General features: G+C 35.6%; 1 protein-coding gene across 3 annotated transcripts; it reads right to left on the reverse strand.

The window, feature by feature from the left end:
* Positions 1-21,384: 21,384 nt before the first annotated feature.
* LOC150098787 (uncharacterized) lies at positions 21,385-225,509 on the reverse strand. 3 transcript variants are annotated; one of them, XM_090404967.1, is made up of 9 exons: positions 225,308-225,509; positions 204,141-204,248; positions 189,652-189,778; positions 170,851-170,914; positions 160,774-160,929; positions 143,503-143,599; positions 107,370-107,493; positions 79,812-79,908; positions 21,385-27,912 (listed from the first exon to the last, which is right to left on the reverse strand). In XM_090404967.1, exons 6-9 carry the CDS (start codon positions 143,538-143,540, stop codon positions 21,806-21,808), a joined length of 6,366 nt encoding a protein of 2,121 aa, XP_090261093.1. In that variant the 5' UTR covers positions 143,541-143,599; positions 160,774-160,929; positions 170,851-170,914; positions 189,652-189,778; positions 204,141-204,248; positions 225,308-225,509; the 3' UTR covers positions 21,385-21,805. The 3 variants fall into 3 exon arrangements, with proteins under 3 accessions (XP_090261093.1, XP_090261092.1, XP_090261094.1); XM_090404966.1 differs by having other exon boundaries at positions 160,763-160,929; XM_090404968.1 differs by lacking the exon at positions 160,774-160,929.
* Between the last annotated feature and the right edge of the window lie 44,678 nt (positions 225,510-270,187).

The raw sequence follows: 270,187 nt of genomic DNA on the forward strand, positions 1-270,187 counted from the left end.
TATCCAGGCCAGACTATCAATAAAGTAACAATGTGGCATACTTCTCTTGCATCATAATAATGCTCAATGTTATTCGGCCAGTGAAGTACCGAAATACTTCAAGAATCCAAACTTGAAATTTTCCTTAAGTGCACTACAGTCAACACCTTGCCCAAGTAATTATCACTTTCTAGATTCTCCAAAAGGAGGAGAAAATATCTGTTTTTACATAGCAGTGAAGTCAAAGAAGTGGTTTGGCTGCAGAAACAATTTAAAGCTTCTTAAATGAATAAGAAGATTTTACATCAATTTTAACAAGTGTTTGCAAAAGTAAGATAGGTATGTTAAAAACGGCACAGCTCATACATTTCACCTTTTTTTATTTTTTTTCCATGTCTCTCACCACAAAAGTTGTAAACCTATAATAGATTGGTATGTTAAGATGGCTAAGGATTTTTTTTTAATGTAGTCTAGAAACCCTGCTTCAGAAACCAAGTATGGAAAATTTTCAAGTCTCTTCAGAATTCCAATAAATGAGGCAGTGGGTTCAAGCACTGAGTGATGAAATTCATCTCCACTTACAGACAATACAAACATTCTAGATTTAATGAAAAATGCAGAAAAACAGAATAAAATAAATAACATCTAGAAGCAAGAAATTTTTAATTTTCCTCATTCCAAGGTGGTATTTGCTTATTTGGTGTTTATGGTGCAAGGATGGTTGTGGTCATTCTGCACTAGTAAATGATCATAGCATTATACAAGTCAAAAAGTAGTAAAATATGATAAAAACGCATATAAATAGTTATAAAAAGAAAAATGTACAAAACAGGTATATAAAAAAATGAATAAAAATCAGGTGTAAAATAATTTAAAATGAAATTTCAAAATGATCAATGAAAAAGTGTAAAAAATGTAAAATATTCTTAAAACATAAATAAAACACAAGGTTTTAAAAGGATATATAAATAACACTGTTATTTATATACCAGTATTGATAATAGATGTTAATTGTCCATGTCGGCTCATTCATTAAATGAGATTAATCAATTAAAATATGCCTAATGGTGAGTCCAGTATTACAAAACTCGCACACACTTCAATAGGAAGGAATGTGTGAGATGATGAGATGACTGTAACCTATGTGGTGCTGAGTAAGTCAAACTTCCTCTGTTCGAACCATGCACAGACTAGACTACATAATTTAATTTCAGGCTTAATTTGGTAGACCTTATTATTAGTCTCTCTATTCCAAGATGACTGCGACTGAGATAGAAGTTTGTGCCTGATAATCTGTTTGTAATCAGCAGATGGTGAATGTTTGAGAAATGAGCTGACCTAGCTGCAGTATCTTCAGCATTGTTTCCCTTGATCCCAACATGGCTTGGAATCGAACAGAAGTACAGTAGCTAACAAATTCAATCCAAATACTCACATTTTAAAGAAAAAAAAAGAAAAATAAGTACAAAAATTGAAGTCCAACTTTACTTAATTATTTATATGTGCTTCTCTATTCCTAATAAATTCATTAATCTGCTTATGCATGGACTCTACCAAAGTAAAACACATTTTTCTTATTTCTGCATCTCGAAACCACTTTAATAATGGATTGTATTAAGTTATCTTTTGAAAAACACACAGAAACAGAATAAAATAAATACATAACATGTAGAAGCAAGAAAAGGTTTTTCAACTTTCCTCATTCCAATGAGGAAACACGATTTAATTTTTCAAGTCTCTTTTTCACAATGGCCCACAAATTTTCTATTGGGTTAATGTCAGGAGAGTTACCTGGCCACTGAAGCACTTGATGTTGTGATTTTTGAGGAACTTTTTCACTTTTTTTGAAGGTGTGGCATGGAGTGAGATCCTGTTGGAAAATGAGTTCTTTGTCTTTCTGGATCTGTGGGACCACTCTTTTCTCCAATATTTTTATATATAGGTCACTTTTCCTCATACTGTCAACAGGCACAAGTGATCCTGGATTGTCATATGTAAAACAACCCCCGAACATCTTTTAAACTGGGTGTTTAGGAGCTTACTGAAGGTTGGTGGGAAAAGTCTTCTCAGCCACTGATTTGTGAACATACGGTACTTGCTCTTCTTGGAAAAAAAAAATGGCTCTCATCTGAGAATATGACCTTTTTCCACTTATCGACAATCCAATCTTTGTACACTTTTGGCCACTGGAGCCTCTTTTTTATGCACAGCCGTCATCAACAGATGTTTCTTTTTGTTCTGTGGGCAGTATTCCCTGCTTCCATCAATCTTCGATGGACTGTCATATCAGAAACATTAATCCCACTAGCTACCAACTCTCTATTTACGTCTACAGCAGACAAGCTGGGATTCATTTTGCTTTTCCTAACTAGTGAACAATTTTGAGTAAGTGTAGTTTTCCTTTTTCGCCCACACTTTTCTTTTCTGTTCAGGAAAAAAAAAAAAGGTACCTGTCTCCCTAAACCTCTTTTAAATTGCATTAACAGTACTCAAACCAACACCACACTCATTGGCAATTTGCCTTTGCATTATGGATGTGTGCTGAGAAAGAGTACATATTTTTGAATGCTTTCTTGGAGATGTATCCATTTTATAGCTACACAAAATGAGTAAAACACAACAAATGTCAACTCGTTTACACTATTAAAAATGCATAACACACAGTTAAAACACAAAGCACTCAACCAAAATAGTAAACTAAAGCCCAAACCGAAAACAGTAAACCCAAACTATTGTGAACTGAAACAAAAACCAAACAAAAACTTGAAGAAAATTTGGCTTGTTCAAATTAATTTGTTTGCTGCTGTAAACATCTAAGTGTAGCTTCCATAATTGAAAGAGGAGGTGTTGGATTAGAGAGATCACCACTGGATGTTTTTGTAGCGCTAGACTTTTTATTGCCTGAAAAGAACTTTGTGAGTCTACGTGTATTATGCATCTTTGGTAGCAATGCAATCTGTATTTCATACAGCTAAGCTGTAAAGTTACACTCCAGTGGAATTTTTGCAGATATAATACTGTCTGGAAAGATGGCAGAAGATGCCACTAGATCATCAGATTTTGAAGCATCAGTGTAGATCAATGGCGGCCCATAAAGTTTTAAGTAAACTTTACGGGTGCTGCCTATACAAAATAATTTTTAAAAAAATTTTTTTTCTAATCAGTAACCAATTTATTAATAAATAAATCTACAGATTTATTTAGAGTATTGAGAAATATACTCTCACAGAAAATTCTGTACCAACAGCTGATTTATAGACAATGGTAACAAATGATTTGCCATCTCGTAATGGATATTATCTGGTCCAACATCAGTTGGATGACACTAAGCAAAGCAGCTTAAGGAACTCTAGAAAAGTTTAAAAGTTCCATTGCACCAGTTTCTTTAGAGATTTTGGAGATCCTGGTGCAATTGTTGCAGCTTCTAATGTTCTTTTTATTTCTTACTTTGGTTTAATGAACCTGGTTGGAACTTGTTGAGGACCCTGATAAACAAGAGAATGAAAAATTATTCAATCTCAGGAAGAGTGTGATTCAGTGCCAGAGCTTCCAACCTACTATGGAGTGACACATGGATGCCCACTCTCTGGCAAGTAGTGATGGCACTCATTAGTGGTACACTAGGCATGGTGTTCCTATGCCTAGGAACATTGGAGGAACAGATTGAAGTTCTAGCTGATAGGCAAAAAAAGAGGAGTCATCATAGAAGCATATATGTTATTAAAGGGGTTTTACAGGATTGACACTGAAGACTTTTTTCAGTACTTGGAGGGTAGTGAATGGTTGTGAGTGCATTGTCAGTGTAATGAGTTTAAGTAGAGGCTTGATAGGAACTGTATGAATAATGGATCTCCTGCAATGAGTTTTCTGACTCCCTGGAGATATCTGTATTATAATAATAATATAGCAGCACCACAGTAAGTCTTGTACCCTGTCCCCAACTATGGGGGGAGGAGATTTCCTGCAAAACCACTAACCCTTGCAACCAGGATCCAGTAGCTAATGGATCATGGATGGTCTATCCAAAACTACCCATCTTGCAAAGGCAGGGAGTTCCAAAGCAGTTCATACACACCATCAGAATCCCCTTTTTCAGATTCTCATGAGACATACCACACAGCAAAGTGGATCATAGTGATGGTAGTTCTGGAAAAAGAGCGTAAAAACAGCTCAAAAGAAATAGAGCAAAGAATATGGGGGGGGGGGAGAGCAAAGAATAAAAAGAGCCAGCACCACTCACACAAACAGGTGCCCTACATGAAGGGAGAGTATTACTACTGCATGGGATCTGGTCAAGAACTATTTAACAACAGCAGTATCCAAATGTATTCCAAAAGTTAAGTAAGGTAGGTGTAATATGAATGAATGGAGAGAGAGAGAGAGAGAGAGAGAGAGAGAGAACAGGCATGCAATCTGGAAGATAGTCAGTGAGAGATAATCAGTTGCATAAGTATAAAGATCAGGCTAGGAAGGACTTGATTCATAAGGAAAGCAAAAATGCAATATGAACAGTAATTAGCCAACCAGACTGACAAGTATCAAAAAAACTTCTTTTAATATGTGACTGATGTTAGTTGATTATAATGGTGACCACTAAAAGGAATATTAGTTGAGATAATTAATGAAACAATTCATCAGGGTATTTGAATATCTTACAGAGCTTGAATGTGAAAAGAGACTGGTGACAAGTAAGCAGAAGGTATATGAAGAATTAACTAAACTATGTTAATAAAGGAATAGGACACTCAATAATATGCACTGTGTGTTTTAAGGGAGCATTCCACTGAACTAACAGCAGGCAGCCTCAACACATTTCTTTAATAAGGGCCTTACAACAGTGCAAATTCTAAAGGAGTAAAAAGAATGATAAGAATAAGGCTTATGTGTTTGAGAGGTTAGTGAAGTCTCCAGAAATGTTGATACCAGCAGGATTCTCTGTGATGGTCAACATAGGTTTGTAAATGGAGGTCATGTTTTAGCACTCTACTTAGATATTACAGCAGGGGGGGGGGGGCAGAATCCCAGAAGAAGAAAGTCACACAGTGTACTAAGGAATCTGTTTTGGAATGTTAGTTATGTTTAACTTACATGTTGATGTTAGGGGGAAGCATAAATGGAGATATACAGCTCTCAAATGATACAAAAGTAGTGAGAACTATGAAGAATAAAGCAGATATCTGTAGCTTTACAGAAGAATTTGAACAGACTGTTCAAATAGGTAAATGCCTGAGGGATAACAGTTCAATGTTGTGAAGTGTAAGATTTTGAAATTTGAAAAACGTGGGGTGCAAAGTTTGTGATTCTGCTGCCATGTTATGATAGAGGCAAACTAAGGAGGAGAGTGATGATAGCTAAAAAATTAATACACAGGTTGCACAGAAGGAATGATGTACAGTTTGTGGACCTATGGTCCTCATTTGATGGATGTAAAGATTTGTACAGTGCTGATGGACTGTATTTAAACTGATTCAGAGTTAGGTGTCTGGAGAAAGCTTTATTAACTGAGAGTGTGAGAGCACAAAATCAGGAAAACTAAGGCAATCAGGAAGATTCAGACAAGTGTGTGTGTGTGTGTGTGTGTGTGTGTGTGTGTGTGTGTGTGTGAGAGAGAGAGAGAGAGAGAGAGAAGGTACCCATGAAGTGAATGAACAAAAAATGCAGAATCTAGTCTCTCAGGCAACAATATTGAAAGGGATAGTCAATTCAGAATGTAAAGGTGGTTGTTGTGGGGCTAAGGTCAAAAACTCTTCTATCCTATTCCTGATGCCGCTACGGTTTCTATATACTAATGCTAGAAGCATCATGAATAAGAGGGAAGAATTTTTGACAATGGTTAGTACAACCTTGCCAAAAGTTATATAGGCATTAGCAAGATTTGGCTAACAGCAGAGAATAGAATGTGATGGATTTAATATTTTCAGGGAGCACAGAGTAGACAGAGCAAGATGTGGAATATTTCTGATGATAGCAGATGAAATGCAGCCAACAAGATTAGGAGTCAGTTGGGCAGATGGCAGTTCTTTTGAGTCAATCTGGTGTGAGATCAAAGTCAATAGGACAACATATAAAATTGGGTGTCGCTTCAGGCCAGGAATAATGTGGAGGATATGCATCAACAGATAAGTACGAATGCAAGGTGAGTAATTATCACTTAATGAGAGATAATTACCAGAAGCAGAATGTGATGGAGGGACACGAAGTATGAGTGTGTTGGATCTTTTTATAGGATCAGAAGGATGTCCATGATTAAGTAGCTACATTGTCTCTGGGGAAAGTGATCATGTGGTCTTGACTTACAAGGTGGCAAAACATGAAAATTCCAGATAAGAAGGGGTATATGTGGACCTATAAGCTGGTGATTATGATACACTTTGGAGGCAGTGTAAAGCAGTATCATGGCATAAAGATCTGCAAGGAAAGGATGTTCACAGTGCATGGGAGATGGTCAAGGGATATCAGGAAGAAACAATATCACAACGTATACCCAACTTATGGAGGGTATAGAAATACAATTTTATTAATACAGACCAGTTTACAATAAACTTTTATTAAAACCTACCAGTTTCGCCAGCAAACTGTCTGGCTTTTTCAAGGCATTTACGGAGATATGAAAACTAGTAAATGCAAATTGAAAGGAACATAAAAAACATTGTAAACCAACTAGTAGCTATGGTTGCACGTTTTGCGTGACAGAGAGGAGTCATTGTTCTTATTCATTATCACGCATGCATTGTAGATGTGTAATGTGATTACTGGCTAGCTGTAGGTCAGATTGCTTGAGAGAGAGGATCGAGTTTTTCCACGAACTGTTTAGAATTACACCCTGATTTCTGTTGAGATTTCCGCCGGTTATTGGCACTATTGTAGCTTCCTTAAATAAACGATGCCTGTAGTCGTCATCGAGATATGGCATGGAGCTGTTTTTTCCAATCTATCGTGTGGTTAGACGTACAGAAATGATGTGCTAAGCCAGAAGAGATGCTTCTGTTGTGGTTTACATCACCAACATGTTCTTTTTGTCTCATTTCTAAACTTCGTGAAGTTTGTCCGATGTAGGCAAGACCACAGGAACAGGGAATGTAATATACTCCTGGATATTTGTAGAACGGCACTTTATCTTTTGGGGATCCTAAAACTTGTCTGATGTTGGTGGTTGGTTTGAAGACCACTCTGATGTTATGGGCTCTTAGTATTTTTGCTATTTGATAAGAAATTGACTTGATGAAAGGTATCACTACAGTAGAAATGTGCTGACAGTGGGATTCTTCTTGTCTGGGGTTGTCATTGTATAGATATTTTTTGATGATGTTTTGAGGATATCCATTTTGTGATAATGTGTTGGCTATTAGTGAGAGTTCATTCTGTGTATCCTCCAATTCTGATATAAACTTTTTGGCTCTATGTTTCAACATGTGGATAATGCTCAGTTTGTGTGTCTTGTGATGGTTTGAAGTATAATGAAGATATCTTCCAGTATCCGTGGGCTTTCTGTAAATGGATCACATTTACAGAAAGATCAAACCATCACAAGACACACAAACTGAGCATTATCCACATGTTGAAACAGAGAGCCAAAAAGTTTATATCAGAAGAGGAGGATACACAGAATGAACTCTCACTAATAGCCAACACATTATCACAAAATGGATATCCTCAAAACATCATCAAAAAATATCTATACAATGACAACCCCAGACAAGAAGAATCCCACTGTCAGCACATTTCTACTGTAGTGATACCTTTCATCAAGTCAATTTCTTATCAAATAGCAAAAATACTAAGAGCCCATAACATCAGAGTGGTCTTCAAACCAACCACCAACATCAGACAAGTTTTAGGATCCCCAAAAGATAAAGTGCCGTTCTACAAATATCCAGGAGTATATTACATTCCCTGTTCCTGTGGTCTTGCCTACATCGGACAAACTTCACGAAGTTTAGAAATGAGACAAAAAGAACATGTTGGTGATGTAAACCACAACAGAAGCATCTCTTCCGGCTTAGCACATCATTTCTGTACGTCTAACCACACGATAGATTGGCAAAAACAGCTCCATGCCATATCTCGATGACGACTACAGGCATCGTTTATTTAAGGAAGCTACAATAGTGCCAATAACCGGTGGAAATCTCAACAGAAATCAGGGTGTAATTCTAAACAGTTCGTGGAAAAACTCGATCCTCTCTCTCAATCAATCTGACCTACAGCTAGCCAGTAATCACATTACACATCTACAACGCATGCGTGATAATGAATAAGAACAATGAGTCCTCTCTGTCACGCAAAACGTGCAACCATAGCTACTAGTTGGTTTACAATGTTTTTTATGTTCCTTTCAATTTGCATTTACTAGTTTTCATATCTCCGTAAATGCCTTGAAAAAGACAGACAGTTTGCTGGCGAAACTGGTAGGTTTTAATAAAAGTTTATTGTAAACTGGTCTGTATTAATAAAATTGTATTTCTATTATAAAACGACCAAATATGTATAATTTAAATAGTTTTATGGAGGGTATGTTGGGTAGGAGTTAGATGGATGAGTAATATCATTAAACATGAGCTTCAAAAAAAAAAAAAAAATTGTTGTGGAGGGGTATATAAGGAGAAAGGTGACTGCCATGATAAGGAAGGCAAAATCAGATAACGAGAAGAAATTAGCCAAACAGGAGAAAGGAAATCCCAAAGTTTTTTTTATGTGGCAAGTAAGAGGAAGAATGACTATGGAAGGATAATTTTACAAGGGTAGTAATTTTACAACTGACACTATCGGCACGATTTTTTTTTCTAGGTTGGTACATCTGTCATAAACATCCATGTGAAATTGCAAGTCATTCTATCAAGTAGTTATTTTATACAACTGTCTGAAGCAAAAAGTGTTGTAGGTATTATCCCTTGAAATGGATGAAATTGAGTATCGTGCGGTTATAAAATTCTTTGTAAAAGAAGGTTTAATGCAAAAAGAAATTCAAAGTTCATGGGCACTGTTCTCCTTTGTTTTCGACAATTAAGAAATAGGCTGCCGAGTTTAAATGTGGCCATATCAGCCTTGAAGATGATCCACATGAAGAAAGTCCAAAAAGTGTAACAATACCAGAAATCATTGATCAAGTGCATGATATGGTATTGGATGACCAGTGAGTCAAAGTGCATGAAATTGCTGAGACTATACGCATTTCAAAAGAACATGTAGGATATATTTTGCACAAAGAGTTGCAGATGAAAAAAGCTTTGTGCAAGATGGGTGCTGCGTTTGCTCACAGCAGATCAAAAACGCACTCGCATGAAAATCTCTGAACTGTGCTTGGGGCGTTTTAACAAGAATAAAACTGATTTTGTGCATTGATATATTACTATTGATGAAACTTGGATTCACTATTACACACCAGAATCCAAACAATAGTGAAAACAGTGGACAGAAGCTGGTTGTTCAGCACCAAAAGACAATTTTGTTTATCAATTATCTTGAAAGGAGTTAAACATTAACTGGAGAATATTATTCCGATTTTTTAACCAGACTAGATGAAAAAATTCGTGAGAAAAGACCCAGTTTGCAGAAGAAAAAAATCATCTTTCATCAGAACAATGAACCTGCTCACAAAGGTGTTTTGGCAATGGAAAAATTAAGGGATCTGCACCATGAATTGTTGGAACATCCACCCTATTCTCCAGATTTGGCTCCGTCTGAATTCTGTCTCTTCCCAAAACTAAAACTCTTCCTCTCTGGTCAGCATTTTTCTTCGAATCGAAAAGTGACTGCAGCTGTAGAGGGGTATTTTGCAGATCTTGCTGAGAACCACTACAGGGACAGGATAATGGAGCTGCAGCATTGCTGGAATAAATGTATTAGTTTTAAGGGAGATTATGTTAAAAAATAAAATTAATTTTGAAATTATAAATTCAATTTTTTTCAGACCACCCTCGTAATGAGTGTAGATGGTAGAGAGATAACAGAAGCAGACAAAATTTTTGAGCTACTGAGTGACCATTTTGCAAGAGTATGTCATCCTCTGCTATACTGTTGTTATTATTCCTGATACTTCCAAGGAGTTCGAAGACTCATCGCGGGAGGACACCTACAACTGTCTCATCCACTACACTGAACCTCTACTACGAATCATCTTCATCAACGCCATCTACCGCCCACCTCCACCACCACAACAACGTATTTTTTGTCTGTAAATTGCGTGTGTTCTGAAGAACCGATTTGTCTGTATGAAAAACCCGAGTTTCCAGGAGAAAAAACCCTGCTACCTCCGTATGAGATCGGCTAACTCACCTTCGACTGAAATCATCCAAATAAAGATTCCTCCCGTTGCGACGAGAATCGAACTTAGGCCTATTCCAATCGAAGGGCGCAACGTACCGCCGTTCTTCCAATTGCGCTACGGAGGCGCTCTGTTATGGCAGAGGTGATGGGGACTCATGTGAGAAGAAAGGTTGATGAACTGGAGGTACATAGCATGTTGCAGAATCTGAATTCAAATACAGCTATGGGATATCAGCTCGCATTTTAAGAGAATGGAAAGGAGAACTGGCAATGCCTTTGACTAGATTAAGTCTCAGCTCTGGCAAAGTCCCAAGAGAGTGGGAGGAGGTCAAAATAATTCCTTTACATAAAGGAGGATCTAAGTCTATGGTACAAATTACACTGGACAACACACAATTTGCCTCTGAAATGAAAATAGCAATTCTTTACTAATTTCAATGTGCTGAACACAAAAAGGACAATAAAATCTGTCACCTGGCTCTTGTTTAGGAGAAATTCACTCCACCTTGTGTACTATGTACACAAGGTGGAGTGAATTTCTCCTAAACAAGGTTCTCCTAAGAACCTGAGCCTTCAGCATCTAATGATGATCCATATGTCAGCCAGAGTGTGTCATATGTGCCACACGTTCTCACACAAGAAGACCTGAACAATCTTGTTCGCTATCTGGAACTGTCCAAGGCCAAAGCAGAGTTACTGGGATCAAAACTTCTACAATGGAATCTTCTCAAGGAAAATGTCCGAGTGACTTTGTTTTGCAGTCATCAGAGCAGTTTTGTGCCTCATTCTGAAAAGAAGATACCTTTCAAATCAAACATGACCTGCATGAATGCAGACTATTCACAGACTCGTTGAAATTTAGTCTCAAGGCAGTGATGCTGCATAATGGAAACCAGCTTCCATCTGTTCCAATCAAACATACTATCTACATGAAAGAAACCTATGACAACCTAAAACAGCTGTTGGACTGTCTTCAATACATTTGGTGACTTGAAGGTAGTGTCTGTGTTGATGGATCTGCAACTGGGATATACGAAGTACTGCTGTTTTTTGTGTGAACAGGACAGCTGAGCAAGAATTTTGCACTATGTGAAGAGAGACTGGCCTGCAAGGAAATCTCTGAAGGTCAGAGAGAAGAATGTACAACACCCAGCACTGGTAGAAATGCACAAAATTCTGCTACCACCCCTACACATGAAACTCGATCTCATAATAAACTTCATAAAAGCCACGGACTGGACTGCATCAGCTTTCAAGTACCTGACTGACAAATTCCCTCGACCCAGCGAAGCAAAAATGAAAAGAGTTTTTGCAGATCCTCAGTTCTTCATTGACGAGATGTTCAACAACCTGCTATAGGGTGATGAGAAAAAAGCTTGGGACATGTTTCATCTGGTATCAAGTAACTTCCTTGGAAATGTCAGGGCAGACAAGGAACTGGTTGAGAACTTGCTGTCTCTGTATCACAAACTTGTCTGCAATATGTCCTTAAAAATACACTTGATCCATTCCCACTTGGATTTCTTCCCCAATAACTGCAGCATGGTTAGTGATGAGCACGGTGAACGTTTCCATCAGGAAATTGCAATGATGGAGAAACGAAATCAAGGAAAGTGGTTCACCTCAATGTCGGCTGCTTGCTAGAGATGATCCTGAGCAGCAGCTATATGTGTGTGACAGGCAAAGCGACATTGGACGTAGAAGCAGACATTTTGCGGTATGTATTACTCTATTATATAATTGCAGATCTCTCACAAACCATAGCTAATTTTGCATTTTCATTATCATATTCGTGTTCAGCACCTTGAAATCTATAAGAAATGACTAAATTAATCTGTAGGCATGACTTCTGTAAAATTTTGTTGTCCAGTTTTTATAGACCAATTATTACCTCAGGAGTGGTAGTAAAATTACTGGAAAAGTTGGTCAAAAAGAGAATTCAGGAATGGGTGGATAAGAATATGATATTCTATGATGGGCAGCATGACTTTGTGAAGGGTAAGTTGTACCTTAGTAATCTAACTTTTTATAATAGGGTGACAGTTGAGTTGGATAAAGGGAATGGCTACAGATGATACTGTTGGATTTTGCAAAGACCTTTGACAGGATACCACATGGAACTCGACTATGCGAACCACAACAAATGGGGATGGATATGAAACTGGTGCTATCAATAAAAGGTTGGCTGATGGACAGATACCAAAAAGTAGTATATGGAGGAGCAGAATTCAGAAGAAGGGAGGTGAGCTAGTGGTGTTCTGCAGGGCTTGTCCTTGGATCACTGCTGTTTAATTTGTACATAAACGATATAGGAAATAATTTGAATGAAGATAATTTAGAGTGATGTAGGGAGCCTGCAGAATGATTTGAATAGGCAAACGTTTTCCAATTTAATGGGGAAAAGTGCAAAGTTATGCATTTTGGGATACATAGATTACAGGCTGTATACCATATAGAGGGAACTGTATTCTAGGAAATTGATGAAGCTAGGGATTTTTTTTTGGGGGGGGGGGTTGTAGTAGATAGAGAGTTGAAGTTTAGAGGACATATTATTAAAGTAGCCAGACCAGCTCACAGGATTACTTAGTTATTGAAGAGCACACTAACAAGCAGAGATAAGGGAGTTATACATTCCTATAAAGCCTTGATATGACCATATCTGGATTACTGTGCTCAGGTCTGGTCACCTGGGTTTCTTGGCAATGAGGAAAGTGGTGGTGAGGATCCAGAGGCAAGTGACCAAGAAGGTGAGTGGTCTGTGGTTTGCTCCCTATGAGGATAGATTGAGGGTTTTTGGATTTCAAAATTCGTTGATAAGCAAAGAAAAAAAAAAGGTGGATATGATAGAAACATTTATGTTACTTAAAGGATTTTATAGGAGTAATGCAGGGTAATTGTTTCAGAACTTGACTAGAGGGAGCAGAACAAGAGTCATCCTGGAAGTTGGGTAAGAGCATAGTTAGCAAGAGTTGTTTGCTTGCAGAGTGGAATGAATGGAATGGATTGCATGAATCAGTTGTAAGTGCTAATGGTTGTCTGTTAATGGTTTCAAGGAGAGGTACGATATTATAGTGTGTTGATAGTTTGCATCTCTTACGTTGAGTCTTAGGACTTCGTGGAGGGCCTGTGCAATAATAATAATGACAGTATAAGACTACCATCATTAAAAGCTTTACATAAATCTAGGCTAAAAACAATTCCTCTTAGATGCAAATGCTGTGATAAAAACAATCATAACTAACAGTATAAAGGAAACAAATCAGCTCCTACACAGCACGCCCTATATCATTACAGTGAATGAAGCTTGGTTGCAAACCACAAGAGCAAAAGACGAAGATGAAGCGATTTGCATCATGCAAAATCCAGTTGGAACAAAAAGATGAAACTTCAAGCTGATCTGAGCAAACTTAAAGAAGGATGGCTGAAAAATAATAGTATCAAAAACAAACTCATAAATACAAATAACTTGGCAAACAAAACATTGCTGAAGTTACTGAAAAGCTAAAACAAAGGATTATAGTGACTGCATAGAAATTAAAAGATATGAAGTAAGAATAAACTAATGTGTACAAAATATGCAATTTCAACTGAACCAACATGACTTTTTTCTGCCTCTCCAGAGAAATACAAATGCAAACAATCATTCCCCAGAAAAAGAAGAAATACTCAAATTCTGGAAGTCAATCTGGGATAATCCTATTGAACATAATACAGATGCCTCATGGATTAAGGAAATAGAATCAGAAATGAAACAAAAACAAATGCCATTAACACTAAAGAAATGGTCAGTGCACAAGCTAGAAAACTAAAAAACTGGAGCACACCTAGCAAATGAACTACATGGATTTTGGTTAAAGCATCTAACAGTCTAAATCAGTGGTTTCCAAACTTTTTGCCGTGAGGGCCACATTGGGTACTTCAGCACTGTTCATTGGTCGTAGTAATAAAAAACTCTAGAACTAGATATATGAGTTTTATTGAAAGCAGATAAAAACTAATTACAGAGTATGTGAGATTAAATTATCGTATATTAATGACAACGAACACTATCAGCAAATTTTTGCTAGTTGTTAGTTTTTCAACCAAATATACACCGACAATTTACATGTAACTTTTTTTTAATTTCGTATAACTTCGAGTTTTTTGTCAATGAATACAGATCGGGAAATTTTGTTTTTATTTAATTTTTTGCTCGTTAGTTCATTTTAACTGTGTTTTTACCGATTTTTTTAAGTCTTCTTATTTCGTGCGACATAAATATAATATTACCCATCTGTTGTATAATGATGACTTATATGGAAGTTATATGGAAAATCAGCACAGCAAATACTCTTTACTGAACACAGTTCGTATTTTCAGTGAGGGCATCAAAATGGAATTTGGTTTACACAAAAGTGCAATTTTATCTATTAAACAAGGAAATATTAATGACACTAGCAAGTTTAATTTTGATCAAGAGAAATATATAAAAGCAATTTCAGCTAATGAACACTATAAATACCTAGGAATATTAGAAGCCAGTGATATACCCCACTCAAAAGTTAAAAAACAGAAGACGCCAAATAGTTAGAAATATTCTGAAAACAAAACTCAATGGATTAAACACAATTAGAGCAATGAACTTTTGGGCTACCAGTGATCTGATGCACAGCTGAACAAAAGAAGACCTAGACAAAACTGGACTGCAAACCTAGAAAATTAATGACTATGTATTGTGCATATATCCACGAAGTGATGTTGACTGGCTGTACCTACCAAGAAGAATAGGTGGATGGCGGTCTACTGCAAGTGAGACAGATTGTGGAAGAAATTAAAAAAATTACATTGACAACAGCTTCAAGCCATTTCACAAGAAGGCCTTCTAAAAGCAATAGGAAACAAATTACAAAAAGGAATGCAAAATAACCTATATGTGCACTGGAAAAATAAACCCTTGCATAGATAGTTTCTTCGAGATACTGAGGGAAAATGTAACAAGACTAAGATGTGGCAATGGCTACAATATGGATATATTAAAAAGGAAGCAGGATTTATTCTAGCTGCTCAAGAACAGGCATTACAAATTAATGCAATCAAAGCAAAAATTGGAACATCAATAATAACAGCAAATACAGATTATGCAATCAGAAAGATGAGACTGTAGAACTTCTAATCAGTGCCTGCAGCAAGATTATAAATAGCTCAAACTGATTATAAATACCACCATGATCTAGTGGCCAAAATAATTCATTGGCGTGTATGTAAAAAAATATGGCTTTCCTACTTCTGATAACTGGTGGCAGCATAAAATAGAGACAGTACTGGAAAACAAAACAGCAAAAATTCTCTGTGACTTTAGAATACAAACTGATCAGCATTTGGAAAACAATAGACCTGACATCACAATTATTGAATCGACAGGCTTGGATTATTGACATCGCTGTACCCACTGATAACAACATTAACAACAAAGAACTGTAAAAAATCACTAAATATTGAGATTTCGCAAATTGAAGTTGGCTGACTGTGGCTTAAACACACCAAAGTCATCCCAATAGTTACCAGTGCACTTGGTGCAATTTCAAAAAAGCTATCCAACTATTTACAAGAATAAAACACAAGGCAATGAACACATATGATCTACAAAAAAACGGCATTACTTGGAACAGTCGCTACTCGACAGACTATTCTTAGATTATAATATAATAAATTTAGTTTAATCCTTTATCCAAATGTGAGCAAAAAAAGTTTGCGCCTGAAAGTATCTATCCTGAAGATACTTTCAGGCGCAAACTTTTTTTGCTCACACGGATAAAGGATATTAAACTAAATTTATTATATTCTAACCAAGTGAAAAATAAACTTTCAATAGTCTTAGATTCGTGGGTAGAATCTGAATTGCTCTGTATCACCAGTCAAATTGTTGTTTGAATGATATCTTGTTTTGACTGTGTATCAATTATGTGAATAAAATAACATAAACTCATATGTAGACCAGCTGGCTTTCAAAGCTAAAATCTTTCAAAGCAAGTTTTAAAAAAAATAACACTAACAAAGATCTGTCTTCCCTCTATCACAAGAGGGAAGACAGATCTGGCCCATCAAAACATTCAACTACACAAAAACAGAATGGCAAAATTTTACAGCCTTCTTCCACTGAACCTAAAAACATGACATTAGACCTTATTTAGGCCACGGTGACATGAGCATGTTAAATGCTGGATAGATTATTCCATCTCTACCTTATATATACAATAAGAATGTTGTTAAAAAGAATGATGCTTGAATAAGCTTCAGATTAAAAAGATGATACTATTAATGTTCAGCTTAACTAACTAAATAGACAAAAACAAGTTTGGTTTTTGGTTTTAAAGCATTGCAGATGTTTAAAGAAAGTTCAAATATGTACTTTATACCAAAGAAGTCTATGCTTCATCCTGCTAGTAACTGCAAAACTTAAATGTTAAAGTGAATGTGAAAGTATCAATTCTAGGTAGGGTACACATTGTTTTATACTGAATTTGCTCACTTCAACACTGTTGAGCAGTCTCTGTTAAAAGCATTGATGTCCATCTGTGAGAAATTCAGAATGGGTTTACTGTATAAATGTTATGCAGTGGCTAAATTCCCAATGATTAGAGTAGAGCTCTCATAGCAAACTATTCCTTTGATTCCTACAGGAGTTAACTATAGCATATATTATATCACAACCGTGTGTGGAATTTTATACGCAAGCCTCTCTTAAAAAAAAATAAATAAAATGAGGTCTTTTTTTTTTTCTGTACAACTTTTGCTAATACCCATGATAACGTAAGTCTGACAACTTACAAAACTCGAAGGGTTATATTTTATTAATCTCGTTAATTATCTTAAAACATGTGGTCTCAATACCAGAAACTATCTAAAACTGCTAAACCACAGAAACTTATGCATTCAAAATGAAAATAAAATAAAAGAGGATACTTTAACTTGCTTCTAATCTATGACAAAAATAAAACAGGTATTTGTAGTTTATTTTTCTTGTTGATTTACTGACACAACAAAAACTGCGGATGAAAGTGCTTTATAAATTTGAAACTATTTTTTCAACTTGAAAGAAATATAGATTATCCAAAAACTTTTTTTTTTTTTATATGAATCATCATCATCAGCATTAGATAAGAGGAGTAAGCAAGCAAATGAGTTGGCACAAATGATTTGGTTGGTAACAGTGGTAGCTGTATAAGGGCTGCATTGAATGCACCTCCAGCACTGAGTATACTAGTCAGTACTACTCGCTAGTAATACTGACTAGTATACTCAATGGATGAGCCACCACTGGTTGGTAACTTCATTCACTTCAGTAATGACCGTAGAGAAGAACGGAAAAGCTGAGGAAGCAAGAGGTGTTGTGATAGAAGAGTTTGCAAATAGAGGTGAGTGGCACGAGTGAAGAAAATGAGAGAAGGAACACAAGATGGACAGGGAAAGGGGAGGAGGCAGGATGGACAGAAAGAAAGACAGTGTGTGAGAAGTGTAGGTGATGGTTTCAAGAGTGGATGTGTGAATGTGCAAGAAAGGATTACGATAGTCAAGGATGTGGGGGTAACATTTGGGTCTGGTGGAGAAATGTAATATCAGTGATGATAGACAGGAATGGCTGTGTGTGTGGGGGGGGGGGGGAGTCATATCACAGAAGTGGGATCAGTAGGACTTCTATAGAAACAGAAATGAGTTAGTGTGTGTTTACTAATGCTAGAAGTATTTGAAATAAGAGAAATGAAATTGTAGTGTTGATCAAGTTCATTTGCCCAAAAATTGTTGGAATAGGTGAGACGTGGTTGAACAGAGAATAATATTCTGACAGGAATAAAGATAGAGGGATATATAGTCTTCCATGAAAACAGACAGAGAGGAGGAACGTTGTTGATGATGGCAAAGGAGTTGTACTCATTTACAGCAGAAATGCAAGAAGCATAGAGTAAGAGTGGTTTTGATGAGGTATAGTGGGAAGTGCCTTAGAAGACAGAAATATAAGATCTGATAATGTTTTAGTCTTGACAGGTAACAGACTGATTTGGAGGAAAATTGTAGATAGGAAGTTAGTAATAATGTAAATTTTTCATGTAGTACTATCATATCCTGTACCCCCCCCGTGAGGGTACAAGGCAAGAATTTGATGATGTGAAGTGGAAGTGGATAGGATGAAATGTTTAGTAGGAAGTTACTATAGGCCTGGTAATGCAGAGAAGAAAATGTATAGGCAAATTGCTCTGGCTAATAAGAAAAGGGTGATCATTATGGCTGATTTCAATTATGGTAATATAGACTGGAATGAAGAGGTGGCATCTGGAACCAAAGAGAATGAATCTGAGTTTTTGAGGGACAACTATCTTAGGCAGTATGTGGAATTATAAGGTGGGTGATTATGACAAACATAGGAGGCAGCTTGCAGCTATATCATGGAATGAGGATTAGATGGGAAGAAAATCAATGCTGCTTGGTCCCTATTCAGGGGCTATCTGACAGAGGCAATGACTGAATTTATTCCAAAGATCAGGAAATTAAATAAGGTAGGTGTATGATGGATGACTGAAGAGGTGAAGTTTGCTATCTGGAAAAAAAAAGGCATTGTGGAGGCAGCACAAGATGAGTGGCAATAATCAGTTATATGAGACATACAAAAAGCAAGCAAGGAAGGTGACTTGCTTGGTAAAACCGTAACAAAAGTTCAATATGAGCAGCAGTTAGCTAATGAGGCTAAAAGAAATCCTAGGGAGTTTTTTCAACATGTGGCCAACAGAAGAAAGAATGATTATGGGAGGATAATGTTGGAATGTAACATAGTGCAGAATTTGAGAGCAGTGGGAAAGGGGGTGAGGAACCACTGATGGTGAGTGAGCAGGAGGTATATGAGGAATTGTGTAAACTTGATGTAAATAAGGCCATAGGATTTGATTGGATATCACCACGTGTTTTGAGGAAATGTTCCAGTGAGTTAACAACAGCTTTAACTTACCTTTTTAACATAATTCTGGTATTTTTCCAAGTTTCAAAGGAGTGGAAAGAGGGAAAAATTGTTCTACTTCATAAAGCAGGTGATAAGACAAAGGCTTCAAATTCTAGGCCAATCTACATGGTCTAAAGTTTGTGGCCAAGATGTTAGAAAAGCTAGTGATGACCAGGATTCAGAACTGGATTAACAGCAGTAGAATTCTCTTTGATGGGCAGTAGGTTTGTTAAAGAAATATTGTGTTTTAGCAATCTTCTTACTTATTATGGCAAGATGACAAATGCATTGGATGCAAACACGGTACTATACTTAGATTTTGCAAAAGACTCTGACAGCTATCAGCAGATTGTGTATGGGTGGGGGGGTAGATGCTAGCCCAGAAGAGAAAATTCACTAGTGGAGTGCCCCAGGGGTCTGTTTTGGGACCATTGTTGTTTAATTTGTATGTAAATGACACTGAAGAGGCTTGAATGGTGATATAGAATTGTTTGCAGATGATGCAAAGTTGGGGAGAATTATGAAAAGTAGAGCAGATGTTGCAGCCTTGCAAGAGAACTTGGACTAGGTGAATGGATGGGTGTGTTGGGATGTCAGTTCAAGTTGACAAGGTGTAAGATTTTTTAAAATTTGGAAAACAAAGATGGGATGCAGAGTATAAGATTGGTGGGGATATCTTAGAAGAGGTGGAAGAGATGAAAGCTGTGGCTGTGATGGGATAGGGAACTGAAATTTTGAGGGACATTTTGCTAAAACTGAGGACAGCACACCAGATTATGGTAATAATGTGGAGAACACTGAGATGTAGAAATAAGGATGTTATGATTCCAATGTACAAGGAATTGATCAGAGTGCATATGGATTACTGTGCATAGATTTGGTCACCAAGTTTTCAAAGGATGATGAAATATTGGAGGGATTTCATAGTTGATAGACTAAGTCAGTTTCGAGTCTCTGGAATGTGAAGTATGAGGAGAGATTGAGAGAATGCAAACTGCAATGCCTGGTGAATAAAAGAGGTGCAGGGGGGGGGGATGATGATCCAGACATTTAAGTCGGTAAGGGATAATTATCATATTAATGTGGATGACTTTTTCACAGAATGGTTAGAGATGAGAGAGAACAAGAGGCCATCCCTGGCAGCTTTAGTAGTACATTTTTTACATGGAGAATGATAGGTGATTGGAATGTATTGTCTGAAAGTGTGGTGAGTGCAGAGACAGTGAATGCATTTAAGTCAAGGTATGATGAGCTATATGTGAGAGTGGGACCTCCTGCAATGGAGTCTCTTGACTACATGAAAGTCTGATAATGATAATAATAATAATGCTAAATATGGATATAGATCTTATGATTTGTTTCAGTTTAACATGAATTGCATGAATAAAAGGTTGAAAATCTATATATTTATACTATAGGTGAATTAAGGATTAAATAATCCAGAAATCCTACTGTAAAAATTAAACATGGAACTTTTCAAGCTACTTTATCCCTTACCGACGCTTTAAATAAGTATGATGGTGCTTGAAATTCAATGGAATTCACCTACCAACTACAAAACATTCACAAACATCCCATGCCTGCAGCTGGAATCCATGAGTAGAATGAATGCTAGTAACCAAACTTAAAATAATAAACCAATTATCTTCATTTATACTAAATTACTAACCCAAATAATCACTATTCACTTTATATTACAGTTAATAAGTGATTATTTAGATTAGTTGGAATAAATGTTTAACAAAACTTTTAATATTAGTTTTTGAAAGCAATGCTGTTTAATTAACCTGCTTTCTGTGTGCCACCCCACTTAACAATATCAGTGGCATATGAAATGTAGCAGCAATGTGATAATCACTGCCACAACTGGAATAGTGTGCCACCATGATAAAATCTCCCTTACAGAAGATCTCAACAACAAAAATGCTTCAATACAGAGTTTAATTAGTGGAGATGAACAGAAGGATAATACTATATATTAATTATAACTATCTTCATCCAATTATTTACATTGTTTTTCAGATAAGCTATCTGAATGATACAAATAAGCATCTTAATTTGCTGTCACTGAAAACTAAGTATCTGCTGTTTTGACAGGGCATAACAATATTGTATTGAACTAAAATATTCAACTTTTTTTTGATGCAGAAAATCAAAAATGAAAATTAGCAAGCACTTAGTGAAAATATTTATTTTTATGCTCATTTACAGGTCTTCATTTGATGACACGAAGCAGTCTAGTTTGAAGGCCTCCAAGATGTAAAAGCACTAAAAATACCATCATAATAAACATATATATATATTTAGGTGCATGTGTTAATTTTATACACAACTTAGTTACATAGCACAATATAAACATGTGTACATAAAAAAATTACTGCTTCAACTGAAGCATCCTCTTAAACTCACATTGTCAATAACAGTTGACCATAAATGCTCTGAGGCAGAATACAGCACTGGTTTCATGTACTGTAAAGATTATGTTCTCAAAGCGGATCTTTCTCAAATTTACCTCACCTATTTACAGAAAGTTTAATAAGTCTACAACAGTTTTCTGCAACATACAGAATTTTAGGACTGTTCAAAATAAATTCACCGATCTTGCATTGAAAAATTAAGAGAATGAATAACATTGCCAAATGAAGGTGCATGTGTTGGCCCAAATGGTGATGGATGAGGTCCAACAGTTTGGGTTACACCTCCACTCATTTGAATGGAACTTCTACTATCAAAACCATGAGGTGCATGTCCAATAATGCTATTAAAACTATTATGAATCACTGGAGGATGATGCTGACTTGGATACAGCCCACAGTTCTGGTGGGATGAGTGATGTGATGAGTTACCTTGCAGTGGTGGCTGATTCCTTAATTGAGGTGGTGTAGGTGGAAAGATGTGTGGAGGAGGTGGTGGAGGAGGAGGATGAAACTTCATAGGTGGCAAGCCAATAACATCAGTTGATGTGTTAATATCAGGAAAAATGTTACTCAAATTAAAGTTTGGTACTGGACGAGGTGCTGTGTTACTATTATTACCAATGCTGCTGTTACTGCTACTAATATTGTTGCTGCTGCTGCTGCTATTTGGCGCAGTAATCTGACAAGGCAAAGCTGCACATTGCGTAGATGGTGGTGGTACTCGATGCAAGGCATTTACATTAAAGTTAGGTGCTGGAAATCCTGCATTTAAAGGATTATCTACTCTAGGACCAAAGGAATGATTGTGATGTGGATTTGGAGAAATATCAGATGCTGCAGGGCCTGTAATGGTTACAGCCCTGCTAGACTGTTTATGAACTGAAGTCCCAGGAGAAATAAATGGTCTCTGAGAAGTTGAGTAACTATGAGTAGGAGATACATATGTGTCACCTTTACATGATGAAACTTCATGAAGAGTGCGATAAGGAGATAGTGTAGGATTTTTATTACCATTAAATACAGTTGTAATTGTATCACTAACATTTTGTTTGTCCTTTTTAGATTTGTTCACTTTTGTAGATGTTACTCTAGAATGATTTGATGTGGTATTCTGAGCATGTGAATTTTGATCTTGTATGCTATGTTTTACACTATGACTGACATTATTTGATAAAATTTCCTGTGATCTCTGAATTGATGATTCGTTGCCTGGGCCAGGTATCTGTAGATGGTTATCTGTAGAATAAATGAATTGACCAGTAGCTGCATTATTGATAAAATTCTGTGATGTTTCTGGAAAACTGTTAACAGATGAATTTCTATTTAAATTCTTATGATTTCTTACCACATCATGTTGAAAACTAGAAATACTAGGAAGTAAGGAAAAATTTGTTTCTGGAACAGAACTTGATTTCTCCTGTAAAAACTGATTTTGTTGTTCAATTCTTGAAGTGGCACTGTTACTTTGAGGTAAATGCTGGAAGCAAGGTGTACTTGTTTCAGGCATTCTCATTGTTTGTGATGACTGTGAGTTAATTTTATTTTGATGCAATGAGTTTACAGCATTTTGAGTACTTACTGACCCACCTATAGCTAAAGAAATATTAGGATATGCTTTTGCCAGCTTATTCTGCTCATCTATCACAGCATGAGAAAACTGATTATATGGATGCTGATAAACTGAGGACTGAGAACTTGATGATTTTGCTACTAAGGATGAGGCACTTTCTGTCAGACAATTTAAAAGTGTTGGAGTTGTAGGAGTAGGCTGAACTGCCGAGTGTATTCCAAAGCTGGTGTTTGAAACATGTACAGGGTGATTAGATGCAACATAAGTAGAACCGAAAGTATTTGAACCTAAAGAGGGTGTCATCAAAATAGGCATACCCTGTGTGCTAGAATCAGGACTTTTATCATTATGTGATAGGATTGTGTTAGACCCATGAAGAAGATAAACATTATTGAACTGCCTATCTTTATTTCTTGGATCCTGAAGTGCAGGTGGATAATCTTCTCTATTTCTTCCTTTCACACTGTTTGTACCCTGAATCAAGCTCTCTGCAGAATATATTGATGGTCTGTTCATGGCTGTAGTAGTTGTGGTAATAGTTGTTGTACTACAAGCAGAATGAGAAAGAGTAGTTAGCTGACACTCAGAATTATTCTGTGTGGACATCTGAGATGTACTGGTGGTTGTAACAGTAGTAGTATTTGTAGTAGTGCTAGGAGCAAGTTGTGGAGTTGGAACTAAATTTGGCTCACTGAAAGACTGTGATGTGGTTAATAACTGTGTGGAAAGACCTGGGAAAGTAGCAATAGGATTTAGTCTATTAACAGAGGATGCATGTGAAGTTGATTTCTCAACCTGCTTTTCCTGGATCTTGTTTGCCTGCTGAGCTGGAACAGAGTCAAAATATCTTTGTGTCTCAAAATTAATAGGTGGAAGCTGAAGGCTTGAATTGGGAGCTTTTGCAGGAATGAAATTAGTTGGTGGTACATGTCTTAACTGAAAAGACAAGTCGGTCAACAAACTAGAACCAGCCAGATTGCATACATTTCCCAAAGACACAGAAGCTGAGCTTGCAGGTAACTTTAAATCAGAAGAAAGATTAGTGCACGATATATTACGGCTGGTAAGTGCAAGAGTATCTTGAAATTCAGGCAATGCAGTACCAACTGATGATGCTGAAGTGGCTTTTTCTCTGCAGTGAACCTGCTGATGTGGCTGCTCTGAATGAGTACAAATCTCTTTAGAACTGACAGAAGAAAAATTAGGTACTGCAGGAGGCACATTTGGCAGGTTCAAAATCCGTGCTGTAGTATAGTTTGGTACAGAAATTTGAAAAATAGAATTACTCAAAGAACTTGTACTGGAAGGTGGATGAAGTGATTTTGTTAATGGTTCTTTTCCTGAAATTCTTTGAATGTTTTCAGTAAAATCTTTGAATTTTTCAGTGCTGGATACACCAGAAACTTGCTTGCTGTTGGTTGTTGCATTTCCTAATAATGAGGAATTGAAACTAGAATCAGCTGTCTCTTTTAAAGAAATATTATGATCAAACGTTTCTCCTGGTGACAAGGTTAAAAAGGAGATATCACAATTAGAACTACTATGAACATTACTTAAATTTGTGTTCCCATCTGAAACAGAAGTAAGAAACAAACTGGGAATATCATGACTTGGCACTGCATTTTGTGGGTGAATATCAAGTGATGCAACAGGGGTATCTTTAGAAATAGCCAAAGGAGACAAAGATAAACTGCCATTTTCCAAAACTGTTTGCCTTTTAGTAAGACATAAATTACCTGTTATTCCAATGGAAGATGGCAACTGCAAAGTACAGGTGCTTGCTTCTTGGACTGAAATATTTGCTGCTACACAACAAGAAGAAGAAACAGTTACAAAATAGTTACTGCTTGATACTGGCATGGGTGATACAGTTTCAGAAATGCTTGTTGAAGAGGAAGTGGTTACAGAACGTTCCATTACAAATGTTTGATTCTGATCAGAAATACAATCCCTTGAAGGAATATTGCATGCAGCATTATTACCATCACACGCAATATTACTACCAGTATTATTACAAATACTTGCATCACCTACAGCTTCAGGTGTGGTGCTAGATTTTGATTTCTTGAAACAAGGTTCACTGCTATCATTATCATTAAAATTTTGTTTCCTAGTTCGACACATTACCATTTTGTCTTCTACATTCTTGCTATTCTCACAACATGCAGAAAAAGACAACCTCGAATGCTCAGAGTTTTGGGAATTACTAGTACTATTTAAGCTGTGGTTTTCAGGTGTTTTTCTTTGGGCACACTCTGAACCTGGTTGTGGTTGATCAGAAGTATAACTTTCCATAACTGCAGTAAGTTCATTACTGGATTGTTCCTCATGAATTCCATTTGAACACACAGTATTAATTGTATCCATTACTTCAGAATTCAAAGTATCTCCAGGCAAACTATTTTCTGTGTGTTCAGGCATGTTTGCTCCTGACGGGGATAAATCAGACCCAGCATTATTATTATTATTATTGCAAAATATTGATTGTGTAGCTTTAGCTAATATGTCATTTGATGGTAATGGGTTTGAACTGAACACTGCCTCTGATAAATTAGAAGTTGCTGAAGTAGATACTGATAGTGATGTGCAAGACACAGAAGAAGCAACAACATTATTTGGAGATTTGGAAGATTCCTGAATCTCAACAGAAGTTATTTCAGATACTTGAGCATGGCTTGAAGATGGCTTAGATGACTGATGATTAAGATGGCGACTTTTGCCACCATCAGGATATTTTGATCTGTTCAGTTTGGAAGAATTCTGTTTAAACATTTTTTTATTTGTCAAGGTACTATTTTTTTTTAGAGTTTGAGAAGATTTCTTACTTTTCAAATCTTCTGCATCTCTTTTTTTGGTTTTTACAGAACTTTTCTCTACATCTTTAATAAAATTCATTTCTGCATTAGATGAAGATGAATTTATATCTGGTTGTGAAACTGTTAAACACTGCTGTGCTTCTTGTACCTCTGAATGTGTTGTTACTGCTGAAATATTGCTATTTTCAGAGTGAGGACACACAGTTATAGTGTCTGTCAGAGATAAATTTGAATGTAATGACCTTGGTCTACCACTCAGAGTAGAAGGGAAAAGCTGGGCATGAGTTGAAGGAGATGAACTAGCAATATTTCTAGTCTGAACTATTTGATTATTTTGTGAAGATCCATCTGGTAATGCTGAAGTGGCAGTGGTTAAATTTGAATGATCAACATTTAACACAGAAGGCTTACTAACAATTGGAATAATCTGACCAGTTGGGAGGAGTAAGGCTGATGGCAGTGACTGCTGTGGTTGCATGTTTTCCACTGATGTTACAAGAGTACCACAACCTATGTTAATTACAACTGGTTTATCAACAATTACTCCATTGTTGACCACTGGCTGGCAAATAGCAGTATTTTGCACTGTATTTAAGACATTGTAACTGCAAGGTGTAGCCTGGGCAGGAACAAAATGTCCAGGTACAACACTGGACGGCTGAGTGAGAAAGCGAATCACAAATACATTTTCTGACACTTGTGATGGAAACTGCATATCTGTAGATATACCAAGTGTTTCTTTGGATACAATAGTAGGCAACTGTGGTTGTGGTAATAGTTGGTAATTTAATAAATTAACATTTGGAACTAGCCTATTCTCCTCAAGAGGAGGCACTGTGCTATTTATAGTAGGAATTGAACCAACTACCTGAACCTTTTGGCTACTCCCAGAAATCATCACTGGTGTACTAGATGAAACTGCACAAGACTGTGTGGCTGAAACACAGGGCATACCAGAAGGAATTTTTTCTACTGATTGCTGCAATGATGGTTGTTCTAAACAAGAGCTAATTTGTTGGGCAGATGTATTTTGAGATGTAAGTGTGCTTTGAGAGAGAGAAATAGTACTGGCACTTACTTGTCCAAGAGGCACATCTGGAGTAGCAGTAGTAGTAATAGTAGTAGTACTTTCAAAAGAGTTTTGCTTATCAGCACTGAGGTTTTGTGGCTGCTGGCTGGATGGTAAGAATTGTGACTTTTGGTTATAATTTTGTACAACAGAAAAGTTTTGGCATGTTGACATCACAGGAATTTGGGGTAAGGCTTGTGTGACACCTCCTGCACCTAACATCGAATTTGACTTTGATGAGAAGGCTGAAGACGGTGATAGGAATCCCTGAGAACTACAAATGGACACTGGCAGAGGCATATTTTCTGACACTGAAGAATTACAAGATACTTCAAGTATCACAACTGGTTGAGTAACAGAGCTCTCACAAGCTGATATCTGGGAATGAGTCTGTGGAATAAGTGCATTAATTGATGAAGTTTGTGAAAAATTATGTGAATCAGAAGGTGAAAGAATACTCTGACCTTGACATTTTTCCTTTGTACTTTCTTTAAGTACTTTTGGTGCAATATCATTTGATGGAATACAAGAACCGGGTTTTATTTGCTGACTTTCTTGTAATTTATCATCACGTGCTGAATGTAGATCATCTTTTGTGGTCTGCAACTTTAACTCATTATTACAGACTTTATCAGAGTCACAATGGCCTAAAAGAGCAGCTGCTTGTTCTGCAGAAAGTTTATTAGAGTATTTTCCAAGTTTTGCATCCCAAATCTTTTCAGGCAGTGGAGTTGGTGATATACCTGCTGCTTTTAACAGTCTACTGTAACTTGCATTTTGTTCTTCAAGACACTGGATATGCTTCTTTAATGACTTGATCTCCTGAGCTGTTAAGTGAAAACAAAACTAATTAAAATTCAATTTATATCCTTTAATGAAATAATGCATACTATTAAAAAATTAACAATGTTTCTTTATATTCCAAAGTTACATAAGTTGAATTTAAATCATAGTTTGCTCATATATCTTGAAATTAACTCAGCAGTTAAATTATTTAGATTACTGCAGACCTGAGGAGAATAGCTGTCAACCTTCACTACAGCAAACTACTGATTAGCCCAACTACACTATATAGCAATGTATATATATACCCCCCCCCCATAGAAACAAACCCACTACAATAAACTCTTCCCATAGCTCCTAATAGCAAACTCACAGTTATGTGAGTTTTCTATAGTGAGAGTTAACTGTACCATATTTCTAAAGCTCATAATTTATATTCATATTCAATTAAAATAGTTACTTAGTAATTTAGTGGTTCTACTGTGAGCATAATTTGTTAAAATAGTTAATTCATATAATTACTTATTTATGTAATTTCAGTAATCAATCTGTTAATATTACTTATTTAACTGTTTACCCCCTCCCACACTACAATGGGTAACCTGAATATTAGAATATAAATGAAACAGTTCTGTTTGTGAGCTATAAATGGATACACAAGGAGAATGCTATTTTGAAAAGAACATCATTAATCGTGATATCTTTTACTAGATAACAGACAGCATGAGAGAAAATTAAACAGTTGTGAGAGATTATTGCTCATAAAAGTGAGCTTCACATGATACAAGTAATAACATGACTTCATTTACAGGTATAATCAATTACGTTTGATCTTGAATGATGGCTCTATCAAGAATAGAACTGCTCCATTCAACATTTAACAAGAGAACAATATCAAGCAAAAGCACACTTGTACTCTTGGCAAAAGCAGACATAAGATGTGAAGATGCAGATATTAACTTTGCTTAAAAAGGAATTAAAATATAAAAGAAGAGGTTGAATCTTAAATTAAAATGAAATCGAAGAAGGAAATAAATATTAAATTGTACTATGTTTAAGGTTATTATGATAAATTTAGTTTAATCCTTTATCCCAGTGAGAGCAAACAAAGTTTGCGCCTGAAAATATCTTCAGGACTGAATTGTGTTGTACTACCTTACCTGGGTAAGGTAGTACAACACCAGGCAACTCGTAGCAAAGGTGGAGCAAGCTACCAACACTCCTATCCCGGTATCTCCCATAATGCAAAGCACATCTCCTTGTGGATATGTAAACTGCATTAAATATGCATTAAGGGATTAATTTGTCAAAAACATCAATGTTAAAATATGCCATGTATAAAGTCATGCATCATCGTGCAAATGAAAGTTCAAAGGTTGCAGAAAGCGGCAGCGTGTTTCCTGTTGCTGAATGACGCAAGTCGAAGAAAATATAGCATGAGATGATGGCAGTGTTCGAGTTTTAGACCATCGGTGTGGATCTAACTGATGAGAAAGCAGCAAAGGATTCCTTTGAAGGTAAATCGTGTTAGAAACGGCAATGCGAAAAGTTCGTAAGCCCAGCAACAAGTGGCTAATTCGGGACGCCCACGTGGCGGCAATCCATCGTACAGAGGGACAATCTATAACAAAGAACAGACGGAAGGATTGAGAAAACATCTAACAAGGTGGTAATGTACAAATATTCCTTTTTTTATGTGTTATCTATTGGTCACAAAGGTGTAAAATGGACAGAGTTTAGAAAAGAAGAAAGAGAGATTTTTGAGACAGTTTCCTGTGTTATGTTAGTCTTATGAACATAGACTGGTAGTCTATGTTCATAAGGTGTCTAAGACCAAGTTTAATGTGCATGGGTCGTTAGTAGCAGTAATCTAGTTTAATACTGACATCCATGTTTGTGATATAGATGAACATAAGATTCTCATGAGTGTATTTGAATAGCCTGTCTGTTTGATTATTATTACCTGCTTTACTTGTATTTTAGTATTAACCTTGATTTGCTTGATTATATGTGTTGTTTAAATTGTAATGTTCTTAGATAAATAATAAATATGTTTTCCCATGTATACCTGAGTTTGTCTAAGTAAGAGATTGAATTTTACCACTCACGAAAATATCGAACCTATGTTTGGAGGAAAAAAAAGGGAATTTAAGATTGTCAAGGCCATGACTGTATACTGAGAACTCAATCTACCTAACTACTTAATCTACATAAGGTGTTACTTGAATTCTGGGAAAGTTTCTTCAGATAAGAACGTCTATCCTAGAGTTCTGACTGGCACAGCATTAACAAATAAATTTTGTCAGAGCTTGAAGAGAGAAACGGCCCCAGAAAGTCAATTTAGAAGCCAGATCTCAGTAGGCACAAGAAGAACAATAGAGGTAAAATATTTAAGAAAACAACAACGTAACAATTCTGTTGTAAGGTATATCTCTAACTGAAAATACACTTGGTGCTGGGCCTAACTTTGAGCTAAAACCTTCCATATATTATAATAACAGTATTTTTTTTTAAAACAAAGCTATCATTTGTCAGCTCCAGCTATCTTTTATATGAATCTCACCCACAAAAACTTGTAAAATGTTTGTTGGGATTCACATAAATATAGCACATTATTATTGTGGATGTGCTAAGGGTTATATAATCAGAAACCCTGCTCTAGAAATCAAAGGATTTTCAAAAACCACTTCATGTAAGCAAGGTGGTATTTTCACATCAGGCAACATATTTCATCTACCACCTAAAGACATTCACAAACAACTCAAGGTGGAATTCATGCTCTCAGCTTATTGGTTGGAGAGCAGACAGATTATCCTTTTAGATAAGTAGGATGTCTGTCTAGTTGTACCTATTATGCCAATTACCAATAACTGCAAAGGATCAGAATGGCTGTCAGGTACAAGTTTAATCATGGATCAATAGGAATGAACATAGGCATTCCAAACAGCAGAGTTATCTTATTTAATCTTTTTGATAACAGGAACCCACAACAGAAGATAAAAACAAGATGTGATAAACTACATAGTTTATCACATCTTGTTTTTAAGTATTTCACACAAGATTTATATTTTTGTGATTAATATGGTAATTATAACTTGTGTGCAAGTGAGAATACTTATGAGGTTAATATGAAGACAATGAATAATAATAATAATAATATATATATCATGTGTTTTTTTATTTATTGTTATGTAAATCCCTTCTATGAAACATTGAAAACATATTGTACATTAGTACCATGTTGGGCTAAATCTGGTTAAATCTGGAAACTCTGCTCTAGAGACTAAAAATGGAACTTTTTATCACTTTCGACTTCCATTAAGCAGGATGGTGGTCTCACACCAGTAAATGCAATTCATTGCCACCTAAAGACATTCAAAAATGGCCATGCCTGCAATGGGATTTGAACCAACAATCTACTGGATGGAGCATGAAAATGATATTCACTGAATCAGGCCATGGCCAGATATTATCTAGACCACGAATAATTGCTTGTTATTGTTCACAACTATATGACAATGCATTTATTCATTTCATAAATTATCTGATATCTCCACATTTTAATATGCAATTGGTATACACCAGGCCTGCACAACATATGGCCCATGGGCCATATGTTGTGCATAAATAGCATGCAGCCCACAATGCTATTTATTTTGGCCTGTCTGCCTGATTGAAATTATTTAATCATACGGGGGGGGGGGGATATGAAATTAGACAATTTTTTTCTAGCATTGAATTAAATTTTTACTAAGACTCTGCATGTTTACATTCATGCGATTAATGTCACAATCACATTTCTTTCAACTTAACAATAAATTGCATTCAGAGTTATTCCCACTGTCGTATTTAATAAAAAATTATTACAATCGCTTTGAGGTTTTGTTAGCGCTAGTGTTGCTGTGGGGAAATTCAAAGTTACATCTCTGTGATAATGACTTGATGTCTACAAACGAGAACGAATCGTATTACACAAAGTTGGCCGTGCCTTGACTAGCTTTGGCAGTGTAGTGGTTGGTTGTAGCTGGAGCAATGATAACTGTTATCATAACCTGCATTATTGTGAGTTTTTCATCATTAGTTTTTTGTAATTAATATTGTCGATCTCGACACAATGAGCTTAAGTAAAAAGCGTAAAATATATTTGGAACGTCGAGCATTTAACCCAGAGTTGACAAACAAATATTTTTTTACATTGTTTAAGGACAAAATAGTGTGCATTGTTTGCCAGGAATCTATCGCTGTGCCGAAAAAGTACAATCTGAGACGTCATTGTGAATCAAAACAGCCTAACCTTGGCAAGTTGGATGCAAGTGAAAAGCAAATAAAAGTAGCAAAGTTATTGAAAGTCCTTAGCGGTGAGCAACAAGCTTTTAGAAAAGTGACATCTGTAAATGAAGTTGGTAAGCTTAAAAATATCACAAGAAATAGTTTGTGCTGGCAAATCATTTACTGAGGGAGAGTTGATAAAAAAAGTGTCTGATGATTGCCATTTCTGAATTGTGTCCTGATAAGGAAAATAATTTTGAAAATATCAGTTTGTTCCATATGACTGTTCAGCGCAGGGTGGCTGATATTGCCGAGGATTTTAAAGATAGCCTGCAAAAATCGGCTAGTGAATTTGACTATTATTCGCTTGCTATAAATGAAAGTACTGATGTGAAAGATACTGCACAGCTTTTAATGTAAGAGGCATTAATAAGAATTTTGAGGTGACAGAGGAGCTTGCTGGTTTGTGCTCAATGAAAGGGAGAACAACAGGAAAGGAGATCGCAGAAAATGTAAAGATGTGTGTAACCGAAAAACTATCCTTAAATTTCAAGAATTTAGCAGCAGTTTGCACTGATGGTGCCCCATCTATGTGTGGAAAAAATGTTGGTGCTGTAACATTTATTGAACAGTATGCAGGTAAACCATTGACAAAATTTCACTGCCTAATTCATCAGTAGGTGTTATGGTCAAAGGTTTTGTAGTTTGATCATATTTGCTCTGGTCAACTATATTTGAGCTCGGGGTTTGAATTATAAACACAGAATGTTTCAGGCATTTCTAGAAGAAAATGATGCCAAGTATGGGATCTACCATGCCACACCGATGTACATTGGTTGAGCCGTGGTAAAGTTTTGTCACGCTTTGTCGCTCTAAAAATGAACTAGTTGAATTTTTGGAATCTCAAGAAGATATGGAAAAATTCTTAGAAATAATGGATGAAGAATGGAAGCAAGATTTATTTTTCTTGTGTGATGACATTTTGGGTCACTTGAATGATGACCTCAACTTACAGCTTTAAGGAAAAAATAAGTTTGTTTTTCAGTTAATGTCTCTTATAAAGGCATTCAAAATGAAATTAAGTTTGTTTGAAAATCAACTTGTTAAGGTGGATATGTCACATTTCTTAACTTGTCGACAGAATATTCCATCAGAATATCATTCAATGGTGGGTGGAAAATATAAGCACATATCACTTCTAAGTGAGGAGTTTCAGAAAAGAATGCCATTGAGTAATGAAGATGAAGTCTGCATAAAAGTGATTGAGGATCCATTTTCTGCCGAAGCAGGAACTCTACCTGTCGAATTCCAGATGGAAGTTATTGATCTCCAGTGTTCTGAAAACTATCGGGTCAAGCATAGGGAGAGTACTTTACACTTTACAAGAGTCTTATTCTATTCTGGATCAGGATAAATTTAAAAGTTTGTTGGATACTGCCTACCAGGTATTTTGTATGTTTGGGAGCACATATACTTGTGAACAAACATTTTCGGTCATGAACTTGAACAAAACCAAACAGCGTTCATCTTTAAGTGATATCAATTTAGAGGCCATATCAAGAATGGCCACTTCAAACATGACACCAAACTTTGATAAAATAGTGGCGACAACGAAATGCAATGTGTCACATTGTGACACATTGCATTTCTTTGAATGTCACATTTCTCTGAATGTCACAATGTGACATTCAGTCACTGATATTTCACTAAGAATAAGTGTGATATTCTCAGCGAAATTATTAGTAAATTTTGTGTTTATGTTTAAGTGGTTTTTATTAGGAAATTTTGCAGCTATATCTGTTTGTAAATAATTTTGATTATAATTTTAATTGTAACTCTCTAAAAAATTTAAATATGCATATTAATTAGTATTTACTGTAGACCGGGGGGGGTCGCCAAATTTCTTGACGTCGACCCCTTCAAGAGTTTCTTGATGTTTTATCGACCCCCTCTATTTTACTATTACGTAATTATAATAGGACAGGCGAAGAAGACGCTTATGTGAGTTTTTAGATTGTTTATTTTATAGTTATATACATACAGTGTTTATTATATGTATAATATAGTATATATATTATTATATTACTATCACTAGTAATATCACTGGTATTACTAGTGGTATTAATATACTGGTATTAATAAACTACTAGTATTAATATCACTGGTATTACTACCAGCCCTTCTCAATTCTTCAACATAGAGAAGTTTAGTTCGTGAATGAATAACGACTGAATTATAATATGTATGTTGATGAATTTTAGAACATTAACACTCACTTGTATGTCGATGGCAAAAATGAGACTGGGATTAAATACGTGTAAGTATAAGTAAATAAGCAATTGTGCACGTGCTTCCATTTCGCTCCAGCCGGGTGGGAACCACAGACATCTGTTTATTGATAAATACGTCATTTTGGCCTACTTGATTGGCCTCTGTAACTATTTTCGTGACCTTGCTCCATCTTACAGGTCCTATTCATGTCACTTATAATTGCATTGTCATTCAGGATGGAGGTAATCCAAGTTAACCGAATTAAATATTACACGTACAACGATGTCTTATATTTTTCTATCAACTCCCAATCGACCCCTGAGCCCTAACAATGTTATATCGACCACTTTGGCGACCATTGCTGTAGACCTACTAACAAATTTACTTAACTTTGGCTGCAGTGGACTAGTCTAAGATTCAAGGTCTGAAGTGATCTGGCCCTTGGTCAGGTGGTCCAAGTTGGGTTTGGCCCTCAAAGACAATCAAGTTGTGCAGGCCTGGTGTACACAATACTATATACACCATACTATGGTATGTTAGTACTGTGGATGGGCAAAAAGAGGAGAAAGAAGAAATTTGTTAACATGGGATTTGAAGACCTGTAGATTGTACTTTTTAGGAAATACATTAAGAGGGGGAGACTATTCCAAAAGACAGCAGAAGAAGGAATGAATGAACGAATGAAGAGGAAGAAAAATTTGTACCTTGAGTTTGGAATTGAACTGTGGATACATAATAAATAGCTGCTGCTGCATGTGTTTTAACAACTTTTGAAGAGAGTGGAGGATTCAACCAATTCTGATGAATAGTGACCATGAAAATATTTGTAAAAAATGCTGTTCAAAGGTAAAATATTTTAAGTGAAAGAGAAAACCTAATTTCTTGGAAGGTGAGCAGGCAATATTGAAATATATTTATACCAAGAAGAACTGAGTTTAAGTTATCCTAAGCAGAGAAACCTTGTTCTGTACTAAGATTTAGATATTGTCAAGCATAAGAGTGAAAGATTTTTTTTTTCTTCCAAGAAAATACACAAATGATCTTTTTTTTTTTTGGAAATCAGAATTTAGGGATGCAGAAGATGATGTTCTGAATATAGTTTTTCTTTATTTGTGAATTAAATGAGAATGAGTGTAGTTTTCTGTCATCATCAAAACTGTGGAATGGATTTACACAGTCAAATAATAAAGAGAAGAGTAGGCGAGAGAAGAGAACAGATCCATGTGGAGCCAACTCAAGTATTATTGGAAGAATGAAGTTTGAGGATAAAACTCCATGATCATCATACATTCTTATCCTACTCAAAACTAATGGTAATCACTTTCTCTTTCAAATCTTCTGTATATAATTTTGGATGAACACGCGTGTCAGCACTGACACTCGTGTTCTTCCAAACTGAACGTGTCAGCACTGACACACTTGAGGGCTTCAGGTGACACACCTTGGATGGTGAAAAATATTGGTATTCTGATGAAAAAACTGCGATAAATCGTGAAAGATCCCTCCCAGTTAAGGCGAAGGTAGGTTTATTCATTGAAAGAACTTTCTGCCAGTAATCAGCAACAGAAAAGTCATTAAATGTAATGTAAGTTTGTAATTTCAGTTTATTAAATTAATTGTATAATATGAATTCATAGATTTTATATCAAAGTCCTATTAAATAAATAGCCTAATATGATAAGTTACCATCTATGATTATATAGTTACATTTATAATGCATGTATGCAAGTGGCACATCAACAATGTCAATATTTAAAAAAAAAAAGTTTGCCACACCTGAGTAAAAAGGTTCGCCATCACTGGTATATACAGATGTATATCTGTGAAAATCTGACAGTCTGATTCAGAATGTAACTCCAAAATTATCTCAGGAACTAATAATGAACTGAAATGTTCTTACATAAGCCATTACTTCATGACAATACAGGAAGCCCTCGGTTTATGCCTCACTTCCATTCCTGAAAAAACGGGCGTAAACCGAATCGGCGTAAAATGAACCCAATTTTAATGGGAGGCACAAAGTTATGTTCCGCACAGTCAAAAAATATGCACATGAAGTATGTGTAACATTATTATATTTAAAGCTTTGATAATACATACATAAATATTTGTTAAAATAAAATTATTAATAACAAAAACAAAACAAAATTATATACAAAAAATATGAAACTTCGAAAAGATATTACATACATAGGCTGTTCAATAAGCAATAAGACTATATTTATACAGAAAACAGATTACCTTTAATCATCATCATTTACATGGTCTTTTTCGAAGTAACTACCGTGAGACGTGATACATTTGTCCCAACGTTGCGTCCACTTCTTAAACACATGTGAAAGTACGTTTTTTGAGAGTTTTTTCAAATCCACCTCAGCAGCTTTTACACATGCTTTGTTGCTTTCGAAATGGCGGCCTCTCAGTGGTTTCTTGAGCTGAGGAAACAGCCAGAAATCGCACAGTGTGAGATCAGGACTGTATCGAGGGTGTGGTAGGATATCTGTGTTGTTTTTCTGCAAAACGTCCACTACACAACCAGCAATATGTGGCCTTGCATTATCGCGGTGCAATAAGAAGCCATTCTACAGCAATGGAAGCTTCCTTTTGATGTGCTTGATGATAATCGCTGCTGTGTTGATCATTGTTTCTGTGAAGGACGTTGAAGGTCTTCCCTCACGTTCAAGATCTTCCACATTTTGCCTTCCTTCCTTAAAAGTTTTATGCCAGTGAAAAACACTTGCCCTCAACATTGCTTCATCATGGAAAGCTTTGCGTATCATGTTAAAAGTGTCCGATGCCGATTTTTGCAAACGCACATAAAATTTAATCGCATAACGCTGTTCCAAGGACGCTTCCATTTCGAAGACTGGTCATGCCTTGTAGGCATGCCGAAACAAGCTTTCGTTTAGTCATGTGACACTCTGGCATATCAGCCTGTATACGCCATCTATCAACCTCTTTTGTTAATACAGACAGCAACATTTCTTTATTCCACAGAAATTAATATTGTGATGAGTGGTTTCGCCACAGTATAAAATGAGTCTTATTACTTATTGAACAGCCCACGTATTTCTATGTTGAAGTTCCTGGTTTCGGATCACCTGTATTTTTTTTGAAAAAAGTATCCAGTGTTAACTGCCTAGAATTTCTTTTTCTTTCTTTAAGGAGTTCAGTGTAAGGTCGAATAGATGCGATTACACTCCTTTTTATATTTGCACTCCATTCCCAATCGTGGTCCATTTTGCAGAGTTCATCAGTCAGTGTCTTTATGCTTGCAAGGATACGCTGTAAATCAGCCGTTTTCATATCTCTCAGAAAACCTTCTTCGTTTTCTTCCTTTAGATGTTGACTTAATTGTTCAGCTGATTCTTTTAGGTGTTCATTGGAAAGCGGTTTATCATGGCTCTCTAAGACTTCTGTCACATCTTCAGCTGTAATATTGTCCAATCCCAACTTTCACGCAAGCTTGGTAACGTCTTCAATAACATTCTCCTCTTGCTCTAATTCCTCGAAGTGGTGCATAAATGCCGGAAGAAGTTTTCGGCATGCTCCTTTTAAACACATTGCTGACACTTCATTCCAAGCTGCCTTGATGTTGTTAATGTCCATCAAAATATCGAATGACCCAATAGTCTTGAATAGTTTTTCCTAAAGTGTCCAAGACTCTTACCTTTCCATAAATGTTATACGGAAGTAACAGACTTTGAAGATTGATATAATCCCCTGATCCATCAGTTGCAAAAGTGTTGTTGTGTTTGGGGGCATGTAAACAACCTTGACATCCAATAGTGTTCTTACTTCAGCAAGGTTTTGAAGATGTTCAGGGGACATTATCCAAGAGAAGCAATGCCTTGGCTGGCAAATCATTTTCTTTACAGAAGCGAAGCATGGTAGGACAAAATAATTTGTGTACCAATCTATAAAAATGTCTTGTGTAACCCAAGCTTTCTTGTTCTATTTCCAATAGACTGACAGCATGGCTTTTAGACTCTTGAAGGCACGTGGTGTCTGTGAATGGTACACCAACATTGGTTTAAGTTTCAAAGTTCCAGAGACATTTGCACCCAACAAAAGTGCAAGTCAATCTTTTGCAGCTTTAAAACCTGAAGCAGAACGTTCTTCACAGGAAATGAAGGTACGTGATGGCAATTTTTTCCAGTAGAGCCCAGTCTCATCAACATTAAAAATGAGATCAGGAGTATAACTTCCTTGTTCTAGACAGTCTTGAATTCTTTAGGAAAAGCAGCCACTGCCGCAACATCTGCACTTGCCGCCTCACCACACTATGGCAATTACTTCGAGACTTAAATCTCATGAACCAACCTTTGCTTCCTAAAAATGCTTCTTCGCTTCCATCTGTCTTTTTAAGATCCTCAAGAATTGTTTTTGCTTTCTCAGTTATAACAGCCTGCATCAGAGGAATGTTTTTCTGATTCAAGTCATCCATCAATAATGATGATAATTTTCCATTTTTTCATGAAGTTAACCCCTGCTATAACTTACATGTTTTGCATTTAGTACTGCCATAGATTGTTGCGCAGACTGTTTTATCTATCTGCATTTTTCCTAATTGTAGTAACAGTCGATGGAGGTTTGTAGAAGTTCATACTTCTACAAACATTAGCACATGTCTACCATCTTCCATTCTTCGAATCACCCATCTTCTTTTTAAGTGTGATTGATTTCCACGGCTTCTTAACATCAAGTTCTGCTAACTTTTCTGCACTTCTTTTATCAGACATGGTATGTAATTACATACTTTATCAATTTAAATATGTATGTATGTAAAAAAAATTAAATAGAACAATTAGGTAGATTCAACAGTAAAACTAGGTTTGATACATATACATCGTAGTATACACGCCCTAGAGTGCCTGCTAGCATCGTTTCTCAGTCAGACCATACTACAGCAAGAAAGCATGTGCAGGCATCCAGCATTATTGTGAATCACCGTATACCAAGGGCTGCCTGTATTTGAATTGTTACTTACCAACTATCTATAAGAGCAGGGTAATTTTTTAATATGATGTTCATCTTCACTAAAGGACAAAAACTCATATGTACATCACAGTAAGAAGCATATTAGATAAGCCAGAAACTGCACTGAAGACTGGATACGAATTTTGTACCATATAAGTGATTTCGCTACTCTTACTTATTTATTTTAACTCAATTCCTGGGGATGACTCATCCACCCAGCACACACTGTTTGCTCCTTTTCTATTATATACTGGATTACTTGTGTATTTATCTCATAATATTCCTTTACTAACTATACTTTACTAACTAATAAAAAGTATCAAGTATTTGACATTTATTTACCTAACTGTAGCTAAAGATCCCTTAATCAATCTTTATAACAAATATACCGCAATCCAGATATTTTAGATATCAATCAACATTCTTCACCTTTTCTAATTTGAATGAAACTAGAAAACTAAATCTAAGCATAGTACTTCAAATGTGGTTACATCAAGGTAACACTTCTCATTAATGCATCTATTAGCAAATAGTAGACGCATGGCCATATATATTAGGAATGGGGGAAAGCTTTTTTTTTTTCATGTAGGTTTTCTAAGAATATTCAATATTTAATCTATGGTTTTTATTTGTTAGGAGTTCCAACATACTTTGACCTGCTATTAGGCCCAAAAAAATAATATAATTAAAATTTCCTATATTAAATATACTTTACATTTTAACTGTTATTTAATAACCACACATATATTTTTATTTGAGAAAAATAAACATTAATTTGGTTGATTACTTTGATTTTGTGTAAATATTAAATTTGAGTGTATGCAATTTATTTTTAATTCTATAATTCAAGCATTTGTTCTTTTGATGTTTAAATGGTGTGCAGAATTCACTTAAATTGTTTTAAAGAATAAATATATTTACTTCCTATAAATACATTTTTTTTGTCTTCCAATGAAATTAGTTACAAAGGTTTCACATAGGACAGGAAAGGAGGGTGTGTGCTGTCAATGATATTGGATGACTTGAATCCAGTTAGTGTTAAGACTTATACTTTTACATGTAGCAGTGAGTTTGAAGCCATCTGGTGCAACATGGAATCTAACAAGATCAAATACATAGTGGGGTGTTGTCACAGACTTAGTAGATTGGTTGCTAGTGATGAAGAAATGCATTACCAAATAAAGGTGATGGGTGCTAAAAGGGTAATCGAATCGGGGATTTTAATTATCCAAACATTGATTGGGTAGCAGTAAAATCTCATGAGAAGAATGAAACTGAATTTATTGAGCTGTTGCAAGACAACTTCCTCAAGCTGCATGTGACAGAGGGAACTCAAGATCAAAGAGTGATGTTAGATTTCATTATAGTGTATGAAAATTTTTCAGTTAAGGACATAACTATTCTGCCTCCATTTGGTGACAGGGATCATGCAGAACTCACTTGGGAGGTGACTAAGTTTATGAATGTTCCATTTTAGAAAAGATTACATGCCGAACTATAAAGCAAGAAATTATGACCAACTGAGGAGTATACTGAGTTCAGCGCTATGGTATCAGTTGCTGGATGGAAAGAATATTGACAGTGCATGGGAAGCATTTAAAAAATTACTTAAATGATTCAATATCAGAATGTGTTTCAAGAGTTCAAAGAATAAATAGGATAGAAGTCTAATGGATGTGTAATCTTTTCAAGCAAGAGATTCATAAGAAAAGGATGTTGTGGAAGGAATACCATGTACATAAGAATGGTTGGTACAACAGATTCTGGTTGAATGATGTTAAATATTCGGATAGGAAGATTGGTGTATTGTCTTGTAATGCATTCAAGTCCTTGGCAACTGGTTTTTTCTGTCTGCTACCTTTTATGGGATTGTTTCTTGGACTTGCTTATAAGATGAACTATGACTGGTGTAGGTCATGGCAAGCCTTGTTTTTTGCTCTTCCTAGGAATCCGATTTACGGTCTGAATGTTGTTAAGCTGTGGAGGTATCAACTGCATGGCCTAATTTTAAGACTACGTTCTGAGGTTTTCTGTAGATGCAGTTTCAGGAAGACCGTTTATGACAAGATCTTCTTTATGTTGCTGCTGATTTAAACGTTCGTATTAGAGTTTTAGAGAATTAAGTTCTTGACAGAGTTCGGATGTCTCTTTCATCATTGTGTTGGCTGTCAGTTAGTGCGTTAATGCTGATTTTAATGTCTTTTACCGTTTTCAACACTTCTATCATTTTGTTAGTTTTTTTGTTATTTGTTCATTCTGTTTGTCAAAGAGTTCTTGCACAAGATCTACTGAGTTGGCTTTTATAGTCTCTAGACCGTTTTCTATTAGTATATTTAAAGAGTTAAAATTATAGGACTCACCTGTATTTTTTTGTCTGTTCAGTTCATCGTCTGATTTTGCCTCCGGTATAATCGATTGTGTCGTAGGTTTTCTATCATAGGTAGATTTATGTCGTGGTAGTCTCTAGACCGTTTTCAATTAGTATATTTAAAGAGTTGAAATTATAGGACTCACCTGTATTTTTTTGTCTGTTTACTTCGTCGTCTGATTTTGCCTTCGGTATAATTGACTGTGTCATAGGTGGCTACCTTAGGTGCGTTTCTTTGTTCTTCCTGCAGAGTAGGCACTTCCATTCCTCGCATGTTGCATTGGATTTACGTTGTAGGGTTGTTTCTGAAAAGCAGCCACATGTAACGTGCAGAATCCTACTGCATTTCCTACAGGTTATATGGTTTCTGTTGGACGATAAATCCTTCAGGCATTTGATGGACTTCATGACTCGCCTTTCTTCCCTCGAGCAACTGTAGTGTGATTGTAAAGATGGCGACGTCCTTTGTTCTTCACTCTTTGTTGACCGCGGTCCCCCTCTGTTCACTTCTCAGCACTTCAAAATTTGGTTTCTTCTAAGCCGATTTTGGTGAATTTTATATCACTTCTTCAGCGTGACAAGCAGAGTTACTTGGGAACACTTTCAAATTAAAAACCGGAGTTGGAACCACTTTAAAACTATAAAAAACGGGTGTAGTGATATTACCATGCACCTGTTCGTATGCATACACAGCACCCCCTGTCTAATAATAATAAATAGTACTGTAAAAATAATCATAATTAAAATTCTGAATATTTTTACGTATTGTTTATGTTAGTATGTTTATTAGTTTTGTTTTCATAACACACATTGTCGGCACTTGCGATGTGCTCGTTATGGAAATTGTTTTGTTAAAAGTGATATGTAAAGCAGTTCAAAATTTATGTACTTACCGGATTTGAATAGTTGTGTTACTTGAAACAAATTTTATTGTAATTTAAAATTATCAAAAGTTGGTTTTTATGAGAACATTCTCTTGTCGCTAACGGAGACAAAGTGTCAGCCATTATACAGTACTTAGTTTCTCGCTTGCTACGGAGTGCGCATGCTCGCCGAGAAGTTTGATGAGTGATTGACAGCTGACAAGAAAGCGTCCGGTATCTGAGTAACGCCTGTAAACAAGAGAGCGTTCGGAAGGAATTTAGAACACAGGCCGGCAGATATTTAGGTTCGGAGGAACTGAAGTTTTTTATGTGACAGCTGGAGGAAAATTAAAGTATATTCCGAAAAAGGAATCGTGGAACTATTAAGTTTCAAAGTGGAAGAAGTATTGATGAATAAAAGGAAAATATTGCTATATACGTTTTAAACGAAATATTGGAAGAAACATTAATTGAAAGATTTCTAGTAGATTCCGAAAAGGGAATCGTAGAACTATAAGTTTTTTTTTTTTGGAAGAGTTAAGACTGTCAATAAGCATTTAGTGAATAAAAGAAGAATTTGCTATTTACGTTCTAAAGGAATGTTTGAGAAAACTCTGATTAGGAAGTTTCATCTGTATTAAGGACGCCGGATCTGACTATTATTTCTACTGAAGAAAAGAGAAAGAATTAAGTTTGGAAGAATTAATGTGTGCTATATAAATGATGAGAAAGGATCCTGTAAAAATGAAGAATGGAGTTATATATCTTCAGAAAAGGGCCTTGACAGAGAAAGAAACTGGCTATGAACATTTTGTGATTGTGCAAACAAAGTGTTTAGTCTAGTCTTAAGTGTAAATTTATTTTTAAAAGGCCTTGGATCCAATTAATTTGTAGTTAGTTATGTAATATTTGTTTGAAGTGTATATATATATATATTGTTTTTGTTTTATTAATGTGTTTATTTTGTATTTTGGTCTTGAGTCAGTGATTATTTGGATTCTGAAAGAAAGAGTTAAGATCATTGCACCAATTGGAGTGAACCCTTGTGCATATAATAACATATAGGTACACTCAGAATAAAAAAAAAAAATAATTGTTAGAAACAGAGATCATTCTCTATGGTAGGATTAAATATAAGATAATATCTATGAATATTATCAATAAAAAAATCAACCAATTATTAACAATGGCGCAGTCGACTACAGGATTTGTTATGACTTAACTTTATTTTTAGAATCCAGAAAGTAAATCTTGACTCAAGTAAAATGGCTACAGAAGATAGCAATAATAGTTGTGAAGTTTCTTCAATTAAAGATGAGGAATTTTTTAGGTTAATTAATCCAACTTTAGTAATACCTTCTTTCTCAGGTGATAGTAGTGAAAGTGTAGAAACATTTTTCAGATATGCAGAAAAAATTAGAGATTTAGGAAAATGGTCAGATTTTCATTTATTAATTATACTTCGTAGTAAATTATTGGGCAAAGCCAAAACATTCTTAAACACATCTCCTTTACTAAGAGACACTGACAGTTATGCAACCTTTAAAAGTTTGCTAATATCAGAATTTTCAAGTGTAAGAGAATTAGGGCCTAACATTTGGAAAATTCAACAGTGCATTCAAGGTAGTAGGGAGTCTGTTTCAGAATACTATCACAAACTTTGGAGCATTGCTCATGAATTTAATGTTTCATCTGAAGAGAAATCCTCTTTAGAATGGTTGCTGTTTAATCAATTTAGGCTTGGCCTTAGAGATAATTTGAAAGAAACAGCATACAAGAAAAAGGTTAAAAATCTTGACCAGTGTTTTGAACTTGTATAAATTAAAAGGTGCAAATAAAAAAGAAACAGTCTAAGGAAATTTCTGTAAATCTAATAGAAAATGTTCCAGAATCTGATTCCAAGGTACAATTACATTATTTGGGAAAATTAGAGGAACTCAAAACCTTTCTGAGTGAAGAAATAGAAAGACAACAGAGACCAATAGTACAAGGACAGGAACTTCTGTTTAAGATGATATCTGATTTAACAATATCCAATAATCTTACAGATAATCAATCTTTCTCTTGTAAATCTAATGGTATTGACAAGAATAAAGCATCTCATAGGAGATCTGTTCCAAAATGCTTTAGATGCAATAAACCGGGTCATTTTGCTAAAGACTGTTAGGTTAGAGATAAATCTTGTTTTCAAAAGAAATCAGAGAATAAAGAAAAATCTGGAAATAGTTATTATTCCAATATCATACTGGCAAGGACAGAAATGTCAAACTACTCATTAGACATGGGTAAAGCTAAAGACAACTCTAACCCTAAAAGAGAGTTTGATGTATCATTAGCTCCTTGTGCTAATGGAGGTAATCCTTTGACAGTTTTACAAGGATTTATTGAAGATGTGCCTTGTGAAATCTTACTTGACACAGATGCACACATCTCACTCATTTCTTATAGCTTGTTTAATAAAATTAAATCTATAATTCCAAATGATATTTCAGTTTTAAGCTATCCAATTAAATTAAAGGGAATATTTGAATCAGAAATTTCAGCTGATAAGCAAATAAATGTTTTTATTTCAATTCCTTGTTTTCCATTGAAAGTTTGTCATCCATTAATAGTTCTTCCAGAATTCTCTAATCCAAATGTACAAGTAATATTTGGAATTGATTTTCTGAAACGTCATGGTTTTGCATGTAATTTTGTTGATAATACAGTGTCCTTGTGTGGACTAGAATGCCGTTTAGACAGGAAATCAGGTGACAAAGGAAAAGTAGAGCAGTCTCCTGAAGTTTTTCAAGATCAAGTGTTCAATATTGAGACTCTAAAGAATAAGGAACCTAGTTCACAAATTTGGGAAAAGGATAAGATTGTCCAAGCTCAGAAAGATGATCCCATACTCAAAACTATCTATGAAGCAATATTGAAGGGTGAAACTCAGCTAGATACATTTTTGAACCTGGAAAACTTATATTTTGATAAAGATGGGTTACTCTTATCTAGACAAATGGAAGATGGAAGGTTGAAAGTGAAAATATTGGCACCAACTAAAATGATTCCTTGGATTATGTACACTTTCCATGATTCAGACTTGGCAGGACACCAAGGATTTTCTAGAACTTGGGAAAGAATAAAGGATCGTTACATCTGGAAAGGTATGAAGAGTTATATACTCACATATGTCAAATCATACCATAGGTGCCAAATAAGATCTCCTTTCAGAGGAAAAGCTCCATTACAACCATTTCCAATTCCAACTAGACCTTTTCAGGCTGTTGCTATTGATGTAGTAGGTCCACTGCCAATTACTAAAAGAGGCAATAGGTATATTCTAGTAGTCATAGACATGCTAACTAGATTTCCAGAAGCAGTGTCAATGAAGGATCAAACTGCAAAGACTATTGCAAGAAAGTTTTTGAATATGATAATTTGTAGATATGGAACTCCTCAGACCTTACTTTCAGACCAAGGAGCAAATTTTACATCTGAACTGTTGTTACAGTTATGTAAATTACTCAACGTTAGGAAGATTTTTACAACACCTTACCACCCGCAGTGTAATGGTATGTGTGAAAGGCTGAATAAAAATATAAAGCAAATACTTTCCAATCTGGCAAACACTAAAATGAGTGATTGGGACACATATCTTTCTCAAGCATTATTTGCATGCAGATCTGCTTTTCATTCTGCTATCAAAGAAAAACCATCTTTTGCTTTATATGGCTTTGATCCAATCTTTCCTAATGAACTTGTTTCAGTCATTCCTAATACAGGATATAATGACATAAATGAGTATCTGGAAACAGTAGTAGATAAATTTTCCACTACTCACAGATTAGTAGGTGAAATAAGTAGATTAAGTTCTCAGAAAACTAGGCAGTATATAAATCGTTTTAGACAGTATAAGTCATTTGTACCAGGAGATTTAGTATTGTTAGATGATAAATCTAGTATAAAAAGGGTTGGGAAATTAGGAAGGAAAGCTTTAGGTCCATATAGAATTTTAGATAAATTTTCTCCTGTGAATTTTAGGATTCAAGATGTCAAAAATCCTACTAAAATTTTAAGTGTACACTATGATAGGTTAAAAAGGTACTTTTTTAGGGAGTAGAAATTTAGTTACATTAGGAGACAATATGAATAAAATACTGAAAGATAAGCATTGTTTTCCTAGTACTAATTGTGCATCTCATTCACAATCAAATAGCAAAAAAGGGAATAGTTTTAAAGCTCATAATTCAAATATGCAGCAAAGGAGAAAATTTAATTTGGGTAAAATAAACCCTAATGCAGGAAATTTTAGAAATATCAAGGTACATAATTCAGATAAAGTACAATGTAAGAGTGATGATAAACAAATTGACTCTAACATGGATGAAATAGTAGCAGAATATCATAGGTTGGTTAATATGGAGTTAAATCAGTCCAAAGAATGTGAGAATACCTCTAATTTAGTTAATAAGGATAAAGAATTTCAGAAACTTGTAGAATCTCAGAAGCCTGTAGAATTTGATTCTGTAGATTTAAGGCATGATTCAAATAACTTAAGCGAGATATTTGAAAAGTACAGAAATGAAATTTGTAAGTATAGTAAATTAGAAGATGTAAATTCTGAATCATCTCTAGCATCAGATGATTCTGAAACTAGCGATTCCGATTGTGTAAATAATGATGAGCAAGAATCACGTTATTTGTTAAGATCTAGGAATAAGCATTAAAAGTTTTGTTTAGATATAGGTTAAATATTTAAAAAAATATATATTTAAAAAAAAAAAAATTTTTTTTTTCAGAGAAAGATGAAACAGATGTAAAAATAATCATAATTAAAATTCTGAATATTTTTACATATTGTTTATGTTAGTATGTTTATTAGTTTTGTTTTCATAACACGCATTGTCGGCACTTGCGATGTGCTCGTTATGGAAATTGTTTTGTTAAAAGTGATATGTAAAGCAGTTCAAAATTTATGTACTTACCGGATTTGAATAGTTGTGTTACTTGAAACAAATTTTATTGTAATTTAAAATTATCAAAAGTTGGTTTTTATGGGAACATTCTCTTGTCGCTAACGGAGACAAAGTGTCAGCCATTATACAGTACTTAGTTTCTCGCTTGCTACGGAGTGCGTATGCTCGCTGAGAAGTTTGATGAGTGATTGACAGCTGACAAGAAAGCGTCCGGTATCTGAGTAACGCCTGTAAACAAGAGAGCGTTCGGAAGGAATTTAGAACACAGGCCGGCAGATATTTAGGTTCGGAGGAACTGAAGTTTTTTATGTGACAGCTGGAGGAAAATTAAAGTATATTCCGAAAAAGGAATTGTGGAACTATTAAGTTTCAAAGTGGAAGAAGTATTGATGAATAAAAGGAAAATATTGCTATAAGCGTTTTAAACGAAATATTGGAGGAAACATTAATTGAAAGATTTCTAGTAGATTCCGAAAAGGGAATCGTAGAACTATAAGTTTTTTTTTTTTGGAAGAGTTAAGACTGTCAATAAGCATTTAGTGAATAAAAGAAGAATTTGCTATTTACGTTCTAAAGGAATGTTTGAGAAAACTCTGATTAGGAAGTTTCATCTGTATTAAGGACGCCGGATCTGACTATTATTTCTACTGAAGAAAAGAGAAAGAATTAAGTTTGGAAGAATTAATGTGTGCTATATAAATGATGAGAAAGGATCCTGTAAAAATGAAGAATGGAGTTATATATCTTCAGAAAAGGGCCTTGACAGAGAAAGAAACTGGCTATGAACATTTTGTGATTGTGCAAACAAAGTGTTTAGTCTAGTCTTAAGTGTAAATTTATTTTTAAAAGGCCTTGGATCCAATTAATTTGTAGTTAGTTATGCAATATTTGTTTGAAGTGTATATATATATATATTGTTTTTGTTTTATTAATGTGTTTATTTTGTATTTTGGTCTTGAGTCAGTGATTATTTGGATTCTGAAAGAGAGTTAAGATCATTGCACCAATTGGAGTGAACCCTTGTGCATATAATAACATATAGGTACACTCGGAATAAAAAAAATAATTGTTAGAAACAGAGATCATCTCTATGGTAGGATAAATATCAAGATAATATATATGAATATCTCCTCAATATAAAAATCCACCAATTATTAACAGGACCCTTGAAATGCCTTGTAACAGAAGAAAAGTCTGAGTTTTTCTTCTTCCTCCTTTCAGTGGTCTGATTCCTTCTGTTCTCCTGAACACTTGCTCAGACCAAATAATAGAAATAATCTTCACTGGAATGAAAGCCTACCTTCCTCAATTCCACCCAAAATTCCTGACCACTATCCCAGCCTTGGTTTTTTTCTCCAACAACTGTGCAGTCCAAGGAATAAAATGAGCATACTAGGAGTGGCTCAAAAGCAAAAGCCCAGCATTCCTGCACTGCAGCATGCAACAATTAAAAAACCCAACAATAACTATAAATCAGATTTTGAAAGGACCAAATACCACAAACTCACCTCCAGCTCAAACTGGAGTTCCATATTCTGGTTTCTAACAAGGCCACTGATCACAACTTTTACCCATCAGTGTTTCCACTGTTCTCACACCCAAATAGTACTATTGAAAGACAAGAATGACCAACTAGCATCACTTTTCTCTTCCTATTCCTGCAATGATGACCAAGGCAAAGTTCCACCCTCCAAAAACTGCTTACTCCATGAAATTCCAAAAAGAAATCAGAATTTTAAATAACCTGGGCACAAACTGTCTGTGTGGTTAGCCTAGTGGCTATGCACTTCGCAACCATATGCCTGGAGAAGGAGTGTCCTAGATTCGATTCCTGTCGACGACGTAAGGAGCTCAAGGATCTTCCTCAGTCATAGCCAAGTTAGCCGGTCTTGGACGTGGGCAGCAGGGTTTTCCCTCCCAGTTTATCTGGGGGTTTTTCATCCTGCATGCAGGCAAACCAACCCTGTGAACACACAAGCTAGTCATAGGATACCTCCAGGAATAAGGAGTAACCACCCTACACCCTATTCCATAAGATTTCAGTTCCGAATGCCTACATGTAAAATGTGTAGGTCTATGCGAGAGCATAAAATCAGGAATAGGGCACAAACTAGGCAGCTGGTCTTGACAGTATTCCCCCCCACTGTGCTTAAAATTTGTGTTCCAGAATGACAGCCTGGTTGGCTGAGTGGTTAGCGTACCTGCTCTCTAACCAACAGTTCATGGGTTTGAATCCAACTGCAGGCATGGATGTTTGCAATCGTCTTACCTCGTGTACTGCTATAACCTTTCACATGGCATAGTAAGGCCTTTGTTGCCTTGCACCATTAAAACCATACATTATTTTGCCTCTTCAATCTTTTGTACTCAACTGGCATCTGTCTTACTGTATGGAAATAAACAGCTCATCTTGAAAGTATCTTCCTGACTCCACTTTGCTAAAAATTTGTGCTCCAGAAGCAGCCAACTTTTATTCCCTTCATCCATTCCAAAAGGATGTGAGGGGGGGGGGGGAAGGCAGCCAAACTATCATCCAAACGATCTCACTTCAGTTTTGTCAAAATCCATACAGAAGATTATCAACAGCAAACTTCACCAGCTGGAGGCAAACCAGCTAATCATTTTGTTATTTTTGATCTACAGCCAATCTTCTAGCCTACATTACCCACCTTTGGGCAACTTATTGGGTGGTGTGGTTGCTCTAGACAATCCTAAGGCATTTGATTTGGTTTGAAAGAGGCCTACTCCACAAGCTACCCATTCTATAGGGCAACCTTCTAACCATTCCGAATGAGCTGCCAGATTCCCCCAAAATGCAAGAAGATCCCATGACTCTGTACTTTCATGCTAATTTCTTCCTTTACATAAATGACCTGCTCTCACCAACTTCAAATCCAATCCACAGATTCACTGATGATAGTACATTCCATTCCTCTTTTTCATTTGACAAACTTTGTGTCCAATTATTAGAAGCCTCGAGATCAACTTTAATCAATGCTCTCAACTCTGATCTCATTATACTTCAGTGAGGTGAGGACCACCTTGTTAACTTCAATACTACCAAAATTCAGGCCTAATTTATTGCTAGAAAGATCTGCATTTCTTCACATAACTTTTGACAATACCCAGATATCCAAACATGATCAGATCTCCTTCATGTGTGACTTACATCTGCAGATAATCCATCTGAGATATGGGCACAACGTATCTCAACCATACCTATATTGCTGCTATCTAAAAACTCTGAACGTTCCAGTCTAAGGTAGTATTTCTCACCTATACAACTGCTAACACTGTATAAATCCCAAATCTGTTCTACCATGGAGATACTGCTCATACATTTGGGGTGGTGAACCTAAATCTTCTCTAAGACTGCTTGATGCTATTTAGAAGAGGATGATCCAGTTAACTGATGATTCCTCTCTCTTCTCTCTTGAAGATCCACTCCAACTCCTTTCTCACAGATATTCAGTTTCTGCCTGGTGAACAGTCATACACATTCAGTCTATGTTTGCTGAACTGCCCACTGTTGCATCGTTATTTATGCAAATTTAATTAAGTCGCACCTCTCAAACTCACAAATCAATTACTCTAAGTACAAACCTGGATTCTTGGCTCTATCTCCTTTTCAAGCATAAATACATTTATTTTATTTAAAGACTACACCAGTTTATGCCCTATAATAATAAATCATACTATTCAGGGAGATAGATACTTCCAATAACGCAAAATATGTAACTACCTGTTAACTCCCTCAGTCAGTCATGGCCAAATATCTCACTTTAACCTTACCCTCCCGTTACAAGTACATATTTTTAGAGTGGTGATTTGACGCTCTTGGTCAGGCAAGACTCAGTTTGGAAAAAGAATACATGTTTATTCTACAACCTTAAAATACACTCTATAATTACATAAATTCACTCTAGTTAAGATTACAATCATATACAAATACTAAGTTATGTAAGGTAGTTTCTTTCAGGGTTATCCCAAGCACACAAAATCTTATTTCTAGTAAAATGCCTAATCTTAATAGTCATTAACACATTTCACTTATAACAATTCCTTCAAATAATTCTGGGAACAATCCGTCATATTAATATTAAAATTTAGGTTCACAATTCTTTTCTCTGCAACTTTATCAAACTCCTCTTAACAATCTCGATGTCAGGCTACAGCCTAATAGAACAATTACTTGAAAGTTCACTAGTTGATAATGTTCTGCTTTATCAAGTTTCTTGCATCTAAAATTCTTCACTCTCTCACAGGCGTCCAAAACACAAATAATAAAACTTCTACATTACCTTCACTTGATTTCAGATTGGGTCTGCTGGCTGATACTGTTATGGAGGTACCCGAGGGTCGATTATTTGTTTGGACAACGTGCGGTGTTATATTTCTGCTAAGTGGTTATCCTTGACATGCACAATGGCTACCTTCGTTATTCAAAGACTTCACGGGAACATCGACAACTCGGCACCTGCTTGTAATGAAAGCATTAGCTGCGTCGCGCCGGAAACTCCGTCCATAATTTCAGGAACTGCTCGATTCAAACTTCCTGCTGCCACGCATCCTTGCCCGCTGTTCTGCCTGGAACCAGCTACCTCGATTTTCTCCTTATGACCATGAAATCCCAGAAAAAAAAAGGCCTTGTTCCTCCTCCTGCAATCCCTTATATTACGCATCACATAGCGCCCCCCTATCTCTCCTGAAACACCTTATGCGGGCTATGTTAGTCTCGACCTCCGAATGATGTCAGCACTTTTTTTCTGTAGCAGGAATCACGGGACTGTTATTATGCACACCTGTTCCTAGTATCACACAGCCTCAGGCGCTTACACTAACACGTATCAAACCTTTGGACCTCTTACATTTAGCTCAGTAGAATATTTAAGTTAATTTCAGTTACACTGTACACTACTAAATCTTGATTTATAATTCATAAAAAAAACAACTTCTAAATAGCATAATATAATTCCAAATCTGTTATGCATCATTACAATTTTATAACTGATACCTTCTAAGTGTTGTATTTTATTATTTTAATATTTCACAACTTAAACACAATATTATTTGATTTTTTTACTAGATGCAAATATTTTCTACTATGAATAATTCAGTTTACTAAGTTGTGTTTGTTGAAAACTGAATGATCTGCTGAAACGAAGTCACAAGACCATTCAGAGTTCAACACCACCATCTTCCACCAAATTTACTGAACCAACTTCTCTTTTACTCCAGACAGAATAAGGGAAAAGCCTCCCTCATTCTGCCTTCCTGGAAGAATCTTCAGCTGTTCAAAAATGTCAACAAATTCCTTCATTTCTTCTTACTTTCTTGCCCATAGGTCTTGCTATGTTTCCTGTACTATAAACTCTAAGTCATATATATATATATATATATATATATATATATATATATATATATATATAAAGATAAGCCAAAATTTGAAACATTTTTATAGTAACAGTACAGTGGTAAAAAAAATCCTCAAAGGCATGCAGTCAGTACATATCCATACTTGAAGTAGAAAAAGCCATTAAAAGCCTGGGGTAGGAAAGGCAGCTGGAGTAGATGATATTCAACCAGAAATGCTCAAGTATGGAGGTAGAAAAGTCTTACAGTGGCTGCACTGCATAGTTCAGAAGGCCTGGACAGAGGGAATTCCAGATGATTGGAGTAGAGCTCTCATAGTACCTATATATAAAAAGGGAAATAAAACTGAATGTGAGAATTACAGAGGTATTTCTCTACTGTTCCTGGTAAGATTTACGAAGTATACTTGAGAAACTGTTGAGAAGGATTGTGGAAGAAAAGCTTGGTGAAGAACAAACTGGATTTGGACCAAATAGAGGCTGTCAGGATCAGATTTTCACTTAATGAGAAATAGTTGAGAAATCATGAGAATATAACAAAGATCTGTATTTAAGTTTCATAGATCTGGAAAAGGCACATGACATGGTGCCAAGAGAGAAGCTATTCAAAACGCTATAGTTGTATGGTGTCAGTGGGGCATTATACCAAGCAATACTTAGTCTTTATTTGAGTTGTAAGTCAGCAGTTCAGCAGGAAAGTGGTATTAAACCTGATATCAAAATTGGAGATGTTAATGTCAGCTCTTTACTTTATGCAGATGATGTTATACTCCTGTCATGTTGTACCATCATGAAAGTCCTGAGAAAGATTAGGGGCATGAACAGATGGCATCAATATCATATTAATAACGAGGATATTAGAAAGAACTTGACATTGTCAGCATCCTAGAGCTAATCTCAGGTGGTATGGTCACTTAAAGAATGGGAGAGGAAAGATTAGCAAAACAAGTGTTCTCTGACAGGTTGGCAGGAAAAAGCCCCAGAGGAAGACTAAGATATAGATGGATTGATATGGTAAAAAGTGCCTTAGAAGATAGAAATATAAGATCTGATAATGTTGGAGTAAAAAAAAGATTGATTTAGAGGAAAATTATAGATAGGAAGTTAGTAGTGATGTAAGTTTTTCATGTAGTACTATCATATCCTTTACATCCCTTGATGGTACATGTCAGGAATTTGATGATGATGATCATCATCTCCAACTGTGATGAACTGCCTCAACTTTTGGAATTGGTTCTGATTGGTATAACAACTAAGACAACCAAGCCATGAGGGTGTTGGATCCTGAATGAAGGAATCTTGCAAAGAAATCATTCATTCAGAATCCAACATACTAAATTTACTAACAAAGAGAAATACCTGCACATCAGTTAAAATTAAAAGGGAAACTTCTTCACTTTATGTATAAAATTTGCATTCCTTATTTCATGTACGATATATTTAATCTTTTGTGATCATATTAGGATTTTTTTAGAGTATGTCTTAAAAGAGGGATAATCCAATTTAATTTAAGCCTCACTTAAGCTGTGTAAAAATAACTACGAGTCATCAAATAGTTACTAAATAATAATTCTTGGAAGGTATAAAACTACACGCAGCGTAACGCTAGCGGCAGTAGCTTAAGCAGAACGTATGTTGATGCATATTCCGTGAATCCAAGAGCATAACAGCGTCGGGAAAGCAAGGGATGAACCCAAGGGGTGAAAAGACATGGGTTGTGTGCAAAGGGGACTGTGGAAAAAGAGGGCACTCTAATGAAGAATATAAGGGGATGAGTGCCGTGTCGGGAAGGTCTCTTGTCATATTGTTTTCCTGTTTGGTGGCTCGGAAGTTAGCGGGAGTTCGCGTAAAGGGAGGGGGAATGAAGCGTTTGTGCTAAGATAAGATGTCAGACATCAGGCTTTCTTGAAAATGGAGAAGGATTCTACGCAGAGCTGAAGGTAAAAAAATTTCCAGTCCTAGAAGAATCAAGCCATCGCTGAGAAGTCCCATCGAGTTGTTCCTGAAATGCAAAGATTAAGTTCGTTTTCGGCAGAAATAACGAAGATAGCGTAACTCCTACATTGGCATATGGACAGCCAATAGACAAGAAGTAGCCAGATGTGCACGTGGTGCTGAAAGATGTGAAAAAGGTTCAGTAAGGTAAAATTACTCTAATTTTGTGTATAAAATTCATTAGAAGAGAGAAGATTGTTTGCAAATGTGAAATTAAGAACAGTATTCTAAAGAACTCTGTGGACAGTCTCTAATTAGAAAGTTAATCTCCTTTGAGAGAGTAAGAAGAATTGTTTGGAAGAGATCTTTTGTAATTTTATGTGATAGGATTAACTTAATGAGATCAGAATTGTGGATTTTAGTAACTGAGTAACATTAGAATGTTTGTTTATATTATCTTATGAATAGCATTACAGAAATGAATTTTAGTTGAACTTTAGAACTTTAGAGCTTCATATCATTTGCTATCTATCCCAATATGCAGTTATAGTGTTTCACATGCTTTATGACCTTTAATTAATTTAGAATATGTTAACTCTTAACTAGAGTTTTCATTTAGTATTGAGTCATAATTGAGAGTATGAATTTTGTATTCTGTTTAGATATTCCAATAAACATGTTATATTTACCTAAACCTGAGTCATGCCTGATTACGATCCCAAACTACCACTTATAAAAATAGAACCTATTTTGGCGGGAAGGAATTAGAAAGTATATATAATTATAGAGTTAGGTCACGACTGCAATAGTTTGAATCTATACAGCAGCATTAAAGTAAAGTATTGTGTAAGAACAGCTCAGAATCTAATATTGTCTCCCCGAGTAGGAATCCTTTTCTACTATAGGATACTGGCTGGCGCAGCATAATATAAATTTGCCTGTATCCAAAGAGGAAACAGTCCTAGACATAAATAGATGTAAGCATATTAGGCCCAATATCTGAAGAAGAAAAATAGCAATTGAAAGATAGAATAGGAAGATATAAAGGTAAAATATAGAGAAAGCAACGACATACCTATAGAGCAGCTGGTAGGACTTTAATTGAATAAGTTAAAAGAAGGATCTAATCAAGTAAACAAAATAATTAAGTATAAAATATATAACATATAAATACTTAACATGGGACAATATATAATGCTTGTCAACTGTTTTGTGTGTGTTTTTATTTCTGGATGGTTTTTTTGTTGTTGCAGTGGGAGAGACACCAACTCCCTTTTACTCGAACAGCATTTATAAAAGTTCCTCATATCTAAACAGGATTTGAGCCTTTTCAATCAAAGAAAAATGTCATATCATCTTTGCAACTGCACCTATGCTATGATACTCTAGCATAAAATACGTGTCTGTGTGATTTTTGGTGTGATTTCCGCTTTATTTAAACTAGCAGTTTAAAGATACGATTGATAGTGTAGCACATGGCAGCAATGCGACGAAAAACAATGGCATCCAAAACTTTGCCGTCTTAGTTCAAAAACTTTAATGTAAGGGAATTCGTCCAGTGTAATGTGTGCAGGATGTATGCTTTCCCGAAAGAGGCTGGAGTTTGGGTAGATAGTGATAGTGGTGGGAAACTGTGCTGAAAGTGTAAGGAAAGGGAGGAATCGAAGTGTGTGTCAGGTCGTGAGATTGTTGTTGTTGTAGAAGAAAGCCAGAATGTGAGAGAAAATAGTGGTTTGATAGTAAATTGTGATGTTGTACAAGACAGCAATGAGAGTGGTAATGAAAGAGAGAATGAAAGTAATTATACAGAGAGAGAAAATGGTTTGAATGATTAAAAAAATGAGAAATTAGCTGTAATGAGTGAGATCATACGGTTACGCTGAGTAATACATAGAGCGAAGTGGCAGTTGGAGCATCTGCAAAACTCTTTCCTGAGCACCTCGGCTAACAGAAATAAGCAAGTGTATGAAAGGAAAAATAAGCGTATAATTGGGAGTGTTTCAGAAATGAAGGAAAGAGTGTTGTATGGTGACTCGTTAGTAAGAGGTGTGATAGATGAGAGTTTGACTAAATCGTACTTACCGGGTGCGAAAATTAAGAATGTAAGTGCAAGTATTAGAGCACAAAAGCAGAGGATGAAAGAATTGATAGTCGTAGCATGAACGAATGATTTGAAAGGAGATAAATTTGATATGAGAGAGGACTTGAAGGAATTATTAGAGGTAGCGAAAGAAAAGAGTGACAGAGTTAGGATAGTGAGTCTGTTGCCGCGGTATGACAGAGGAGGTCTAGGAGGTTTAGGAGGAGGGCCATAATCGCAAATGACTTTATGTGTAGGTTATGCAGATGGTATGGTGTGGAGTTTGTGGACTTGTGGAGTGAGTTTGATGGGCAAAAGGATTTGTACAAGATGGATGGCTTACATTTGAATGGATATGGTGTGCGAAGACTGGAAAAAGTGTTGCTGAGTGAAGTGAGAGTGGATGTGCAAAATCAGGGAAACTAGAAGTATTAAGGAGGGGAGGAAGTGGATATGCAGACATCAGTGAGGCAGTTGAGTATGAGAATGTATGTGCCTGAGCCAGTATAAAGGACAAGAAATCAGAATGGGATAGTTATATATAACTATCCCATTCTGATTTCTTCAATGTATAACGCATCAAGATAGGGGTTGGACAAATGGACCTCTGCATTTCATGTATACTAATGCCAGGAGTATTAGAAACAAGAAGGAAGAATTTTTGGCCTTGGTTGTGTCTTCCTGGCCACAGGTTATTGGCATTAGTGAAACATGGCTGACAGAAGATGATATAGAAAGTTCCTTTCTATATCATCTTTGCAAACTTGACTTACTTGTCTGTTTGCTTACTTGGGAATTGGATTAAAACCAGATTTATATTTAAAATAGCTTGGTATCTTTAACAACAAAGAAGATGATATAGTTAGTGGGATAGAATGTGTAGAGTATAGTGTGTTCAGGAGGGACAGAGAGAATAAAATGGGGGGAGGAGTATCATTGATGATAGCTGATGAACTGCAGCCAAGGAGAATAGAAGTTGTATTGCAGGATAGTGAAAAGAGCTCATTTGAGGCTATTTGGTGTGAGATTAAGACTAACAGAACAAAATGTACAATTGGGTGCTGCTACAGACCAGGTGATGGAATAGATGGTGGAGATAGTATGCACAGACAAATTGATGAAATGGAAGGAGGGTAATTATTATGGAGGATTTCAACTATGTAACATCGATTGGAAGGAGGAGAGGACACACGTGAGGAAGGAACTGGATTTTATTCAGTTACTAAGGGATAACTATCTGAGACAGCATGTAATGGAAAATACTAGGGGTTCGAGAGTGCTTGACCTAGTAATAGCATCTGAGAATTTGACTGTAATGAATATGACCATGTTGCCACCTATTGGTGAGAGTGATCATAAGGTGAGGTTAGGAAAATTATCACACATTTAGCCACCTAGGAGGTGGCTAAATGTGTGAAATTTTCAATTAAGACAGGGTATATGTGGAATTACCGTGCTGGCAAGTATGACAAGCTTAGGAGATTGCTTGGTTCAGTGCCATGGCATGTAAAACTGCAAGGGCTGGATGCTGATAGGGCATGGGAAGTGGTCAAGGAGCATTTACAGGAGGTTACGGCTGACTGTATACCTAGAGTTCGAATAGTAAATCAAGTAGGGGTTAAATGGATGAATAACACCATTAAACTTGAGTTGCAAAAAAAGAAACAACTGTGGAGGGAATTTAAGGAGAATGGTGACCTGCAGGCACATGAACGGTATAAAGCGCAGGCCAGCAGGGTAACGAGTGTGGTAAGAAAAGCAAAAGCGGATTATGAAAGGAAATTAACCATGCAAGCTAAAGAGAATCCCAAACAGTTCTTTCAATATGCTGCAAGCAAGAAAAAAACTGTACATGGCAAAATGATTTTAAGGAATGACGATGGTAAAGAGTTCACTGAACCAGTCGATATAGTGGAATTACTGAGTGAGCACTTTGCAAGAGTATATTATCCAGGTGCTGACATTGAAGGATTGAAGGAACCATTAGTTTATAGGGGAATTGTGGTGAATGAAGTGGAGGTGAATAGTCTATTACAGAACCTTAATGTGAATACATCTGTGGGATTGGACGGTATACCAGCACAGATCTTACATGAAGCGGCTAAAGAATTGTCAGTGCCCTTGACCATATTGTTTAATCTGAGTCTCGGGTCTGGTTTAGTCCCGAAGGGACGGAAAGAGGGTAAAATAGTTCCACTGCATAAAGGAGGATCCAAGACTACTGTTGCAAATTACCAACCGATCAGCATATCAGAAGTCGTTGTCAAGGTCTTGGAGAAAGTAGTCAAGGGAAAAATACAGGAATGGATTGATGAAAATGAGATACTGCATGGGGAACAGCATGGCTCAGGTTTTATAACACAGCGATGGCTGAACTGGATAAGGGTAATGGGTTTACAGTCATACTGCTGGACCTGGCTAAGGCCTTTGACAGGATACCATATGGAATTCTAATCCGTAAACTGCAACATATGGGAATGTATATAGGGTTGGTGAGATGGATAGGAGGGTGGTTGTTGGAGAAATACCAGAGAGTAGTTTACTCAGGAGTAGCGTCCAAAAGACGGCCTGTGACTAGTGGTGTGCTTCAGGGTTCTGTTCTTGGACTACTGCTGTTTATTTTGTTCCTTAACAATATAGGGAAGGATCTGAGAGGAACGGTTCATTTGTTTGCTGATGATACAACGTTTGGATAGAGCAACAGTGAATGCAGAAGATGTAAAAATTTTGCAGGATGATTTGAATAGATTGGAGGTCTTGGCTAAGGAGAATGGATGTCAATTTAATGTGGCAAAATGTAAGGCTATACATTTTGGGGTGAAAAGATTAGCAGAAGTATATCACACTGGTGGAACTGTACTCCAGGAGATTGATGAGGCCAAGGACTTGGGAATGTTGGTGGAGAGGGAGTTGAAGTTTAGGAAGCACATTGCAAAAGTTGCTAAATCAGCTCATCAAATCACTTGGATGTTGAAGAATACTTTGACGAGCAGAAATAAGCAAGTTATTGTTCCTCTGTATCGAGCCTTGATAACAGCCCACTAGACTACTGTGCCCAGATATGGGCGCCAGGGTTTCTTCTTGATGGGAAGGAGGTTGAGAGGATCCAGAGGCAAGCAACCAAGATGATAGCAGGTCTATGGAATGAACCTTATGAAAACAGGTTGAAGATCTGTGGGTTGCAGAAATTGGTTGATAGGCGGAAAAGGGGAGATATGATTGCGACATTCAAATTGCTGAAGGGTTTCTATATGATTAATTCAGAGGATATTTTTGAGAACAGGACTGTGGTGGGAGGACTAGGGGACATCCATGGAAACTGGGCAAGAGTGTGGTTAGTATGAGTGTTAGAGCTGGGTTTTTTACTTTTAGAGTGGTGAATGAGTGGAATAAGCTGCCAGAGTCTGTTGTGGGTGCTATGACAGTGAATGAGTTCAAGGCAAAGTATGATAGATACTGTGTGATGGATGTGATGTTTAGGGCCTCCCTCCCTCGATGAGTCTAAGGACTCCTTGGAGTCGCCCGTAATAATAATAAAATCTAGTACTGACTATATGCTACCCATGTGACGGCAAAATCCAGTCTTCCACATTTATGCTGTGGAAACTGTAAAAGTGGTAAAAAAAACGTTTAGTTTGGTGGAATTAGTTGTTACACTTCAACATTTGCATAATAAAGCATTCTGCAAAAGACGTTTACAGAGTAATTTGTGTGTGTGTGTGTGTGTGTGTGTGTGTGTAAATACACACACACACACACACACACACACACACACACACACACACACACACACACACACACACACACACACACACACATCTTTTCTGATATATCCAAATATAAGTAACACTAGTAATTGGCAGCTATCACCTACTACTAAACTTCATATCAGTGATTCAGACTCACACCACATTAAAAAAAATAACTGTTTAAGAATATTTTTTAACAATCAATGATTGTTAAAAAAATATTTAACAATCATTGATTCATGGAGCAATAAAAATAAGAAGAAAAGAAAAATAGCTGCTTTATGAGAATTACATCAATATCTTCCCTTTTCTTTCAAGATATTTATGGACTGTCAAAGACAGCATATAAATCCCCTAAGGTATGTTGATAATATGTGTCCAACTTTCAAATGAGCAGTACCTCTTTCTTTTTGTTGTATGCAAAAACATCATCGTACATTTAGAGCAACAAATCTCAAATAAACAAATAAATAACAGATGTAAAATAGTATGAACTTGGGATAAGATTTGATATCACTTGTGTGTTTACAATCATTTGACACTCCTTTGAAAGAAAATACATAATATTTCCAGCAAAAATTTCCAGAAATATTGTTGCCTATGGGACTAAGGTAGGTCAAACCTGCGATTTAAAAAGGAAACCCTGCCACCTCTGTATGAATAGTAACTTACTATATGAGCAGTATTTTTAAAGGGTTCGCATCCTAGAGAGAATTAACCTATACAAGTCCTTCTAAAGAAATTACTGCAGTTATCATCTGAGTATGTTATCACAAACATGTCTGAATGTGTGTTTACTTTCAGGAGTGAGCAATATTCAAATTATTTACAACAGGAAATAGTGCATGAGCACAAAAATGAAATTATTTACATTTGATTTGTAGACGTACGGATTGTATTCCTTGGGAAACACATAAGAGACTGTTCCAGAGGGCAGCAGTGGAAGGAATAAATGAAGATGAAGAGAAATTTGTTCTGTGAGTTTGACATTTACTATGAAAGGGGGTGATGTGTAATTACTGCATGTTTTAATAAATTTAGTAGAAAGTGGGTGAATTACTGATGGCTTAGATGATTGATGACCACAGAAGTATTTGTAAGAGCTCCTTGTGTGATACCATCACAAGTAATAACAAGTAAGTATGAGTAATTAACAACAATTATGCTTTTCTAAAGCATATGCAATTTATTAACAAGTCCTGAAATTTCTGTTAATTTTTTCACTATGAGATATTGCTGCAATTAAGACTATCACACTATCATATTCTAAAATCATAAAATAAACCAGTAACTGAATTTAGTTGTATCCAGAAAATTTTCTAATTTGAAATTAATTTGAGATTAAGATATTTCAGCTATTTAGTCATGGTTTTTAGTGAAGATGGCAAATTAAATCTGGAAACAGACAATAGAATAAGCAAAGAAGGAATGGTGGGGAGCCAGTTGAATAAATTTATATGGAATAAGAGAGAAATTACCCAGAAAACTAAACTACAGGTATATAAGACAGTGTTCAAAGTAGTTTTAAATTATGGATCAAGAGAGTTGGGTTAGAAATAAAGCACTTGTTCAAAGACTGGTGACCACGGATATGAGAGTTCTTAGAAAAATTAGGTGCCTGAACAGATAAGGTTCATTTGTTATTACAAAAAAGAGGAAAAGGGAGAGTAGTTGTTTTTATTAAATAAACCTGCAGCTTATATAATCTTGTAATAAAACTCTTTCAAAGTTAGGAAGCATACTTAGTTTCAAATGACATCAATAGCAGAATTATTAAAAATGAAGACATTAGGAAGGAACTCGACATTGTTAGCATTCAAGAACATGTGAGCAGGGCTAATCTAAGGTGATATGGTCACTTAAACAGAATGGGAGAAGAAAGATTGACAAAACAGATGTTTGATACCAAGATGGCAGGAAAGAGGTCCAGAGGAAGACCAAAGTCTAGGTGGATTAATTCAGTCAGAAGTGCCTTAGAAGAATGAAATGTTAGGTATGACAATATTGGAGTGCTGACAAGTAATAGACTAATTTGGAGGAAAATTGTTGATAGGAGATTAATAATCATGTAAAGTTAATCATGCAATGCTGTCATAATAGCCTGAGCACCCCCTTGAGGGCGCATATTAGGAAATTGACGACGACGATGATTGAGATTTTGAATATGTGTTTCTTGCCCGAAGGTCACTTGAACAGGGGACGAAAATGAGGAAACATTTGAAACTAAGTATGCTTCCTAACTTTGAAAGAGTTTTATTACAAGATTATATAAGCTGCAGGTTTATTTAATAAAAACAACTACTCTCCCTTTTCCTCTTTTTTGTAATAACAAATGAACCTTAGTATAACATCTAATCAGTTTTCAGGAAAAAGTGCTTTTTTAAATTCATATATTGGCTATCAGATGATAGCTATTTTAGTAAGCTTATTTTGTACTTTCATTAAAATACTAAACTATTAACATTCAACATTATCATTTTTATGTTTATCTTTTACCTGTTTTACATTGTAAAATTGCATTGTTTTAATATTGATATTTTTATGTCGTCTGCGGCATTGTAAAATTTATATTACTTTATTTATATTCAATATTCAAAACTTATCTTCAAAATTTCTCTTTACTATTCTTAACCTTACTTTAACTTATTATACAGTCGTAACTCCGAGCTCTTAATATGTTGCCTGATTTAGTCTCCTATTTTTAATCTTCTCATACAACTTTAATCCCCCTTTATCTCAAGGCCGTAACTATGCTCTTCACATGCACGAAACTTTTAGAACTAAGAAATTGCCTCTGGCTGGGGCCAATTTCTTTGTCTGAAATACTGGCATTTTTCTATATAGAATTCTGAAAATTTATTTGTTTATATCAACTGCACCATCAGGATCCATCCAAAGAAAAACACTCAGCAAAGCAAGGAACTTTCCTCTCTTATACTTAATACTAAATCTAGCAATGCAAAATTACTGAATTTCAGTCGTGGCTACTTAACACTCTAAGTCACACAGATTCGATTTTTATGAGCAGTGCATTGGTTTGCAGGAATCAGGCAAATTATTTGACAAACAAAACAATTTATTCATGTTAACTGAATGTACATTGAAAGTTAACACTAAACATACAAGTTAATTCAGGCTCTATACTTCTACAGTAAAGTATGCTTGGAATTATAAGTAATCCTCCTAAGTTAACAATTCTCTCTTAAATAATGTGTCTAAGGTACTAATTTACACAGAGCAAACTTACACATGCTATACAACAGGCAGGCTTAGCTAATAAACAATTTTAAGCATATTAAATTTTCACCTTATATTAATTCTTTCCTATCTCACACAACTGAACGAGTTAGTTCAATGATTAGCTAAATTCCTTCAGTCCTCAAACAATATTAGCATAAAAACTTTGAGTAATCTCTGTCACAATTTCCGCTCATAGTAAAATACGATATATTAGACCTTACTTTATATATAGTTGTCTGGTGCACACTAGTAGATTCTTGAAATCACTATCCTCCTTTACGTTCCGATCTTGGTTACACATACGGGCACCTTTTTCCGAGAACGTCAAGAAACTTGGCGGCTGTAAATCCGGAACTGACTTTCTTCAAAACTCAAATGAGTTATCTCGCACTTCTGGCATCTGTTGGCTGGAACGTAGGTCACCGACTTTGAATCAGTACGACATCCTCGAACATCGTATGACCTTTGTTTCTATGTGGCCATCTACAAGAAGACGATTGACCTCTACCACGGTTTACGAAAAACTGCGGCAACAACGAACCGCGACAAGAACCACCTTCCGACGATGAATACCCAGACTCCTTATTATGTGACCCCCTTTTATATTGCTCCTTCGACCTTAGGTCCAGTTACGATTTTATTCCCTTGGGTGTTTCATGGGTCTTCACACGGCACACTTTTTGGTCGCTGCATTAAGGTGGGAAACCCCGTACATACTTGAACTTCACGATAGTGATTGCCTTAGGTCATATCTTAATCCGTCTGCGATATATCTTTGTTTTAACAATCCTTTGTTACAATTTAAATTTTATTTAACTTTCTTTGTTCTTTGATGTTACAGAATAATTTGGCAGTTACATGATTTAACAGTTCACTCTAAAATATTTCCATATTACATAAACATAAAAATGCTAATTAACTACAAGTATGTTGAATGAATTTTCGTTCTCCAGTAAAATTGGTATATAAGGATTTTTTGTACAAAAAATCCTTCTATACAAGATTTTACAACATTGTAATTATTTTAATATTTTATTTCTATAACAACAAAAGTGTTTTATTATTAAAGCAATAAGTGTTTGGTTAGGGATTTCTTATTCCTGATCCCCAACACTGGGAATCCAAACAGGTTTGGTTTGATTCTAAATTTTGAAAAATTTAGAATCACAGGGCTTTTACTATCTTATTTACATCCAGAAACCTAAATCAAAAATTCACAGATTTTATAAAATTTGATAAATGGCTCTACTGTTGTAACTTAACAACATAAAGCTATTATTGTTCCAAAGACACACACACACCGAGGAATCCAAACTTGAAGATTTTATTAAAATAGAGATGCAATAGCCAAATTTGGTATAGGGCCTCTTATTATAACTTAAAGCACTAGAATTTTTATTACCCCTCTCCCCCCCCCCCCACACACACCAGATGGCAAGGCACTATAAAAAGCAGTGCAAGGCTTTTATTGCCTACTCTCCTGACACTCAGGACTCACCCTGAACCACAGCAGGTTTATCTAAACGAAAATGAACTCTTGCCATCAGTTCCCTCTCATCATAACTTAAAAATCCTAAGGATTTTGTTGGTCCTTTAAATGTCCCAACCAAATTCTTGCAGATTTTAGGTAAAAACTCGGAGTTTGGGAACCTATTAAAATCATTTGTGTATAGTAGTATACACAAATGCTTTTAATAGATGCCAAATGGTTCAGGAATCATATTGGTAAAACAGTAGATTTAATTAAAAGAATCTCTGCTTGTAGAAAAAAAAAGATGCTATAATAATGTTATAGAAGTCTCTGGATAGGCCAATATTGCATTATAGCTCACAACTCACCCAGGTTTTTAATGGATGCTAAGAGAACCGAGAGCATTCAGTGTAGATTCAATAAGTGCATAGAGCATTTGTGTCCTAGCAGTTGTGACACAAACTAAACTAACTTATATTTCCATTATTTAAATTTGTTGAATATGATAATGGAAATGTAAGTTAGTTTAGGACTTATATAAAATGCAATAGGAATTTGTTGTACTTGACTGAATTAGGCTTTATGGGAGGGCATAGCAAACAGACAGTAAAGAGAAGAGGCAGAATAAATATATCAAGTTAATTCTTTGCTGTTAGATTTGAAAAATATGTAGAATTACCTTCATAAATAAGTTATAGGAGCAAAACTAATGTAACTGTAGCATGCATGCTGAAAGGGCAAAAACAAACTCTAATGTTGTACTAACTCATAGGGTGAACATAAAAAATTATCTTGAACTTTCTGTTTGTGTCAGTGCACTGAATTTGTGTGAGTGCTTTCCATCGAAACCAAAGTTATACACAGAAGAAAGCATATACTGTTTCAAGATGCACAACTTTTTCATCTTTGCATGATACATTATATATTCCATGGCCAGAAAATTTGCTGTAAACATTTTTGCCATAAACATGTATGCATTAAGACATTTTGCATTAATTTTTGTAAATAATCAATGGATGATAAAGGGTATTATAAAATCATTAAAAAGGCAAATCGTTATTAAGGTGAATGTCAGTGATACATAACATAATGAAATCATTTAAAAATTGTGCAAATTAAAAGAGACGCTGCATAAATAATTAACTTTTTTCTGCAGGTCATCAATTCAACAAATCCATCAGTAACATCGCTCATTGGAAGAAATGCTAATGCTGTGAAGCATTTAATTTTCAGGTTGAATTTAGCATCTGTTTGATAGCATAACTTCAAACCAATGGCAACAATTTTGCTACAAAGATTTTGTGCCATATGAAATAAACAACCTGTTATAGTTGTTGATGTAAATATGTTAGAAAAAGCATTAACAGTGTTTTCTTAAAGTCAACCATTAATGTTTTGGGATCTAATGATGGATCGTAAGCCCTTGAAGACACTGAATAATCTGCTGCTATAATTAATTTAATTCTGATTTGCCAGGAAGCAAAGCAAAAAAGCCACCATGGAATCCTTAGGGATCTCATGCCAGTCCCAAGCCTGGATAAAGGAGGAGGGTCATCATATGAGTGTTGATGCTCTGACCGTAGAGAAAAAACACATTGTTATCTAATAACTATATGATCAACAGCTACAACATGCCAGCTCGGACGTTTCCCGGATCAACAAGGTCCGTGATATCAATCGAGCGATCGGGGGTTGGATCAAAAAGTGGGATACTGAAAGGAAACAAACTGAAACTAACTCAACTATTATCAGTAGGAACATGGAATGTATGGACACTTTGGATGTCAGGAAAACTAGAATTACTTTGTGAGGAAATGAAGAGATATTGGTGTGATATACTAGGACTGGCAGAGTTGCGATGGACATCAGCAGGAAAGATAAATAGATGTAAAGCCATATAGTCGTGGCATGACACCAAGCATGAAGCAGGAGTTGGTTTCCTTCTTAACAAAAAAAAGCTAGAAAGGCACTGTTAGGCTACAAACCAGTCAATGAATGAATCATAGTAGCAAGATTTCAAGCAAAACCATTTAATATATCAATAGTCCAGATATATGCATCCACATCTGACAGCACTGATGAAGATACTGACTTATTTTACAAAGATCTGACAGAGACAATAGAAACAATACCAAAGCAAGATGTACTAATTACTGAAGGAAATTGGAATGCCAAAGTCAGAATATATAATGATGGTTGGGAAGAGTCATGGGAAAATATGGTTTTGGAGAAAGAAATGAACGAGGTGAAAAAATGTTAGAATTTGCTGTGGATCAAGAGATAATGATCTGTAACACAGGATTCCAGCAAAAGTAGTGTAGGAAATGGACATGGTGATCAAATGATGGGAAAACAAGAACATGATTGATATGATTAAAAGAAGATGGATAACATCAGTGCAGTAGTGTCGAACTTTTCAAGGAGCAGATACAGACTCGGATCACAGTTTAGTGATTGCAAACATCAAGTTGAAATTAAAAAGAAAATATAAACCCCCATCATCAGAAACAAAGAGAACAAGAATGAGTGAAGCAGAAACAGGAGGAAGATACAGAACAGTGTTAGAAAAGAAACTTAAAAGTGTGGACAAAGAAAAACAAATTGAATCTAAGAGTGAAAGGAGTAATGAAGGTGATAGAAGATGCAGTTGAAGACCAGAAGAAGAGAAGATCAAGAAGAAATGGATTAGACAAGAAACACCAAAGTTAGTACAAGAGAAAAGAATGTTGAAGATAAGAAGGGATACATCAGAACAAATAGAGGAGCATTATAGAAGAAAGTGTAATGAGGTGAAAAAAGCAGTCAGCCAGATAAGATGAAATGGTTAGAAGCCCAGTGCAATACTATAGAACAGTACTATGGAGAGCATAAAACTAGAGAGTTGTACAAAATGATTAGAACCATTAACAGAAGGTGGCAACCAAAACAGACCACAGTTAAAGACAAAAAAAGGCAAAGTATTGATAAATAAAGATAAAATTGTACAGCGATGGACAAGATACTGTAGCGAATTATATGAAAAAAAAACTAGATTTAGAAAGTATTGGGAAACTGACTGAAGAAATGAAGCAGATATCACCATCAGGTAATGAGCATGATATGGAATCGCTCAATTGGTATTGCGGACTTCGTTGATCCAGGTGACATCCAAGCTATTGTAACTATTGATCATATAACAATCTTGTTTTTTCTTTACGGTCAGAGCATCAACACTCATCTGACCAACCCTCCTCCTTTATCCAGGTTTGGGACTGGCATGAGACCCCCCGAAGGATTCCAAGGCATCTTTTTTGCTTTGCTTCCTGGCAAATCAAAATTAACTTACAGCAGATTAATCAGTACCTTAAAGGGCTCACGTTCATCATTAGATCCAGAAACATTAATGGATGAGAAAGCAACTATCAACACTTTTTCTAACATATTTACATCAACAACTATAACAGGTTGTTTATTTCATATGGCACAAAATCTTTATTGCAAAATTGTTTAAGTGGTTTGAAGTTACACTATCAAACAGATGCTGAATTCAACACAAAAATTAAATGCTTCACAGTATTAGCATTTCTTCCGATGAACGATGTTACTGATAGATTTTTTGAATTGACCGCAGCAAAAAGTTGATTATTTAACAGCATCTCTTTTAATTTGCATAATTTTTAAATGATTTCATCATCTTATGTATCACTGACATTCACCTTAATAAAGATTTGCCTTTTTAATGATTTTATAATACCCTTTATCATCCAATGATTATTTACAAAAATTAATGCAAAATGTCTTACGGCATAAATGCTTGCGGCGAATTTTCCTAGAACCTATATATTCTTAAAAGACGGAATGAATTACATGAGAACAAATACTAAATCAGAGAAAATAATCTCTGGAGAATGGTCAATTTATCTTTTAATTAGGATATTTCAGGAATCAACATTTCTACAAACAAGTGAAGGCAACATAATGAGACCTTGTATCTAGAAGATTGAAGCCATCAACAATGATGGCTTCAATCATTGCTGATGGCTTTATCTCTGTGTTTAAGTTTTATTCATTGTGTGTTCTTTCTATGTGAATTTATGCACACCTTTATATTGGAACATGGTAATGAATAGTAATGACTAGTCCATATTCTGAACAGATATCCAGCAGCTATTTACCATTTATTAGTTTTGCTCTTGTCTCCATTTTTTTAAAAAATATTTCTATACATCACATTGATTTCTTGTTTTGCTATTTATGTCTCCAAGAAGAAGTTTAAAAACTGCTTCTTCTTGTAGAAAGTTCTAGTAATTGCAAATCAATTCTTTACTCCATAGGTACAATCAGTCTCACTGTCCGATTTCCCATTTTGACATTTTCTCACATTACTCTGCTGGAAATTGCTTACCATTCAAGAACTTTATCTCTGTGTTTAAGTATTATAACACTCCTTCCTTTCTGTTATCATTGTTGCCTTAACGTAACATCATATTATTTAGATTTATCACTTTCTTTTGGTTTTTGTTTTTCTGCATCCCAAACTGATTCAACACTCTTTTATACAGATGTTTAGTGCGGCAAGCATTTTCTACAGATATTTCAATGTTCCTCAGAGCTGACATTAGTAATCCTCCTGTCCTCTCGTGTTATGTGGTGCAAGTGTCATTACTCTTTCAGATTCAACTATATATATACACAGAACAATTTTTTTTTCACCCTTCATTCATTCCTTTCTCTCTATTGTTCTCTGTTAAAACAACTTTCTTTTTCATATTTCCTACAAAGTACAATCTTCATGTTTTAAAATCTAACATTAATTTTCTTTTCCTTCAACAATATGCACATCCATAATACTAGCACTCTATAGGTCAAGCAACCTCTCATATCTGGAATTTTTATAAGAGAGGCAAAATGTGTAAACTAAAGGATTTTTTTAAATGAAAACCCATTTAATTTACTTTAATACATGGGTAGTTAATAGTGATAGAATAAGGACATGTTAAATTGCAGATTAATTTGGTATTGCTTTTAATGAAATATATTTTGTTGTTGTTATGTGCCACCCAGTCATTTTCAACTCATGGTGATCCTGTGAACAAAGGCTCTCCATCCCACTCGGCCTCCTGCCCTTTCTTTCAGTAATTGTAAGTTCAAGTTGTAAGTTCTTTTATGTTGTCCATCCAATTCTTTTGTGGCCTTCCTCTTGTACTCAATTCCCTCAATATTCCCCAACATAACTGCTTTATCAATGATTCATCAGCTTGCATAATATGTCTAAAGTACACCAGCTTCTATTTAGTTGATGATCATTGCCTCCAAGGAGCATTCTGTCTTTATATTCTCTAAAACCTTCTTATTGGTCATTCTTGCAGTCCATGAGATTCTTAATAGTCTTCTCCACATCCATAATTCAAATGAATCAATTCACTTTCTATTTTTCTTCTTAATAATCCAACTATCAGATCCATACATTACCACTGGAAATACCATTGCTTTGACAATTCTAACTTTTGTGGCCTTATCACACCTCTATCTTTCATAATTTTTGTCAGGTTTAACATTGCTTTTTTTCTCATGACTATCCTTCTTTTAATTTCATCTTCGCATTTATCATCATTTCTGATTCTGGACCCCAGTAAATCATAAGTTTTAATGATTTCTATTTTATCTCTCTCTATTATAAATTCATTTAAATTACTAGAAGCCATCACTTTTGTTTTGCTGATATTTAAATTAAGTCCAACTTTATTACTTTCTGTCTTAACCAATAGAATCAACTACTCCAGGTCTTAAATTATTTATTTTACTGTCACCAATCTTAAAATTCCAGCTGGATCTTTGTCTAAATCAGTCATTCTTATAACATATTCACTAAATATTAAAAAGGTAGGGGCAACAGTACACAACCCTGCTGCATTCGTTTTTCTACTCAAACACTGTCTTTTCTCCAAAGATTGTTTCACTAAAGCTTCTTGGTTGTCATCTAGCTCTCTTGATAAGAGAGAGCTATATGTTCAGGTATTCCCATTGATCTCATTACAATCCCCACAATCAAACACTTTCTTATAATCAATAAAACAGATGAGTACTTCCTTCAGAAATTCTCTTGTTCTTTCCATAATCCATCTCATGTTTGCTATTTGGTCTCTAGTTCCTCTACCTCTCCTAAAGCCTGCCTCTTCTTGTGGCATTTCTCTATTCACATATGGCTCCAACCTTTTGTTGGATCACTTTCAGCACAGCTTTACTTGCATGTGAAATCAAAGCGATGGTTCTATAATTCACACAATCTTTGCCTTTAATTTTTTTGGGATTGGGATGAATACTGATGTTTTCCAATCTCTAGGTCAGTATATTTTCTTCCAGTTGACAAATTTCAGTCAATATATTTACTACTTCAGCTGCTCTCAATAATTCCACTGACACACCATCAGTTCCAGGAGCTTTTCTTTTAAGCAGCTGTTCCATTGCTGATATAACTTCAATTTTCATTATCATGGGTTCATACTCTTTCCATCTTTTTTCACTGTTTCTTCTTCCATCAGACATTTACCTGAATTACTTTTTACAATTCCTAATCTGAGAAAAACTTCACTGTAACATCATTTATTTTTCTAAACAGATCTCTTGTTCTACCCATAATACCGCTTTCTTCAATTTCCTTGCACCTTTTGTTTAGATGTTTTTCCATATCTTTCCTAGCCTGTCTTTGGATCTCTGCACTCAGTTGTCTAACTCTTTCTTTGTTCTCTGAAATATATTTAGGGGTGCAAAAACAACAGCATGGGTAATGTATTTTATAAGTTTCTGAAATGTTTTAAAACTCTTATTGTTGAAACTGTCAATTTCTAGACCTGATTGCATAATAGCACCATGTTATAGAACATACATAGTTATTTTGACATTTTGAGTGTTCCATCTGACTAAAAACGAGTATTAACACGTTCGCTGCCATGCTCCTCAGGCATAGTTTGTTCCCGCACGCCAAGCGCTTTTGCATCTTCAAGGTCACTACAAGTAATCTTGTAGCTGGCTTATCAGGCAGAATTTTGTTTCATATGCTAACTACAAGTAATTTCGTATCACCCCCCCACCTATATATTCATGCGCTGATGACCGTGTTTATTGCGTCTAGTCTCTAAAAACCTTCAGTTTCGCCATGACCAGTAAAAGAAAACTTACTGATAAAGAATTAGAAGCTTACGCTAATATGAGCGATGATGAATTTAATGAATTCATCATCGTAAATGGAAGGATAAGAGGGAAGTTCTTTCCATTTCAAATATGCACATATCTGAAATGGTTGAAGTGAAAAATCAGAATGGTAAAATTCAATTAAAACCCAATATCGTTAGGGACTATAATTTGGGTATGTCATGTATCGATCTTTCTGATCAAATGCTTTCTTACTATTCCACCTTACGAAAGACAATTAGATGGCCAAAGAAATTGGCAATACGCATTTTTGATATATCATTATCATCATCATCAAATTCCTGCCATGTACCCTCAAGGGGTGTACAGGATATGACAGTACTACATGAAAAATTTACATCATTACTAACTTCCTATCTACAATTTTCCTCCAAATCATTCTGTTACTTGTCAAGACTCCAACATTATCAGATCTTATATTTCTATCGTCTAAGGCACTTTGTACCATATCACTCCACCTATATCTTGGTCTTCCTCTGGGTCGTTTTCCTGCCAACCTGGCAGAGAACACTTGTTTTGCTAATCTTTCCTCTCCCATTCTATTTAAGTGACCATACCACCTGAGATTAGCTCTGCTAATGCATTCCTGGATGCTGACAATGTAAAGTTCTTTCCTAATATCCTCGTTTTTAATATGATATTGCCATTGATGCCATCTGTTCACACCTCTAATCTTTCTCAGGACTCTCATATCTGCAGTCTCTAGTCTTTGGTCAAGTGTTTTACTTCTGACCCAGCTCTCAGATCCATAAGTTAAAACTGTTTGAACACTGTCTTGTATACAGCTAATTTAGTGTTCCGACTAATTTCTCTCTTATTCCATATGAATTTATTCAATTGACTTCCCACTATACCAGCTTTGCTGATTCTGTTGTCTATTTCTATATTTAATTTACCATCTTCAGTAAAAATCGTGCCTAAGTAGCTGAAATGTTTTACTTGTTCCACAGGTTCTCCATTCACAACACAGTTGACATTTTCAATGATTCTGCCTATTTTCATTGTCTTTGTCTTTTTATTGCTGACCTTCATACCATATCTATTACAACAGCCATTCAATTTAGTCAGAGAATCTTGCAGACTTGTAGCGGATTTATTTAGAAGTATAACATCATCTGCATAAAGCAAAGAGCTGACATTAACATCTCCAATTTTGATATGAGGTTTAATACCACTTTCCTTCATAATGTGATCCATATAGATAATGAATAACAGAGGGGATAATGTACATCCTTGTCTCACACCAGATTTAACATTAAACCATCTTCCTGTACTTCCTTCAATTCTAACTGCTGACTTACAACTCAAATAAAGACTTAAGTATTGCTTGATATAATGCCCCATTGACACCATATAACTGCAGCATATTGAATAGCTTCTCTCTTGACACCTTGTCATATGCCTTTTCCAAATCGACAAAATTTAAATACAGATCTTTGTTATATTCCCATGTTTTCTCGACTATTTGTCATAAAGTGAAGATCTGATCCTGACAGCCTCTATTTGGCCTGAATCCAGCTTGTCCTTCACCAAGCTTTTCTTCCACAATTCTTCTCAACCGTTTCTCACGTATACTTGCATAGATTTTGCCAGGAACACTCAGTAGGGAAATACCTCTGTAATTCTCACATTCAGTTTTATTTCCCTTTTTACATATGGGTACTATGAGAGCTCTACTCCAGTCATCGGGAATTCGTCCCTCTGTCCAGGCTTTCTGAACTATGCAGTGCAGCCACTGTAAGACTTTTATACCACCATACTTGAGCATTTCTGGTCGAATATCATCTACTCCTGCTGCCTTTCCACATTTTAAGCATTTGATGGCCTTTTCTACTTCAAGTATGGATATGTATTCCTGACTGCATGCCTGGTCAGTGTTTTTTTTATCACTGTGCTGTCATCACTGCTTGTTTCATTTAGCAGTTTTTCAGAGTAATTACTCCATACTTCAAGGATATCTTTTTCTCCCATTTTCATGTCACCTTTATCATCTCTAACTCCTTTTACAGCACTCTTTCCTCTATTCCTAAGCTTCTTCAACAACCTCCAGAATATTTTGCCACCTTCTTGATATTTATTTTCTATATTCTTGCCAAAGTCCTCCCAGGAATTTTGTTTAGCTAGTTTTACATACTGTTTAGCATTATTGCATTTATCTCTGTATTCTCTAAGAGCAAAAGCTGAATTATTTGACAGGAACTTTTGATATGCTTTCTTCTTTTCCTTCACTGCCTCTTTAACTTCCTGTGTCCACCAGGGAGTTCTGATTTTTTTATCCTTGCAGACAACCTCACCAAATGCCTCTCTGGCAGAATCAATCTATGTTTTCTTCAGAGTTTGCCACTGAATCTCCAAGGTTTGATTCCTGTTCTCAAATTTTTTCATTTTCTTTTCAATAATCTTTCTGTATTTTAGTCTACAGTTCACATCTGAGAGCTGCTCAACTTTTATTCGCTTTAAAACTTTCTTACATGTTATTCTTTTCGATATGAAATTCAATTTTATTCTGCTCAAGACTAAATAGTGATCACTTCCAATTTCAAATCCTCTGTACACTCTGGTGTCCTGAACCAGGGAGAAAACATCACTATCAACAATAACATAGTCAATGCGACTTTTCTTATTCCTAGCCTCTTCTCTCCATGTGAATTTGTGCACATTTTTATGTTGGAACATGGTGTTAATAATAACCAGTCCATGTCCTGAGCAGAAATCCAACAGATATTTGCCATTATTATTAGCTTTGCTCTTTTCTCCAAATTTTCCCAAAATATTTTTTATATGTCTCACAATCATTTCCTACTCTGCTATTTAGATCCCCAACAAGGACCAACTTTTCCTTTTTCATTGTGTCAGTTGCTTTTTCTAAAGCGTCAAAAAATTCCTCCATTTCTACCTTAGTAGAACCTTCTGTGGGACCATAGGCACAAATAAGTCTCATTGTCCAGTTCCCCATTCTCATATTTGCCCACATTACTCTACTTGAGACTGACTGCCATTCAAGAAGATTAGCCTCATATTTTGTGTTGAATACTATTGCTACTCCTTCTTTTCCTTGATTGTCATTGCCTGAATATAACATTTTGTATTTATTGCTTAGAAAGATCTCACCAGTTTTGGTCTTTTTTGTTTCAGTCACCCCTATTATGTCGATCTGGTACTTATCTAATTCCTCAGCTAGCTCCATTTCTTTGCCATTCAGGCTTCTTATGTTGATAGTACCGATCTTTAACTTTGGTGATGTTGAGTTGGGGTTTGTTTTCAGATTTGTTCCAGTAGCTGACTTTTCGCTGTTCGCCCTGGTTCCCTGGCGAAAACAACGGGGTCCTTGTTTAACTGGGCGACGCCCCAGCCAGCATGAAATTTTCTCATGTTGTACCATAATTTTTTATTTTGGTTTAACCAATAAGAATACAATTTGGTCGGCTAAATCCCAAATTGCCAGCCCATCCTCGTTCATTCAGTATCAAAGTAGATACCCAACAGGATGCACCACGAGAAGGTGAGGATTGGACATTAGGTCAGAAGCCCTGGTCGGTTCTCCGCATTCCTTTAAAGGCTATGTGGAGGTCTCCTCTCAGTTATACAGCTTTGACCCTTAAGCACCCCATTTTTGATATGTATACATTCAAAATGCGCATCAATTTTATAATATAATTACTGGAAACGCAATGACCGTTAAAATTTAGAGATCAATTTATCTCAGTTTTTGTTGGAATGGATGAGCTTACAGTATCACAGAATATCAGCAGGATTCGGGATCTTCATTATTTGGAAATTTTACCACCTACAGAAAAAAAGAATCGCCCAACAAAGCCACGCCGAGTATGTACACAAAACATGTTATTACTGTCCTGTTTGCCAAGAAAAACCACCATTGTGCGTGGAAAATTGTTTTAAAGTGTGTCATTCGTAATTTGAATAAATTGGTTTTTCTTTTATTGATTTCATTTTATTATTTTTATTGATTTTATTAGTTTTAATTTGATTTACAAATTATGGGTTAACTTATGCTTGGCAGGAGGTCAGTAATCAACATACGAGTATATTCGTAGTTGGCAGCAAATGTGTTAAGAAAGAATTTTTATTAGTTGTTAATTTTAAAACTTCTTGTACCAAGTTTTGTTCACACAAAAAACTAGCAGCTTCTTCAGAGTTTATAATTAGCACAAACAAATCACATAAAAATAGATAACTATAGTGTTGTTCCATGCTGAAAAAATCATTACAAAGGAAATAAATAAATTTATCATAAACAAAAATGAAAAGTCACATGGTATGTGTTAGCTGTCATCTGATAAAGATTGCAGATAACTGTTGAAAAAAATTAATAATCAGAGATAGTAAAAGATTTAATGAGAGATTTCATGATGTCACTTAATATAAGTCCTTGGTTTCTGTCAAGAGACATATGAATGGATAACTGTTATGATTCTTTTAGAAGTTTAGAATGAAAGTTTTCTTTTAAATATGCCATGGTGGAAATATCCCAGTCTACCATATGGTTAGTAGTTGCAGTATTTTGGGTCAGACCTGATTTTTGCAAGGACTTTAAATAACATCTGGAAATCTATCATTAAATCTTTTAATATCTCAGATTTCAATTTTTCCAACAATTATTTCCAGTCTTTATCTGAGGACAGCTAATGCACACCATGCGACACTCTGCATTCTTGTTTAGGATGAATTTATTTAATATTTCTTTGTAATGATTTTTTTCATTCTTGAGACACTTGTGACATGAAATTAAGAATTATCAACACGTTAGCACAAGAATAATATTTTAACATGATTCTTGTGCATCTTCATATTGAATTACAGAAAGAACTTTCCACTATCAAACATTACATGAAATTAAATGGCTTCTCTAAAAAGATTACACAATATCTGTTCGATTCCTACAATCCAATCCAGAACAACAAAGAATCAATATGTCGAGTTCCAATTCCATATATTTCTGGAATTTTAGAACCAATTTCAAGAATTCTGAAGAAATGTGATTTAACAGCCACTTATATTCCTATTAATAAAATATCCACCTATTTTCCCTCTTCTAAAGATAAACGCTTAACTATGTAGCTGCCTGGTGTATATCAAGTTCCATGTGACTGCAATCTGTAGTATGTTGGACAAACCAGAAACATCAATCGTACATTTCTTCACAACAAATCCGATAAGTCTGGATTGGCGCAACATGGGTTAGAGACAAGCCACAACATTCTCTGCTCTAGGACTTGCCTTCTACACAGATGTCGCTATAAATTCAAATGCCTATTCAAAGAGAGTGATGAGGCCTTACTTGAACACCCTAACTTGAATCGAAATGATTGCCTTTCCTTGTCAAAAATATGGGAAAGTTTGATCCGGATAACACACTAAGTTCTTTTTTTTTTTTTTTTTCAATTGAGACTTTCTAGTTCTTACATTAGTCTAAAGTTATCGTTTGAATTTATAAATTAAGATTGTTGCATGAAATTGTGAATTGATACCTATAATTTATTCATCACTCTGATAAAATATACTTCTCTTTAGTGCTTAGCAAAGTAACATCACACGGCTCATTCTACTTTTGAATGATCAACTGTTTGTATTCCAACTTGTAAAAACTGTTCCTATCAAGCCACTGATGATAATCTGATAATTTCAGACTGAAATATTTGGCAAATATTAAAATATTATTTTTGTGCTAACGTGTTGATAATTCTTAATGAATTTTTCAATGTGAAAAAACTCTTTTGTCACCTATTTTGATGTGTTTTTTTTATGGGCTAATTATAATTTCCAAAGAAGTCTAGTTTTCTTCTGTGAGCAAAATTAGTTAGTACAATGTTGGAAGTTTTTTCCCTTGGTTAGACTATAATAAATTTAGTTTAATCCTTTATCCAAGTGTAAGCAAACAAAATTTGTGCCTGAAGTATCTTCAGGACTGAGGCAACTCGTGGTATAGGTGGACCAAGCTCTCATCACGTCTTAGTATCTCCCATAATGCAATGCACATCTCCTTGTAGACATGTATAATGCTATGCATTAAGGGAAGGACCACTACCCAGACCGGCTTTGATCTTTATGTCAGTGGGAGATACTAAGAGATACATTATGGGAGATACTAAGACAAGTGATGAGAGTTTGGTCCACCTTTACCAGAAGTTGCCTCGGTCCTGAAGATACTTCAGGCGCAGACTTTGTGTGCTTACACTTGGATAAAGGATTAAACTAAATTTATTATAATTGGTACAAATTTTGAATTTAACAACTAATAAAAAATTTACATGAATTTTTAAGTTTCAACTTTATATGTGTTACATAGGGAACTCAAATGTAAATAAAATAATCCTTATATGAGCTTTTTCAATTGAAAATGAGTTAGCTGATCTCATATGGAGGTAGCAGGGTTGTTTCTCTTGGAAATCGGGTTTTCAGTGTACAGACAAATTGGCCTTCAAAACACATGCAATTTACAGACAAAAAATACTGTTGTTGGTGATGATAGTAGTGTCATAGTAGGAGAATTTAGTAGTAGTGGAGAGAACGAGATGTATTTAGCGAAAGTAGAGAGCCCTCCCACGATGAGTCCTTGGACTCCCTGGAGGTGTCATCTTCATATTGAAGGTTTGCAATTATGGATCTATCCATAATGCAACACTTGGGCTAATACTGCACAGGGCCCCCAAGAACCAAGTGCAGGGGAAAAGTTCTCTATATATTCTTGACTGTAGGTCTCAGTGTGTTTATGGGACGGGTTTGCCTGTTCTGAGGGACAAAAAACCCAAATCGAAAAAATCTAACCCAGGTCTTTCCGACCAAAGGGTTTTGTCTATACCAACTGAGCTATGGAGGCTCTGCAATAGTAAGTACAGAATTTCATAATGAGAAGTTAAAGAATGAGCAAAACAAGCACAAAAAAGGCTAGTTCAGAAAGGTTAATTCAGTCAAGTTAATTTTATTGTAAAGAAGCTAAGTATGTGATTTAAAATTTCTGCTTCTGAATTTTCTGAAGTTCATAAACTTAAGAATTCTTCTAATCACAAAGCGCAACATTTTAATACAGTTTGCATAGACCGTACATATATTTTCCAGTTAGTAATTTTTATGTGACATCAGTAACCACCATAACTTTAGTGCTATTATTTACAGAAACATTACTGAAAACATAAATAACCAAATTTAAAAGAATTTCACTATTAATAGTTACTAACCTTGAACATCTGAGCATTTATCCAAGAGAAGCTTGTCTTTAGTTTCCTTTAGATGCTTTATATAATCTACAGCCTGTTCCAAGATTTTATTTTTACTCTACCATTAAAAGAAGGAAAAGTCGCATTTAAACAGATGTTTACACTGTGGTTAAAGATGCATGACTTTTCAATTATATTTTCACATAACAATTAAGTTTTCATTTTGGGGTTTTTAGGAAGGATACAATATAATCAATCAATCATTATTAATTTCCTTTATGTATCCAGAAGCGGTTATTAAACCTGAGCCTGAATAACCCCTGAATAAAATAAAATAAAATAATTTAATCACTATTTCCAATATTTTTCCAAAGTCAAACTGGCATGATCAGGAAACAATACATGAATAAGTGAGAATAAAGTGAATAGACACCTAATTGTTAAGATCAACTTGCAAAAAAAAAAAAAAAAAAAAAAAAAAAAAATAATAATAATAATAATAATAATAATTAAAAAGTACTATTCCATTTGACAAAATCTCCTAAAAAGGACACAATTTTGAAAATGCTGCTTATGGTTAATATCAGAAAAACTTTATCCAGTCGAGGCAACTTCTATTTATGCTGCCATGTTATTAGATTTTTGTATAGTGAAATGAAAGTGTTTGTTATGGTGCTGCAAAGAATATTAATTAAAAGCAAAGTAACTTTAAATTGCTTTTCTCGCATTACTTGTATAAAACTAATACTAAAACAAAAATGATGTTTCACTGTGTTGTTTTTCACCTGAGAGAGAGAGAGAGAGATGGAGGAAAACAAGTGCTAACAGAATTAGCGGGTTTCATTCCCAATGTTTAAAGTTATTGCTAATAAATGACTCATAAATGTGATGTAGTTAATTTAACTACATCACATTGCTAATAAATGTGATGTAGTTAAACACCTCTCCATGAGGTGAATGATGGCATAAGTTAAATTAGTGGTAACTGAAAAAGCTCTAATGAGACTAGCAAATTTTTGAGCATTTATGGTAGTATACCTCAAATACTGTAGTTATCAGTTTTATTTCTTGAAAACTAATGGTGTACTAATTTCTGTTGATACAAGAGGTAGAAACATTATGTTCAAAATCTACAATGAATAAAATGCTTTTAGATTAAAGATTGTGTTGTTAAATTAAGACATACATCATGTTGTAAAAACAGATTATCTGTAAGTATGCTGGATAACATTCTTTATATTAATAAATCAAAGATAAATCAAAAGCATTTTATGCACTGCAGATTTTGAACATAATATTTCTACTCTTGGCTCAGCAGATGTTAGTATACTGTTAGTTTTAGGGAAATAAAACTGATAATTACAGTATTTGAGGTATACTGCCATGAATGTTCAAAAATTCGCTAATCTCACTGGAGCTTTTTGTTTATCCCTAATTTAACTTTTACCAGCATTTGCCTCATAGAGAGGTGTTTAACTGCAGCACATAAAGGAGAGAAAGTGAGTCATTTGTTAGCAACAACTTAACATTGAGAATGATACCCACTAATTCTGTTGGCACTTGTTTCACCCCATATTTCTCTTTCTCAATTTTGGGTGAAAAATAACACAGTAAAGTATCAATGTTTTAATAATATCTTTATACAGATTATACAGGGGTGTATGTAGACCCTCCTCGTGGTGCACCGTGGATAATGTTAAATAGCCTACAGCGACAGATGGATCCATACTCTCCTAGCAGGACTCACAGACACAGTCTCTCAGATAACCGACACACACCTACCGAGGATCTGAGAATCTAGAATACGGGCTCACTCGTAAAAATATGTTAATTAAACATAGAAGGCATAAGTAGAGCTAAATGCAAAGTTCTTACTAAGATCTTGAACTACCATCAAATTAATGTAGTTATAATACAGGAAACTCACACCAAGGACAATCTAGATCTACTAATGAGAGGGAAAATATATGGATACAATATGATTAACTGCATAAACCATCCCAAATATGGTGTGGCAACATATATAAAAAATGACATTTCTAATTATAAGATCTGTGAACTAAGCACCAGCAAGGACATATCTGGTTATACTATAACCAACGTGTATAAACCTCCCTTAGCTAAATGGCCTGATTAAGTACTGTCCCAGCAACAACATCCAAGCATAATCCTGGTAGATTTTAATAGTCACCACTCCCTTTGGGGCTATAAAAAGGATGATCTAAATGGTACCCTACTAGTGAACTGGATGGAAAATCAGAACCTCTATCTGATCTTTGATGCCAAAGAGAAACTGAGCTTTCTCTCCTCTAGATGGGAAAGAGGATATAACCATGATTTGTGCTTCTGTACTGCAGACGATAATGGCAGCCAAATCTCAATCACTAGGAAAGTATTAGACAGTTTTCCAAATAGCCAACAACATAATCTATAAAGTAGGCCTAAATATTCCAATCATAAGAACAGTATTAAAACCTAGGTGGAATTTTCTCAAAGCTGACTGGGGTTCTTTTAAGAAACAGGTTGACACTGTAATAAGATTTATAAAGCCCACTGTAAACAATTACAATAGATTTGTTGGCATTATTATTGGTGCTGCCAAACGAACCATTCCAAGAGGTTTTAGGCGAAATTATATCCCAGGCTGGAATAGTGACAGAGAAAAATATAAAGAATTCTCTAGTAATAATAACCCTACAGTAGCTACTGAGCTACTGAAGTCTCTTGACAATGCTAGAAAAGACAAATGGATTAAAACAATGAACAATTTTAATTTTACTCATTCTAGTCGGAAAGCTTGGTCCCTGATTAGGAAGCTTGACCCTAATACAAGGACTTCTGGTAAACTACCCGCCATAGATCCAAAACACATTGCAAAGCATATAGTCTCGATGACTAAATATCCTCAAGATAGAGTAGCTATGAGAGAGGTGAAACAAAAACTAAAAAAATCTTAAAACAGATCTTCACCATCATCACTATCTTAGGCTTTCACTTCCCAGGAACTTACCCAGGCAGTTAACTCATTGAGGACTGGGAAGGCGGCTGGACTCGATAACATCTACCCTGAATTCATTAAGAACTGTGGACCAAAAACTATTAAATGGCTTACTGCTATGTACAATAATATCCTGGACTCTGGCATACTTCCATCAATTTTTAAAAGATCTAAAATCATTGCTGTCTTAAAACCTGGCAAAGACCCTACAATTGCTTCCAACTACTGTCCTATCGCCTTGTTAAGCATCTGCCTGAAACTTCTCGAAAGAATGCTATACGAAAGAATTTCTTCAAGTATACATAACAAAACTCCACAGGAACAGGCTAGTTTCAAACCTGACAGAAGTTGTTGCGATCAAGTACTGGCCTTGACAACCTTTATAGAGAACGGTTATGAAAAACAATTGAAAACAATAGTGATATTCGTGGAGAGAGGGTCTTATCTTAAAATTCCTAGAAACTATCCCATCACCAAAACTAGCCAACCTAATTAATCAGATACTAACAGACAGATGGATACAAGTATCTCTCAATGAATCCAAAAGTAAATTCTTTAAGATTAAAAATGGCCTACCTCATGAGTCAGTTCTTGCCCCATTGCTCTTTAACTTATATATTAGTTATATCCCAGGGACAGCTTCATGGAGATTCATGTATGCTGACGATATTGCCATTGCAACTCAAGATTCAACATTCCAAAAAGCTGAGAACACCTTAACTGAAGATCTGGCTGTACTTGATAAACCTGAACCTTTAAATCCTGAACCTTTCATCCTTTCATTTAAGTAATATCCAGGCCAACTATATCCCAAAAGTTTACTTCAAAAATAAACATGTGAAATTTAACAATCATCCAAATTACCTAGGAGTTACCCTAGACAGAAGTTTGACATTTAAATATCATCTAGAAAATATTGCTGGAAAATTAAAAACTCGTAATAATATAATGCATACTTGCTGGTACTTCTTGGGGTGCTGGTGCCAACACACTGCATACTACCACACTGTCTTTGGTCTATTCTACAGCAGAGTAATGTGCTCCTGTGTGGCTGAACAGTGCACATGCTTCTTTAGTCAATGTCCAGCTGAATCAAACTATGAGGATAATCTCTGGAGCTTTAAGATCTACACCTGGCTACTGGCTCCCAACTCTCAGTAATAAAGCCCCTCCCTTGCTCTGCAGGACCCAAGCATTAAGCAAATTATGGACAAAAATAATTGAAAATAGTTCCTTGCCTATCCACCAAGACATTTCCTTCCATACTTCACAAAGACTGAAATCCAGGTGCCCTGCCTGGAGGAGTGCAATGCAAATAAACGACCAGAACTTCGACAATGCAAGTCATGGGGAGAGTATTGGTTTCAATGTACTTCCAATCTTCAAATTCCCATTTCAAATCCAACATCTTGTCTGGAGGGCTTCAATCTCCCTAGACATGTTTGGACCACTTTAAATCGGATCAAAACAGGACATGGGAGATGTAAGCATCTCTTGCATAAATGGAGCTGGTCCGATACTCCAAACTGTGAATGCGGAAGAGGGATCCAGACTATCAATCACATTGTGTTTGAGTGCCCTATCCAATCATTCTCAGGTACTAAAGAGGACTTTTTTAAACTGACCCCAGAATCCTTGGAGTGGATCCGGAATTTAAGGATTAAGCTCCAATTCCTGCTTAATTTTGATGTTTAATAATTTCAACCTATTGTATCCCTTATAATATGATTTTTACAATTGTTTTTATGCTTTTGTAATGTAACAAAATATAATTTGTATGTATTATCCTGAGATCTGTACATCATATGCTAAATAATAAAACAGGTTATACAGCCAGAAAAACAGTTTAAAGTTATTTTGTTTCTACTTAATATTCTCTGCAGCACCATAAAAAAAAAACACTTTCATTAATTAAAATATTAATATAGGATATTCTACACATTAAGATATTAAAATAATATTGATTTTTATACAATAAGAGTATGAAATTAAAATAGAACAGAGAAAAAAAAGAATAAAACACAGGAGATAAAAATATGAACACAACAATAATAAAACTAACAGTTTCTTCTAGTAGTAATTTATCAGTAAGTATCTTCCTTAATGTCACAAATTGATATAATCATTTTTTTCTTTATCCCACACATGAGAGGTACAAGAGCCTATAGCCCATCAGTGTTGTGTGTGAGGTGAAGATAAGGATTTTGAAAGAAGAAATATATTGACATTTTTCTTAAAGAGATGGAGGTTGAAGTTGTTGGAAAATACATTGTGAGGAAGGTTGTTCCAGGGGATAGAAGTAGATGAAATAAATGAGAAAGAGGATAAGCAGGTTTGATGTGTTTGCAGCTGCAATGAAAAGAGATGTTGGGCAGCTGCTTCTCTTGTTTTAATAGGAATGATGTTTGCCAATTCACTGAAGCAGTGACCATGGAAGTACCTATAGAAGAGACACAGAGCTGAAATACAGTGAGATAGAAGTTGAAGTGAGCCTGTGAGGGAAGGGTTATCTATGGGCTGAAATGTTTTCCTCGGGACAGTATCAAGAATTTTTAAGATATTAGGTGCACCACCATCCTAAGTGTATGAACAGTATTCTGAGGATGGGCAGATTTGGGATTCATATGCAGTTAGTAGCTGGATGGGTGTAAAATAGCTTCTTAATTGAAAAAGAATGCGTTTTTTTAGAGGCTGAGGAAGCTATTGATGTGATGAGTTTGTACCAGGAAAGGCCAGAGGTGAATGTCGGTGTCAGTCCAAGGAAAGAAAGCTCATCCTGTCTGGTAATGTTTATCAGTTTTAAGTCTTTAGAAAAATTAAATGGTTATTGAAAACTCAAACTGCTGTTGCTAAATAAAAGTTAACACCTTAATCAACATGCCTTTTTGGTTTGACAGAAAATCATTTGTTTGATATACAACCTTCACATAGAGTGTTTCCAGGAAATCAGACTCATTATTCATTGCCTTTGTTTTAAATATTTACTGTCATTTTTTAATGCTAAACTGTAAAATGATACAGTAAAATGATCCATGATTTTGCAGATTAAAGAAAAAAAAAAAAACTATATTTTCTTCACTTTTGCTTCAGATGTATTTAATATGATCAAGTGTTTCAATACAGTAGTCAACAAGTCAATAAATTTCACAACCAGTTACTTTTTTTTTTGTGTGTAAAATCTGCTACCTGATTTCTTCCCTCAAGTCTTACAGCACAAATTTTCAGGCTACATTATTTAGCTAAGAAATTGATGTTGATTCTTATTTTAAAAACTATTCCATTGATTTGTGTAACCAAACAGATTATAGGCATTTACATGCAAAAGCCTATTTTTTGACACTGTCTATGCAATATGAAAGAGTAAGAAAATGTCGTGTGAATTTGCAAGAACTTTATGCCAAATCTGTATGTAAGAGCATCATGGATCGGAATTTGATTCACACTGACAATGTGAAAGTTATAAGAATTTGAAAGCTTTCACAATTCTTATAAATCTTTCACTGTTTCCAAGACTACTGTGATCTGGAATTAGTGACAACCTAATTGACAAATCAATATGTTAATCATGACACTGCTCCTCTTGCAAACGCTGATGAGTTGAATGAAGTGATTATTATTATTATTACTACTACTACTAAGGTATCTCCATGGAGTCCAAAGACTCAAATAATCCGCACAATATCTAATGTGCCCCTCCTTAACTCACTGACAAACAAAGAACTCATGACAGACTCTGGCAACCCATTCTGCTCATTCACCATTTTCAAGAAGCATCTATTCTTCACACTCTTGCTCAATTTCCAGGGATGATCTTATTCTGCAGAAAAGTACTGGTGGCAATTGATGCAATTCCCTTAAAGGCATGTCCATATTAGTTATAGTTCATTCATAACTGATGGTCTGGTTGGCCATGTATTCACTCTCCAACCAACAAGTTGTGGGTTTGAATCCCACTGTGGACAAGGATGTTTTGTTGAAAACAGACGTGTTTTTCAAATCTCTTTAAATTCTGAGAGCAACCATTACATATTTACTGCATTTTATTAACAAAGATAAAATCAAAATGTAAATTAGGTATGTTCTGTGGGTAGTTTTCGGTATTGAGACATTAATAAAAATAAGCCAGTTTTATTAAAACTCTTTATTTACATCATAATGGGGTCTCAATACTGAAAACTACCCACAGAACTGCTATACCACAGAAACTTAAGTTTGCATGTGTAAATTAGGTATATTCAAATGTAAGTCCAGTTTTACTTATAAGTAAAACTGGACTGGAAAAAAATTCATTAAACTCTGCTGTAATAATCCACTCCCGTATTTAATGGAGGTCTAAAGTGGCCTGAAAAAGTCTGGTACTGAAAGCAGGATTTCATAGCGTATTCATGGTACTCAAGCACATGTTATAAGGTTTACAACTTTTCATTGGTGGCATACAAAAAAATTTAAATAACCAACCCTGTTATCCGTGGGTCAAGAAAAGATGATGAAACGAATGTCCCAGGAATGATTCCCAAATTATTTTGTATCCAAATTAAAGATCAGATTTCTGGCAATCAATACTGTGGCCTTATTATTAGACAGCACTAGTGACCAGTACCTTCAGAAATCAAGATTCTTGGCAGTGGGAATATCTATGTAACTTGTCTACTACAAACTATAGTGCTGTTATCCAACTGATGGAATAATACTAAAAGTTTTTCCACTATGAATTAAAGATGCCAAGAAGTTATATTCTTGGTTTAATCCTTTATCCAAGTGTAAGCAAACAAAGTATGCGCATGAAGTTGCTTCATGACTGGGCTTCGAAACCAGGCAGCCCTTCCCATAATGCAATGCACATATCCTTAAGAACATGTATAATGCATTGCATTATGGGATACTAAGGCAACTGATGTGAAGTCATTAGCTTCTATATACAAGTTGCCCAGTCGTGAAGTGACTTCACGCACAAACTTTGTTTGCTGACACTTGGATAAACAATTAAACCAAGAATATAACTTCTTGGCATCTTTAATTCATAGTATAACCAAGTGGAAAAACTTTTAGCATTATTCCATCAGTTGGATAATAGCACTATAGTTTGTGGTAGACAAGTTTCATTTATGATGAAACTATTCACTATTTCATTTATGATGGAATAGTGAATCGCAAGAAATTTCAAAGATACTTATAGAAAATAACATACTGAGGTGTCCCTTAAACAGGTAAGATTTAAGGGACACTCCAAATTTACAATACACAATCTGTATTGAAGTATACCTGGAACAGAATTTGGCCTGCAAGGGTGATATCTGAATCAAAAGATAATGATGAAAAATTTGAAGAAATTTGAAGATTTGCCAAAAAACAAAGACAAGCTACTGACACTAAACCAGAGAGCCACAAAAAAAGGAGCAACAAAGAAGACAAGAATGAAGAAAGAGAGGACAAAAGTATAACAAAGAAAATAGCACAAATTGATTTAGAAAAATGTATTACTAACATCTTTAGTCCTCAAAGAATAAACGAAATTACAGAAGTTATACTCCCATTTTGTCCAAATTAATCCCAGAAGACAATAAATTCAGCTAATCTAGAATTATTTAAGATTCTCCAACTCTATCAAGAGAACTGGATTCTGAATGTGTGCAGATGTTACAAAGTGCATAATTTTTTTTAAAGTTTCAGAAATTTATAAAATAAATAAATAAATAAATTAGGTTTAAAAGGGATTGACTTCTATTTGGGTTTATATAGGTCAAATTTATTTCAAACTAAGTTAGAAAATATTGACAAGTTTTGCCAACTTTAGCTGTTTGGCTTTGGCAGGGTAAAAAATAGATGTAAGACAACTTAAATGCTAAAACTGTTACACAAAAACTATAAATGAAGGAAGAACCAAATACAATTATATTTTTACAAAAAACAGAAGAACGCGTACATCACACACATGGAGCGTGTATGATCTCACTTGTACGTGTGATGTACGCGCTCTTCTGTTTTTTTTAAAATACAATTGTATTCGGTTCTTCCTTCATTTATAGTTTTAGTGTAACAGTTTTAGCGTTTAAGTTGTCTTACATCTATTTTTTTCCCTGACGAAGCCAAACAGCTAAATTTGGCGAAAATTGTCGGTATTTTCTAACTTAGTTTGAAATAAATTTGATAAACCCAAATAGAAATCAATCACTCCTATAGTTCTTGTGGTCAAAAATAACCTTTTTATCATTATAAATTAGGTTTAAATCTGCTGTCCCTTTTTATTATAGTCTGAGATATTAATCTGAATTATTGGGTTTAAATTTCTATAATACATATTAACATATTCACTTATTTACAACTAAACTGCAATTTTATTATATGTAGAAGTATGTGTTGTATTTCTTTAAATTTCTAAGTCTAGTTATCTGTAAGTAAAGTCTAAAATAGAAATGCAGAAAAGTGGTTAATATTTTTCATTTGTAACTATGCACTGTTAATTTTGTATAAACAACTGAATTGCATAATTTTGACAAATACTTAATGTGAAGAAGTAATTTTACATTCTGTCTTGAGACCTGAAGACCAAATATTAAATTACTTCAAGTTAAGTATACCTACAAAATTAAAAGCAGCAATATTAAGATTCACAAGAAAAAGTATACAGTAAGAGGCCAAAGATATTCATACTGAAAGTTTCTTCACTTGGTTATACATTAAATTAAAGATGCCAAGAAACTATATTCTTGTTCAATTCTTTATTCGAGTGTACACAAACAAAATTTGCAGATGAAGTATCTGGGTAGTGGCCCTTCCCATAATATATAGCATTATACATGCCCAAAAGGATGTGTGCTTTGCATTATGGGATACCAAGGCAATTAATATGAAGTTGTTAACTCTCTATACAAATAGCCTGGTCGTGAAGATACTTCAAGTGCAAACTTTATCCAAGTGTAAGCAAACTGTTTGCTTACACTTGGATATAGAATTAAACAAGAATATAATTTCTTGGCATCTTTAATTTAAAGATAATCATAATTCTCAAATTATAAAAACTGAATGATTCTATTTCTTATAAATTTTCTGAAATGTTATGTTTTAAAAGATACTGAGTAAGTCTGAGAAATGCAGCTTTCAAACATGAGTTACTATTAATAAAGAAAGAGCCAAAGTAACTTGCATAGAAATAGTGCTCTATTAAAGATCCAACATATTCTCATAAGCTCTCAGTATTCTCATATATAACTCTCATATATAACGAATTCTCATAAGCTCTCAGTAATTAGTTTTTACAAACATTCAGCTTTGAAATAATGTTGGATCTTTAATATCCACTACTTTTTATATGAGTTACTATGGTGTTTCTTCCTAGTTACTAAGAACAAATAGTTCAAAACAATTACTCCTAATCCAAAATCCTAATAAAAGTACAAATATGCAGCCTCTTAGGCAGAGTCCGTGTCTATAGTACAGCAGTACAGTAGCAAGGCAACTTATACTAGGGTTACATTTCAGTAATCAACTTTCACTTACTTTTGAAACTTAGTTTCAAATAACTAACTGTTTGTCCATATGACTATAAAAATGACATGTAATATTTATTATCCTCCCAATAATAAAGATTCCTACAATAATATTCTCTGTGCCTATTTAATTAAGCATTTGGATGGCAACATTTCAGGATTTTACATTCTGCCAGACACACAACCGATTTTTGAAAATTCAGTGGAATAAAATTTCTCATTGTCATCTGTATGGCACAGAAAAATGTTTATATAATGAAACAGTTATTCTGAATGTTTTTTTTTTAATGTGAATTAATTTTACAAAAGCTGGATAACCAAATTTCAAACATGAAACTTTATCGAGCCTCTTCAGATCTTCTATAAACAATGTGGTGGATCACATTAGGCAACATAATTTGTCTACCGCCTAAAACCTTTTGCAAAACAGCACTACTACTATTACGACAACTGTTGGATTTGAATCTGCAGCCTACGAGAGCAGAGCTGCTATCCACTCAGTTAATTAGTTTTGTGCAGAAGGCAGATGGCGCAATGAAAATATTGGAAACATGTAAACTACCATGCCTTTATTAATAGACAATAGTCCAGAACTCCCAGAAATCTAAACTATTGATTACAAGTATATTTTTGCTGCCTATAATCGTCCTTACAGTTAGCTTCATTTTTCGTTTCATTTTTTAATTCTCCAAAGAATCTACCCCCCCCCCCCTTGGGTAGATTCTTTGGAGAATTTGGCTATGCGTTTCACAACCATATGCCTGGGAAAGGAATGTCCTGGGTTAGATTCCCGTCCCTGACGTGAGAAGCTCAAGCATCTTTCTCAGACATAGCCAAGTTAGCCAGTCTTGGGTGTGGATAGCAGGGTTTTTCTCCCCAGTTTATCTTGGTTTTTTTTTTTTTTTTTATCATGGGGCTGCTTTACCCACAAACAGGCAAACCGGTCCCGTGAACACACATGGATTACAGTCATGAATACTGCTCTTAGGAGATGCAGCAGAGGAGTGACAAACCGACTGTATTAATTCGTTGTAAACCTCCTCATTGGGGGGGGGGGGCTTCAACCAGTCCTAGGAATGGATGAGAAAGATAGGAAGACACTATAATCAGATCTAACAATGTTTGATCTCGAGCTCCTTCTATTACATGCTGCTTGAGGAAGTTGTCTCAACAGCTCAATAAATTCAGTTTCATTTTTCTCTTGAGATTTAACTGCTACCCAATCAATGTTCAGAGAATTAAAGTCCCCGGTTATGATTACTCATTTCATATCCATCATTTTTATTTGATAATGCATTTCTTCACCACTAGTAAATGATCCACTAAGTCTGTAACACCCCAGTATGTATTTGATCTTGTTAGACTTCACTTCATCTTACACCAGATGGCTTCAAACTCATTGCCATCTGGTGTGAGATGAAGTCAAACAAGACTTATGACTGCAATACTGTTACTAGTATTGCAGTCTCAACTCTAATTGGATTTAACACCCACAACCGACCATGATGTCTATAGACGTCCAGCTAAATCTGGATGTTCTGCAACACCTATTGAATAACATGGATAAGAAGTGCAATTTAGTCTCACTATTTTTTCCATATGGCAGGTAGGGAGGTTAAATCATCCAATATAATTAGCAGCACCCCCCCCCCCTTCCTCTCCTATGTATTAATAGGAAACATTATTTAACAACATTCTATTGAAAAGCAATCATCTCAATCTTAAATGATTCAACCAAAGGACTTCAAATGATGCCTTTGGTTGAAAAAGAGCTGGGTAGTAGTTGTTTTTGAATTATAGCTAAAACAAGAAAGGATATTAAGCTAGTGTATTATGCATGTCAACTGTTCTTCTGGCCAGTTTGCTTGTTTTGTAGGATGAAAAACCCAGAAAGGGCTTATCAGTGAAGATGATCTAGCCGGTCTTATACAAAGGTGGCAGCGATCTCCTTAACAAAAACTCTGATTTTTCATTTTTTTCATAGCATAATGTTTTCTGAGTTTTCATCTTGCTGAATAGGCAAACATGCAACTGACATGTAGACAGAGAGTTAATTCCAAGCAGATAGCATTATTGGCAACATCAAGTAAGTTTATACAAATCCCAAGTAATTTTACAATATCATTATATAAAGAAAATAGGATTCCTTCCACTTTTCAAATGTGATAATACAACTTTCACAGTTTATCAGAACACAGCCAATACAGATATGTACACATACAGTAATTCCTACTATTACTCATTACAGAAGCTACATAACATAGTCAAGACCTGGTCTATAAACTCATGTCTATAAACCTGGTCTATAAACTCATTTTGGGGACTAAAAACCACAAAAGATACTTTTCCCAACGATGGTTACACCTGGTCTAAGACCCAAATATTTCACAGATAAAGTGCATTACTGAGATTCAGGATTCATAGCTAGATTTTTTGATATCTGCTCTTCCTTTCCCTAAGTTTATGAAGAAAGGGGGTAGATTCTTTGGGGAATTAAAAAATGAAACAATTTTTCTTATTTGCTTGAAAGTTAGTTACTTGGAAAACCGCCCAATATATAAGACTTAAAAGTAACAAGGCAATAGTTAGTATCACTATTTAAAGTATTTTCTCCAAAAAATTTAATTAGAGCATACGAGGTGTGACAATGTAATTCCCAGAACAGCTACATAGTGTCACCCATGTGGTGATTTGGTTGGAGTCATGTGAGTAATCTTTGTATGTGTTTTAACTAATGCGTGCATAAACCTCAAGCCAACAGAGCCATTTGCTAGTTGGCTATTGCAAAAACAATAGAGATCTGTGTGTAAACATTTGGCATAAAAATGTGTAATCAAAATTTGCAGCATGTTAGCATCAAATTTTGTGTGAAAATCGGCAAAACTGCTACTGAAACAGAGCTGTTGAAAGTGGCATATGGTGTGGATGCTCTGAAAGAAACAAATGTCTTTGAGTGGCATAAGAGATTCAAAGGTGGATGAGAAGTTGTGAACAATGACCCCAGAAGTGGGCAGAGTTCCAGGTCTGTTTCCAAAAATGGGAACATCATCTAAACCAGTGTATAAATGCGCAAGAGGACTACTTTGAAGGCAACAGTAGCCACTAATGTATAGTTCCGAACGTAGGATTTTTAGAGTGCATTCCCAGCAGCGCCGGTGCCTAGTCTTTTTCTTGTGTGCACGATTAATGTTGAGTGCCTTTCCAAAAAAAGTTTTTTTTGAATAAAGTGTGAATAAAACAAACAGGAAATGAAAAACAAATGAAAACCGCATTACAATATAATGTTACCTATGGATTAGTCCTGCTTATACCAATTTTTTTTACACAGAACTCAACAATTAATCATAAGTTGATTTATGATACATCAAAAAATGAACTATTTTAGGTATATTTTCATAAATTTTAATAAAAAATTACAGTGATATAATCGGGTCCAGGATACAATTTCAGAATTTATTTGTTTGTTTTCGGGAAGATCTGAAGGGGCCCGAACAGAAGACGATGTACATTCATAATTATATGTACCATTCTGTACCATTCATTGTTCGTTTAAACTCAGCCTGCCCTGATTCCAGGAATTAAATTGTCACACCTCGTATAGTCATTTTATCCAAATTAAGATGTAGGAATCACTGTAGGTGTACATATCTATACTGGCTGGGTTCTGATAAACTGTGAAAATTGTGCTATCACAATTGAAGAGGGGGAAAGATTCCTGTTTTCTTTATTCCCATGATTCTGTGAACAAGCAGGTAAAATCTAAGTAGATTCTCCAATGAATCTCTTGAAAGGAGTTAACAATAATATGGTTAACCAATCCCAGTTTTCCTGCTCTTGTGAACTGGATGTTCTTGCAAACAGGTGTTAACCAGTTGGCCCAAAATATGAAATGCTCCATGAGAAAGGGACTTCAGTTCTCCAGAATTAGCAATACAATATTTTATACTCATCAGCAGGGCTCTCCAAATAATCCCACGGTAAATAGATTTTGAAAACTGGCAATCAGCTGCAGACTCGACAAAAGAGAATATTTTTAATTTATCTAAATGAAAACTTTTTTTAACTAGAAGAAAAACAGAAAAATATGCATGATATAAGTGCCCTTCTAGGAACAAAAATTAATGTAACAAATTATATATTTTAAAAAAAAAACAATGTTATTTTTATTGTACTTATTATTTATTGATTTAGAAACATAAAGGTAATCTCACACAAAGGAAATGTTCTGCGAACAACCATGCATCACCACAACTCACTTTAAGGAGCATTTTTGGGACATATTTTGGGACCCAAACATTGATTGGGGTAGCAGGAAAATCTCATGAGAAGAATGAAATGAATTTATTGAGCTGATGCAAGACAACTTTCTCAAGCAGCATGTGCCAGAAAGAACTAGAAAGAACTGTTGTACGGAATGTTAGATTTGATTATACTGTCAGAAGGTGTTTCAGTTCAAGACATAACTATCCTTCATCCAGTTGGTGACAGTGATCATGCACTCACTTAGGAAGTGGCTAAGTTTATGAATGTTCCATTCAGAAAAGGTTACATTCTGAACCACAAAGCAGGAAATTATGACCAATTATGACCAACTGAGGAGTATACCGAGTTCAGTGCAATGGTATCGGTTGCTGGATGGAAAAATATCGACAGTGCATGGGAAGCATTTAAAAAAATACTTAAATGATGCAAAATCAGAATGTGTCCCGCAAGTTCTAAGAATAAATAGGGTAGGAGTCAAATTGATGTGTAATCTTATCAAGCAAGAGATTCATAAGAAAAGGATTAAGTGGAAGGAATACCATGTGCATAAGGATGATGTCTGTTATGAAAATTATAAGCATCATGCCAGAAGAGTCACAACTGTTGTACGGAAAGCTAAGTCTAAGTATGAAAAGAAATTGGCTTTGCAAGATAAAGATAACCCCAGAGAATTCTATCAATATGCTGCAAGTAAAAGAAAAAATGAATATGAAAGAATAATTCTGCTGAATGAAGATGGCATGAGTGTGACAGGTGCAGGAGAGGTTGTTCAACTAATAAGTGCCTATTTTGCTAAAAGCAAAATGGGCACTCATCAACTTGATGTATGCAACATTGAGCTCAACTGATACCTCTTGACTGGATAAAGAAACTCAGGTGTATGAGGAGGAGGAGGTATTATAGCTGTTGCACAAACTGAATAAGAAATTGGCAACAGGGGCTGATGGAAGCATCAGCACAAGTGCTCAAAGAGTATTCAGCTGAGCTGGCTATTCCTTTAACCAGGCTATATAATCTGTCTCAGAACAGGGAAGATTCTGCAGGAATGGAAAGGATGTGTGGTAATCCCATTGCACCAACGTATCCAACTATTGACCAATCAGTATCTCAGGAGTGGTGGTGAAGATTTTGAAAATTGGTTAGGGCTCACATTTAGAAACAGTTGACAATCTCTAATTTCCAATGAACAGCATGGGTTTACAAAAGGAAGGTCATGTTTTAGCAAATTGCTCACATTCTATAATAATGTTACAATTGAAGTAGACAAGGGGAATGGATACATCATGATATTTATGGCTTTTGACAGAATACAGCATGGAAAATTGTTGCATAAATTGGAGAATATGGGTTTGGATTATAAAATATTAGCATGGAAGACTAATGCATAAATTGGAGAATATGGGTTTGGAATATATAATATCAGCATTGATAAGAGGATGGCTGATTGACAAATGTCAAAAAGTGGTACACAGATAGAATATCGATAGAATTCTCTGGGGCTATCTTCAACTTGCAAAGCCAGTTTCTTTTCATACTTAAGAAATTTAAGGTAACCAGTGGTGTACCACAACGATCACTCCTTGCTCCATTGTTATTTAATGTGTACATGAATGACATTTAGGAAGGATTCAACAAGCAACATACTGCTATTTGCTGATGTTGCAAAGATAGGTAGGGTAATCAGGAATGCTGCTGATATGCAGTACTTGCAGAATGATTTCAATAGGCTGGAATTGTGAGCATGGGAAAATGGATGTCAGTAAACGTAAAGTCATGCACTTTGACATGATTAGATATCCAAAGTCATATTATATTGGTGGGATTATGCTAGAAGAAACTTATCAGGCTAGGGATCTTGGAGTGTTAGTAGATAGCAAGTTTGTGTGTGTGTGCATGTGTATGGGGGGGGGGGCATGTAGCAAATTTTTTTGCAAATACAATAGATAATCGCAATTATCTCAAAAGATAATTGCAATGCTGAAAAAAAAATTAACTTTTACATGTAAAGATAAGGATGTCATTTTTCCTCTTTACATGGTCCTGATAAGACCTCCCTTGGACTATTGTGCACAGCTCTGATCTCCTGGTTTCCGTTGTGATTCTGATACAGTGGAGTATCATATATATATATATATATATCATATATCATATATACTCATACAGGAATTCAGTCAATGAATTTTTTTTTTTTATGGTGGGTGGAGAAAGGACAAGAGGGCATCCTTGGAAGCTGAGAATGAATACCACTAAGAAGGGGGCGATCGAAATTTTTCTCTCATAGAGTGGTTCACGATTGGGATGGATCGCCATTGGATGTTGTGTATAAAAGGAGTGTGAATGAATCCCAGAACAACTACAATAGCTGGTGCGGGGTAGTATGTGGCCTCCCTTGATGAGTCCTTGACAGTCTGTCTTAATAATAATAATAATATAATCGAAAATTGGGGGGGTGGGGGTGATCTTAGGCTTTTTTTTTCCATGGAAAATAAGATTTTGCATAATTGGAGCTCTGCTCATCAGTATCTATTCTTTGACAATTGGGGGGGGGGGGGTACATTCAAAGTATTCCAAAAAACCTGCAGAGGAAACCAGAACAAAAATATTTAGGAAAGAGGTAAAAAATAGTCAGGATTATCATTCCATATTAAGAAGGAGAAACACTATTATATGTAAAAAAGATAAACAATCCTTTTATTTTTGTTGTATTCAATATATAGTATCATCAAGCCACATACTGCCTATAACACTTTGCATAAGAAGATTAAAAGGCAGTAGATATAATACATATTATGATATAATGCACCAAAAATTAAGTTATACATCAACTTGATCAGACAACTAAACAGGAGAAATGGGTTATAAGAGATGTTAAATTCCTAATAGTGAGCCATGTATATGATATGTTTGCCATAATATTTACACACGAGATAAAAATTCACCCTGTTACCTTAAAAGCATTTAAATATATTTTTTCTCCCCCCCTATTGTTCTTTATGCTATTGGTCTAATTTAAAAAATAACATTTTTTAAATAAAAAATATCATGTAGACATCATCTCACTGAAAATAAACTATTCACACTATAAGCCTTTTGAGTTACTACTAATAAATCTGAGGAAAACTATTTCAAAATAGAGACTCTCACAATAATTTATCCCTTAATAAGATTAAAATATCTTAAGAGCTCAGTAGAAATATGCTGAAATGTTAAGCGGCCATCATTTGCAAACATAAAAAAAAAAAAAAAATTATGCTGGCCCGGATGGCTGAGTGGTCAGCGTATCCTCTACAGCCAAAAGGCTGTGGGTTCGAATCCTGCCATGAGCATGGATGTTTGTGATTGTCTGTAAAAATACTAGTGATGATGGGCAGTAGATGGCATTGGTGTAGATGATGGTAGTTGCGGTTCATTGTACTTGGTGGATTGAGTGGTGGAGACAGAGAGTTGTAGAGTAGGTGCCCTCCTTCAATGAGTCTTTGGACTTCCTGGAAGTTTTATGTGATAATAATAATAAAAAGAATTAGAAAAATCAACTCCAGGACACATACCAACAGTCTTCCACTGTACTTACTCACAGGAAGACAGAAGAAAGTGCTTAAAAACAATGCATATAATTTCATTTGAATCCAAAGCCGGGTAGAGTCTAGGGAATTATGGCTTTCAAGTATAATGATTAACCAATAATTAGGATTTCCAGATTTTGTTGGTAAATTACCATAGGATGAATAATTATAGAAGAGAGTTACACTGAAAAATTTGTTTTAGAATAATATCATCATCATCAAATTCCTGCCATGTACCCTCAAGGGATGGATGTACAGGATATGATAGTACTACATGAAATATTTACATCATTACTAACTTCCTATCTACAATTTTCCTCCAAATCAGTCTGCTACTTGTCGATCAAAGCATGGAATAAAGTAAAAGTAGAGACTGTAATAAATCATTTAAAAAGTGTGGTATCTCTAATCTTATGGATGGTATGGAAGATGATCTGTTGTGGGACACTGATGACGATGAAAACAAAATCAATTCACCAGATTTGAACTGGGATCCATAAGATGATCATTTAAACAATGAATCTGAAGAACTATTTTCAACAGATGAAGAAAATTAACATGAAAATCGAGGTTTCTATCATCTTATATATCTAGCACTTTTTACCGTATCAATCCACCTATATCTTGGTCGTCCTCTGGGTTGTTTACCTGCCAGCCTGGCAGAGAACACTTGTTTTGCTAATCTTTCCTCACCCATTCTATTTAAGTGACCATACCACGTGAGATTAGTTCTACTATCGCATTCCTGGATGTTGACAATGTTAAGTTCTTTCCTAATAGCATGTTTTTTAATATGATATTACCATTGATGCCAACTATTCATGCCCCTAATCTTTCTCAGGACATTCATATCTGCAGTCTCTAGACTTTGATGTGTTTTACTTCTGACCCAGCTCTCTGATCCATAAGTTAAAACTGGTTAGTACACTGTCTTGTATACAGCTAATTTAGTGTTCTGACTAATTTCTCTCGTATTCCATATGAATTTATTCAACTGACTTCCTATCATACCAGCTTTGTTGATTCTGTTGTCTATTTCAATATTTAATTTACTATCTTCACTAAAAATCATTCCTAAGTAGCTGAAATGTTTTACTTGTTCCACAGGTTCTCCATTCACAATGCGGTTGACATTTTCAACGATTCTGCCTATTTTAATTGTCTTTGACTTGTTATTGCTGACCTTCATACCATATCTATTACAAATGGTTATTCAATTTAGTCAGGGAATCTTGCAGACTTGTAGCTGATTTATTTAGAAGTATAACATCATCTGCAAAAAGCAAAGAGCTGACATTAACATCTCCAATTTTGATATCAGGTTTAATACCATTTTCCTTCATAATGTGATTCATATAGATAATGAATAAAAGAGGGGATAATGTACACCCTTGTCCCACACCAGATTTAACATTAAACAATCTTCCTGTACTTCCTTCAATTCTAATTGCTGACTTACAACTCAAATAAAGACTTAAGTATTGCTTGATACAATGCCCCATTGACACCATATAACTGTAGCATATTGAATAGCTTCTCTCTCTCTTGGCACCTTGCCATATGCCTTTTCCAGATCTACAAAACTTAAATACAGATCTTTGTTATATTCTCATGATTTCTCAACTATTTGCTGTAAAGTGAAGATCTGATCCTGACAGCCTCTATTTGGCCTGAATCCAGCTTGTTGTTCACCAAGCTTTTCTTTCACAATTCTTCTCAACCATTTCTCAAGTATACTTGCATAAATCTTATGAGGAACACTCAGTAGGGAAATACTTCGGTAATTCTCATTCAGTTTTATTTCCCTGTTTATACATGTGTACTATGAGAGCTCTACTCCAATCATTGGGAATTCGTCCCTCAGTCCAGGCTTTCTGAACTATGCAGTGCAGCCACTGTAAGATTTTATACCTCCATACTTCAGTATTTCTGGTCTAATATCATCTATTCCAGCTGCCTTTCCACATTTTAAGCCTTCGATGGCTTTTTCTACTTCAAGTGTGGATATGTATTCCGGAATATATGCCTGTTGAGTTTTTTTTTTTTTTTTTTTTTTTTTTTTTTAAACACCATGCTATCACTGCTTGTTTCATTTAGCAATTTTTCGAAGTAATTACACCATACTTCAAGGATATCTTTTTCTCCAGTTTTCATGTCACCTTTATCATCTCTAACTCCTTTTACAACACTCTTTCCTCCATTTCTGAGCTTCTTAAACAACCTCCAGAATATTTTGCCACCTTCTTGATATTTATTTTCTATGTTCTTACCAAAGTCCTCCCATGACTTTTGCTTAACTAATTTATGCAGTGTTTAGCATTCTTACATTTGTCTGTGTATTCTCTAAGAGCACAAGCCGACTTATTTGGCAGGAACTTTTGATATGCTATCTTCTTTTCCTTCACTGCCTCTTTAACTTCCTGTGTCCACCATGGAGTTCTGATTTTTCTATCCTTGCAAACAATCTCACTACATGTCTCTCTGGCTGAATCAATCAATGTTTTCTTCAAGGCTTGCCACTGAATCTCTAAGGTTTGGTTCCTGTTCTCAAACACTTTCATTTTTTCTTCAATAATCTTTGTGTATTTTAGTCAACAGTTCACATCTGAGAGCTGCTCAACTTTTATTCACTTTAAAACTTTCTTAAATGTTCTGCTTTTCGAAATGAAATTCAATTTTACCCTGCTCAAGCTAAATAGTGATCACTTCCAATTTCAAATCCTCTGTACACTCTAGTGTCCTGCACCAGGGAGAAAAGATCACTATCAACAATAACATAGTCAATGAAACTTTTCTGATTGCTTGCCTCTTCTCTCCATGTGAATTTGTGCACATTTTTATGTTGGAACATGGTGTTAGTAATAACCAGTCCATGTCCTAAGCAGAAATCCAACAGGTATTTGCTATTATTATTAGCTTTGCTATTTTCTCCAATATTTTTGTATGTCTGACAATGATTTCCTACTCTGCTATCTATCCCCTATCTGCTATATGATCCCCAACAAGGACCAACCTTTCCTTTTTCATTGTGTCAGTTGCTTTCTGTAAAGCGTCAAAAAAATTCCTCAACTTCTACCTTAGTAGAACCTTCTATGGGACCATAGACACAAATAAGTCTCATTGTCCAGTTCCCCATTCTGATATCTGCCCACATCACTCAACTTGAGACTGCCTGCCATTCAAGATTAGCCTCGTATTCAGTGTTGAATAACTATGGCTACTCCTTCTTTTCCTTGATTGTCATTGCCTGAATACAACATTTTGTATATATTGCTCAGAAAGATCTCACCAGTTTTGTCTTTTTTGTTTTGGCCACTCCATTATGTCGATCTGGTATACTTACTCAATTCCTTTGCTATTCAGGCTTCTTATGTTGATAGTACCGATCTTTAACTCTGGTGATGTTGGGTTGGGGTATGTTTTCAGATTTGTTCCAGTAGCTGACTTTTTGCTGTTTGCCCTGGTTCCCTGGCGAAAACCTTAATTAACCGGGCGACGCCATAGCCAGCATGGAATTCTGTCATGTTGTACCATTACTTTGTATTTTGGTTTAAGTCAATAAGAATACAATTTGGTCAGCTAAATTCCAAATTGCCAGCCCATCGTTCGTTCAGTTCCAGGTAGATACCTAACAGGGTGCACCACGAGAAGGTGAGGATTGTACATTAGGTCAGAAGCCTTGGTCGGTTCTCTGCATTCCTTTAAAGGCTATGTGGAGGTCTCCTCTCAGTTATACAGCTTTGACCCTTAAGCACCCCTTTTAGAATAATATATATCCAATACTTCAGGATTTCTTCATGTGGGTGACACAAACTTGGAGATCTACAAGATTGAATGGGTTACATTCAGGAACAAATTTATTATGACTTCCAAGGAACAGGATATGTATAAGTACAGGAATTAATTATGCAAAAAACAGCAATAATGAAGTGTCAGCATGTACTATATTTGTGGCTTAGCACAGGAAATAGCAAATCCACCAATTGACCATGCATATGTACAAAGAATAATTTTTCTGGTCACAGGATAAATTATTATTATTTATTATTATTATTATTTCAGGCAACTCCAAGGAGTCAACAGACTCATCGAGGGAGGCCCTAACATCATATCAAGAACAACTATTCGACATTCACACAGTATCTATCATACCCCGCCTTGAACTCATTCATAGTCATAGCACCTACAACAGACTCTGGCAGCTTATTCCACTCATTCACCACTCTCCAAGTAAAAAACCTAGCTCTAACACCCCTGCTAACCACATTCTTGCCCAGCTTCCATGTATGGCCCCTAGTCCTCCCACCACCAGTCCTATTCTCAAAAATATCTTCTAGATTAATCTTATAGAAACCCTTCAGTAATTAGAATGTTTCAATCATATCACCCCTTTTCCGCCTATCAACCAATTTTTGCAACCCACAAATCTTCAACCGGTTCTCATAATGTTCATTCCACAGACCTGCTATCATCTTGGTCACTCGTCTCTGGATCCTCTCTACCTCCTTCCCCCATCAAGAAGAAACCCTGGCGCCCATATCTGGGCACAGTAGTCTAGTGGGCTCTTATCAAGGCTCGATACAGAGGAACAATAACTTGTTTGTCTCTGCTTGTTGAAGTATTTTTCAGAAGCCAAGTGATTTGATGAGCTGATTTAGCCACTTTTGCGATGTGACCCCTAAACTTCAACTCCCTATCCACCAACACTCCCAAATCCCTGGCCTCATCAATTTCCTGGAGTACGGTTCCACCAATGTGATATACTGCTGCTAATCTTTTCACCCCAAAATGCATAACCTTACACTTTGCCACATTAAATTTACATCCATTTTCCTTAGCCCAGTCCTCCAAACTATCCAAATCATCTTGCAAAATTTTGACATCCTGTGCACTCACAATTGCTCTACCCAACTTTGCATCATCAGCAAACAAGTGAACACTTCCTCTCAGATCCTTTCCTATATCATTAATGAACAAATTGAAAAGTAGTGGTCCAAGAACAGAACCCTGCAGCACACCACTAGTCACAAGCCGTCTGTTGGACTCAACTCCTGAATAAACCACTCTCTGGTATCTCTCCATCAATCACCCTCCTATCCATCTCACCAACCCTATATCCATCCCCATCTGCTCCAGTTTACTGATTAGAGTTCCATGTGGTATCCTGTCAAAGGCCTTGACAAGGACCTGTAGAATCACTGTAACCCATTACCCTTATCCAGTTCAGCCATCACTGTGTTATAAAATGTGAGCAAGTTACTGAGGCATGATCTACCCTTCACAAAACCATGCTGTTCCCCATAGAGTATCTCATTTTCATCAATCCATTCCTGTATTTTTCCCTTGACTACTTTCTCCAAGACCTTGATAATGACTCCTGATATGCTGATCGGTCGGTAATTTACAACAGCAGTCTTGGAACCTCCTTTATGCAGTGGAACTATTTCCCCCTCTTTCCACTCCTTCGGGACTAACCCAGACCCGAGACTCAAATTAAACAAAATGGTCAAAGGTACTGACAATTCTTTAGCCACTTCACGTACGACACGAGCTGGTATACCATCCGATTATGTATATGTTCATGAAGTGTACAGTGTGCAAAACATTTAATTTGGGATTTTATTTTCAGAAAACCCTTGCTAATTCATAGAAAATTAAATGTCATAGAGAATTCTGAATTTTCTTTGATAAAAAAAAAAATTATATATATTTTTTAAAAAGTAATAAAGCACAATAACAGATTACTTGATTTGGTATGTTTTAGTATATTTTCAGTAATTATATCAAATGGGAAATGGAGAGAACTGAGTGTTCAGTTTAACAATGCAATTAAATAGTCTGCTTTGAAAAAAGCTCAATGTTGCAATGATTACTTCTTTTCATTACCTACATTTGGAGATGCTGCTAAAATTTCTGCCATGCATGCAGAAATATCTTTGCTTGCACCAAAAAAACTAGTACTAGTAATAAATATTTTTTAAATTAAACATTTTAATTACTTAACATATCTGTAATATAACTATTTTTTGAAACTTTTCTATGAAAGTATACCACTGAGATAACTGAAAAGTACTGTTACTCAGAAACTTAAAAAAAAAAAAATGAAACAGACATCCCAGAATGAACTGTTGATAAATCTACAAAAATATCTGACAAGAAAAGCATAAGTAAATGCTCTCACCTGACCCATAACATGCATGAGACACAGTGCAGAATGAATATGTTAATAAAACAGTTTAATTAGTAAATGAAGTTTATTTTAAAATTACTAATAGTGAGACATTAATGTGATATATATTGCTAGACATGAAAATTTACCTTAACGGATTGATAGATTTTTTTATTATTTTTTAACATGTTAATTTCTTACACAGATATCATTAAAATCTTCATTATTAAAATCTTTTTCATGAAAAACGATTAAAAAACTGCTGGCCTAATAAAAACTTTTTTTTTTTTTAATATGAAAAATAGCATACAAACATTATTTAATCATGAACAATCACATCTAACTTGGCCAACCAGAACAGCGTGGTAGACTGAATGAATAACATGCTGTCTTTCCAAACAGGCTGTGGATCTAAATCCATTGTGGGCACAGATGTTTGTGAACTTTAGGTGGTAGATGAATTTCAGTGATTAGCATGAGACTACTACTTTTCCTGCTAAGAGACTGAAGTAACTTGAAAAGGCTCACTGATGGTTTCTAGAATACTGGATTATCTAATGCTTAGCACATTTACTGTATCAGCTTCAAATTCTTTTGTAGGTGGGCTTCACATAAAACGTTTGAAAACAGTTTTATTTTAATGGAAAATTAATGCAATCAACAAGAAAAAAGTTTAGAAAGTTTAGTAACTTACTGAAGAATTCATCCTTAAATTAAACCATTTGATAAATATTCAAATTTAATAAACTTTTGTGAAAGAAGGTTAAAATGTTACAGTGCTCAAAGATAATTAACAAGTTTAGGAATGACTTTTAGAACCATTTCTCCAAAGGCAGAGTTGAACTTGGTTGTAATAGGCACAGAAATAATGAGATCACAGCTGTAACGAGCAAAATACCACAATGATTTTAATTTACACATATTCCCATGTGATTGCTCACTTTTATAACCAGCATACTATATGGATAGACAGTACAAATTTTGGTAACTATGAAAACATCCTTAATTCTTGGAATAGACAAAAATGAAAGGAGTGACTTAGCATTTATGTCTACCTGCATTGGATTGTAAGCTGGTTTATAATCCTAATCTTGTCGTTGGGAACCATCCCCACTCTACCTATCTCTGCAACATCTAGCCTTCGGCCCTCCTCCCCTCCCTTTATCCAAAAACTTCCACAACTGTAAAATCAATTAAAAATGAGCTCTTCTGTCAGAAACATGTCTACTAAAAGAAAAACGTGATAAATGCGAAAAATGTTGAAGCGTATGAAAAGTTTTCTTTGTCCTCTTCAACAGTATTGACATTGCAGAAGAATAAAATATTTACATATCAGCACTGGAAAACAACATAACCAAAACCAAAAAAAATTTAGAAGGTGCGAGTTTACAAACATTGATGATGCACTGGTTCAATGGTTCACTACACAAAGAAGTGATGGATTTTCAATAGATGGTCTAATCTAGAAAGCTCAAGAGGAAATTTGCTAAACAATTTGATGGAGACAATTTTTTGGTAACAATGGTTGGATGGATAATCAAAATCAGGTTTATTATTAATTAATATTTTTTTAAAGAAAAAAAAATAACACAATTATGTTATTTTTTTTCTTTCTAATACTTTTCCTCCCAAGTCTATTTGTTTATTGAGTTATTAAGAATTTCTCATTATAACCAAGTTTGACTGACTGTGTGTGTGTGTACACTGCTAAAAAAGAAGTGAATGGACACCACCATAGCCAATATAAATTGGAGGAATATGATGCTCCCTAGTCAGCGCAACTGTGTCTGGGTGAAATGGTTGCGAGAAGGGGAAACTGATGGAGTTTGAAAGAGGCATTGTGATAGGATGCCATGCTGCAGGCCTTTCTGTATGGAAAATTGTTGATAAATACAGTCAGTGATATCATACTGAAATGGAAGTGCAGGGGGGGGGTCAACTGCAAGTCGTACCCATAGTGAACAACCCACTACACTCATTGCATGTGACCACTGGGTGCTACAAAGGATAATATGTAAAAACTGCCATTCGTCAGCCGAAACATTGAATGTGGAGTTCAATGTTTTGGTAGACTGAATGAACATTGACTGGAATGCGAATTTGCACAAAAACATTCAGAACCAAGGCTCACAACATGGGTTTCCATGGTTGGACCTCAATATGCAAGCCCCACATGCAGTGTCATCTTTAGTGCTGCAAAGAGCATTTACAGTGAGACGTGGAAGCTTGGAAAGTTGTAGTATGGAGCAACAAATCACACTACACCCTCTACCAAGTGGATGAATGAGTGTGGATGTGGCAAAAACCTAGCGAATGTCTCTTACCAGAGTGCATATCCCCAACTATGAAATTCATAGCTAGCAGTGCGATAGTATTGTCCTGTTTTTCCTAACTTGGATTCATTGTGCTGTAAACATTCTGGACAATGAAACGCTTCCTACTTTTTGGTGTTTCTTTGTTAAACTGACCTTCAGCAAGACAGTGCACTGTGTTATAAGGCCGCTGCTATAACTATGTGGTTTGTGAACATAAACATTGCCACACTTGAGTGGGGATGAATTGGAGCATTGGGTGAAGTCAAGAGATACTCACCTCACACCAGTGCAGGACTTCATTACATGCCTACAGGAAGAATTGCCCAAAATTTCCATATCCTATACTTGCAGAAAATATGCCCTGTAGGATTGCTGCAGTCATCACAGCAAAAGGAGGTCCTACATCTTATTAAGGTGGGTGCCATAGCTATTTGTTCCTCACACAGTGGTGTCCATGACTTCTTTCCAAGCTGTGTATATACAACACACACACATGCACACGTATATGTATGTATGTATGTATAAACAAACAAACATGGACAAAGGTAATATATAACCTTTTGTTATGGTTTGTTCAGGAACAAACTGAAGATGGGGTCTTAAAGATGGTAATAAAAACAGAAATATTTTCATATTATCTAAATAAGTACATTTATCTTTGATTAGACTACTTCCCAAAAACCCAGAAGTTACTTAATGCAAATTTGGTACAATAAGTGGCATTGAGCAGTAGAAATCAATACAATAAATTATTATTAAATCTTTGTGATAAGTTTTAAAGTACCTGCTTCTCAGAATCATGATTTGGCAACAGATCACCAATTCGAAGTATCCAAGCATTCATTTTATCTTTACGTCGCCTTTCAACTTCATTATGAACCTGCCTCTTTCGATCTCGCACAGGTCTACTGCAATTATATGAAAGACAATTTTTATAAATGTCAGGATTTTGATGCATTTAGCACTTACAGATAAGCAATTATATAATTATGAGTTCAGTTTACCAATATTTTTAGCAAAAAAAAAAGTATAATAATTTTGATTTTACTATTGGACCACATACCACTTCCTCTAGATATGAATGATATGAATTTGAGGGGGGAGAAAGACAAAGAACAGGTATATTGAACAAGTGCAGTTAATGAAGGCGGTCAGGGCTTGGCAGAAACAATGATTTATAGAAACAGCTGAATCTCAGTGCATCTCATCATCATCAAATTCCTGCCATGTACCCTCAAGGGGTGTACAGGATATGATAGTACTACATGAAAAAATTTACATCATTACTAACTTCCTATCTACAATTTTCCTCCAAAACAGTTTGTTACCTGTCAAGACTACAATATTTTCAGATCTTGTATTTCTGTTTTCTAAGGCACTTTTTACTGTATCAATCCACCTATATCTTGGTCTTCTTCTGGGTATTTTTCCTGACAACCTCACAGAGAACACTTATTTTGCTAATCTTTCTTTGCCCATTCTGTTTAAGTGACCATACCACCTGATATTAGCTCTGCTATCGCATTCCTGGATGCTGACAATGTCAAGTTCTTTCCTAATATCCTCGTTTTTAATATGATATTGCCATTGATGCCATCTGTTCATGCCTATAATCTTTCTCAGGACTCTCATATTTGCGGTCTCTAGTCTTTGGTCAAGTGTTTTACTTCTGACCCAGCTCTCAGATCCGTAAGTTAAAACTGGTTTGAACAATGTCTTGTATACAGCTAATTTAGTGTTGCGACTAATTTCTCTCTTATTCCATATGAATTTATTCAATTGACTTCCCACCATACCAGCTTTGCTGATTCTGTTGTCTATTTCTATATTTAATTTACCATCTTCAATAAAAATCATGCCTACGTAGCTGAAATGTTTTACTTGTTCCACAGGTTCTCCATTCACAACACAGTTGACATTTTCAATGATTCTGCCTATTTTCATTGTCTTTGTCTTTTTATTGCTGATCTTCATACCATATCTATTACAACAGTTATTCAATTTAGTCAGAGAATCTTGCAGACTTGTAACGGATTTATTTAGAAGTACAACATCATCCGCATAAAGCAAAGAGCTGACATTAACATCTCCAATTTTGATATCATGTTTAATACCACTTTCTTTCATAATGTGATCCATATAGATAATGAATAACAGAGGGGATAATGTACATCCTTGTTTCACACCAGATATAACATTAAACCATCTTCCTGTACTTCCTTCAATTCTAACTGCTGACTTACACTCAAATAAAGACTAAGTATTGCTTGATATAATGCCTCATTGACACCTTTATAACTGTAGCGTATTGAATAGCTTCTCAGTTGGCTTATCATATGCCTTTTCCAAATCTACTAAACTTAAATACAGATCTCTGTTATATTCCCATGCTTTCTCGACTATTTGTCGTAAAGTGAAGATCTGATCCTGACAGCCTCTATTTGGCCTGAATCCAGCTTGTCCTTCACCAAGCTTTTCTTCCACAATTCTTCTCAACCGTTTCTCAAGTATACTTGCATAGATCTTGCCAGGAACACTCAGTAGGGAAATACCTCTGTAATTCTCACATTCAGTGTTATTTCCCTTTTTATATATGGGCACTATGAGAGCTCTACTCCAATCATCCGGAATTCGTTCCTCTGTCCAGGCTTTCTGAACTATGCAGTGCAGCCACTGTAAGACTCTTATACCACCATACTTCACCACTTCTGGTCGAATATCATGTACTCCTGCTGCCTTTCCCACATTTCAAGCCTTTGATGGCTTTTTCTACTTCAAGTATGGATATGTATTCCTGACTGCATCCCTGGTCAGTGTTTTTTTACCACTGTGCTGTCATCACTGCTTGTTTCATTTAGCAGTTTTTCAAAGTAATTACTCCATTCTTCAAGGATATCTTTTTCTCCCATTTTCATGTCACCTTTATCATCTCTAACTACTTTTACAGCACTCTTTCCTCCATTCCTAAGCTTCTTCAACAACCTCCAGAATATTTTGCCTCCTTCTTGATATTTATGTTCTATATTCTTGCCAAAGTCCTTGCATGACTTTGTTTAACTAGTTTTACACAGTGTTCAGCATTCTTGCATTTGTCTCGGTATTCTCTAAGAGCACAAGCTGACTTATTTGACAGGAACTTTTGATATGCTTTCTTCTTTTCCTTCACTGCCTCTTTAACTTCCTGTGTCCACCAGGGAGTTCTGATTTTTTTATCCTTGCACACAACCTCACCACATGCCTCTGGCAGAATCAATCAATGTTTTCTTCAGATTTTGCCACTGAATCTCCAAGGTTTGATTCCTGTTCTCAAACTCTTTCATTTTTTCTTTAATAATCTTTGTGTATTTTAGTCTACAGTTCACATCTGAGAGCTGCTCAACTTTTATTCGCTTTAAAACTTTCTTACATGTTATTCTTTTCAATATGAAATTCAATTTTATCCTGCTTAAGACTAAATAGCGATCACTTCCAATTTCAAATCATCTGTACACTCTGGTGTCCTGCACCAGGGAGAAAACATCCATATCAACAATAACATAGTCAATGAGACTTTTCTTATTCCTAGCCTCTTCTCTCCATGTGAATTTGTGCACATTTTTATGTTGGAACATGGTGTTAGTAATAACTAATCCATGTCCTGAGCAGAAATTCAACAGATATTTGCCATTATTATTTGCTTTGCTATTTTCTCCAATATTTTTGTATGTCTCACAATCATTTCCTACTCTGCTATTTAGATCCCCAACAAGGACCAACTTTTCTTTTTTCATTGTGTCAGTTGCTTTTCTAAAGCCTCAAAAAATTCCTCCACTTCTACCTTAGTAGAACATTCTGTGGGACCATGGGCACAAATAAGTCTTATTGTCCAGTTCCCCATTATCATATTTGCCCTCATTACTTTACTTGAGACTGACTGCCATTCAAGAAGATTAGCCTCGTATTTTGTGTTGAATACTATGGGCTACTCCTTCTTTTCCTTGATTTTCATTGCTGAATATAAAATTTTGTATTTATTGCTCAGAAAGATCTCACCAGTTTTTGTCTTTTTTTGTTTCAGTCACTGCTATTATGTCGATCTGGTACTTATGTAATTCCTCAGCTGGCTCCATTTTTTCGCCATTCAGGCATCTTATGTTGATAGTACTGATCTTTAACTCTGGTGATGTTGAGTTGGGGATGTGTTTTTGGATTTGTTCCATTAGCTGACTTTTCACTGTTCGCCCTTCCCTGGCAAAAACAACGGGGACCTTGTTTAACCAGGCGACGCCCCAGCCGGCACGAAATTTTGTCATGTTGTACCACCATTTTTTATTTTGGTTTAACCAATAAGAATACAATTTTGTCGGCTCTGTGCATCTATCAGAGAAAATGCTGCTGCTTCTGCTAAAGTCCTGTCTTCGTTTCTTCAGAAATAATAATAATAAAACTATCATTTCTCCTTGCCTTTCTGTTTCTAAGTTTTTATAAATCTTGCAAAAGCTGGAGGTATTGACAAAAAAAAAACGTTTAAAAACACTAAAATTATATGATGTAAATAAAACCATATATAACTTGTATTATATAAAATTTCCCTAGACTTTGCTTAGCTTCTTCTGCCAGTCTCTTTTCATATGCTAATTTCTTCTTGATCATATATCACTTTTCCTGGTATTGAGGAAAAAACGTTTAAAAACACTGAAATTATATGATGCAAATAAAACCATATATAACTTGTATTATAACAGCAAGTTAGAACTGATGGGCATACTGTTACATTTTTAAGGAAAGTAATATCAACCATCATCATCATCATCATCAAATTCCTGTCATGTACCCTCAAGGGGTGTACAGGATATGACAGTACTACATGAAAAAAATTACATCATTACTAACTTCCTATCTACAATTTTCCTCCAAATCAGTCTGTTACTTGTCAAGACTCCAACATTATCAGATCTTATATTTCTATCGTCTAAGGCACTTTGTACCGTATCAATCCACCTATATCTTGGTCTTCCTCTGGGTCGTTTTCCTGCCAACCTGGCAGAGAACACTTGTTTTGCTAATCTTTCCTCTCCCATTCTATTTAAGTGACCATACCATCTGAGATTAGCTCTGCTAACGCATTCCTGGATGCTGACAATGCCAAGTTCTTTCCTAATATCCTCATTTTTAATATGATATTGCCATTGATGCCATCTGTTCACGCCTCTAATCTTTCTCAGGACTCTCATATCTGCGGTCTCTAGTCTTTGGTCAAGTGTTTTACTTCTGACCCAGCTCTCAGATCCATAAGTTAAAATTGGTTTGAACACAGTCTTGTATACAGCTAATTTAGTGTTCCGACTAATTTCTTTCTTATTCCATATGAATTTATTCAATTGACTTCCCACGATACCAGCTTTGCTGATTCTGTTGTCTATTTCTATATTTAGTTTACCATCTTCAGTAAAAATTGTGCCTAAGTAGCTGAAATGTTTTACTTGTTCCACAGGTTCTCCATTCACAACACAGTTGACATTTTCAATGATTCTGCCTATTTTCATTGTCTTTGTCTTTTTATTGCTGACCTTCATACCATATCTATTACAACAGCTATTCAATTTAGTCAGAGAATCTTGCAGACTTGTAGCGGATTTATTTAGAAGTATAACATCATCCGCATAAAGCAAAGAGCTGACATTAACATCTCCAATTTTGATATCAGGTTGAATACCACATTCCTTCATAATGTGATCCATATAGATAATGAATAACAGAGGGGATAATGTACATCCTTGTCTCACACCAGATTTAACATTAAACCATCTTCCTGTACTTCCTTCAATTCTAACTGCTGACTTGTAACTCAAATAAAGACTAAGTATTGCTTGGTATAATACCCCATTGACACCATATAACTGCAGCGTTTTGAATAGCTTCTCTCTTGGCACCTTGTCATATGCCTTTTCCAAATCGACAAAACTTAAATACAGATCTCTGTTATATTCCCATGCTTTCTCGACTATTTGTCGTAAAGTGAAGATCTGATCCTGACAGCCTCTATTTGGCCTGAATCCAGCTTGTTCTTCACCAAGCTTTTCTTCCACAATTTTTCTCAACCGTTTCTCAAGTATACTTGCATAGATCTTGCCAGGAACACTCAGTAGGGAAATACCTCTGTAATTCTCACATTCAGTTTTATTTCCCTTTTTATATATGGGTACTATGAGAGCTCTACTCCAATCATCGGGAATTCGTCCCTCTGTCCAGGCTTTCTGAACTATGCAGTGCAGCCACTGTAAGACTCTTATACCACCATACTTCAGCATTTCTGGTCGAATATCATCTACTCCTGCTGCCTTTCCACATTTCAAGCCTTTGATGGCTTTTTCTACTTCAAGTATGGATATGTATTCCTGACTGCATCCCTGGTCAGTGTTTTTTACCACTGTGCTGTCATCACTGCTTGTTTCATTTAGCAGTTTTTCAAAGTAATTACTCCATACTTCAAGGATATCTTTTTCTCCTGTTTTCATTTCACCTTTATCATCTCTAATTCCTTTTACAGCACTCTTTCCTCCATTCCTAAGCTTCTTCAACAACCTCCAGAATATTTTGCCACCTTCTTGATATTTATTTTCTATATTCTTGCCAAAGTCCTCCCATGACTTTTGTTTAGCTAGTTTTACACACTGTTTAGCTTTCTTACATTTGTCTCTGTATTCTGTAAGAGTAAAAGCTGACTTATTTGCCAGGAACTTTTGATATGCTTTCTTCTTTTCCTTCACTGCCTCTTTGACTTCCTGTGTCCACCAGGGAGTTCTAATTTTTTTATCCTTGCACACAACCTCACCACATGCCTCTCTGGCAGAATCAATCAATGTTTCCTTCAGAGTTTGCCACTTAATCTCCAAGGTTTGATTCCTGTTCTCAAACTCTTTCATTTTCTTTTCAATAATATTTCTGTATTTTAGTCTACAGTTCACATCTGAGAGCTGCTCAACTTTTATTCGCTTTAAAACTTTCTTACATGTTATTCTTTTCAATATGAAATTCAATTTTATCCTGCTCAAGACTAAATAGTGATCACTTCCAATTTCAAATCCTCTGTACACTCTGGTATCCTGCACCAGGGAGAAAACATCACTATCAACAATAACATAGTCAATGAGACTTTTCTTATTCCTAGCCTCTTCTCTCCATGTGAATTTGTGCACATTTTTATGTTGGAACATGGTGTTAGTAATAACCAGTCCATGTCCTGAGCAGAAATCCAACAGATATTTGCCATTATTATTAGCTTTGCTCTTTTCTCCAAATTTTCCCAAAATATTTTTGTATGTCTCACAATCATTTCCTACTCTACTATTTAGATCCCCAACAAGGACCAACTTTTCCTTTTTCATTGTGTCATTTGCTTTTTCTAAAGCCTCAAAAAATTCCTCCACTTCTACCTTAGTAGAACCTTCTGTGGGACCATAGGCACAAATAAGTCTCATTGTCCAGTTCCCCATTCTCATATTTGCCCACATTACTCTACTTGAGACTGACTGCCATTCAAGAAGATTAGCCTCGTATTTTGTGTTGAATACTATGGCTACTCCTTCTTTTCCTTGATTGTCATTGCCTGAATATAACATTTTGTATTTATTGCTCAGAAAGATCTCACCAGTTTTGGTCTTTTTTGTTTCAGTCACCCCTATTATGTCGATCTGGTACTTATCTAATTCCTCAGCTAGCTCCATTTCTTTGCCATTCAGGCTTCTTACGTTGATAGTACCGATCTTTAACTCTGGTGATGTTGAGTTGGGGTTTGTTTTCAGATTTGTTCCAGTAGCTGACTTTTCGCTGTTCGCCCTGGTTCCCTGGCGAAAACAACGGGGGCCTTGTTTAACCGGGCGACGCCCCAGCCGGCATGAAATTTTGTCATGTTGTACCATCATTTTTTATTTTGGTTTAACCAATAAGAATACAATTTGGTCGGCTAAATCCCAAATTGCCAGCCCATCCTCGTTCGTTCAGTATCAAAGTAGATACCCAACAGGGTGCACCACGAGAACATGGTATTAGTAATAACCAGTCCATGTCCTGAGCAGAAATCCAATAGATATTTGCCTTTATTATTAGCTTTGCTCTTTTCTCCAAATTTTCCCAAAATATTTTTGTATGTCTTAATAATGATATCTTATGTGATTAATGTTGGTACCATTGATTTTTACACCTGGTTCATCGGCTATGGTTTTACAGACTTCTTCTAGGAAGAGGATAAAGAGTTGAGGTGAGAGAGGGCATCCCTGCATTACACCTTTCTTGACTCTGAAATTCTCGGTTTTAATGTTGTTTGTTTTAACAAAAGCCTTGTGTCTCCATAATAATTTGTAATAAATGTTAAAATATCAGAATCCATTTTTACGTTTTTAGGATAGTAATCAATTTGTTTCTATTAATTGAATCAAAGACATGCTTAAAATCTACAAAACAACAGTATATGGGCAGGTTGTATTCGCAATATTTTTCTGCTATATTATTAATGGTGAAGACATGGTCTATAGTTGATCTATGTGGCCTGAATCCTGCTTGGTTTTCCTCTGTGATTTTTTCTGTAAGCACCTGTGTTCTCTTTTGTATAATTCGAATGAATAGTTTATAACTATGACTTAAGAGTATGCATCATAAAATATCTTATCAAGTAATACACTAAGTTCTTTACTCTATGCAGATGATGTTATAATCCTAAATATTCTATTTGCTGTGAAGATTCTTTAACCAGATGAAATATAACAAATCTAATATGAACAGTATTAAAGAAATAAAACAGAAAAACTTCAATTAGATTTTTTTCAGTGGAAATAAACAAAGGTATGTATAATATGTAATGATGATAATGAAAAGAGAATGTAAAATAGGATTTAAATAGAAATTAAACATGGAAACAATAAACATAATAAGCAATGATAGTATGGCAGGGAGTCAGTTAAATAAAGTACAGAAAACAAGAAAGAAATTAGCTAGAATATCTAACTACAGTATACAAACAAGATATCCTAACCACTTTCAACATAAGAGCTTACCACCAATTAGTGATCATGTAATTTTGACATAGAAAGTTGGTTAGCCTGATGCAAATCTCTACGAAGAAAAGTGCGCACGCACAGACAGACAGGGGAATACCCAAAAATAACTAGAATCTGAACTTGGCATGCATGCATTTTCAGGTTACAGATGATGCCATTAGGCATCTTGAGTGTACAGTTTTCTGTGCCAGTCTGGCAAGTGGCATCATCCTGTATGAACTGGTTTGCTGTTCTGGATCCTCTTTTGCTAGTGCTTACAAGCAAGTTCGGTGATTTTGTGATGGCTGATCACAAGGAATGGAGAGCGTGCATGAAATTTTGTTTTCTTTCGGGTAAAACTGCAGCTGAAACTATTGTTACGCTTCGGCAAGCCTTTAAGGATGACGCTTTAGGTAAAACACAGGTCAGTGGTTTTCCCATTTCAAAAATGGGGTCAAGTCAGATGAAGACCTTTGACAAGCAGAAATGATGAAAAATTGAAAAGGTTTCAATATTTTGAAACTGAAATTGAAAATGCTAGGCAATCAATGAAGATTGTTGAAAGACCACTGAGCAAGTTTCTGAAGAGACAAATTTGTCATGGAGTTTGTGCCAGCTAATTTTAACGGAAGATTTGCAAATGAAATGCGTGTCCACTAAATTTGTGCCTTGTTTGCTTACAGAGGATAAAACAAAAAAGAAATTCTGTGAATGCTCTCTCTCTCTCCATGTGACTTTTTTTATGCCAACATAAAGAAAACCATGAAAGGACAGTGATTCATTGATGTGGATGAAGTGAAAGAAAAGTCGCTGGAGGCCATAAACAGTATTCCAGTTGAAGAGTCATCAGTTGAAAAAATGTTGATTCCAGTGCATTGCCTCACATGGAGAGTACTTTGAAGGAGACTATAATATAGTATTACAAACTTTAATAACATTTAAAAAAAAAAATAATTCCGGTTATTTTTGGTGTATAGAATTTCCCCTCATGTGTATAGAATTTCCCAAGACTTTGCTGAGCTTCTTCTGCCAGTCTCTTTTCATATGCTAATTTCTTCTTGATCATATATCACTTCTCCTGGCTTGTCTCTTATACTTTATATGTATCTTTTTTTATATCTTCTTTATAATGCCCTCCTTCTCCTACTGGTTTCTGCTTAATTTTTAAATTCATTCACTTCACTCCACTTCACAATGTATATAAGTTTTGAGTACAATCATAAGTTTTGAAAACTTATGATATACAGAGTTGGATATACTTCTAGAAAATTCACAATATAAAACACTTTTTTCTACTTTCATTTTTAAGATGCACAACTTTTTTCCCATCTTCCTATATGAAAGATTTTCAAGTAAAAATTATCAACCATTTTCCAAATCTACTTCCATATCCATTCTCTGAAAAACATGCACAAAGTCATTACTGTTCTAATTGATGTCATTAATATTTCACAAATATTAAAAGGAAACTTTTAATATTTGTGAAACATTCCTCCTTCTATATGAAAAAAACTTCACACACACATATATATATATATATACACACACACGAGGGTGGTCTGAAAAGTTCTCGGCCTAACAATGAAAAAACTAATTTATAATTTCAAAATTATTTTTATTTTTCAACGTAATCTCCCTTAAGACTAATACATTTATTCCAGCAATACTCCAGTGCCATTATCCAGTCCCTGGTGGTTTTCACTAAGTTCTGCAAAATACTCCCTCTACAGCTGCAATCACCTCTTGATTCGAAGAAAAACACTGACCAGCGAGGAACAGTTTTAGTTTTGGGAAGAGATAGAAGTCAGAGAGAGTCAAATCTGGGGAACAGGGTGGATGTTCCAACAATTCACGGTGCAGATCCCTTAATTTTCCCATTGCCAAAACACCCTTGTGCGCAGGTGCATTGTCCTGATGAAAGATGATTTTTTCCTTCTGCAAACCGGGTCTTTTCTAATTTTTTCGTCTAGTCTGTTTAAAAGATCGGAATAATATTCCCCAGTTATTGTTTTACCCTTTTCAAGATAATTAATAAACAAAATGCCTTAAGCATCCCAAAACACCGATTCCATGACTTTTTCTGCTGATGGAACCGACTTTGTCTTCTTTGGCACTGAACAACCGGTTTGTGTCCACGGTTTTGACTGCTGTTTGGATTCTGGTGTGTAATGGTGAATCCAAGTCTCATCCATAGTAATAAATTGATGCACAAAATCAGTTTTATTCTTGTTAAAGTGCTCCCACCACTCTTCAGAGATTTTCATGCGAGTGCGTTTTTGATCTGCTGTGAGCAAGTGGGGCATCCATCTTGCACAAGGCTTTTTTATTTGCAATTCTTCGTGCAAAATATATTACACGTTCTTTTGAAATGTCTACAGTCTCAGCAATTTCACGCACTTTGACTCCCGGTCATCCAATACCATATCGCCCTTGATCAAGGATTTCTGGTGTTGTTACAATTTTTGGACGTCCTTCATGTGGATCACCTTCAAGGGTGGTACGGCCATGTTTAAACATCGATCCATTTCTTAATTGTCGAAAACAAAGGAGAAGAGTATCCAGAAACTTTCATGAACTTCAAATGAATTTCTTTTGGCATTAAATCTTCTTTTGCAAAGAATTTTATAACCACACGATATTCAATTTTATCCATTTCAAGGGATACAGACAACACTTTTCCTTCAGGCAGCTGTATAAAACAAACTACTTGACAGAATGACTTGAAATTTCACTAGGATGATTATGACAGATGTACCAACTTAGAAAAAAAAACTTTACAGGCCACTCTCATATATATATATATATATATATATATATATATGTGTGTGTGTGTGTGTGTGTATGTCAAGTTCTGAAGTACCTTTAATTTCTTTCCACCTGTTATTCTAGTCATCTTCGTAACACAACTAAAAACTCAAACTTCTTTCTTTCTTTACCAAAGACTATTACTAATATATCTTTCCACTAACTTGTTCCAAAAATTCTTCCATATCTTTATCTCTCTCTCACACACACACACACACACACGACAAGAGGCACGTGAATGCTATAGCACTGGGGTACTTGACAAGAGTGCTAATGACTGGATATTTCACCACTTATCAAAATTCTCACTAAAAAAATAAGTGCATAGGAATGAATTTTGTCAAGGATGCCAAAAACCTTACTAAATCATGCTCACAACTCTCCCCCAGCTATTTACTGTTTACCATATTCTTTTGATTTGCACATGCTTCCATACATATAATACTTCCAGTTTCTGGTTCACTCATAAAGTGAGACAAGAGGACACCATTACATGTAATGCTCACAGCACTTTACTTGAAAGAGGTAAAATCTCACACTTTCAATGAACTAAGTAAAATAAATAGGTTAAGTTATGTATTTTTAAACATATCCAAACATTAAATTATAATTTTTCTTTGGTCACACCAACTTAAATCAAGTGAACCCACTGTTAAAAATTAGCAACAATGCAACTACGTACGCACACACAAATAAAGCAATTAATTGTGCTTTTCTCACAATATGTTCATACTGACAAATGCATCTGGTAATTAGAAAAATTAAATTTAAATATACACTAATTTAAATAAATAAAAATAATGCACAACATTGGTATACATATACTGATGGTCTTTCTCCTACTCTTGATAACTGGACTGCAAGTTTCTTGTTTGCTCACTTCATGCTCTGAAGTGGGCAAACAAGAAACTTCACGCATTTGATTCACGCATCATCAAATTCTTATCAACTCCAGAGCATCCTAGGGCTTTGTTCTTTCTCCCCCCCCCCCAGAATGCTCTTCCTCCTAGGCATCAATGATCCCAGCCCCTCTAACCTCAAATCTCACAAATAGTTTTTCTGATGACAGTAATCACCATTGCTCCTCTTCATTCAAGAAACCTTGTAGTATTCAAATTATTTAAGCTTCAAGTCTTTCATAATCATGTTTAAGGCATTAATTATAAGGATTGTTTGAAAAGTTTGGTAAAAAAATAAGTTAAACACTTTTTTTTTTGGAAAAAATCGCCTTTATTTCTCAACATAGTCTCCATCGAAGTCTACACATCAGGTCCAGTGCGTTTTCAATTTTTTTATCCCATCTAAAAAGTAGGATTTGTCAAATTGTGCAAAACAGTCATTGAAAGCCTTGATAACATCCTCTGAAGAATTTTTTTTCCCCCACTGAGCCAAATTTTTAAGTTTGGGAACAAGAAGAAGTCGCACGGAGTCAAGTCCGGAGAATACGGTGGATGTGGAACCAATTTGAACTTCAATTCATGCAATTTTGCCATTGCAACAGCCGATGTGTGGGATGGCGCATTGCCTTGATGAAAGAGCACTTTTTTGTGCGCCAATCTTGGCCGTTTTTTCTTCAGTTCTTCTTTTAAATGGTCCAACAATGATGCATAATAGACTCCTGTTATTGTCTTACCCTTTTCCAAATAGTCTATCATGATAATTCCTTGGGAATCCAAAAAAAAACAGTGGCCATCACCTTCCCAGCTGACAAAACAGTCTTCGCTTTTTTTGGTGCTCTTTCACTGGGCACTGTCAACTGTTTTTACTGCTGCTTGGACTCAGATGTGTAGTGGGGGAAATTCAAGTTTCATCTACAGTCACAATTGATGCAAAAAATCCTGCGAATTGCGATTAAACATCACCAAACACTGTGTTGAAACGTCTTCTCGCATGAGTTTTTGATTGACAGTCAACAATCATGGTGCCCATCGCACACACACAGCTTTTCATGTTCAATTTTTGGCGCAGGATATTATACATCCGTTCAGTTGAGATGCCTACAATCTCAGCAATCTCATGCACTTTCACTCGCAGTCTTCCATAACGATACCATGGATTTTGTCAATCATTTCTTTCGTACTAACCTCAGTCAGGAGTCTGGAGCATGCTTCATCTTCGATGGACTTACGACCACGTTTAAACTTATTTATCCAAAAATAAATAGTCTTTAATGCTGGTGCAGAGTCCTCATGAACTGCATCTAACTCGGTTTTGATCAGTGCGGCCATCCACTTCTTCAAATAAAAGTGTTTTATTGCTACACCAAACTCATTTTTCTCCATTTTTATGAAAAATGTGAACACAGTAATTTTAAATGTTTGCAAACAAAAACTATGTGTCGCACATGACAAAAATTTTGCCAGGGGTCATGAAAAAGATGAAAGTGTCAAAACTGGTATGAATGAAAAAATTGTGTCGCCATCTATTGGAAATTTACCAAACTTTTCAAACAACCCTCATATATGAAATTAAGTGAATTTTAGGGTAATAAAACAGGACTGTTTTATTACCCTAAAAAAAAAAAATCCTATTTCACTCTGTCAAGATCATTTTGTTCTTCTTAGGTGACTTTCACATTGAGCTTATCCTATGAGAAATAGTAAACCTCAGCTTCAGAAAACTTGTAATCTTTTTCATTCAAAATACTACTTTTCCCTGTCTCTCCTCTTTAATGCCTGACACTTTATAAATCCTCCTTAAAAATTCTTAATTGTATATAGACAAGAGCCATCTGCTAACAGATGACCATTCTCTTTCTCTCTCTCTCTGTCTCTCCAAGTCTCTCTCTCTGAAGTCACTTTCTCACATGATTAGAGGAAAGGTGTTTTTTTTTTCCCTCTGATTATGCAAGAACACAAGCAACCACTGGTAATCCATACACAGTTCAAGACTTCAAAACTTATCAAATCAACTTATCTTCCCTCATTCCATCTATCTGTTTCTTTTTTTCAACCAATGAATGAAACATTTGCAGTGGAAAAAAAGCCAACAGAAATCTGAAATGTAGAAAGGCAGCCAGAGTAGATGATATTCAACCACAAAGCTCAGATATAGGTGTATATATATGAGACCAAACAAGATTTCTATGAATTTTGAGTCACTAATAAGCAGGGCAGTGGTCTTGCACTGGATGATGACATTCATCTATTACCTAAACAATCACAAACATCAATGTTGCAGTAGAATTTAAACCCAGGAACTGTTGACCAGAGAGAATAAACACTATCCATGTTTCTTCAAGAGTGTATGAAGAAGTTAATAATGCTCATTTGTACATTCAAGTTGCAATGGAAAATAGTGGTGATGGACGAAGGGAGGATTTCAAATCAGTACTGCCAAAGGTGTTGAGAATGTTTGGGAGAGAGAGAGAATTTACCTTCAGGACAACAGGAATTTTTACAGGGGTATAAGTTTGTTAAAGGGAGTAATACACCCTCTGTCCAAAAAGAAACCGAACTTTTGATAGAAAATAAAACACAGGCCAATTATAATTATTCAAATCATTTATTTCAATCAATATACTCTCCTTCGATACAGCATTTGGCATGGTCAATTAATTCATTAAATGAGTTTTTTTATATCGATTTTTGGGATGCTGTTGAGGATCATGGTTACTGCTGCTCGAATGTTTTCAATGGTGTCATATCGCTTACTTTTCATCGGCAAATGAAGTCAGGGGAAGAGAAGGAAGTCACAGGGTGCAAAATCAGGTGAATATGGCAAGTGATCCAACACACAAACTTGGTTTTTGCTCAAAAACTGTCTCACAATGTTCGAACGATGAGATGGTGCATTATCGTGCAAAAGTGACCAGCTGCCTGCATCACGATATTCATGCCGTACGTGACAAATTCTCACTATCAATCACTTCAAAACTTCAAGATAAAACTCACCATTGACCATTCGGCGAGGCGGAACGAATTCTTTGTAAATAATACCCTTGGAATTGTAGAAACAAATCAGCATTTTTTTACTTTTGACTTCTCCACGCACCTTTTTTTTTTGGATGTCCATGTTCTGGTGGTCTCTACTCAGCACTCTGGCACTTTGTTTCAGGCTCATACTCAAAACACCATGTTTCATCACCAGTAACGATCATTTCAAGGAAGTTTGAGTCCTTACAGGCGGTTTAATGAGGTCCTTGCAGTATTCTCGATACTTTTTTGGTCGTCAGTCAACTTGCGGGGAACAAATCGCGAATTCAATTTACGAAGACCCAAACTCTCAGTCAAAATGTTGTGCACAGTTGATTTTGGAATTCCCAATTCATCTTCAATCGATCTCACAGACGATTTCGGGTTTTCTTTGATGAAATCACACACTTTTTGGATGTTAACTTCGCTCAGTCCAGTTTTTGGACGGTCCGCCTTTTCGTCGTTCTGAAGCATGTCACAACCACCTTAAAATCGCTTAAACCACTTGTACACTTGAGTATTATATACACTTGAGTTAAATTTGGTAAAAATTTTACCAAATTTAGCACAAAAGTCAATCCCAGCTCTCTGTTTGAAACTCATTTTCTGACCATTTGTCAAAACACGCTGTTACTCTTGGCACTATAACTCAGTTTCTAATGAAACAAATGTCATAAACAATTGACAAAACACTAATGAAGGCCGCTTTCGAGAACAAAAAAGATACAACAGGTGGTGCCACTAGTTTCTTCTATTTTCGAAAAATTCAGTTTCTTTTTGGACAGAGGGTGTATTTCAGAAATCTGGCTACATTTTATAACAAGATGACATTTACAATGAATGTAGAGATTCACATACACTAATTTTTCTACATTTTACAAAATATAAAAATAAATAAAATATATTTGGTAGAATAACACATAGCTAGCTACTGTTGAAATTGAAGGATGAGATAGATAATTGACTGGTAGCTTGAATGATGGTTTAGAAGTCAGTGAATTATGTACGGAGAAGCTATATCTTGAAGGAGAAGGGTGACAAGATTCTGTTCTGTACTGCAGAATTCAGTTCTGAGATTGATGTCATATAACATATAGTTCAGGATTTGAGAAGAGATAGCACTTGATTAATCAACTGCTTGCAAATTATCTGATATTAGGGATAAGCAAAATATAAAAATTGCTAAGGGCAATAAACAAGATAAACAAAGAATAAAAACAAGTGAAATAATCATAGAAGTAAACTCCAATTGGAAACAAAAAGGAGTGTGCTAGAGCCAAGTCAATGGTTGGGTACTGCAACCTGTTTGTGAGTCAAAAATCTCTTTGTACTGACTGAGTAAAAATCTGGCCACAAGCACTTGATTCTCTCCAACACATTTCAATACCTAATATGTCTAAAGCAGGAATCAATGACAACAATCTTTCCTTAATAATCCATAAGGAATAAATTCCTTATAGATTATTCCTTTGTGACCAAAGAATGCTGTCAGATTCTTGGAAACAAACTTTTTTTTTCCCATCTTGGTAAGATCGGCAATTGCCATCTACTTCAAGGATAATAATGGAATCACTGTTAAACCTGGATCGTAATGGAAGTACTAAACTGTTAAAATAATGCTGTTAAACTATATTCACTTCATTATCAGCTGTCTGATCAAAATCTTTGTAAAAATTCAACTGATTGAGATTTTCCTCATCTTGCAAAACAGCTCAGGACAAACTTCACACAAATGTTTCTTTTTCTCAAATCTGTGGTAATTATGGACATTATCAATACTTATTTGCTAGCATTCTTTCAATTGTTTTCAGTCATCCACTTCAAGGATAATCCATTACATTCTCCCTGTCCTTTTTTTAAAACACTTAAACCAACAAAATATTTGTGCTTGGGACAGAACCTCATTCTCATAAATTGTTTGTAACATTTCGTGTGTTTCTGAGAACTTTTTCTAATCTTCAAACAAAACTTGATGCTGATCTGCTGTTGGTTTCTGACGATGATAACATTACACATGATGCACTAAGAATGTTCTGTTCAAAAAAGAAACTCAAGGCAAATAGGTGTGGCTTGGCAGGACTGCTAAGGTCCTGCTTTTATACTTCTCTAGGGTCATCTCATGGTCTGATACTCTTATTATTATTTTTTTTTTTTTTGTCTTTTTGTTAATTGACACTGGAAATGGAACACATTAAAGATCAGAAGTTGGAACATTTATTCCTTAAATCAAAAACAAGAAGAATTAATTGAAGAATTGGATAAGCAAAATATAAAAATAGCTAAGGCAATAAACAAGATAAACAAAGAATAAAAACAAGTGAAATGAGATTTGTGAGAAGAACTGCAAAATACACATTATTAGGCAAAAAATGGAACAAAGATATTTTAAAAGAACTAAAAATAAAATCAATAGAAGAAAAACTAAACAATTGCAAATAAGATTGGATACATCACATAAACCAAATGAACAACACCCAATATCCCAAACAATTAATAAAATATAAACCAATTGGATAGAAAAGGATGGATAGACCTCAAAAGAGGATATTAGATGGATAATAAACAGACCAATATGGTCTATATCCATAATTAGCATTAAGACTGATGATGATGAAAAATAGCTTTCATATCGGAAACAAAAGAGAAAGGTAAAGGAATTTAAAAAATTAAATAATTATGACATTTTTTTTTTGGGTGGAGTAGAGAAACAAAAGAAAGCTAAAGCATGTGTAGGAATAATTGATGATTTTCAAAATTAAATAAAATAATAGGAATATATATATCTAAAAGAATACTGAGAATAAAAATAAAATTGCAAAATAAAACTGTAAAATATAATCAGTGCCTATAGCCATGAAGAAGGAAAACCAAGTGTGAGACATCTCTACCTATAGGAGTTGCCAAATGGTGTGCCACACATCAGAGATGACCTGCTAATGCTTCTGCCTGGTATCTCCACTCGGGCCTGGCTCCCACTGAAGAGACCTCAATAAAGGTCGAAACTAGTCTGGATTGTGGCCCTCCCCTTAATGCATAACATTAGACATATCTGCAAGGAGATGTGCTTTGCATTATGGGAGATACTGAGATAGGAGTGTTGGTAGCTTGCTCCACCTTTGCAAGGAGTGCCCTGGTGTTGTACCACCTTACCCCAGTCCTGAAGATACTTTCAGGCGCAAACTTTGTTTGCTCACAATTGGATAAAGGATTAAACTAAATTTATTATACTCTAACCAAGTGAAAAATAAACTTTCTACAGAAAATTCTATTGGAAGGAGACTTAAATGCAAGGGTTGGAAACAATGTAATACCAGATGCATGTCAAAAGATTCAATGAAACAACTCAGAAACTGAAATGGAATAACATTGCTTCAGTTTTGTACAGATAATGAATTTAGAATAAATAATATTTTCTTCAATCATAAGTGTCAACACAAAATAACAGCGTGTTAAACTGTGAATGATATTGTTTTGTATGTTTTTATTCTTATTTCACATTTAACATAATCTGCCACATACTAAGCAAGATTTGTTTAAATATTATTTGTTAGTCCCTTGCTTAAGATTTATTATTCATGTATTATCCTTGAATTTCATCAGTTATTATTTAATTATATAATTTAATGTATATTATACTATTGAAAGGACTCTGCAGTAAGTAACATTTATCTTATTACTTTATTCCTTCAATAATATTATGAGGAACTCTATGTATGTAACTTTTATGTACCTAATATAAACTGTAACATATATTTTATTATTATTATTTGTAAATGAAATGAAAGAGAAATTAAGTAACTATAATATTTTTATTATTATTTTTCATTACTGAGTATAAAGTATAACCTTATGTAACGCTAATGCTTATGTTTACATTCTGTTTTGATCGCTGCCATGGAGATAGAAATAAAATAGAACGCGAGAGCTTCGATAATTGGGAGAGGAGAAATTAATGAGTTAGACGGAGTGAAGAAATTGAAACAGGAAGAAGGAAGGCATAAAACAAGGAGACTGAAGGGCAGGGAATTCAAGGGAGTAGCATTCAGAAGTGTACAGAGACGAGGAGAAAATTAATAGAAGATTCAGAATAAACCTACTAAGCTTCAGAATTACTACGTATTCCTATATCGCTTTAAAGAAGGATTGTACAAAGCTCAACTTGTTATACAGTAGTAAACTTGGAATAATTATTCTGTCCTATAGTAAGCCCGTCAAGAATTGTGTAGCGCGATATATAATGATTCAGTTATCTCCTTGAAGAATTCTTTTGAACAGTGTTCCATCAAAGTAATAAGTGAATATAGTTTGAAATGTGCTCACATTAAATCTGATGTGCTAAGGATTAATCCCGGTAAGAACAGTCCTATTTTATTTTATTTCAGTGTAAAGGTTTAAGTGATAGTTCCGTTTCGAATATCCTAACATTTACTGTGGCGTTTCACTGAATTTAGCCAAAGTTAGAAGTTGAAAATAACTCCCCTTGAAGCAATAACTACTGCAATTAATAATGTTTTAAGTGCTTGCTAAGTGTTAAATATAGAGTGTAACTGAATGATACCAGCAAATTCATTTAGCAAGAAATGCAGTAGTATTGATCAGCATGAACAATCTTTGTTACTAAGAGAACTGTGAATTTTGTATCTGAAGATCTCAAGTCTAATTTAATATGAATGTTTTGACCTGAAGAACTAAGTTAATTGTATTATCTTATTTTCGGAGTTAAATTTATGTATTTGTCATATAACCTTCTATTAAATGTATTGTTTTGTTGATTTCAATATTGTGTGTGATTTGATTCTTTTTCATTGCACCATTCATAAAAAGTTCGAACCTTGTGGGAGCCCTAAGTGAAAAATATTAATTTGGCTTGTATGAATAAGGAGACTGCTAAGTTAATTGAAGAAGGGTCAAAGCTGTATAACTGAGAGGAGACCTCCACATAGCCTTTAAAGGAATGCGGAGAACCGACCAGGGCTTCTGACCTAATGTCCAATCCTCACCTTCTCGTGGTGCACCCTGTTGGGTATCTACTTGGATACTGAATGAACGAGGATGGGCTAGCAATTTGGGATTTAGCCGACCAAATTGTATTCTTATTGGTTAAACCAAAATAAAAAATGGTGATACAACATGATAAAATTTCATGCCGGCTGGGGCGTCGCCTGGTTAAACAAGGCCCCTGTTGTTTTCGCCAGGGAACCAGGGCGAACAGTGAAAAGTCAGCTACTGGAACAAATCTGAAAACAAACCCCAACTCAACATCACAAGAGTTAAAGATCAGTACTATCAACGTAAGACTCCTGAATGGCAAAGAAATGGAGCTAGCTGAGGAATTAGATAAGTACCAGATCGACATAATAGGGGTGACTGAAACGAAAAAGACCAAAACTGGTGAGATCTTTCTGAGCAATAAATACAAATTGTTACATTCAGGCAATGACAATCAAGGAAAAGAAGGAGTAGCAATAGTATTCAACACAAAATACGAGGCTAATCTTCTTGAATGGCAGGCAGTCTAAAGTAGAGTAATGTGGGCAAATATGAGAATGGGGAACTGGACAATGAGACTTATTTGTGCCTATGGTCCCACAGAAGGTTCTACTAAGGTAGAAGTGCAGGAATTTTTTGAGGCTTTAGAAAAAGCAACTGACACAATGAAAAAGGAAAAGTTGGTCCTTGTTGGGGATCTAAATAGCAGAGTAGGAAATGATTGTGAGACATACAAAAATATTTTAGGAAAATTTGGAGAAAAGAGCAAAGCAAATAATAATGGCAAATATCTGTTGGATTTCTGCTCAGGACATGGACTGGTTATTACTAACACCATGTTCCAACATAAAAATGTGCACAAATTCACATGGAGAGAAGAGGCAAGGAATAAGAAAAGTCTCATTGACTATGTTTTTGTTGATAGTGATGTTTTCTCCCTGGTGCAGCTATTTATTCTTGAGCAGGATAAAATTGAATTTCATATTGAAAAGAATAACATGTAAGAAAGTTTTAAAGCGAATAAAAGTTGAGCAGCTCTCAGATGTGAACTGTAGACTAAAATACACAAAGATTATTGAAGAAAAAATGAAAGAGTTCGAGAACAGGAATCAAACCTTGGAGATTCAGTGGAAACTCTGAAGAAAACAGTGATTGATTCTGCCAGAGAGGCATGTGGTGAGGTTGTCTGCAAGGATAAAAAAATCAGAACTCCCTGGTGGACACAGGAAGTTAAAGAGGCAGTGAAGGAAAAGAAGAAAGCATATCAAAAGTTCCTGTCAAATAAGTCAGCATGTGCTCTTAGAGAATATAGAGAGAAATGCAAGAATGCTAAATACTGTGTAAAACTAGCTAAACAAAAGTCATGGGAGGACTTTGGCAAGAATATAGAACATAAATATCAAGAAGGTGGCAAAATATTCTGGAGGTTGTTGAAGAAGCTTAGGAATGGAGGAAAGAGTGCTGTAAAAGGAGTTAGAGATGATAAAGGTGACATGAAAACGGTAGAAAAAGATATCCTTCAAGTATGGATTAATTACTTTGAAAAACTGCTAAATGAAACAAGCAGTGATGACAGCACAGTGGTAAAAAACACTGACCAGGCATGCAGTCAAGAATATATATCCATACTTGAAGTAGAAAAGGCCATCAAATGCTTAAAATGTGGAAAGGCAGCAGGAGTAGATGATATTCGACCAGAAATGCTCAAGTATGGTGGTATAAGAGTCCTACAGTGGCTGCACTGCATAGTTCAGAAAGCCTGGACAGAGGGACGAATTCCCGATGATTGGAGTAGAGCTCTCATAGTACCCATATATAAAAAGGGAAATAAAACTGAATGTGAGAATTACAGAGGTATTTCCCTACTGAGTGTTCCTGGCAAGATCTATGCACGTATACTTGAGAAACGATTGAGAAGAATTGTGGAAGAAAAGCTGGGTGAAGAACAAGCTGGATTCAAGCCAAATAGAGGCTGTCAGGATCAGATCTTCACTTTACGACAAATAGTCGAGAAAGCATGGGAATATAACAAAGATCTATATTTAAGTTTTGTCGATTTTGAAAAGGCATATGACAAGGTGCCAAGAGAGAAGCTATTCAATACGCTGCAGTTATATGGTGTCGATGGGGCATTATATCAAGCAATACTTAGTCTTTATTTGAGTTGTAAGTCAGCAGTTAGAATTGAAGGAAGTACAGGAAGATGGTTTAATGTTAAATCTGGTGTGAGACAAGGATGTACATTATCCCCTCTGTTATTCATTATCTATATGGATCGCATTATGAAGGAAAGTGGTATTAAGCATGATATCAAAATTGGAGATGTTAATGTCAGCTCTTTGCTTTATGTGGATGATGTTATACTTCTAAATAAATCCGCTACAAATCTGCAAGATTCTCTGACTAAACTGAATAACACTGTTGTAATAGATATGGTAGGAAGGTCAGCAATAAAAAGACAAAGACAATGAAAATAGGCAGAATCATTGAAAATGTCAACTGTGTTGTGAATGGAGAACCTGTGGAACAAGTAAAACATTTCAGCTACTTAGGCACAATTTTTACTGAAAATGGTAAATTAAATATGGAAATAGACAACAGAATCAGCAAAGCTGGTATGGTGGGAAGTGAATTGAATAAATTCATATGGAATAAGAGAGAAATTAGTTGCAACACTAAATTAGCTGTATACAAGACAGTGTTCAAACCAGTTTTAACTTATGGATCTGAGTTTTAACTTACGTCAGAAGTAAAACACTTGACCAAAGACTAGAGACCGCAGATATGAGAGTCCTGAGAAAGATTATGGGCGTGAACAGATGGCATCAATGGCAATATCATATTAAAAACGAGGATATTAGGAAAGAACTTGACATTGTCAACATCCAGGAATGCGTTAGTAGAGCTAATCTCAGGTGGTATGGTCACTTAAACAGAATGGGCGAAGAAAGATTAGCAAAACAAGTGTTCTCTGCCAGGTTGGCAGCAAAACGACCCAGAGGAAGACCAAGATGTAGGTGGATTGATACGGTACAAAGTGCCTTAGACGATAGAAATATAAGATCTGATAATGTTGGAGTCTTGACAAGTAACAGACTGATTTGGAGGAAAATTGTAGATAGGAAGTTAGTAATGGTGTAATTTTTTCCATGTAGTACTATCATATCCTGTACACCCCCTTGAGTACAGGATATGGCAAGAATTTGATGATGATGATGGTAATCTAAATATAGGCTGGTGCAGTATAAATATAAAGTTCCCTATATTTTGATTAGTAATCAACCAGCAATTAATTGATTTTATTAAGAACAACATTACAACAAGATGGCGGACCATATAGAACAAGAAGGACGTTCCAACAACGGAGAAATAACAAAAGGGCAAATGTCTACCCTTTTTAATAGCTTGTCAACCAGCACAGAGAGAACACAGCGGCACACCTAGTGGCAAGTTTTGGCAACAACCTGCCACTTGCTGAGTTCTGCTATGAGCATTAGTCATCGAGTTACATCCACTGAAGTGAGTACGTGCACAAGCTGATCGTTGGATTAGTGACAAAGTGACAATGAAAGAGCTTGAAGAACAACAATGTGTGCATGAAATTTTGCTGCAAACCTGGTAAAAATTTGACAGAGACATTTCAATTGCTTAACCAAGCATACAAGCTCTTTCCTTGTCACTTTGTCCCTAATCCAACGAACAGCTTGTGCACCAAAAAGCATAGATGAGTTAGTCAAAGATCAAGGTGATGTTGTTTGTGTTTTTTAATTGGAAAGGCATTGTCCATTATGATTGTACTGCGTGGTCAGATGGTAAACAGAGAGTTGTTCTAGATAGTTTTAGCATGTTTGAGAGATACTGTGCTCAGAAAGAGGAATGAATTGTGGGAAAACCAGACTTGGATGTTGCACCACGACAATGTGCCAGCTCATGCATCGCTCTTCATCTGCAGTTATATGGCAAAATATCAGCCATCTGTTGTGCTCCATCCACCCTGTTCCCCGGACTTATCTCCAGCAAATGTTTTCCTGTTTCCCAAACTTAAAACTACTTTGAAAGGATATCGTTTCCAAACCACGGAGGAGATTCAGGAAAATGCGATAAGGGAACTGAGCATCATCACAGAAAGTGTGTTCCAGGAAGCATTCCAATAATGAAAGAAATGTTGGGAACAGTGTATCGCAAGTAGAGGAGAGTACTTTGAAGGGGACAGTGTTTTTTAGTAAAAGTTCGGTCTTTTTTGAACAAGTCTTGTATAACTAATAGAACAACAAAACCAGATGAAATATTGGATATAAGCATTGTAACATCTCTGGACATTGGAAGTGATTATGGACTACTGATGGGAAAATTTAGATTCTAACAAAATATATGAGATGCTACACAAAAGTTCAGGATATCTGAATGATGTGTGTGTGAACCAGTTGTAGTATGATGTTCTGCCACTATAATGGGCAAGCAGTATCCTTTATGAAATCAGTATGCCAATAGCGGGAAAGCTGAGAGGCTGCATTTTTGGAGTATGTGCATTTCTATAACGTCCTGTTTTAGTGGTTCTGCAATTTTCTTCTCCATCTGAAATGACAGATTTTAAGGAGCAAAGAATCTGCATCAAATTTTTGCTTCAACTTCAAAAAGAACTGCTACAGAAACTCATCGAATGCTTAAGGAAGCATTTGGTGATAATGCTATGAACCAACTCAAACTTTTTTGTGGTACAAATGCTACAAGGATGGATGAATGTCTGTTGATGACGATGAGTGCCAGGACAACTGCTGACAAGCACAACATCGGTAAACATTGCAAAAATGCAGGAGACTATCTTTACAGATCATAGGTGAACTATTCATGATGTTTATGAGATTGTTGCAAAATTTGTCCTGAGACTGCTGACCAACAACCAGAAAGACCATCATGTTACTGTAGGGAGCTCAAAGATCAAACCAGATATGACCCCAACTTCCTCAGTAAGGCCATAACTAGTGATGAATCATTGGTTTACAGTTATGATCCTGAGACAAAGCAGTAGTTGTCAGAGGTGGAAGTTGCCAAATTCACTGTCGCCAAAAAGCACATCAAGTTTGCAGCAATGTCAAGTCAATGTTGAATTTTTTTTTTTTTTTTTTTTTGACATCCGAGACAACGTCCACAAGGAATTCCTTCCTCCTGGTCAAACTCCCAATGGCAAGTTTTACTGTAAAGTTTTGAAGCAAGTAAGGGTGAGTATTCAATGTAAACTTACAGACAAGTGTCAGAACAATTGGTTTCTACATCACGAGAACAATGCCTGCCCACACATCACTCATTATTCAACAGTTCCTAGCTTCTAAAAACATGAGTCATCCCTCTTATTTGCCTGACCTTGTCCTGTCCAACTTTTTCCTGTTCCCCAAGATGAAATTATGGCTGAAAGTGTGTCGTTTTGACATGACTGAGGAGATTCAGGAAGAACTGCAGAAGGTGCTCAAGCACAGTCACATCTGAGAATTTCCAGACATGCATAGAACCATGAAAAAATGCATAGAATCATGGAAAACTTAGGCATGTATAGCAGCAATCCCATGATTGCTGCTATACATGCCCAAGGGGAACTACTTTGAGGGATACGATGGAAACTAGGAGTTAGGGTAAGTTTTTTTTTTTTAATAGAAAAATTCCTTGAACTTTGGGTACATCTTGTAAATAATGTAAAAAAGCTAAATAGAGAAATACAAGAAAATAAGTATAAGGTTGAATTATTACAAAAAGACACTATAAGAATACTTCACCAAAACAGACTAAAAGAGTAATTTCAAAAATAGTTATGTAATGAAGTAGATATAGATTCTCATCATCATCATCAATTTCCTGATATGTACGCCCAATGGGCGTTCAGGTTACTATGACAGCACTACATGATTAAGTTTACGTTATTATTAATCTCCTATCAACAATTTTCCTCCAGATTAGTCAATTACTTGTAAGCACTCCAATATTGATGTATTTAACATTTCATTCTTCTAGGGCTGTTCTGAATGAATCAATTCACCTAGACCTTGGTCTTCCTCTAAGTCTCTTACCTGCTGTCTTCATCAAAAAACCTGTTTTGTTAACCTTTTCTCACCCATTCTATTTAAGTGGCCACACCACCTTTGATTAGCTCTGCTAACACATTCTTGAATGCTAATGTGCTGGCCTTAAATGCCTGCCTGGTTGGCCAAGTGGTTAGCATATCTGCTCTCCAGCCAAAAGGTGTCATGTAGTAATAATAATAATAATTATTATTTTAATATATCACATCCGATCTCCAGCCAAAAGGCTGCAGGTTCGAATCCTGATGTGGGCATGGATAATTGTGAAAATAGTAGTAGTGGTGGTGGTGGGTGGTAGACAGCGTTGGTGTAGTTGCAGTTCGTTGGTGGACTGAGTGGTGGAGACAGAGTTGTAGAGTAAATGCCCTCCCTTGATGAGTCTTTGGACTCCCTGGAGGTGTCATAATAATAGTGTCAAGTACCTTTTTAATATCTTTCTGATTCTGTATATAAATTTATTCAGCTGGCTACCCACCATACCAGCTATGCTTATTCTGTTGTCTATTTCCAAATTAAACATGTCATCTTCACTAAAAACTGTGCCTAAATAGCTGAGATATTTTACTTGTTCAATAGGATCTCCATTTAGAATGCAGCTGAAGTTTTTTTTGCTCCTGCCTATTTTCATAGCTTTGGTCTTTTTATTGCTGATTTTCATGCTAAATTTGTTAGAACTGTTATTCAATTTAGTTAGTGAATCCTGGAGACTTACTGGATGTGTTTAGGAGTATACATCACCTGTAAGAACCAAGTTTGATATCTACAATTCTAATATCAAGCTTGACGTCCCTTTCTTTCATAATGTTATCCATATCGATGATAAATAAAAGTGGAGATAATGTGCATCCTTGTCTTCTTTCTGTATTTCCTTCAGTTCTAACTGCTGACTGACAAGTTAAATATAGATTATGTATGGCTTTGTATAATGTTCCATTCACCATATATAATTGTATGTATTTTGAAAAGCTTTTCTCTGGACACCTTGTCATATGCCTTTTACAGATCTACAAACTTAAGTACAGATCCTTGTCATATTCCTGCAATTTCTCACCTATTTGTGTTAAAGTGAAAATCTGATCTTGACAACCTATTTGACTTGAACCCAGCTTGTTCTTCTCCAAGTTTCTCTTCCACAATCTTACTCAACCTCTTTTCAAGTATGCTTGCATAAATCTTACCTGGAATACTTAGTAGAGAAATTCCTCTGTAATTCTCACATTCAGTTTTATTCCCTTTTTTATAGATGGGTACTATGAGAGCTCTACTCCAATCATTGGAAATTCAACCTTGTGACCAGCTTCCTCTGAATTATGCAGTGTAGCCACTGCAAAACTTTTATACCTCCATATTTAAACATTTCTGGTTGAATATCATCTACTCCAGCTGCCTTTCCACATTTCAAGTTTCTGACGGCTTTTTCTACCTCAAGTATTGATATGACTCCTGTTAGCATTCCTCTTGAAAATTTTCTAGTATGGTTCTGTCACTGCTTGGTTCGTTTAAGTCTTTCAAAGTAATTACTCCAGACATCTAGGATATCCTTATCTTCAGTTTTTATGTCACCTTTATTATCTTTGATTCCTTTCACAGTACTCTTTTCTCCATTTCTAAGCTATTTCAATAGCTCCCCAGAACATTTTGTTACCTTCCTGATATTTATTTTCTATATTCTTAAAACATCTTCCCATGATTTTTGTTTAGCTACTTTTACACACAGCTTTGCTCTCTTATATTTTTCTCTGTATTCTTTGATGAGCAAAGCATACCAAATGGAACCTTCGTATGCTTTCTTCTTTTCCTTGACTGCTTCTGTAACTTCTTGTGTCCAACATAGTGTTCTTATTTTTCTGTCCTTGCAGACAACTTCGCCACATACCTCCCTAGCTGAATGAATGTCTTCTTCAGAGTTTGCAATTGAGACTCAAAGGTTAGGTTATTGTTTTCAATTTGTTTCATTTTTTTCTTCAATAATGTTTGTGTAGACGAGCTTAAAATTTACTCGTAAAAGCTGCTCAACTTTAATTCTTTTTAGAACTTTCTTACATACTGTTCTTTTCAATGTGATATCTATTTTTATCCTGCTTAGTACTGAGTAATGGTCACTGCCAATTTCACATCCTCTGCACACTCTTGTATCCTGAACAAGAATGAAGATATCACTATCAGCAATGACATAGTCAATGAGGCTTTTCTTATTTCTTGTGTCTTTCTCCATGTGAGCTTGTTTACATCTTTATGTTGAAACGCAGTGTTAGCAATGACTAGTCTGTGTCCTGAGCAGAAGTCCAGTAAATACTTACATTATTATTAGCTTTGCCCTTTTTTTTTTTTCCAAATTTTCCCAAAATGTTTCTATATGGCTGGTGGGATTCATTTCCTATCCTGCTGTTTCAAATCTCCAACAAGGACACTTTTTCCATTTTCTTTATGTCAGCTGACTGTTCTAATGACTAAAAAAAATTCCTTCACTCTTTCCTTGGAAGACCTGTCTGCGGGGACAAATAAAAAATCATTGTCCATTTAATTGTGCCCCACATCACTCTACTTGAAACTGCCTTCCAATCAAGTTTATCTTCATGTTTGGTGTTGAATGCTATTGCTACTCCTTCCTTTCCTTGATCATTATTGATTGAAAATAAACTCCAATACTTATTATTTAGTATGATCGCACCTATTTTTGTCTTCTTTGTCTCAATAATGCCAATTATGTCCACATGGTACTTTTCCCACCATTCTGCAAGTTCGATTTCCTTTCCATTAATACTCCTTATATTGATGGTTCTTATCTTCAGTTCTTCTGATGCTGGGTTTATTCTTCATCTTTCAGATGTTGAGTTGGAGCTTGTTCCAGAAGATGACTTTTCACTATTCGCCATGGTTCCATGACAATAACAACAGGGGGAACCTGTTTAACTAGGTGACACCCCCAAGTCAGCATGAAATCTCATCATGTTGTACCATCATATGCATTTGTGGTTTAAGCCAATAGAGAGTACAATTTGGTTGGCTAAGTTCCAAATTGCCAGCCCATCCTCATTCGTTAGTACCTAGTAGATACCTACTAACAAGGCACACCATGTGAAGATAAGAACTGGACATTAGGTCAGAAGCCCCCAATCGGTTCTCCACGTTCCTGAAAGGTGACATGGAGGTCTCCTCCCAATTACTAGGCTTTAACCCTTAAGCGACCTCACAAATTAATAAGAATAATTAATAAAAATTAATAACATACTGAAAAGAAAATAAGTACAAGTGTTCTAAAAATCTGAAAACACACCCCAACTCAACATCACCAGAGTTAAAGATTGGCACTATCAACATAAGAAGCCTGAATGGCAAACAAATGGAGCTAGCTGAGAAATTAGATAAGTACCAGATTTGACATTATAGATGGTGACTGAAACAAAAAATACAAAAACTGGTGAGATCTTTCTAAGCAATAAATACAAAATGTTATATTCAGGCAATGACAATCAAGGAAAAGAAGGAGTAGCAATAGTATTCAACACAAAATACGAGGCTAATCTTCTTGAATGGCAGGCAGTCTCAAGTAGAGTAATGTGGGCAAATATGAGAATGGGGAACTGGACAATGAGACTTATTTGTGCCTATGCTCCCACAGAAGGTTCTACTAAGGTAGAAGTGGAGGAATTTTTTTGAGGCTTTAGAAAAAGCAACTGACACAATGAAAGGAGAAAAGTTGGTCCATGTTGGGGATCTAAATAGCAGAGTAGGAAATGATTGTGAGATATACAAAAATATTTTGGGAAAATTTGGAGAAAAGACCAACGCTAATAATAATAGCAAATACCTGGTGGATTTCTGCTCAGGACATGGACTGGTTATTACTAACACCATGTTCCAACATAAAAATGTGCACAAATTCACATGGAGAGAAGAGGCAAGGAATAAGAAAAGACTCATTGACTATGTTATTGTTGATATGGATGTTTTCTTCCTGGTGTAGGACACCAGAGTGTACAGAGGATTTGAAATTGGAAGTGATCACTATTTAGTCTTGAGCAGGATAAAATTGAATTTCTTATTGAAAAGAATAACATGTAAAAAAGTTTTAAAGCAAATAAAAGTTGAGCAACTCTCAGATGTGAACTGTAGACTAAAATACACAAAGATTATTGAAGAAAAAATGAAAGAGTTGGAGAACAGGAATCAAACCTTGGAGATTTAGTGGCAAGCATTGAAGAAAGCAATGATTAATTCAGCTAGAGAGGCATGTGGTGAGGTTGTCTGCAAGGATAGAAAAATCAGAACTCCATGGTGGACACAGGAAGTTAAAGAAGCAGTGAAGGAAAAGAAGAAAGCATATCAAAAGTTCCTGTCAAATAATTCAGCTTTTGCTCTTAGAGAATACAGAGATAAATGCAATAATGCTAAACAGTATGTAAAACTAGCTAAACAAAATTCCTGGGAGGACTTTGGCAAGAATATAGAAAATAAATATCAAGATGGTGGCAAAATATTCTGGAGGTTGTTGAAGAAGCTTAGGAATGAAGGAAAGAGTGCTGTAAAAGGAGTTAGCAATGATAAAGGTGAAATGAAAACGGGAGAAAAAGATATCCTTGAAGTATGGAGTAATTACTTTGAAAATTTGCTAAATGAAACAAGCAGTGATGACAGCACAGTGGTAAAAAACACTGACCAGGCAAGCAGTCAGGAAGACATATCCATACTTGAAGTAGAAAAAGCCATCAAAGGCTTGAAATGTGGAAAGGCAGCAGGAGTACATGATATTCGATCAGAAATGCTGAAGTATGGTGGTATAAAAGTCTTACAGTGGCTGCACTACATAGTTCAGAAAGCCTGGACAGAGGGACGAATTCCCGATGATTGGAGTAGAGCTCTAATAGTACCCATTAATAAAAAGGGAAATAAAACTGAATATGAGAATTACAGAGATATTTTCCTAGTGAGTGTTCCTGGCAAGATCTATGCAAGTATACTTGAGAAACAATTGAGAAGAATTGTGGAAGAAAAGCTGAGTGAAGAACAAGCTGGATTCAGGCCAAATAGAGGCTGTCAGGATCAGATTTTTACTTTACGACAAATAGTCGAGAAAGCATGGAAATATAACAAAGATATGTATTTAAGTTTTGTCGATTTGGAAAAGGCATATGACAAGGTGCCAAGAGAGAAGCGATTCAATACACTACAGTTATATGGTGTCAATGGGGCAATTATATCAAGCAATACTTAGACCTTATTTGAGTTGTAAATCAGCAGTTAGAATTGAAGGAAGTACAGGAAGATGGTTTAATGTTAAATCTGATGTGAGACAAGAATGTACATTATCCGCTCTGTTATTCATTATCTATACGGATTGCATTATGAAGAAAAGTGGTATTAAACATGATATCAAAATTGGAGATGTTAATGTCAGCTCTTTGCTTTATCCAGATAATGTAATACTTCTAAATAAATCCGTTACAAGTCTGCAAGATTCTCTGACTAAATTGAATAACTGTTGTAATAGATATGGTATGAAGGTCAGCAATAAAAAGACAAAGACAATGAAAATAGGCAGAATCATTGAAAATGTCAACTGTGCTGTGAATGGAGAACCTGTGGAACAAGCAAAACATTTCAGCTACTTAGGCACGATTTTTAGTGAAGACGGTAAATTAAATATACAAATAGACAACAGAATCAGCAAAGTTGGTATGGTGGGGAGTCAATTGAATAAATTCATATGGAATAAGAGAGAAATTAGTCGGAACACTAAATTAGTTGTATACAACACAGTGTTCAAACCAGTTTTAACTTATGGATCTGAGAGCTGGGTCAGAAGTAAAACACTTGACCAAAGACTAGAGACCGCAGATATGATAGTCCTGAGGAAGATTATAGGCGTGAACAGATGGCATCAATAGCAATATCATATTAAAAACGAGGATATTAGGAAAGAACTTGACATTGTCAACATCCAGGAATGCGTTAGCAGAGCTACGGTACAAAGTGCCTTAGACGATAGAAATATAAGATCTGATAATGTTGGTGTCTTGACAAGTATCAGATTGATTTGGAGGAAAATTATAGATAGGAAGTTAGTAATGATGTAATTTTTTTATGTAGTACTATCATATCCTGTATACACACCTTGATGGTACATTGCAGGAATTTGATGATGATGATGATAAGTTCTAAAAAGAATTCTCATACATAAGTATGTAGGCTTAGGTGCTGGTTTACATTCATGTTACACTTTAATGGAACAATTTACAACACAAAGAGAAACAACTAAACAACAGGTCCAATTGCTTCAATATTTTGTCCCAGCCACAGAAACATCTTCAGGAATACAACCCCAAAATTGTAAGAACACACAAGAAACAACAAGTGGAAGAAATGAGATTAGAAAAATCAAGACCAAAGTTCCATGATAAAAATCCTCTTATGAGTGCTGCCGGCCAGCCTCAGATGTTGGGTGGGAGGCCCAAGAATTAAAGTTTCCTAAATTTTGGTAAGTTTAATACAACTATATTTACTAAGATTAGGCTAGTTTTTTAAGTCGGCTGCAGATTCTAAAAAGGGTCTTTCAAGTTTGTATTTACTGCAATGGAGCATGGTTTTTTTCTTCCATATGATTCTGTGCAAGGTAACCAAAGGCAATTTATAGTTTATGACCATAGTTTAGCAGCAGATGTATTTTTTATATTCTTCTAAGCAGATTTGAGCAGATCTCCCAGTCTGACCATAATATGATAAGTTGCAAGAACCAGGAACCGTGTAAACACCTGGAATAGAGAGATGAAGTGAATCATTAAAAGAGTGGAAAAGGAAAGCCAATTTCAAATGAGGTTTGAATGCAGTGCAGAATTATATTTCTTTAGACTTCTGGCTATTTTTTTCTGAAATCCTCTGAATATAAGGAATGGTAATTGCATTACTGTAGTCTTTATGTTGAGAGGGATGCGAGGAGGTGGAAGGGACAGATAATTTGTAAATTGTTTTGGCATTGTGATCATTGGAGAGGAAGGTTTGGTGAATAAAGGCAAGTTCCACCGTAAGGGAAGCTTGGGTGGAACAGAGGTTGGAGGCTCTGTTGACAAGTGTTTTGATAACCCCATATTGTTGGTGGGAAAGTTCATGTATGTATCTACCTGTGTGGATAGGTTTTTTGTAAACTGAGAAAGGAAGGGTACTAAAATTGGGCAGATATTAATAGATTCTAAAAAAAGGCGAGCTGTTAATTCTTTTTCAATAGTGAACTGGATTCTGGCATGTTGATTGTTGATGTGGAAAAGGAAAGAGTAATGTGTCTGAGCCATATTACCAAATAAGAACACATCGTCAATATAAGTTAACCAAAATAAAAGGTTTGGGACTGGCAGTATCAAGAGTATGTTTTTCAAAATGTATAGAAATGGGCCAGAGAGGGAGAGTCCATGGAAGTACTTTTAATCTATTTATATAAGTTGCCCTTTGGGGAGAAGTAACCACTATGGACATCAAAATTAAAAAATTCAATAATGTTGGAGGAGGGGGGAAAGCATTATTCAGTAAATTTAGAGAGTCAGAAGAGGGAATATTTGTGAATAAAGAGGCAACATCAAAGCTCACCATATCATTATTGTTTAAAACTAAATTCTGGATTAAAGAGTTGAAATGAGTGGAATTTTTTTATATATATTAAAAAGTGTGGCTAGTAAGTGGAATTAAAGAACCAGCCTAATTTTATTTGTTGAAAATTTTTCACTTGGTCAAAGTATAAATTAAATATGCCAAGAAACCATATTCTTGGCTTAAATCCTCAATCCAAGTGCAAGCAAACAATGCATATGAGCGAAGCACCTTCACGACAGGGCTACTTGCATACTGAGGCCAATGACATCACATCAAATGCCTTAGTATCCCACAATGCAAAACTGCCACTGATGATATACTGATGCTATATTGGTTATAAAGCAAATAACAGAAAAAAAAAAAAAAAAGCAACAGAATTTAACAAACCAATATTTATCCATTTTGTTAACAGAGCCTGACTTCTGGTGAAAAAGAGGTCAGGCTACAGTAAACGATTAACAAAGCATCTAGATTTATCTTACTTTTGTGTAGTGTCATGTAACTTGTGTCCTGTGCATATGCACAGGACACAAGTTATGTATCAAGATGATGACCTTGATACAGAGGTCAAAATGTTGAGTCTTATTTTCTTAATTAAAGGCAAAGTAATTACTCCAACGTGTGTATTTTTGTCTCCATAAATTCTTCACTATGAAAGCTGACCACTACGCAACCTTAAAAATCTGCAGGACAATCATTCTGTTATATGCATACAGATATAACAGAGTAACAAATTTGGTTCTTTACAGACTATTCTGAAATACATATGCAAAGCTACTGTACACTGAATAATGTTTAGCAAGATTAGCAAAATAAAAAAAAAGCAACTGCCCCCCCCCCCTCCCCAAGGCCGTGATGTCGAGTGGAAGAGCCAGTTCATACACATACGCCAAGATGAGAAAATCCAAACACAACCTCAATAAAATGGGATTGTATGAAATATAAGATCTATGTGTTTATTATTTTTTTTTTTTAATTATCATTTTTCATCCCTGTAAAGAGTTTTTTTTTAAATATATATACTGTACATTTAATGAAACACTAAAACATAATATACATTTTAAATAAAATTATATAAATAACTATAAAATTAAGTGGATCCAAGGTCTTCAAAATAAGTCTACACTTTAGAGATTTTCTTATCCTAAACAATAAAATCATTCATTCTCTGACTCATTCTATTATTGGATTGTTTAACATATACTTAATCATGTCCATCAGACTAAACATCTTGTTTTCACAACAACAAAATGTTCAGTCAGTTTCTTCGTTAGGCCTTTTCCAAAAACATAAATTTTTTGTCTTCTTTTCCATGAGACGCTTTTTTTTTAATCTCCCTTATGTAGCATACGATATTACTCCTCCTGTCTCAACTAAGTATAAAGATTCTTGCCACTTGCAGTTCAATTGGATGCACAAATTACTAATTTTTGTACCAGAGAAAGACAGGCTCTTCTACTAATTCATAAACAACATATCTAAGTAGAGCTGTTCATGTTAAGCCACTTTACAATTTCAAATGTTACTAATGCTGATGGTTTTTCCAACAGAATAATAAAATAAATCTGGCATCCTTAAGAAGACTTAACCTTTCATTCAGTGTTTCCTCAAACACTGAATTAGAACGTCAATTCAAATATCTTATTTTATTTACTAAACACTTGTTGATTCAGATTCAGAGTGCTACGATTCCTTTTCGGAATCTCATATTAATATTCTCCCGACTGGCAGCTTTTCTTAAAAACTTTTCTGGTTGCCGTTCTCTCAAATTTCCATTTTCTCTCTACTTGTTTTTCCCATTACCCCAGTGCGAATGCTCCCTGTCAGCTGTCAATCATCCATCAATCTCCTCAGTGAACATGCACACTTCATGGAAATGACAAGTGAGAAGTTATGCAGTAATGGCTGACACACTGTCTTTGTTAGCGAAAAAGAGAATATCTTTACAGAACACAACAAATATCTCAACACTTAACAATTTTGAATTACAATAAAGAAGACTGAAATTATTACAACTATCAGAATATAGTAAGTACATCAAATCTTAAATACTTCACATTTCATTTTAACAATAATAATATCAATAACAAGCACATCGCAAGTGCCAATCATATATGTTACAAAAGCAAAACTAATAATACACTAACATAAACAATTATAAAAATATTCAGAATTATAAATTATGATTACTTTTACATATGCAAATATGATGAAAAAGAAACCATAGAACGTCTTTTGATATGCCAAGAACTAAATCACCCTTGCACAACCAGAAATTTAGCTCAGGGCACACCTGTGCTGAATGATATCTCAACTTGAATACTCATGTTCTTTCTTATAAGTCTTAACCTATTACTGTTGCATATATATTTTACATATTGCAAACTGTAGTTTATTTTATGATTTGTGTAATTTAGCTTCTGAATTATGGTAATTTCCAGTGGATGCAAAATAAATAAATAAACAAAACATATGAATCTTTTATAATTTCAGTACCTGAAATTTGCATTACAAACATTGACAAAATAAGAATTTCTTTTTACCATGAATTCTTGTCAGCAGTAGTAATGGAAGAGGACATTATGATAACATTTATCAGTCACCATCTCCTATAGTTCTGTAACTACAAGAACTAAAGCCCTGAAAGTAGTAATAACATATTATGATTTTATGTATTTTTATTTTGTTTAACAGAAGTAACTTTCTATCAGTACGATACAACAATGATAAATAATAAAACATATAATTATTATTTTTCATACACAAACTAAATGTAAAAATTTTTTTCAGGAACTTTAAAACATCAAGGAAATATTAACAGAAAGATCTGTAATACCGATCTTATATATACATATATAAAACCAAGTGAAAAAAATTTTCTAAAAATCACACACACACACACACACACACACACACACACACACACACACACACACACACACACACACACACACACACACACACACCACACGAATTTCACCCACTAAAGATTGTAAAACTCTCAAAGCCGCTTTAGGCATCTAATAAGATGATGGTCTTACAACAGTCAAAGTCAATGAAATTCATTAAGAACCCAAAGACATTAGCAAACATCCATGCCTGTAGTGGGATTAGAACCTGCAGCCTGTTGGATGAGTGGACAAACTAACCGCTTGGCCAAGCAGGCTGGCATTTGTTCCAATTTATGTAACTTCAGTGTGGTATCCTCTCAAATGCCTTTGCAAAATCCTTTGGCATCATGGTGTAGCTATTTGCTTCCAATTCATATGTCACTTTATTATGCACTTAAAGGTCAATTCATTTACAAAATTATTTTCCTTTCTCTTGCTACTAGTCTGGTTGGCCAAGTGGTCTCCTGCTCTCTGACATGTGAGTCAGAGAGCAGGTGAAATCAGAGCAAGTGTCTTTGGATAGGAGATGTGTGCAAGACCACTGCCCTGTTTATTTGACTGCTGAAATGACTTGAAAATCCTTCATAATTGGTCTTGAAAGTACGGTTTACAGATTATGTTAAAAAAAAAAAAACATCCTTAGTCCATCCACACTATTATTATTATTAAGAGAAATCTCCAGAAAGTCAGGGACTCATCAAAAGAGAAAACATACTACATGCACCAACTATCATACTTATTCTTGAATTTATTGAACACTGCTTGCACACTCAACATTCAATGGCAATCCATTCCAATCATGCACCACTCTATGAGAGAAAAATCTAGCTCTCACTTGCTTCTTAGCAGCATTCATTCTCAGCTTCCCAGAATGTCCTCTTGTCCTTTTCCCACCCTCCATAAAATGAAAAATTCCATCAACTGAAATCCTGTATGACACTTTCAGAAGTTTGTAATTCTCAATCATATCACTACGCTTTCTCCTGTTTGCTAGTGTCTGCAGTCTATAAATTCTCAATCTGTCTTCATAATCAGTATTCCACCATCCTAATATCATTTTTAACACTCTGTTTTGCATTCTTTTCCACTGTATCAGATTTGCAATGGAAATCAGGAGACCAGACCTGTGCACAATAGTCCAAGTGAGGTCTTATCAATGCAAAATGACATCCTCAACTTTACATGTTAAAGTTCCTTTCAGCATTACAATTATCTTTTGAGTATATGCAATCTTGCAATCTTTACTACATGGTCCTGAACTTCAACTTCCTATTTACTAACACTCCAAAAAACCCTAGCCTGATCAAATAATATGACATTCAATATTTAATCATGCCAAAGTGCATGACTTTACTGATATTGAACTAACATCCATTTTTCCATGCTTATAATTTTAGCCTCTTCAAATCATAATGCAAGTACTGCATATCAGCAGCATTCCTGATTATCCTACCTCTCCTTGCATCATCAGCAAATAGTCTCTTTGTCACCTGTCAAATCCTTCCCAATTCCTCATCTAAGGCTCAGCTGGTCCTAAGGGACAGATGACGAAAATTGGGGGGGAATCCCACAACAAATCCTCCCCAATATTATTAATGTACAGATTGAATAACAGTGGACCAAGGATTGATCCTTGTGGTACACCATTAGTTACCTTAAATCTTGCAGACTCACTTTTACCACTTTTTGATATCTATCCTTCAGCGATCCTCTTAACCATGCTAATATTTTATAATCCAAACCCATATTCTCCAGTCAATGCAACAGTATTCCATGCTGTATTGTCAAAAATTGGCAAAATCAAAAATGTATCATGGTGTCTGTTCAATGGATTGCATTATTATTATGGAATGTGAGCAAGTTGCTAAAATATGACCTTCCCTTAGTAAACCCATGCTGTTCATTGCAAAGTAGAGATTCACTGTCAACTCAGTTCTGAATGCGAGCCCTAACCAATTTTTTCAAAATCTTCACCACCACTCCTGAGATACTGATTGGTCAACAATTGGATACATTGGTCTTTGCACCACCCTTGTGCAATGGGATTACCATACTTTCTTTCCATTCCTGCAGAATCTTTCCTGTTCTGAGACTCGAATTATATAGCCTGGTCAGAGGAATGGCTAGTTTAGCTGAAAATTCTTTTAGCACCTAAGCTGATATCTCATCAGTCACTATTGCTGAATTCTTATTCAGTTTGTGCAACAGCTCTAATACCTCCTCTTCATACACCTGAGTCTCTTCAAAAGAGGTAGCAGTGAACTCAATGTTGCATGCACCAGGTTAATGGCTTTCAGCAAAATGGGCACTCATTAGTTGAACAACCTCATCTACCTCTGTCACCCTAACACCATCTGCATTCAGAAGAGTTATTCTTTCATATTCAGTCTTTCTTTTACTTGCAGCATTTCAATAGAATTCGCATGGTTGTCTCTAGCTTGCAGAGTCACTTTCTTTCCATACTCAGATTTAGCTTTCCGTACAACAACGTTTCTGGCCTGCTGCTTATAATTTTCGTAACAGACATCATTCCTTTCATGTCATCTGTTTCTTAAGAATCTCTTGCTTGATTATACATTAATTTTATTCTATTTATTCTTCGAACTCTTGCGACATATTCTGATGTTGCATCATTTAAGCATATTTTAAATACTTCCCATGCACTCGATATCATTCTGTTGAACTCAGTATACTCATCAGTTGGTCATAATTTCCTGCTTTGTAGTTCAGCATGTAACCTTTTCTGAATGGAACATTCATAAACTTGGTCACTTCTCAAGTGAGTAATGTATGATCACTGTCACCAACCAGAGGCAGAATAGTGAAGTCTTTAACTAAAACACCATCTGACACTATAATCAAATCTAACACTCTTTGACTTCAAGTTCCTTCTGTCACATGCTGCTTGAGGAAGTTGTCTCAGAACAGCTCAATAAATTCAGTTTTATTCTTCTTGAGATTTTACTGCTACCCAATCAATATTTGGATAATTAAAGTCTCCCATTATGATTACTCTTTTTGTGCCCTATTTGGTGATGCATTTCTTAATCACTAGCAACTGATCCATCAGGTCTGTAACTACACCCCAACTATGTAATTGATCTTGTTAGATTTCACTTCACACCAGATAGCTTCAAATTCACTGCCACATGAATACTGTTATTAGTACTACAATCATAGTTCTCAACACTAACTGGATAACTGGATTCAAGTCATTTCAAGTTATCCAATATCAGTGTATCAGCCTATCTTATCTAAAAATACTGTAATCTTTACACTCAATACCAGTTAGTATGTCTGATTCTGATAGCCAGGTCTCACTAATGCCTACAATCTGAGGTCACAACATATTGACCAAGGCAACAAATTCTAACCCCTTTGTTTCTGATACTCAGAGCATTTGTATATAGACATAATAATAAGCTGCCTGCATGTTCTTTTGTATACTCTTGTCTGCCTGACACAGTTGGACAACTTGCAGATCTCTATTCTTCTCTAGTCCCTTATACTTGTATTAATGTATTATTTCCAATGCAGTGTATTATTAGCAGCTTGTATAGTGTATTATTTCCAAGCCTTTACCCAAGTTTGTTACAATTACTAGCTCTGCACTTCCCATACACATTTGCAAACTTTTGAGGGTGGGAGTTGCATAAAAAAATAAAAATACTCAAGTAAAACCAATCCTTCACAAAGTCAGCATGCTGTTCTTTTAGTATCATATTCATATCCATGCCATTCTTGAATTCTGCCCTTAACCACCTTTTCCAATATTTACCACTACTTCTGAGATACTAACAATATAACTTTCGGTCTTAGGAGCTGCCTTCTTTATGGAAGAAGTATTTTGCCCTCCTTTCATTTTCCCTTGGGAGTTTATTACCAAAACTAACAGCCTGATTAGAGACAATGCCAATTCTTCTGCATCTTCTCAGAACATGGGAATTGATATCATATCCAAAACACCACCAGTTTATGTCTACCTATTCTCACATCAGTTCATGTCACATCTGTCTTTGCATATATCAACACCTGAATAATACTGCCTCACAAAGTGATTATTTCTTTTGCTTCCTACCATCAGTATTCATTTAAGTTATCCTTCCATAGTCATTATTTCTTTTACTTGACATGTAGAAAAAGATCTCTATGGGATTTTCTTTTAGCTGTCAGCTGATTTCCTTACTATACTGGTGACTATTCTTGTCTGGCTTTGTACTGTTCATGAGTTTGCTAGTCACCTCTCTCCTTATATACCCTCCACAACATTTTCTTTTTCTTTGTTTTTAACTCATGTTTAATGATACTACTCATATATCTAACTCCTACCTGATTTACCCTCTGACCTTGGCTATACGATGTGATATTGCTTTCTCCAAATACTCCTTGACTATCCTCTATGCATTGTGAACATCCTTCTCCTTGCTGAACTTTATGCCATAGCACTGCTTCAAGCTGCCTTCATGGATAGGTCTTCTGATCCTATAACAAGATTCAACACACTTGTACCCCAAGTCCCCCCCCCCTCTGTCGCATTCTGTTTCAAGTAATTATCTCCCAGTAAGTGTATAAATTCCATTTCCTTCATGTCATTTGATCTTTCCTTATTTGACTTACATTCATTATAATCTGTTGATGCGTGTTTTCCACATCATCCCTTGAAGCAACCAATTTTATATTTTGTCCTATTGGCCTCAATATCACACCAGATTGACTTGAAGGAACTACCTTTTCCATGACTGACTCCTAGTATTGTTTGCTGTAATTCAACTGCTATATTCAGCAGTACTATCTGGCCCAATCCTGGATACTCTATCCACCCTGAAAATGTTAAATCCATCACATTCTATTCCTGTAACTACACCATCTGCTGTTAGCCAAGTCTCATTAATGCCTATAACGTTTGGCAAGGTTGCATTAACCAATGCCAAAAACTTTTCCCTCATTTTCCTGAAACTTCTGGCATTAGTATATAGAAATTGCAGCATTCCTGTAGGCCTCCTGAATTGACTACCCTATTCAACATTTTTCTTGGGAAGATAGATTCTGCACTTCTTGGGCTATTTTCGACCAGCACTCATTATTTCTGATAATTTTTGGCCAAGTAACCAAAGGCAAAAGATCATTCCCAATTAGATTGGATTCCTTTCTTTTGTTATTAGTCAGCATACATGAATTGCGACATCTCCCACCCACAACTTATAACTATCCACTTCAAATTCCATAGACAGTGAAACCAAAGTCACCATTTTTTGTTCATTCCTTTTCTCACATTCATTCATTCACCTGAAGAGTGCCTGCACACATGCTCATCTACATTCCCCTCCTCACAGCTCAAGTTTCCCAGAATATGCACTTCCATACTCTCAGTGAGCAACACTTTCTCTGAGTAACTTAATTCCAAATCCATTAAATTGCAATCATGAATCATTCATATATATATATATATATATATATATATATATATGGGGTGCTTAAGGATCAAAGCTATATAACTGAGAGGAGACCTCCATATAGCCTTCAAAAGGAATGGGAAGAACCGACCAGGGCTTCTGACCTACTGCTCAATCCTCACCTTCTCGTGGTGCGCCCTGTTAGGTATCCACCTGGATACTGAACAGACGAGGATGGGGTGGCAATTTAGGATTTAGCCGACCAAGTTGTATTCTTATTGGCTTAAACTAAAATTTCAAATGATGGCACAACATGACAGAATTTCATGCCAGCTTGGGAATTGCCCGGTTAAACAAGCCCCCCCCCCCCCATTGTTTTTGCTAGGGAACCAAGGCAAACTGCGAAAAGTCAACTACTGGAACAAATCCTAAAACTTATGCAAACTCAACATTACCAGAGTTCAAGATCGGTACTATCAACATAAAAAGCATGAATGGCAAAGAAATGGAGCTAGCTGAGGAACTGGATAAGTACAAGATCGACATAATAAGGGTGAATGAAACAAAAACTGGTGAGATCTTTTTGAGCAATAAATACAAATTGTTATATTCAGGAAATGACAATCAAGGAAAAGAAGGAGTAGCCATAGTTATTCAACACTAAATATGAGGCTAATCTTCTTGAATGGCAGGCGGTCTAAAGTTGAGTGATGTGGGCAGATATCAGAATCAAATGGAAATTAGACTTATTTGTGTCTATGGTCCCACAGAAGGTTCGACTAAGGTAGAAATGGAGGAATTTTTTGAGGCTTTAGAGAAAGCAACTGACACAATGAAAAAGGAAAAGTTGGTCTTTGTTGGGGATCTAAATAGCAGAGTAGGAAATGATTGTCAGACATACAAAAATATTTTGGGAAAATTTGGAGAAAAGACCAAAGCTAATAATAATGGCAAATACCTGTTGGATTTCTGCTGAGGACATGGATTGGTTATTACTAACACCATGTTCCAACTTAAAAATGTGCACAAATTCATAATGGAGAGAAGAGGCAAGGAATAAGAAAAGTCTCATTGACTATGTTATTGTTGATAGTGATGTTTTCCCACTGGTGCAGGACACCAGAGTGTACAGAGGATTTGAAATTGGAAGTGATCAACATTTAGTCTTGAGAAGGATAAAATTGAATTTCATATTGAAAAGAATAACATGTAAGAAAGTTTTAAAGCGAATAAAAGTTGAGCAGCTCTCAGATGTGAACTGTAGACTAAAATACACAAAGATTATTGAAGAAAAAATGAAAGAGTTGGAGAACAGGAATCAAACCTTGGAGATTTAGTGGCAAGCATTGAAGAAAGCAATGATTAATTCAGCTAGAGAGGCATGTGGTGAGGTTGTCTGCAAGGATAGAAAAATCAGAACTCCATGGTGGACACAGGAAGTTAAAGAGGCAGTGAAGGAAAAGAAGAAAGCATATCAAAAGTTCCTGTCAAATAATTCAGCTTTTGCTCTTAGAGAATACAGAGATAAATGCAAGAATGCTAAACAGTATGTAAAACTAGCTAACCAAAATTCCTGGGAGGACTTTGGCAAGAATATAGAAAATAAATATCAAGATGGTGGCAAAATATTCTGGAGGTTGTTGAAGAAGCTTAGGAATGGAGGCAAGAGTGCTGTAAAAGGAGTTAGCGATGATAAAGGTGAAATGAAAACGGGAGAAAAAGATAACCTTGAAGTATGGAGTAATTACTTTGAAAAACTGCTAAACGAAACAAGCAGTGATGACAGCACAGTGGTAAAAAACATTGTCCAGACATGCAGTCAGGAATATATATCCATACTTGAAATAGAAAAAGCCTGAAATGTGGAAAGGCAGCAGGAGTAGATTATATTCAACCCAGAAATGCTCAAGTATGGAGTTATAAAAGTCGTACAGTGGCTGCACTGCAAAATTCAGAAAGCCTGGACAGAGGGGCGAATTTCAGATGATTGGAATAGAGCTCTCATAGTACCCATATATAAAAGGGTAAATAAAACTGAATGTGAGAATTACAGAGGCATTTCATTACTGAGTGTTCCTGGTAAGATATATGCAAGTATACTTGAGAAACAGTTGAGAAGGATTGTGGAAGAGAAGCTGGATTCAGACCAAATAGAGGCTGTCAGGATCAGATTTTCACTTTACGACAGATAATTGAGAAATCATGGGAATATAACAAAGATCTGTATTTGAGTTTTTTAGATCTGGAAAAGGCATATGACAAGGTGCCAAGAGAGAAGCTATTAAAACGCTACAGTTATATGGTGTTAATGGGGCATTATATCAAGCAATACTTGGTCTTAATTTGAGTTGTAAGTCAGCAGTTAGAATTGAAGTACAGGAAGATGGTTTAATGTTAAATCTGGTGTCAGGCAAGGATGCACATTATCCCCTCTCTTATTCACTATCTATATGAATCACATTATCAAGGAAAGTGGTATTAAACCTGATATCAAAATTGCTGATGTTCATCTCAGCTCTTTGCTTTATGCGGATGAGTTATACTTCTAAATAAATCCGCTACAAGTCTGCAAGATTCCCTGACTAAACTGAATAACTGTTGTAATAAATATGATATGAAGGTCTGCATTAAAAAGACAAAGACAATGAAAATATCAACTGCATTGTGAATGGAGAACTTATAGAATAAATAAAACATTTCAGCTACTTAGGCACGACTTTTAGTGAAGATGGCAAGTTAAATATGGAAATAGAATCAACAAAGCTGGTATGGTAGGAAGTCAACTGAATAAATTTATATGGAATAAGAGAGAAATTAGCCAAAAACACTAAATTAGTTGTATACATGACAGTGTTTAAACCAATTTTAACTTATGGATTCTGAGAGCTGGGTTAGAAGTAAAACACTTGACCAAAGACTGCAGATATGAGAGTGCTGAGAAAGATTAGGGGTATTGAACAGATGGCATCAATGGTAATATCATATTAAAAACGAGGATATTAGGAAAGAATTTGACACCGTCAGTATCCAGGAATGCATTAGCAGAGCTAATCTCAGGTGGTATGGTCACTTAAGCAGAATGGGAGAGAAAAGATTAACAAAGCAAGTGTTCACTGCCAGGTTGGCAGGATAAAGACGAGGAAGACCCAAGATATAGGTGGATTGATACAGTAAAAAGTGCCTTAGAAGACAGAAATATAAGACATGATAATATTGGAATCTTGACATTTAACAGACTGATTTGGAGGAAAATTGTTGATGGGAAGTTAGTAATGATGTAAATTTTACATGTAGTACTATCATATTCTGTACACCTTTTGAGGGTATATAGCAGGAATTTGATGATTATATATATATATATATATATATATATATATATATAGGGTGTCCCATTAGTCCCGAAATATTTCAATAATTCATAAAAATCAGAAAAATTGGTATGTTAGAGTGCAGTTTGCACGAAAGTGAAACACAAGGAGGGGGAGGGGATTTTTTTTGGCAGGGAGAAAATTTAGTTCACATTTTCAACAATAGAGGGCACTGTACCACATGCCTCATTTGCGAATGTGTGCAAATGAGAGTTCAATAAAACACAGGGTGTACCACTGGCAGTTCGTAATGAATGCATGCAAATGCCCAGTCATTGGGGTGAACAGAATTATTTTTGTGAAAAGAAAAATTTGTTGCTGTGATGCTTACATTGGTGGATAAGGTATTGTTAGTGAAGTTGTTTTATGTAAGTAGGGTATAGATACCGGAAGTTTTACAATAGTTTTAAATGCAGAAAAGAATGAAGAAAGGTCGAGGTCCTATCATTCCTGCCAAACTACGGTCTCTAATACGACGTTTCGAGGAGACTGGAAATTTGTCAGATTGCACTTGCCAGCAGACCAATGTTATCCGAAGCCCATACTACTGTTGTGGTATCACAAATGAATGCCCTAACAGCACAACCAGCAAGCGGTGAAAGAAGTGCATGGGAAGAATGATAGGGATAGTGAAAACTGAGAAAAGTCTGTATTCCAGAACAAGTTTAACACACCATGAAGGGTGTGTAAAACTTGTATCCATACAAGCTGCAATCTCTTCACGAGATGTTACCAAGTGATACCACTAAGAGGGAAAAATTAGCATCGTGGGCTTTGACAACTCACAGAAGATCCACAATGGCTGTACAACATATTCTGGACAGATGAAGTACATTTTTTGTTGCGTATGCATATTAACTGTCCCATGCAATGAAAAATATGCTTCATCTGTCCAGAAGTGCATGTCATTTTTTTTTTTTTTTTTTTTTTTTTATCAAACTACACATCAACACATTTGGAATAACTGCCATTTCTTCTCAGTTTGCTCCAATCATACTATAGCAATCACAATCTCAATCCTCTCACTGTTTTTTCTGCTTCTTCCAATAAATGTTTTATATCTTTTCCCAATCCATACTTATCACCTTTCCAATTGTTTATACACACCAAAAAACCAGCTCTTTAACTTTCTCTTACTTTTTCTCTAAATGCATTCTAACAGTACACTAACATTCTTCCTCTTGCACTTGAGAAAACAAGATTTTGTCATGTACTTTTATCAATGAATATTCTCTATACAATACTTTCTCCTTACTATCTCTTTCTCACTTTTGTCATACATTCCTTTCTCTTCCTTCCTCTCTCTCTCCTTTTTTTCTCTTCTCTGCAATACTACTTCAGCAGACATTTTCTCCGATCACTCAAGCTCATGCTTGATCCTGTAAAGATTACAAAAACATGCTGAAAGATTTCTCACTTGGTTATACCATAAATTAAAGATGCCGAGATATTATATTTTTGGTTTAAAATCCTTTATCCAAGCTTAAGCAAAGTTTGTGCATGAAGCCTTGAAGATACTTTAGATGCAAACTTTATTTGTTTACACTTGAATAAAGGATTAAACCAGGAATATAATTTCTTTGCATCTTTAATTTATACCACATAAGCATGTTCTTTCTCTCTATCTCTCATTATGACCAACTCACTATTCACCCCCAATCTTTCACAAGAACAGAACTTCATGTTTTGTAATAATTTTTTTCCAGTATTTGTCTAAAAATTGTAATAACCTATGCTTTTTTTGGGATGATATGTGATGATGGGATGGTAACAGTGACATATGGATGTAGCGCATTTGGAAATTTGTAATGCTCAGTACTTTTTTACACATTTATCTAGTATTCATATAAGCTCAGTTATTTAATGAAAAATGCATTGTAAAAAATTAAAGATACCAAGAAATTATATATGAACTCAATTGAAGTCATTGAGGTCATATATAATGACCTCAACCCCCCCCCCCCCTTGTCACCATGCTCACTCCCTCATTCCTATCTACAAACTTTTACATCTCTATTAGTAAAAATCTTTACCAGTAAAGTTCACTACTTTGCTATCTCACTTTTGACAAAATTGCACACTGGCAATCTTGTTGCTCTCATTTTCAAACCATTTATACTCAGTACCAAGTATATTTCACATATACTACACGTCGCAAAATCCATCATACTGCATTCTCTTAACAATGGCATCGGTCACCATTTTTCTGGCTCACATTAGTGCCATGTGTCTCGTTATAATCTTACAATATACAATAATAAAAATACAGTAAAATTGTGCCATCATTTAATTAACTCAAGCCATTTTTTCTAAATTAAAAACACTCATATAAAAAAATTAAATGATGTCTCCTTAGAAGATCAAAACGTAAAAGTTATTGGAAGTTTTTCCGCTTGGTTATACTATAAATTAAAGATACCAAGAAATTATATACTTGGTTTAACCCTTTATCCAAGTGTAAGCAAAACAAAGTTTGCGCGTGAAATGCAATCAGGACTGGGGCAACTCGTATATAGAGGGTAATGACTTCACATCACTTGCCTTAACATCCCATAATGCTAAGGCAAGCACATATCCTTACAGGTATGTATAATGCTCGTGGAACACCAGGATTAGTTGCAAAGTTTGAGGATGAAAACATGTTCACTATCACTTGATGTGCATCCAGACAGAACATTGGCAACCTAGCTTTCGTTCTGGACATGATCAGAAGACAGACCATATGATGAGAAACTACTTAATAGGCCTTTGTACCAAGAAATGATTTCAAGGTATCAATATTAATCACTCGAGATTCGCCAGATTTTCCCTGGCATTTATCCAAAGGTGCTTGACATAAACAAGAAATCACCTGCCAATTTGGCAGTGCTAGAATCCATATTAGCAATTATTTTAGTTGAAAGGCTTCTTGGTATTGTAGAAGTTGAGTGTTAATACCTTTTCTCCATTACTAAATAACTGAAATGAGAGAAACTGGATAGTAATTCAGTTGATATGCATTCTTGAGGATAAAAACATCGATATGTTCAAACAGTATTTTCCTTATATATATTTTAATACAGCATTTTGTTGTAATTGCTGTGGGAGGAGATTAGTTATCACTTTTTGCTTTACTTTATTTTGCAAAGCAGATAGATCATGGCAATAATAAATTTAGTTTAATCCTTTATCCAACTATGAGCAAACAAAGTTTGCACCTGAAAGTATCTTCAGGACTGGAGTAAGGTAGTACAATACCGGGCAACTCGTTGCAAAGGTGGAGCAAGCTAACATCACTCTTATTTCAGTATCTCCCATAATGCAAAACACATCTCCTTGCGGATGTGAATAATGTTATGCATTAAGGGAAGGGCCACTACCCAGACCGGTTTTGACCTTTATTGAGGTCTTATCAGTGGGAGGCACACCCAAGTGTGGAGATACTAAGGTTTGCTTACACTTGGATAAAGGATTAAACTAAATTTATTACAGTCTAACCAAGTGAAAAATAAACTTTCAACATCTTTCTCTAAATCCAGAGTAATTTAATAAAAAGATGGCACACCGTTTGGCAACTCCTATAAGATGACCTTGCTAATGCTTCTGCCTGGTATCTCCACTTGGGCCTGGCTACCACTGAAGAGACCTGAATAAAGGTCGAAACTAGTCTGGGTAGTGGCCCTTCCCTTAATGCATAATGTTATACATATCCGCAAGGAGATGTGTTTTGCATTATGGGAGATACTGAGATAGGAGTGATGTTAGCTTGCTCCACCTTTGCAAAGAGTTACCCGATGTTGTACTACCTTACCCCAGTCCTGGAGATACTTTTGGGCGCAAACTTTGTTTGCTCACACTTGGATAAAGGATTAAACTAAATTTATTATAGTCTAAACAAGTGAAAAATAAACTTTCAGATCATGGCAAAGATTTGTTGTTGTTCTTCTTAGGAATGTGAGCTAATTTCTAGGATGCTAGATAGATACTAGTAGAATAGGGGAGTATGAAAAGAGCAACATGGAACAGGATATCCAACTGTGGAGTGAAAACTTCCAGAACACAGTGAATAATGACTTTTTTGGTATCTGATTTGAACAACCTTCTTTCTGATCTCTTTCTAGCAAAACACCAAAGAAGGCATTGAATGCTCTGCATGTATTGTTAGGAAAACCAAAGAAAAATGACAATTATGGATTCTAACCCTAATATACAAGGTGTGGCTATTAAATGCAAAAATGTGGTTTATTATTACAATTGTACAACTTAATTGTTATCCCCCTTCAACATACTCTCCTCCTCTATCTATACACTGTTGCATATGAATTTTCCATTGTTGGAAGCAGTGCTGCAAGTCATCAGATGTTATCTGCTTCAGTAGTGCTGTCATTTTCTCCTTTACTTCATCTACTGACTGAAAACATGCCCTTCAATGTGGATTTCAACTTTCAAAAAAGGTAAACATTGTATGAAGCGAAGTCCAGCGAGTAAGGCGAATGGTCCTACACTGGGATCTTGTTATCAGCCAGATACTGCTTTACAGACAGTGCACTGTGTGCTGAAGCATTGTCCTGATGGAGAATCTGAGCATTAGGTTTCTTCTTCCTCACTCGTTCTATTAGCTTCGCCAGAACCTCAAGGTAATAATGTTGGTTAACTGTCTGACCCTCTTTTACTCATTCAACCATTATCACGCAATTGATATATATAAAAAAGATACGATAAGCATTGCCTGTAGTTTTGATATGCTCATTCTTGCTTTTTTTCATTCTCAGTAACTTGGGAGTTTTCCAGTGCATCGATTGTCTCTTTGATTCTGGATTGTACTGGAAAATCCACGTCTCATCACATGTGATGATCTTCTCCTGCAAGTCTGGTTCTGCTGTAAGCCGTTCCATGATGTCAGTGCAAATTTGTTTCCAGACATCTTTCTGCTTCCGACATAAGTTTTTGGGAACCATTTTGTTGCAGACTTTGTTCATGTCCAATTGCTCATGCAAAATTTGTCGTACAGTCTCCTTATCAATGTGCTACTCACATTTTAACACAAGGGAAGGAATGATCATCGCTAGTTCATTGTAACAAAACACTCATGTAGATATCTGTAGATTTCCATAGAGTTAGGCTTAGGTACTAGTTTAAGCTCATCTTCAGGTCGAATGAAATGAAAATAACTCAGTAAAATAAGTACACACACAGATTTTATGGTTCCAGTATTTTGTCCATGACAGATGAAATATTGGAAAAAAATTGTAATAATTTTTTTCCAGTATTTGTCTAAAAATTGTAATAACCTTTTTTTTGGGAATGATATGTGATGCGATGGTAACAGTGACATATGGATGTAGTGCATTTGGAAATTTGTAATGCTCAGTAATTTTTTACCCATTTATCTAGTATTCATATAAGCTCAGTTATTTAATGAAAAATGCATTGTAAAAAATTAAAGATACCAAGAAATTATATACTTAGTTTAATCCTTTATCCAGGTGTGAGCAAACAAAGTTTGCACCTGAAGTATTTTCAGGACTGGGGCAACTTATGGTAAAAGTGGTATCACTTCACATCACTTGCCTTAGTATCTCATAATGCAAAGCACATTCTCCTATAAGAGCACATTCTCATATAGAAGCTAATGACCTCAATTGAAGTCATTAGCTTCTATATCGTCGAACGCAGTCTGGGCAGTGACCCTTCCCATAATGCATAGCATTATATATATATATATATATAAGCTCTCCTATATTAGCTAACATCTTTTTTGGAGATTTCGAACAAAAGGCTATCTCCTCAGCTACTCTTAAACCAAAAATTTGGCTAAGATTTGTAGATGACATATTTCTTATCTTGGACCATGGCACCGATAACCTTCAGTCTTTTTTAAATCATTTAAACAACTTCCACCAAGATATCAAATTAACAATGGAGGCTGAAGAAAATGGATCTCTTCCGTTCCTAGACGTAAGATTTACTAAGTCATCTGATTCTATTAAAATATCAATCTTTAGAAAATCTACTCACACAGATAGATACCTGCATGCGTCCTCACATCACTATCCTGCACAGAAAGTGGGTATCATCTCAACCCTAGCACATCGTGCTAGATCTATAGTCAGATGATGAAGATCTAAAAAATGAACTACAACATCTACAAAGACCCTTCACAAGTAATGGCTACTTGTCGAAAACTATTAATAAGCATCTATACCACCGCCATCAAAATAACTCAGAAACACAAGACAATCCAAAAGGTTATATCTCCTTACCATATATCAGCTTGTTCTCCACGAAACTTAGAAGAATTTTAAGAAAGTTCAACATAAAAACCTGTTTCTCTACTCTTCTAAACTAAGATCGATTTTAAGCAAATACAAATAAGCTCACAACCATCTACAATTCCCAGGAGTGTACAAAATCACGTGTGACTGCGGGAAGCAATACTATGGCCAAACTGAAAAATCCATCCTCCTACATCTAGAAGAACACCAGAGAGACATTTCCTACAAAAGAACTAGAGCAAGTGCCCTGTCAAGCCGATGTACTGTTTTCAGTAAACACAAATGATGAAGGCTGTCAGCATGAGATAAACTGGACAACAACCTCAAACCTTCATATATGCCATGACAAGGTGGAGAGATGCATAGTCAAGTCTAAGGAATGTTATGGACCCTCATCACATAAATAATAACCTTAGCTATAATCTACTGGACTCTTCCAGCTCTGCTATCCGATATTGGCACACACGTGAAATCAGACGCACGCAGCTACTTAACAATAGAACTCCAACACGGACTGTAGTTACAGTTCAAAGCTAACCGATTTTATAATAGTCGTTTTATAGTGATACGATGTTTCTTATAGTGTTTACTTGCTTTCTATGTTCCCATGCCTGAAGAAGTCGGACAATCTGATGAAACATGTTGCGTTTTGAATAAATTTAATTGTTATTCTAGTCTCGGTTATAGTCAGTATATATAAATATGAACATATCCCAGTACCGAGTTAATACTACAAATTGCTATATATATCATCGACCTTCTGCAGTTGACTGCAAATCTAATACACATTTTGGATGATTACAGAACATCACATTCCTTTTTCTCATTTGACAAACCCTACACTAATAAATAACCAAAATAGCCATAATATAAACTTCGATAACCCTAAACACTGTGAGCAACACTACATCAAAATTTTTTCAATGCATTGTTGATATCCTTGTTAATTTTGATGCCAACAAAACTTAATCCTGTTTCATTTCTTTCAAAGAAAAAAAAACAAAAACAAAACAGAACTCTTTTCTTCCAGTCTTGCTTTTGACAACATCCAAATCTCTAAACATGATGACATTTTATGAACTGAAAGATAACAAAAATTATTCATCACTGCAAATTTTACCTATCTTTTTATATTTTTTGTAATGTGAATTTTCATTTTTTCATGCATATTAAATTAAATGAACATTAAACATCAGTCAGGTTTTTTTTTTTTTTTTTTTTGTAAGAAATTTCAACAGTAAGCGAATTTTAAACATCACATGAACTAAATATCCATTTACAAAATGGATATTCAGTTTGTACAATGGCTATTCATTACTATAATTCTGTTTTGATTTTTTATTATTATAGTCAATGCTTTTTTTTTTAATGTAAAATAATAGGTTCTGGTCATGTTGGAGACTTAATGGAATATATACAGCGCTTGAAAAGGATTAAAACTGATTTTAATGCTTCCAATATTTCGTCTCAGTGACTGAGACAAAGTATTGAAGCATTAAAATCAGTTTTAATCCTTTCCAGGTGATGTATATATTCCATTAAGTCTTCAACATGATGTCCTCACACCACTTAAGTCTTAACACACATAGGTGCTTTATTAGCAGGAAAAATTGAATAAAACAATACTGCATCCTTATGTCAGTGTTACTGTTAAGAAAGGTGCTGGTAAGCTGCATGTGCCCCCAAAAGAGCACTGATTATAGTAATGTTCATATTCATTTCATAATACAGTTTGTTATAAAATAGTATGTTTAAATAATTTTAATGTAGTAAATCTGTTTATGTTTCACAACCAGTGTTTTTTCAGTCTTTTAGCAGTATCATATTTTCCATTGGGCTTTCAACACTAAACAACTAAATATCCAAATTACAACATGCAATATATATCTCAACTAACTTCTGACATACAAAGTGCTCCATGAGGAACAATAAGCAGTTTTCCTTTCCTGTAACTTTGTAATGAGTTCACCCATGGATATATGTGTGAAAAATCAAGTGAAGAATGCTTTTCTTGAGTTTACTTTTTATCTAGCCTTGCACTGGAAGCAGCAGCCAAAGTAACATCTGAAAACAATATGTGAATAGTAATATTAACGTTTTCAAAACAAATCAATTATGCAATTTGTTCATAACTTATTTTGACAGTATTAACAACACCAAACTATTATATATATATAAAAAAGATGTTTATTAACTGGCTTATATTTTGCTGGATTTCAAACCAACATCTTCAGAGCACATATCAGCATGTTATAGTTTACACGCAACATGAGAAGGCCATGTTTTATTAGTACTTTGGCTATCTTTGTACCACTGACATAGGGAATAGGAATGTTTTGTTCTTGAGTATTAGAGGAGGGAGAACTAATGGGGATATTTAGCATTTAATCTATTTTGTAGGAATTGTAGCCACTGGCCAAGAAAGTATGGTGCAGATATTTAAGTGGAAAGAGCTGTATCATTAGAACAAACTGCTCTGCCTCTATATGTAAGTGTTTTTAAAATACCATACTGTTGGGCTGGATGATGATGATGTGATTGTTTATGTAGATATCTTCCTCTCTCTCTCTCTCTCTCTGTGTGCACGTGCGTGCGTGTTGGCTTTCTGTAAATGGAAAAAGATACTGATCCATCTGAAAAGCAGGTGTGTCAAGAAAAGGCAAACAGTTATCCAATTCTTTTTCTACTGCGAAGTGAATTTTGGAGTGTTGGTTGCTTAGGTAGGCGACAAAAGCGTCCAAAGTGTCTTGTTCATGGGGTCAATATTCATCCTATTCCCTATGTCAGAGGTAAATTAGAAAAGATAGCCAAAGTACTAAGTACTAATAAAACTTTGCACCACATGTTAATTTAGCAACTCTAATCCACTCTCCTAAGGATAAAACTCTGTCCTCTAGCATATCCTGGAGTGTCTGAAGTTCTTATGACTGTGACTTGGCCTACTAGGGGCAGACAGGAATCTGTTAACATCTGCCTTGGATTTGTTACCATTATTATGGCAAGTCAGGACTGGTAGACCATACATCAGACACCCATTCCCACAGGATTAAATGGAAGAAAATTAATGTGCTATTTAGAAGTCACTACAAATCAGAAAAGATTATTTTTTGAGTCAACTATGGCTATGAAGAATTCCCCCAACCTGAACAAGTATGGTTGCATATTTGCCAAAAAATCTCACCCATTGACCTAATATCTAAACCAATACATTACAACTTAAATATCAATTTGTCAGGTGTCACCCTATCAAATTCTTTTGTAAAATCCAAAAAATTAAAGTATATGCCTCTTCCTCATCAACTACTCATTACTTTATTATAAACAAATCTGTGGTAGTCTTCAGATAACATTACCCTCATCTGCTAATTCTGTATATAAGCTCTTACTAATTTCTCCAAATCTTAAGAACCACAGAAGAAATACAAACTAGATACTTCAAGTCTACCATTGCCTTTAAGCAATGGCACTATCTTACCCTCCATCCATACCTTAAGGAATTTTCCAATTGTAAGACTTTCATTAAACAGCCGAGTCAATGAAACACTCAGTTCCTTAGCAAGCACAAGTTCTTAAAGTATGCAGCAAAATCCAATCCAATCTCACTGCCATACTAACATTTAGAGTATGTAATATTTGAAAAAATACATTCTCTTCATGCATTTATTAATTTATTACTATTTTTTCAGAAATAAAAAAATGACTCATTTACCAAACCAGTAACAGATTATTAATTGGTCCCCAATACTGTCACATATATTGAATTTTCTAAGGCACTGGGAACTGCATTAACTGAATAGTTTTGATTTTCCTCTGGATCTTTTATTCAACTAACTTTTCTCTTCTCTCATTCTGTTGAAGTGACCATACCATTAGCTTAGTTTTTTTAACAGTATCTTCTCTGCATATACATGTATGCAGAGAAGATTAGCTCTGCATACACATTCTCAAATGTTAATAATGTTAAGTTCTCTCCTAATATCTTCATTTTTTTATATAATTCTGCCACTAATGCCAAATATTCGCTACTGTAATTTTATTGAGAACTCTCATATTTTTTTGTCTCTAGTCTTTCTAAATGTTTTATTTCTAACCCAATTTTAAGATCTATTAATTAAAATTGGTTAAAGACTGTTGCACACCACTAGTTTAGTCATTTGGTTAATTTCTCTCTTACTTCATTAATCTCTATTCAACTGGATACCTACCATACCAACTTTGCTTATTCTATAATTTATTTGTATATTTAACATTCTGTTATTTATTTCTATATTTAAGCAGATAGTCAGAGCTACTGGACAATAATAATTGCCCTTCTCCAGGAATCTAGGTACTCATCCTCACAGAAGATTTTCTTACAGAAAAAGCAGTTAATCTATGGTAGATAGTAATAAATGTCTGCCCATTTCACAAATTATGTTACCTGGTCTAACAGCACTCATTCAAAACTGAAACAAATCAGTTTTCTCCTGTCTGGTGTCATTCAAGACCACTTAAAGAAAAAAGAATTGGATTTTTTTTTTTTTTTTTTGCTTTTCAGGATCAAAAATTTCTTTTGGGTCGATTAAGACATTGCCAATGTTTTGGCAAAATTCTCTCCAAAAGCATCTGTAAATGTTTCTGAATCAACAAAAGTGAGTGGTGATTTAACTGTCCATCATTTTAAGTTCTTATTTTGAACCACTTTGGTGTTGGTTGATGTGGTTACTATAGATAACAACTGGATCCAAGAGTTCTTTTGGCTCTGATGATGGATGCAATACGTTTGAAAGCAATTCAATTTCTTGAGCTGTGATATCTGCAGAAAATGCCTAAACTTTATTTTGAGCAATCTTAGTTGCTGTGCATTCTACATTTCATCACAACTTGTGGCGAGGTGGAAACCAATGAGATGAGACTATGTTTCAGTAAGTCTGATCTATTTTCCATCAGGATGTCCATGATGGAATACATAATTGTCCATATAAATGAGGAGATATCATGGGAGAGGCATATGGAAAGTGTTGATTCCTGCAATTTTTGGGAAAAGAGATTATTATTATAAATAGGTTAGAAGACTCATCACTGGAGGCCTACACTACACATCATTCACACAATACCTATCATAGTTCTCATTAAACCCACCCACTGTAATAGCACTCACAATCTAGCAATCCATTCCAGTCATTCGCCACTGTCTAATCAAAAAATATAGCCCCCCCCCTCTCTCTCTCTCTCCATTATGTATCAAAAACTTTCATTTGTATCAATCTTATAGTAACTTTAGTAACTTATAAGTTTCTATCATTTCTTCTTTTCTGCCTATCAACTAAACTAAACTGCAACTCACCCACCTTCAACTGTCCCCATAGGCAGCATTCTGCAAACATGTCACCATCATAGTCACTTCTTTTCAGACCCTCTCTACCACCTCCTCATCCCTAAGAAACCCAGAGGACCAAAACAGTGCAGTAGTCAAGATGCATGCAAATCATAGAAAATTAAAAAAAAAAGAGATAATAATCTCCCTTTCTCCACTTGCCAATTTGTTCTTCAACATCCGAGTAATCCTTTAAGCAATTCTTCTAATTTATGTTCTCTGAACTTCAACTCTCTTCTACCATCAAAATCCCTCATCTTATCAGTTTTCTGTCATCCAGTATCAACAATATAATACACTGTATTATATTATCATCCCAAAATGCCTACCCTAACATTTTGCCATATTAAACTGACAACCATTATCCTTTGCCCGCATTGGCAATTTATTTAAATTGTCCTGCAGGATCTCTACATCACCTTTATTAACAATTGTCTGTTTTGTATCATCAGCTAACAACTGAATACCAGAAATTAAACAATAGTGACCCTAATACAGAGCCCTAAGGCAATCCTCTAGTCACTTCATTCTCCTAGATTCTACTCCACCACTATTCTCTGGTGTCTATTGGTTATCCCCTATCTATGCCACCAGCTTCATGTCAATTCCCATTCACTCCAACTTATATAATAGTTTTCTGTGCAGTAGTCTGTCAAATGGCTTTGCAAAACTCAGCAGTATCACGGTATAGCCATTTATCCAACTCAGCTGTCACTATTATATTAGTAGTTATGAGTAAATTACTAAGGCAGGACATACCTTTCACAAAGTCATGCTGTCCAACATTGGTATCCATATTCAAGAATGGGGGGGGTGGGACAGGTATATATATATATATATCCACCCATTCCTGAATTCCACCTTTAACCAATGTTTCTAATACTTTAACTGTTACTCCTGAAATAATAACTGACCTGCTACTTCTGTCTTGGTTCCTCATTTATGTATTAGAACTCATACTCTTTCTATCTTCTTCAAACCTTGCCAGAGCTGAGAGTTAAATTAAACAGATAGGTCAGAGGCAATGCCAATTCTCTTGCACATCCTTGAAAAACAACAGCTGACATGGTAATAAATTTTATTGCTGAAATTGCATTGATATTTCTCAATATGCTGAACATCTCCACTTTGTCTACCTTAATTCTTATATCAGCCTTTGTCACATTGGCAAATGCAATATCTCCACCTGAATATTATACTTTTGCAAAATGATCACTTAGTATCTCAACTATTTCTTCTGCTTCTCTGACTTTCCTACTACTATTAGCAATGAATAAAGTTATCCTTCCACAATCATTCTTCCTTTTATTCACTATACAGTGAAAGAACTTTTTTTTTTAATAATTACCCAATGCATGAAAGGTCACATGATGTATAACACAACAGTGCCATGTGTGGTTAGGTGATTAAGGAGAAAAAAATAATCTATCAATATGTTTCTTACAGAGTTGGAGATTTTACTTAGTGGGGAAAAACAGTGTGGGAAAGACTGTTCCAAAGAACAGAGATGGATGAAATGAAGGAAGGTGACAAGATATTTGTTTGGCATGTTTAGAGTTGGACAGTGTATGAGTTGGCCAGTGGCTGCTACAGAAAAGGCATAATATAGAAAAAGAGTACCTATGGGAAAGTGACTGAAGGAAGTCTGTGTGTGTGTGTGTGTGTGTGTGTGAGAGAGAGAGAGAGAGAGAGAGAGAGAGAGAGAGAGAGAGAGAGAGAGAGAGAGAGAGAGAGAGAGAGAGGTCATCAATTAAGTGGGTTACCCTCTTACGGATATTTTAGGTGCATCACCCCAGTGTCAAAATGATATACAGGGTGTTTCAAAAAGAATGTCAAGATTTGAAAATTGTATATCTCTCAACCACGAACCACAAATGAATGTGACTTGTACCATGTGAACGGCCTTGGCCCAGAGTTTGATATAACGACCGTAAATGCCACTACTAGCGCCCAAATAGCCACTACACTTAGTTAATGAGAAGATGGCGTCTAGTCAACAGAATTTATTTTGTAACTGTACCACATTTTCATTATTAAATATAATTATTTGAAATCAGTTCATTCTTTTTGAAACACCCTGTATTCCAAGATTGTTCAGATCTGAGACTAATAAAGAGTTAGGAGTTGAGCAGAAGAGAAGTAATGTTTTGAATGAAAGAGAGCACCAATTTTTTTTTTAGAGGCTATTGATGTAATATGTTTATGCCAGAATAAACTGAATGGGACAATCAGCCCAAGAAAAGAAAGCTGATCTTGAAAGGATATTAACATTAACAAAAGTAAATGAGAATGAAGTAGGATTTTTCTTGTGCGTAATAAAACAGGCCTGAGTTTTAAAGGCATTGAAATTTGCTAAATATCTTCAAGCCATTTCAGAATGGTGTGAAGATCAGTGCTAAAGTGATTGGTAGTGAAAGATCTTGATCTTTCAATCATCTGAATACTACAGTTTCACAAGTGAGGAATCTGATGAGAGGAAACCATCTGCCATGACATGCAGCAAATGACCAGAGAGGAAGTAAAGGAGTGAGACCATAACGTGGTAGCTCATTCAGGAAGCCTTGATACAAACACAACTAAATGCCTTTGAAATATTGAGAGTGACCACATAGGTTTCTACAAATCTTTCCATGGCATGTGTCCAAAGGTGAGTAAGGTTAGCAAGGAGGCCAGAGGCCTACTGTAGAACGAGAATGCATATTGGTGACGTGACTGTTAATTTGATGAGTCTTCAGGTATTGAAGAAGCTGGCTGTTAATGACAATGCTGTTGGGTAGATGCCAGATGAAAATGATAGCTTATATAGGCTATACAGGATGGATGTTAATTCTGGAGCACAATTCAAGGAATACCATCTGGATCAGGAGCCTTATTAGTATAAAGATTAATCAAGATTTCCTTTGGCCTAGTTAGCTAATTCCTCGATCTAATTTAGTCCTTCTTACCTGTGCTTTGTATTATTGCTTATGATCACTTTTTTCTTGATATTTCCTCTACAATGTTTCTTTCTTTTTTTTTTTTTTTTTTTTTTGCATTCCTGTTTTATGATTCAACTCACCCATTTATCTTCTCCTTGGTTCATCCTCCTGATCCTGGGTATGAATTGTGATAATGTTTTTCTCAAGTAAACACCCCAACATTTCTTAGAGGCCAATTAGTGGAAATGGAAGGGGAAGCCAGTTGTAGACAGTGAAGTCCTCAAGAGAGAGATGATCTCACTACTTAGGTATTCAGAATGTACAGAATTATGCTTCAGAAATAAATTATCAAGTGCTTGGAGTTATCAGATTTTTGAAATGAAAACAACAGCAAATAAATGCTACAAACAGTAAGGAAATTTGCAGAAGCAGATTTCTCATATAGCCTTTCATAAGGAGATTCTAGGTCTGGTGTGTGCATATACATTTATCAAATCTGACAAATGAACACATATACAAGTATGACATATACATGATGTATATATAATCTGATATATATAATTATATTCATTTTTAATATAAACTGACTATAAACCCGAGAATTATAACAAATTGAGATTTATTTGCAAACGCAACATGTTTCGTCGAGCTTGACTTCATCAGGCATTAATAACATAGAAAGATATTAAAAGACACTGAAACAAACATTGAGACACTCTAAAGCTTTACAATTATAAAGTTATGATATTCGACTGTAAATTACAGTTATTATGAACTTGTGCTACAGTCCATGTTAAAGTTCTATTGTTGTACACTTGTGTGTGTGTGTGTGGAACCACGCGATCTCCAGTATCTGATAGTAGAGCTGAAAGAGTCAGGCAAATTATAGTTAAGATTATTGTTCATATGAAGAGGGTCCAAGGTGATTTCTTTTGACTCTACAATGCGGCGTTCTACCTCATCATGGCAAATGTGTAGGTTTGAAGTTGTTGTCCAATTTACTTCATGTTGGCGGCTTTCGTTGTTTGTGTTTATTGAAAACAGGACATGGCCTGATAGGGCAGTAGCTCTGGTTCTCTTGTAAGCAATGTCTCTCTGGTGTTCCTCGAGACATAGGAGGATAGATTTCTCCATTTGGCCATAGTAAGGTTTTCTGCACTCACATGTGACCTTGTATACACCTGGAAATTGTAGACGGTTGTGAGATTGTTTATAGTTTCTGAAACTTGATCTTATTTTTGGAAGTCGAGAAGCACGTCTGTATGTTGAATTTCTTTACGATTCTACTCAGATATTTTTTGGATAGTGTGCTGATATATGGCAAAGAGATATAACCTTTGGAGTCGTTCTGTGTCTCTACGTTGCTACATTGACGGTGGGATAATTGTTTGTTGATACTTTTTAAAGAGTAGCCATTGCTTTTAAAGGTCCATTTAAGATGTTGTAGTTCTTTTTTTAGTTCTTCTTCATCTATGTTCTTAACGCCTGATGAAGTCAATCTCGACGAAACACGTTGCGTTTGCAAATAAATCTCAATTTGTTATAATTCTCGGGTTTATAGTCAGTTTATATTAAAAATGAACATATCCCAACCCGAGTTAATAATAGTATTCATCATATATATATATATATATATATACTTATATATATGCAAACAAACATGCATATGCTAGATGGTTACCAAATGGTTAATGTGTGTCCACTCTCCAATTAACAGGCCATTGGTTCGAATCTCATCATGGGCATGAATGTTTGTGACTGTCCTTAGGTGAAGGATGAACTTCATTGCCCAGTGTGAGACCACTGCCCTACTTAATGGAGGCCTGAAGTGGCTTGAAAAAAAAAATTCTATGTTTGACCTCTTGAGCAGGGTTCCAGACTTGGTTGGGGAAAAAAAAATTACAAAAATCTATAAATAAAATTAATTAAAAATATGATAAAAAGATCCTTACCCTATGGTACATTTGTACCATAGGTTCACAATAACTTTTTGTTGGTGGGAGTCACATAAATAAAATATATATAATGCATATTATATTTGCACACACATGTGTATATGATTATATGCACACTGCTCTTGTGATAAAAGGAATCAAGTGATGTGCAGTTTGGATAGTTGAGATGGACAGTAATCGAGATAACTAGTTGAAGTCTGTTAGTCATTCAAGCCTGATTTATTATTTCTAAGTGGTAGCGTTGAACATCAATTATGTTGGTATTAAATGCCAACTTGGTCAGCATACTTACTTTCTAACCAAAAGGCTGAATCCTGCTATGGGCATGTTTGTTTGGAAATTGTCTTAAGGTGGGAGATGAATTTCATAACCTAGTGTGAAATCGGTGTTCCACTTACTGGAAACATCTATCTACATGTTTGGTTTATAGAACAGGATTTCTGAACTATGTATAAAATAAATTAAAAATACCAAAAAACATAGGTTTACAGAAAAATCTTTCATGGATTGGAACTATAGAAAAAAATGGTGTTAAATGCTGGAATTATAGATTTTTTGAACATGTATGATTAGTGTTTTTTTATAATTTATTTTTTGTTGCTTTTTTTGAATGGGGAAATTTTTTTTTTTTTTTTTTTTTATCTACAGTATAACATATTTTAGTCTCTTTCTTTCTTTTTTTTTTTTTTTTGTTAGTGGGGAAGAAGAGCTAAATAAACAGTAGTTGGTGAAATTCTCACACACATCATACACACAAGGGGATCAGTCTTGTCTGTGCATGATGTACTGACAGTGCTTCCCACACTACTACATTCTGGCTCTCTCCAGACATGATCTGGTAGAGTATGCAACAACAAGGATGTTCCTTGGCTGATTGGTTGTCTTCCTGATTTGTTATTAACAACTTTGATCCCATGTACTATGCTCCCTCAACAGCAGATCGAAGACTTCAGATCCAACTCTCCATGGAACTAACAGTGCTATACTTTCATTCATTCTAGATATGACATGGCAGAGTAAGTTGAAGTAGGATTATTCATTAGCAGGTTGGGAAGCTTTTCATTCATCAGTTTCTATGAGATTTGATCTCATGTACTATCTAACAGCTGGCTTGCAAAACTGCTTATTTGCTAAGGCCTCCATTAAGGAAGGTTCTGGCTGTATACTTTATGTCCTACAAAGAAAGAAACAGAAAACTGAAGGCCAAATATGGCTACAGCTTCTTCAAGCCTCTAATAAGTGATGGCAGTGGTTTACTGGACAATGAAGTCATCTATCGCCTTGATGACATTGTTAATCTGTTCCTGGCAAAGCTAGATGGTATTCTTTATTAATACAACATATGAAAATGATTATCATTCCATCCTATAGTTTAAGTCACTTAGGTTGTGGACTATTATTGTAATGAATTGTACATTATTCCTATATAAAGCAGATTGTTGGATATCTATCAACTTTTATCATATAGATTAGAATGTATATATAAAGTTGCCTGTGAAGTAGTGGAATCGTTAGATAATGGGAATGTATATTCAATAAACTGGTCACTATACATAGTTATGAAAAAAAAAAAATACAAAGCAGATTTTTATTTATAATCCTTTCCTAATATGAGTTTAAAAAACAAACTGCTTTACAAAAACTATCCATAAATAATAATAATTAAATATAACAAGTTTAAGCCAAAAGAAATGTCATCCCTCTCCCACAAAAAACTGATTTACCATACAAAAATTATTTTAAATGCAATGCTAACCTTTATTGCAACTGAAGAACATTCTCAACTGCATCTTCAGTTCATTTTTCACATACATTTTGTGCTATAATAAAACAAAATATTTGAATATGATTAAATCTATCCACATTACTGCAACAACTCACAGAACATCTGGCCACACTTTTTGGCTTCCTCTGCCAACCAGTCACTTGATTACAAGCTAAGGGCTACTTACAGCCCATCAAGTTGCTAGAGATGACTGGTTTACTAATTTTGGAGTTACATAAGTGGCCAGATATCTTGTAAGTTTACTGTACTATGAATAGCACTACAGATACATCAATAATATAATTATATAATAATTTATGTTATATTAATAAAAACAAAAGAAAAGAGTACATTATAAGTAATTTACTACAATTCAGGGGATTGAAGCAAATAACAGCATGCAGTAGGAAGAACTATTTGTTCACACTGATCAGGAATCAACAGATTATGATCACTATAAGATATCTGTGGATTAGCGAAATTCTTCACTTTCATTGGTTAGTGTTTCTTCAGCATGGCTGTAGTTCTCCATGCAGATATATTCGATTTCCAGCTTATACAAAAAAATTCATTTGTGCTGAATGCTCACTCTGAATGGTTTATAGCAAAAGTCAGCATTGTGTGATTCTTAAATGTCAAGATACTGCAATATCACCTTTAACTCAGTAAGATATTTCATTGTCTCCTCTGATACATTAGATACTTTTTTTTTGATGACCCTTGTGATTTAATAGTTTATTAGACTACATATTCACAAGAATATGTAATAGTTTTATTATTGCAAATATTTCAACCAGAAATTAACTGGCTATCATCAGTGCATCAACAAAATCAAAAGATGAAGCAAGAACAAATAATGTTAATCCTATTTACCGAGTTGAGCCACATGCCAGAGCTCCCCTTACAGGTGGTTACAAAATAAAATAAGATTACAATTAAAGCCAAAATTAAATTAAGAGATTTGAAATAAAAATGAACAAAATTTAGATAATTGAATGACACAGCATTATATTATATTAAAAAAAAAAAAGGGGGGGGGGGGGATAATGCACTATCATTTGCCCTTTATGAGGATGAGACGCTTGCAAATCTTGGTAGTCATTTCAACTGCTTATCTATTGCTAAGTTTGGGCAGTGTAGAAGTGCTTCAGCACTCTCTTTAAATAACTGCTTAAACCTAAACCTGCAATGTAAAAGGCAAGTACTGGACTAAAGGATATTGTGGTCAGACTCCACACTGAGCAAGGCCAGATTTTTCAGCTTTATTATTGTTGATATAAGACTGGTGTTCTAGTAGTCATTTTTCGACAGAACGTCCCGTTTGTCCAAAGTACAAGTGGAAGCACTTGCAATGAACATGGCAAACAACAGGGAGTGGGTGAGAGATAGGGCTGTTTACCTTTCATGGATGATAACCAAGGGGATATTTTGTTGATAGGGAAGAATGTAGGAAGTACGTTGTATTCTTTCAGGATCTTTGCAATAGACTATGAGATGCCTGCAATGTAAGGGATAGGGATTTGCAGTATAGGTTTAAACTTCCTTGATGCGAAGTCATTCTGTAGCATAATGCACTGGATGGTGCTCGATTCTTGTTGGAGCCTGGGAATTGGAGCCGATAACATGCGATCTATTGAGCAAATATCTGAAGATGCCTATTTTTTCTGAGATGGATGATACACTGAATCTTGTTGTATGTAGCAGCCTGTGAAGGTAGGTTTATGATGAACAGATGCAAATATTCCAGCAGAAGTACAGGAAAGGAGGACATCCAGGAAGGCTCGTTTTCAATTCTTTTCTTTTTCAATAGTGAAGCTAATATGTGGGTGAAGGCACTTGCCAATTTCTAGTTGGAGCATCACCCAAAATAACAGCCTACACCAACAAATCAACTTCACCCTTGAAAATTAGCCTTCCTGGATGTCCTCCTTTTCCAAACCTCTTCTGGAATGTTTGCTATATCTGTTCACCTATCCCCAAGCACTTTGAACTTGTACAGCAAGTCCCTATGCCATACATTGCAGGCATCTCAGAGACAATTGTAAAGATCCTTCCTAATAACAAACTCTCCTCTTGTTTACTATCCATGAAAGATAACAGTCCGCTATCTCCCTGACTCCCTGGTGTTTACAGAGTTCAGTGTGAGTGCTGTCTCTCATACTGCAAATAAACAGGATCTGTCAAATATGACTACAAGAACACCAATCTTAATCAACAATAATAAACCTGAAGAGAGTACTGAAGCACTTTTACACTGCCCAAATTTAAATCAGAATGACTGCCTTTCTATTGCCAAAATTTGCGAGAGTCATCTTCATAAATTATTATTATTATCACTATTATTATTTACAGAATCCCCATGGAATCCAGAGCCTCATCACAGGAGATCCCAATCAACCATCGTACACACAAATCCTATCACACTTCATCATCATAAAATTCTGGTAATTTACTCTCAAGAGATGTACAGGATATGATAGTACTACATGAAAAATTTACATCATTACTAATTTCGTATCTACAATTTTCCTCCAAATCAATCTGTTACCTATCAAAGCAACAACATTATCAGATCTTACATTTCTATCTTCTAAGGCACTTTTTACTGTATCAATCAACCTATATCTTGGTCTTCCTCTGGGTCTTTTTCCTGCCAACCTCGGCAGAGAACATTTGTTTTGCTAATCTTTCCTCTCCTATTTGTTTAAATGACCATACCACCTGAGATTAGCTCTGCTAATGCATTCCTGGATGCTGATAATGTCAAGTTCTTTCCTAATATCCTCGTTTTAAATATGATCTTGCCATTGATGCCATCTGTTCACGCCCCCAATCTTTCTCAGGACTCTCATATCTCATATCCAATATATCCTACCATACCAGCTTTGTTGATTCTGTTGTCTATTTCCATATTTAATTTACCATCTTCACTAAAAATTGGGCCTAAGTAGCTGAAATGTTTTTCCTGTATTATAGGTTCTCCATTCACAATGCAGTCGATATTTTCAACTTCTACCTATTTCATTGTCTTTGTCTTGTTATTGCTGACCTTCATATCATATCTACTACAACAGTTAATCAATTTAGTCAGGGAATCTTGCAGACTTGTAGCGAATTTATTTAGAAGTATAACATCATCTGCATAAGCAAAGTGCTCACATTAACATATCCAATTTTGATATCAGGTTTAATACCACTTTCCTTCATAATGTGATCCACATAGATAATGAATAACAGAGGGGATAATGTAAATCCTCGTCTGACACCAGATTTAACATTAAACCATCTTCCTGTACTTCCTTCAATTCTAACTGCTGACTTGCAACTCAAATAAAGACTAAGTATTGCTTGATATAATGCTCCATTGACACTATATAACTGTAGTGTGTTGAATAGCTTCTCTCTTGACACCTTGTCATATGCTTTTTCAAGATCTACAAAACTTAAATACAGATCTTTGTTATATTCTCATGATTTCTGAACTATTTCTCGTAAAGTGAAAATCTGAAACTGACAGCCTCTAGGCCTCAATCCAGCTTGTTCTTCACCCAGCTTTTCTTCCATAATTCTTCTCAATCGTTTCTCAAGTATACTGGCATAAATCTTACCAGGAACACTGAGTAGACAAATACACACTACCTCTGTAATTCTCACTTTCACTTTTATTTCCCTTTTTTATACCTCTTTATATGGGTGCTGTGAGAGCTCTACTCAAATCATCTGGAATTCATCCGTCTGAACTATGCAGTGAAGCCACTGTAAGACTTCTATACCTCCATACTTGAGAATTCCTGGTCAAATATAATCTACTCCAGCTACCTTTCCACATTTCAGACTTTTGATGGCTTTTTCTACTTCAAGTATGGATATGTATTCCTGATTGCATGCCTGGTCAGTGTTTTTTTTTATTATTATTATTATTATTATTACTATGCTGTCATCACTGTTAGTTTCATTTAGTAATTTTTCAAACTAATTACTCCATACTTCAAGGATATCTTTTCTGCAGTTTTCACATCACCTTAATCTTGTCTAATTCCTTTTACAGCACACTTTCCTCCATTTCTGAGCTTCTTCAACAACCTCTAGAATATCTTGACGCCTCTTGATATTTGCATTTTTGAAAATTATGGAGACAACTACCGTGTTTGAATAAAATCTTTAGTTTAATATAACTAAAATCTACATTCGACGTTTCGACCTTTATGTCAAGGTCATCTTCTGAAGCATACAACTATACACAGAAAACAAGCTACACTACAATCAAACTGGTTTGTTAAAGACACTGACCAACCGCTACAACAATTGTTGGCCTGACCTCTGGTGAAAAAAAAATAAATAAAATAAAATAAAAAATATTAATAAAATTAAAAAAAAAATTATACATCAATGCTAGAGTCCTATTATTAGGGTTATCTGTTGGTTGTAGAAATACATTTTGCACAACAACAAGTATCTATCTATATACATATATTAACATCATGTACACATTCCAGCCAGTTGGTATGGAATGGTTTCTAATACTAGCTGAGGATTGGCTAGAGTCCTGACTGTATGTATGTATTGGCCAGCACGGTCTGCCGAAAACCGACACACACTTGCCAATACACACATGCTAATTCATACCACCACCCATCACAAAAATATGGAGTCATTAACACCCTTAAAAACAGAGCTACAACAATTTGCTCTAAACAGCAAGCCCTGAAACAAGAACTAAAAATCATCAGTGACACATTCATAAATAATGGCTATAACAAAAATACTGTTAGTAAAATACTCCATAAAACTACAACAAAAACGAATCTACATTACAGTAAAACCATAGCCATCCCATACATTAAAGGTTTATCGAAAAAAATCAACAGAATCCTACAACATTATAACCTCAATACCACCTTTAAACCATCCACTAAACTTAAAATCATATTCAACTCCTCTAAGGATCCTCTCCTCCCATTAGCACATCCTGGAATCTATTGCATCCGCTGCACCCGTAACTTATCATACATTGGTGAAACAGGACGGACAATCCCTATATGCAAGAAAGAACACATTAAATATAACCATTATGGTGAAGCAGGCCTCTCAGACCATGCACTCAACACCTTACACCAAATCAACTGGAAAAGCACCTGCTCTTTACACCGCACAAAAACCTGGTACGAAAGGAAATTTAAGGAAGCCTGCGAAATCCTGATAAACCACCCAAATATCAACATCAAAGATGGCATGAAAATTCCAAGGATCTGGATGGCACACGCTCAGCCTTCCTAATATATAAGATCCAGCATAAATCAGGACTCTCTCCAATCCTCAGCTAGTATTAGAAACCATTCCATACCAACTGGCTGGAATATGTACATGATGTTAATATATGTATATAGATAGATACTTGTTGTTGTGCAAAATGTATTTCTACAACCAACAGATAATACTAATAATAGGACTCTAGCATTGATGTATAATTTTTTTTTTAATTTTTATTTATTTATTTATTTATTTTATTTTATTTTTTTAATTTTTTTTTATTTATTATTATTTTTTTTTTCACCAGAGGTCAGGCCAACAATTGTTGTAGTGGTTGGTCAGTGTCTTTAACAAACCAGTTTGATTGTAGTGTAGCTTGTTTTCTGTGTATAGTTGTATGCTCCAGAAGATGACCTTCACATAAACGTCGAATGTAGATTTTAGTTATATTAAACTAAAGTTTTTATTCAAACACAGTAGTTGTCTCCATAATTTTCAAAAATGCATTCGGATCGCCATGTAAGCCTAAAAGAAAGGACTCTTGATATTTATTTTGTGTGTTCTTACCAAAGTCTTCCCATGACTTTTATTTAGCTAGTTTTACTCAATGTTTAGCTTTCTTACATTTGTATTACATTCTGTATTCTCTAAGAGCACAAGCTTACTTATTTGTCAGGAACTTTTGATATGCTTTCTTATTTTCCTTCGCTGCCTCTTTAACTTCCTATGTCCACCATGGAGTTCTAATTTTTCTATCCTTGCAGACAACTTCACCACATGCCTCTCTAGCTGAATCAATCAGGGCTTTTTTCAAGGCTTGCCATTGAATCTCCAAGGTTTGATTCCTGTTCTCAAACTCTTTCATTTTTTCTTTAATAATCTTTGTGTATTTTAGTCTACAGTTCACATCTGAGAGCTGCTCAACTTTTATTCGCTTTAAAATTTTCTTACATGTTCTTCTTTTCAATATGAAATTCAATTTTATCCTGCTCAAGACTAAATAGTGATTACTTCCAATTTCAAATCCTCTGTACACTCTGGTGTCCTGCACCAGGAAGAAAACATCACTATCAACAATAACATATTGAAAGTTTATTTTTCACTTGGTTAGAATATAATAAATTTAGTTTAATCCTTTATCCAAGTGTGAGCAAACAAAGTTTGCGCCTGAAAGTATCTTCAGGACTGAGGTAAGGTGGTACACACCAGGGCAACTCGTTGCAAAGGTGGAGCAAGCTACCAATACTCCTGTCTCAGTATCTCCTATAATGCAAAACACATCTCCTTGCGGATATGTCTAATGTTATGCATTAAGGAAGGGCCACTACCCAGACTAGTTTCGACCTTTATTGAGGTCTCTTCAGTGGGAGCCAGGCCCAAGCTGAGATACCAGGCAGAAGCATTCGCAGGTCATCTCTACCTATAGAAGTTGCCAAATGGTGTGCCACCCGTTTTTAATAAATTACTCTGGATTTAGAGAAATCCAGAGCATAACATTAGACATATCCGCAAGGAGATGTGTTTTGCATTATAGGAGATACTGAGACAGGAGTATTGGTAGCTTGCTCCACCTTTGCAACGAGTTGCCCTGGTGTGTACCACCTTACCTCAGTCCTGAAGATACTTTCAGGCGCAAACTTTGTTTGCTCACACTTGGATAAAGGATTAAACTAAATTTATTACAACAATAACATAGTCAATGAGTCTTTTCTTATTCCTTGCCTCTTCTCTCCATGTGAATTTGTACGCATATTTATTTTGGAACATTGTGTTAGTAATAACCAGTCCATGTCCTAAGCAGAAATCCAACAGGTATTTGCCATTATAGCGTTGCTCTTTTCTCCAAATTTTCCCAAATATTTTTGTATGGCTATCAATCATTTCTTACGCTGCTATTTAGATCCCCAAGGACCAACTTTTCAATTTTCATTGTGTCAGTTGCTTTTTCTAAAGCCTCAAAAAATTCACTTCTACCCTTCTGTGGAACCATAGGTACAAATAAGTCTCATTGTCTGGTTTCCCATTCTGATATTTGCTCTCACTCAAGAAGAGTGGCTTCATATTTTGTGCTCGATACTATGCTACACTTCCTTTTCCCTGATTGTCATTGCCTGAATATAACATTTTGTATTTATTGCTCAGAAAAATCACCAGATTTTGTCGTTTTTGTTTCAGTCATCCCTATTATGTTGATCTGGTACATATCTAATTCCTCAGCTAGCTGCATATCTTTGTCATTCAAGCTTTTTAGGTTGATAGTGCCGATCTTAAACTCTGGTGATATTGAGTTGGGGTGTGTTTTAGGATTTGTTCCAGTTGCTGACTTTATGCTGTTTGCCCTGGTTCCCTGGCGAAAACAATGGTGGCCTTGTTTAAGCAGGCGATGCCCCAGTCAGCATGAAATTCTGTCATGTTGTACCATCATTTAATATTGTGGCTTTAAGCCAATAAGAATACAATTTGGTCAGCTAAATCCCAAAATGCCAGTCCATTCTTGTTCGTTCAGTATCCAGGTAGATGTTGTTCAGTATCCAGGTCCCCCTAACAGGGTGCACCATGAGAAGGTGAGGATTGTACATAGGTCAGAGGCCCTGTTAGGTTCTCCGCATTCCTTTAAAGGCTATGTGGTGGTCTCCTCTTAGTTATACAGCTTTGACCCTTATGCACTTCATCCTATCATACCTCTCCTTGAATTCATTCACCATCAGAGAACTCACAACCAATTCTGGCAATCTATTCCACTCACTCATCACTCTCCATGCAAAAAATCTGGGATGTGTGGACCACACATCCCTACTAACCACACTCTTACACAACTTCCACAGATGGCTCCTAGTTCTCCGACTATTTGTCATATATTGAAAACTTCACTTGCATTAATTTTATACAACCCCTTTAATATCTTAAAAGTTTCTATCATGTCCTCTCTTTTCTGCCTATTAACTAAATTTTGTAACCTGCAAACCTTCAATCTATCCTCATAGGAAGTATTCCATAGACCTGTCACTAGTCTCTGGATCTTTTCAACCACCTCCTGGTCCCCAAGAAACTCAGCTGATCAAATCTGCACGCAGTGGTCAAGATGTGGCAGAATCATAGCCTTATAAAGAGGGATAATAACTTCCTTATCTTTACTTGTTAGAGTGTTTTTCAACATCCAAGTAATTATTATTATTACGGGAGACATCAAGGAGTACTTGGACTCATCAAGGGAGGCCCTAAAAATCGTGTCCATCACAACTATTCAACATTCACACAGTATCTATCATACTTTGCCTTGAACTCATTCACCGTCATAGCACCCACAACAGACTCTGGCAGTTTATTCCACTCATTCACCACTCTTAAAGTAAAAAACACAGCTCTAACAACCTTGCTAACGACACTCTTGCCCAGCTTCCATGGATGTCTCCTAGTCCTCCCACCACCAGTCCTGTTCTCAAAAATATCCTCTGAATTAATCCTATAGAAACCCTTCACCAATTTGAATGTCTCAATCATATCTCCCCTTTTATACCTATCAACCAATTTCTGCAACCCACAAATCTTCAACCTGTTTTCATAAGGTTCATTCCATAGACCTATCATCTTGGTCACTCGCCTCTGGATAATAACATTAGTGGACCCAACAGAGATGCCTTCGGGTTTTGACCTACCTCAGAAAACTTGGAGCTACCCTTCACAGAATCCGTACGAATCATGGCACATGTGCAGACCACCTTCACAAATGGGGAATGATTGCCTCACCCAGGTGTGACTGTGGATCACTCCGCCAGACAATTAGTCATATCACAGAAGAATTTGCCCAACTTGCATACAGTGGAAACTGGCTGGACTTCATCCATGCTATACCAAGTGCAGTTGATTGGATAATCAACCTAGACATAGAGTTGTAGTCTATTCATGAGTGTCTGTTTTACATCATGTATAAGTATTTTGTCTATTTTATACTAAATGTTTATATATATTAAAGATTATTGTAATGTAACTTTTCATGTGCAAGCTATACGCTAAATAAATAAAATTATTAAAGGAGATCTCCAGGGAGTCAAGAAACTTGTAGGATGCCACATGAAAGGCTGTTGCATAAACTGAAGAATATGGGATTGGAATATAAACTCTTGACTTGAATTAGTGGATGGTTGACAGACAGATATCAAAAAGTGATATACAGTGGGTGTGAATTTACCAGATTTAAAGTGACTAATGGTGTACCACAGGGTTCAATCATTGGGCCATTGTTGTTCAATCTATACATTAATGACATCAGGAAGGGTCTAACAGGAGATGTGCAATTGTTTGCCAATGATGCAAAGAAAGGCAGGGCAATCAGGGATGCTACTGATATCCAGCACATACAAAATGATTTCAATAGGCTAGAAATTCAAATTTCATTTGAATTTGGCAAAAAAAAAAAAAAATTCAGCCTATTCAAACGAGCAAACAAAAATGGCTGTCAGTTTACTGTTAGGGAGTATAAAGTTATGCACTTTCGCATGATCACACTTCTAGCAGCATCTTATATTAGCAGGGTTATGCTACAAGAAACTGATGAGGCTAGGGATCTTGGTATAATGATGGATAGGAATTCGAAGTTTAAAGGTCACACAGCAAAAGTTGCAATTACAACTCAGGATAATTATGATGTTGAAGTGAACCGTGACAGGATAAGGAAGTGATTTTGCCTCTTTATAACGCCTTCATAAGACTGCATCTGGATTATTGTGTGCAGATTTGGTCACCTGGGTTCCAAGTGGATAAAGAAGCTGTGGAAAAGGTACAAAGACTATATCCACATGATTGGATATAGATTATTATAGATTCCAAGTCTGTATTCCACATACTTAACAGGAGAAAGAGGGGTGATATGAGAGAGGTCTATAAACTTTTGAATGGGTGTTATAGGATATCATGTGATGGAATTTTTCATTATGTGGTGGAAAGTGGGAAGAGAACACAAGGGCATCCATGGAAGTTAAGTTTGTTCATAGTCAATAAAGGGGTAAAAGCTGCGTTTTTCTCCACAGAGCAGTGAGTGAGTGGAATAGTTTGCCTGAGTGCATCTAGCGTGAATGAATTTAAGGGAAGGTATGACAACTGGCTTGGGTGATTTATAGCCTCTCTCGATGACCTTAAATACTATGACTCAATGACCTTAAATATTCAGCTAATGATTGTCAGATGCTCAGAAATCTTATTAGTGGAACATATTGATATCTCACATATGTTAGCATTTTGTTGACAATAATTAGACGCGATCCTCTTCTTACAGAATACAGAAGGTTCAGATGGATTTCCATTTCCTAAACATATACTGCCTGAAGACTGGAATGAAAATGTCCAATGGTGCAAGTGCTAATTTTACAAATAAAAATTCTACTGAGAAAATTGCAACTAACATGGTGTATAAACTTTGTGAAAATGTGCCCACCCTATGCAGAAGGGACATACATACAGTAAAGCAAGTTCCCACTAGCAACAGAACATGTGCAAAACAGTGTGGTATGAACATATTAATACACACTGTTTTCATGTCTGGTGCAAAACCACCACCACCACCTAGCTTACTGAAGACCTGAAGTAGCTTGAAAAAAAAAAAAAAAAATCATGTTTTTGGTCTCTTGAGCTGGTTTCCTATTTATCTAATCTTTAGCCAACTAAGTCTACCCATTAATAATCATTAATGGGTGAAATGATCACCCATTAACTTATTGAAAAATTCACTGCGTTAAAGAGAACTGCGAAATATGGGAACTGTTGGATGACCTAGATTTCGTCATCCAGGATGTAGGAAATTTTTATAGGGCTTTTCATTTGAAGGCAAGTTAACTGTTTCCTACAGTAAGTGACAGAGCTTTTGTATTGGAAACTCTGGTTTTCCCTTCTGCAAAAAAGAAACAAGCTAGAAAATGCATGCAGTGCTTGACACAGCAGACCATGAAAGTTAGTCAAACAAGCTTATGAAAAACAAGATTATTGGTTGTGGCAAGTCTTGGGCCTAATACATAACAAAATAAATGAAAGATGCCAAGAAATATATTATTGGTTTAATCCTTTATCCAAAGTTAGTTCACATGCAAACTTTGTTTGCTCACACTTGGATAAAGGATTAAACCAATAATATAATTTCTTTGCATTTTTAATTTATAGTATATCCAAGTGGAAAAACCGTCAAGGGCCTAATACATAAATGAAGATGGATTGAAATAAACAGTTTAATATGAATATTATGATAGAAAGAAAATGCAATTTAAAAGCATAATTCTGTAAGTCATACTTTTAGAGCCTCTAATAAGGCAATAACTGAAACAGTAAATGCTTGCATCACACACTATTTAGCTAGTTTAAAATGTAACAGAAAACTACCATTTCAGGCCAATACTCTGCCAATAGTATCAGCCTGAAATGGTAGTTTTATGTCTATTACAGCATTTAATAAACATTTATTAACATATCTAGTATACATTACTCTTTAGTCAAGAACAATCACTGAATCTTTTAACAACACTTTAATGGAATTCATTCAGCTAGCAGCATAATTCCTCATTTTATATGAACATTCACTAATAATTTTTGCACTAAAGTATTTAAAAAGTGAACAGTTCGATATAAGCAGTGAATTAAATCAAAAATTCACTGTTTTATAATATGACAATTCTTCATACTAAGATGACATGGTCATTGATAAGCAGTTTTTGTGATATATTGTTTGTAGTATACTGTACATAATGTTGGCCACTTTTGTGAGTTTTATTTCAAAATATTCTGTCTTTCACCATGGCTTCCATGTGCTCATCAATATCACCAGCTAGTGCTAGAGTCAAGAAGAGTAGATAGTCTAATTCATGATATGAAGCTACACACTGTGAGAAGGTCTAATATTCTCAACAGTCATCATCTTTTTTTAATTACCTTAAGTTTTACATAAAGCAAACAAAAAAGAGAGACAAGGGAGTCAATGAGTAAAATTTACAAGTAACGTGGTTATTTCTCACCATAGAGTCTTATTTTGTGCAAGTATGTAAATGTCCTTGACAGTTAGTGGGTTGTTGGGAGATACGATATGACCAATATATTGATAAAATTGTTGTCTAGGTCTTCCCCTCCCTCTTTTGCCAGTGGAAGGATCATAAAGGAGGAGTGCCTCAGCTGATTTCCAATCTTGTCTAATTGAGACTGTTATGTGATCAATAATAGAGGAATTTGATTGGTTTCCAAGAGAACTCTATCATTAGAGATTCTAAGACATATGGTTCCAAATCTGTTAATGAGATTTCAGCTATTTGCTGTGGAGATAGTCCAAGCTTGGAATGCATATGGAAAAATAGTGCATGCTGTAGTCTTAAAAAGTCTAATTTCAGTTTCCAAGCTGACAAGAGAGGATTTCCATATTGGAGTCATAGTACCCAAGACTGCTAGTGTCTTTTGTTTTTGGACTTTTATATCGTATTCAGTGTCCATAATATAAGAGCCAAGATATTTGAAGGTGTGTACATTTTCAATTTTGTAGTTAAGGTGATATAAGGAACCGTCAGCCAAAATGGGTAGAACTTTAGTTTTGGAAAAATTAATTTTTAATTCCACCATGTTGGCAAGGATAATAAGTTCGTCCAGATGCCATTGAGCTGTATTGTAATCTGGATCAAGTAAGACGACATCATCTGCATAGATGAGTTCTTGCAACTTGACACTTCCTTGATTGAAGTGTAATTCAATGCCAAAATGCGAGTTAGTTTGCTGAAAGATGTAATCCAAGGCGATAATAAAGAGAAAGGGGCGAGAACATCCCCATGCAAGACTCCTGTAGAGAGAGGGAATGGGTCAGTTAACATTCAATCGACTAAGACTTGTGCTTGAAACTCTTTGTATGGAGTCTGTATTGCCTTAATGATTTTTGTCCGGTATGCCATAATGAGACAGAATTTCAAAGAGTTTGGATCTGTTAATACTGTCGAAAGCTTTGGTAAAGTCGATGAAGGTAAGAACGACAGGTAGCTGTTTGTTCCTGGAGCCTTCTAGTACAATGGATTTGTTCTATAGTACTTCTTCCCCTGAGGAATCCAGCTTGGCTTTTCTTGAGGAGGGGAGTGATGGATGGCTGAATCCTATTCATTAACATTCTATTGTAAACTTTTAAAGCGGTGGAGATAAGGCTAATTTCTCTGTAGTTTGTCATTTTGGTCTGGAACTTTTCTTTGTGATGGGAAGGATGTATCCTCTGGTCCAATCCGCTAGAGCAATTCCAGTGTTTAGTACAATGTTACAGATGTTCAAAAGTAATGCGTTTAGCATATTGCCTCCATAGATGATGGCTTCAGGAGCAATATTGTCAGATCCTAGAACTTTGTTTGGTTTTAGTTGTCCTATAGCACTTCTTAGTTCACCTAGAGTGTGTATCCCTAGTAAAGATTGGTTTATATGTGAAGCGACATAGGTGGTAATCCATGAAAATATGTTCTCCATTCCGTGAGAAGTTCCGCTGTGGTTTGGAAGACTTCTCCATTTTCCCTGACCACTCTACTAGCATTTTTGGTTGTGGCTTTTTTACACAGTTGGTTGACTTTTTTGAAAAACATTTTTTTGATTTCCTGGACGGTTGGCACTTTCCAAATCAAGACATATGGCATTTATAAATTGTTCACAGTCAACTTTAAAGTGATTGGTGATAGCAAGGTTTAATAGGTAAGTGTTAGGTTTAGAATTGTATTGACAGATATGTTGTTTGACGATCTGATTTCTCATGTGTCGGACTTCTGTCGAGGGGCTGACCCAGTCGATTTTCTGCAGTTTTGCTTATTTCCCAGCACTTTCTGGGCAGAGTATTGAATAGTTTCATAAAGTATGTTGTAGAGGGAATCGATCTGAGTACATTCCAAATTTCATTGTTCTATTTCCTTTGCTATTTGTTCCTGAAATGTACAGGCTATTAATGGATCGGTAAGGTGCTGCCAAATATAGGAATGTTTTCTTAATTTGCTCGAATTTGTGGACCAAAGAGTTAGTTTTATATAAGCACTAAGGATTCTGTGATCGGATCCCAGTTCTACTTTACTATACGCTTGACAGTTTTTAATGGAACGAATCCACTTTCCTCTTACTAATATGAGATCTATCTGTGCTTTGGTTCCTGCTGGGTGTTGTCAGGGTCCAGACTCTTTCCTTCCCTGTGAGGAAATCTTGATGTAATAGCGATGAGCATTGCAAAATTCCAGTAAAAGTTGTCCATTACTGTTGGTTGTGTAAAAGGTGTCTACCACAGGCTCTAGTCCTTTCCCACCCTCGCATTGAAGTCGCCACCCACAAACACAAAGTCATGTAGCGAAACTGCACGTATAGCATGTTCTAAACTGGTATAATATGCTTCATTAGATCAGTCTTTTGATCTAATGAAGCATCCTCAGTAGGGGCGTGAGTAGTATGGTGGCTCTTGGGTTTGTTCAACAGTACCAACAACCTCAACAGTATCAAAAAAATAATGGTGAATGCAGTAACAAAACAATTATACCAGACACTAAATTTTACTTAAAGTGCGAGATATGCCAAAATGGAAACTCTATCACTACAGAGAGAGGACAACAGGAGGCGTGTACTGGATGGACCATGTGAACTTGCAGCTAAGTCATTGTTTTAATACTGATTTTGATATTTTGATAATTACCAATTGCTGAATTGTGCATGAGTGTGTTTATTTATTTTTGATATATCTATACCTTGTATGATAGATAAACTGTGTTATTAATGGCACTGATGCAAACAAGAACAATGGCAGCCAAATTTGTGGACCTATAGCCTGAGTTTTATAGACATAGAGATTTGTACAATGCTGATGGACTGCATTTAAATGAGTTTGGAGTTAGTTAGAGAGTTTTGTTAACTGAAAGTGTGAAAGCACAAAGACAGGAAAAATAAAGAAATAAGGGTGGATGCAGATGAATGTATGTGAAGGCCCTCATGATGATGATGCAAATGAATGAGAGAATGAACAAGTGCAGAATTTAGCCTCTCAAGCAAAAATATTGAATATGGTAGTCAATTCAGTATCAGGAATAAGAGGAAGGAGTTTTTTGGCATTGGTTAGTGCAACCTAGCCAAATAGGCATTAGTGAGACTTGGCTAACAGCAGATGATATAGTTACAGGGATAGAATGTGATGGACTTAGTATATTCAGGGAGGATAGAGTAGACAGGATGGGGGAGGGGAGGGTTCGGCTGATGATAGCAGATGAATTGCAGCCAACAAAAGTAACAGTCAGTTGGACAGATGGCAGTTCTTTTGAGTAAATCTGGTGTGAGATTGAGGCCAATAGCACAAAATATAAAACTGGCTGCTGTTATAGGCCGGGGATGATGTGGAAGACATGCATCAGTACTAATCTACTGATGCATGTGGAAGACATGCATCAGTAGATTAGTACAATGACTGCAAAGATTGGAAAGAGAGATCACATGGCAGTGGCAGAAAAGAAATGGAATTTATACATTTTTCTTTCTTTCTTCAACCCATCCATCCTTTTCAGGATGGGCAGAGCCCCCTAATTAGGAATCATGACGAATTAATGCAGCTGGCACATAACTCCTCTGCAGCATCCCATAAAGTAATTTTGGGCTGTAGATCTATGTGCCCAAAGGGCCAATTTGCCTGTTCTGAGGGACAAAAAACTCAAGTTTCCAGGAGACAAAAAACTCCCTTCTACCTCCATACGAGACTGGCTAACTCACCATTTTATTGAAAATACCTGATATATGTTCTTCACATCTTAGATGGGATTAGAAATCAGATCCTTCCAACCAAAGGGCTCATCTATACCAATTGAACTACCGAGGCTGTTATGCACTTACTGAGAGATAATTACTTGAAGCAGAATGTGACAAGAGGCAACTTGGGATATGAGAGTGCTGGATCTTGTTATAGTATCAGAAGACCTGTACATAACTAAGGTGGCTACATTTCCACTGATTGGGGAAAGGGATAATATCATTTTGAGTTAGGAGGTATCAAAACATGTGGAAATCCTAGTTAAGAAGGGGTATATGTGGAACTACAAAGCAGGTAGGTGATTATGATAGGAGGTACCTTGAAGCAGTACCATGGCAAAGATCTGCAAGGGTCGGAAGTTCACTGTGCCTGAAAGATAGTCAAGGAATATCATGGTAAAGAAGGCAAAATCAGATTATTAGAAGAGATTAACCAAACATGCAAAAGAAAATCCAAAACAGTTTTTTCATTATGTGGCAAGTAGGAGGAAGAACAACTTTGGAAGGATAACTTTAATGACTGCAGATGATAGAGAGATAACAGAGGCTGACAAAACTATTGATCTATTGAGTGATCATTTTGCAAGGGTAAACACCCAAGTGAGGATATTGTTGTGATAGAGGTAACAGGGACTGATGTGAGAACAGAGGTTGAAGAACTGAAGGTACTTAGTACGCTGCAAAATCTGAATGTAAATATGGCTGTGTGATAGGATGGGATATTGGATGACTTATTATGAGAATGTGCAGGGGGAAACTGGTGCTGCCTTTGACCAGGCTATTTAATTTTAGTCTCAGTGCTGGCTAAGTGGAAGGAGAGCAAAATAATTCCTTTGCATAACGGAGGATCTAAGTCTGTGGTAGCAAACTATAAACAAATTAGTATCTCAGGAGTGGTGATAAAAATACTGGAAAGGTTGGTCAAAAAGAGAATTCAGGAATGGACGGATAAGAATATGACACTATCATAAAGTCATGCCGCCCCTCTATGAGTGACAGCATGACTTTGTGAAGGGTCAGACATGCTTAGTAATCTACTAACTTTTTATAACAGAGTGACAATGAGTTGGATAAAGGGAATGGCTGTGCAATGATACTGTTGGATTTTGTAAAAGAATTTTGAGAGGGTATCACATGGAAGTCTGTTATGCAAACTGCAACAAATGGGGAAGAATATGAAACTGGTGATATGGATAAAAGTGTGGCTGATGGACAGATACCAAAAAAGTAGTATATGGTGGAAGAGAATCCAGAAGACAGATGACTAGTGCAATGCCACATGTCTCTGGTGCTTGGACCACTGCTGTTTAATTTGTATACATAAATGATATAGGAAATAATTTGAAGGGAGATATTCAGTTGATTGTTGATGCAAAGTTGGATAGGAGAATAGTTAACCAAAGTGATGTAGAGAGCTTGGAGGATGATTTAAATAGGCTGACAGTTATGGGCAAAACAACTGATGTTCAATTTAATGTGGAAAGTTATGCATTTTGAGATACAAAGATTACAAGCAGTATTCCATATTGAGAGAACTGTACTCTAGGAAATTTATGAAGTCAGGGATTTGGAAATAGTAGGATAGAGAGCTGAAATTTAGAGGACACATTGCTAAAGTGGTCAGGGTAGCTTACAGGATTATTTGGTTATTGATGAACACACTAACAGGGCAGAAATAAGGGAGTAATCATTTCTCTTTATAAAGCCTTAATATGACCACATCTGGATTACTGTGCTCAGTTCTGGTCATCTGGGTTTCTTGGAGGATGAGGAAGTGGTGGAGAAGATTCAGAGGCAAGTGACAAAGATGGTGAGTGGTCTGTAGAATGCCCCTGATGAGGATGAATTGAAGGTTTGTGTATTGTAAAAGTTGGTTACTAGGCGAAAAAAAAAAAAGGGAGGGGGGATATGATAGAAACATTTAAATTACTCCAGGACTAATGCAAAAGAAATGATTCAGCACTTGGCTAGGGGGGGGGGGGGGGGAGTGCAAGAGAGTCTTCCCTGGAAGCTGGGTGTAGTTTGCAAGAATGTGTGAGCATGAGTTATTTCTTTACAGAATGGTGAATGAGTGAAATGGGTTGCCTGAGTCAGTTTTCGAGTGCTTTGTATGTTAATGCTTTCAAGGAGAGTTATGACAGATATTATGTTGATAGATTGGGGTCTACCACAAAGAGTCTTAGTACTCCATGGAGGTGCCTGTGCAATAACAATAATAATAATAATAATGCGTTAATTATAATTCAGTTAAAACCATTTTTTTAATGCAGGTATTTATAACATTGTCAGTCAAGAGACATTTAAAGCCTGTCAAATGACTAGATTGTGCATCTTAAGAGAAGAGACCAGTCCAGATGCCTGAGTGAATGACATCTCTGATCCAACAATTAGGCTGTGAGTTCAAATCCCATTGTCATGAGGATGTCTGTTAGGTGTTGGATGATTTCCTTTGCCCTACATTTACTTTACTTGTTTACTGGAGACCAGAAGTACTTGAAAAAGTTAGTCTCAAGATTATCTAACTCTTAGCTCAATTATCGTAATAATAATAATAATGTAGTAATATAGGTTTACAACTTTCATCAGTAGAATTCACAACTATTAAAAAACACGCATGACTCATATGTGAAAAGAGAAGCAATGAGTGCTGATGACTTGAATTTTTTTTTTTCCCCACTCAAATTAAAGGACATCATAAGGAAAGGATGGATGGATAACAAAACAGGTGTTTATTTTAGTGAAACCGACTTTTTTTTTTTTTTTTTGGAAAAAGAAGCTGCCACTTACCTACATATACAAGGAGGAAAGTTAGAACCAGGCTTCAAAGTATCAAAAGAAAGATCGGCCTATGCATCTTCATGGAGGCAATGCAGAGCAAGCCAATGTTAGTTTAACACTCAGAGAACCCATGGGCCTGAAAGGATACATCAAGATTAATCTTTATATGGTTTGTTATTCAAACTGCAAAGCTTGAGTAACAGCCAATCTTTTACAGGACTACTACATCTCCTGCAAAAACAACTTGTAAAAGTCTTATTAATAAAAATTAGTAATGAATAATTATTGAATAGCCCTGGCTCATCTCCCTCCCCAACTCCAAATATCCAATTATTAATTCAACTACATTATTTATTAATTCAACTACGACAACATTATTACAAGAGATGCCCCTCTCTCAGACAGCTCATCTTGGAATGAGATGGTAAAGATAAATCACTACTTTGTTTTTCAGGAGGAATTATAATATTAAGAGGTAATAATGGCCTGAGTGGTTGAGCAGTTAACAAACTTGCTCTCCAACCAACAATGCACAACTTAGAAGGAACACTGTCCACAAAGATAAGATAATCTAGCTGATGTCAATCCTCTTCAAGCTCCTAAATAAAAAATCAATGCTATCTATCTTTCACAAAAAATGAATCCAAACCACGTAATCATACTTTTCATACAACTCAGGTCTTTACATCAAGAATAAATTACCTACTCTTTTTGGGAATAAAAACTTTAAACTACTTCTGTCATAAGCATACTACATCTCCAGCAAAAACTTTCTCATCTTATCACAATACTATTTCTCACCTATACAACTGTCTGCCCTTTACCAACCATTTGTGAACTAACAGCCATACAAGCAGCTCTCAAGTTCTATCTCTCTAATCCAGTAATAAATATTACAGAAGGAATAACCATCTGCAGTGACTCAAAATCTGCACTTGAAGCATTAAAATATGGAAAAACAAACTCACACAGGAAATTCATGAACAACTAACAACTTTAAATTTGAAAAAATAAGAACTGTACACTGCAATGGATACCAGTTGTTTATTATTTTAACGGTATAATAGAACACAGAAACTAAGTAAACAATTAATTTATTAACTAGATGCTGATATTTCGCTGGTATTATAACCAGCATCTTCAGAGCACAAAAACACTGTTTGTTACAATACGCGAGACTAAAACAACATGGTGTACTTCAACAAAACTGTAGCAGCAACACAAAGACTAGTCCTGATTTTGGCGCCCTCTATCTAAAAAAAAAAAAAAAAAAAAAAAACCGCTATCATATATTACTAGAGTCCTAGAAAAGTGCTAGTTTTTTCTTAATATGACTGTCTCCCAGATCTTTGGCAAGTTAATACAGCCATATCTGTTGAGATTTGGAGTGTGTTTTAGGGCTTCTGTCGCCTCTAAGAACAATCTCTCTGATTTATATGGGTTTCTGTGCAGTACTTTTGTGTTTTTTCAGTTGATCCTGTGTGCAGGGGTATCCAGAGCATGGTCTGCTAGGCCCGACTTCCCATAATGATATTTCCGGACGTATCATTTATGTTCGCTGATGCGGATATTCACAGTTCTTCCTGTTTGACCATAGTAGGCTTGATTGCATGAGCAGGGTACTTGGTAGACTCCTGGATGTGATAAAGGAGGAATGCTGTCCTTGGGTGAGCGGATGAGGGTGGCTAATTTGCTACATGGTCTGAATGTAGTGCGTAGTTTATGTTTATTGAGAATTCTTGAGATCTTTTCGGATGTGCCTTTAATGTAAGGGATGGTGACTGTTTTGTTGTAGTTCTCTGTGGTGGATGGTGGGAGGGATTTCTTAGGAGTGTTTAGTATTTTGTTTATTTTTTGTGGATTGTAGCCGTTGGCCAAGAAGGTGTGGCATAAGTGAGTCAGTTCAGCAGTAAGAGCCTTGTCATTTGAACAGATTGCTCTCGCTCTATGGGTTAGCGTTTTTAATATGCCATATTGTTGAGAAGGATGATGGTGTGATTGTTTGTGTAAGTATCTGCCTGTATGTGTGGGTTTTCTGAAAACTGAAAATGATAAGGAACCATCTGGGAGACGTGTGATGAGTGTATCCAGGAAGGGCAGACAGTTGTTGGCTTCCAGTTCCATAGTAAAGTGGATTTTTGGATGTTGGCTATTTAAATGTGCTAAGAATGTTTTCAATGTCTCAGGGCCATGTGGCCAAATAGCGAGCACATCATCAACATAGCGTAGCCAAAGTGTTGGTTTGAGAGTGGCTGTATTGATTGCTTGTTTTTCCAGGTGTTCTATGTAAAAGTTGGCTAGGGGGGGGAGAAAGGGGGGAGCCCATGGCTGTCCCATCAATTTGTTTGTATATTTTCCCTTTCCATGTGAAATATCCTGCATGTATTGTGAATTTGAATAGTTCAAATATATCAGGGGGGAAGTGTGACTTCAGTAGATTGAGGGTTTCTATTAGTGGTATCAGATAGAGGGTGCCAAAATCAGGACTCTAGTCTTTGTGTTGCTGCTACAGTTTTGTTGAAGTACACCATGTTGTTTTAGTCTCGCGTATTGTGACAAACAGTGTTTTTGTGCTCTGAAGATGCTGGTTATAATACCAGCGAAATATCAGCATCTAGTTAATAAATTAATTATTTACTTAGTTTCTGTGTTCTATTATACCGTTAAAATAATAAACAACATGTTCGACGAACACATAAGTCTGTCCACACGTTTAATGGATACCAGTGTTGGATTCTGATTATGTAGAAATTAGAATAAATGTTATTTGATTCAGAATCCAACATGATTTTCCGTCACAAGAACTATATTTGTAAATATTATTTAATGTAAATAACATAAATTATAATTGATATCATATAACTGCCTTAATTATATCAAGTTTTTAATTATTTAATAAAAAAGAAAGTGTTAATGATAAAGAGGTTCTGTATTAAATATTATTAAGTTATTTTATTTATTGTTATGTCAATATTATAAGAACTTGTATTTGTAATTTAACTACGCACTTATTGAAATGCAAATATTCTATTTATTCTTTTTTGTGAAAGTTTAACGTTATGTAATAACTGAATGTAGTTGTATAGCCTAATGTAACATTCGCGAGAATGTTTACGTTTATCGGTTGTCATAGAGACGCGTGAAATAAATGAGCGCGAGTGAAGGGAGCGTGGGCAAAATAAGAAGAGAAAATATATACGTAGTAGGGGAGTCGGAACGGAATTTTGGGAAGTAAAAAGTAGTAAGGGGATAAACTAGAGAAGTAGAAGTAAATAAAAGGTTCTTAGGGTAGGAGTTAAGTGGATAATTTTTATAAGTGAGCAAGGAAGAAACGAATTTTATAGTTAGCTGAAAGTGAAATCAGCAGTAATCATAGAAAGGAAATTAATGCGACAATCGGGTAAAATAAGTAGCCGGACGTTTAAGGAAGAATTCTGAATGAACCCAGCTATTCTAGAATAGTGGCTTATTTCCGATTTGCCCTAAAGGAACCTCACAGCGTTTTAATTGATTTATGAGTGGTAACGACGATAGATGAAGTACTCTATAATTGAAGTCTAGAATTCTGAAGTGCGTTTGATAGTGCTTTAAGTATAATTGTGGATAAGTCTTGTTGATGTGTTTTTTTTTAAGTAAGATAAATAAATTCCAGAAGTTTGCTCACAACATAATTGATGTACTAAGAACTATTTCCAGTAAGGTCTATCATAGTGTATTATTTCAATGCTTGAAGAATTGTGTGTTAATTACGCTATGCTTAACCTAACTTTAACTGTGGAAACTCTTCGTGATTGAGAGTTGGAAATAAGAATTGTTTGAAAGATATTTTCAGCTATTAGTGCCTGTGATATTTTGAACTTATAGCATGACTGAGAAATGTGTGAAAACTGATTAGATTGGATGTTCTATTATATTTATTTAAGTGTAGAAACTTTGTAACCCAGAAGCTAAGAAGGTGCATGTGAAGACTTGGAAGATTGTGCTAATGTAATTGACTTGACTTAATGTTTGACTTATTTCTATGTTTAAAATTAGAAGTAAAATTTATGTAAGTGTTGTATGACCTATATTAAATGCTTTATTTGTTAACCTAACTGTTGTATTTGACTGAAATTCTTTTTACTGCACCGTTCACAAAAATTCGAATCTTGCGGGAATCCCAAGTGGAAAATAAAATACCTCGGCCAGAATGAATGAAAAGACTGCTAACTAATTTTGAATTGATCCTACTAATTCATATAGACTTATCTAAGGATAGAGTGGCGCAGTATAATAGAAATTTCTCTACCCTTAGATCAGTGATTAATTTGCAATTAGTTTTCCTTTATTTTATGAAAGTGACTTTTAGCAAGATGGCGGATTCGAACGTCAAGAGAACAACGTCACGACACCAGTTCATGTAAATATTGAAGGCAATGAGAGAGCAGACAGACTAGCCAAAGAAGAAAGATTCTTACCTCAAAAATTAAACCCACAATCACTAACTGATGCAAACTCTATCGCAAAAATAAGATTGGTAAAACAAACTATCAAGAAGAAGAATGAAATCAGCAAAATAAATGAAAATAGAGAAATAACCACAATCATCACCAGGCTAAGGACGGAACACTTTAAAAGGCATGAAAATTCATTCGGATGGTACTAGAAGTTATGAAACATGCAAGAACTGTCCAGGAGTCGAAAGTTTTTTAAATATGATATGCTGTTTCCTTCGTTTATGGTGTCTTCCAAATTTGGCTAACAAGAATAGAGATGTTTAGCTGTTCTAATTTATACCTTTTCTATATAGAGTTATTTCACAGAGTATTTTTTTTTTAATTTATTTGCACTTGCATCCACAATTCAATTACATTCTCATCAAAGCCTGTGGAAACCTGAACAGCAAAATCTTCACAGTAGCACATTTATTATGATGAAAATCCTCATAATGCAAATGACACAAAAACTTAATAAAACAGAAAAAACAAGACAGTCAAGGATGCAATATAGACTTATTTTTAAGACCAGCAATTCCATAATACAGACATGCAGACCATGCCATGGACACTACTCAAAATCAAATTGGAAAAAATAAAATTTCGGATGCTCTCAAAAACCACCTAAAGGCATCATTAAATTCCTGCCATGTACCCTCAAGTGGTGTACAGGATATGATAATACTACATGAAAATTTTCATCCTTACTAACTTCCTATCTACAATTTTCCTCCAAATCAGTTTATTACCTGTCAAGACTCCAATATTATCAGATCTTATATTTCTATCTTCCAAGGCACTTTTTACCATATCAATTCAGCTATATCTTGGTCTTCCTGTGGGTCTTTTTTCCTGCCAAACTGGCAGAGAACACTTGTGTTGCTAATCTTTCCTCTCTCATTCTGTTTAAGTGATCATATCACCTGAGATTAGCTCTGCTAATGCATTCCTGGATGTTGACAATGTCAAGTTCTTTCCTAATATCCTCGTTTATATGATATTGGGATTGATTCCGTCTGTTCATGTCCCTAATTTTTCTCAAGACTCTCATATCTGCGGTCTCTAGTCTTTGGTCAAGTGTTTTACTTTTGACCCAGCTCTAAGATCCATAAGTTAAAACTGGTTTGAACAATGTCTTGCATACAGCTAATTTAGTGTTGCGACTAATTTCTCTCTTATTCCATATGAATTTATTCAATTGACTTCCCACCATACCAGCTTTGCTGATTCTGTTGTCTATTTCCATATTTAATTTACCATCTTCACTAAAAATCGTGCCTAAGTAGCTGAAATGTTTAACTTGTTCCACAGGTTCCATTCACAACACAGTTGACATTTTCAATGATTCTGCCTATTTTCATTGTCTTTGTCTTGTTATTGCTGACTTTCATACCATATCTATTACAACAGTTATTCAATTTAGTCAGGGAACCTTGCAGACTTCTAGCGGATTTATTTAGAAGCATAACATCGTCCACATAAAGCAAAGAGCTGACATTAACATCTCCAATTTTGATATCAGGTTCTAACTGCTGACTCTCAAATAAAGACTAAGTATTGCTTGATATAATGTCCCATTGACACCATATAACTATAGCATTTTGAATAGCTTCTCTCTTGGCACCTTGTCATATGCCTTTTTCAGATCTACAAAACTTAAATACAGATCTTTGTTATATTCCCATGATTTCTCAACTATTTGTCATAAAGTGAAAATCTAAAACTGACAGCCTCTATTTGGCCTGAATCCAGCTTTTCTTCCACAATTCTTCAAGTATACTTGCGTAAATCTTACCAGGAACACTCAGTAGGGAAATATCTCTGTAACATTCAGTTTTATTTCCCTTTTTATATATGGGTACTATGAGAGCTCTACTCCAATCATCTGGAATTCGTCCCCTCTGTTCAGGCCTTCTGAACTATGCAGTGCAGCGACTGTAAGACTTTTATACCTCCATACTTGAGCATTTCTGGTCGAATATCATCTACTCATGCTGCCTTTCCACATTGCAGGTTATTGATGGCTTTTTTTTTTCTACTTCAAGTATGGATATGTATTCCTGACTGTATCTGTGTTGAGTGTTTTTTAACGCTGTGCTATCGCTGTTTGTTTCATTTAGCAATTTTTATCATTATTACGTAACACCTCCAGGGAGTCCAAAGACTCATCGAGGGAGGTCACCTACTCTACAACTCGATCCACCAACTACAGGGAACAGCAACTACCATCATCATTTACACCAATGCCATCTCTGCCCACCACCACCACTAGTATTTCCACAGACAATCACAAACATCCATGCCCACGGTGGGATTCAGATTCGCAGCCTTTTGGCTGGAGGGCAGATATGCTGACCACTTAGCCAACAAGGCCAGCATGTAATTTTTCTAAGTAATTACTCCATACTTCAAGGATATCTTTTTCTCCAGTTTTCATGTCACCTTTATCATCTCTAATTCCTTTTACAGCACACTTTCTTCGATTTCTGAGCTTCTTCAACAACTTCCAGAATATCTTACCACCCTCTTGATATTTATTTTGTTTGTTCTTACCAAAGTCTTCCCATGACTTTTGTTTAGCTAGTTTTACACAGGGTTTAGCTTTCTTACATTTTTATTACATTCTATATTCTCTAAGAGCACAAGCTGACTGATTATATAGTGTTAAATGGTCAGTAATTCATTATTCTGTTAATCAGACTTCAATCACACCTCTCACTCCCTGAATCAATAACAAGAGCAAGCATGAATGTCAAGACCAGCATTCGCCCCTGAGAAAGATAAAGAATGCAGCTATTAATTTGGCATTCTAGAGCAGAAAGTGAGTGGATTAAAGTTTCAGTTATTCAGTTTTTTTAACATCTAACAAAAAAGGACTGTTTTATCATATTACTGAACCAGATAAGAAATGGAAGTGCAGAACCTCACAGACAGAAGTCAGTCATTTTGAAAAGTTTATGTATGAAAATCATGTTTGTCAATGTGATAAGCATGAAAAAGAGTGTCCTCTTTTAGCTGATGAATCACAAATTCTCCTCCATGAATTTAACCTACTCCAATCCTTCCCTCAAATATCTTCCTTCCTAGCATTCTCCTATAAACTTTTCTATATAATTTCAAAACTTTTCTCCATCCATTCCAATTTATTATCACTTTTCACTCTAACTCCTTGCTAATATGAACGAAAGCAGTAACCTAGTTGACATACTATATGGATACTACTTCTTAACATTAAAGTATTAAGTGATCACATGCCATTCCTACCCAACTTAGATGGTGGATGAATTTCAGACCAGTATGAGACCAAACAGCAAACACATCATTCTATATAGCATAGCCAAACTAATGGTTTATATGCAGCTATGCTGAGTACTTAGTTTTCCAAATGTTCCAGACAGAAACTAGCTAGCTGGGAGGGGAGGGGTGTCATAGCCTAGACATCTTAGATATATTTTAAGCATATTTAAATATGCCAACATTCAAAAATACACTTCCCTGTATAAAGAAAGTAACAATTGTCTCCCTTTCTAGACACACGCAAGTCACATGACTGTCAAATAGTTAATTATCCTTTTTGTTTACAGAAACCCACATATATAGGAAAGTATTTACATAAGCAATCACACCCACCCAAACCAATAGCATTCTCAAAATCCTCTCTTTCTCTCTCACTCACACACACAACTAGGGCAATATGTTTAAATGACACAGTCCTGGAATCTGAGCTCAAGGTACCTTTACAACATTTTTACCTCATTGCTAAAGCACTTATAAAATAGATAAAATACTGCACGCCATCCCCCATACCTTCTGTAACCAACACACAGGATGACAGAAAAAATGTTTCCATATGTTATTATTATTGTGATGCCTCCAGAGAGCCCAAAAGACTCATCGAGGGAGGGCACCTATGCTACCATTGTCTCCACCACTCAATCCATCACCTACAATGAACCGCATCTACACCAATGCCATCTACCAGCAACCACCACCACTAGTATTTTCAAAGACAATCACAAATGTCAATGCCCACGGTGGGATTTGAACCTGCAACCTTTTGACTGGAGAGCAGATATGCTAACTACTTGGCCAACCAGGCCAGCATTCAGGTAGGTACATTGGAAAAAATTGCTAAAGTTTTCCAAATATAATATTATTACGGGCAACTCCATGGAGTCATTAGACTCATCGAGGGAGGCCCCAAATCATATTCATCACAACTATTCGACATTCATACAGTATCTATCATACCTTGCCTTAAACTCATTCACTGTCACAGCATCCACCACAGACTCTGGCAGCCCATTCCACTCATTCACCACTCTAAAAGTAAAGAACCCAGCTCTAACACACCTTTACTAACCACACTTTTGCCCAGTTTCCAGGGATGTCTCCTAGTCCTCCCACAACCAGCCCTGTTCTCAAAAATATCTTCTGAATTAATTTTATAGAAACCATTCAGTAATTTGAATGTCTCAATCATATCTCCCCTCCTCCGCCTATCAACCAATTTTTGCAACCCACAAATCCTCAACCTGTTCTCATAAGGTTCATTCCACAAACCTGCTAACATCTTGGTCACTCACCTCTGGATCCTCTCAACCTCCTCCCCCATCAAGAAGAAACTAGGTCACCAAATCTGGGCACAGTAGTCAAGATGGGGTCTTATCAAGGCTCGATACAGAGGAAAAATAACCTGCTTGTCTCTGATTGTCAACGTATTCTTCAGCAACCAAGTGATTTGATGAGCTGATTTGGCCACTTTTGCAATGTGCCCCCCTAAACTTCAACTCCTTATCCACCAACACTCCTAAATCTCATATCTCGTCAATTTCCTGGAGTACAGTTCCACCAATGTAGTCAACTGCTGCTAATCTTTTCACCCCAAAATGTATAACCTTACATTTTGCCACATTAAATTGACATCCACTTACCCAGACCTCCAATCTATCCAAATCATCTTGCAAAATTTTGACATCATCTGCATTCACTATTGCTCTACCCAACTTTGCATCATTGCAAACAAATGAACTGTTCCTCTCAGATCTTTTCCTATATCATTAATGAACAAATTAAACAGCAGTGGTCCTAGAACAGATCCTTGTGGCACACCACTAGTAACAGGCTGTCTTGTGGACTCTACTCCTGAATAAACCACTCTCTGATATCTCTCAGTCAACCACCCTCCTATCCATCTCACCAACCCTACAGGGTGTTCGGGATAAATTTGACATATTTATAATTAATTATATTTTTCCGTAAGTTACATGTATTAACACACACTTCTCTTCATTTAAAAGTTTGGACCCTTCTTCATTCATATACAAGATGTCAGAAAGGATGGATAGCTGGAACCCACCTGAATCATGGAAGAGAATAACTTGTATCATGATGATTCGTGCCCGCCATCAAAATAAGGATATTACGACTGCTGCCCAATGCTCCCTGAATACAGTAAAAACAATCAGGCATGAACTAGAGACTTGCAATGGTGACTACGAGGATGTAGCAAGAAGAAAGATCCCTAGCAGACGATCTGATTGCGTTCGTACAGCAGAATTCCTCGCAAATCTGCAGGAACAGGTGTTGAAGAACCCTGGCATTGGAATTCGGGCTTTGTTCGTGGAGTTGCTAACTGTAGTCAAGCCCTGGATAACAAGGGTAGCCAATGGTAGGCCGTATGTATGGCAGCAGGATTCGGCCCCTTGCCACACCTCTGGGAAAAGTCAAAAATGGTTGTCTGAAAATTTCTACGACTTCACCAGTCCAAATGTTTGGCCTCCAAACTCCCCAGACCTTAACCCCATGGATTATTTTGTATGGGGCGCAGTTGAAAAAGACACCAATCGCACTTCCAGTAATTCAAAAGCCCAGTTAATGGATAAAATTAAAACAGTTTTTGCGGCCCTTCCCAGGGAGACTGTAGCATCAGCTTGTTCGAGGTTCCGAAGCAGAATTGAAGCTGTGATCGATGCTAATGGTGGTTATTTTGAGTAAATCTTGTTGATAGTATTGTAATTAACTCTGCCTGTAATGTTTTTTTGTCAATTCATTAAATTTAATAGATACAAAGAAGATTTTCTTTTTCCTTACGAAACTGTCAAATTTATCCCGAACACCCTGTATATCAATCCCCATATGCTGCAATTTACTGATTAGAATTCCATGTAGTATCCTGTCAAAGGCCTTAGCAAGATCCGGTAGAATCACTGTAAACCCATTACCCTTATCCAGTTCAGCCGTCACTGTGTTATAATATGTGAGCAAGTTACTGAGGCATGACCTACCTTTCACAAAACCATGCTGTCCTCGATACAGTATCCCATTTTCATCTATCCAATCTTGTATTTTCCTCTTGACTATTTTCTCCAAGACCTTGATAATGATTCCTGTTATGCTGATTGGCCAGTAATTTTCAACAGCAGCCTTGGAACCACCTTTATGCAGCGGAACTATTTTCCCCTCTTTCCACCGCCTTGGGACTGACCCAGACCCGAGGCTCAAATTAAACAAAATGGTCTAGGGCACTGACAATTCTTTAGCCGCTTCACGTACGACATGAGCTGGTATACCATTCAATCCCACAGATGTATTGACATTGAGGTTCTGTAATAGACTAGTTACCTCTACTTCATTCACCACAATTCCCATATAAGCTGTTGGTTCTTCCATTCCTGCAATGTCACCACCTGGATGATATACTCTTGCAAAGTGCTCGCTCAGTAATTCCACTATATCGAATGAGTCAGTTACCTCCCTACCATCAGCATTTTTTAAAATCATTCTGCCATGAACATTTTTCTTTTTACTTGCAACATAGTCAAACTGAAAAACTGCTTGGGATTCTCTTTAGCCTGCATGGCCAATTTTCTTTCGTAATCCGCTTTTGCTTTTCTTACCACCCTTGTTACCATCCTGGCCTGAGCTTTATACTGTTCCTGCACCTGTTGGTCACCTTTCTCCTTAAATTCCCTCCACAATTGTTTCTTTTTTTGCAGCTCAAGCTTAATAGTTTTATTCATCCATTTAACCCTTACTTGATTTATTATTCGGACTCTTGGTATACAGTCAACCATTGCCTCCTGCAAACACTTCTTAACCACCTCCCATGCACTATCAACATCCAGCCCTTGCAGTTTTACATGCCATGGCACTGAGCCAAGCACATTCCTAAGCTTGCCACTTTCCATTTTTGGAAATGAGTGGTTTGAAAGTGGCATGGATATGCTACTTTCAAACCACTCATTCAGCTAGCTCCCTTCATCGATTTTTAAAAAATTAAAAAATAATTTTTTAAATATTTACCTGGTGAGTAGCTATGATTGCTTCTGGTTCTACAATTAAAATTCGCTAAGGCAGAGCACAGTTTATGTACCCTTTTGTGACCCTTACGTGTAGTGAATTTTGCCTTTTTTTATATGCTGAAAATTATGCAATTTTGTCTAGTTTATAATGCAATCTAATAAACTTGTATTTCACAATTTTGAAAATCACAAAATACAAAAATTATCGTCATCATCATCACCATCAAATTCCTGACATGTAGCCTCAGAGGATGTACAGGATGTTATGACAGTACTACATAAAAAAACTTATATCATTACTAACTTCTGTCTAAAATTTTCTTATAAATTAATCTGTTAAGACTCCAATATTATCAGATCCTATATCTCTGCTTCTAAGGCACTTTTTAGTGTATCAATCCACCTAGATCTTGATCTTCCTCTGAGTCTTTTTCCTGCCATACTGGCAAACATTTAATTTGCTAACCTTTCCTCTCCCATTCTGTTTAAGTGGCTATACATTGCGATTAGCTCTGCTAACATATTCCTGAATGCTAACAATGTCAAGTAGTTTCCTAATATCCTTGTTTTTAATATGATACTGCTATTAATTTCCCTAATCTTTCTCAGAACTGTCATATATGTGGCTTCAAGTCTTTGATCAAGTGCTTCATTCATAACCCATCTCAGATTCACAAGCCAAAACTGGTTTGGAAACTGTCTTATATATAACTAGTTTAGTGTTTTGACTAATTTCTTTCTTATTCCATACAAATTTATTCATTTAACTTCCTACCATACCAGCATTCCTAATTCTGCTGTCTATTTCCATCTTTAATCTGCCATCTTCACTAAAAATTGCTAAACATTAGCTGATATGTTTTGCTTGTTCTATACATTCACCAACTACAGTACGTTTTCGACTGAAAAAGTACTGTCGTTGTTCGATTCTTGTTCGTGATGGGAGGAATCTTTATATAGGTTTTTTCAATTGAAGGCGAGTTAGCCAATCTCCTATGGAGGTAGCAGGGTTTTTCTCCTGGAAACCTACAACACAGTTCTTTTATCCTGCATACAGACAAATTGGCCTTTAGAACATATGCAATTTACAGACAAAAATGATAGTGATGGACAGTAGATGATGTTGGTTTAGATGATGGTAGGAGCGGTTCAGTGTAGTTGGTAGGTGAAGTGGTGGAGATGGAAAGTTGTAGAATAGGTGCCCTCCCTCGATGAGTCTTCAGGCTCCTTGGAGGTGTCCCGAAATAATAATAATATCATCATCTGCATAAAGTAAAGAGCTAAGATTAACATAACCAATTTTGATATCAGATTTAATAACACTTTCCTTCATAATATGATTCATGTAGAGGATGAATAATAGCAAAGATAATGTACATCCTTGTCTCATACCTGATTTAACATCAGAAAGATACAAAAATACAGACATTTATTCAATATCATATTCCTTAGAAAAGAATAAACAAATACATTTTTATAAACATTTTCCAATAAATTATATTTCAGGTTTAGTTTATTAAAAATGCAACTTTTTTTCTTTTTTTTTAACTTTATTTTGCATAATGGAGTAAATGCAGTCGCTTTTTTTTACATTGCACACCGATGATAATCTTGGTGGACCATGTTTGGAGTGTTCATTTTAATGGTGCAATACATCTGCAGACAGAAACACTTTCTGGAAAGGAATATACACGTATTCCTTTCCACATGAAATGTTTGAAACAGCACTAACTTGTAAAATGACAATAATTAGGAAGGATCTACAAAGAAGGAGTTAATAACTATCCTCACTTCCAAGAATGAAAGAAACAGCAAGAAAACAAACAATCAGGAACTATTAGTACTTAACAGCATCTAACAAAGAACCACATCCGTTCCAATAGTACATCATTAGCTTATATACTAAAAGACATTCCCACAAAATATTTTATTAGAATAGCAATTTAAATTTCCCCCCCTACTTATTATTAAGCGACACTTCCAAAGACTCATGGGAGGATGCTCCACAAAGCCTGCTGTTTCTGCTACTTAATTCTTCATCTACACACAATGCCATCCGCCCACTAATAATATTTTTTTAATGTAAACTCTGTGTTTTCTAGCCGTTTTGCCTGTGGGCGAGATGAAAAACTTGAGTTTCCAAGAGGGGAAAATCTTACTACCTCTGTATGAGATTGGCTAAATCATATTTAGTTGAAAAAAAGACCAAAGAAAGATTTTGCTCATCATGATGAGAATCGAACTTAGGTCTTTTCCAATGTATTTCCCAGAGGGAAAAATCTTGCTACCTCTGTATGAGATTGGGTAACCCATATTCAATTGGAAAAAAGTCCAAATAAAGATTTCGCTCATCATGACAAGAATCAAACTTGGGTCTTTTCCAATTGAAGGGAGAAATGTACCATCATTAATTTGAATTTAATAATACAGTAATCTACAGTTTAACTGAACTTCAAAACAACAATCCTTCAAATTAACCGACGGACGTGTGTCAACCAACTTATGATAGAGCATAATGCAACTGTATTTCACTTACCTGATTCTTCAATTATCAGAAAGGCAAATTGCATTCCACTATGGTCAGATAAAACAGTAGAACGGAAGATTACTGAAATACTTTTTTCTGAATATAAAATTTTAATCATTTGAATTTACTTATAATTTGATTATATGTATTCTTTGAAATAACTGTTCTTATTACGAGTTGTTGAATACTTACAATTCTCCATATTAAACGTCAAATCCCATGTCTTGATTCAGTCAGCCAAAGGAGTAAGATGAGGTTGAAACAGATGAAGGTCATTCATTCTCTCGAATATAGTACTGACTGGAAAGAAGAAGAAAAAAAAAAAATACACATTTTTGTTTAATATCCTTTACTAATAAATGTATTAGTAAAAAAGAAGTCCTAGCACTTTAAGTTCATTGTGATACTTGTGCTTTTATCAATTACACCAAGTAAACTCCTTGCTAAGGCCTTTGACAGGATACCACATGGAATTCTAATCAGTAAAATGCAGCATATGGGGATGAATATAGGGTTGGTGTGATGGATAGGAGAGTGGTTGACTGAGAGATATCAGAGAGTGGTTTATTCAGGAGTAGAGTCCACAAGATGGCCTGTGACTAGTGGTGTGCCACAAGGATCTGTTCTTGGACCACTGCTGTTTAATTTGTTCATTAATGATATAGGAAAGGATCTGAGAGGAACAGTTCATTTGTTTGCAGATGATGTCAAAATTTTGCAGGATGATTTGGATAGATTGGAGATCTGGGTAAGGAGAATGGATGTCAATTTAATGTGGCAAATGTAAAGTTATACATTTTGGGGTGAAAAGATTAGCAGCAGTTTACTACATTGGTGGAACTGTACTCCAGGAAATTGATGAGACACGAGATTTAGGAGTGTTGGTGGATAAGGAGTTGAAGTTTAGGGGGCACATTGCAAAAGTGGCCAAATCAGCTCATCAAATCACTTGATTGCTGAAGAATACGTTGACAATCAGAGACAAGCAGGTTATTGTTCCTCTGTATCGAGCCTTGATAAGACCCCATCTCGACTACTGTGCCCAGATTTGGTCACCTAGGTTTCTTCTTGATGAGGGAGGAGGTTGAGAGGATCCAGAGGCGAGTGACCAAGATGATAGCAGGTCTGTGGAATGAACCTTATGAGAACAGGTTGAGGATTTGTGGGTTGCAAAAATTGGTTGATAGGCAGAGGAGGGGAGATATGATTGAGACATTCCAATTATTGAAGGGTTTCTATAAAATTAATTCAGAAGATATTTTTGAGAACAGGGCTGGTTGTGAGAGGACTAGGGGACATCCATGGAAGCAGGGCAAAAGTGTGGTTAGTAAGAGTGTTAGAGCTGGGTTCTTTACTTTTAGAGTGGTCAATGAGTGGAATGGGCTGCCAGAATCTGTGGTGGATGCTGTGACAGTGAATAAGTTTAAGGCGAGGTATGATAGATACTGTATGAATGTCGAATAGTTGTAATGAACATGATTTGGGGCCCCTCCCTCGATGAGTCTAATGACTCCCTGGAGTTGCCCGTAATAATAATAATAATATATAAATTGATATAAAATAAGAAAGTAATGTTGAGGAGAAAGATGAGAAAAATTAGGATGAAATGGAAGATTCAATTAAGACTGATGAACAGGATAATTAACTTAATATTTTACTTTCATATAAATCTGAAATTAAAAGATTAAGGAGAAGAATGAGTGACATTATTGGTTGGATCCAAAGCAGACATATATTATTGTTACTTGACATCCAAGGAGTCCAAAGACTCATCACAGGCGAGACCTGCTCTACAACTCTCCATCTCCATTACTCAATCCACCAACTACCATTATCTACATCGGTGCCATCTACTGTCCACTGCCACCACTAGTATTTTCCCAATCACACACATCCATGCCCATGGAGGGATTCAAACCTGCAGCCTTTTGGCTGGAGAGCAGATATGCTAACCACGTGGCTGATAAAGAAGAATGCAAATATTCTCATAAGATGCTATAGAAAAGATAAAAGCAAGAAAATGGTCAGCAGCTGCATGATAATAAAGCACAGACAAGAAAAGTGATAACTGTTGTTGTAGTAAGAAAAAATCATTATACTTGACAAGAAATTATATTCTTATTTTTATTCTTATCTTACCCAAGCATAAGCAAACAATATTTGCATGTGCAATATCTTCATGATTAGACTATTTGTATATAGAGAGCAAGTTGACCTCACATCAAGTTGCCCAATACCCTATCCCCACACATATCCATCCTTATGGAGAGTACGTAAAGACATGAATTAGTGGTAGAATAAATAACCAGACCAGTCTTGACCTTGTATAAAGTTTCAGAGCTTCCCAAGAATTCCTAGTAATCCAAAAAAAAGATCACAAATTGGTTGGTTTATTGGTGCAAGAACAGCAAAAGCCATACTGCTCCATAGCAAAGTTACAACAATACATAAGCAGTCAAAGACAAACTAGTAAACAATATGCATGTACAAAAACCAAAGTAATTTTATTGTAAATCCAAACTAATTTTATTGTAAATACTGCAAAGCAACACAGTATATACAATACAATTATGGCAAAGGTTACAGCAGTACATAAATAGTCCAAGAGAAATTAGTAAACAATATGCATGCACAAAAATTAAGGTCAACAATGCAATATCTACATATAAATAAAATTACTGCAAAGGTTACAGCAATACACAAGATCAAAAGTTACAGCAATACATAAATAGTAAAGACAAACTAGTAAATAATATGTATGTACAAATTATTTACACTTAAAAATAAAGTTAAATAATGCAGTATCTACATATAAACAAAATTACAGTGAAATGTGTTTGTACAAATTAAGAAGCTTAAAAACATCATGCAATCTGTCTGAGTCTGACATCTCCCTGAGTGTATATCATCATCATCATCAAATTCCTGCCATGTACCGTCAAGGGATGTACAGGATACGATAGTACTACATGAAAAATTTACATCATTACTAACTTCCTATCTACAATTTTCCTCCAAATCAGTCTGTTACTTGTCAAGACTCCAACATTATCAGATCTTATATTTCTATCATCTAAGGCATTTTGTACCATATCAATCCACCTATATCTTGGTCTTCCTCTGGGTAGTTTTCCTGACAACCTGGCAGAGAATACTTATTTTGCTAATCTTTCCTCGCCCATTCTATTTAAGTGACCATACCACCTGAGAATAGCTATGCTAATGCATTCCTGGATGTTGACAATGTCAAGTTCCTTCCTAATATCCTTGTTTTTAATATGATATTACCACTGATGCCATCTATTCATGCCCCTAATCTTTCTCAGGACTCTCATATCTGCGGTCTCTAGTCTTTGGTCAAGTGTTTTACTTTTGACCCAGCTCTCAAATCCATAAGTTAAAACTGGTTTGTACACTGTCTTGTATACAGCTAATTTAGTGTTCCAATTAATTTCTCTCTTATTCCATATGAATTTATTCAAATGACTTCCTACCATACAAGCTTTGTTGATTCTGTTGTCTATTTCCATTTTAAGGGAGAGGAATAAGTGAGAGGAATTGGTGGCACTGATAGCATCAGCCTGGCCAAAGATTATTGGGATCACCGAGACGTGGTTGACAGAAGAGGATATAATAACAGGAATAGAAGTTGCTGGGTACACCATTTTTCGACAGGATAGGAAGGGAAAGCGTGGTGGAGGAGTACTGCTTATGATAAGTGATGACCTATGTCCTGTACGAGTGGAGGCTTTGGAAGGCTATGACACTAATGATTTTGATTTTGAAAGCATATGGTGTGAGGTGGAGGTAGGCAAGACAGGATATTTAGTGGGGTGTTGCTACAGACCAAGGAGCACAGAGGGTGGGGAACCAGGAGATGTTGAGACAGTTGAGCGTGGCAAGTGCAAGAAGAATGACTGTTATTGGAGATTTTAACTACAGCAGTATAAATTGGGGAGAGAAAGATGCATGTAGCAATAAAGGAATATAAGGGAATGGAATTTCTAGAATTCTTGAGGGACAAATGTCTTAGGCAACATGTAACAGAGTGAACAAGAGGTTCAAGAGTTTTGGATTTGGTTACAGCATCAGAAGAGTTGATAATAACTGAGATGACATCTCTCCCACCAGTTGGAGAGAGTGACTATATGCTTTTGACTTGGAAAATGAATAGACATGTAGGAGTATCAAAGAGAAGCAAAAGTATATGGAATTATAAAGCAGGTGATTATAATAGTCTTAGACGTCAACTTGGGGAAGTTTTGTGGAGGGAGGAATTGGAAGGCTGGGATATCATTAGTGCTTGGGAAATTGTGAAGGAATATTTGTTAGCAGCAATGGTAAGCTGTATTCCACGAGTAAAGAAGAAGAAGAGGACACAATTTGGAGTAAAGTGGATGACAAACAATATTAAACAGGAATTGCATGCAAAAAAGAGGCTATGGAAGAGATATAAGCAGACAGGTGAAGAGAAGATGCATGAAGAATATAAGACACAGGCCAGGAGAGTGACTAGTATGGTAAGGAAGACGAAACTGGAATATGAAGAAAAGATTGGCTCTTAGATCCAAGGAAAATCCGAGGGAATATTTTTAGCTATATGGTGAGTAGGAGGAGAAATGACTGTGGAAGAATTACATTGTGGGATAAAAATGGGAATAAGGTGACCGATGCAGAGGACATTGTGGAATTGTTCAATGAACACTTTATTGGAATATGTCATCCTGGAGGAGTCAATTTGAATACTAGAGGGATAGGGAAGGTTCGAGGTTTAGAGGTACAGGAGGAGAGTGTGTTCCACATACTGAGTACACTGGATGTTAGTAAAGCTGTGGGACTGGATGGTATTTCACCACGAGTTTTGAGAGAATGTGCTAAGGAACTGACAGTACCTTTAACCTGGCTTTTCAATGAAAGTCTGGCTGCAGGAAAGGTGCCATTGGAATGGAAGGAAGGTAAGATAGTGCTATTGCATAAGGGCAGTAGCAGACTGGAAGTGTCTAATTATAGGCCAGTTTGTGTGTCATCAATAGTTAGTAAGATCTTGGAGAAAATAGTGAGGGACCGTATACAGCATTGGGCAGATGAGGGTAATGTTATCTGTGAGAGTCAACATGGATTTGTGAAGGTGCGCTCTTGTTTTAGCAATATGCTAGCCTTTTATGATAAAGTTACAAGAGCGTTAGATGAGGGAAAGGCATATACTGCCATTTCCCTAGACTTAGCAAAGGCATTTGACAGGGTGCCACACGATAAGCTGATATTCAAGTCGCAGCACATGGGTCTGGATGTCAGATTGATCAACTGGATTCAGGATTGGCTGTCCGATAGGTATCAGACAGTTGTGTATGATGGAGCAATATCAAAGAGGCAGAAGGTTACAAGTGGGATTCCACAGGGCTCAGCACTGGGACCTATATTGTTTAACCTTTATATCAGTTACATTGTCCGTGGATTGCAAGGGGATATTCAGTTGTTTGCGGATGATGCGAAGCTGGGAAGGGTTATTAGTAACAGTGCAGATGTGGTAGCCCTCCAAGAGGATTTGAATAAGCTAGATAGATGGGCAAATGAATGGGCGTTTCAGTTTAATGCAGCAAAAATGTAAGGTCTCGAAGTTTGGGACACTGCATACTGTATGGGAGGAATTAAACTGGAGGAAGCAGACAAGAGATCTGGGATTGATAGAAACCTGAAATTTAGGGGACATATGGCAAAGGTAGTGAAGATAACACAGAGAATTGCTGCAATAATGAGGACACCAACCAGCAGAGATAAAATAGTTATCATTCCGTTGTATAAGACTCTGATCAGACCACACTTAGACTATTGTTCTCATATCTGGTCCCCAGGATTTGAAGGGGATAAATTATCTGTGGAAAGAGTACAAAGGCAGATAACAAAGATGGTATCAGGACTGTACATTGTTAGTTATGAGGATTGGCTGAGGGAGTGTGGACTGCAGAGTTTGATGGATAGAAGAAGGAGAGGTGATATGATTGAGACTTTTAAACTGATGAGAGGTGGCTATAGGGTTGACACTGGGGAGTTCTTTCACTTGGTTGAACAGTGGGAAGGAGTCATGACAAGGGGCCATCCCTGGAAGTTACGAAAGGAAACTGTGAGAAAGAGGGTGAGGAGTGGTTTCTTTGCATGGAGGGTGGTTGAACCATAGAATGCATTGCCTGATGGAGTGGTGAAAGCGAGAACGGTCAATGCGTATAAGGAGTGGTATGATAGACTCCTTATACGCATTGACCGTTCTCGCTTTCACCACTCCATCAGGCAATGCATTCTATGGTTCAACCACCCTCCATGCAAAGAAACCAAACCTTTGTGTTTCCTAGGAGGGACCTCCTAGGAAACACAAAGTCTTGATAGACTTGTGTTTCCTAGGAGGTCCATCAAACACGAGTCTATCAACTTTTTTGGAAAACACGAGTCTTGATAGACTTGTGTTTTTTAAAAAAGACCTCCTGCGATGAGTCTTTTGACTCCATGAAGGCCTGAATAATAATAATAATAAAATAATAATTTACCATCTTCACTAAAAATCGTGCCTAAGTAGCTGAAATGTTTTACTCGTTCTATAGGTTCTCCATTCACAGTGCAGTTGATATTCTCAATGTTTCTGCCTATTTTCATTGTCTTTGTCATGCTGACCTTCATATCATATCTACTACAACAGTTATTCAATTTAGTCAGGGAATCTTGCAGACTTGTAGCGGATTTATTTAGAAGTATAACATCATCTACATAAAGCAAAGAGCTGAGATTAACATTTCCAATTTTGATATCAGGTTTAATACCACTTTCCTTCATAATAGTGTATATAGCTTGTCCAGATAGGTAAAAATTTCATTCCTCTTGTGTAAAGTGCTAGATGTATTGAATTTTTTTATACTGGTCATCAGCCCTCAGTAAATAAGAATGTGTAAGATGACTGTGATCTATTCAAGTACAACTTCCTCTCTTCTCTTTCTACATTGATTAAAATGTGAATGCTTAATTTCAGGCTTAATGTCATATATTTTATTTGTCAATGCTTCCTGCCATTGGGCAATTAGCTATGATCTCAAACTATTTGTAGTCAGTATATGGTATTGTTAAACAGTATGTGGAGAAAGTATGAGCTGATCTAGTAGTTGTATCTGCAGTCTCATTTCCCTTAATTCCAAAGTGGCTGGGAAATCAGCATAACCGAATATCAAAATTAAAGGTTTTCATTTTGTACAACAGGTGTAACACCTTATACAGCACTAGATGTGGATTATACATAGGAGAAGCAATAGTCTATAAAGAGCTCAATGAGTCTGTATAAATTACGCACTTTTGGTAGTGGTTTTCTTTGATGTGCATGAGTGCAAGTTGAACGACATGTAACTCTTCTGTATAATTACTGCAAACAGGTGTGATCTGATTGGAGATAGTAATGTCAGGAAACACAACAGCACAGTCAACACAAGTATCAGTTCTTGAGTCATCAGTATAGATAGCCCAGAAATCAGAGTGGGCTGCTCTTGTGTGCATTAAACAGCTGCAGGTAGACAGATGATGGAATATGAGACTTCTGTAGTTGACAAAGTGAGGGGTTGCAGGATGGAGTGCAAACCTGCCATGGAGGGATGCTATTATGTTTGGTGCAGGCAATGTCAATGTTGTCAAAATCTTGCATACCCTCTTTAACACGCATACCAAAAGGACGCATAGCAGTCTGATGTGTTGTGTGATATTGAGCTTCCCAAAGCAGAGAGAGACTAGTCCATGTAGGATGATCTGAAAGAAAATTTATCTTTAGAGTATAATTAAGACAACTGCTTCCATCTAAGCCAGTTCATTTGCTTCAACATAAAGATTTTGAATGGGTGATGTGTGAAGGGCACCAGTAGTTATCTGTATACCCTGATGATGGAGGGCTATTCTGTCTTGCAGAACCATAGACAGTTGCCTTGTAGGACCAATAATCCAGCTTTGAACGTATAAGTGCACGATAAGATGAAGCAATGAAGATTGATTGGCACCTCACTCAGTAGAGGATAGAGTGAAAAGAGATCAATGCTCTCTTGCACTTTTCTCTTGGTTGATGAATGTGTGCAAAAATGTAAGATTTCTGTCAAAGATGAGTCCCAAGAACTTGGCTTCTGTTGCTACTGGAATAAGGATCTGGGTAAAGAGTGCAATTTCGACAGAAGTATACGCAGACTTTTTTTTCTGTTGAAAACCTCAACCCTTTACTAAGAGCCCACAGAGAAACATGATCAACTGCTTATTGAAGTTATCTTTCAATTACCCTCATGTTATGAGAGTGACAGTAAATTGTGAAGTCATCAACATATAGAGCATTGTCTATAGTGAAAGGGAGCTGTTCAGTGAATGACTTAGTTAAGTTTGATAGCAAAAACGTGTCACACTTAAGACAGAGCTTGGAGAACACCCTATTCTCGATGATATGACCAAATAGCATACTTACCGTTCTGACTTGGAAAGCTCGCCTGAACAGAAAGTATTTAATAAATACACAAAGGTGTTCTTTGAGAACTAAATTATAGAAGTTTTTAAATATGCCATATCTCCAGGTTGTGTCAAAGCTTTTTCCATGGAAGAGACAACTGAAACCAGATGTTCTTTCTTCAGACATGTATCTCTTATACATAAACCAAATGGTCTAAAGTTGAATGATGTCTATAGAAGCTGCATTATGTATTGAAGGAAGATCATTGCTTTTTAACAACCAGAGAAGTCTGGCATTAACCATTTTTTTCTAATATCTTACAAAGATAGCTGGTTAGAGCAATAGGTCAATACTTATTAGCTTGTGCTGGATCCTTTCCTTGTTTTGGGATAGCAAACGACAACTGACTTATGCCAAGAATCCAGAAAGCCTTCCTCTACAAGTATTCTATTGTATATTAAGAGAAGGAGATCCATAGAAGATAATGGTAATGTTTAATTATTTCATAATGGATGTTATCAGGCTTTATTGCACTGGGGCAAGACAGTAAAAGAGCTCTTTTTAGTTCCACCTTAACAAATGGTTGATTGTATGTCTCAAGTCCATTGGTAAAAAAATTTAACCTTTGTTTCTCTTGCTGCTCTTTCAGTATTAAAAATTCAGGAGGATATGAAACTGTTGCAGAGATTCTGGCAAAATTTTCTCCCCAAGTGTCTGCAATAGCTTTGGGATTAGTGTGTTCTATATCTACCTTTCATTTTCCAGATTTGATCCCATTCTGCACTGGTCATTTGATTAATAAATTGAATCCAAGATTGTTTTCAACTCTGATGTCTCACATAATGTGTTTTGGGCCAAGCACACTTAGTTGTTAAAGCTATTAAATATATCCCATGCTCTGTGTTGATCTTTTTTGGCTATCTGGCATTCTGGGTTCCACCAAGGCTTCAGACAGAGTGGAAATAGAGATGATGCTCTTGGAATGGAGGCTGCTGACTGACAGTATCAGAATAAAATTTTACAAGACAAGAAAAAGTGTTCCGGTCAGCTTGGTCCATTTTCCATATGGTCATCCACGTAGGGGAACATGGCTGCTGTGAAGACATTGTGCAAAGAACAGGAAAGTTATCGCTTCCATATATGTTCCCTTCGGTTCCATGAAAGAACAGAATATGATATAACAGAACATGAAAGTACAGAATATGAAGAAACAGAACTATGACAAATCAGAACAGGGGAAAAATAAAACATTTATTATTTATTATTGTCGTATCTCTATATGTTGTATAGATTTTTAATCACTGCAGGTTATCCATTCAGCATAAACACATCAATATATAGTTCTACAACATTTAAATGAGCAAGTCCTTCACAGACACCCCGTGGCTCCTTATCGGTTTTGTCAAAACTTATCCGGATGTACGGAATAATGGGATGAAACATTTTCGGGATGAAATGGGATGAAAAGATAATAAAAAATACTCAGAAGTAGAGCCAAGAATACAGGAAGAAAAGTAGAGAAAAAGAGGAAGAATGAAAAGGACCAGTACCATTAATGTGAGGTCTCCTCAACCACAAATAGGTACCCCTACAGAGAGGGAGAGATAACAATGAATCTCATCAAGTTACATGAAACATTCACTCTAACCAACAAAGGTTGGTCAATTGGTAGAGCCTCTGCTACTAATAGCTCACAAAAAAAGTTAAGCAAGTTTGAATGCAGTTAGAAGTCAGAAGGGGTTCAATCGTTCGATGCTGTTGGCACACACTCCCTCGATGAGTCTTTGGACTCCCTGGAGGTGTCACATAATAATAATAATAAACCAGGATCACTTCCAAGTTACCAGGCATTGATTTCAGATGACAACACTGCATCAAACTTTGGCTCTATTAAGCAGTGGGCAAATTCCCCCCAGTCTCTATCACTGGCTTTATCCAGCAGCCAGAAGGAACCAACTACTTCTAAGTGCCCTCTCTGAAAGACCCTAGGCCACATCAGAAGAAGATATAACCAAGGGTATGTGCGCCCCCCTACCCCAAAAGAATACCCAGATTGCTCATAGTTTATGAGCAATCTAAAACGATCACTCTAGAAAAGAGTGATCATAAATTGTTCCAGGATACTCATACTGGTTCCATCAAGCAGCACTGTGCCAAACCTTGACTCTGCTCAGCAGGCAAAAGAATGAAAGCTGACATCATCCTGAACCTCAGATTTAGCCAGCAGGAACAAACTCTACTCCTAGGGTAAGAATCTGCTGGAAGACCTTCAGAGCTAAACCATAGTTCAAGGGAGCCATACGATCTTAATGAAAGATAGTTAGTTTTCAACATATAAGTAACAAACTGATATATCATCATGCAGAGGCGTAGCTAGAGGGGGGGGCGGCAGAGGGAGTGGTCTGCTCTGGGTGGCACTTTGAACATTTTTTTAACTTTTGCAGTCAATTCTAAAATACAGTCTCGAGAACTTAGTTACAGCTATTATAATACTATAGCAAATTTTCCTCACAATTGCTGTGTTGATAGTTGTGAGAAAAGGTTTTCTAAATAAAATTGATTAAGAATTACCTACATTACTATGAAATAGACTTTGGCAATGTTATTGATGATTTTGCTAACAGAAAAGTAAGAAAAATAATATTTTAGAATGTTGAAATTAAAGTTTTACTTCAAAAATAAACATACTGTTTTAATTTATTTCCCTGTACATCGTTTTGACTTTTTGTAGTATTTTTTGGTGTGTATTAAGAGGGGCAGCAACAGCTATAGCTACACCACTGTCATCATGTTACTACAATATTCTGAATTAGGGACAGTTAAAGCAAGTCTCTTCTCTGAGTTGGAGTATATATTACAGTTCACAAGAAATTATACTCTTGTTTCCATCTGTATTGTACTCAAGTATACTTCTCATCAACCTGATGCAAAGCCAACTGTAGGGTTACAGATTACTAAGGTCAGTACCGTCGAAAGGATGTAGCATAGAGGTAGCCTGCCTCACATCGCCACTTAATAAGGGCGCTCGTTCAGCCATATTGCATTAGGCACCGTCGCTACACTAACAATTCCTATTAGCGTAGCAAGTGCAGAAAGAAGTTTTTCCAACCTTAAACTGATTAAAAATTATTTGTGAACAGCAATGACTCAAGAAAGATTGATTGGTCTAGCAAATATATCGATAGAGGTGGCCATAGCTTATAATTTAAATTTAGAACAGTTTTATTGTGCGATATCACCACAGAGCAAACATTTAATTACTATTATTATGTAATTGTTTTGCATTAATGTTTCTCTTGTAATAAAAACAAAACAGCAACTTGAGATTTTCTTATACAGGTATCCTTCAATTAACACGGTGAATTAATCCCTCGATGTTACCGCGTATATCAAAATCGTGTTAATCAAATCTAATAATCAATGGTAAAAACTACAATTCGTTCATGATCGATTGTTGTATTAATAATTCGTTTTATATGGTACTCTTTTAGGAAAGATAAAAAATGAATGCAAAGCAAATATTTAATAAATACTTGTACCTACATTATTTACTGTAATTTTTTTTATCAAAAGAAGTTATCAAGAGTCATTTGAACAGTTTTAGTTTTTTTCTTATCGGCATAATAACAAGAAAAATGACTCTCTAGACCTTGGCAAACAAACAATGAAACATAAAGAAAAAACGCTGCAAATATAATACATGATGGTACAAATTAAGTGGATATTGAATCCAACATGATTTCATAGCCAAATATAGAAACTACAAGAGTTTCGTGCCAAATATATAGAAACTAAAAGTTTCGGCAGATGCAAGCATAAGCAACCTTATGGGGAACTCATAGTAAAGGTGGAGTAAGCTCCAGATCACTTTTCTTAGTATTTTCCATAATGTAAAGCACATCTCCTAGAGGACATGTATGATTAATAAGCCTTTGGCTCTCTATTTCAGTAATACATGATAGTTTATTTATTTTCAGTTACAATCTAGAAATTATTGAACAAAGAATAAAAAAAAAAAAAAAAAAAACTAAACCATACAATACTGACATCGGAGGTCACGGTATCTCTCAGATACAATTTACTGTCAAATATCACAACATAACATGTGTTAAACCAAACTGACAGCAAAAAACAGTGCCGAATATCACTCGTAACATATGAATGCACTAGTCATGACCTCCAAGCTATACACTGAATTGTGTAAGAATATTTATATTAAACATTTTGCATGTATCTGTCAGATCAGCTGCGAGCTCCTCAGGGTTAAAGGCACGTTAATCAAAACTCTTGCCGTGTATATCAAGGGATTGCGGCAATTAATTTTGCTGCGTTAATCAAATCCCACATTAAGCAAGGGGCGATCCACCAGGGGCGATATTTATTGCTTGCCTCATGGCGAGATCTAATCTGGCGACTGCCCTGACTAAGGTATTACTAAGGTGCTAAAGATAAGGATTACTAAATTCAAGTTCAATAGTGAACTAAGTTAATGCAGTTATATGAAGAGTTTACTCTGTCTAAAAATTGAAGTAATTCTGTTTCAGAGTGGGACCAGATTGCAAAAATTACCAAAAAAAAATATAGAGTGCTTTTTCACCCAGAGGACCCTATCTCTTCCACATCACATTATCCATAGTCAACCATGAGTCACATCTTGGTAGTCAACCTCCTGGACAGAGACAACACATGATGATGATGATAATGAGTGGTCTCATACTAGGCAATGAAATTCAACTCTGCCTAAAGACATTCCCAAAATTCCATGCTCGCAATTATATATTCTTATTTTCATCCTCTGCCAAAGCAAGAGCAAACAAAATTTTACAGATGAGGTATCTTCATGGCTGCACTATAGAAATATATGACAATGTTAATTTTTCCAAGTATCCCATAATGCACAAATGCAATCTCAGACATGCATATTGTCAAGCATTATGGAAAAGATCACTACCTATACCCGTTTCAATCTTTACTGATGTCTACAAAGGTGCATGGCCTTCTATATAAATTACTAGTGATCTATAAAAGATCGCTAAAGATCAAAACCTCTTCGAGTGACCTCAAAAAATCATGCAGCTCTTCACTCTTGGCTTAGATCACTCCATGATACCCAGTGTTGGTACTACCATATCCCAAAACAAGCGTTCAAAATGATCAGTCACCATGTTGTCGAGATGTTTCATTTCACCAGTGATAGTGGCATACATTTCAAAGTTCCTGGATGGTGTCCAATGGCAGTACATGCATGTTCAAATGCTGGTGTTACTCAGCAGAAGACAAAATATCAACTGCTAGGGTAAGCACCCACTGAAAGATGCTAATTAGTCATGTCCGTAAGAGTTATTACACCACGGGCAAGTAGCTTGGAATATTGCAATCAAGGCTATACCAGTGGGAGCTAGGCCTGTGGAGATACTGAGAGCTAAATTATACTTGATAAGAAGGCATATATATATATATATATACCTTCTTGTTGTGTGTGAAGCATCTTCGTGGCTGGTCTATTTGTATTTAGAGGCTGTTCACTTCATATCAGAATACAAGTATATACAGCATACATAAGTAGACTAGTTGTGAAGATTTTTCACATGCAAACTGTTGTTTGCTAACTCTGGGTAAAAATAAAAACAAGAATATAATTTCTGGACATGTACAATTTTCTCTGACAAAACAAAAAAACTTGTTATAACATAATCTTCTTTTCCTCCCATAGTCCAGAAAGGACCATCAAGTATATATCAGGAAATACTTCTCACAGAAATCTTCCATTCAGTCCTTGATTGACACTTTGCCTTAAGCTCTATAAGCGAGGCACCTGTCTAATTTTTTGTATTGTCTATCCAGTTTATTCTAAGTCTGGCTCTTCTTCAAGTTCCTGGAATAATTCCTTCAAGAACTTTCAAAGGGAGACCATTACATTTGTTAATATGAACAAACCAGATGAGTTTGTTTCCATTGAATCTTAGTTATGATGCTATCTCTTGGACCACCAAAGGAACTCATTCTTTGTCTTACTTCAAAATTTGTGACATGACCAGAGTATGGTATTTTTAGAAGTTGTCTACAGCACCTCATTTCAAATACCAGCAACCTCTTTTCATCTTCTTTTAAGAAAGTCAAAGTTTCACTTCTGTATAGAAGTAATGAATTAACTAGTATGTCAATAAGATGTAATCTGTTTGTAATTGTAAGTTTGTTATCTGTGTTTGTTTGTTATTTAGATATCGGAGTGCTCTTGTTGCTTTTGCAATTTGTGTTTTAATATCCTGTCTGGATTGTCCATCTTTATTAAAGTTATTGCATAGGTAATTAAACTGATCAACTTCTACAGGTGTATCCTTGAGTAGGATTTTTTCAGTTTCTGCCAGAGCACTTCCTTCTTGGTCAGAAGCACAGATATTTGTCATTTTCCATTTTTGGATACTTATAGTTAAGCCACATTTTTTTTTAAGAGTATGAGCTAACTTTGTGGGGTGATTTTGATTTCCTGAAGATCATATTTGTTTTCTGCTAGAAGATTAATATCATCAGCAAACTTTAAATTGTTTATTCTTCTTCCTCCTAGAATCACACCAATATCACATTTCTCCAGGGATTTTTACGACATATTCGAGGAAGAAGTTAAATAACACTGTTGATAATTTGTACCTGTCTCACTCCATGCTTCACTGGAAAGGGTGTTATAATTCCACTTGATTTCAACCTTCCTTTAAGATGAGTACAGGGATTCAATCAGTTGTATTATTTTGCTATCTATTCCATAATGTTGCAGAATTTTCCAAAGGTCATCATGCCAAATAGAATCAAAGGCATTCTGTAGATCAATAAAATTATAGCACATTTCTTTATTGCTAATGTTAGAGACAGTGCAGCAAAAATGTGTCCAAGAAAGATAGTGAGCATGTTACCCCAGGATGATAATACGGGATGGAGGAGAAGAGCAGTAATAATGAATGAGATTACAGCGATAATGTGTAGAAAAAGAGGTCTAGAATATGTGGATGCATGGAGTACATTTGAAGACTGAAGAAAATTATATGCAAGGATAGATTTCATTTGAATGTATAGGGACGCAGGCATTTGAAGAGACTTGTTTTGTTGGCAAATGAGTGCATCAGGGAAGGGAAACTAAGACTGCACAGGTGGAACGTAGCAAGGATGGTCTCATAGTGATGGTGGCTTGAGAAATGAGAGAGTATACACTATATTACAGAGCCAGGTGAAGTATCAGTGGAGTAATAATGGTTATAGGAATAGTGAAAATGCATTTGTTTATCTGGATACAAATGCTAGGTGCATTAGAAATAAAGAAAATGAGCCTCTCCACAGGTTGTTAGTATCAGTGAAACTTGGTCAACTAAGAAGGATGTTCTAACAGGGATAGAAATCAAAGGGTATGGCATATTTCAGCAAGACTGGGAGGATAAAGATGGTGATAGAGTGTTACTCATGATAAGAGATGAACTGTGCCCTCTCAGGATAGAGAATCACAGTGGAGATAACACTAATGGCTTTGAGAGTATATGGCGTTAGATGGATGTTTATACAACAAGATATGTAGTGGAATGTTGCTACAGACCAGGGAATCTCATTTCCTGCTCATCACTAATGATGAGCAGGAAATGTTAAGGCAAATTAGTTCAGCAAGTGATCATTATGGGGGAGTTAAACTATAGCAATATAAACTGGGCAAAGGAGATAGTAAGCAGCAATAAAGGAACTCAATTTTTGGATTTCTTATGGAACAACTTCGGCAGCATGTGGTGGAAGGAACATGAGAATCAAGAGTTTTGGATTCAATCATAGCATCAGAGGATCCAAGTGTGGCTGAGATGTCCAACGTGCCCTTATCATATAAACACAGCTTTCCAGCATCTATGTCCCACTGTACATACTCTTTGCACCAAGATGCTGCATGTTCATCTGGATAACGTGGGACTTGTACATTGAGGTCTTACCGTGGAAACTCGATTTGTAAGCCTCTAATCTGAATGTTTTTGTGCAGAGTCGTGTTCCAGTCCATGCCCAGAATTCTGCATTCAACGTTTTGGCCAACAAATAGCAGTTTTTACATATTATCCTTTGTAGCACACTACAGTCATGTTCAGCGAGTTGTCCACTGCAAGTAGCACTTGCAGTTGACTCCATGTGCCTTCATCTCAGCATGGTCATCACTGATTGTTACCAGGGATGGCCCAATTTGTCAACCGAACAGACAGTTCTGTAACATGGCATCCTATCACAATGCCTCTTTCACACTCCGTCAATTCCCTTCTTGCAGCCATTTCATCGGAACACAGCTATACTGACTAGGAAACATCATATTCCTCCAATTTATACTAGCTACAAACATGTGACTCATACATGGCATGACGCACCATGCCCATGAGGGTGTCCGTTGACTTCTTTCCAAGCAGTGTATTTAGTGATCACTTTATTAGAGTGTTTCTTCCTAGTATAGTAGGCTTAATTCATATAAGGATAATGAGTGAAGTGTTAGAAGTGAAGGAAGAGGATGTATTCTGAATAACGAGTATGTTTCCAATGTCAGTGCCTGGGAAAGATGGCCCCAAGTATAACATAATACTGAGAGTCATCATGTTGGAGGTTTAATGGAGTATTGACAGCTAGGAAAGGATTAAAAACTAATTTTAATGCTTTCAATATTTCATCTCAGACAATGAGACATCTTCAGGGAGTACAAATAACACGCACACTCACACACACAAAGACAACACAATACTTAATGAAACATGGGTGACTAACTATCTAGGTGGTGCACCCTCTATGGACATTTGTAGGCAGCCTAGGATGTAAACTGAGACTTCTGACAATATTGTTTCCTAAATTTTGGGAAGTTTTATGCATCTGTATTCATTTAGATTAAATTGATTTCTGAGTGCTGCTGCAGATTCCAAAAACAGTCTTTCCTTTTAAAATTTACTATGGTGGAGCATGGTGGTTTTTCTTCCAGAAGATCCTGCGAGCTGTGTCCAATACATGGTCTGCAAGGCCAGATTGATCATAGTCATAATTGCAGATATAAGATTTATGTTCATCTAAACGGACAGTGGCTGATCTACCTGCCCGTCCGAAGTAAGTCAACTTGCAGGAACAGGATGCTTTATATACACAAGGCACTGAGAGAGGAGAGAGCTGATCTTTGGTAGAACAGATAAGGGTAGCAAGTTTCCAGTAGAGCTTAAAATCTGTGTAGAGGTTGTACTTTTTTTTTAACGACCTGGCTATTTTTCCCAATGTACCACAGACGTAGGGGATGGAGATGGTTGAGGAAGTAATTATTTTTTTAATTCTGTAATCACTGTAGCCATTGGATTGTTGTGTATATGGTTGAGTTCGGTTGAGAGAGGGGTGAAGGAAGAGGATGTATTCTGAATATATCAGAATACATCCTAATACACTGGAACAAAGATTATAGAGTTTTAATGATGCCATATTATGAGAGGGGTTGTGGTGGAAAAGTTTGTGAATATATCTGCCTGTGTGAATAGGTTTTCTATATACAGTGAAGGAAAGGTTTTGAATGGAATCTTGTTTCGAGTGGTTACCACTTGGAACCTTTCCTTCAAAACAAATAGCCTTATTAATATATCTGGCCATCAACATATGGCCAGATATCTTTAGATATGGAGGAATTGCTGCTGATGTAAATAACTGTATGGATTTGGACTAGCCTACATGCAATTCTTGTGATAATGGAAATTACCAGCTGTAGAAAGTTTTCATTGCTGGGCTATAAAGTATTGATTAAAACAAGAAATTATCTTCTTGTTTTAATCCTTTACACACACATATGCAAACCAAAGTGTGCATATGAAGTATCTTCACAAATGGTCTACTTGTACACAGCCACTGTTGACTTCAAATCAACTGCCTCAGTATCCCATTATGCAAAGTGCACTTCCTTTTGGATGTATTTGTTTAGATTCATTATGCATTATGGGAAGGGTAGCTGCCCCAAACTAGTTTAGACTTTTACTGAGGTCTCATCGATAGGAGCTAAACCCAGGATACCAAGATTAAATCAATGCACAAGTCTTATATTTTTTATATACAAGTAATAAATAGTCATATCACAATCAAATACTCCAGATTAGAGATAACTGAAAGTTTTACCACTGGGCTATAAACCACTTGGGTCCTTTACCCAAGCACAGCCAAACAGATCTGGATGTGAAGTATTTTCAAAATAGCTCCCATTTATGAGACTTCAATAAAGGTCAAAACTGGTTTGGACAATGATCTTCTCATAATGCATAGCAATATACATGTCCAAAAGTGTCAAAAGTGTCCTTTGTATTATGGGATACTGAAGCAATTGTCCATAAACCAGAGTTTGCATACTTCACGTGCAATGACTGGTTTGTGTATGCTTGGATAAAAGATTAAAAGAAGAATATAATTTCTTTTAATTTATAATTTACTTAAATTACAACCTCAATTAAACTTGCCTCATCTGCGAAATGCACAAGAGAGAAAAATCATCGATTCTAAGTACACTCTCATAGAAACCACTGAAAAAATACCAATTAACAATGATGATCATCTATAAGGAAAGAGCATATCAACCAAAAAAAAAAAAGATTCCTGTTTTCATCGTTTACCAAAGCTGCAGCAAACAAAAGTTTACATGTGAAGTATCTTCACAAAGCTTATCACCCAGACCAGTTTGATCTTTACTGAGGAACTACCAGTTCTAAGAAAAACTGAACTTGTTATTGTAAAGCACTGCCACTGCCACATGAACTTAGAAATACTGAAATAAATAACAGATGCCACTCAGGACAAACCTATTACACTGAATGCAACTCTAGGTATATCTTGCATGCAGAAATTGATTGTGATACATCTACATGCTTTGTATGTTGTTAACATTCGTACTTTAACTACAAACAGTTGTACTTCAGAAATATGAGGTTTCCAGAATCATGCTTATTATTATTATTATGATTATTAACTGACATGTCTATTAATAATAATCATAATAATAATAATAAGCATGACAGGGAGTCCAAGGACTTATTGAGGAAGGGTGCCTGCTCTACAACTCTGTCTCCACCATTCAATCCACCAACTGATCGCAACTACACCTATGCCATCTACCGCCGACCACCACCACAACTCTTATTTCCACAGACAATCACAAACATCCATGCCCACGGGTCGTGGGCATGGAATGTTTGTGAATCCTGACGTGGCCCACGGCAGGATTTGAACCCGCAGCCTTTGGCTGGAGAGCAGATACGGTAACCATGTATTATTGTAGCCAGTTAGTTTTTAGGTGTAGAATGTCTTTAAATTGCAATCAATCTGTCTTGTATATTGTCATGAATTATGAAAAGCATAAAGACCTACACCAGTTTTGACCTTTACTGAGGTCTCATCAACAGGAACTAGACCTGTTGATGAGACCTCAGTAAAGTATCTATATATAAATAATATAATAAATAAAATAAATAATAAGCTAATGCCTTTTTATTTCCTTACAGGGAGTAGGTGAGGCCTTTAAACCCTATCTAGTGTTTGGAGACTGAATAAGCAGTTCAATCTCCACCGGTAGCCAATCAGAGATAGCTGGCCTATGTCTATCACTAATTATAGGTAGTCACAGATGAAGAGACCAGTAAACAAGTGCTGCCATCTCTTGGTACCTAATTCTAACAGGATATGTTACTGACTGAAATAATGTGGGTTCTACAGTCGATTTTCTTGAGTTTACTTGATGAAAAACCCACTTGCCCATGCCAGAGATCAACTAACTCAGGAACCAGTCGAAGAAAGGCTTAGAAAAAGTTCCTCCAGTCACAACTGTAGCAAATGGCAATATGTCATTTGCTACTTTATATATATTTCTATATAAAAGTAGCAAATTGCATATTGCCATATATTAAAAAATTACTACAGCTATCTCTCATAAACAGTACTTTCATATACAAGAAAATCTATAGATTTTCTGCTTGTATATGAAATATAACATTTATCACTGATTTAGTTCTCAGTAACTAGCTACACTGATAGCTCCTCAGTAAAGATAGTTCCTCAGTAAAAACTGGTCTGGGTGATAAGCTTTGTGAAGATACTTCACATGTAAACTTTTGTTTGCTGCAGCTTTGGTAAACCGATGAAAACAGAAATCTTCTTTTTTTTTTTTTTTGTCAGCATAATTACTTTATAATCCAGTGAAAAAACTCACAGGTATTCGTTCATGTTTTATATTGTTGACTTGGGTATTGAAACGCTAACATTTTACTTAATCTGAATGTCTTTTATACAGCGTATTCATACTTGAATGAATATATATATATATATATATATAGGTGATAGCTTGGTAGAATTAAAAATTACACGTGTGTACGTGTGCGCATATCAAGCAAGTCTTTTATATATTGACATTTGTTCCTTTCGTGTATTGGTGCATTGGAGAATTATGAAATTGTCAGTTATATCAGACAATAAATCACTGCTGTAGAAAAGAATATAAAAAAAAAAAGTCAAAAGGAATACTGCTATGCTTAATGAAACGAAATCATATATGGTTTATTGAAGTATCTCAAGTGATCTCGTTCGACAATAACGAGCAGCAAACGAAAACCTTGTTTACAAACAACAGGTTAATTTGTACTGTATGTTACTGGTTAAAGCTATTCAATAATAATAATAAAAGATTATTTTGAAAGTTGTCTAATGATACAATGTAAAACGGAATTTTTAAAATAACGTTACTAATTCCTAAATGTCTCCGATCAGTAGTTTCTGATGCAGTGTAGATCATATGTATTTATCTGGATATGGCCTATAATATCATGGCAATTTCATAAGCCAAATCCTGAGCTACCAAAAATTTCCTCAACCCTTTAAAAATTTTTGACATGGAATTCTAACTTACCAGAGGAGAAATCACTAATATACATCTCACGAATGAGTGGCAGAGCGCATCGCTAATGACGTCAAGTTTAATTACGTAGTCTACACAGTTAAAACTGCAAACATTATACACAGAGTCTTTCATAAAATCATTAAGTCCTACTGATCACCTGCTTGGTCAGAATCCTTTTCGTTATTTCTTTACATATTCCCACCGAGCTCAAATACTTGTTGTTGTGAGCTGTTCCAGTAACTAATATCGCTCCCCAATTCAATAAAGCAATACATGCTTCGGTAATAAACGCCATCTCTCGTCATGATACTAAGATGATTTCAGGTCTACGGAGCTCCATAACTCAGCCAATCCAGAAGAAACCTTTGGGTTCGAAAGCCCTTTGTTGGGATTCCGTCTAGTACTTGAAGAACCTTTATTAGGGCTTTTCAAATGAAAGCGAGTTAGCTAGTTTCATACTGGACAGAATGATTTTTCTGCCCGCAAGCAGCAAACCAACCAGCAGAACACACGCAGTTTACACACACAAAAAAAAAAAAAATAAATAAATAAAATAAAAAGACATTACAATCAATATTGATATATTAGTTTCATAAGATGGTGGTGAATGCCCGTGTATGCATACGCTAATAAATAGGTCTCTAAAATGCTTCATATGAAGATTGATGGAAGGTTTGTGAGTAACAAAATTTGGTTGGTTGATGGAAGACAGAGAATACGATAAAAACATATAAGATGCTAAAAGAGTTTTGTGGAAAACATGGTAAACTTATTTTTTAATCTAAAAATTATAAAAAAGCGTTTGATTAAAACCTGAGTCATTCTATGCCTAAGAAACATTCTATTCTAGAATGATTCGAAAACAGAATGACTATAAAAGAATAGAAAAAATTTAATATAATAACTCAGTGGATGTGGCGTTTGCACATACCACGGCGCTTGACCGCACGAAGGAAGACTTCATTTCGAGTCTAGTCGGCGACTAGAGGAAATTTTTCTAAGCCTTTTTTCGACCGGCTCCTGAGTTAGTCGATCTCTGGCACGGGCAAGCGGGTTTTTTCTCCTGGAAACTCGGTTTTTCGTCCCGTAAACTCAAGAAAATCGACCGTAGAACCTACATTATTTCAGACATTAAATACGAGGGTTAGGGTTACTGACCACGAGATGGCGGCACTTGTTGAGCCGTCACTCTTCACTGCGTGCCGCTTAATTAGTGATAGCCTTGGGCCAGCTATCTCTGATTTGGTACCAGTGGAGATTGAACTGCCCATTCAGTCTCCAAAAGTTAGATAGGGCTAAAAACGGCCTCGCCTACTCCCGTATATATACGGGAGTAAAAAGGCTTTAGCTGATTTTTTTTTTAATGAATAGAATATCAAAACATTCTAGAATAGAATATTTTAAGTCATTCTGTTCTAAAATGATTATTAAAGTATGGTGCTGCAGAAGTTTATTATTAAACTCAATAATACATATGGTCAAGGCGCAAATCCACAATATAGGAGTACCAATAAATAGGGAGAAAAGTATTATTATCATTAATAACAATCCTCAACAGTCAACAAGCCTTTTGTAAACGGTCTCACTAAACAGGCAGCATATCTATTACACTGAACCTTGAACCTTTGGCATGCCTAGCATTCATAACACATACATTTCTGCATATAATTCCACTCATCCATTAGGGTATTTGTACTCTCTTCTTCACTAGAACTTTACATTAACTTTTGGGGATGCCTTCAGCCATTGTCGATACACTGCTGGATGAAGTTTTGGAGTAATCTTTCCAAGATTACTCCAAGAAAAGAGATTGGTTTACTCTAAAAAGAGATTGGTTTAAAAATTACAGCGAGAATAGTACCGATGAAATACTCCAAGCATTTTACAAGATCTTGTAAATGTGATAGCAAATAAATTCGATTCCAAGAAAGAGTGACAGTTGCATGGACAATTGCTGTAAGACACGGGAAAATTGACATTACATAAACAATGGCTGCAAAATAGATCTATTAAGAAAGAAACAAGTTTTATTATAGACGATCAAGAACATGTGTTAAAAATTAATGCACTAATACAATTAAAAAAACTGAGAATATCGGAAATAACAGTATCTGTAGATTACGTATGAGATCAGAAAGATGAAATTAAAGAACATGTGATGAGTGGCTGCAGCAAGATGGCCCATATTTATTATAAATACCACCATTGTCAAGTGGCCAAGGTAATTAATTGGTACATAAAGAAAAAATGTTTTCCAGTTTCTAATTGCTGGCAGCATAAAATCGGGAAAGTATCGGAAATCAAAGCATTCATGTATATCGAAGTTTCCATGGATGTGAAGTGCATATTAAAATTGAAATACCATTGATATTACTCATACATTGAAATATATGATGGATACGAAGTGAATGAGCACCATATTTCATCTATATTGATGTCGATATAACATAACTACAACAGACCTGGCATCACAGTTATTACATATCGACAGTTTTGGATTAGTTATATTGCTCTAATCTGTGATAACAACATCAACCACAAATAACTTGAAAAAAAATGACAAAATATGGAGATTTGAAATATCAAGCTAGTCGGCTGTTGCTTATAGAGACCTAGGTCATACATACTGTTACTGGTGCACTTAGTGCATTCTCAAAGAATCTATGTAACTATTTACAAGAATTAGACATCAAGGATTTAAACATTTCTTCTTCTTCTTCTTAAGTGGCTTCTCCAATTTGGAGGTTGGGTAATCACGTATGCCAGATTGACCGTTCTTCCATCCTTTTAAATCTCATAATAGCTCTTGTTACCCATCCACTTCTTTAAATTAACCCAAAAAGTTCTTGGTTTAGTGGGGGGATATTACTTCCTCTAATATTCCTTCCAGTATTTCCAGAGAAGACATCTTCCCTGCTGATTTTCTTGATAAATGTCTTCCAATCTTGCACTTTTTCCTTCACAAGGTCTTCCACAAGTGCATTATCGGTTTCCATTAACTTTAATACTTGGTTCGTTTTTTCTTTCCTTCCAAGAAATTTTCAGTGCTCACCAATATGCTCGCCAGATGTCAACTGCATGCAATTTCCAAATTATGGATTTTATGTATGTTCCAGGTGTCACATCTATAATGCAATGTGGAGCATATAGAGGATTTTGTTGTTTTTATTTATTCATTCCCGTTTATTCATTTATTTATTTTGTTTATTTAGGTGCTGAAATCAATGCACATGTGCAGCTCACTCGAAGTGGTGTTTGCACTTCTCAGTGCTAAACCACACAAAGATAGAGCATCGGGAGTTTGATTCTGCTCATCCACTAGAGAAACTTTCTCTAAGCTTTTTTTTTTCGACCGGTTCCAGAGTCAGTCGATCTCTGACATGGGCAAGCGGTTTTTTCTCCCTGAATCTAGGGTTCTTCGTCCCGTAAACTCAAGAAAATCGACCGTAGATCCCACACTATTTTCAGACATTAAAAATATTGTGTTACGGTTAGGTACCACGAGATGGTGCCACTTGTTAGCCGTCTCTTCACTGTGTGCCGTTTAATAGCTTTGGACCGGCTATCTCTGATTAGCTACCAGTGGAGACTGAGCTGCCCACTCATCTCCAAAAGTTACATTTTGATTTTTTTATATGCTGAGATCATTAGTAAGTTATTATTCTCAAATGATTGTTTTACCATCGCTCTTCTTGATTTTATTTCCATACCTGTAGCACCTTCTGTAATCATTACTCATAAATAATTATATGCCTTATTGATTATATTGATCTTCCCATTAAAACAGGTTACATGCTGAAATAAAAACTAGAAACTACGATCAACTTAAGAGAATACAATCTTTAGTACCATGATATTACTTACTTAATGGGGAAAATCAGAAATACATGGGAATCTTTGAAAAAGTGCTTAAATAGGGCGGCATCTGAATGTATCCCTAGTGTTCGAAGACAAATAGTTTGGCAGTAAAATGGATATGCAACCTTATTAAGCAAGAGATCAGCAAGAAGGAAATGATGTGGAAAGAATATCGTGAGAATAAGTGAGAGTAGTTCTTATATATATATATATATATATATATAGAGAGAGAGAGAGAGAGAGAGAGAGAGAGTTTTTTACCTTGGGTATAATATATGTTAAAAATACCAAGTTATTTTAAATATAAACCTGGTTTTTTACTCCATTTCCCAAGTAAGCAAACATACAAGTCAGTCAAGTTTGCACCTGCAAGTGTTGCAAGTCTAGCTGACCCTGCAGGTAGTGCAAGTCAAGGAAGGTCGAAACCAGTCTGGGTAGTGGCCCCTTGTCTTTAATACATAGCATCATACATCTCTTCCAGGAGATGTGCTTTGCATTAAGGGTAAATATTAAGAATAGTGATCAGATCTTATTCTACTTTACCACGAGTTGCCTTGACTTGCACTACGTGCAGAGTCAGCTAGACTCGCAAGACTTGCAGATGCAAACTTGACTGACTTGTATGTTTGCTTACTTGGGAAATAGAGTAAAAAACCAGGTTTATATTTAAAATAGCTTGGTATCTTTAACATATATTATACCCAAGGTAAAAAACTCTACATCTATCTCTCATCTTGATATTTTTATTTAATAAGGTCAAAGCACCTTATGGTAACTTGTTTAGGTAAAAGTTATAAGCTCTGTATTACTTAAACTTTGGCATTTCTTAAGCCTGGCTCCCACTGACGAGACCTCAATAAAGGTCGAAATCGGTCTGGGTAGTGGCCCCTTGCTTTTAATACATAGTATCATACATCTCCTCCAGGAGATGTGCTTTGCAATACGGGTAAATATTAAGAATAGTGAGCAGAGCTTATTCTACTTTACCACGAGTTGCCTTGACTTGCACTTCCTGCAGGGCCAGCTAGACTTGCAACACTTGCAGGTGCAAACTTGACTGACTTGTATGTTTGCTTACTTGGGAAATAGAGTAAAAAACCAGGTTTATATTTAAAATAGCTTGGTATCTTTAACACACACACACACACACACACACACACACACACACACACAAGGAAATTAAATGACTCTATACCGAGAATGACAAGTTTAATGTTAAGATACAACTAGTTTCGTTGAATACATCAACTTCTTCAGGTATCACAGGTAAAGAATTAAATAAAAAATAACAGAGACATGATAAAATACATTAACAGATCTAATATGAAATACACAAGTACATTTACATTTAAAAGAGAGGAATGCGTGCTTGAGTTCCAACTGACATTGACTATGTGCGATGTATGGTAACGATGATTATTCGTTACCATACATCAGCTCTCTCTCCCCAAAACTTGCTAAAATGCTCCAGAAATTCAACATTAGAACTTGCTTCAGTTCGTTTCCTAAACTTCGTTCCATATTTAGTAGACCTAAAATGAAACATCTCCCTACCCAGTATCCAGGAGTCTACAAGATTCTTTGTGATTGTGGCAGACCATACTACTGCCAGACAGCTAAATCCATCCTTTTACGCATGGAAGAACACAAAAGAGACATTTCCTACAACAGAACCAGAGCCAGCGCTCTCTCTAGCCACGTTCTCTTCTCTATCAACTCTGATGAGGGCCGCCAACACCTAGTAGACTGGCCACTAACTTCTAATATCCATGTGTGCTATGATGAACTTGAAAGAAAAATAATTGAATCTAGAGAAATATCGCTTGATTCATCTCATACTAACAATAGTCTTAGCTATAATATCTCTGACTTAACAATAGTTTAGCTATAATATCTCTGACTTAACAATAGTTTAGCTATAATATCTCTGATGCACCCGTTGCCACTATCCAATACTGGCGCACTCACGCCAGCTCTCGCACGTAGTCAACGTCAGTTGGAACTCAAGCACGCATTCCTCTCTTTTAAATGTAAATGTACTTGTGTGTTTTATGTTAGATCTGTTAATGTATTTTATCATGTCTCTGTTATTTTTTATTTAATTCTTTACCTGTGATACCTGAAGAAGTTGATGTATTCAACGAAACTAGTTGTATCTTAACATTAAACTTGTCATTCTCGGTATAGAGTCATTTAATTTCCTTTTTTATATACAGTTCTACCGAGTAAATAATGAACATTAATATATATATATATATATATATATATATATATATATATATATATATTTATTTATTTATTTATTACATATACATATTTATTATTTAAAAAATGTATTACATATACATATATCTATATATATATATATATATATATATATATATATATATATATATATATATATATATATATATATATATATATATATATATATATATATATATATATATATATATATATATATATATATATATATATATATATATATATATATATTTATTTATTTATTTATTTATTTATTTATTTATTACATATACATATTTATTATTTAAAAAATGTATTACATATTTAAAAAATTTATTACATATACATATATCTATATATATATATATATATATATATATATATATATATATATGTATATGTAATAAATTTTTTAACTTGGGGATATTGTATATTAGGATAACCAAGTAATTTCAAATAACCAAATTTATAAAATTACTTGGTTATACTAATATATATATATATATATATATATATATATATATATTTTTTTTTTTTTTCTTTTTTTTTTTTTTTTTTTTTTGGTGCTTATCTAAGGCTTATTTATATAAGTGCCCTAGACGAAAAAAAATATAAGATCTGATAATGTTGGAGTCTTGACAAGTAACAGACTGATTTGGAGGAAAATTGTAGGTAGGAAGTTAGTAATGATTTAATTTTTTTAATGTAGTACTATCATATCCTGTACACCCCTTGAGGGTACATGGCAGGAATTTGATGATGATGATGATTATTATTATTATTATATATATATATATATATATATATTTATTTTTATATATATTTATAAAACTTTTAGATATATTTAAAAAGATACTACTAGTTTACTAGTTTCGTTGAATAGATTAGCATCCTCAGGTATCACAATCAAAGAAATATATAAAAAAATTACAGAGACTTAAAATTGTAATAACAGAACAAGCATAAAAAGACAGTAGCGTGTTTGAAAATCAAATGCGAGTACGAGTTCCAAACAAATATTATACAGGGTGTTCGGGATAAATTTGACATATTTATAATTAATTATATTTTTCCGTAAGTTACATGTATTAACACACACTTCTCTTCATTTAAAAGTTGGAACCTTCTTCATTCATATACAAGATGTCAGAAAGGATGGATAGCTGGAACCCACCTGAATCATGGAAGAGAATAACTTGTATCATGATGATTCGTGCCCGCCATCAAAATAAGGATATTACGACTGCTGCCCAATGCTCCCTGAATACAGTAAAAACAATCAGGCATGAACTAGAGACTTGCAATGGTGACTACGAGGATGTAGCAAGAAGAAAGATCCCTAGCAGACGATCTGATTGCGTTCGTACAGCAGAATTCCTCGCAAATCTGCAGGAACAGGTGTTGAAGAACCCTGGCATTGGAATTCGGGCTTTGTTCGTGGAGTTGCTAACTGTAGTCAAGCCCTGGATAACAAGGGTAGCCAATGGTAGGCCGTATGTATGGCAGCAGGATTCGTCCCCTTGCCACACCTCTGGGAAAAGAAAAATGGTTGTCTGAAAATTTCTACGACTTCACCAGTCCAAATGTTTGGCCTCCAAACTCCCCAGACCTTAACCCCATGGATTAGTTTGTATCGGGCGCAGTTGAAAAAGACACCAATCGCACTTCCAGTAATACAAAAGCCCAGTTAATGGATAAAATTAAAACAGTTTTTGCGGCCCTTCCCAGGGAGACTGTAGCATCAGCTTGTTCGAGGTTCCGAAGCAGAATTGAAGCTGTGATCGATGCTAATGGTGGTTATTTTGAGTAAATCTTGTTGATAGTATTGTAATTAACTCTGCCTGTAATGTTTTTTTGTCAATTCATTAAATTTAATAGATACAAAGAAGATTTTCTTTTTCCTTACGAAACTGTCAAATTTATCCCGAACACCCTGTATATATACGAGAGAAAAGATGACAAGATATATTTAAAAAAGATACTACTAGTTTACTAGTTTCGTAAACTAGTAGATATATTTCTCAACGAATTTGAAGAAAAAGCTATTAACTCCTTTCACTTTAAACCAAAAGTCTGGTACCGCTATATTGATGATATTTTCCTCATCTGGGAAGACGGTTTCAATAACCTCTATTTATTTTTGGACCACCTAAACAAGTGCCATGAAAAAATCTCTTTCACCCTCGAACTGGAATCAGATGACTGCCTTTCCTTTTTAGACCTCAAACTTACCAGATGTGCTGAGAGCATTAAAATCTCAATTTTTAGAAAGCCTACTCAAACTGACAGATACCTTCATGCTTCCTCCCATCATTATCCCCCACAAAAATGTGGTATTATTTCCACTTTAGCCCACCGAGCCAAATCATTACTTACAGAAGAAACAGAAATTGAAAATGAACTCCGTTTTCTTAAAAAAACGTTTATTTAACAATGGTTTCTCTCCAAAGAAAATTGACAAATTTCTTTCCCCCAGGCACTCAACTACTTCTGAAGATCCCTCTTCCCCAAGAGCCTTCATCTCCTTGCCTTACATCAGCTCTCTTTCACCAAAACTGGGAAAGATTCTCAAGAAATTCAACTTCAAAACGTGCTTCACTACGCTTCCAAAACTTCGTTCATTACTTAGCAAACATAAACAGAAACATCTTCCTACTCAGTTTCCAGGAGTATACAAGATTTTATGTAATTGCGGAAAGCCATACTATGGACAGACTGCTAAATCCATCCTTCTACGTTTGGATGAACACCGTAGAGATATCTCCTATAACAGGACTAGAGCTAGCGCTCTCTCTAGCCACGTTCTCTTTTCAGCTAACTCAGACGAAGGCCGCCAGCACATTGTAAACTGGACTCAAACTTCTAACATCCATGTGTGCTACGATGAACTCGAAAGAAAGATTGTTGAATCTAGGGAAATTTCTCTAGATTCCTCTCATATCAACAACAGCCTGAGTTACAATCTCTCTGACGCACACGTTGCTTCTGTTCAGTACTGGCGCACTCGCGACAGCGCGTAGTATTCGTTTGTTTGGAACTCATACTTGCAATTTTTTCAAACACGCTACTGTTTTTATACTTGTTCTGTTAGTACAATTTTAAGTCTCTGTAATTTTTTTATATACGTCTTTGAATGTGATACCTGAGGATGTTCATGTAACGAAACTAGTAAACTAGTAGTATCTTTTTTAAATATATCTTGTCATCTTTTCTCTCGATAATAGTCATTAAACCTTTTTTATAATATTCGAACCGAGTAAAAATGAATTTTGAAAAAAAAAAAAAATATATATATATATATATATATATATATATAATTTCAATAAACACGAACAACGAAAGCCGCCAACATGAAGTAAATTGGACAACAACTTCAAACCTACACATTTGCCATGATGAGGTAGAACGCTGCATTGTAGAGTCAAAAGAAATCACCTTGGACCCTCGTCATATGAACAATAATCTCAGCTATAATTTGCTTAACTCTTTCAGCTCTACTATCAGATACTGGAGATCGCATGGTTCCACACACGCACAAGTGTACAACAATAGAACTTTAACACCGACTATAGCACGAGTTCATAATAACTGTAATTTACAGTCGAATATCATAACTTTATAATTGTATAGTTTTAGAGTGTCTTAATCCTTAGTCCTTATAAGGACTGGCTTAAAGGGGCGAAGCAGAATGCTTTTCATCTTCCCCGTTATCTGTAGAGGACAGTGTAGGGATAAGGTGTTATTGAGCAATTAAAGCTCTGATCATGGCAGGAGGGTAATTGCAATAGCCGAGCCTCAGTTAGAACTTCATTGGCTACAGCATTGCCATCCATTACCCTCCAAGGGTATTGAATTGAATGAATCAATCACCGCATCTCACGGTCGATTGATTAATCCGAATTTCCATTTCAGAGTGTCTTAATGTTTATTTCAGTGTCTTTTAATAGCTTTCTATGTTCTTAACGCCTGATGAAGTCAATCTCGACGAAACATGTTGCGTTTTCAAATAAATCTCAATTTGTTATAATTCTCGGGTTTATAGTCAGTTTATATTAAAAATGAACATATCCCAACCCCGAGTTAATAGTACTAGTCAAATATAAATAAATAAATAAATAAATATATATATATATATATATATATATTTAAATATATAAAGTATTTAAATATATAAAGTTTAAATATTTAAATTTAAATATTTAAATTAAATATTTAAATATATTTAAATATATAAATATTTAAATATATTTATATATATATAAATATATATATATATAAAGCTCAGGCCAGAAAAGTAACGGGTACTGTGCGCAAAGGTAAATCGGATTATGAAAAGAAAGTGGCCATGTAAGCTAAAGGCAATCTACAAGAATTTAATCATTATGCAAGCAAATGAAAGAATGAATGTGAAAGAATAACTTTATTGAATGCAGATGGTACCAGTGTCAGAAGCTAATGAGATTGTTCACCTAATGAATGCTCACTTTGATGAGATATATCAACCTTTGCATGTAACATCGTGCACAGTACTACTGCTACATTAGATGAAGACAGGAGTCAACCTTTCAGACAGTGCGGACCGAATTAAAAATTTCAATGAAGCCCGCAGGCCACTAAGCTATACTGCGGTATTTAGAATTGTAAGATGCTTTCCAGATTCACCAAGAACGCTGTTCATTTTATACTTAACATAAAATCCTATCAAAATAAACAAACTCAGCTTTAAGAGCGCAGGTAGGAGTCGGGTTCAGGATAAGTAAATACAATCAGTACGTGAAAAAAGTTAATTTAATGAAGAAAACATTCATTTTTTACAATGTAAATGGGCAACTTGGCAATGCTTTTCCTTAACCAGCTTGCCGATATTGGTATCAATGCTGGAAGTCGCTATGCTCAGAGTATTCTCGAGATGTTGGTCTGTAATCTGAGTTATGGACTAACCTTTCTTGTCTTTGACTTCACATGCTTCATTCTGGAGAAGAACTACTCGCATAATTATGTGCTTCCTAACAAAGCGCACATCTTCAAAGCATGCCGGAGAAGATTAGGGAATGCGTCCTCAGAAATGTAGTCTTTGTAAAATGTAAGCAAGGGCACATTGAATAATTTTTTTTTTCTCAAAGAAGAGTTGTTTTGGAGTTCAGCCAGCTCCATTTGTACTGAGCCTGGCATTTCGGCAGCATTGACAACATTGAAAATACTAAAGACTGTTGGTTACGAAAATCACTAAATCTCTCTTAGAACTCACTTGCAACACGGCTAATTTTGTAGCATGTTCATCAAGACACAAACAGTTGGACTCAGCGAGAGGCTGAAAATGAATTAAATCTTTTTTTGCGAGTTGTGCCTCCCAAATTTTGAGCTTGGCCACAAAAGCTTTGATATGATCAAACAGAGTGTGCAACAGTTGATCTTGGATTGAAGCTGCATATTTAGGTCATTCATATTCAACAAGATGTCGGTCACAAAGGCAAAGTCTGTCATCCACTTCGGATCATTGGATTCCACAATCGGCTTCCCCTTGGTTTGCATGAACTGCTGTATTTCGCTCCTTAAGTCAACGACTCTTTTAAGAACCTTCCCTCTGCTCAACCAACGCACATCACTATAATAAACCACATCACCGTGATCCACATCACACTCTTAGGTCAAAATCTCTTGGAATTGATGATTATTCATTCCTCTTGCTTTAATAATGTTGACGATAGTCACAATAACTTTCATGACATTCTCAAATTCAATAGTTTTCGCGCAGAAATTCTCCTGTTGGATTAAACAGTGGTAATGGACGAAATCGTTTCCTTCTAGTTCCGGTTCTTTCCGTAGCAGAGCAACAAACCCTTCGTTCTTTCCCACCACAGCAGGGGCACCATCAGTTACCACACCTTCGAGACTGGTTAAGCTGAGGTCGAAACGCTTGATCGTTTTCTTGGCGGCTTCAAGAATATCAGTGCCTTTCGTCATTCCCTTCATAGGTACGAGCGCTGGCAGTTCTTCTGTCACAGTGAATTGTTAATCAATGCTACGGACAAAGTGAGCCAGGCGTGCTGTATCCTTTTCATTTGTGCTCTCTCATCTAAAGCAATTGAATATGACATAAATTCGGACCACCGTTTTTTTTTAAAGTTCCTTCAATGTCACTGGCAAGCTCTTCGACACATCGTGCTAGTTACCTCAGACAAACTCGGTTTTTGAAACACTTCGTTATTATTTTGGCACAGAATTTCCCAGCAGCGATGAAACACTCTAATAAAGTCGCCGTGCAAGAAGGCTTTTGATTTTTTAGCAATTTTTTCAGCTATTACATAACTTACTTTGACGCACGCTTCGCTCTTTTCCTTCTGCCTTCTAAACTTACCCTGCTGGCATTTTAAATCAATTCAGAGCCGGTTCACTTTGTCCACACGAAATTGCCCTTGAAGGTGATCGAAATTGGACGCATGCTTTGTCTCATAGTGTCGTTTTATATTGTATTCTGTTGATACTGTCTCACAGCCAATTAAACACCCTGGCTTATGTTGATTGTCACAAAAAAAAAAAAAAAATACAAATTGGTCCCTTTTTCATTAAAAACTCGGCCAGAATCAATTGATTTTCGCTTTTTACTCGTAGACGCCATAGTGATGGAAGATGAACCCCAAAAATGATCCAAAATGGCCGTGTAACGGTTATTATCCACTGAATATGTCTCACACTAATGAAAAATATCGGGCAATATAAAACCACAATAGACTATGGCTGACACGATGACCCTGCATGCGCTTATACAGGAATATCACACTTTTCGAGACTGACTGACTGTGGATAAGATCCTGTTTTATTTATTGGAAAATAACAAAGTATCGAGAACCTTCAAGATGAATCTGGAAGGAACCAGACAGCGCACTCGAATGAACTACTGCTTCAGCCATCTACCTGCGATGTTAGTACTGGTGCTTAAATACCGCTTGGCGCTGGTAGATGGCTGAAGAAGCATGTCTCTTTAATATTTATTTTTATAGGATTTTGTATAAAGTATCAAATGCACAGCGTTCCTTGTGAATCTGGAAAGCATCTTACATTTCTAAATACCGCAGTATAGCTTAGTGGCCCGCGGGCTTCATTGAAATTATTTTTTATTTAATCGCTCTTTAATGTTAAGTAGTTATTTTTTCAGTCTGCACAGGTAGCCTAGTGGCAATGTGCTTCGCAACTATATGCCTGGGGAAGGAGTGTCCTAGATTCGATTCCAGTCGATGGCGTGAGGAGCTTAAGGATCTTCCTCAGCCATAGCCAAGTTAGTACGTCTTGGGCGTGGACAGCAGGGTTTTTCCCCCAGTTCATCTGGTGTTTTTCATCCCGCAAGCAGGCAAACAAACCGGCACAGTGAACACACACACACACACACGGATACAGTCATGAATATCGCCCTTAGGGAATGCAGCAGAGGAGTGGCGAACCGACTGCATTAATCCGGTTCACCACTTCTCTGCGTGCATGGCCCGTAAGCACGGGCCACAGGTGATCTGCGGGCCATGCGTTGAAGACCCCTAGATTAAGAGTTAGAGACACATGAAAATGAGGTTGAATAGCTGTTGCATAATATGGATAAGAATTTATCAATAGCGACAGATGGAATCAACGCGTTTGCTGAAGAATGTTCAGCCAAATTGCTAGCTCTTTCACATGTTTGTATAACTTGAGTCTCACCTCAAGAATGATACCACAGGAATGTATGATAATTTCATTGCAGATGGTGAAAAAACTGATGTGTTCAACTACCGACCAATCAGTATCTTTAGTGTGGTAGTGAAGGTTTTAAAGAAGTTGGTAAGAACTCCCATGCAGAAATGAGTAGACAAACAAGCTATACTCTGCAAGAAGCAGGATGGGTTTACTAAAGAGAGGTCATGTGTTTAGCAGTTTGCTCATATTTTATAACAATGTTACGGCCGAGTTGAATAAAGGGAATGGATACACTATAATAATATAGGATTTTTCTAAGGTATTTGATAGGATACCACATGAAAGACTGTTGCATAAACTGGAGAATATGGGATTGGAATATAAACTCCCGACTTAGATCAGTGGATGGTTGATGATGGACAGATATCAAAAAGTGGTATATAATGAGTAGGAATCTCCCAGACTTAAGGTGACCACTGGTGTACCTTACCTTGGGCCATTGTTGTTCAATCTATACATTAATGACATTAGGAAGAGTATAACCCAGTATTTCCCAACGTTTTTTGGATTATTCCCCACTTCAACGCCTCAAAGATTTTGATGTCCCCCTCCCCCCTCGCCGACAATGGTGAGTGTTTTGAATATATCAACGATGAGGTGACGAATGCAACATCATTTTCTAATTCTCCCAAATATTCAAATTATCCCCCCCTGTGTGGTGTACGCCCCACGTTGAGAAACTAGTCTAGCAGGAGATGTGCAATTGTTTGCCGATGATGCGAAGATAGTCGGGGCAATCAGGGATACTATTTATATCCAGCACTTACAAAATGATTTTAATAGGCTGGAAATGTTGTTAAGCAAAAGTAGCTGTCAGTTTAATGCGAGTAAGTGTAAAATTATGCACTTTGGCGTGATGAGATTTCCAGCAGCATATTATATTATTAGTGTGGTTATACTACAAGAAACTGATGAGGATAGGGATCTTGACATAATGATGGATAGGAATTTGAAAGTCAGAAGTCATATAGCAAAAGTTGTAAATTTACTTCAGAGAATAACTGCGATACTGAAGTGAACCTTGACAGGATAAAGAAGTCAATTTGCTTTTTTATAAGGCCTTCATCAGATTATTGTGCACAGATTTGGTCTCCCGGATTCCAACGGGATAAAGAAGCTGTAGAAAGGGTGCAAGAAGAGTTACAAAAATATGTTCGGATGAAGAAACTTAGATTATGAGGATAGACTGCGAGTCTGTAATCCACATACTTAACAGGAGAAAGAGGGGTGATAAGATAGAGATTTATAAACTTTGTAACACCGGGGCATCCATGGAAGTTTAATTTGTTCACAGTTAAGAAAGGGGTGAGTGCTAGGTTTTTCTCTCACGGAGTGGTGATTGAGTGCAATAGTTTGTCATTAGGGTAATGAGTGCATGTGGTGTGAATGAATTTATGAGAAGATATAACAGCTGAGTTGGGTGATTTATAGCCTCCATCAACGAGTCCTTTATTCCTTGGCCGTCTCAGATAATAGTAATGATCATAACATTTTAGATGAGTCCTGTTTGCCATTTATTTTTAGTCCCATTTCAATATATTCGTATTTTTTCATTATCATTTCACTCCATATATTGAAAAGTATAGGCGATATTTTACACCTTTGTCTCATTCTTCTTTTAATATCTATCATTCCATTATTTATTTCATTTGTGTCTTCTCATTCCATTGTTGTTCTATTACTATTCATATGTGTTTTGTATTAATTAGAATAACTTTTAATACTTTTTAAACCTTTTCATTGCTTACTATATCAAATATTTTTTTAATTATTTAAATTAAGGAGATATTAAATCCCACATTATTTCAAAGCCGAATAAAAAAACTCAAAGATAGAAATCCAAGAGTTTCATGACGAATATAGTAAATAGCAAAAGTACATAAAAGTTTCGTCGGATTGTAGCTTAAGCTAAAACACATGGTTCAATACCAGGGCAACTCGTAGCAAAGGTGGGTAAATTTCTGATCACTATTCTTAGTTTCCCATAATGTAAAACACATCTCCTAGGAGATGCATGATGTTATACATTATGGTGGAAGGTCACTACCCAGACCGGTTTCGACCTTTGTATAGGTAAAGCAGGCTCTACAAATAAGACGATCCCGAAAGATCGTCCAACTCAGCGTTGTTCCACTCAGTGACAAGCTCACCCCATCAACGAGAAGAACTTCTCAGCATTGGCTCTACCCAGTGGCAGGCTCATCTCACCACCAAGCAGAGCCATAATCTCAGCGGTGGCCCCACTCAGAGACAAGCAAAAACCTATCCCCAAGCAGAGTCTTTCAGAACCCAAGCCTAACCCGCACCAGTTTCAACTCTTTTTGTATAGGTGAAGTGGGCTCTAAAAAAAAAGACGATCCCGAAAGATCGCCCAACTCAGCGTTGTTCCACTCAGTGACAAGCTCACCCCACCACCAAGCAGAGCCATAATCTCAGTGGTGGCCACACTCAGAGACAGACAAAAACTTACCTCCAAGCAGAGCCTCTCAAGGCCAGATCTGCCCCACACCGTTTCCAACCTCATTGAAGTCTCATCAGTGAGTAGGTAGACCTAGATAATACTGAGATTATAGCGAAGAGAACTTATATACTTTGCTATACGAGTTGTCAAAAAGGTGTATCAATAAATTACTGAAATAAAAAGCCACTAGGCTTCACTTCGGCGATGTAAAATTATTTCAATTAATGGGATATTAAATCCCACATTATTTCAAAGTCGAATAAGAAACTCAAAGATAGAATTCTAAGAGTTTCATGCCGAATATATCAAATAGCAAACTATATAAAAGTTTCGACGGAATTCATTTTAATGAAACTCTTGGGTTTCTATCTTTGAGTTTCTTATTCGGCTTTGAAATAATGTGGAATTTAAATCCCCTTAATTTAAATAATTTTACATCGCCGAAGTGAAGCCTAGTGGCTCTTTATTTCAGTATTTTTTTTTAATTTATGAAGGATAAATATGTCATTATTTATTTGTAATGATCGTTTAATAACATTTGTAATTAAATTTCATTAATTGTACTTTTTCTTGTCATGAATACGTTTTGTTCATTTAATTCTATCAAATATTCTATTTTTTCATTATTTTAAACAGTATTTTTGAAGTATGGAATATTATACTGCATTGCTTTAAAATCTCCGTATTCTGCTACATCATATACTGTATATATTAAGTATTATTTCTATTAAATAATCATGTGACATTCTAATTATCTAATATCATGTGACATTCATTCACATCATGTTATTTTACTATTAAATAGTCCTTTTAGTGCATATAGTATTTCTTCTTTAAGCATACTTTAATTAATTGAATAAACACTGATCATAGGTTTGCCTGGCCTATGATCATTATACAGTTCGGTTAGATGTTTCCTCTATCTTTTTACCTTGTATCCTGGATTTATGACAGCATTCTTATTCTTATCTCTTAACCTGTTGACTTGTTATTTTAATTTTGCAGCTCAGTGAAAGTGGCGCTTGCGTCCTCTTCGACTGGTTCCCGAGTTAGTCGATCTCTGGCACAGGCAAGCGGGTTTTTCCTCCCGTAAACTCAAGAAAATCGACCGTAGTACTCGCATTATTTCAGACAGTAACATATCTTGTTAGCGTTAGGTACCAAGAGATGGCAGCACTTGTTTGCCAGCCTCTTCATCGGTAGCTGCTAGTGATAGACATGGGCCAGCTATCTCTGATTGGCTACCGGTGGAGATTGAACTGCCCATTCAGTCTCCAAAAGCTACATAGGGTAAAAAGGCCTCGCCTCCTCCCTATAAGGGAATAAAAGCCGTTAGCTAATTTTTTTCAAAGTATTTTATTGAGACTATTCATATTTGGTCTTTATATACTGAAATAAACACAAAAACTTATTCTGATTATAAGACCATCAGTTTAATACACATATGTACAAGAACATCGACTAGTTTCACTAGCATAGTGTCTAGCTTTGTCAAGACTAAAAAGGTGAAAGAAAATAATAAATGAAAAAAAACGAAAGAATACAGTAAACCGTTAACAACGGTTAGGCAACCAAATTTGACAGCTCGCATGACAATGTATGCATGAAGCAAGATGCTTCAGTCATTATTGTGAATACGCGTTACATAGTTTTTGGTGTACTGTAGTTCCGCTATATTTAATGAATTAATCAGATTTTTTTCATGTATCTTTCAATACTGCTCCTTGATTTCTGTTCAGGTTATTACCTGTTCGTAGGACCACTGCTGCTTCTTTGAAAATTCGGCATCTGTAATATATGTATATATATGTAATATGTATATGGCATCGAGTTGTTTTCCCAGTCTATTGCGTGGTTAGAAATTGAGAAGTGATGCGCCAAACCTGAGTTATCTGACCTGTTGTGATTTTCATCTCCAACAAGTTCTTTCTAATTTCCAGACTTCTTGAAGTTTGGCCTATGTAGGAAAATCCACAAGTGCATGGTATTCTATAAACCCCTGCATATTTGAAAAAGGAACGCTGTTTTTATGGAATCTTAAAAACTGCCTAATGGTTGCAGTCGGTATAAACGCAACTCTGATTTTTTGTGTTCATTAAAGTATTTTATTTTTGAATATAACTCCATGTTATTTTCTTTATCTAATTTCTCTACTTCTAAGCAATTATTATTGATCCATCTATGTTTTCTTGTTCTTCTTTTATCCATTAGTTCTAATATCTCTTTTCTCATCCATTTTTCAAAATTCACTCTTTGTTTTCCCGATACATTTTCTACTGAAATCAGCCAGTCAGTGTTGTAGTATTGAAAAAAGAATTTTTTTCGCTTTCAATATCTGCTCACAAGTCTGTGGTTTGACCCACAGAGGGAACTTGGTATGACTTTTGCATTTGTTATATCTCTGTTGATAATTATAAAAATCTAGTTGATTAGCACATGTACCATCAGGAATCTCCACTATAACTTTTTTATTTTTGTTCATAAAAAAGTATTTTTGATTATCAGTTATGTTTTAAACAAAATTCAATTCGCTATCATTGCTATTGTTTTTTTTTTTCCTTTCCTATTTTGGTGTTCCTTCTTTGGTAGTTTTGGTGTTCCTTAATAATTGAATATGATAACATTTTTTTTTTTAAACATGATTTACAAAAAAAAAAGAAGAAAAAAGAGAAAACAGGATTGTTTGGAACCGTCCATATTTTACGACGCTAGGTAAAATTTAATTTGTACTGTCTCACCAATCAAATTATTGTGAATGGTATCTGTTTTGGATACGTTTCAATTGTGCGAATAATAATAATCATAATAATAATCTTCTTCTGCAGCTTGTTCCACTTGAGTAGGGTTGCTGTTTTTAGTGAATCTCTTCTACATTCTCCTGTCTTAGGCTGTAACTACATCCAAGTTTTTCATCCTCAATAATAATAATAAATAAATAAAGGAGGATAAATGTTAAATGAATAATGGCCCTTGCGAAAATCGGTGTGTTGAAATCTGCTTAATTTGAAACCGGCAACTTTTTTCTTTTTTTTTTTTGCGGATATTTTGTCCATTCCTGGAATATCCAGGAATAGACAAATTAAGACTCATAGACCTTTTAACACACTTTGAACAAATAAATCCAATACTTTTGAGACTTGTGAACATAATTTTCGACACTGATATTATTCCACAAAAATTTAAAACTGCGATCTTCTTGTTGTGCTATCTTCTATCGAAGGTCAGCGACCATCTTGGCGAACAAACTGCGCTCTTGTGCTAATCTGAGCAGTTGTGCACTGCTCTTTCCTGTCCACGTCTTGATGTTGTCAAACCATGATATTCTTTTTCTTCCTCTAGTTCCTTTGCCATCAATTCTTCCTACCAAAATAGTTTGTAGAAGTTGGTTTGTAGAAGTTGTAAAACTGCGATAATTACGCCAATTTACAAACATGATAAAAGAAATGATACACGGAACTACAGACCAATAGCTAACCTAGCAGTCATCTCAAAAATTCTAGAAAAAATAACACACACCAGACTACAGAACTATTTACAGAAATACAACATTATCTCACAAAACCAATATGGCTTTCAGAAAACAAAAAACACTATCATTTTATTAGAAGACATCACCGACGCCATAAACAAAGCCTTCGATAAAAACAAGTACGCTGTCTTTATACTGCTTGACTTAACCAAATCTTTTGATACACTTGAACATGACATACTACGACCAAACTATACTCACTCGGAATAAGACGAACGCTGCATACCTGGTTCAGAAACTATCTCTCAAACAGAACACAAGTAACAAAAATAGGCACATGTTACAGCAGGAGTCTACGTATAAAAAATAAAAAATAAATAAATAAATAAAAAAAAAAAAACGGTGTCCGACAAGGCGCCATATTATTATCTACTCTAATCAACATATACATTAACGATGTTCATAACCTGGCCACACGAAGTCAAATATTTCAGTACGCAGGTGACACCGCACTACTAGCAGTCCACATAGACATCAACACGGCTCTCTGAAGCACAACAAGACCTAAATGAAATCACAACATACTTCTACTAAAACTCAATTGTAATCAACGGCACCAAGACACAAATGTTAATAATACATAACCCTTTTTCCGAGAATTATGTGCCCCTGACCACTATCACTACACTGTCACAAATACCGTTGCATTAACAACAAAAATACCTGTTAATGTCCAGAAATCAAACCCGTAACACATGCAGAATACCTTAGCCTTTACATAGACTGTCACCTTAAATGGACAAAACATATAGAATACCTGCATACTAAACTCCGCATTATCGTAGCAAAACTCTTCCAAGTAAAAGGCATGATACCATCTAACATTAAAAAAAAAAAAATTAAAATAAATAAAATAATCCTATATCACGGTGTTTGCGAATCTCTACTCAGGTACGGTATAAAGGTCTACGCAAACATCAAACAGCTACCTAACAAAATTAGGAATATTGCATGGGAAAATTGTGACAACAGTGATTTGGAGGCCTTATACAACAGCCAATATTCGACCGCTTATGGCGATCAGGGCCGATGCTTACCATTTAGGCAAACTAGGCAACCGCCTAGGGCGCAAGCCATGAAGGGATGCAAAACTTCAAGCTATGCTTTATTCATACTTTACTAAAATATCAAAATTAATTAGCGATATATGATTTAGGTGTCGACTCTTTTTCTTTTTCCCTCACACATCACACTATTTTACTATTTGATTCTTGGTTCTTTTTTGTTCCTTACCTAAATGATTTAAACTTACCGCTATTTAAAATTCGGTTAAGATAAATATTTTAAAACGTTAACATTTTAAAATATTAAATTTCGGTATTTTATAACTTTTTTTTTTTTGTAAATGAATTATAACAGAGAATTTTCAAATTAAAGGCCTGTGTATGTGGCGTTTTCACACCAAGGCGCTTACCCGCACGAAGGACGACTTCTTGGTTTCGAATCTAGTCAGCGACTAGAAGAACTTTTTCTAAGCCTTTCTTCGACCGGTTCCCGAGTTAGTTGATCTCTGGCAAGGGCAAGCTGGTTTTTTCTCCCGGAAACTCGGGTTTTTCGTCCCGTAAACTCAAGAAAATCGACCGTAGAACCCATATTATTTCAGGCATTAAAAAAATACGAGTGCTAGGGTTAGGGACCACGAGATGGTGGCACTTGTTGAGCCGTCTTTCTTCACTGCGTGCCTGTTAATAAGTGATAGCCTTGGGCCAGCTATCTCTGATTGGGTACCAGTGGAGATTGAACTGCCCACTCAGTCTCCAAATGTTAGATAGGGCTAAAGGGCCTGGCCTACTCCCTATATACGGGATTAAATAAGGCGTTAGCTGATTTTTTAAAAGAAAATAAAAAAGCATTATTAATTTACCTAGTAATTTAACTTGAAAGACAATTTTATTTTGTTTAATGTCAATTAGAAACATTTTAGTTTATGAAATAAGGGGCGGGCTTGTAACCTTTCCCTAAGGCCCGAAATAACCTGGCACTGAGAGTGATGGCGATACACAGATCCTGAGCATTAAAAATCTGAAACACTACATAATATTACTAAGGAATTATTTCAACAACACCTATCGTAACAACAAAGACACATATCGCATAACATGACCTACAACAACTCTTTACATCCCTACATCCTTACATCCTTCAACAACTCGTACGGTTCTTTTGTGAGATAACATCTGAAACCCACACTTCTCAACAACCTATCAAGAAATTTAAAACACATAGACAACTAAAGAACAAAACACGAACACTGGAAACCATACCAACACAGTTAATATAGCATTAATAGTTATCCACGTCACAAATCACCAGTATCCAACGCCTACATTCCATCCATAAACAGTACCAAACAACATAAATAGTGAAGGCTAATCCCTCTCCCTTCATAAAAGCTAACCCTACATTTGAAGTAGGTGGGATTAGCCCGTTTCATTCAACTAATCCTCATAATCATAGACTGCAAATAATTGTAATGTATATGTCAGTAAGATGTATAATAATAAATGATGGTGAAAGCTAATCCCACTCTCTTCATAAAAGCTAACCCAAGCTTCGAAGTATGTGGGATTAACCCGCCTCATTCAACTAATCCTCATAATCATAGACTGCAAATAATTGTAAAGGTTGGTCGATTGGTAGAGCCTCTGCTACTAATGGCTCATGCAAAAAGTTAAGCAAGTTTGAATGCGGTTAGTAGTTGGAAGGGATTCAATCGTTCGATGCTATTGGCACACTCTCCCTCGATGAGTCTTTGGACTCCTTAGAGGTATCACATAATAATAATATGTCAGTATGGTGTATAATAATAAATGATGATACTGATATGAAAAAAAAATCATGTGTATTTATATTCAAAGAAAAAAATAAAATAAGGTACTTAAACTGCATACAGAATTTTGTACAGAGCAGAAAATGTAATATGTGTTAAATGTAATACTCTGTATGATGATAATAGAAAAAAATTATTATTATTAAAAACTTATTATATAGAGAAATTATATCTATTGTTATTGTATATATAGTGTAAAAATACAAAAAAAATCTGTAATAATAATCATTGTTGGTATTATAATAATATGTTGTAAACAAATATTATTCTTAAAGATGCCAAGCTATTTTAAACCTCTAAGCCTGGATTCCACTGATGAGACCTCAATAAAGTTCGAAACGGGTATGGGTAGTGGCCCCTTGCCTTTAATGCATAGCATCATACATCTCCTCAAGGAGATGTGCTTTGTATTAAGGGTAAATATTAAGAATAGTGATCAGAGTAATATTCCACCCTTGACCACGAGTTGCCTAGACTTGTACTACTTTACGGGTCACCTAGACTTGCAATACGTGCAGGCGCAAACTTGACTTATTTGTCTGTTTGCTTATTTGGGAAATGCAGTAAAACCAGATTTAAAATAGCTTGGCATCTTTAACATATATTATACCCAAGGTAAAAAACTTTCTAAATATTATTATTATTCTTATTTCTCCCGGAAACTCGGGTTTTTCATCCCGCATACAAACAAATCGGCCCTTCAGAACACACGCAATTTACAGACAAAAAAATACTAGCTGTGGTGGTGGTGGGCAGTAGATAGCGCTGATGTAGATTCTTGGTAGTAGAGTATCGGTTAGTGGTGGAGACGGAGAGTTGTACAATAGGTGTCCTCCCTGGATGAGTCTTTGGACTCCTTGGAGGTGTCACAAATAATAATAATAATTATTATTATTATTTAAAAAATATTATGTACGTGCAAGTATCTGTTATGCACAATTGTGTTCATTTAATAAATATTATATATGTATATAAAAGTTATTATTGTTGTTATTATTATTATTATTATTACTAATATATATATACATCACAAATCACCAGCATCCAATGCCTACATCCCATTCATAAACAGTAACAACAAGATAAATAGTGAAGGCTAATCCCACTCTGTTCATAAAAGCTAACCCAAGTTTCGAAGTAGGTGGGATTAATCTGGCTCACTCATCCATACGTAATCCTCATAATTAAAGACTGCAAATTATGTTACAAAACAGTCAGAACGATGTATAATATCGTTCTGACTGTTTATACAGATATTAAAAAAATAATAATAAATAAGTATATGAATTTGTATCCAAAGAAAAAAAAATACTAAAAAGAAATAATGTGCCTTAAACGGCGTACAGTATAATATAGAGCATAGGCGGCCAACAGCAGGCCCGCGGGCCGCATGCGGCCCGTCACGTGATTTTGTGCGGCCCGCGGCAAGATTAAAACTATATTAAATTACATGTATTATCAATTTAGCTATTAGTTTCGACCGCAGATTTTCTGATTGATTGATATACCAGTTATATTCATTATTTCTGATGACGGAAACAATTTATATTCTCAACACGGAATCAAAATTGCTTTAAAAAGATTACTCAATTTATAACATCTGCTGCTTGTCTGTGCGAGTTGTAGTAGTGGGAGTGGTAGATTTCTGTGCGCTCCAGAGTAACGCATCGTTGAAAGTCGCTCTGCCCTGGTTACAGTGATCAGTTTCAAGTATTTTATATTGTTTTCCCAGTAGTAAAATGATTTACCAAATATAGTAATTCAATACATATAACTATTGCCTTGAAAATATGCAGAGTTTATTTTTATTTAAGTTCTGTCTAAAAGTGTGCTGCCCGTGACGCTACCACTCATCATATATTGGCCCTCGTAGAGCATCAAGTGTAATATTCATTAATTGTAAATATTTAAATACTCTGTACGATGAAAATAGAAAAATTATTATTTTATACATTCGATTAGAAAAAGCCTAAGTTCGATTCTCGTCATGACGGGAGGAATCTTTATATGAACTTTTTCAATTGAAGGTGAGTTAGCCGATCTCATACGGTGGTAGCAGGGTTTTTTCTCCAGGAAACTCGGGTTTTTCATCCTGCACACAGGCAAATCGGCCCTTTAGAACACACGCAATTTACAGACAAAAATACTAGCTATGGTGGTTGTGGGCAGTAAATGGCGTTGATGTGGGTGATTGGTAGTAGAGGTTCGGTGTAGTAGTGGAGACGGAGTGTTGTATAGTAGGTGTCCTCCGCGATGAGTCTTCGGACTCCTTGGAGGTGTCACGAATAATAATAATAACACAATCGACTAACTCGGAACAGGTCGAAAAAAGGTTAGAAAAATTTCCTCTAGTCGGTGACTAGATTTGAAACACCAAATTCCTTTATTCATGCGGTCAACCGCCGTAGAGAGCAAACGCCACTTCTACTGAGCTACACGGGCTCGTGTGTTAGATTTAGGGACCACGAGATGGCGACACTAGCTTGCCGCCTTCTTCACTGCATACCGATGAATCAGTGATAGCCTTGGGCCAGCTATCTCTCTGATTGGCTACCAGTGGAGATTGAACTGCCCACTCAGTCTTCAAACGTTAGATAGGGTAAGGTTTAAAATAATTATTTTTTTAAAAAAAATTATTTTTTTAAACGGCCTCGCCTACTCTCTATACGGGAACAAATAGGCGTTAGCTGTTTTTTTAAATAATAATAATAATAATAATACATAATGTGTAAATATGCAAAAAAATATCTGTAATAATCATGTGTAATTTATCTGAGACATTATCGTATTATTATTATTATCTATTATTCAAAAATTCCGTGTAATTTTCATTATTAATATTAGAAGAACACGTGTTGTAAATATATGTAAATATATATGCAAAAAGGTATTGTTATCAAAATCTTAATTGAAATGCTGTAGAAAATGAATCACATATGCTGAATTTCGTAAAAATACAAGCTGAAATGTGATTAAAGACAATTATTATAATTGTGTAAAAAAAAAAAAATTGAATTATTATTAATAAAGATAGTGATGCATATAAAAAAATATATGTAAATAAGCTGTATAATAATAAGCCATGATAATGATATTGAAAAAAAAATTATGTACATTTACATTTAAAAAAGAATCACTGTACTCTACATTTTGTACTGAACAGAAAATGTAATAGTATGCTTCTATTGTATACATGTAAATACTCTGTATGATGATAAATAAAATGTTATTACAGTTAAAAAAGTTTAAAATTATTATTATTGTCGTATGTAATTTATCTGAGACAATAAAATGTTAAAAAAATTATTATTATTATTATTACAACCTCCATTGGATCAAAAGTACTAATGTGCAAGACACTCCATAATAATTTATTTCATGTGGCCATCCCACTTGCAGGATATAAGGATTGCTTCAAAGGCAATCAGTCGGTTTCGATGATGCCGTTTTTGTTGGAAAGATCCGAAATCAAATAATTCTGTTTAGGATGCAAAGAACCTTTATAGGGATTTTCATCAGAAGATGAGTTAGCGGGATTCATGTTAAGGTATGAGGGGTTCCCTTTGCCAGAAACGCTGCTTTATCATCCTGAAAAAAGAGACTAACCTCCTAAGAAGTAGAAGAACAGTACGGGGGATAAGGATTATTCCTACTCCATCGGATATGGTTTCAAAAGCCTCCACGATATGATGCGATTCTACGAACAAACGTAAAATAAAACAGAACAGAACAGAACAGATCAGTAATTTTAATGTGTAATAAGGAAGAATCAGTAGAGTAAACAACAGCAATGATAACTACAAAAAAAACCAAACCCTGTCAAATGCAGGGTAATGGAATTTAAATGCCCGAGAATATCTGTTTACTGGAATAAAACAGTAATTCCTGCTAGAAAATGAAATAACATGATGTTCAAATTCAATAATATATATATATATATATATATATATATATAAAACTCAGCTGATGCCTTTTATTGCATTATAGTAAGTGTGGCCATTTGGTCCTAACTTTTGGAACCTGAGTAGTTCAATCTCCACCAGTAGCCAATCAGAGATAGATTTTCGCTAATTATAAGTGGCAACCGATGAAGAGACTGGAAAACGGTGCTGCTATCGCATGTTCCTTAACGTTAATAGGATATGTTATTGTATGAAATGTTGTGGGTTCTGTGGTCGATTTTCTTGAGTTTCTGGGGGAAAGAATTTTCTTGCCTTTGCCAGAACTGAAAAATAAATAAAGAAAAACTAAATTAAATAAAAAAGGTGAGAATGGAAACGATAGAAATATTATAAATAAATACAAATGATAAATAAAACAAGTGAAATGAAAACATTAAGTAAACCAGTTAACGAAAGAAAATTTGATAGAAAAATAAAATAAAATAAAAAGATTTATGAAGAATGTCAATACAACTAATAAGCAAAATAAGGAAAAAGGAAATGGTGTCATGGAATGAGCATGGTAAATGAAAGGGCGCCCGTACACCACCTGAGGGGAGGGAACATATCAGGAATTTGATGACATTGATAATAATGATTATGGTAGAATGGGCTCAAAAAGAATAGCCAAATTAGTATGAAACTTAAAAAAAAAATGATTTGTAACAGAATTAAAAAAAAAAAAAATAAAAGCAACATGCTAAACTCACTCGTGTCTTTGTCAATTACGAGTATTATCTGGCCAGTTTGCCAACTGTGTGTGTGTGTGTGTCTGGAGGGAAAATCGGGACGGTTCCGGGAAGACTCTGCTATCATCTTTGTATGGGATCGGCTAAATTACCTTTACTTCAAAATGTCCATACAAATATCAGTTGCTTCGTAACAAGAATTGGAACTGGAAAAGAATGCCAATCTTTTCAGGCCAAAGGATAGATGATGGATTACCTAGATGCGCTCTATAACACGAAAACCTCAAATGCATGTACAGTATACCTCCCCATAAATACATGTCTTTACAGAAGGCATAATCTTATCCATAGGGTTTGACATTTGTACTCTCAGAGGCATTTATTTTTAATATCGGGTAGGAGTTAGACGGGTGAGTAATATCGTTAAGCATGAGCTGCAAACAAGGAAAATGTTTTGGAGGGCATTGCAAAGAGTATATAAGGAGAAAGGTGACCAACTATGTCAGACAAGAAGGAAGGCAAAATCAGATTATGAGAAGAGATAGCCGAACAGACAAAAAGAAATTCCAAAAAGCTTTTTCCTTATGTAGAAGTAGGGGGAAGAAAGACTATGGAGTGAAAACTTTAATAAGCTCATATGGTAAAATGGTAATGGAAGCAGAAGAAATTGTTGATCTATTGAGAGCTCATTTTGCAAGAGATATCATCAAAGTGAAACTGTTGGTATGACAGAGACTGATGCGTGAACAGTTTGAAAAATTGGAGGTAATTAGTATATTGCAAAATCTGAATGCAAATATAGCTGTGGGATAGGATGGGTTATCGGCTCACGTTTTAAGAATCTGCATGGGAAACTGGTGATACCTTTGAATAGGCTGTTTAAATTAAGTTTCAGCTCTTGCAAAGTCCCAAGAAAGAGGATGGAGGGCAAAATAATTCCTTTGCATAAAAGAGGATCTAAGTCTGTGGTAGCAAATTATAGACCAATTAGTATCGCAGGAGTGCTGACAAAAGTTGGTCAAAATGTGTATTCAGGAATGGATGGATAAGAATATGATACTCTATGAGAGGCAGCATGGATTTGTGAAGGATCATCCTTGCCTGGGTAATTTACTAGTTTTTTTTTTTATAATAGAGTGACAACCCAGTTGGATAAAGGGAATGGCTACACATGATACTGCTGAAGTTTGCAAACGCGTTTGTCAGGATAACACATGGAACGCTGTTGCACAAACTGGAACAAATGGGGATGGATATGAAAATGGTGATATGCATAAAAGATTGGTTGATAAGCAGATATCAAAAACTGCTATATGGAGGCACATAATCCAGGAGAAGACAAGTGACTAGTAGTATACTGAAGGAGTTTGTTCTTGGACCGCTGTGGTTTAATTTATACATAAATGATATTGGATACAATTTGAAGGGAGATATATTCAGCTGATTGCTGATGTAAAGTTGTGTAAGGTAATAGTTAATCAAAGTGATGTAGAGAGCTGGAACGGTGATTTAAATAGTCTGAATGGTATAGGTTGCCTAACTCAGTTATGAGAGTTTTGTGTTTTAGTAGTTTCAAGGAGATGTACAATTATTATTGTATCGATAGTTTGGCCTACATGATGTCTTAGGGCTCTAGGGAGATGTCCCTGCAACAACAACAATAATAATTTTCTACTATTCTAATGACCAATGTATAAAATTTGAAACAGGATTTCTTTAATCTCCTCAATCATTCCTCTTATCAATAAATCATCAAACAATCACCATAAAGGCCTATGTTCGGGCAATGCGATGATGTGAAGTTTGCATCCTCTGGCTAGATCGCCTGATAAAAGACGCAAGTTCTAGCCTAGTCTAGTACACGACTAGGCTAGAACTTACTTTGATTGTTTCCTATGCCTTTCTTTGACTGTTTTCCCGAGTCAGTGGATTTCGGGCACAGCGAAGCAGGTTTTTTCCTCCCGGAAAGTTTCGTTTTTCGTCCCATAAACTCAAGAAAATCAGCGGTATAACCCATACTATTTCAGACAATAACATATTTATTTAGAGTTAGGGGGACTACGACATGGAGACGTGTAATTCACCTCTTCATTGGCTACTGCATATGAGTTGGCCTCTGATTTACTAATACTGGAGATTGAACTGCCTCTCAATCCCTGAAATTTAGATATGGCTAATCGGCCTCGGATATTCAATAAGGGAATAGAAGGCGTTATCTGATTTATTTAACAAAATTATATGATAAATGGCTTAAGACTGCAGCCTTGTCTTCGACCTATATATATATATCACATTTGAATAATACAGATTCAGCATTTGTTGTTCTTCTTACATTATTGTGGGATTTTTTTTTCTCTAGATTCTCAGATGCTTCTTAATATTTTGTTGCTATAGTACTTTTTGCATATGTTCCCTTTTAACATTAACGGATGCATTATTCATACAAAATCAATTGCATTTCTTTTGAAAATTATTGGACTGTCTCACTTAAGTGTTTCCTTCGGTTTACTTGCTGCATTCTTTCTTAGTCTTGCTTTAAGGATTCTACATATATAGCTTTTCTGTATATCTAAGTTTTTATTGTTACAGCCGCCACTTTTTTTGAAGACAAACACACTAGCTGACTCTCTCCAATTTAGTGGTGTTATTGCTTTTCTCTTAGATCTTAAGCAGGAAACGCTTTTTTCTTACGGACTCTATTTCTGTGCTTCTCATTTGTTTTGCACCCTTCCCAATTAAAGCATTTCTCATTTCTTCAAAGTTTTTGTAGTTCCAGAATCTTCTGAAAAGTTTCAGATGTTCCTTATATTTATTTATTATATCTTTCAATTTATTTTTCCGTATTTTTTTTATCCTTGAGAAATTATAATGGTGAATCATTGTCCTATTTTCTTCTTCATTTTGTTTAATTCATTGTTAACTTTGAGACTAATCTACTCTGCCCCACCTATTCTATGATACCACTTTTTAATTTCTTTTTGTTTCACCAAGATGTATTTCAACTCCAGTTGTAGATTATGAACACATTCTCACTGCTTTCAACATTATTTCTTAACCCAAATCCTAAATTCTTAGTTCCTGAATATTCCAGGGATAAATTTTCTATTCTATTTTCTCTGTTCCTTTACTTTAGAAATTCTATGATTTCAGGTTTTAAGTTTAAAACTATCTTTTGTTTATAGTATCTTTCCACCTTAAAGTTCTCGATAAAGGAGGTACTGCTGACATCCAATTTCAGATCCTTATTTAACTGTAACATGTTATTCCACATTTTGACTCAGTATATAAGTGAATTACGAACTTCTATCTCTACTAAAAAGGCCTGTGTAAGTCAGTGGAAGTGGCGCTTGCCATTATCTGCACTAGACCTCCCGAAAATAGACCCAAGATCAAGTTAATAGCCGACTGGAGAAACTTTATCTAATTCTCTCTTCGACTAGTTTCAGAGTTAGTCGATCTCTGACAAGGGAAAGCTGGTGTTTTCTCCGGGAAACTCGGGTTTTCCTCTGGTAAACTAAAAAAAATCGACAGTAGAACCCACACTATTTTTCAGACAAGAACATATCCTGTTAGGATTAGGCACCAAGAGATGGCAGTACTTGTTTGCTAGTCTCATCATCGGTTGCCGCTTATAATTATCGATAGTCTTGGGAGGAATCCATCTCTGATTGGCTACCGATGGAGACTGAAGTTTCCCCTTAGTCTCCAAAAGCTAGATTATGCTAAAAAATACCTCGCCTACTTCCTATAAGTGAATAAAAGACACCAATAACTGATTTATATTTATTATTTCTATCAAATTCCCTTCTATTATATCCTTACAAAATTCTTGTTCAGAATTTCTTCTTCAAATATTTTTCACCTCTTCCTCCCTCCCGATAAACATTAGAATCATCTGGATTAGCAGCGACATCAATTTTGTGTACGGTTACATACATCCCTTTTTTGGCTTTATGTATAAACTGGACACCATAATAAAATATTAATATTTTTCATACTCTGTGCTATTTTTGTTTCGGTAATGCTTAGTCTGAGTCAATTGTTGCATTTTAAATCTCAAATTCTAATGAACTTGTTCTAACGGCTGCCTTCTTAATACTTATATCAGACCTCATCGGCACTAGATACATGAGGCAGAAAAGGCCAACGGTTACTGATATTTCTATTGTCACAAACATCTGTTTGAAAATATACATAAATCAATAATTTCTTAATAGAAACAATCATCATCTTAGGTGGCATCTCATATTGAAGGTTCACAATTATGGATTAATCCATAATACAGCACTGGGGCTAATACTCCACAGGGGCCCAAAAACCAAGTACAGAGGAAAAGTTCCCAATATATATAAAAGTTCGCTATATGAGTGTAGATCCATTCTGTTCACGGGGATTCGCTTGTTCTGAGGGACGAAAAACCAGTTTCCAGGTGATAAATCCCTCTACCTCAGTTTGAGACTGGCTAACTCACCTTTAGTCGAAAGAGACCAGATAAAGGTTCCTCAAGTCATGGACGGGAATCGAACTGTCTTTCTGAAGAAAGGGCTTCGTCTGTACCGACTGAGCTCTGGATGCTCAATAGAAACAATACCTTTTATGAATTTAGCTTGCAGGTATACCACTGTCCCCAGTTCAGTACTCTTATTTTAAACGCATAGCCGAAATTTTCTAGTACTTTTACCACCACACCTGATATACTGATTGCTTGTAATTTGATACTGCACTCTTTGAACCTACCTTATGCAAGGGAATTATTTTGCCCTCTTTCCACTCCCTTGGAACTTTACCAGAGCTGAAACTTAAAGAGCCTAGTCAGAGGCATTGCCAGTTTCCTTGCATTCTCGCAAAACACTAGCTGATACCACATCTAATCCCACAGATGTATTTACATTGATATTCTGCAATATACTATGAACCTCAATTCATCCATCTCTGTTTCCACATCAGTATCTCATATGTTAAAGCAGTAACCTTACTAGGATATACCCTTGCAAAGTGGTCACTCAGTAACTCAACAATTTTATCTGCTTCTGTCTCCTCATGACCATTTTCCCTCATTCAGTCTTCCCACTTTTCCTCACTCAAACTTCAAAAGTCATTCCTCCTCATACTTGTCAGATAACAAAAGAACTGTTTGCAATTTCCTTTGGTCTGCTTGGCTAGATTCTTTCATAATCTGATTTTGCCTTCTTTGCCATGCTGGTCATCTTACTTGCTTGAGCCTAGTTTGCTGGTTACCATTCCCTATGTATACCCTCTACAGGCTTTTTCTTCTTTAGCTAGTGCTTAATGATAATTACTCATCCATCTAACTCTTACCTGATTAACTCTTGTTACCTTAGGTATACAATTTAATACTGCTTCCTCTAGATGACCCTTAACTATAACCTATGCACTGCTAAAATCCTTACCGTGCAGTGTTTTATGCCATGGCAAAGATTTAAGCTTCTTCCTAAGCTTGTCATAAACCTGCCTTGCAGTTCCACATTCATCACTTTTTGACAGAATATTTCTCATGTTTAACAATGTCCTAATTCAAGACTGCATGGTCACTTTTCCCAATCAGAGGCAATGTGGTCATCTTGTTATGGATAGCTCTTCTGTTCCTATGACCAGGTCCAATGCTCTTCCACCCCTAGTTCCCTCCATGACATGCTGCCTTAATTATTTCCTAGTCATCATCATAGTTTATTCACCATATGATACAATGTGAAAAGAGATTTACATTAAAAATTAAAGATTACAAATTATGGATCTTCCAAGTCTCTATCTTGAACTAATTGGCAATGACAGATGAAGTTTTACAGTTCAGTCTATTGCTGGTTTCACAATGTATTTTGCCCAAAATTGTTTGCATTGTCTTCCTCTGCAGCAATTGCCATCTCTTAGTAGGTATAAATTCTATTTCCTTCCTTCCATGTGAACTTTCTTGCTTCCGGTCTAGTTCTCCATAGTTGAAGTCCCCCATAATAATCACTCGACCTGTACTCATTGTGCTCATTTGGTAATGCATGTCTTCCAGAACATTTGTGGAACTCCCTGGCCTAAAGCAATAACCAACTGTATATTTTGCCTTACTGGCCTTAACTCACCCAAGACTATTTCAAAAAAGGTCAGTTAATTGGTAGAGCCTCTGCTACTAATGGCTCACGCAAAATGTTAAGCAAGTTTGAGTGCAGTTAGTAGTTGGAAGGGATCCAATCGTTTGATGTTGTTGGCACACTTTCCCTCGTTGAGTCTTTGGACTCCCTTTTGGAGGTGTCAAATAATAAACCAACAGCCACCCTCCCACTTATCTCCTATTTTTTTTTGGCTGCAACCATCCACTATCAACAGCAGAATCCCCCCCCCCCCCTCCATCCTATCTTCTCTGAAAATGCTAAACCCTTCCCATTCTGTTCCTGTAGAAAAATATTTCACAATATTTAGTTTAGACTCTTAACATTTTCCAAAGTGTTCAATGAATAAAATTTTTGTTACTCACTGTTTCTTGGTTACATTACATCAAAATAGCCGGTCATGCAAGAGTTTTCAAATCAGATACCATGGTAACCACACTTCCATACATTTGATATTGTGTCAGTCTGGAAATGACACTGTTGGATCCTACTTCGTCTTAATGTATACTTTGGATCCGACATGTTAGTCACTAAGATGTTCTTAAACAAAATTACAAGTTGCTAGTTGATTTCTAATTCAATATAGAGAAAATTTATATTTATAGACTGCGAATTAGTTCAAGAATTGAAGAAAAACCAACTCAAAACTATCCTCTTTTATATGATGTTATTATATATACTGGCTGAGTATATTTAACTTACTTAATTTTCCCGCTTTAGTTCGAATATTTTATGAATGGTGCAGTAAAAGAGATTCAGGCAAAATACAACTTTTGATTAACAAAACAAAACATTTAATTTTAAAATCACAAATTTTACACTTAAGATCAAATCACTAATTAAGTTATCATAAACATTATAGCCCTCACAAAATTCAATTAACTGCTTGGTAAAACTCAAAGTCACAAAGTTCCTCAGTAACCGATTGCATAAATATCTCACAGTTTCTTAAGTTTCAAATACAATAAAAATTGCAGTAATACCTCTTCATAAACAGACACTTTTAATTTTACGCTTCTCTTAATTCTCTGCGATAGTTACTGTTAACATCAGGGAATTCTAAGATGAAACTCACACACTTCTCTGAACAGAAATATTAAAGTTGGAATAATCTTACTGTTAATCTTCTTCCTTCATCAACATACACACAAACACTTTTTATAACTGCAAACACTTTTAACAATAAACAGCACTCATTAAAATAAATCTTCTAGCATTAACTGAATTAATTTACAGGCACAATACATATAATCAGATGTTCTTGTATCAAGCACTACTGATTACTCTTGAGTTAGGGCAATACACAATAATTCTTTAACTTGGGGTTTTATATGTACAGATGTTCATTCCTCCGGCATTCAAATAATTCTTTAGGCACTATAATTTTAAGCACCGCTATCATTAAACACAACCCTGTTGCCTCTATTTATTCTCTAGTTACTTCTTACTATGCTTCACGTTTCAGTGTCCTTGAAAGGTCAGCCCTGAAAATAAATCTCAACTAAAATATCGCTAGTCATTCAGTAGTCACTCAGCTATCTTCCGTTGCTTTGTTATTCAGAAACTTATTAGCTAACTGCTTCTCAACTTGTAGACTTTATTTAGTTGCTTGAGTGACTTGCCGACTCGCTATTATAGCACTGTGATTGCCGAATGCCCGACTCCAACCTAATGCCAATCTCTCTCTAATAAATCTCTAATCTCCTAATTCATTAATAATTCCAGCGTTCGTCGCTTATATATCTGTTTTTCCCCCTAAATTCTCACGTCATCTCTTTCTAAAACTCTTTTCAATAAACCTCACCTGGTGTTCCAAAACGTGCTCGCTCACTTACATACGTTTCCATGACCACAAAACAAAATATAATAAAATTGAGCTATTACATAATGTTAAACTTTACAAACAGGAATAAATAGAGAATTATTTACATTTCAAATAATGTGCAGTTAAATTATCAAATACAAGTTCTTATATTAACATAGTAATAATTAAAATAGCTTAATAATATTTGTCTTATCACTATTAATACATATATCTTTGATTAAATAATTAGATATTAGACAAAATTAAAGGTAGTTATATGAATATTAAATTGTAAAATAAGTTATTTAAATTAAATAATATATACAAGTCTAGCCTTTGTGACGGAAGATCATGTTGGATTCTGAAGCAAATACTTGCTCCAATTTCTATATATTCAGAATCCAACACCATCATGCCTCCCTAAGCATTGTGTATTCTTTTGTCAGCAAATATACACAACTAGTTTTTGTAACATGTTCGTAAATGTCCCAAAATAAAGAATCTTTATCGAATTGGATAAAATCTTGAAAGTCTAATTTTACCATTGATGAATTTAAATGATTAGCGATAATTTTCCCCATGATAGGAATAGATGGTAATTCAGTTTCCAAAAATAGTAAATGATTATCAATGTCATACATTTTTGGTGAAAATCTCTCAGCCTCTTCACAACTAATAGAAAAAACTTTACTTCCATCAGGTCCTGTATCATCTAGTATTAGTTCCCCATCTTGGCATTTCAGAATATAACACTCACTGAGGTCCATTTCGTAGTCAACTCTTCTTTGCAAGTAGCCAAGGATATTAGACCACTTCCTGCATAACTTTTCCCAAGTGGTCCTGGATAAATACATCACAATGTACGTGTCTTCTAAAATAATAATCTGTTTCCATCCTTTTAGAGCTATGTGAAGTTTTTTCTCGTGCTATTTTCCTGAAGAAAGAAAAGTTCAATAACTTTTGTGGCTCACCCATTATTTTACTTTACTTTCCTGGATACCAATCACCACAACACAATATGATAGCTGCATGGGATGAACGACTTGCCGTAACTGCAAAAACACTTGACTTGTTTGTTTTTCCTTATAGTACTGTTTACCTAACCCTTAAACCTGACCATTCCTTCCAAAATGAAACTTTTGCACAGATGATTCACAGACATGTTTCTACATGCTGTTGGATATGATGTTGATGTGAGATTATCTTACTTTGAGACATCACAGAGCAAATCTTATCTCTGTGGCTCGAAGGGTATTCTATATTATTTGTCCTTATTATGTTAAGTATTTTATCCTCAAAAAGTGTTTTTGATGTTAGAACATGTGACTATTTCTCTCACTCATATGTCCGAAATTGTTGGGATGCGAAAAAAAAAATAGCATTAGGTGGTGGAAGTGAAAAGGTCGTCAAGAGAGTGACAGAGGTCTTCCCTGCAATGCTCTCCCACCTAACCCCCATCACCCCTATTCTCCCCCTCTCCTCCAGAAGATGTCTGCTCAGCCTAGTGGAGATGAGCGAGCTCATCTTTTGCAAATATCTTTTAGTGATGTCATCTCCAACTGATACTGATAACTTCGGAGGAAAAAAAAATAGCATTAGGTGGTGGAAATGAAAGGGTAGTCGAGAGGGTGACAGAGTTCTTCCCTGCAATAGTCCCCCTGAGCAGAAGATGTCTGCTCAGCCTCGTGGAGATGAGAGCTCATAATTTGCAGGCATCTTTTAGTGATGTCACCTCCAACTGATACTGATAACTTTAAGAAAAAAAATAAAACGGATTTTTTTTTGTTTAATTAAAATTGTTAATTACATTCGTAATAATTGTTTTGAATTACTGGAAGTTTCACTTCTAACTGAAAGAAGTTAATGGATATACAAAGTATATTTTGCAAATTCATGGTAGTTATGTCACAGTGAGTTTTGGAAACATTTATTAGGATCTACAGTTCAATAAGACAATTTCTTAAAATGAAAAGGGAAATCTTAGAGTTAAAAAACAGGAGTTATTACTGAATGACAAAATGGCTGAGAGATTCATATTTGTTACTATTATTAATAACAGGTTTAAAGAACCAATTAAATTTGAAATTACAAGGAAAAGACCAAGTAATCAGTGATTTAATGGCACATGTTCAGAAATTTAAAATAAAATCTTTTCATTGAAAAGACAAAAATTGATTACTAAGTCCACTTTTCTCACTTGAAAAACTGCCAATAAAGAAAAAAGCAAAAATCTGAAAATTGATTTTGACTTCGAAAAATATAAACTTGTAAGTGAATTCATGAATGACCAATTCAATCATATTTTTAACCATACAAACATTATGCACATGCATATTCTTGAAGTTTAGAATGAGGTTCTAGAGAGCAATATAATTTTAACTAAACTTATCCAATAATTTTTTGTCTGAGTTGAGTGACTAACATTTAACATTTTCAAAAGCTGAGTTCCTTGATTCAAAACTTAAGCACTCACTGAAAAAATTATATCCTGTTCACAAGATATAATGATGGCTTACCATACAAAGATCATTCTGCATGAAAATGATGTATATGCTATAATTATCAACTAACTCTTAAGGCTGTTCCTGCGATATTGTGTAAGCAAAACATTCTTCAGATGTATTTCTTAGCCCAAAAGAATGCAATAAATACTTTGCAGAAAGCTTATACATTGGTTATACATGATTACTAAATAACTTAAGGAATTCCCAACATATACTAGAATATAAATTAAATTAAACTTTAATATATATTTCCAATATTTCGCAACGTCATGCTGCCATCTTCATGGGAACTTAAGATAAAGACACGTCACACAGGCACTATAAACAGAGGAAGAGCTTTCCAACACACTAAATCACGAACTTTGGTCAATTCTACGTCTCGTGCACAGCGACAGATAAAGAATTTGAAAAAATACGGATCCGTCATATCAAGAAAGTTGATAAATTAAAAAAGAACTCTACCTCTGAACTAAAACTGTCAACCAACACTGTAGTCAACCTTTCTTCAGTTATTTTGAAGCCTGAAGCACTCAACATGCTTTTACGTGGCCACAATTTCGCTACTGCTCCTAGAAAAATACTAGCCGAGGAAATAAAGATCCAGATTGAACATGGGATCCACCATCTTCCAAACCACATTGCCGACAGTATTAAACTGGATGTAGCCTGTGTTCTCATCACAGCAAGACCACCAAAAACCAACATATCCAATAGTGAATATAAGGTTCTACAGGAAATGAAGAAAAACAAAGAAATAATAATCACCAAAGCGGATAAGGGGAATGCCACTGTGGTACTCAACCAAACTGACTACACAGGTAAGCTTAAGGCTTTATTATTAGATTGGGCTACTTACTTCTCTATTGAATACAACCCCACCAACTCACAAATTAGAAAACTCCATAGGCTCCTTAAGGTCACTTCTTGGCCTGTGGAAGTTACTAACAAACTAAAACTGTTTAACTATAGACCCCCCCCCCCTGTATATATGGGCACCCAAAAATACACAAACAAAATGTGCCATTACGTCCCATAGTGGATGGCATTGATTCCCTCACATACAAATTAGCTAAACATTTATCCAAAGCACTCACACTTTACTGGCAGCACACCATCACACAAAAAACTCAGCCCACTTCAAAGTCAGTGTAGAAAACCTTACACTCCAACATACTGACATAATGGTCAGCTTTGACGTCTCCTCCTTATTCACAAATGTCCCACTCAAGGAAGCCTTAGAACTAATCTAAACTAAATTTCCTCTCGATATCTCAGCCCTATTTCAGTTCACAATGAACTCAGGCTATTTCGTTTGGCAGGGAAAATTCTACAAACAGATAGAGGAAACAGCCATGGGTTCACCACTTTCCCCACCCTTGGCCAACTTCTTTTGAAGAGAAAGCCTTAAACTCTGCCCCACAAAAACCTACCATATGGCCACATGGCTCTGATACACTCCTCTCCTTCTTAACACACTTAACCAACACCTCAGAATCAAGTTCACCCTGGAAAAAGAGGAAAACAATAGCCTCCCTTTCCTAGACATACTTGTCACCTGTCAGCCTGATGGAACCTTGGTTTTCTGAGTTTATAAAAAACCCATCCATATAGACAGATACATTCACCAATTTACGCATCAACTTCTCTGGATAATCCTCCTTCAGGCAGGATTAAATGGAAAAAGACAAAACATGCCACAAAGCAGCTGCTAGAGGACTTATTAGAATCAGCATCAGCAATGAAAGACTTCTTGAGATACAAAAGATAAGTATGGATAAATTAACTTTCCAAAGATTTGGGGGAAGAGTTATTCTAATACCAACCCTACTTCTTGAATTTCCTCTAAGAGGGCATTATGATAGAGCATTAGTTTTTTTGCAGTTACAATTCAAATTGTTTCTGCAATAACATAGTTGGCTACTATTACAACTATAAAATATAGTTGTAATTTTGCTCTAAAGATGCTGGTTCAAAGTTCATCAAAAGATTATTCATTTAAATTATTTTGTTCTTCTGGTTGTGTTTATATATTGAAGCATTGCTATGAATAATTAACTTTTCCTCACAGTAGTTTTATAATATGGCATAGCTGAAATCGCTGTTTTGGTTAAGTCACATTTCACTACAAATTATTTGTTCTTTACAGAATTTTAATACTTTATTCTGTAAGTGCTTCTCACAACTCTCACTATTTCATTTACCTTCATTAAGTGCGCTGCACCAATTCTCTTTACTCCAATGGGGAAGAACTAAATCTTCCACAAGTCCAACAATCACTGTGAATTCTGAAACTTTGGACTACTTATTGTACTTATGTTACTATAAGAAAACATTCTTATATCCATTATACGAAAATATAATGGATACCACCACCACTCCCACATTATTAGGATGAGTGGCGGTGTAATTACTGGTGAATGCATCTACTTGTATATGTAAGTTTTCTGCAAATGGAGAATGACAGGGATCCATCAGGCTGGTGTGTAATTACTGTCTAGAAATGAGAGACTTGTTTTCCTTTTCTAAGTTAAACTGGATCCTGGGTGTTGATTGTTTATATGTGTTAAGAAATTGTAGTGTATCCAGGCCATGTGGCCAAATGAATACCATATCATCTACGTAATGTAGCGAGAAAGTGGGTTTATGAGGGGCAGAGTTTAAGGCTTTTTCTTCAAAGGACTCCATAAAGATAGCCAGGTTGAAGAAAGTGAGAACCTATGGCTGTCTCCCCACCCCTATCTGTTTGAAGAATTTCCCTTGCCAAATGAAATAGCCTGAGTTCACAGTGAACTGAAACAGGGCTGAGATATCAAAGAGAAATATGGCTTGGATGAGGTCTAAGGTATCTATCTATAAGTGGGACATTAGTGAATAAAAAGGAGACATCAAAACTGACTATATAATCCCCAAAAAATATCAAATCCTATAACCAGAACCCGTCCTCCCCTACCTTTCAGCAGGCAAGAGATTTCTCAAGATCTATCACCATTCCATATATTCAGAACACATCCAAAAAAATTGGCAAAAATAAGGAAATACAATCTTATAACCACTTGCATACTTACTAAATGACTTAAGGAAATTACAACGTACAATAGAATATACATTAAAATACACTTTAATATATTTCCGATATTTTGGTAACATCATGTTGCCATCTTCAAAAAGAACTTACAATAAAGATACGTACATGCAGGCACTAAACACAATAAATGATAACGAAGCTAGATAGCTATGGTTTTCCTAAAAGTCCTGATTGTGCTCCCCTAGCACACTATGTAGGTATTCTTGGCCGTTGGGCTGAAGGTCTACTGATGCAAGCCTCCAAAATTTGGAGCAGTCTCTCACGCAACCAAACTTGTTGATGTTTGGCATATTTCTTAGGGCTGAGGCTGATTCCACGAATAGTCTTTCATATTTGTATTTGCTACGGTATATATGACTGTGGCTTTCTTCCACCGTATTCTGTGGCGTGTATCCAGAGCATGGTCTGCAAGACCAGAGTGGCTATACTAACCACATAAAAAATTTGCACCTTTTATCCACTCCATCAAAGACCAACCAGATATCTTGTTGGGCTGAAGATCTGAGAAACTGCAAGGGACTTGCAGTTTCTCAGATCTTCAGCCCAACAAGCTATGTCTGCCCAATTTAGTCCACTAGGGGTGTCATTTAGGACTGTAGACCTGACTTTGGTTGCCTTTCTTCAGCCTCACTTGCCTAGTGTTAGTGCCTGCATGCACATTTTTTGTGATCTCTGATGATGGCAATGTAACATTACCAAAATATATTATTATCATAATCATCTGAGACTTCCACAGGAGTCAAGGACTCACCGAGGGAGGCTATAAATCGCCCAAACTTGTCATACCTTCCCATAAATTCATTCACACTAGATGCACTCACTGCTCTGTGAGAGAAAAACCTAGCTCTTACCCCTTTCTTGACTGTGAACAAACTTAACTTCCATGGATGCCCCATGTTCTCTCCCCCACCTTCCATATAACGAAAAATTTCATCAGACAATATCCTATATATGTATAGTCTGATGAAATTCAAAAGTTTATAGACCTCTATCATATCACTCCTCTTTCTCCTGTTAACCAGAGTTTGTAATCTACATACTCACAATGTCTTCATAATCTAAATCCCATAATCCTGATATAATCTTTGTAACTCTTCTTTGTACCCTTTCCACAGCTTCATTATCCCCTTAGAATCTAGGAGACCAAATCTTATCAAAACTTTATAAATAGGCAAAATGACCTACTTATCCTTAGATATCAAGGTTCGCTTCAACATTGCAATTATCCTCTGAGTTGTATTTGCAACTTTTGCTATGTGACCTTTGAATTTCAAATTGCTATCCACCAACATGCCAAGAACCCTTGCCTCCTTAGTTTCTTGTAGCATTACCCTGCTAATATGCCACTAGAAATCTTATCACTACAAAGTACATAACTTGACACTCACTAACATTAAACTGACAGCCGTTTGCCCAAATTTCCAGCCCCTAATCAAATCATTTTGCAAGTACTGAATATCAGTAGCATCCTGATTGCCCTACCTATCTTCACATCATTGGCAAACAACCGCACATCTGATGTTAGACCCAGCCTGATATCATTAATGTAGAGATTGAACAATAATGGTCCAAGGACCGAATCCTGAAGTACACAACTGTTCACCTTAAATCTGGAAGATTCACATCCACTGTTATACCACTTTTTGATATCTGTCTGTCAACTCCAAGTCAAGAGTTTATATTCCAATCCCACATTCTCCAGTTTATGCAACAGCCTTTTGTGTGGTATCCCAACAAATGCCTCAGAAAAATCCAACATTATCATAGTGTAGCCATTCCCTTCATCCAACTTGGCCATAACACTGTTATAAAATATGAACAAATTGCTAAAACATGACCTTCTTTTAGTAAACCTATGCTGCTCCTTGCAGAGTATAGCTTATTTGTCTACTTATTTCTGTATGCTAGTTCTTACCAACTTCTCTAAAATCCTCAGTACTATACCAGAGACAATTATAGGTCAGTAGTTAGGCACATCAGTTTTTGCAACTTTTACAATGGAACTATCATACATCCCTTCCATTCCTGTGGTGAGACTTAAGTTATACAAACATGTGAAAGGTGTAGTCAATTCGGCTGAACATTCATTTAGCATATGAGATGATATTTCATCTGTCATTGACAAATTCTTATCCTGTAAGAGCTCTTCTTCATTTTCATGAATCTCTAACTCTTCATCGAATGTAGTAGTATCACTGTGCAACATGTTACATACACCTGGTTGATATATTTTAGTAAAGTGAGTACGCATTAATTGAACAATCTCATTAGCTTCCAACACTATAGTACTATCTGCATTCAATAAAGTTACTCTTTCATATTCATTGTTTCTTTTGCTTGCAGCATAACAATAAAATTGTTTTGGATTACCTTTAGCTTGCATGGCCAATTTCTTTTCATAATCCAATTTAGCTTTCCACACAATACTTGTCAGTTTTCTGGCCTGAGCTTATATATATGTATATGAGAACTCCTGTCACTTATTCTTCCCACATCATCTTCTTGTGGATCTCTTGCTTAACAAGGTTGCACATCCATTTATTCTGAAGATTCACATGCACTGCTAACATTTTTCCCATTAAGTAACTGATACCATGTGGCCAAAGATAGTATTCTCCTAAGTTGATCATAATTTCCAGCTTTGTAGTTTAACATGTAATCTATTCAAATCAGAGCATCAATACAATTAGCTACTTCTCAAGAAAGGACAGCATGATCACTGCCACCAATTGGTGGTAAAATGGCAATAATAAAATAGAAATATAGGAAAGTATTAAAGTTTTTAGAATTGATATTTTAGTATACCTTATTTCCTGAAAAATCATTATGTTTTCAATATACAGTATATAGCATGATAGTTTGAATGTTTTCAGTTAAATTTTATTCAAAAATATGCCATTCTGATTTTCAGATATAAATTTTTATTTGCTTTACAAACATTGCTTGGTTTCTGCACACGACTGTATTATGAACAGATATCATATGTATTTAAGGCAAATGAAAATTTGAAACAGGATGTCAGGAAAATGTATTTAGTTACCGTGTTTGACACTAGAGCAAAACTGTTTACATTGTGTGGATGAAGTCTGTGGGTGGAGGGGTGTTTTTCATTGTGTTAATTGTTGCTAAATTAATTATATTATTTATGTTAATTATAATGTTAATTGTTGATAAAGACAGTATATATACTAATTGTCACGGTACTGTGTTTATTGATATGACAAAGCAATGCCTGCCTCAAGGTCATGGACAGTTCTAAAAGTTTACCTGGACTAGCATGAGCATGAAGGTTAAGTAAATTTTTAACCTGTGTTAAATAAATTTTGTATCAATTTATTAACTGTGTTAATTCAAAAATCATGTTATTTAAAACTATGTAAAGTGAAGGATTCCTGTATAAATTAAGTTTAAAACTGAATTATGTGCATAATGTAAATGAATTCATAAATGAATGACTAGAGGTTGGATCATGCATATTGTGTTGCAGTCCATAATTAAGGAATAAATAAGACAGCATACCCATATAAAAGAATTTTTTAATATTTAAAAAAAAATTTTAATCCACTGGTTTTTCTAGGTACTATGGTGAGCTTTTCAGGGATTAGTGTGTGCAAATAAACGACAAATACAATTTGTCATTTATATAAAAGAGGCCTTCAAAGATAGAGGGGTACCAAAGGCAAACAAGAAGTTATGCAGATGTGGCCCATACAAACAAGTCAACACCAGAACAGAATCGACCAACAGCTTCTACAAACCTGACAGCTGTTATTACTGCCTCTCTAGCAAACATGCTACAAGACATCAGCCTGTCAAACCCTTCAGCAACCTCCACTAAAAGATTCCTACGTGAAACACAGGCCATCCATACAGCACTTACAGATGAATAGAAACAAACTAATTCCAGCCTCTCTTCAGATCGTTGCATGGAATGCAAATAGCCTCAGAAACAAAATTCTAGAGCTCCAAGATTTTACCCATAGATATCAACCAGATGTTATTCTAATAAGTGAGACACATCTAAGCCTCTCGGACAGCCTATAATAAGAGGTTATCTCCTATACAGAACTGACAGGTTATACTAGAGGCAGCAGCACTGC

Source organism: Typopeltis vanoorti, chromosome 15 (genome assembly GCF_054136105.1).
Source record: "Typopeltis vanoorti isolate ZY-2024b chromosome 15, IOZ_Tvanoo_1.0, whole genome shotgun sequence".
NCBI lineage: Eukaryota > Metazoa > Arthropoda > Arachnida > Uropygi > Thelyphonidae > Typopeltis > Typopeltis vanoorti.

Excerpts from the sequence above, each read along its gene's own strand:
- LOC150098787 (XM_090404968.1), bottom strand. The coding sequence starts at position 143,540 with ATGTCCTCTTCCATTACTACTGCTGACAAGAATTCATG. Across the intron at positions 107,494-143,502 it reads ACTGCTGACAAGAATTCATG|TAGACCTGTGCGAGATCGAA; the intron begins GTAAAAAGAAAT and ends ATATAATTGCAG. Across the intron at positions 79,909-107,369 it reads ATCATGATTCTGAGAAGCAG|AGTAAAAATAAAATCTTGGA; the intron begins GTACTTTAAAAC and ends TTTTAATGGTAG.